The sequence below is a fragment of the Scomber scombrus genome, chromosome 14 (assembly GCF_963691925.1).
Source record: "Scomber scombrus chromosome 14, fScoSco1.1, whole genome shotgun sequence".
NCBI lineage: Eukaryota > Metazoa > Chordata > Actinopteri > Scombriformes > Scombridae > Scomber > Scomber scombrus.
Genome location: NC_084983.1, coordinates 12,154,320 through 12,427,316, shown reverse-complemented (window position 1 = coordinate 12,427,316; position 272,997 = coordinate 12,154,320). Strand labels below are relative to the sequence as shown.

Sequence of the window (272,997 nt, the reverse complement as noted above, 5' to 3'; positions counted from 1 at the left end):
AATCACCAGGAGTCTTCAAAGCTGAGTGCAGTAGACTTTTATTGCCAGCAGCAAAACGCGAGACCACATACACAGACAAAGTCTATGAGAAATGATCTAACATTGAGCATTAGGTGTCTCCTTCTATACCCTAAAACGTCATACTCTTCCAATGAATTGTGCTTCTTTCTCTGGAATCAATGCTGTTCCTGACACCAATATCTCCTTATCTCTTTCCTTGGTATTTTTTCCCTCAGAATACAACATTATCTTCAGTAACTCTAGCCTTCTTGATAGATCCCATTATGTTCAGTTTCTCTTCTCACTGCATTTAAAAAATAAATAAATAAAAGTGTTATTTATATTTGTATATTTGGTTACATGATTACATTCTTGTGTTTGGTTACATTTCACATCCATAGGGTTTACAATACAGTAAATTCAATTTATACTGTAAGTGCACATTCACTCAGCTGGTGTGGAATAACATACATTTCAACCCACTTGTCATGATCCCTTCACATTTGATTATCATTTAGCAAATACAACAATCATTATCAGTAACTACTTATCTTAATTTTACTCTACAAATACTAAAAAGGTAAAGAAAAAAGAATATATATTTCAAAAACTTCAAGTAATAATAAATATATTATGTAACAGCAGCAACAATGATTTTCATTACCAGAACTACTTTCACCATTATCATCTTAATAACTGTAATCCTGTCAAATTAAGCAGAAGAGGATCAGGAAAAAGCGGTGAAGTGACAGATTCTGCCAGAAAAAAAAGGCCTTAACTGACTTTACTGTCCTCAGACTCAGAGTCACAGACTTCTATAGTTTTACTGCAGAACAACAGACAGCAGACACAGACGGCTGAAAACACTGCAGTGGTTTGTGTGTGTGTGACATCTTATCACAGCCCATTTTCATACCAAGCTGTTGACCTGTGGCCCTGCGGAACATCCCGGCTGAATGGGGATTAGGGCTGAGAATTAAAGGCTCGTGCTTTTCACTCGTCCTGTCCTCAAACATTTCTCTCAGAGCCTCTCAGGATACGCCGACTGTTACCATGAATATCTCTGGAATCCATCAGGGGATGCTCAGGGTGTATGGTGAGTTGATGCTCTTCTTCAATGCAGCGACATTTGTGAGTAAAAATGTTCGCCTGTCTTATCAGCAGCTCTATGATATGTTTACAGTTATCTGTAGATTTTATGGTCATTTACAAATTTGATATCTGTTCACTATCACACTTGATGCTGATCTTGTTCATATTATATATTTTTTAGATATATATTCCTGTCAGAAAAAGAACACTGTAGAATTTTATTTTTATTTACAATTTATTATGTATTTATGAATTTATTTTTTTAGTGTGATGATGCTGAATAATTGTGGTAAATGTAACTTAAGTCTCAGTGTTTAGCCAAACTCATTAGAGCTGCCTTCCAAAATGAGTTTGAAAACAATTGAATGATTGTATCCTTTATATCATACATTTTAAAGCATCAGGGCTTTTAAATATTAGATATGTATTTATTTTTCAACATTAATATAGTGATTTCCACTCAATGGCCACAGCTGATAGAACATAATCTTAAACTGTTGCTGAAAAGATTAGTAGACCTGACTAGACATCAGTGACTGTAGTGGGATTCTCACCTGCTCTTGGTGTTTTAATTCTGTTGCTGTATGTGCTTTAATATATAGTGTGTACATGTGTTTTTTTACTGTATGTACTGTACATGTTGGATGAGTAAATCCAGATGTGTGGGGTGTGATTATGCTCGATCATGCGCACACTGGTCAACATCATCTGTTTAGCACCACTTCCGCTGCCTCTTGATCCTCCAACCATCTGACTGCCTGTAATCTGTGGGGATGATAGAAATGTTCATGCTTTAATCCAGCTTTATACTGCACCCACTGCTACCATGATCGCTGTTTCAATGCTTAATACTGTCAATAAGCGTTGGATGTTTACTGCAGTGTCATATCTCCGACAATCCCTCCTTTCTCCTCTTACTTTTGTTCTCATTCTTATTTTATCTTCTTTTCCCTTCATTTCCAATCCACCTTCTTGTATCCAGGTGGATTTATTTTCAAACAGTGGAAGAGGAGGTTTCTGCTCCTGACAGCTGAAGGCAGCCTCCTTGTGTGCCATGATGCATCATCTCCCCCTGACAAGCTGGTGCTGTTGCAGAGCCATTGTGAATCCATTGTGGAAGGCAAGGACATCCTAGATCTGCCGAAGTTACCCTCTGGTGGATTCAGGGATTGCTGCTTTGCGTTGATCCTGACCCAGAATAAATTCCTGCTGTTGTTGGCTGACACCGCTGCAGACTGCAGGTCTGGTGGTCACTGTGCTTTCTCTAAAAATTACTTTGCCTTGTTCCATGATGATATACTGTCCACATCTCGGATTCAACTATAGTTTTTAGGGGCAGTTTCACAAATTTACCACCGGTTACTTGAAGAGAGGATTGACATCAATCTAATAATGGTGTGTTGAATAAACAGTCAGCAGCTACCTCTAATTTAACATAAAGATCAGAAACAGGGGAAAACAGCAACTCTGGGTCTGTGCAAAGTGGACTTGCCCTCGCCCTAGCACTAACAAACCAAGTGGTATCCATGATCATCATAACAACACCACTGAGGTTAAATACCTGTGACTCCTTGTCTGTCAGTTAGAAATGAAGAAGCCCCTTGGATGAGAGGTGAAGCATAATTGATTGTTGTTTTTACACTTCAGTTTTGATATAGAATAAAAAAACATAGGTATAACATGTGAATTAGTGCACTTTAGAGGAAGGCCTGTGGATTGTTTTAAACTTCAGACAGAGCCGGGCTTGCTGTTTCCACATTTTTGTTTTTCTAAATAAAGCGAACCTGGCTGTAGCTTTAACTAACAAATATGATTTTCTGACTCTGCATGAAAGCTAAAATTGGAGAAAAAAAAATATTCCCAAAATGCTGAGCTATTTTTACTTGTAGTTGTGTGTGTTAGTCTACTCGCCATCTCCTCCTCTGTTTACTTCTCATATCTATTTACGGCATCTCACATGTCCTGTGTTCTGTGTAAGACATGGTTGACATCTAGAGAAAAGACAGTATGCACTCAAATTTATGGCTTTATGGATTTAAATGAAGGTAATAACAGAGTAATTTCTTACTTTTCAGTCAATGGCTGAATGTGCTGAAAAAAGTGAAAAAGGTGAGTTAATATAAAATATTTATTAGGGTAATTGTGTTGTAAAAAACTGTAAATGCCAACCTCATGGTAGCATTAGAGGAAAGTCAAGGAATCACCAGTCAAAGTCATTAAGATTCATCCTCTGGAGACCATGAATATCTGTATTAAATTTCATGGCAGTTCATCCAGTGGTTGAGATATTTCAGTGTGAAGTCAAAGTGGCGGACTAACTAACAGGCTGATATGTCTAAAAACTGTAGTGATTAATTGTGTTATGAGATAACTATCATTTCCTAATATTTATATATATATTCATAATTTATAGATCTGTTAATAATTTCCTCAACATATATCTGAATTAAAATTAAAATTGTTCCTCAACAATATATATATTTTTTCCTGCAGAGTGTCCCAAAACCTCTCAGTCCTTGTAAGCGACATCATGTGCCACCACAAAATATTACTCTCAACGATTTGGTGCCCGAGCAGGAAAAAGATCCACCGTCTCCACCAGCCAGCAATGTGGATGCGCCATCACCGGGGCCTATGACTTGTGGTTCACCAAGGGAGAAAAGTGAGTTTGTGGTGTGTGCTTGTTGATTATCTGGTCAAACCATTGTGTTTTAATCCATTTTCATCCATTTTTTTGTTTGTTATTAACACTTATGTGTTATTTTCAAACAGCAGGTAGGAATTCTCCACGTACAAAGTATTACCAAGGAGGTGCACATTCAGTAGGGTGTCTGCGTCACGGCACTATCAATAATGCCCAAGCAATGAGGGCAGTTTATATGCTGATGGGAGGGGCAGCTGCTTCCTCTGCTATGGGTTACCTGGGCACATGCTCACCCACTAATCTGGAGGTCAAAGCTCCTGATCTCCCACTCAACACGGATTTCTCTGGCATGGGACCAGCAGGAGCAGGAGTGTACCACACCGGCGGCTCTGCCATCGACCCCACTCACTTTAACAGCTTTGACTTTGAGGTGGCAGACTCTGACTTCGATGCTTTTGACTGTGGGGGATTTACTTTCTAGTAATGTGCTGCATGGTGGCATTGATCATGCTGAAAACATGTTATTGGATATTTCATCATCAACCCATCCATCCATTATCTATGCCCACTTATCTTTAAAGAGGGTTATGGGATGAGGAGGGGGCTGCATTGTTCAAATATCAGAACCAAATATAAAGGGTTTCAATTTTACAAGCTGCTTCCTGAAATTCAGTCAATACTTTAAAAACACAGATCATAAAATGTGTTACTTATTATTGGTAAATAATTGACCTATTAATCGAAACCCTGAATGTTTCGGTTCTTTAACATATTGTGCAGTACTGTATTAAGTACTGTATTATTCTACTTGAGAACAAAAATTTTTACTTTTTGCTACATTTTACACTACAGTACATTTTACCATGTCATTTTGAAGTCTTTAGCAGACACTTTGGTAATTCTTGCAAAATGTATTGTGTGCATATTGAACATCCCTTGTATGTATGATATTTGGTATGAGATTATAAGCACTATCAGTGATTGTGAATGTGATAGTTTGTTGAATACATAATCTGCTATATTATGAGTATAGACGTGTTTGTTTTAAAGCCACAAATGCATTCATATTCCTGTTAGTCATAGTCAGTCAGTTAGAGTTAATCTACTTCTGACTGTGGGTAAATAAACCTGCTAGGGGTGTTCCCTCAGCATTATGGTGCACAGATCATATTCAAATACTCAGTTATGTTCTATATTCTAGGTTAAAAGCACATTTTGAGCACATTTCACTTGTGTTAATAAAACTGATACATGGAAATAAATCACTTTATTTTCTTACATCATATTTTGTTGTTCACTAAAAACACAAGTAATGGATTTTTGCAGGCCTAATTTAATTAGGTTCATATTAGTACTCTGTGTCAGCTTTAACCTGGGTGTATAGGCTCTAGCAGTTGTTTTGTTTTGTAGCATAATAATGGCAATAATGTTCAGTCTTGATATCCACCTGAATACGTTATCACTGCACAGGTGTGTTCACATTATTGTCAAGCAAATCTGCCCTGTCAGTGAGAAAATAAAGTCAGATTTAATGTACTGAAACACAAACACAATGAACAGATACTCTGAACACACCCTGTATACGTGAGGTTTGGCATGGTGAACTTATTAGCACTATCAGTGATTGTGAATGTGATATGAATATGCTTTATACATTACATGCTATACTATGAGCATAAACTGTGACTATGCAATGGATACTAACAGAATATTTAGTTGGGAATGACTTACCCTCTGCTCATGATTACTGCAGTACTATGTTAGTGGCTGTAAGTGAGAAGCAGGCTCGTAATGTGAGACATGGGCATTATCCTGAGCTCCAGTCTGCTTAAAAGACCAATAATCGTTTATGGAGATCAATCAATTTTGGCTGTTTGCTTGTGCTAGGCTCATGAACTCATACAGAAAACATAAATAAGTCTGTCTATAGCATCACTAAAATATTGGAAATCCAAAAATGCATGTCAAAATTCTTTTTTTGTTCATTTTTTAAATTGATTTGTCCTGTTGGATCTTTAATTATCACTGTTTACATATTGTGTTCAACATATTTATGTATGTTAAAATATTATTTAGTTTTATCCTAAATAAAACAGTCTTTTAAAAGAACTTGTCTGGTTCACTGCAAAGAGTTCAGACAACACATAAAAATAGACTGAAGATTGCAGGAGGTTTATTTTTAGTCGAACAAAACGTTCATATCAGTTGGCGAGACGCTCCAACACATTAACAGAATGGTCATGTGACATGTCTAGCTACTGATTCAGAGAGATTTCAGTATGAAAATAGAAACTGCGTATTAGTTGCATAATTAAGGTTCATTACATGAGGTACCTTTAACAGCACCAACCAGTTTAAAAGAACAAGATATAATACACATTGTCCAGAGTTAAGAAAAGTATTTAAACTTAAATAGCAATACTTAATTTCAAGACAAAGTTTTGTAAACAAACATTTTTAGCAACATTTTCCTATTAGAGAACGTTGTAAGAACATGTTGTCAAAAGAAGTAGCATGAAAACAATCTAAAAATACATGTTCAATAGTTTCCTTCTCACAATCACAAAAAGTATATCTGTTGTTTTCAGTTGGGAAAAAATAATAGATTTTAGCTTAAGTACAGTACCTGTGTACAATGTTGAACAGAAACTCCTTGATTTGGGATTATATATTCATGAGGCAACAGAAAAATAGTGTTCAGTTGTTTTCTATTTAAATATAATCACCAGTTTTTACATATGGGAGTAGTAAAATGCATAATGCATTTCTATTAAAAGTATGTAATTATAACGAGATGATAATAATAATAACATAGAGACCTATTGATAGTGGGGGGACATCCATTTAGAAATTGTACAGTCCCCAAATCCCAAAGTTGAATAAAGACAAATATCAAAAATAAAGGAAAAAATTATGACTGACAGTATTAAAAGCTTTCTGCAAGTCTAGAAAAAGGAATTACAGGGTCACTAGAAATTATAATTAACCAAGTCTGAGACTAGCCTAATATTAGAAATATGAATTCTAGGCATGGATCTGCTTTGAGATTCATAAATAAATCATCATTCATCCAAGATTGTACTTGGGATAAAAGCTGCAATTTGTGTTAAAGAAAAGTAAATAGTTTAATTTAATACAAAATACAAATGAACTGTAACTTTCCTAAAATAATAGTAATTTGTTTAGTTTTTTTCTTCGAATAATAATAGTCTAATTACATTACTAATGTATTGTCATGAACTGGCTCAAAATTCAGACAAAACCAAGGAGGAGAACACACATTTAAGTTTCATAATTGAATCAAAACTATGTGCTATATCTGTAGAATCAGTGGTGTCTGGAAGTGCATGGATGCGGGAATATGTTGAGTGCTAGAAATCAACCAAATAAAGCAAACAAACAAAAAAGGGTTCTGCTGCTGGTAAAGAGAGAGCGAGACTGAGCAGGCCAGCTGGTTTTAAAAGGTGGCCCAACCCCCAGCTCAGGTGAACTGCTTCAGCCTGATGACCTGGGTTCGGCTTGAGTACTTCCTAGAAGGAGAAAAAAAAGAAAAGGACCAACCAGGCAGAGCAATAGTAGAAATAGTCATTACAGTATTGAGAGGAAATAGGTTTTACAAGTAGTTTATTCATTTGGCCCCCATGAACCCCAGTCGGTGATCATTGTAATTTAAATATGTAAGTAGGATACGGGTTAATTTAGTTAGTGAATTTCTGTTTCTTTTTTCAATACAATAAAATTACTTGTCATTTTTCTCACCCTCTTTAATCCATTTCAATCTGGATTGTATAAAAGCACCTTTGGTTTATTCTTGTAATATTTTTTTAAAAGTATAATTACAAAAACCCCAATACAACAACCATAACAAAACCCTGTGCTCTCTCAGTGTGTCTGAACACGCGGTGGTAACAGACGACGGGGGAGGCAGTGGAAGATTTCTCTCTCGCCTCGTCCTGCACTCTCTTCTGCGGGTCGCCTCTCGGAGCGCAGTGAGGCAGTGAGACAGGAGCGAGTGGCAGCAACGGTCTCAGCAGTGGTAGCAGGGCCCTCCCCTCTGTCTCTGCAGATAAATACTCGCAGCCTGCCTATTCCAGGCATGGATGACGGTTGCACTCAGACATGGCACTGCGACATTATACCCTCGACTTCAGCCTCTCCGCGGCAGGTAAGAGGAGCGGAGGAGCGGGTGAAGACAGGCAGCGCATCCAGGTTACTGCCACTACAGTTTGGGCAGCATGCTAGCTAGCCGGCTAGCTTGCTAATGTTAACACGCTAGTCTGTCACTGCCCTTCAAAACAGTGTCATTATATCGATTTGTATGAGCCCTGGTTTATACTAGTGTGTGCATGTATATACTGTGACAAGCTGACTCCCAAAACCGACAGTTATTGCAGCGTTAGGTAGATTGTTTCCATCTTAATGTCATTTGCATGGTGTAGTGTTGTTAAACGTGACATAGTGATTGAACTTGTTGTCTATTCACTATTCACTATTCACCTCTTTGGCTATTATGTTTAATCCAAGGCTGTCGCACAGGAAGTGGCGCATTTTCTGCCATTTTTGTAGTTTTAATGTGTCGAAATTACCAAAGCATGGTAAATGTTTACTTTCACTGATGATAAAAAATTCACACAGACTTATTGGCATTGACCTGAACGAAATACAGTATTTACAAAGAGTTAATGTTGACAATATCGTAATATTAAGAAATATATACATGTATCTGTATATGCATGTTATGTGTATATTGATTAAAAACAACCAGTGAGTGTTGAATTTAACTTCCTGCAAAAAGAGAAGCTCTGAACTTCTATTTATCTGATAACATTGAGGTGCAATGAAATACATGTGTTATTATATGTTTCTTAAGGCAGAGCAGTGGTGCAAAGTAACTATCATCAATTTGATGCATCATATTACAGTACATTTATCTACCCAGCAGTATATGAAATGGATACAATTATTTCAGTTTTGGGGTTTCAGGGTTCTCTATGTTTAACCTTAATCCTATCGACTGAGGTACTCGCAGACCCCAGAGCCAGAGCTATACTCCTCTCTACCATTACAGTTCCTAATGACTTCATATTGTTTTCTGTTTTTGTTCAAATTCATTCAAATACCACTGCATTGGACCCGTGAGGGACCCCAGCCAAAAGCAACCTATTCTGTCCATGCAGAAATAGTTTTAAAAAATTCAGTTTAGATGACAGCATTAAAATTCTGCTTAATTTTCCAGTAATATAAAATAACAGTGTAACACAGACAGGAGCCAAGACAAGTTTTATTAAAGTATTTTTTATTTTGTTAATGATACTTCTACACTTGTAACTGCATTACCTTTTCTTATAATGGAGTATTTTTACATTGTGTATTACAACTTTTACTTGAAAAATTTGAATACATCTTTTGCCATTGATGCCGAGAACATATAAAGAAATGCTGATAATCTTTCTTTTCTTTTTTCTTCCCAGCTGACTCTGCTTCGACAGTTTCCAGTCTCCTGTCCATATTTCATGAGCAGGAAATGACAGAGACTGTCCATGACACAGAAGGACACGGATACCTTGCTACTTTTGTAGGCAAGAATGGCCGGTATGGACACCATTTTTTGCATGCCACCTTAAGTGACAAACAGAGCTTTAAGACTTGTTTAGCCCGTTGTGCAGATGAGATTTTCCAGAAACTTGCACAACAATGTCACATGGACACTAAAATATGTTAAAGACTGACTCTTGATTATCAGAATTTTTTAGGCTTTCAAACACCGCAGAAAGTAGGGTTAGGGTTAGGGTTAGTGTTTTTTTTTTTTCATATTGTAGCAACAAACTACCTTGCCCTGATCACACAGTTGAAGTAGCGGACATAGCTGTATCCATCACAAAGTTGGTGTTAATGTTGACAAGCTAGCTAAAGCATACATTTGTTATACAGCCACATTTCATGGTGACAGGATTTGAGTTATTGATTATATAGATTTTGGGTGGAGTATCAATTTAGGTAGGTAAAATGTCCTTCTCACTTTTCTCATCTTTTTATTTTTACCTCTTAACGTCTCAGGCTTGTTATCCTGCGTGTGCACTCCCATGGGTTGATCACCATTGATCTGCAGTGCTATGAAGAGGATAACATTGCACAACTAGACAATGTAGGTGATTTTGAATGCCAGAACATACGTGTCATGTAATGTCAACGTTTTAGCAGTTTTTTCACTCATAAAATTCAGCTTAATAACTTGATAGCTACACACAAAGGAAGGCTCTACTGTAAATCAGCTTTTATAGTATTTCTTGGAGACATTAAAATCTGTGCCAAAAAATATAGGCAGGAAACAACAATACAACGCTTCCCCCTTAAATGGTCCTCAGCTTGTGTTTTTGTCACCTAAGTGGAGGACCAGTTTCCAACATTGTTGCCTACACAGTTATGTACTTGCCTCAGGTATTCAAACATGGAATTTCCCTTACGCCAGATACATTTGGCTGTCCACTAGAAAAACATTTGTTTCCTAACTGCTTTGTAGTAGATACACACACAGTGCAGTGAAATGATAAGGCATTGTTTGCCACCTGTGTGTTTTGGCATTAGAGCGCTGACCATGTAACGCTGTAAATGAAAATTGATGTGCACTTGAACTTTTGTGGTGTTTCACAGTCAATTGTTTCTCCACAGCTTTTAAATGCACTGGAGAAGAAGCTTACAGCTCTCTTAAATGGCCATATTACAAGGATCAAAAGGTAAGTATCTGGAGATGCACAGCTTTGCTCAGTTTGTAGGAAGGTGATATTGTTGCAGTAATATCAATTTGTTGTTTTGTTTCAAGGCTCCCAGCCCTCGTACGAGGAGCAAAAGTGGACCGATACTGGCCAACAGCTGACGGCAGACTGATGGAGTATGACATAGACCAGGTGTTGTACGAGGAAGATTCCGCATACCAAAACATTAAAATATTGCGCTCACAGCAGTTTGGAAATATGCTAGTCCTCAATGGAGATGTTAGTAAGTGTACACATCACAGCACACACAAGATACACCCAGACATGTCTCCATAATTTGTGTATTAATCTTAGAGTAACTGTAATATAATATATAAGATTAACTATATATTTAAATTAACTGGTGATTATTGTGTAGCATTTCTACATAAAACATTATATTATAGTTTGTATTACTATATGTAAGACTTAATTGTTTTACTTGCAGACCTGGCAGAGAGTGATTTGCCCTACACTGAAGCTATCATGGGCAGCGGGAAAGAGGATTATGCAGGGAAGGAGGTGCTGATATTAGGAGGCGGTGATGGAGGCATACTTGCTGAGGCGGTCAAACAAAAGCCAAAGATGATCACCATGGTGGAGATATCCTTTCATGGGTTCTGCTCTGCTGTATTCAGTGATTTTTTTTTTCTCCCCAAGACATGTTATTGTAATTTTAAATCTGTACCTGATTGATCATTCCTTAACAAAATATGTACATTGACCAGAAGGTGATAGACGGGTGCAAAACACACATGAGAAAGACTTGCGGCAATGTCCTCGACAACCTGAAGGGAGAATGTTACCAAGTGAGTATTAACAAAATTATACCTTAAGATTAAACAAATGTCTTTTTTCAAACAGAGAACATTTTGGACCACTGAGAAAAGATGCCTTTTCTACTCCTCAGAAGGAAGTGGTAGTTGTGTGTTTTCATGTGTGATTGTGTGTTTCACACTACATTTTCACACATGAATGAAAATACACATACGTAGCAAAATTTAAGTTTTCAGTTTGAGATTTTACTGACTTTTGAGACAAGAACAACATAAGTGCACATGTTGAATATTCTTGCACATATTTTCACAACAAATGTAGTTAGCTATATTTCCTGAGTGAAAGCAGCTTGACTGGAAAGTTGAATGGATTCGTGTCTCACATCTTACAGATTCTTGTTGAAGACTGCGTCCCCGTGCTGAAGAAGTACGTCCAAGAAGGAAAGACATTTGATTACATAATTAATGACCTCACTGCAGTCCCAATATCCACAGAACCAGAAGAAGGTTTGTATAAATTACAAATGGGCAAAGATGTCTATTACAGAGATGCTTGTTAATCAGAATATGTGTGAACCCTGTCTGACTTGCTGTTGCAGACTCGACATGGGAGTTCCTGCGTCTCATCTTAGATCTGTCAATAAAAGTCCTGCACCCCTCTGGGAAATATTTCACACAGGTGAGTCTTGTCCCTCCTCTGTCTGCTGAATATATTTATGAAGGTAGAATTTAGTTTTTAAATGTCAAATAGTCATATACAGTATATGGCATAGGATATCTGCTAACACAGGGAGCTTTTTTACTATTAGTTATAACCTCCCAGTAATGGTTGTAAAAAGCATTTGCTACAGTATATGTGTCTCGTGACATTTCTCTCTCCTTCTCTGTGTGGCTGGTCATCAGGGTAACAGCGTGAATCTGACAGAGGCACTGAGTCTCTATGAGGAACAGCTGGGCAAGCTCTCCTGTCCCGTGGACTTCTCCAAAGAGGTGGTGTGTGTACCCTCCTACATGGAGCTGTATCCTTTAATCACCTTTGAGCTTTTTGATCTGGTAGTGTTGTAATGCAGGTTAAAAAAAAAAAAAAACCACAGTCACTAAAATAAGTTACCAAACTATTTACTATTTTGAAAGAACCCTGAAAATATTTTACTGTCTTGTATGATTATTATGATTTATTACAATTTGGATCTAACTGTTGTAGATTTGGTCATTTGGTCATCTTTCTGTGATGATTTTTTTATTGGTTTAAGCATTGATATACTAGAGTTGGGGTTAAAATGTGATAGACCACAAATAAAATGAATTAATGCATTAACCAAAAATAGACAGACAACAATCTAAAAATAAGACCTCTGTTAAAAACATCTGCTTTGCAACTGGATGTGTGTATAGATGTATGTTCCAGTGTATCTCCTATAAATGCCTGGCAGGCTGCCAGGCCAAAAAAAAACATTCCAAAAATAACAACAAATATCTATTCATTCAGAAATCAATAATGTTTGAAGGCCTCTATGCAGCACTGTCCCAAAAGGTGAAGCGCCCTCTGTGTCATTGCCTAGGAAACTGTTGGCAGTGTGGCTCCTTTTCATGAAGAGGGCAGTGTCAGTAACTGCAAGCAGAGCAGAGGAAAGGGTTAGCAGTAAGTTGTCAACCCGGCAGTACATGTAAAGTATAGGCTTCAGTGTGTCAGTTAATAAATAAATAATGAGGTGCAGGTATTTTGAAATATTTCTGGATGTCTTGAAATGCCCAGAGACCCACAGGCCCATAGATGAGCTCCTGTTTTTTATTGTCCCATCAAGCTTTGAACAATGTCATCATAACCAATAGAAAAATGACTACAGAAATGAGACCCAGGTTGTAATACATTTTTATTAATTTGAGATCAATTGTTCATACATTCCATATTGTGCATGTTTGCATGCTGTCATACTTTGTCGTGTACAGTCCTTAATTTGCTGAATCAGGTGGGTTTTCTACACCGTGTGGAAGAAGTGAAGACCTCCAGTTTTCTCTGCTTGAATCCCCAGCTGCTGGAATGTGAACAGTCCTTCCATTACTGCTGTAGCCTTAAAGGTGTGTTCAGACTGAGCATGACATGATAATTAGAGGCAACACAAAGCGCATTGTTACGTTGGCCTTAAAATTACATCAGGTTATTTTTTCATACAGAAATGTAATAAGTTCCTGCAACGTATTATCAGCCTTATTCTAAGCCTGAGTAGTTCAAACATACACAGGCACACTCCACACACACACACCGGCAGTCGATGCCTATTATAAGTGAGTTGGCTAGCTACAGCTAACATCTGTACTGTAATTGGGTGTCTGTGAATAATTAGCATATGCTGCAAAAACACTCCAGTTAGTGTGAATAATTCAAAACAAGAAATATCTCTTAAGTTCAGTCTGAACACACCTAAAGGGGCATAATGATAGTTTATTATCCCCTCTGTCAACCCCATTCTACCCAAATCTTCCGTTCTCCCTGTTATGTTTTATTATTGTTTGCTGCAACTTATCGGGTTGTATTTTGTCTGTGTTACTTAATTTGGAATGTCCATTTGCATGCACTCTGAAGGAACTGTTAGATGTTAAAACACTGATTTGATACACTGATAATGTGGTGTAACTCATCTTCCAACAGGCGACAGGCGTTTGTTCTCTTTTTCTTTAGGTTGTTTTTTTTTTCTTTGCTCTTAAAATGCTGAGGTAGAACTCAGATTGTGTGATACACCAATTTCTATACTCAGCCAAGCTGCATTGAGTTGTTTTTAAGCTCTATTTTTGTTACTACCATGCACATGTGACCATGCCCAGTGAGACTGATATGTCCAAATGTCCAAATGTGTTTTAAAAGGGAAACAATTCCACCACTTTAATGCCACCTCTGTGCTTGTGCTGTTCTATGTCTTGTTTTATTAGCAACTTTGGTTTCTCCTGATATATTTTAAGTTTTTTAAGACTATATTAGGTGCATGTAAAGGACGGTGAATGTAGCTTGCTTGCATATACAGTACACAGCACGTTTACACGTGAGCAACCCTGTGGGACTCAGTTACATTTATTTATTCAATATAATTTCACCAAATGCTGTTGTGTCCCACTTGAGATCATTTTGTGACCATCTACAATTAAAGTGTTCTTGGGGGAAAATGTTTTGGGCTTTTTTTTTTCTCCAAAAGAAATTGAATTGGTGAATTAAAGACATCTTTGTAATGTCTATAAAGACAGTGAGCAGGAAAGCCATATATATATGGTTACGGTTTTACATTTCAAAAATGTATAATTCTTTGATAATGGGTGATAAAATAATTGATGTCTGGTGCCCGTCTTCCTTAGCCAGCATGGGGTCTTCTCATCAATTCAGCTTTTCAAATGACTTTTATCTGACTGTAGATAAATTCTCAAATTGACCATCATACATTTATATTGGACTATATGTAGAACTAAATTTTGTTAAATAGGGGTGTAACGATTTGGATTCTAATTCGAAAATTGTAATGAACATTCCATTTCGACCTTCTAAATCAAAAGCAGGATCAGCGATTCTCTTAGTATGTTTTTTTCCCCCCTGGACCCATGCCTATTTGCATGTGTCCAGCTGTGTGTCCCAACAAACATTTCACCACACAGTGTAGTTTCCCAGTAGCTTGCAGCTGCATTACTTTTTGAATCACCGTAGCTACTGCTGGAGTCAGAGATTATGGAGAACCAGCAGAACAGGAAAAATCTGCTTCCCTGAAATCACCCTGTGGCAACATTGTAAACAGCGAAGGTGCAGTTGACAGAAAAACTAGTTTGCAGGCCATGAAACAATAACACACCATGCCTTTTTCCTTGTCCAGTAAGGTAGACAACGAGTGTGACAATTGCGCTGGGACCGACAATGTGCAACATTTCACTTTCCTCACCTGCAAATAGGTGAGGAAACTCACACTGTTGTAAAGTACAGTCTGCTGTCTAGTGGCTCTTATTTTTGTGATTGCGTTTAACAGTTAATTCCCACTTGACTGGTGAAATAAATTATTGTTACTATTGAAATAAATTATGTGAATTTGACTATGACCTAATTGTGGTACATTCCCAAAGAATTATCATGGTTATATCTTCTTTTTTTCTTTTCTGTTATAAGTCTCAGCTCATTGAATAATATCCTGAGTCTGAAAAGGACGTCAAACTTTCTCAAACTAAATAATCAATATTTTATTTAGACATATTCTGCAGGCTACAACTGTTTTTGTTCCAGTTCTGTTCTCTCAGTAATTAATGGATTTAAATTGTTTATTTGTGTCTTACTCTGTGACACAGACGCTACTTTAGATGTAAAATAAAATAATGACATAAAGAAAATAAAACAAAATAATAAAACACTGGAGCTGTTATCAGCTGTTTTCCTTGCAGCTATCTATATGTAGAAATTATTAAGTAACAGTCTAAAGTGTTAATTAATTGTACAAGAATTTTAAACTCTAAAGTTTACACTTTAGAGTTAAAACTGTTACTTAATAATTGATAGCTGACTTGTTCATGTTTGACAGTTGCGGTGCTGTGTGTCATGACTCCTCATATGACTGGAGAGTCTGAGGACGTCCCATAGATCCATTGACGCGACAATAGAGTATAATAAATAAAACCAGGTATGTCTTAGGCCTAGGCTCCAGTGATGCAACATTACAGCAGGTAATAGGCTTATAGACCACTTATATTTGTCTCTAAATGTGGTGATGGAAAAAGTGATGCATGCTGGGTAATGCTGTTTTTTTCAGAGACTGGCTGAAATATATCTACGTATATGTAATGTGTTATAACCATGTTCTTTTAATCAACCAACTACTCATAACCTTGTATAACTTAATTCGACTCAACTGTAACTAGTTTAATGTTCAAGACACATATATTGGCCTGCCATTGTGTAAATTTGCAGTCACAGCAGGGTTTTCTTGTCGGCTATTCACTGTCAATTATGTCGGCAAATCAGGCCCATATAATTGGAAAGTTGGAAAATAAAACACAAACAAACCAGCCGAAGATTAATGCAATGGTCAGCATGCAGACTCACAATTTTTATTTCATCCTTATGTTTTTTTGTAAATAAAGTATGTTGTGCTAAATCAGTAGCACAAAAAATGTGTTGACATCATTCAACAGTGCATAAATTACTCTCTATTTATTTACATTATATACAAGAAATTCAAAGTAACAGCCATTAAACTGTGACTTTTTTGTTTAGATCAGGGCACTTGTTGGTTTCTGTGCTGCCTGTTGATCTCGTTGAGGATCACGTCCCTATTATGGTCTTCATCAGCAGTGATGGCTCTTTCGTCAAATGGGCTACCTGTAACACAGCATTCCTCTCATTATTTCTAATAGATAACATGTTTTGGCAACGGTTTTTTTTCTCCAAAAGCATTGTTACAAACAAAATCAATTAAAATCAAAGTACTTTTCAAAATGTTTTTGTTTGTGCATGTGATTACAACTAAAAGTGTTCAGTTTAAGCCAGTAATAGTATAATACATACAGTATTATAATAGTACACTGACTGACTTGTGTACAATTTCAGGCCAGTAAGCTTTCATCATACATCAAACCAAACATATCACATTTTATATTAAATTTTGCATTGGTAAAAAAAAAAAAAAAAAAAAACTATCAATATATACTCAATATCTATTTCTGACTGAGTTGACAAGCTAATATTAAGTGTATGAAAAAACAAAACATCTCAAAGTCAGGTGGCTTTGACTCCCATCTGAGGTAAAACACTTTGATAAGGAGATAGGCAGCACAATATGATTACCATGGCAGCTTGGGGTCCTATAGTGACTTGACAAAACAATCACAATGGTGAACTGTCTTCGCTTACCAACGCCATTTAACTGCTCTGAAGAGTCACTGACAAGGTAGGAAGTAGAGCTGGTTGAGTTGTTGGACTGGGAGGACTTTGACGAATGAAGCGGTGTTAGTCTGGTCGCTGATAACTTCTTCGCTGTCTTTTGTGTTGCAGTGCGACTCCACTCTGTGAAAAGAAATTTTACAAGATAACAATGAAATGAGACAACCTGAAATCTGTCTTAATCGTCCAGACTTTGATGTGTGATTCATTACAATCATCTTGCATCTAATTCTCTCAAGCCTGTTTTCTATATTCAAATGCATCGGAAACCAGGTACAGAGTAACATTAGTGTGACGTGTAAATGTGTTGAAAGAATTGTGAAATGAAAAGTGAACCTGAGTTCTCTGCTAGTCTCATTCTGCCACAGCACAGGTAGGTCCTCCACTGCCTCCGCACGTTTTCCTTCACCGCACAGTGTAACAGGAATATGAAGAAACCTGCGGAACAGGAACAACAGTTATACTTGTTAAAGCCAAGTGTTATCATACAGGTGACAAACTCTTGAAGTCCTACAGTATGCAAATGATATATTTTATCTTTGGAAACATTACAAGGGCCATAAGGTTTCCGGTTAGTGAATTCTCTGTATACGCATTCCTAATCATTTTACAGCTGTCTGAACTAGCAAATTTGGAGGAGACATTTTTGCTTTAGGGGATGTGAGGCGTTTCCTTTTTTACTGAAAACAATTTGAGTGCTGAAGGCAATCCCTCTTTTATTACAAGTAATTACCACCTAACTTTAAATGGAGAAGTTTGTTGTTCGAGTGCTTGATTGGGGGCCTGTTGCATAATGTCTTTACATTTTTGATCACTACATGACTAAAACCTTATGAGAATGTTCCTTCCAGTTTATTACAACTCGGATCCGTAACTATGACACTGTTCTCATCAAGTTTAATGCTGAGATCTGGGATTGAGATGACAAAACAAGTGTAAAAGCTCATTCATTTTCATGTAAAAATGAACTCAGAACATGTCTAATTTGATCCACTGGTCTTGCCATAGTTGTGCACACACACATTTTCTTATGCAATGAGGGATTACTGACATGTCAGGTCCCCCTTCTTTCAGATGTATCTCCAAATAAAGAGGTTTGGATAATCTTGTTAAAATGTTGGTTTGTTTGCAACCTGTCTGATCGTGTTTCTTGTCTGACTTCATTGTAATTATGCTGCAATGTTCTCAGATGTTAGCTTGTCTCTTTGGTAAATACATATATTATTATAACCAATTGTAATGATGGCCAAAACTGCTCATAGAAGATCCAAGTTTGTGTTTCTCCTAATAATAAAAAATAACCATACCCAGGTATCATCTCACCTTGCAAGGAGTTAAAGATGGAGAAGAGGTACATGAATGGCAGGTTAAGGGGCCCCCAGGCAAAAAAGGCGAAACCCCAGGTGAGGCCCAGGAGGATAGTTATCCCCGCCACACTGCGCACATCCTGCAGGGTGGTGCGGTGCTGCACATTGTGAGGGTTCTGCCTCTTTAGCCGACACAGCTGGACCAACACCACAATGAACATGATGAAGTTGAACAGAAAAATGACACAGAAATATGCCACCACTGCTACATAGAAGGCAGTGTCATTTTTCAGCCAGCAGCTGTGGGAGAAGATGGGAGAAAATGAAAGAGTTATAGCTTGTGTATGTGTATGATTTTCGAATATGGCATTGGACACAGACTTACAAAGTATCGGAAGTGCCATCTTCAAACTTTCCATAGGAGACAAGGCCATAGTTATTCTTGTCGATCGCTATGACGATAATGACCACGATCATTGGGATGCCCCAGCCAACCAGCGAGAACTTCAGCATGTAGCGTGATATGTAGCTGTTGAAGACCTTCACGAGGGCCAGGTACATGTGGATGGCCTCAAGTCCCATCCAGGTGAAGGAAACCAAAAGGAAGTAGTGAAGGAACCAGGCAGTGGAGATGCAGAGGCCCACAGCTTCAGGATAGAGTGCTAGCCACGCGTCTACCAGGAAGACCAGGTTCAGCATCAGCAGAGCCAGGCACAACTGGATCAGGATTTTGGATGGAATGTCCTTACGCAACTTCCTGCAGTGTTCACATGTTTAGACAACATGAAAACCTCTTAGCAGATTCTTCTTAATGAATAATGTGTCTACTGTAAAAAGTGCTGTGAAAACATATCTGTCACTTCCTGTTTTTCTTATTACTTCATTACAAGCCCATTTGTTAAAAAGGTCATTTGTTTAAACTTTAATGGCTATCAATTATCAGCATTATAATTTTAAAACATTGTATTTGATAACTTAGAGATAAGTATCTTTTGCACTTTAAACCTAAATTGGTTTAAAATAATACTGTAACTTTAAATGAACGTGACCAGAAGACAATGGCAGAATGAAATGCATGCTACTTCAATGGTAAATATTACAGTAAATGTTAATATGTGTTCTTTATCTTGTGGCTCTCAATACTCACCCGAAGGCCAAGTAGGTGAGGAGGGTGATGGACAGGAAGATAGCAGAAATTCCACAGCCGATGTATGTGATGAAAGTAAGGATGGTGGCCTGGAGACGACTGGTCGGGGGCTGTCCGGAGATATCCTGTAGAAGAAAAAAATTGTGGAGGAGTGCTTAAAAATGTGAGGTTCCAGGTATAAGTCCCTGTCAAGAAATTGCTGAATGAAATCATCGCTGAACAGTGAGCGATCAGTTACCACCAAAATCAAAGGATGCATGACAAAAAAGACAGTGAAAAAGCAAATTTCTCACCAGCAGGATAGCAAAACTGGTAAGATGGTTGCAGCCACAAATGGTCTCATTATCTGTGTGGTTTTGGACAGAACAGCCATTTCCATTCCAACCACCTAATCCATCTACCGACAGAAAAATACAGGTCAAACGTTCTCATCTTTGTTCATTTAAATTCAATTGATTCTGACAGACATTTTTAGAGAACTTACTATTAAATGTAAAGTCCCAGAAAACACACGTAGCTTTAAAATCAGCCTGCAGTTTGGAAAAAAAGAAAACAAGTTTCAATCACTTTCCAATCACTAATTGAACAGCATAATTTTCTTTTTCTTGTGTTGAGAGTGACAATAACTGCTCGGAATAATTAGCTAGTGCATCTATTTTGAAGCTGTGCCTCACAATTCTACCAATGTAATGACTATCTGTATCTGAATTGCAGCCACTATGATGTATAAAACTTCAGTTGTGCATTCTTTCCTTTATCACATTTTCTCCTCTTAATTTGAAGAAAGGGGCTCTTCTGATAAAACATTTAAAGTCTTGTGTACACAAATGTTGGTTTACCTTTGTGGAGCTCTTATTTAGTTCATAGTTAAATAAAAAGTTAATAAATCTACATACAACATACTATTTTCTTTAAAACAGACTCACTGGAACAGGCTCTTTGTTCCTCAGGTGAATTATTACATCGTCCTGCAGTCCTGAGATTGACAGGTTGGCCACACTCGCTCCCAGGATACCACTATTAAGTTTGCGACTTCCCAGAGATCTGTCCTGCACGACCATTTAGAAGAGACAACGCCGGAAACACAAGTTGTAAATTTGCCAAAAAACTGTCAAAGACAACCACTGTGTCCCAAATCCATGCTACATAATAAGTACTACAAAACATATTCAAATCAGTGTGCTTCCAAAATAAAAAAAACCCTGATCAACACTAATCTCCCACAATGCAATGCTTAAAGGAAATGTACTGTAGGAGCTGCTCACAACTCCAAAACATTTTAAAAGTAATTTTGGACTGTATACCCACTTCAAAAACAGTATATTAAATAATACTATACACACTACATACTGGGACACAGCAACAGTTTCAATATTTAATTTAAAATGTAGTCCATCAATTTCCTTTAAAACACTAATTCATGAATATAAAATTAAAATAACAGAAGAGTACCAAATGTGTATATTGTAATCAAAAGAGAAATACTTCAATTGCTCCTCAGTTAATGATACTGCAAGGCATATTTAGTTTTGGATGGAATGCTTTTTAAATGTGTAGACCTGGAACACTGTGCTTTTCTGGTAGAAACTGAACTGGACTCTGGAGGCCAGCTGCTGCTCCCCAGAGGTTAGGTCATCTGTGAGAGAGGGGGGCAGCTTGATGGAGCCCTGTGGGATCGAGGAGTCTTTTCCCACACTCCTCCTGAGCCTGGGATCCCCACGGACCTGAAGTGCACAAGGGCACGGACAGAGAGACACAAGCTTAGCAACATTTTATCATCATAGACTGATACAGGATTGTTTTTTTTTTTAAACAATGTTTTTATTTGGGGCAACTGACATCAATCTGTCTGCAATAGTTAAGCTGCAACAGTACATTCTTCAAAAGGGTGTCACATGTACAAAAACAAGTGTAACAGAGATGCACCTGCTGAAATCATATTAACAGTCATATCACTGTGATGAAAATTATAGGTTTGCAGCCAGAATTGATGAAAGTTTCCATGTGGCAATCAGCAACAGCCTCTCCACATTTGTAAAATATACTGAATGTAGGTGACATCCACATTATTTGTTGAGGTGTGCATTTATTTCAGTTTTGAGATGATTTCTGAATTAATCGATTTTAATGATTTCTTATAAATTGTGAGTACAATTTCTAGGGATTGGCAAGAGATGCAGTGAATTAGTTTGAAACATTTGATAAATAGACTTCTAGCATAACAGACAGTTTAACTTAACAGTTTAGGATGAGTTGAACAACAAACAATGGCAAGCACTGAAAACAGCACATTAACATCACGTTATTAATTACACATGTGCTTTTCATGCTGTGACAGGTCAAAGTTTCTGCCCAAGCTCTTCGTTGCCCTTTGGCTTGCAGAAAATACTTCAATCTAAATTTTTTTCAAGTTGATCCAGAATGTTTTACTTTTTAATGGCTGTAGGTGCATTTAGTATAAAGCATTAGGTCTCAGCCTTGCATACCTTGTACATAAAACTCTACATCTGCTGTGAAATAGCTGTTAACAGACAGTATCCCACAGCTAGCACTTCTCCGAACACTTTTTTGATGTATGGCTCGTAAAACTATTAAAACAAACAGAATAAACTGGAATAATCCTGTCATACCTGTACGGTAGTGGGGTCTGAGATGGAAAAAAATGTTTCCTGAAAATTACTGCCATCTGCTGGTTTCACAGAAAGAGCCACAGCCGGCGACAAGAGAGTCTCAGTCGATTCTTTAAGGAGCAGCTTTAGTCCCACTGTATCAACAATCCCTATGATCCTGACCAAAAAAAAGAAATTCATTGGTATGGTGTGCAAAATAACAATAATTATGTGTGTGTGTGTGTGTGTGTGTGTGTGTGTGTGTGTGTGTGTGTGTGTGTGTGTGTGTGTGTGTGTGTGTGTGTGTGTGTGTGTGTGTGTGTGTGTGTGTGTGTAACTACAATCTCTCTCAAATTCAAAGGTTTTTATCAACTTGTATCAAGGCATATTTGTATGTTGGGAGGATAAATAGAAACAAATCATGCTTTAGCCAAACCGCACATGCTTTATGAACAAAAGCTAAAAAAATACAATTTAAAAAAACAACAAGTTGTAGCATCTATTTTTAGCAGTACACAACATGTTAGAGAATGTCTGTAACCTGTTTGAGGAGGCAGCCAGCGTTTCAGGTGAAGCACCCAGCAGATTGCTGATGATATGCACGGAGGTGTTTCCCAGAGCCAGGCTGACATTGGGGCCAGACAAAAGATCCTGCAGCTGAGATACCAACTGATCCACCTGACTGGAGTTCAGTTTGGACACATCACTGGTCTGCTCAAGCAACCCATTGGCTCGGCTCTCACTGCTTTCAGCTGCAACAAAAGAAGATACAAAGCTGCTATAATTATGTATATGTCACCGAGTTATACACAGAGCAGAAGTGGAAGAACAAACCTGTTTGATTAGTTGTTGGTGTCACTGAAGGGGGGACAGAAACAGATTCATTTCCAGCAGTGGTGTTGGGTGTTTCTGTCACAGTTTTATTTTCAGTGGTTGTGTTTGGTGTTGCTGTCACAGTTTTATTTTCAGTGGTTGTGTTTGGTGTTGCTGTCACAGTTTTATTTTCAGTGGTTGTGTTTGGTGTTGCTGTCACAGTTTTATTTTCAGTGGTTGTGTTGGGTGTTGCTGTCACTGTGACATTAGCAGCAGTAGTGGAGGCGTTCAGGGCTCCAGTTGTCATGTTTAGCGGGGGTGAAGTTACATTTACAGACGAGGCGGTAGTGTTTGGTTGCATGGTTATCACTGTTGGAAAAGGTGTAGTAAATTGCTTCGGAACACAATGCTCTTCCAGTTGCACGACCACATTTCCTCCATTACTGTAAAGAGATAGATGGAGATATTAGTTGAAAATATTTGTAAAAGTCTGACATCATGTGGTACAACTACACTACAAACAGCCCTGAGATAAATTATGTTCACTCAGTTTGTAAAGTTTAAGTTAAGTTTGTGCAGAAGATAGGATCATACAAACCAGGGGATAATTCGATTGTGGGTATTATTTATTATTGTGCAAAAGTTTGAAGGCTTAAGGTAACTGCAAGTCCATGTGAGTTGGCCATACAGTGGATTATCGCCAACTGGATTTCCACAAATTGCTGTGTGACACATGAGATAAAACACAATTGAGAGGTTGTTTTCTTGATGGTATGAAATTACACTGAATTGACTTGTTATAATACGTACCTGCTCGAGTCACTCGTCCATCATAAATAATACTTTCCTCAGACTGTAGCAAAGTGATCACAGCTGCAGACACGTTGCAGATGGGAACCTCATGAGCCAAGGCTAAAATCACTTTGCAACTTTGCCATCCTCTGATTTAAAAAAAAATAAAAGGAGTGCAGATTTCAGTCAACGTTCAATGTATCAGATGTATCAATGCTTATAGTAGAAAGTACCTTTCTTTACAAAGGTGTTGAGATGACATTAGACTCACCTTACTGATGTATCTCCACAGTCCAAACGGAAAAACTGAGTGGAAATTTCCATTTAAGTTAAACTATTTTATATAATTATGTTACAGTGCTACATTTCAACATTATAAACAACATTCTTTAATTACTTTTGCTCAAGCGAAAAGAAAAAACAGTCATAGAAGAAAATGTGAAAGTTTAGGAAATATGAATGTGCTTTGGCTGTTGATTACCTTGTATACAGATGCAATACTGGGCAAAGGACATGAAACACTACAAAGGAACATTTCAAAGATTAAAAATGTGTATTTATCAATATAAAATTGGATATGTATGCACTATGTACAAAAACGTACTTTCCACCTGAAGAGCACTTTGGTGACTGTTTCAACTGAAAAAAATCAAAAGATTAAGAGATTGTTTAATGCTGCAAAATGTAATTTATGTAAAGTGGATAATTAAAGACAAATGCTAAAAGATATTTTCACAAGTATGCATGTTCTGTGTGTGCACATATATCTGTATATAAACTTACCATGCAAAAGAGATCATAAAGATAAGACTTGTTCATCCTGGTATTTTGTATTTCAAAGCTAACAGTGTAGTACGCATCTAAAAAAAAACACAAACAAAATGAATGCTTCTTATAAAACGTGATGTCTAATTAGATAATAATGTGTTGGTTCTGTTTGTTGATAACACACTAACCGGTCCCATTGCAGTAAGATGAGCAGTTGCAGTTTTTTTTCTCCATTTCTGAAACAGTCAAAAAATGTTGGTTTAATGTCTTTAAATGCTGGTGTGGACCACAGCCATTTCAAGGTCTTCAAGCAGCGTTCAACCTGTCTTACTTCACCACAGTTTGTTGCACTGCCCCATAATTTTAAATATGACACAAGACAATTAGGACAGGTTTGAGAAGTGTATTTCATCAGTATAATTCTCATATTTTTCAAAAGTTCAGTGAAGTTAGATGATCTATGAGCATCTGTCAGCAGATGTCTTTTTGTCTCTGTCCAGCAAAGACTTGGATGGAGTCTTTTGCCCTTTTCGCCACACTGAATCTGCAGCTGATGCACAATCTGCCCACCATTACATCTAAAGCTTACAAATTAAGACCTTATATCCAATTTGTTTAATCCAGACAAAACCAAAGTGTAAGAGTGACAAGTTGCAGAGGGGTTTAAGTGCAGAACAGGACTATCACTTCCCGGGAGCAATAACTTCCAGGAGTCTTTGCTGATTGCTTGGCAACCTCACAGTGCTGAGAAGTCACTGCTCCTGGACTAGAAATAAACTTTAAACAAACAATATACAGTGTGTTCATTAGTGAGCTTTAGTGGTTAGCCTTATATGAAACAGACAGATATAAGGGAGGTAACATATGAATCTTCTCATCTAATGCGATCCAAAAAAGCAAATGAATATAATTAAAAATGTCTTTAAATCTTATATTGCTCCCGCAGCTTCACAACTGCCATCAAAAATTGTGTAACAGACACCTCCTTAGACTACATGGTAGGTCTGTGTTTTGACATGTATCATAGTATATACATCCATGTAGTAAATTATATACTAAATGAAATGAAAATGAAACACATTGACATTGTGGGTTATTGTGTGTAGATCAGTGGCATACACCCACATTTGATCCATTTTAAAATCAGTCTGTGACACATCAAAATGTGGTGACTTGTTAAAGTGGTACTTTAGTCTTTGTGGTTTGAAGACATTTAAGGTAAATGTTAGAGCTCACCTGCACCACAGTTGGTTGTGTTGTATTTATATTCCACATATGCAGCCTCACACTCTTTACTGTTGAAAGATAACCACACAAAACACCCCAAACCCAGTGAGATATTACAAAAATACAAAGGCAATGCATCAATTAATAATACCAGTTTAGAAAATACTGCTTTTCAAATTATGAAAAGATGTCAGTGATCTTGCTTTTAATGATCACTTAATTCATAAATTAGGGATTAAAAAGGGGAAGCATTGTAAATACCAGTGTTTCCCAGTATACTGGCAAATGTCTTCCTCTTGGGGATTGCTGTCACAATCACTTTTTAGAGAACCTGTTCAATGACATAAAGGGTTTCATGATTACTGTAGGTATGTTATGTATTGTAATTTTGTATTTTAGAGTATGCAACACTCACTAATTGTATTTGCTCTTCTTCCCACCACAGAGATGTCAGAGGATTTTTGACTGGCTGCACAGAGAGTACGAAGGATACAACATGATGGTACGCTCTGTCTCAGCTTCAGTATCACAATGCAGTTGGTCTTTCTGAGGAATAAGCTCAGTGTTAACAACAAGTAACTCTTTACACTATTTTCACTCATTTCACAACTGTTATTAAAGAACAGGTTCACAATGTTTCAAGTTTGTCTAAAAAAAGAAACTAAAAAAAAGTCAGGTGCCCAAATGTACATTGAAATGTATTTAAAAGTGTATGTGAAGCTAATATGAAGCTTCCATCCAAATGAGTCAAATAAAGTAGATATTTTTCAACATTAAAGTATTTTTAATATCAAAGTCTTTCTTTATGTTACTATAGGCTCCTTCCAACCCAGCTTAACAGGGAAACACTGTCCAAGGCAACCCAAAGAGGAATTTGATTATAAATGTCAGATATCCACTTGATATGCAATTTTGCACTAAATGACTCTGTGGACACACTGTGGATTTTATTACCTATCGCATTGAAAGCACATTTGAAAGAGATAAATAGCCAGTATGAACAAGGGGAACGATTACAGCGAGGAAAACCTATTTCAGTGTTCATTTGGCCACCTGAATGTTGTTTTAAGAAAGACTTGAAAAAGTGTGAAATTATCCTCTAAAACTTTTTTTCACTTCATAGATGAAATCGTATTTCCTCTAAAAGTGGCCCTTTATTTACCTCAACTACAGAGAGTACCAGGCATTTATTGGAAGCAGGCTTGTATTAGAGAAAGGATTTTATATTTAATTCCATCTATTTGTATAATTGCTCATAATTTAGTGCAAACCCTCCTTGTTTTCTAAGCCCTACTGTGCTGTGGAAATTTCAGTCACTTGCAAGGGTCCCATGTGGTACAAATGTAGCTACTGCCATCTTGTGGCACTTACGTTAATAAGGACGTAATAAAGTACGTTAATACAAACTGCAGGCTGAGACAAAACACATCCACACCCACCATGACTGAAATTGGTCCATAATACCTTGGATGAGTAATCCAGAACATCAAAGTGTTGAAAATAGTTTGTCTATATGGTTGAATTTATTAAAGTTTATCCACCTTTGTGTATTCCTTGGCCTGTTTTTGGGACCTGCTTTTATTTGTCCGTATCAGTCATTCTTTTATTTTAGGAAATATGGTAGTCGATTAATTGATGACAATTATTAATTTCCAAGTAACTGAATGTATTCAGGGTTTGGGTTGTGGTCAAACAAAACTTGAAGGTAGTTTTCTCTATTTTCTAACAATTCACAATTCAAACAATAAACTGATTCATCAAGAAAACAAGATTAATTGATAATGAAAATAAACTTTAGTTGCAGCTCTATTTCACTTACTTTACTGCAGTCTTCTTGGTACATGAAACTTCAATTCCCTGTTAAAACATAAATCAAGTGTGATTCATATGATCATTCTATTCACATACTGTATAACTTATAGACTGATTTTAATGCTGCTTACTTGAAATAGGCCAGTCATGTTGTTGTTAATGATCTCACTGAAAAATAAATTGTACACCATTAATTAATTAATAAGAGTCTATAATCATGCTAGTGGATCTGTGAGGCTGCCACTGTGAGTGGTACTCACTCACAGTGGCAAGGCTAACATACTAATGTTTTGCAGGTATAATGTGTGTTAGAATGCTACATTTGCTAATTGGCACTTAGTTAAAGTACAGCTGAAGCTGATAGGAATATCATTGGTTTTGCAGGTACTTGGTCATAAACCAAAGTATTGGACTTGATGATAAAGCAATATGAAAACTTAAAGCATCTATAAAATCATTCAAAATGATCCTCAATAGACCTTGAATATTCTGAAGAATATTTTACAGCAATCCATAAAACAGCTGTCAAGACCAAAATGACCTCAATCTTATAGTGGTACTAGAGAAAAAAAATCTATGGATGAACGAAGTCATTAGGATTCTTCCTCTAGGAAATGTGAATGTAAAAGTTTTAAGGCAATTAATACAAACGTTTTTAAGATACTGTATCTCAGTCTAGACATACTGACATAGGCATCGCTAATGGTCTGATTCTATATAGACAATTTCATTGGAGTATTCATTGAAGTCATTCAAGTAATAAATCAAATAAAAGGTAGCTGTCCCTACTGTGATTTGAGGACATTTGGGGAATATCATTTTTCAATGATGAGTTCACTATTACAAGAGCATAATTACTTTTTTGTTTTGCTGTTTCCTCCACTGTTGGGGTTACTCTTTCTGGGGTAAGACAAAAACGTTGTCCAGCTGTTGCTCTGTGTTCCATTATCTGTAGTAATGTGATTTGCTGTAGCTGTGTTTGTGAAGTGGCTTTGTAACATTGTTGTGTTGGTAGTTGTGGTGTTGATCTTTAACATTGTTGATGATGAAGCTGTGGTTGTGGTATAACTTTCTAATGGTGTTGGTGTTGTTGTCACATGTATTGTCTCATATGAAGTGTTTACAGTAGTTTGAAGAGAGATAGGCATGGACGTAGTTGCTTCAATGGTTGAAGAAACACAGCCCTCCAGTTTGTTTTGGAACACCTGTTGAAGCTGAGAAAAGGAACATGCTGCTCATTTTTTGAATTAAAGGATATAAACGTCAAGTATTTTGGTACTGTAACTCTTCCTTCATACCCAGGATGTAATTTCTGATTCATTCTTCGTCTGTCCAGTCACATTCACATTCACATTCACAGTGACATCAATAAAGTAGAAGACTGCTGTGACGAGGAAAGAAAGAACACAGTCAGAATTGATGCATCAGAAACCAAAATATCCTGACTTTAAGTCCATAGTAATGGTATAACTCCTACATTCCCCATAATGCAACCAATAGGTAAACAAATTGGTAAACACCTCTTCTTTAAAACTCCATGCTACCAACTAGCAATTAACCTTCTGTGTTCTGTATGTGTTTGTTAATCAAAAACTGTAGTCTCTCATCTCAGAATGAGAAAACCCAGATGATATCAAAACCTGCGGTTTGTCAGAGCCTGAAATTAATGTTTGTCCTTTTCTGATTACAGATGTTTCTATTGATGTGGCAGTTAGTGAGATGACTGTCAGCTTTTGCAAGTTTACCTGAGGTCTGTGCAGGTGTTGCAGTTGTTGCATTTGTTGCATTTGTTGCATTTGTTGTAGTTGTTGCAGTTGTTGTAGGTTTTGTAGTTGTTGCATTTGTTGCGGGTGTTATAGGTGTTGCAGATGTTGCATTTGTTGCAGTTGTTGCAGGTGTTGCAGGTCTTGTAGTTGTTGGATTTGTTGTAGGTGTTGTAGTTGTTGCAGTTGTAGGTGTTGCATATGTTGCAGGTCTTGTAGTTGTTGCATTTGTTGCAGGTGTTGTAGTTGTTGCAGTTGTTGTAGGTTTTGTAGTTGTTGCAGTTGTTGTAGGTGTTGCAGTTGTTGTATGTGTTGTAGTTGTTATAGGTGTTGTAGTTCTTGCAGTTGTTGTAGGTGTTGTAGGTGTTGCAGCTGTTGTAGGTGTTGTAGCTGTTGTAGGTGTTGCAGCTGTTGTAGGTGTTGCAGTTGTTGTAGGTGTTGTAGATGTTAAAGGTGTTATAGATGTTATACGTGAATGAGTTGAATGAGTAGCAGAAGTTTGATTACAAGCATAACCTGATGGGGAAACAGAACAGGTATCATCAGTCTGTACACAATGAGGTCTTTCAAACATAACTGCACAACTAGTGTAGACCTGGAAGAAATAATGCTGTGTTCTCTGAATTAATTATTTTGGGTGACTTGAATTAATTTGAAATGGCTTTCTAAAAACTGATAGTACTTAACTTACCTCAGTTGATTTGAAGTCCCACCTGACCAAATAAAACATGCCAGTAAAAATCAAACCTGCAGCAAACTAATAAACCACCTAATTATCCAGTCTGTGCTGTCTTTGTTTAAGACATCGGTGACATTGCCAATTGTATGTATAAACGTACTCCAATATGGAACAACAACGTGGAACGTGGAACATTTGACTAATAAATTGAAAATAAAAAATTGCATTTCTGCACAGTAATAAATCGTGTTTTTCTTCAGACAGTCTGTTCACCTTGTCTGCACTTAATTATGGTGATACTGTTGCCTCAGTGTAACACAGTAAACTGCACTTAATCACAAGCAATACATCTTTCACTTGAGTCCAGTAATCCTTCCATTGTTTCTTGTATGAAAAGGGTGGTCCTTTTTTAGTTGACAGAAGAGAGCTGCATTTAACTGTATTAATCTATATAGCTCAACTGTCCAGGTCAGAGGACAGAGGATATTTTATCTCTAATCAAACACAACTTGGAAAAACTGTGTATGCACCTCACAAGGGAATAAGTCACAAAACGTTTGAAATTAATTTCATTTGAAGATTTTAAAATATTAATCATGAAAATGTAAATAAATAGTGTCAGTGTGTTTATTACCATGATAACAACATAAAGAAATAAAGGAATCAGAAATATATAATGTTTCAAAACATGTATCAAATTATCTTGAAATATAGGACACATTTCCATGTAATTGTTCTGTTTCTCCCTCTATTCTCTTGCACATGAACTACAAACTGATACTGTACTGATACTTTAACAAGTTAGGTTCCTCAAAAGTGTTTAACAAGTTCATGTTTACTGTACTGTGTGTGGTAAGTTCCTAGTTCTTGAATTACACAAACAACTTTGTACCTTTGTTCATATTTTCCACCTTCCTCTACAAAGAGGTTGCAACATTGTGAGGTTTTGCATTATTCGGAAAAACAGAGTAATCAGACTAGAATAACAGGTTATGGTATACATTAGGGAGAACCATTATACAGTGTGTGTGCGTGTATGACGAAAGCTGAGTGGCAGGTATGTCTGGCATGTCATACAGAGTTTATAAATAGAGGTACGGAGATTTCAGTCAAGATAAGGTGACTAGCTGACAGACACCTCTTTTCCATTGTTTGCAAACATCTTTATTATTTTACTGTAACCTATCATTGCTCATGTTATATCTCACCTGCCAACAGGATGATGAGAAAGTGTATCTGCAACCAGTGTCTGACATGTGAGCCTGGCCTCTTCACTCTGGAATATAGCAAATAATCATTTAAACACTTTAAAAAAAGAAAAAAAGAATAATATATAAGCATTTCTGATTTAAACGTCATTGTCATGCCATAGCGCACTGAAAACCTATTGTTGCACAACAGTTGTAGAAAAGGGTAGGGTGGAAGAGTGAGTCATACAGAAAACTTCCCAGGCTAATCGCAACTCTTTCAATCACACCCATGCTGATGAATGCTAAAGGCTGTAATTTTGTGTATTCAAGATTTTTTCTTTGGTTATGATTGTTCAGTTAATCAAACACCATATCCTGAAGAAATGAATGAAGCTAAATCAAACACTTGAATGCATACATGCTGAGAAACATCTTTGAAAGAGAATACAACAGAACAAACACATTACCTTTATCACCACTTAGCAAAACAGCACATACTTATTTATACAGTAATACACAGTGTACTGTATAGACACACACTTTCCATGAACAAATGGTGAATGTTTGTTTGGGCCAAAGCTTTATGAAACCGTGCTGTTATCAAGCAGTGAAAATATGGAGATATGGAGATGTTATAAGTATTACATCTCTAACTCACTTTGTAATCTGCTTATAATACATATAACATACATATACACTCTCTGTAGTGAGTTTTACGCACTAGAACCTTTCCCACAGATAGAATGCTTAACAAAAAAGCATGCATAGGAAGATGATAAGACCTGTTCACATTGACAGGGAGAGAAAACGAAGAGGTATACAAGTCACTGCTCAGTGAGAGGGAAATCTGAGCAAAGCTAAGAAGGTGGATGGTGCACATCATGCTCTATAGGGTACAGGTGTTGGACAAAAAGCCACAACAAAATAAAAGCGAAGCTGTCCACAAACTGAAAGTTTTTAATCATAACATTTCTACCTGCAAGGTCTTTATCAGCCAAAACTATAACTAAGATAAAACCAAAGTTATGTGTGATATCCAAAATAGCAATTTAGGGGAGGAACAATGTGCCCAACAAATTCAGCTGTCTTGTTTTAGTTTTGAGATATAAAGAAATAAAGTCAGAAGTTGGCACAAAACCTTGGACACGTCTTTGCTGGCAAACTTTTCTTCAGCCCCTTTATACCAAATGGACATCACAGTAACACCACATTGTTGCTGGTGCATCAGCTGCATCCTCTTATGTCTTCATAGTCATAGAAATATTAACATTAACATAACTTTTAAAACACAGCATACTCAAACACAACATACTCAAACACTACAAAAAAGTGACATTAAACTGACAAAAGCATAGATTTAACCAACCATATAAAAACAAACTGAAGTAGGTTGACGGTCAAAGATTGCAGAAAGGTGGATATATCTCAATAAAAAGATGAAACAAATCAGATCTGGTTGTGATCCCAATTAAGGAAACCACCAATATATTACCTGACAGAGGAGCCAAAACATCCACCAGAACAACTGCCTGAAGCTGTCATGACTTTAATATCCTCATTTTGACAAAACATAACGTTCCTGTGGTTTTGCCACCCCAGGGCAACTGGTATTTGGGCACTGGAAACCCTTAAAATGAAGTTGCAAAAAAGCAGGTGGGCAGGCCAAAGAATGTAAACAAAAATGTGATTTATCAACAAAAAATATGAATGACACAGAGGAGAAAATGAATGCCGGGAAATTCAACCAAAATATCTTAAGCCATAGTAACAAACAAATAACATCTGCTGCCTGTTAATGAGCTGCCACCTAGTCTCCTCTGTTCTCCCTTCAATAGACCAGTGACAGGTCTTTACCTTCTCAGCCTCATCTAACTGGAACGTACCATCTATGGTTACTATAGGGTGAGCTAGACTGATAACACACTTTCAAAACATAAAAATAACATTGATGCAGAGTTTCTGTTACTGCTGACAATCGCAATATCCCATGGTTACACAAAGACACACACACACACAGAGCTATGAGTGCAACAAAATATACAGAATATCATTTATTACAGAACAGTTTTGTCCTTCCTCCCTCAGTTTGACGAAGCCTTGTAACTGACTACTGAGTGCAGCCAATGGTGCACACCTGATCTACCCACAATCACAATTCTCAAAAAGAACAACAAAACTTTTAGACACAAAACATTCAACTGGAACCTGTATTACATTGTGCAACATGACTAAAATTAGACTGGATTTTAGTGGTTTAACACAGAAAACCCTTGTAATGTTGGACACTAGGGTTTAATGAAATTAGAGGAGCGACTGTCCCATAGTCCTGTTGGCAAAATCCAAACTAAAAAACTAAGCTAAACCATGAACATTAGCATTTTTTTCTCTCAAATGAGGCAAGCCTTTGTTGTCAGCACGCTGCTGTATATGTTCACTGTGACTTTCTTAGCATGATCAGTAGTTCACACACATGGCACGCCCTTGAAACGTCAAGTGGAACAGTCACTTTACCTCAGGCAAGTCTCACTCAACACCTGTCCTAAATAAATGTTTTGATTTTACACCAAATCAGAAAGACATTTGATTTTATGTAACTTGTTTGACAAGAAAGGTGTTTCTAAAGGTATGTAAACAACTGTTTCCAGGAGCTAAAAGAGCCCTGGCTTTGAAACATTTACCATTTACGTCATAAGTCATGCACCACCTGCATTATACAAGTATGACTGTTGGGTTTTGTACTGGCTTTTAAGAATTGCTTATCTGTCACGCACTGCCACTAAAATTATTAATGCACACACATTAATTTCCTCCATTGCTGTGGCTCTTTGACTGTGTTTACCTGAGCAAACATATAAGTATTAAATACAGTTACTGCCAAAAGGGTGCACACACACATCTGGGTTTGTGTGTTTTTGAATTTAAGACATTAAGGACATAATAATAATAATAATAATAATAATAATAATAATAATAATAATAATAATAATAATAATAATAATAATAATAATAATAATAAATTATGAAAATATAAAAGGTGCATGTTCAATCTGTTTTAGGCGACTTAAAAAATAGATTTGTATCATTAATGGAAAACACTAGGACCTGTTGCCAGGAGGTCAGGGGTCAAACAATCTGAGCTGGTTAAGTTTGATCCTTCACAACCTGACCAAAGATTTGGTGTTAATTTTGTAGCAATTATTTGACATCATAATAATAATATTAATGAATGTTGGAAAGCATTTATAAATGACTTATTAACATCAATAAATTAATATACAGGTAAAGGGTATAAAGTTAAAAAAAAAAAAGGTGTAGTTCTGTAACTGAAGACCAGGGGGAGTCATACAGGGGGGATGGAGATAACCACAAGTGAGGTATTGATATCTTATCATATATTCCAGCAGAGGGCTGGGAGACAAAATGTTGGCAGAACAGATCCAAATAGTTTCTTTTAGCATTAACAAACTGAATGTGGCATCTCCATTCTGTGTGAAAGCTACAAAAGCGTGGCAGTCTTTATCTGGTTAATGTCTGCTGCTGAGCCTTTTGTTTCGTTGTACTGCAGGACTTACGATCGCTTCACCACAACAGATCATGACGTGCAGTCACACCCTACATCATTATTAGTACAGATCTAAAACGGTCCAGGCATTCAGAGACATTGTTATAGTGGTGCCAGGATGACCTCAATGAATATAATCTGGTACAAATATAAAGGGTGATCAAGATAAGTGTGGATTCAAGTAGAGTGATATTAATATTAGTGGAGCTCTGGCACTGCATAGTGGAAGTAACATAACATATAAAAAGGTAGCTTTCTGTCTTTGTGCAGTTTCGGTAACAGAGGCCTAAAGATCTGATCATCTGTGTGAGCAGAATAATACTTGTTCATTTCTATCTTTCTGCTCCTTTCTTACAGTAATGGAGTAGTTTGACATTTTGTGAAATATACACATTTTCTCTCTTTTCAAGAAGATCAATGCCACTCTCATCAGTCATCTGCACATTAAAGTTGAAGCTACAGCCAGTAGATGGTTAACTTAGAATAAAGTTTGGAAGCAGAAGAAAATATCTTGCCATAGGTAAAAAATTAAAATAAAAACAAACTGCCATCAAGGATCTCTAAAACTCAGTAATTAACACATTATTTTTGTTTGATTAATCTGTACAAATACCAAAGGTTAAAAACACCAAGTTTCAGTTTTTGTAGGGGTTCTGTGCCAGACGATTTCTTGCCCAAGAGGAATGTTTTCATGAAGTTTTGTTGCCACAATGAGGTTACAAGGCAACCAGCAGAGAATACAGGAAGTTAATGCAGCTAGAGAGAAACTGTTCTGGCATCAAAACACCCAGTTAAACCACAAATTGTCATTTTTATTCAACATGTTAACTATAGAGCTTTAGACATGCTGGTAGGTATTTTTTTACTTATGAACTGTTGTCTTCCCTCTGCTGCCCATCCTTATGCTAAGCTATGCTAACTGTCTCCTGGCTGTGATTCATATTAAGTGCACAGACATCAGGGATGTATCAAATGTTTTTCCCAAAATGTATTTCCTTTGAAATACGTTAAATCTAAAAGAAAATTTTATGGCACATACAATTTTGTGTATTGTGCCTGGATCAAAGCTAAACCAGATTGTGATTTCTGAGTTTAAGGTCTAAATGGCTAATGAACACAAGTATTTTGAGCTTATGATGTCTCTTACTGAGCCTCCTGAGTAGATCTCAGGTCATGTTTACTTATTCATTTGGATATTTGTTCCATTGTAGACATTCATCACATTATCCATCAATTACCTCTGATGAATCTATCCTGTCGGCTTCACGTATGATAGTGAAATGTTATGCAATCAGATAAATCCTGGAATGAAAGTGTATTACTTTCTCCAGCACATTAACAAAAGAGTCAATAAAATAAAAAAACAATATGATCGTCTTAAACAAGATGATCTGCTGTCTTAATGTGCAATACACAGCTGATACACAATCCAGTCTACAGATGCTACCAACAGGCCTGTTGGCCAGACAAACTTTGGAAGAGCACATTTCACCGAATATTTGGTGTAGAAAGATTATGTTAGTATTGCCACAAAGCTAAGTCTTTTCTACATGTCTTTACAGACAAAATGTGTTTCTGGGTCAAAGTGACTCAAATTAGAGCAGGTCACATATAATGACTGTATGACATAATCCTCTCCCTGCATATTTTCTCCTCCTCTCCTCATACCAATTACATAAACTGATTTAAATGTGTTTTTTTCTTGTGATATAGCCTATGTGATGTTATTGTGTGGGCAAGATTTTAAGTATATTGTCTGTAATATTTATAAATCTTAACCATGTTATTTTGCATTATTAAAGATATTAAAATAATCAGCACAGCCCAGCTGAGATATTTATAATGCTATAGATATAGATAATTAAACAAATAATGCTAGATATCAATGAAGTAAAATGTTGTGCATCACACCACGTGAACAATTATATCCTGAATTGCATCTCGTGTATTTTATATATAATACTATATATATTTGTGGTTATTGGTACTGTTTAGTCTTGTCTACTGTACAGTTATGTTTGTTGTATGCATTTGTTTGTATCGATTTTAAGATGCAGCAGTGGCAGTTTTCTGCAAAAAAGCTCCAAAACACGTCTGTACACTGGATTTGCACTCACCAGATAACCAAAAGCAAGACTTCAGATTAATTCTAATATAGACGCTAACGTTGCTCTCTATCTACTGGATGTGTAAACCGTTCGCTCACAAGTTTGTCCCATCATTTTAAAGGTGGTATGACATTGTTATGTTCAGAGCGTGTTTCTGCTGCCCCCAAGTGGCCTATTGTTGCAGATGTTTAGAAAAAAATTAAACCTAAACAATTTTGTGACAGGCTGACAGCTGTATATGCAAAAAGGGAATTAGATACTCAACTCAAATTTTAAAATAAGTTTATTTTATTTTTGCTGAGGAAATGTTTGTCAGAAAAATATCATGTCATGAATCTTATTTATTTATCAGCCAAATTGTGTATATATATATATATATATATAATTAGTTAACAGACTAAAACACCCTGAACAATAGTTTTATGACTTTTAATTTTTTTTGTGTGTGCAGCAGGTATACATGTGTGTACATAAAGGATATTTTCTGCATTAAATCTGTTCCACATTTATTCAGAACATTTTAAAAAATCAATAATTTTGTTGCATTTTTCACTTATATAAAACTACTTAAAATCAGTATGCTGTCACCTGTTTTAGGTCATTTATTAAAGCCTGATAAGATATTTATGAATGCAAAATAGATTAGTGGTTACAAATCTTGTATAAACTCTATAGTATGAAAGGATAGGTGAATGGTCAAATTATAAACAGTGTGTCAGGGTAAAAAGCGTACCTGGACCTAAATATACTGCACAAACTGCTGTGAAAACTAGAGAACTTATGTAATGAATTTGATCTATAATTTATTCATTTATTTTGCTTTACCCTTTTAGTTCTTTATTGATGTAATATTATTTGTATGGTACCTTGAGCCTTACTGTTGTTGGATTGGTAAACCTGTATACATTTAATTTTGTAAATAAAACAGAATAAAATAAAATAAAATAAAATAAAATAAAATAAAATAAAATAAAATAAAATAAAATAAAATAAAATAAAATAAAATAAAATAAAATAAAATAAAATAAAATAAAATAAATAATTAATAAATATCTGCTGATGATGAAGATATGATATGATAGAAAGCTCTGGAATGACTACTTAATAGACTGCTTTCTCCTGCTTGGTCAAGAAAGAACTCAAAACACTTGTTTAAGAGGGTCTATTTATTCAAGATGCTGTACAATAATTACACAATTTCATGTATATAATGTGTCTAATCAAGCAATAAAATAAAATCCTGAACAAACTAACGGTACCAGTCAAACATTTGGTCACACTTCCTCATTGAATGGGAAAGTGTGTCCAAATATTAGATTGGTGCTTTAAATGCATTTGTTTTGATTAAAACTCTTTCTCTTATAAAACAGGCATGCAAGAACTCATAAACATACACTAAAATAACAGCCATTAAATTCAACAGCTGATATCACATTTTCTGACAAGTGAACACGTCTTGAGTAGAAGACGTCGTGCAGTGTATCTACACAATGCAAAATTAAGATCATATCCCATAGAAGAACAGAGTGTCGGAAGTTTATTGCTGCCTGTTGGTGAAAATAGTCATAAAGATACTGTTCATTTGCTGCATAGTGAGTTTACTATGCATACATACTCCAGTAAATGATGTTAAAGAGCAGGTAAGCCAGGGGAAATATGACTCTGGAGTAGGAGTCAATCATATAACTGTTGCTCATTATGAAGCTAAGGTTTTCTTTTAAAGGGTTCTTGCGGCGTAGCCTGGTGCCCTCTGTGGGTGCAGAATTAGTAGAGTTTCGTGACTGGGTGTTCCTCTCTGTATTTGGTGTGCTAGCAGCCTCTGGAAAAGAAGTCAGGTCAATGTCATTGTCATGGAAACAGCCATCGAACGCCATAGCCTGGGTGGCGTTGAAGGTGGGGATCTGCAGCGGCAGAGGGAGGAGACGAGAGGATGTTAAGCTTTGAGATCAGCAAGCACCAGATGGAAAGAAATCATTTTCTGTGGGTCAAATGTGTCAGATGAGATTCAAGAAGAAATTAAAAGCTACAAAAAAACACCACTGAAAATAAATTACCTTTGCATTCTTGAGCCTCTTCATTTCCTCCACTGTGGTGAAATAGTTAACAGCAGCGTACTCAATGACAGACAGGAAGACAAACAGGAAGCTTGCCCACAAGTAGATGTCTACAGCTTTGACGTACGACACCTGAGGCATAGAGGCTGAGACACCAGTGATAATGGTGGACATTGTCAGGACAGTGGTGATGCCTGGTCAAAGAGAGCACAACACAACATCAATATTGAAAAGTGTTGCATAACAAACAACATAACACTAAAATAGTTGAAACAACTCTTAATCCTTCTTATCTCAAAAATCTTAAATAAAATCATAAAACTAGGTGTAGTAATTATAAATTGTACCAGTTTATGTCAAATTACAAATTTAAAATATGTTTCAATGGCCATGTTGACATGTGATCAAAGTACCCAGAGAGACACGTGCAGGTACGGCCCTCCTGTCTATCCAAAAGGACACCCAAGACAGCATCACCATCAGCATTGTAGGAAAGTACGTTTGAAGCATGAAGAAGAAGATATGCCTCCTGAGAATGAAATTTATGTAGAGCCGATTGTACCAACCTGGAATAGAGATGAACAAACAGAAAGTGGAGGCAGAGCAAGCAGGTTATAATAACAGGGAGTGGGAGCAGAAAACAACACAATCTCACTGGGAAATAGAAATAGAAACACTTGCATTGGATTGTCACAGTTGTGAGTAGAAGAAAATATAGGGTGAACCTTCACTGTAGGGGGAACTCAGAACTTAGCTGAGTAATCATTTTCTGGGGCAAATCTGTCTACAGCTGAAGTGACTGTTATTTCACATTGATAGGTAAATCTCTCTGGCCCCTATTCTGTCTTTGACAGTACAAACAGGGTTTTGAAAGTGGGCTTAGCAGCCTCTTATTGTCTTATTTTAGTTTCTCATAAAAATGCGATTAAAATATTTTACAATATTTACAAAAAAATAAATCTAGTTAATAAACTGAAATATAATTTATTTGAATTTTATGTTATTTTATTTTTTTTATAATAAAGAACACAGTGACAAACAGTCTGTCCCAGCTTTGTTTTGAACTCACTTTTTTTTCAATTATTCAAAGGAAAAGTTCAAGATTCTTTAACCTATATAATCTATAATCTAACCTATTTTCGCTCAACACTTACCAGTACCTGTATAAATGTACAGGTCCTTTGTTGAACATGAATCTGAGATAGCATTAGGGGACATATCATGCTTTTTAAAAATCATTTTTGTGTAATTTTTTGATATCGGATATTTGTGTAATGCATTGATAACATCCATTCCAAAACTTGAGGTGAACATATGTAAAAATGCTCCCTGCAAATCAAAAGTCAGGGCTTCAGCCTGCCCTGAATGCTTTATTTGCTATGTTACCTCTACTTCCTTCTCATGATGATGTCAGATTGTTTATTCAGGCACACAAACTGCAATCGGTTCCATAGCCTTTGTTGCTAAGTTTCTTCCATGGGTTGTTGGTGTTGTCCACTTACATATTTTGGATAGGATTCGGGTAGTTTGGATATATATGAGAAGTTTCCATTTTGAAGATTAAGAAAAAATAAGTAAATTCCTACTGCTGCTGTTTGTTTACATAGCCTCTGGAACAGCCAGATGTCTGCTGTGTGCTGAGGGGCATCATCTGAGAACTGGCCAATCACAAGAGAGTGGGCTCATCAGGAGGGGGGTCATAAAGAGACAAGATTTTGGGATTGAAAGTGTGCTGGTTTCTGTTCCAGTGATTTCTACAGGAACATGCTTTGGTTACATGAAGCTAAACAGGCCGAAATGTTGTGTAGACCTAAACACCTATTGTTATCTGAGTGTAAATTTGCTACTTTTAAAACAAGCTGATTGTAGACAACATTTCTCAACTCCAACACTATTCTTGTGTCTCAAGTTGCTAATTGAATGGTAAACAATGAGCAGTGCACGGAAGAGAGGAAGTCTCAGTCTGAATATCCATTATCTGGATATCTTTTGGCTAAACTGGAACCTCCAAAATTCTAGTTGTTGATCCCAGTGACAACATCATTTCAGCGGCTAAACTGAGGGGTTGCATGAGGAGCCATTGGAAATAAGAAGCTTTTGAATTGTGAATAATGTAAAGATATAATAATAAAGGCCCTAAGCATAAATATAGACCTGGAAATATGCACGATACATCCCCTTTAACTAGTCATCAGCACAATCACAGTATTTCTAGCAGGTGTCACTGTGAGGGAAACATAATACTGTATATAGGTATAAGAATCTCAAACTTTTCCCTTCAGAAATGCTATAGTTTATTTATTGTGGCATAAGTGTTTAGATAAAAGCAGGAGCTCTCTGGTTGTTCTCAAAGCGGGTACAGCTCAGAGGGCCCCAAGTTTCCATCCTCACATACCAGTACTGCTGTAGAAGGCGAGCCCAAAGGAAGGCTGAAAGTCTTCAATAAAAAACTGAGAGAGCACAATCTCATCAGTCCTTAATGAATCGTTCCCGTTCTTCCAGTAGAGCATGAGGTCATTCTCATTGTAAGCATCTTTAAAGAGAGGAAAAAAGAGGGGGAGCAGGGTGACACCTCTCTTAGAAGAGTCATAGATGATTTTCTCAGAGGACAGGAGAGAGTGCACAGAAATGGGACTCCTGGCTGTCCTCTGAGATCACGATCCATGCTTTATTCATGCAATAATATGAGAAATAAATAAAGAGAGGATAGAGAGAGAAGCAGGCCAGAATAACAAAAAGATCCCCACACTCTGCACAGAAAGTAATTCAGACTCTGTCAGTTTGATAAAGTATGACCAACTTCAAGTTCAGAGCAGAATAGAATGAAAAACTAATCCTCAGTAAATCCTGAATCAGGAAGACAGACATGTATAATGGACAGAGATTGACCTGATTTAGGATTATGATTTATTTACTCACATGGTAATGCGTTGAAGTATAGCGTGCGTTTCTGTGCCCTTTAAATTACAAATCAGCATATCAAAGATTGTCTAATGTTTGTCAGGAAAACATGTCTAGCAAGGACATGATGTAAATTATGATCTGTCTGAAAAATTGCACTGGATGTTCTCACAAGCGACAATTTCCCAAATGTAGTTTGGTACTCACAGCTCTCCAGTTCCAGAGAGCAATTCTGTGTGTCCAGAGGGAAACTACTGAAGTCCATCGAGCAAAGTGCTGTCACAGTGATCCTAAAAAACAGCATACAGTTAAAGAAACACCCACATAAATCAAGCAATCATCCAGCAACTGTGTTCAATGTAAATGTTATATTTGCATGAATGGTTTAATTTCAGAGCAAGGCTGTAAAGATTAACCACAGTCAACTAGCAATTAAAATGTCAAATAGAGTATAAAACAAAACTACTGGACTGCTTTTCACAGTTAAAATGTTGGTGGTGACAAGAACAGAAGTTGTGCATTCACTAAATGCTTCTGTGTAGAATCTGAATCTCCTATGGCTACAGCAAGCTTTGCTAGCTTATGACGCCTTATTGTTGACATCTGTGGCTGAAATGGATATGATGAATGTAGTCTGAAAGCTTACTTGCCACCTTCATTTATTGTATTCCTGCAGTGATCTCATGGTCTGCTTGCTAAATCCTACAGTTGATTGTTTTATAACTTGACTGATGATGAATATATATATATATATATATATATATATATACATATAAATATATATACATATATAAATAATATATTCTAATAACAATAATATTACTTCATGACTCATTGAACTAGATAAAATAATGAATATGCAATAAACACGCAGTTGCTAATTTCAATACAATCAAGAGTTTTGCTACTCCAGCCTTACATGGTCTGGTATGACCAGTAGCTTACGATGGCAAATGTCAGCAAATTTTATCCAGATGTTGTACAAATATCATTAATGACATCACTTTACATCACTTTATGTAATGGTTTCTATTTTGATGAAAACTTTTTTTTACCTGACACTGTAGAGGATATTGCCGTCAGGATAAACCCTTAGCATAATGTTTTCCATGGTTGTGTCATGAATAAAGGAGCGCTTAGAGTGGACGAAAAACACGTCAGGGACCCAAATTTTCTTCACTAGACGTGCATCGAATGTGCGACTCTTATTGTTGCTTGAGGGGAAGGCCAGGCGATCATCCTGCCAGTAATGCCTCAGGTACAAAGTCATGGTGAAGTCCTGAAAAACAACAACACACAGCAGTGGTGAAGCCCATAAAGAAAATGAGACAGTGCATAATGGCATGAATAGTAATCCTAGAGGTACATACCATGTTTACTTCACTTATGCTGTCAATGCTCTCTACCTGGACATCAATGCCGACAGGAAGAGCTGCACCTGCAAAAAGGACAAACGTTGTAATGGATCAGCTTTAAGTAACAGTTGGATTGCATCCTCTATGAATCATCTGTCTCTACATCTGCCAGAGATTATGTGTCAATCCCACTGCTGAGCTATTAATTAAGACATAAACCACATCTCAGAGGCAACAGAGATAAAAGGTTAGATTAAAGTACTGACCCTGGCATAATGCTGGTTCTTAAGCATGACTCATTAATTCAGCATTTTGCCCATATTGCCTTTCAATAGCTACAAAATCACAGATCATCACATTCTCATGAAGGCTGCTGTTCACTGAAAAAGCACAGACAACTAAATTCTTGGAAGGGTTTTGAAATCTCAAACTTAAGAGATCTCAATGGATCTTTGAACTGTGAGATCCATTTGATGTCTTTGAGATCCTCAACAGTGGTATACAATACTTGGCTGAGAAAACAACACAAAATGTATGTTTTAAGAAGATAACGGGTGATGTATCTGTTGAAACCTACAACCAGATCTCCATTTGATCTCCGAACATTTGTGGAAATGGAAACATTAGGGAAGAACAAATCCTTTTAAATTTGAACTGTTTCAGACAGGCAACAGATCCAAAGCTGATTTTATAGTATTTGTAAAATCTGGCCTGAGGGAATAACTCTGGCTCACTTTCAACAGCCTACATCCCAGCATGCACTGAGCAGGGAAACACCACAGAGGTTAGAAGTCCATCATAGAGGTTAATATTGTGTGCCTATCTTAAGACTTCCCTATCAGATAGGGCATTTGAATTCAATCATGATGTGGAGCTTCTGCTTTTACTTGCTTTATTGTCCAAACAACAATACAACTACATGCCTCTTGGCTAATTCTTCCTGTTCTTTCCTGCCCCTTCCTGTCTACTAGACATGTGACCTATCTAAAGCTTACTGGTCTCAAAGTGCCCATTTGTAATTGCATGGCATACCTCCTCCACTAGTTGTAGTCCTCTAGTCTCTAGTCCTCTTGGGTAGTAAGTGCTTTGGCATTGCTACATTGCTACTTGTCCAATTCATGTTTGTGTTTCTCCCTGTGTGCTGTATCCCCCAGCAGCTGTGATAGCAGGTCTGCTATGTGCTGTTTGCCAGATACATGTACCTTTCTGAAGTTTTATGGCTGCAGTTTGAGGACCCATCACTTTATGTGTGTACATAACTTCCGATGGCTTATGGTGTGTGAATAGATCAAACTTCCTACCTTACACAAAGTAGACTAAGGTACCAGCTCTGGCTAGCTCATCCTAAAAGCTTGGAATGCACATTTCTGTTTTGGTCCGAAGTTGAATGGTGTGTCTTTCTGGGTCAAACTTCATAGCCACTCTGACAGTTTTGCAAACTGTGACATTAATCTACTACCGTAATTGACAAGATCCTTGCTTCTCACTTCTGTAGCATTCTCTGGTTCAGATACCTTTCTGTGACAGAAGTCCCCATGAATACCAGTCTGTCCATGTTGAACTGTAACTAGGGCTGTGATGGTAAGCATTTTTTCATACTGCGGTAAAAATGCAATTTATCCCCTATCTTTGGTGGTTTGGACTTTACACTCTTTACAGGCAGGACTTTAAAGTCCAAACTTTAAAAAAAAAAAAAGATTTAAATTGATAAAAAGATTTAAAGGTTCTAAATCAGCTACACGTTCTTTTTTTCCAAATGTCTGACATCCTCATCACCATTGTTGTGTGTGCATCTTAATATTTAATTGCTGCATTCAGAATTGAATGTATCTGCTTTTACTTGCTTTATTGTCCAAACAATGGATACTACTACATGCTTCCTGCCTATCTCCTCCTGATCCTTCCTGTTTACTAGAAATGTGATGTATTTAACCCAATACATGACAGTTATGAAAGATGATCACCAACACTAAGGATACAATCAAATGGAAATTTTAGTGCACATGACCTGGTGTAAAGGGAACTGCTAGGTTGGATCAGCTGGACTCTTTCGAGTGCAGTCAGGTTAAGGTTATGGTTACGGTTAGGATCAAGTTTAGGGATAGGGTTACAAATCTCATCAGAGTTTCGCAAATCTTCCATCTGGCTTCACTCTCACATCAACTTTGTGTAAAGCCTTACACATACTGGAAAAACATGTAAATTCTGCATACAAACCAGAACATGCTATAAAAAACAACAACCAGGTGAAATAATGCTATGCATAGCAGAGTTGACTTTTTCAGTCACAATAATGACACATACCAGCAAAGACGCTCAGCCTGGATTGCAAGTACATGTCAGTGAAGCAATCTGCATGCATAAACTGAAATGTTAACTTTAGAAATTGAAATTCTATAATATTAATGTTATTTTACCAAATACCATATTGTACTATTACATAAATATTTCATACTGTATAGTATGGTCCTTATGTCATCGTTCAGAAGCAGAATGCTGTAAACGTATGATACGCACTATAAACATCCCGTTCTCTCTGTACCATTATCTAATGAAGGTAAGCACTCAAAACCATCAGTCTACGATTACAATAGAGTAGTGAAGTGGGAGGGATTATATCAGGCAGATAGGGCTCTGAAAGTAAAGTCCTGTTCATTTTTTACAGATAATATCAGGACACCTTTCATCTCCTTGTTGGACATAAAACTCTCCAAAAGAAACCAGTAACAACTGAAGTACAACAATGTACATGCAATCTTGAGGAGAGAGGTCAACTACAACTTGCAAGAAGTAAAACAGTACAAGACAGTCTTATCAATTGTTTGCTGAGCCACAGAATCAGTGACTTTGTTTAGTTTAGAAATCAGAAATGTCTCTTGTTTTTTCATTGACTAAGAGTCTTCAGAATGTCACAAATTGATGGAGTCAACTCTTCAACTCCACTGGTAGTATTATTTCAAACAAAACATGACATTTGAAAAGTAAATTAAAATGTATCCACAGAGCCACCTATTGACTTCAACAGCAGCAGTTTTATCTTTGACCCATGACTTATACTTATCAGCCTATGCTCTTCACACACAGTATTTTTCACTTTCTGTAGAGGTTCTTCTGGTATTTTTTGCTATTGGAGCACCAACAAGTTTCCATATTTGGACTGATGGGATTTTGTGTTGTTAATTGTATTACCTTTTAAAAATGAATTGGTTTATTGTGCATATGATTTTTTTTGTATATTGTTTTGTTTTGATGAAGAGTTTTTGTAAAATTTATATGTTTGAGGTGCTTCTGAGGAACTAGTCATATAATGACTCTTACAGGTTCAAGTCATGACTCCTTCGATGTTTGCAATCAGAAAAGAATGTTATTTTGTGCATCCACTGTATTTACAATTTACCTTTCAAGAGTGTTAAAACCTTAAACAATGCTTTCTGGATTCATAAGAATATAAAGTGATCGTGTAAATGAGTGAAAGTTGATGTCCTCTGAATGGCCTATTTACCCAAATTTTCTTGCACACCACTCACTTGGTATAATATCAAAAACTAAAACTAAATGTATACAATACAGCACTTGTCACAAACAGATTTGCTATATGTATTCCTGTATCAGATATAGACATTTATATTAAACATTCTACAGATGCAGATTATCACAAAACACATGTAGGTCTCTTAACAGTTTTTTTTTTAATATCATGTAACATCAGGCTTTTTGTTTTTATCTTTTTTCCCCCCACAGATTTAGATTCACAGTTCAGATTACTCTCTCTGTACTAGTGTCTGTAGTCATTGTCTCACACAGTAGACAATCTAGGTCATTCAGGGTTTTTTTTGGGATGCGTAATACCAAAGACAGCACAGTAACCTACATTAATTTTAGCAAGCTGCTAGGCAAGCACATGGTTATTAAAAAGAAAAAGAACAAAGAAGACAGACAGATACATAAATAGATGAGGTGTGTGTCTTACCTCCAAAGCCTGGTCGCATTGCAAAGTCATGGTCCTCAATCCGAAGCAGCTGCTCCGATTTGATTAGCAGGGACTTGGTGCTGTCCATCTTTTTTATCTCCACTCGTCTGAGAACCAAAGAGGACAAATAACAGCTGACGCAAAAACTCTTTCTCTGTCTTGATCATTCTCTTTCTAACACAGACACACAACTTACATCTGGTCGAGAGAATTAGTGATTGTTAACTGGACTTTAACACTCTGATTTAAAGCAAAGGCTTTGGTTTAAAAAGGAAATGAGAGTTGTTTTTTTACTTACAGTGTAATGACACTGATCTAATGCACTTGTAACTCCCCAGATTTTGTGGGTGTTCTTTTGTATCTGTTTCAGTTCATAAAGAGGCCCACCTGTCTCCATAAAAATCCTCATGAAGAGATTATTGTGAACCAAAAATGAGCTCTCTAAATGTTATAAAACAACCCATTTTCATTAAGCAACAATCAGTACAAATTACTAAGCATTGTGTTTGTTATCCTCATAGTACTGCAAATTCTCCGTATCATTTTCCTTGTGCACCAACAGCAGAGAGATTCAGTCTAATCAAATGAAGAATTCAGTAATTACATGGACTGTAGCATCTGAAGATTGTCTCTGAATGTCACCTCTCACCTCACATGATCCCAACAAATGACCTGCTCTTACCTTGATCCATCATGACATTAATGGAAAGCATCATGATTAATTACGCAACCATATTCGTGAGGACATTGTGAACCACCACAATGACAAAAAAAATCCTCCCTCAATGCAACAAAAAGTAGAGCAGCAGAAATAGCTCCACAATTACAACAAAGCAAGGGGTCACAATAGAAATCCCACTTTGGCTTACCCTGCATGCTTTTGTTTGGTGTTCTCTCCGAGGTACAGCTCCTTGTGTCTCCTCTTATTTGGGAAGCTGCTGCTGTTGAGCTGTGTGACAGGCCACAACCAGGCCAAGCACATCAGTCTTAAGGCCAGGAGGGCCACTCTCATGGTGAAGCTGGTGCTGGAAAGACAAGAGGAACCCAAATGTTCCTCCCACTGCGTCAGCGTCTCACCCCAGGAATGCCACAGCTGTCCTCGTCCTCTACTGGCACGTCCATGTCCCAGCAACACTCATTCTGCCCCGTGGCGCACGCACCCAGCAACTTCTGCGTTATCCTGCACTCTCATCTCCTGTGACATGGTGAACATCAGTTAAGATATCCAGTGCTTAGCTCCACTACGCAGGCATTCCCCTGACTGAGTTTGTTTGTCACTGTGCCATCCCTCTGCTTACGTCCTCTGACACAACATGTTGTCCCGCTCTCCACTGTCCCCACCCTCTGATTTAAAACCAAATATCAATTTTTTCCTATAATGACAAAGGAATACCATTAATTCCTCCCTAATCTTCTTATCTGTGGTTGGTGAAATCTTTCAGTAACCTACAAACTGGAGGCAGCAGAGGGCGGGGACAGGGGATAATACAACCAGCAGTTTCATCATCATTCTGACCAGATACAAATAAAAAGCCTGTAGCCTACTTTTACACATTGCAGGATTTTTTGCAGGATTTCCCTTACAATTGCACAGTGCTGTGGTGGGTGGACATGAATGATCTCATTGCAAGCGGACAGATGCAAGCATATGTTTGTGCCACATCTGTAAACATTGCACTTATATAGCTCCCGGGTGTTTAGCATTTGAGGCATATGATGTGATTCCTGAACTGAGGCTTTGAGCTTTTTCCTACATCAGATAGAAGGAAAAAAGGATCAGAATACAGTCAGCATTACTGTGTGAGTAACAAGAAGGGTCCAATCCAAAACAACATCACAATGTTGGGTTAGGGTTAGGGTTGGGGTTTGGGTTAGGGTTAGGGTTAGGGTTAGGGTTAGGGTTAGGGTTAGGGTTAGGGTTAGGGTTAGGGTTGGGGTTGGGGTTAGTGTTCAGTTCATGAGCGTAACATGAAACGTTTCAGATGTTTTTTTGTTTTTTTTGTGAGGACAACATGATGAACTGCATTATAAAAAAAAGATAGAGGGTATACAAAATAGTAGACTTTATTGTAAAATGCAATTCAGTGCAACAAAATACACCATAACAGTACAAAAAGTATCATAGAATCAACTCCTTTTTGAAACAAATTATGGACATTGTTTGTTTTTTTCTTCTTAAAAGTAGAATTTGTATTATTATTTTGTGAAACCCTTGTATCTGTAGGATGTTGCTATACATCTGCTCACATAAACTGCATAATGTCACTTCTTCACCTCATGGTCATATCCAGTATATTTTTTGTACCATGTATTATTTTATTTTTATTTTTTATTTTATCAGTGACATTTTTAATGATATGTCCACTTTTAAAACCCTGTACAGTTTTTTTTACTCATTTAAGCTATTGATAACATGTAAACAACAAACACAAAAACATGTTTTTTTTCTAGACACTACTGCATTTACATGCTCTACTATGATATCATGAGCAAGCAGTTAACATACAGTAGATCTACAGTGTACTGTGAAACATTCAGCACGACAGATTCTTAATGTGCTAATGCTCTATATGTATCCATGTTATATAAGGCACAATAGTCATGCAGTAAATGATCCTAAATCATGAATGAGAATGATGCAAAAATAAACTACTGAGGTCAGTGACATTCTAATCATTCAGAGCCGTTAAACATGAAATGCTGAGGGTTATAAATAGAAACAAGCACATGATATTGTATTTAATCTAGGAAAGAATGAAAATCTCACGCAGAGAAAGAGAAACTTGTGCAGAATCAACGATAAAATCAAAACATGGACAGCATGACTCCACTCTAGTGGCATGGTCCGTTTAATCTAGGATTAAAGTTGATTGCAGGCAGACATGAGCAATGCCATCTTAAAGAATGACGCACGCAGACCTTGGTTCACTTGTACATGTAATCCCACAGCTTCTGGATGACAGTCAGCCATTTCACATGTAGGAGTGATGTCTCATCTGTGCCCTCTAGAGGTCACCATCTTTCAAATTATGTTAACATACTGTATATTGTGCTTTTTTAAGGGATTCATGAACAGAACCTCTTTTATGCTGCATACATAGTGGATATCAGAATTACGGGATCATCCTTAAGAGATTTATTCCAAATTTTATGTAACTTCTGAGCAACGACTATGTTTTCTGGTCTTATTCAATGTTTTTGAGCTGGATTTAATCAGTTAATGCCATCACATCCATTCATTTTCTAGACCCTGTAATGCCAGGTCAGGATCATGTTGAGTTAAAGTCTCTTACTGCTAGCATTAAATAAACACATTATGGACTGACCACTAGCCCATGTATAAAACAAGGGAAAAACATTTAATGTTGGGAAATTGTGCATCAGGTTCCCAGAATCATGAATATTTAATTGCACAATGTGAAAATGTACAATATTATTAAGTTTTGACAAAAGCACTGCTGTCCTGCAAAATCACAGATAACAGAGTAATGTGACTTTTTCACTTGTACTGCACTCTTACATCAGTTGTGTTTTTAAAAGCGTTGTTGTGTCTTCTTCTTCTTCTTCTTCTTCTTCTTCTTCTTCTTCTTCTTCTTCTTCTTCTTCTTCTTCTTCTTCTTCTTCTTCTTCTCCTTCTTCTTCTTCTTCTTCTTCTTCTTCTTCTTCTTCTTCTTCTTCTTCTTGAGTAACATTCATTTTAGCTTTTTTTCTGTGCAGTGAACATTTTTTATTTGTACAGAATGCAGTTTTCAGTTTAGATTTGGTGTCACATGTGTTTTTGGAGGTGTTGGCAGAGCATTCACAGAGGCTAGTTAAACTTTTACCTGCCTGGTTAATTAGTCAGTGTTTCATTAGTGTTAGGAAGGATGTAAATTGGAATCGCACAAACACAGTTCACTGCACACTGGTGTTCATTCACACACATGCTCCCAAAATACCGTTATAGGATCAACAACTCCGTGAGGCCTTCTGACATGGCAGAGACACACAGCATCACCATCATGCTGCTTATTTTCTCGGGAAAACTGTTCATGGCAGACTCAAAAGGTATCGTAACACAGGTTCTTCTGTTCCTACAATTCACAGATATTTATTAAATAGATGTGATGCTGTAGAGGGTTTCTACTCTGTAATATCTACAAGCAGTATGTAAGAAAAGAGCAAACAGTTGTGATTTATTTGAATATCATAAGCTCATTTTTAACTTTACAAAATCAAACGGATTTGATGGAAAATGATCAAGGTGTGGCGAAAAATGAGAATATAAAACTTTTCTTCACAACTCTGGCAAACATTATGAATCTTGGCAACCTTAGATTAGTAGATTCGTTTTTCTCTTATTGAAAAAAGTAATTTACAGTAACTAATGCATACATGCTAAAGTGCATACAGTGACTTATGAGAGTATGTTTCTGAATACAGTTATGAAATTCACTGTAGAAGGTAAAAATCTTTGGTGCCATAAACAAACTAACAATATCAAGTTTTTGCTCATGTGTGAAAGCATTTCAGGCTATAAAGTGTATCTGTCATCAACCATTTTTCATAATATGTCACAATTAGTTTTACAGCTCATTTATTAATGTTGTATCAATAGTGTTGCCTTTGAAGGACAGAATGCGCAGAGCAATGACAGAGAGCTTCAAAAAGGTTTTTCTTTACATTAACATTAGTTTGCCTTCATTGAACAGTAAACACAGCTGCACACTGGGGGTGTTACCCAGCTGTGACAGCTGTACACATCTGAGGAAAACTGTGTGCACTTATTAGGGGTGAAGTGTGACTCAGTTTTACTAGAGTTAAGATATTTTTAACAGACAGCTCAAATATTTTTATTAGACAATAAAACACAGTGTACAGCTCTTTTCTATGAGTGTTGCAACTATTTTCAGTGACGTAGGAAGTTTAAGCCATATTCTGTGAAACGGTGCAAAAGATTAAGACACTGTGGTGTAGTCACGGCAGCAGATTTGTCCTCAAGATTAAGTAAAATGATCCTTTAAATAAGGTATTGCTGAACTGCAGCATGAATAAAATGAAAAGAAAAAAAACAACAAGAAATTTTGGAATTCAATCTAAAATTGAGCTTTACAGTAAAAGACGATTTAATTGAGTTAAAGGATTAAACTGGGGCAGTAGATCAATACAACCTTGAAATGTTAAGTATTAAACCAATGTCAGTGCAGTGCTCTTCTAACCATTGCTTAACCATGATCAAGGTTTCTTTCCGGAGGCCAATGTCACCTGTATCATCCATGATGACTGCATCCTGCCCTGCAGCTTCAGACCCACCGGCACTGTGGTGATCCACTGGTACAAGCAGCAAATCCCTGTTCACAGCTACTACTATAACAAGGATCAGTTTGGATTGCAGAACAAACACTTCAGTGGAAGAACGTACTTGTTCAATTCCCACATCCCTCACGGCAATGCGTCCCTCCTCCTCAGGAGGGTCAAAGTTCAAGACAAGGGCAGGTACAAATGTTACACGAGCACACGAAAGGGCAACCAGGAAATCTTTGTAAACCTGGAGGTGAAGGGTCAGTACAACTTTGCATTGTTAAATATATCAAATGTTTTGTACATTTCATTATTGCTCTGTTGTCTTTTTCTGACTTTCTTTATTTGTTTAAAACGTATGTTGTCTTTGTGCAGACATTTTTTCAGTCTGCCTGTGTTTCACTAAAAGTCAGGATTTGTGTCAGGATGAATGCAGGCTTGTTGAAGCTTTAAGTGTTAATGTGTCTCCATTCATAAATTACCCTCAGGGTCGTGACAACAACGTGGAACATTGCACTTTTCCACTACTGCCTTGTTGACTGCTGGTGACTTAATTGCAGACCACATGGATAGTTGTTAATGGTAACAATATCTGTCAGAGACACAGAAGACTGTAATGTTTTCATGTTCTCTGATGACAACAAAGATCTTTTCTTGCAGTCTTTTCTTAATATGATGTTGCAATTAAAATTAATAATTAAAATTCTGGCATGGCAAAGAGAACCAGAATCTCAAGAGTATTGGTGCACCAAAGTAGAGAATGATAGGATTCTTGTTAACATTTCTAACAAAAGAAGAGGAAAATTATGCCAAAAACATCTGTATGAAAAGGGTGTGTAAAAAAGAGAGTTTGACTGGTGAGCAGGACACTTTGATGGCAAAAATGCAGCAGTCCAGATTTAAATATGAAAGCTTATTTCTTGGATTTTGTGCTTACACCAGGTCTCTGGATGCGGTCTGTTCTAGCTTAGCTTATTTTAACTGTCTGCCCCACTAACCTACAGTACAACCACAGGGCAGTCCAAGTGCAGCAGAAAAGCACCATCTGCAGGAGATTTGTTCCACTGCTGCAGAGAATCAGCAAGGCTATAGATGGGTTGAGGATACACGTCATTGTCAAATCTCACTCCACCTGACCTGTTTTTGGCATCTTGCTCACTTTAAACAACAAGTGTATAAATGAGAGTGTAAGAGTCACATTAACACGTGGAAGGAAATGTTGTTTATTTCTGGTTGTGGCATCAGAAGTCTCATACTGTCATCTTTTCTCCTTTATTCTAGCTCTCATCCAGTCAGTGATCATGGAGATGAGCGATGAGATGGTCACATGCTCCTCACAAAACGTCTACCCTGTCCCTCAGGTGACATGGGCCACAGACCCCCCCTCTGCCCAGGATGCTCTGGAAAATGCCACCATCAAAATCACAGATCATAAGGGTCTTTTCACTGTGGAGAGCACGCTGAGGATTCTGAGTAACCACTCCAACTATACCTTTTTCTGCTCTTTCATATCAGCTGACAAGACCCAGGTGTGGACAGTCTCTCGGAAAAACCAAGGTGCGTTTTGGTTATTTCATGATACAGTTTTCATAAAGAGCATGATTTATGACAAATAAAAAGCAACAACAATGTTTCCTTCAGAGTCGATAACACAGGAGGAAGGTCATGCACTGTCCATCCCGTGCATCGCCCCACAAAGTCTTCAGAATTTCTCCCTCAGCTGGACCTTCACTTCTTCCAGTGAGTTCACAGTCATCCTGCGATACGACAGCAGAACCAGACACACCTTTATCCTGTGGGAGGGCCAAGCTGAACTGGATCAGGACCTGCTTCTACTGGGAGATGGATCTCTTCTGCTTCACAAGCCGGATAGCGAGGAACACTCTGGGACTTATACCTGCACTTTGTCAGGCCTGCAGAGCAGACACATTGTTCTAACCAAAGTTAACATCACGGTTGCATCAATAAGTGAGTACTTGTAAATAATCTCTGGAAATTCAAGAAGGATAATAGAAACAATTATTTTAAAAGATGTGGCATCTTTGCTCTGCAGGTGTGGATGAGCAGAGTGTGCAGAGGTCATGGTGGAGCACTGCAGCTTCTGCAGCATTCGTCTTATTCACCATCATGTTGGCTCTTCCTCAGTGTGTAAGACAAAGAGGTATGTGAGACATTTCATCTGTAAGATAGGTCTCTGAAAAGTGATGAAACATATTAGGTTCAAAGTAGTAAAATAATTATTTGAATTCAGCATTCCCTCTGAAAACCCAACTACAATACTGCACAATCAGCAACATTTGTGATTAATGTTTCTAAGGAAAAATGTCTACATATGGATCTCTGTTTGAATCCAGTTCAGCATCAAACTACACATAATCACAATTATGCTGATTTATGGAGGATATTAGCACATTAAACAAACTTGAATTGTGCCAAATCCTATGACAACCCAAGACAATTTGGATTTAATTTGTTGTTGTAGCAGCATCTATTGGCAAAATATTAAAATTTTATACAACAGGTTGCACACAATATTATATGAAAAAGGCTGAGTTTACAAGAGTTTGATGGAGTGGTGAAAGCATTTAGCAAAAAATCAAACAATAAAACGTATTTGTTGTTGAAAATGGACACCGCCTTTATGGACAAATAAATGTTGGACCAAGGAATCCAGGAAAATTTGGATCAAGCAAACTTGATTCAGTATTGACAAATTAAATTAATGCAGCCAGATATCACATGAAATATGTCAGTGTCCTGCAGTTGAACAATTCATAACTTTTTCTTACAGGTACGGCAATGGAGGCTTCACATAGATACAATGGAGCAGGACTTGTTCACAAAGATCAAAACACCACAGCTTTATACATTAATAGACAACACGGAGTTGAGTGCAATACACTACAACTACAGTTTGAAGCACAGGATGAACTGTCAGGCAGTGTGCCAAAAACAGCAGAAGACTGTACAGTGGATGTACCAGCAGGCACTAAAATAGAAGAAGAAGAAAAAACAGTTGGACCACCTGTGGAGGGAAATGATGGGCTGCAATCCAGCAGTCTAGACAAGGATGGATTTGGAAACATTGAACCCAGGCTTCATATACCATGAACTTTGCACCGAACTTCAGGCATTAGGTCATCAATGAGTGACAAGCAGTGGAGGATAATGTACAGAAACTTAAAAACTACTTCCAACAAAGAGACCCATCCAGATCAAAGAGATCAGATTCTATAAAATTCATGAAGAGCACATCACCATGTCATCATCATCAGTGTGCAGCACAGTACATTCAGTGTAGCATCCCAGCTAAATAAAGTAATGCCTCAACTGGTCTGCTGCTGTTTATTTGTCTTCCTCTCATTTCATTAAACTAATTTAGAGCTGAACAGAATAGTACTCCACAGGGAAAACTTTAATTACCTAAAAGGCAACACAAGGTTAGTTATCTTAACACATTAAATAAACTCAAAAATCCTTAAAAAGACAAATGCATATTAACATAACTTGATGCCACTTGACTCAAAATACACTGTCCCCTTTTAGCCTTATTAATGACATATTTCTGTGCTAATAATAATAGCTCATAAATCTGCATGTGTGAGTTGAGTCGATAAGTCCACTGTGAGGAAAAGTTGTGCAATTTGCAGCATTAATGTTATCACAACAGGTGGGACTATCTTATGATATGGACATGAATGTAACCTCTGTGCAGACACAACACAGTCCATGATATCTTAACAACATTATTCCACAGACATATAATTACTTGGTAGCATAATGAAGACACAAACATCTTGTTTTATGGTTTCAAGTGGACCTTAAGCCAATTTTCAAATTAAAAAGAATTTGTTCAACTAGATAAACTGTGTTGTGGGTTATATTAGGGCTGAATCCTGCAAACGAAGTTTCTTAATTGCAAGGCTGATGTTGATATTGTCTTTGGGACTGGCTCATTTTGTCATTAGTGGTCACAGGAACCGCTGCTCCTGCAAGATGGATATTCAATTGCAGGACCATGTGAGAAATATCAGACAGTAACATGGTGAGGTATTCATGGAATTGCTCTGAAGAGGGAGTAATACATGCTGAGAAGGCCAAAGTCCACTTTAAAAGAAAACAAACATAATTGATTCACATCTAGCAACTAAACCTCCTCTGATTGGGTGAAACGCCCACTGCCTTCAGATTTCTCTCGCTGTGACTCAGACCTCCCGATGATTACCAGAGTTGACCATACACATATTCCCACAATCTGACACCAGCTTTTCTTCCCAATCTTTTTCCCCTCTGTCATCACCCACTTTTCCACAAGCCTCTACCAGAATCTGAGCCACTGCACACATGGTTTCAGTCTATAGTTTTAAATGAATGCATACACACTCACCATTGTGTTGATGTGGGCATTTAAAAAGTTTTTTTTTTTCTTTTACGTTCTGTGGAACTGAAGTGGAACATTCCAGTGTTCAACGACAGTCCAATCCATTTTTAAAGTGTCCCACTTTTCAAATGAGACCCTCCTGAGATTTATAAGTGTCATTTTATTTCCCTGGAATCGTAAAAGAATGAGAGAAAGAAGCAGGCAGACTTGTGTGTGTGTGTGTGTTTTTATGACAAAGACCCCATTACTGTGTCTGGAAGTAATCATCTCGTCCAGCCTGCGCTCCGCAGCCCCCTCCCTATGATGTAATTGGAGTTTTTTGCATGATGGTTCAGGTTTGGGATTCAGGGGATTTTTCCAAAGAAACTTTTCATTCATTCTACTCTCTAAATTTGCCACTTCTGTTTTTACTTTATCTGCTTGCTATACTCCCTCACTGTATGTGGTATGATCATTTTTTAATAAACTATCTGTAATCAGAGTGTTAGATTTGCTCTATGGGTAAGGTCTCTGATTTTAGGGTTTTTACTCTTTGCCTGTATTACAAGAGGGGGAGTGAAGTTGGCTCTGTTTCAAACACAGCGATGGGGCCTCCTCCCGCCTCCACATACTGCTGAAACAACAATCTAAGAGTTTACTTTTTTTTCACAACTTTGAGCACTAATGCATACTCTGACTTTTTCTTATTATGGAAAGTGGTTATTGTGTGAACACTCATTTGTGAGAAAACTGGAAAGAGTTTAGTTATTTTGTGAACAAATTAGCCAGACAGCCAGAAAAAGTGTTGCCATTGTAAATAAAATGTGGAATGCAAATGATTAAGTCAATGAAGCTTTAAAGATGGAGTTAGATAGCATTTGCAGTAATTTCACTCAAACCCAGTGCCTCCATGTTGGAATATGACATAGCCAAATGATAACATGATATTGTAGCTTATTGATCATTGCTTTAAGGTCAAAAGTCAGAATTAGCATCCTGATTCCTTGTAAGACACCCATAATTAAAGCTGATGATGCGTTCTTTCCTCTTAACCTTCCTCAATCCTTCCTCTTTGTCTCTATCAGAGCAATTCTCGACTAAACCAGGAGGGGCAGCAGCAGTGCCTGATGCTGAAAAGTAAACACACACTTTTGTCTCCCCTCCTCTCTTTTTCCCGGGGAGGAGGAGAGTACGAGCAGAGAGCTGATGTGGGAAGGGTCTCTTGTGATCCTTTGACTTAGGGTTTACTCTGTTGTTTCAGACTCACAGACACACACAGACAGGGGACTTCAACATCTGCAGCCACATACCGACAAACTCAAGGCTCAACTATGTGAAAGAGACAGAAAACGAAGGTAAGTGTTATGTATCACGAGTCGCGCTTTTTGTTAAAAAGTTGATCCAGTGACTGCTTTGGTTAACCGGTTGATAATGTGATGCTACGGGTGGCTCACCTATTATGCTTGCTTGATTAATTAGCCCTAATTAACGCACAGATGTTGCCGTAGGGCCGATATTGGAATATTCATTAACATATCAAAATGCAGGAAACAACATCTGTAATGAATTTGAATGTTATGTTTTGTAATTCTGGCAGATGTAAATTTTGTCAAACTGTTGAGCAAAAAAAAAAAAAAAAGCAGAAAGCCTTCACAAGTTCACTACTACTTCAGTACTTTGTTTTCAGTCATTGGTACCAGGAACAAACCCTCTAAAAGTGGATGACAGCAAACAGTGTTTATCAGTAGGTCTTTAAACTATTGACTGCATCCCTAAGCTTTTGTGTGTGCAATGTGTGTGCATGCATATGGGCTGTTAAGATGAATCTGGATGTTGCAAAAGTATGACATTGATTTTAGAGCTGAAATGATCAATTTAGAACTGCAGTGATTAGTCTATTAATTGATTAGTTGATTAATTGATTTGTTGCCAACTTTTAAATGAATAACCAGCTATTTTTATGATTTATTATTCATTTGGAGTTATTTAAAAAAATAAATAAAATAAAGTAAAGTACGTAAAAAGTCAGTCCAAATTCTTTTGTTCCAGCTTCTAAAATGAGAATATTTTCTGGTGATAAACCTGAATATTGGGTCGTGGACTGCTGGACTGTTTGTTATACAAAACCATCTAAGAAAACTTATTGGGAAACTTTTTAGAAAAGGGCAGCTGCTTTCAAAAAATACTAGGCAGATGTTCAGATGGACCATCTGTCTATCACCATCTTACCTCAAGTAGATCTGTCTACTGACTTGTAGTATATACATGACACACCCACTTTACTACATGATATGCCCACTTGGTTAGGTTTAGACATGAGCAGGGAAATGGACAAGGATATGGGTCAGGGGGTTGTGGGGATGTCCCATCACGAAATGGGTCTGTCATGTAGTAGGGGGTGTATCTTGTAGTTCTGCAAGACTGCAGGTAAACCCTCCTCTCTAACCATGCAAGATTTGTATGGTCATGCTAGAAAGATGCTGATTGGTCACTGGTGTTCCAGACACAACTTGAAGCCTGAGAAGAAGGATTCTCATGTGACCTTTTGAGGTCATGATCTTGTGAATCCAGCTGCACAACAGTTGGTCAGGCCAAAACAAGGTACTTAAGATGTGATCTTTGGCTTTTGGAAACCATGATCAAAGTTTTTCACTATTTTATAAACTAAACAAATGATTAATCGGAAATATAATGAACAGAATAATCGCTAATGAAAATAATATATAATAGCTTATATAAAATAAAATCATTAGTTGCAGCACTAAATCCATTAAATTGAAAAATTAAACCCACCTCCTCACACACACTTTTTTGATAATCGAATAATTGTTTAAGTCTTTTTTCAAGCAAAAGATTCAGACAAGTTGCAGCTTATATCAGTGTATTGGGTTTTGGAGTGTTGGTCGGTTCTGGGAAATTGAGACAGGCATTTTTCACTCTTTTAGATGTTTATTGACCAAATAATTGAGGAAATAATCGGCACATAAATAGAGAATTAAAGTAATCATTAGTTTCAGACAGTCCTATTTGATTTTAAAACTAATTTCCTTTGCAAAACAACTGATTTAAACCACCACATTATTATTTTTCTCATCACGGAAATAAATATAGCGTTTGTCTAGACCGTTATTGAGTCTTCTAAGACAACAGGAGGTTATCGCCGCAGTGTTACCACGCCTTCAATAAAAGCTGTCTGTTATCAGCGTCATTCCTCGGACTGTTTACATCGCCCTGTGTGTTTATGATCTGCTCTGTCCCGCTGCACTGTAGTCTGGGTGATGCTGTAAAATCTCCTGCTCCTGACATGGGGCTGGGTTTTTACCCCCGCTTTTTTGAGGAGGTCTGGAGAATGAACTCATGCTGATTGATTGTGTGACTGTGTAAAAGGATACCCTACTTCCTGTAGGCCCTCTCACCAGACAGCAGTACCAGAAAATCTTGGATCAGCCACCTCTCTCTCGTTCTCTGCAGTGTGTGTGTGTATGTGTGCTGTCTGTGCCTATGTGTTCGGGAACCCTTAACGTTTGACTTTGGAAATCCCTCTTTTGTATCACTGGAACCAACTTCAATGAATCAGATCTTATAACACTGAGTACAACAGTCTGACATTGTGTATCTGTTTTATTTATTTAGATGTATTTCTTTTAGTTTTCTTTTGTTTCGCTCTAGAGAGGATAAGAGTTTCTTTTCTGCTTTTTTTAATCAGTCATTCTATTACTTATCTTTGATTAATGAGTTGATCAATCGTTTACTCAATTACATGTCAAAAAATCTAAAGTTACCTAAAGCCCCAAATAATGTAAATAAATAAGTAAGCAATAATCAGAATTGCTTACTTAAGCGGCCAACAGCCCCAGGTATGTAATTTATAATAATATGAAACAGTGAAAGGGAAGTAACAATCACTTAATCTTGTGTTAGTGGATTAATTATTTCAGTATGTGCTCTTCAGTTACTCAAGCAGTCCCAGTCCAGTTTAACCAGCCTGAACCTTTAACTTTGGCTGCTGCCCTCACTGAGTCTGGGGCTGTGAGGGAATACTTTCGAGGACTGGTCATGAGTCTGGGGCTAAAAGATCGATTAAAGCACACATTGCTTCTTTTCAGACTTGGTTTTTGTTGGGGATACTGAGCCAGAAATAAAATCTTTCCTCTGGATCTGCTTTCCTACTTAGTTTTTCGGAAAGTTTTTTTTTTTTTTTTTTTTTTCCGTTGAAGTATGTAGATGATCTGTAGATCTGCTTGAATTGGGGTACTGTTGCACATTATGTTGAGAGACCACAAGGCATGTTTTCAACTTCCTGTGATGTTTCTTTTGTTGCAAAATTGAAAGAATCTGTGATCATTGTACTTATGCAGGAATAGTACAGGGAAGACTAGAAGAACAAACTCCCAATAACTGATAAAAACTCACAGACGTGACATTCAACATCAAAGCTTTTCTTTTTCACACTGTCCTACTCTGATTGCAAGTTACACATACTTTATGTTTACTTAGGATTAAATTAATTATCTTTTCTTCTCAGGCAACAAAGCACATAGGGCCGAACTGAATCCCACATCTGCAGACTGGATCAGAGAACAGAGGTCGGACCGATGAACAGCATGCTTCCTCAAAGAAGTGCTGTGGCCACGCTGGGCTACGGCTCAGGTAAGACAACAATCAAGACAATTACTTTTTTTTTTATATGATATTTAGATGAATCCTTATATATTTACCACTTAAATCAGGGCTTTCACTTTCCAGGATTGAAAAAAAAATCACATATAATCCTCCACTCTGTCATTCAACATACAACTAACAAGATCCCTTTAGCTGGTTAACAGTAAACCATCTAAGTCTGGACTGCTCCATGAAGCAGGTTTACTGTGTTATCTGGTTAACTTTTATTTACCTGGAAGCTATCCAGATAACTCAGTAAACTTGCCTCTGCCCATCAATAATGATCAAACAAACAAACTAAACATTGCTAATATTATTTCATACTGAAGCCCATTCTCATGCTAGAAATATTTTGTAAATACAAGTTGCAATTTGAGATTTAGGGGGCTCAGAATAAATGTATCAAACACACATTTGTGAATGAGTTTTCTATGACAAAGGAGTGACTCAGGCTAATGTCCTCACCGCTCCATGCTATTATATTTGCCCTGTAGTGGCACTGGTGTCGTCAGGGTTTCTCATGCAGTCAAGAATGTTATGCATTCGGACTAGTCTTGGTCCACCAGCATTCTTCCATTTTTAGAAGAAGCTTGAACCGCTGATTGAGCCAATGTTTGTATTGGGCTCAGAACTGTATGAGCGTACATTCTTCACTGGTTTTCCCCCTCTTACTCAGCACATGATTAAATGATCGCTCTCCTCTTAGCTGAGCTGCTGCTTATGAAAGGAGCAGTAAGATTTAGTGGCATCTAAAGGTGGTAGCGCAAATTGCAACCAGCTGAATACCTACGGAGAACCAATGGTGGAGGCGAAATCCGCGAAAAACGTGAAGGGCCCTCTTTAGAGCCAGTGTTTGGTTTGTTTGCAACATGGCAGGCTTCGTGGAAGAGTACCCACTCCCTATGTAGATATAAAGGGCTCATTCTGTATCTACCAATATTTCTGCTACTAGAGTCCCTTAAATCTTCACTCATCTCCTTTAAAGGAGCTACATTAAACCTGACTCCATGACATAATCCAAAAAGAGAAAGGATTACATGCTCTGTCAACTTGCTTTTTTTTACAGACTGTGTGAAGATTGAGCACAGCAGCGGTGGCTCAGTGGGTGGGACATTGCTCAGGGGCTCCCGCTCTAAGGCAGAGCTACAGGAGCTGATGGAGACGCTGCAGCGCAGGAAGAGTGCTCTCGAGGCCAGTCTGAGGGCAGCTGAGTGCAGTCGCAAGTATCTAAGCGTGCCTTCACCTGTTGGACCCCAGTCCGCCAGGCCACTGTCAATCCTCAGCAACATGGAGCGCCCTCCATCTGCCTCTAGAAACTTCTCTTACATGAGCAGCAGCAGTGTACCCCCATCACCTCGCCAGGGTGAGCGCCAGCTGAGCACCAATGGCTTTCTCCGTCATTCCTACTCTCGCCACCAGTCACAGGACAGCCTCCTCCTCTCTAGCGCAGCAGATGGAAACTCTCTGCTCTCCTCGTATGGCGAGCCTCTACCTCGTTCTCCCAGGGTGAAAAGCGGAGCAGCCAGTGTGCCATCCAGCCCTCGCATGGGCCGCAGACCCTACTCTCAGACCAAAGCAGCAGGTGACTCCAGACAGAGAAAGTACTCCACTGGCTCCCTTTCCAGCCTAGGCATGCACAGCCGTTCTCTGCCACGACTTCACAATGCAGCAGATCCCCCTGTTCTGTCGCTACCGTCATGCCACTCCTCAAGCCACCACAGAGGGGTTGGCTCAGCAGGGCAGCGGCGCAGTCTCTCGTCCCTTGAGCAGCCACCAGATGTGACAGTACCAGCCAGCATGCCCAGCACTCCCAGGAGGGCAAGCCTGGCCTCTTTGAGCTCTCTGGGTGTAGAAATGGATGGGACCGGTTTAGATCTGGGCTTTGGAGACAGGAGGTTATCTTTTGGGAAGGGCGGGCTGACCCCAGGACAGAGGATGGGCAGCATCACCTCTTTGAATGGGAAAGAGGAGCTGAGAGACTACCACCAGCACCAGAGAGATGAGAGACTCAGGGAGCAGAAAGTGCAGAGATTGGTGAGTTTCCTTTTGAACCAGATTTGTGCACATTTATAAAAAGTAAATGCCACTTTCACAGCCTCTCCACACCTTGATTGATTAAGAAAAGTTAACAGTAAAATAATAATAAAAATGTATAAAATAGTGAAGTGTGGACCCTCTCTCTGCAGGAGTGCCAGCGTCTAGAGACCATCTTGAACCTGTGCACTGAGCTGGGCCACGTGGAGAGAGAACCAGCGGGCTCGGCTGTTTCTGACCTGCAGAAGATTAATAAGGAGTTGGAGAAGCTGCAGGTGTCAGATGATGAGTCTGTGTTCTCCGACTCTCCCAGCAGCAATGCTCCAGAGAGCTGCTTCGGGGCCAAAGCCAGAGACTTGCAACTCACTGAGGAGCAGCAGGTCAGCCAGCGTCAGCATACCAACTACAGAGAGGCCAGGTCCCACTCTCCTGCTATCAGCCTGAACAGCAGTGCCCCCTCACCTTCCACTCACCACAGAGCTAAAGTAAGTTCCCCCAAACTCATGCTCATTGAAAGATCCTCACAAACAGCAGGTTTGGAGAGTGAAAATCAAATAAAAAATAATTTAAAAAAAAACCTAGACAGTTGTCTCAACTAATAAATGTTCAAGTGTTCCAGTCTTTTGTCACTGGAAGGTTTTTTCTAGAAAAAGAACAGAACAAAGAACCACCAAGATAACACCTACAAGTCATTCAGCATTTTTAATGTCAACTAAACTGACCTGCACTCTCAGCTGTCCTTCCCTACAGAAAACATTACACAACCGTCTTTAAAGGCAACATTATGCTCCCTGTGACGAATAAATTGAACTTCATGTGTAAAATCTGTGGTGTGCCCTCTGTGTCTGGCTGTATAGTGTAAAGTTTCAGATTCGGCAACATGACCTGCAACATGACCATGCAAACCTCTGCATCAGCTCTATCCTAATCTTAACCTTTTCTTCTTTTTCTTTTCCGACCTGTCATTAACTTGCTGCTACAGAATGAGTGTTGAAGTGAGTGAAGAGAGGACCAAGCTGTAGTGAAGTCTAATGGGACACACCCCTCATGTGGAATGCAGTTTATCGGACTGCTGATAGCTTGTTTATCTGTGTTTGTTTGTCATCTTAAATGCTTCCCATTACTAGGTTACTTTGGATTTCCTTTTTCAACATTTCCACAGAACTGCAATTCAAAGTCATGTAGCGATTACAACATTTCCAGAGAAACAAAATGTGTGTTAAAGAGAAAACCAGCAGGGTTGAAGGGGTTAATAATCATGCATGTATTTGGTTCAAACTGGATTTTGAAGTGAAACCATTTGTAGCGAGAAGCTCTTGAACAGACTCTGAGTCATATACTGACAACACATCCATGGCTTAGTGGTTGGATTGAGTGTGTGGCTTCCACAGTCTTACTGAACACATAAACATCTTTAGAGTTGAGGTATTCCTAAAAATCTTATGGCTTTTTGTCAGAGGCACAGTGTAAATTTTCTGTTTGTGTGGGTGGCTCAGATACATGGAAGAAATCAGGTTGCACAAGGCTCCCTGACAACTTTGATGTTATTACAGTTTCACCTCAGTAAAATAGTATAGTGTTGAAGATGTTACAGTGGGAAACCTCATAGTGTTGAATATGTTACAGTGGGAAACCTCAATGCGCATTCTGAGAAATACTGTAACAGGTTACAAATGTAAATACATCAAATACTGTGATTTCAGCTTCTAGCCAGACTGCTCCTCTACTCTCTCAGTCCCTGTGTCGCTGAGTTACTGTCCATATAAAATGAAGATTTTTTCCACTCCAACAACCTAATGGTGTGTCTGGTTTTAATGAAGAAGACCTAGTTTTGCTCCAGCACATTCAAACTCTTCAAGGAAGGAGGGGGCAGGAAATGACTATCCCACAGAGAATTAGTGTGTGCATGTGTGTGTGAGCAGAAGAATGTTGGTGTATATGCATGGCAAGGAAAATGAAACTGTAGTTTACACAAGCAATGAACCTGTGAAAAATACAACTTTTATACACACCTACAAAAAAATATAAATAGTGATTTCAAAGTTGAGATCGTTATTTCTGCACTTTGTTAGTTGTGACAGAAGTTTACAGAATCCAAATGCCCCCTCTTCCATCTCTCGCATTCCTCAGAGCAGTGTGCGCAGGAAGAAAGAGCACTCACAGCCCGCCTGGGAAACTATAAATTTTTGAGCTGCTGGCCACATGATTCTTTGACCACAAAAAATAATACCTCATGGCTCCTTCAAGGAAGAATAACTGATCATACAAGATGTGTTCAATGTACCCAAATAGTGGAGTGTGAATCCATGTTTGAAGGGTGTTGGTAGACAATGAAATATGTTGGAGTATTTTGGCATGACTGGCAGTGGAGTGCACTGATAGAGCTTTCCATTACACCAAGTAGAAAAGAATCCCGTCCCTGTTGTCAGTGATCCAGCTTTGGTGGAGTTAAAACAGCAGCTGCAGTTGTCTTATTCAGAAAACTGCTGGCTGGCAAATGGGTTTAATAACATATTTTACACAGGGAAACAGTAGTTTCCCAACTTATAAAAACTTGCTGTTAATTTTAATGTGCAATTAACAAAAGGTGCTCTTGCCATAAAACTCTATGATTATGTTGATTATGCAGCATGTCTGTGCTTTTCATAAATGTACTTAGTAAGTATTTAGTTGTTCTCCTATAGAGCCAAGCATTTCTATGCATTCCTGATGTCACTACAGGCTTTGGAGAGTGTGCAGCTGAAGCAAGAAGTATCGCATATAGAGGAGGAGAGGATTCAAGTTCTGAACAATATCGAGGAGCTGGAGCAGAAGATCAAAGACCTAGACAACCAGATGGAGGAGTCTGTCCGAGAGGTAGACAACACAGGACTGCATATAAACACAACTGGCACCTGAACAGTTTGATAATGTTTGTTCTTATCCAGTGTAAGATGAATTGATGACTTTTTAATAAGAGCATCATGCACAAGACTCATGACAGAAAGCTGATATCGTGCATTTTGTAAATACACTGAATTAGAAAAAAATATCACGACAGCTACTGATGAGATGTGCATATGTTTTTCTATGTTTCTGCTATAGCACTACTGTGCTTTTGCTTGTATTATTCGGTCTGATTACATGTATCAATTAGTTTAAAGACATCAGACTGTGAAGGTAGTTTCTCACTATGTGTTGATGATTACTGCAGATGGAGGTGGAGTGTGCTCTGCTAGAAGGGGAACAGGAGTCGGAGATGTCCCAGCTACAAAGGGAAAAAGGGCTTCTGGATCAACTCAAGGAAAAGCTTCACGGTAACAAGACGACGAACCCCACTGAGAAGTCGCAGGTGAAAATATGTAAATGTATGTTTCTTAGCTAGATTTTTTGGCAAACAAAGCCAGTTTGTATATCATTATGAATTCAGAAAACAGTAAGGGGAATGCTTTGTCACGATTTACTGTATGGACCAGAGCCCTGAAACACTAAAGCCACAGCTCAAGATGAAAAACACGAGATCAATGTAGCTTCACCACAACTTCCTCTAAAATGGGTTCAGTTACATTTTCTTTAAAACCAAACAAACAAATTATTTCTCCAAGAGAAAACGTACAGCAGACACAAGACAGTTCATCAGAAGTCTGACCTGCATCAGCTCCTAGACCTAAATCTCTCTGGAATTTGAAGAACTAAAACATAAAAGTATTAATAACCAAAGTAATGTGTGTCTGCATTTACATCTGCAAACTGACTGCAGCAGCACTCTTCTGATCAACCTGATAAATCTGATAAACCTGTTCAAAGGATCTAAACCAACTCTCCTTGACAATAGAGAGCAGTTTATTCTGTATTCTTCTCAATTAGCTCATGTTTGCAGTGATCGCCAACACGCACAGCAAAACCAAACCCTTCTGTTCACATTTTTCAACTGCACTGGCTGGATTTTTTTTCTTCACAATTTTTTTTTCACGCCTTTGCTATCCTTCTTGACCTTGTTCTCTGTAAAGCAGGATCCTTTCCTTTGCTTCCTGTTTCACATTAAAAACTTCTGCTTCAACACTGGCATACCTTAGACCCAAATTTAAGAAGGGGCCCAAATAGTTACCATCTGTAAAAGTTTGTGTCGAGGAACACTAAAATCAGCTATAACCTCTCATCATTTGAATGAACAGTTTTTTTTTAGCAAAAATCTGAAGCTTTAAATGTGTTTTACAAGATCTAAAACAAAGTTTTATGATATTTCCCTGAAACAGATTTGTCTGTTGTGTACTTTTACTTTATAATTGGAGTATTATGTTTGTTTCTTAGGAAGCTGAGCAGCAGAAAAAAAGTTTGGAGGACTTGGAGTTTCAGAAGCTGGAGAGAGAGATTCATCAGGACGAGGAAAAAGAAAATAAGAGCCAAGAGCTGCTGCGACAGATCGCTGAGTGCCAGCGTCTTACTGTCACACACAAGGTACAGCCAACAAGAAATATTTACAGTATGAATAGTCCAGAGAATGTTTTGAGAGCATGATAACAAAATGCAACATAACAGTGTGAGTAAAGATAATAAACCCAAAGATCTGAGGTTTATGCTGTTGTATAGTTTAGCGAGAGTAGGTATTTAGCATTCCTATGGCGTTTTCAATGCATGTTCAGTGACAGGCAAAAAGAGCACTGCATCGCTATGAAATGGTCTGTTACAAGTTATATGATTTGATAAGTTTTGACTATCAAACCATCGTATTGTATGATTGTAAAGACAGAAAACAATACAATAAAATTAAAGGAACAGGATTAGAAAAAGGATTCTGCAGGAAAAAGTCAAACTTGATATAATGCACGCAATCACACCAAGATGAGTCAAGATCAAACAAATGAACAATATTATTTTTTCTCAGGCCTCAGTAATGTGCCCACAGAAATATTAATATTGTCTTTTTAAAGTCCAGTTAAAGTGCATTTATTCTTCTTTTAATCTGACCTTAATTTGTTTAATCATATGAAATAAAACAGAAATGCAACAATGTTGACCAAACAATGTTTTTGTGGTGACTATAATTATTATATTATCGAACTGTGTTTCTTTTTTCTGGATTTTTTCAGTTACTGCATCATAGTTTGTTGTCATTAATCTTACTACAGGTTGTGCATGAAAATAAAGCTGCAAAATAGTGAGATTTGCAGCACAAAGCATGAACTAATTACAAGAAATGATAATACCAGCAATGGTAAGCATGAAATACTATTTATGTAGTAATGAAGTCAATTAGATCAACATGTAGCAAATCAAAAATCTTGCAAAAATGGAATTTTGCCATCCTGAAATATGAATTTGTTTTTGTTCACTGTGCTGCTGCTTCAACATAAAACACCTATTCAGCATCTGCTAATGTGATGACAGTGTTATTTTTGCTATATGAGCATATTCTGTGAAAGTCTGTGAAAGTTAGCAGATTTTGTGTAGTGGTGATACTGTGCTGCTTTCTTTCTCACAGGAGAGACTGATGACGCTGAAGAAACAGGCCTCACAGATCACCTTACAGTCTCAGCAAGAAAGAGAACATTTCCAGAAAGAGAAAAACAATTTGCTTGTAATGCTTCAGAAGGTAAAAAAAAAAAAAAGTCTTTGTAGGCTGATCTTGTAAATATTTCATTTTATTTACTTGAGAATCCTATCCTGATGCCTGCAGGAGAGAGAGAAACTGGCGTCGTTGGAAGGAAAGTATGCAGAGTTGTCTGAGGGGCAGAACTTCACAAACAACCCTGCAGCCATCAAAGAGGTAGGAGTCAGTTACAGTTACAGTAATACTTTATATTTCCACCCGCAAAGCGCTCCCTGCGTCTTTCAACAAAGTACACAGAGAGACCAGAGTTTCAGTGACACTGATGAGAAGTCCTGTTATTTTATTCCACTTTGTTATTCCTCTGATTTCTGTGATCGCAGCACTTGCACGCTCTGAAGGAAAGGAGAAGAAGCGGTAAAGAAAATTCCCACCTAAGTGACAGCCTACCTCACAAGAGGAGCCAGCAACTCCTCACTCCCTATGGCAGATCCCTGGGACGCACTCTTCCACCAAAGGTCATTACTTGTGTTTTAAAATGTATACTTAGCAGACAAAAAAAGGACAGATACAGAAGGATCAAAATGTGTTCACATGGTAGAGGCTTTAGAGAGACAGTAACCTAGATTTTGAAATCAGGAGTTTTGTATATTTGCATAAAATTTGTCTAAATTTGTAAAGATTTGAAATACAGATTCATAATAATGGTGCTAGTGCTGGACTGCAAAAGAGGGGATTTCATTGCCCTCATTATATTTATCCAGAAAGATCTGAATGTCTCTGGAGAGAGATCCACCCAAACTGGAGTTTGGGTGGAAACTCAGTTTTAGTTCAGCTTGCAACACCCATCCAGCTCATGAAGTTCTTTGCAGATGAGAGAAGTTTGCAGTTGTGTAAATGCTGTAGAGTCTGATCTTGACCAGCATGTGCGCTGTTGTTTCCTTCCCAGGGCCACTTGCCTCTGTCCCAAAGCTCCAGCTGTGGCAGCGTCATCCCACAAGGCTTCAGCTTTTCCCCCCGGGACCTAAACACTCGCCGCATGCCTAAGAGTGAGTCAGAGTACCACACTGTCGCATCTTATCTGCATCAAATCTATATAGCAGTGTGGTCGGCATTGTACCTCAGGCTATATACATGAACTATGACATAAAATGTTGTAGTGGTCCAATAATCTGTGCTAGTTTACAAGGACAGCCACATTCAGTGTGAGACTACACTGCACAATGTACTAGATAGGAATTTGTGATTTTGAGGCAAATTACATGTTTGCATAACTTGCTCAAAACAAGTAACCCAATGCAAAATCTCATTATTGTTAATGTCTATATTTACTGTATAGTCATTTTATTTATGAACTGTCTCATTAGATATGTAAATAATATGTGGTTTATTTTTTAGAGAAACCCTTTTAGAAGATTAAAGATCAGAATTTATCACTGTGTTTGACTGTAACATTACATCATGCATGCTGAGGGTATTTTCACATTATTTCTATAATATTCTCTCCTGTTAGCAGGCAACAGCCATGCACACATGAATGAAGACAGACAGAGAAGAAGCGATTTTTGCAGCAGGATGGTCTCCGAGCCCAACGTGTTCCTGGACTCCTTCTCATACCCAGACAACAGCCAGGCCTCAGACACCGTCAGCGTGGACAGCTCAGACAGCCTGGAGACCAGTTTCTCCGCCTGTTCGCCAGACAACATTTCCAGGTTGGAAACCGCAATGATGTACTGATGAAAGAGATCGGTTAGAGAAGGATTGAAGGAAGATTTTAGTCAGAAGAGGAACAGATGTATTTACTGGAAGCAACTGCATTGTAGAGTTAGCTATTTAAAAGGTTGCCAGCCAGAATGTATGAAAAGCTATTGTGGTATGCTCTGTATTTATGTCATCAGAGAAGAAACAAGAATAGCCACGTGTGTATCCACGTACACATTATGCAAATTAGCTTACTACTGTTGTTGAGGTGTTGAGTTGCACTATTTAATGAAAAATGAGTTTGAGCCTGTTTTATTTTTTTTATTTTTTTCAATGAATTACCTACTTTTGGTTTTAAATCTAGCTTATGATATATATATCCTATACTTGGGTTTTCCGTTTTCCATCAGTGCCAGTACGTCTAACATGGCGAAGCTCGAGGAGATGGAGCGTTTACTCCGAGAGGCCCAGGTTGAGAAGCAGAGACTCCTCGAGCATCGGGTAATGTTTCAAACCTAACCAAAATGAACTATTTATGGATGTGTGTGTTTAATGATGGATCTGATTGACTTTATGTTGCACATATAGGAGCGTGAGATGGAGATGCGCAGGCACGCTCTGGAGGATGAGCGCAGAAGAAGGGAGGATCTGGAGAAACGTCTGCAGGAGGAGACAAGCAGGCGACAGAAACTTGTAGAGAGAGAGGTGAAGCTCAGGGAGAAACAAAGATCACAGGTATCCGGAGAGGTTGATATCTAATGTTTTTCACTTTTATCTTCTTGCGAATACATCTGTAATCTCATCTTGATCATTTTTCCACAGTCCCGGCTGTTGACACGCTACCTCCCTGTAAGGAAAGACGATTTTGATCTTCACGGCCATATTGAGGCAGCTGGACATAACCCAGATGCCTGCTTCCATCTGGCCATCACTGATAAAACGTGTCGAGGCTTTCTGGTCAAAATGGGCGGCAAGATTAAGACATGGAAGAAACGTTGGTTTGTCTTTGACCAGAATCGCAGGACGCTCACCTACTATGCAGGTGAGTGTCTCTTCCTCTCAGATAGATTTTAATATACAGATTAAAATGTGAGATCAAGTTACTGCAACAATGATGTCACTTTTAAACTATGCTGGGAGAGTTTGGAGGCAGGGAGCAAGCTTTGATCACTGAGTTGTTGGCCCATAAACAGTCATGTTTATGTACTGCACTACAGACAAACATGAGACCAAGATGAAAGGAGTCATTTACTTCCAAGCCATAGAGGAGGTGTACTACGACCATTTAAAGAATGCGCACAAAGTAAGTCGGTTTATGTGCATGTGTGTGTGCGTGTCTCTCATTTTAGGCATGTCTACACATTCACCATTTTTTTATATTGTTGACATCTGTTTGTCTGCTTTTCTCCCTCCCATTTGTCTTTCTCCCTCCCACATATGCACCACTTCATCTCTTTCCCGTCCATACTCCGTTATTTTACTTTTCCCCCCCCCAAAAAATTCACTCCTGCACCAAAGAGCCCCAATCCCTCGCTGACCTTCAGTGTGAAGACCCATGATCGGGTGTACTACATGGTGGCTCCGTCGCCTGAGGCCATGCGTATCTGGATGGATGTTATTGTTACAGGCGCTGAGGGACACATGCATTTCATGGTGTAACTGAACCCAAGAGATCGGGGGTTAACGCCACTAAATTGTTTTGTGTGATTTACAGCACCCAGCTTGTATCAGTGTGACAGCAAATGTGTTGCGTTGAGCGGAGATGGATGTTCATCAGGTCAACATGAAATTAACTTCTGTTTACACTTGTAGTATAATGTATGTAGTCCAGAAGGACAACTGATGCTCAAAAGCACATTTTATAATGTAATCAAGTATAGAAGATCCAAAGAATTGATATACTAGTTTTATAATTAAGCTATTTAGTTAGTATTTTATTTGTTCATGTACCATGAGTGGCTAAAACATCTCTAAATCTATGTAGCAACAATTCTCCATTCTCGTTACATCTCAGCAGACATACATTTGTTTGTCTAATACTTCTTCTGTTATGTTTGGCTTCAGTCAAAACTTGATCAGCATTTAAATGATCCGTAATTGAACACCTGCTACACTTTCAAACTGCAGTACACACTGACACTGCTTCTGTAACAGATGTATATGCAGATATAATGTGCTTATCGCACATGTTTAAACCAAAATTGAAGTTATATATCTCCACCTTTTTCTTTGCCTTCTTCTTCCCTCCTCTTTACTTTCTATTGGACTCCATGTTTTAATGTAGCTTTATCTTAGTTTATTTCCTTTAAACATCAGGTTGTATCAGTTGATCCCAGCGTCCTGGTGATCTTTGATCAGATAAGATTACCCATGCCATATTTGTGTTTGCAAGAATGTACATTTTTATATTAACTAAGTTTCATGATTTCCATATTGTCACTAATATTCAAATATAATTAGTGTGAATTTTATTTTACATTTTAAACTAGAGCATTTTGATTGCTGCTGTCAGACTACCAGCATAAGCTGGTCCTGTCTGCTTATTTAAAGCAGGGCTAAATGTCCACCATCTGTACTCCTTCAGACTACATGCACCTCTTTTTGCATCAATTTGGACGTTTCGTCAAACATGCAATCTGTTTTCATGACGGAGAAATGATTATAGGCACTTTTTTACATTTCATCATTGTGAATTATTTGTAATGGTTGACAAATGTTCTACTAATTGAAGTAGAGAATGTGTCTAATTTGCAATGGTACTGTGTTTCATGCTTACCACTGTGCAGCAAGCTCCCTCTATCTATAGTAGAGGCTACAGGCACTGTATGATTGATGAGGCCATGTTGTGCAGCAGCGATCCTGTATGTCTTGCATCACTTTCATGTTTGCCATTATGGTTTTTCACCAGCAGAGGCCCTCAGTGCAAGAATGACTGCACTGAAATGACGTAATGTTCTGGCTGGTTGGTCCATACTCACTTTGTAAGTGAGCAGAATGGAGCCTCCACTATCCATGTTTATAATGCTTACCATCAAATGTGTACCTTTATAAGCACAACTATATAATTTGCCTATTGGAAGCAAAAGAAATTGTGTTTCAGGATATTGCACTCAAAATGATTTGATCATTTTGGTTGAAATGTGTTAGAATAATCCATATATTTGATCTTTATATTCTGTGTCAGTTTATAACAGTGTTTGATGATGAAACATCAGGTAACCAGCTATTGGTTCACAGATTGCAGGGCTCGCTGTTGGTCTTGTGTTGGTTCAGTGCTGAGATGACAGTGTTGCAGATGAGTTATTACCTCTACTGGATGCTTCTCAATAAACATACGTATCTGTCAAGGTAATATCTCATCCCCAAATTGTCACCCACTGTGTGAGATACAAGCCTTTAAACAAAACAAATTACTACATTTATATATATTTTAATACATTTAGTATTCTATATTTTGTGTATGAACTGTGGTCATTTTAGTCAACACTATGCTAAAGGTTTTTATAATTGATATGTGACATGTTTCAATATGAATAATAATAAATCATTTTGATTATGAATCACCCTGTATTTGTGAATTGAGCATTTTATGATTACTTGTCTGGTGAACATGAACATTTATTTAAAAGGCTGTAAAAACCTGATTGTGTTATACAGTGGGGGATGAATGGGCTTTTTCTTTGCTGATGTTGGAGGACTGAAAGTAGGCTTTACAATTCCCAGCATGGCAAGATGGTGTGTTTTCTCATTGATATTGAGTACCAAAGCATTTGTTTTACACTGTTATGCAATCTATCAGCATGAGAATGGGCAGCTTTATTGCATAGTGCTGAACAATGTCTCTTTAGAGCAGTGTGACTTTTATTTATGTCATCATAGTGCCAATAACAGGATTACTATGGCATTTTGTGTTAGTTCATCAGCTCCTAATGCATATGAAAAGTATCAAAGAACTCAACAAGTCTTTCCTTTTTCACATTTTAGAGCTTTTTGACATTATATTCATTAAATGTGTATATTGCAAAATGAGCCATTATTAATGTATGGGTTTTGAGGTCAATATCCACAGAGAAATGTCAGCTGTTTGTTTTCTACATGACTGGTTCAGCTGAGGACTTTGGAAACAAATGAATAATGCATGTAAATATGTCTCAAAATACAGTGAAGCATTATTATGATATAGTAAATTGCTGTAGTCCAATAATTTCTTTTGAAATGTGCATAATTAAAGTAATAACTGGCTGTCACGGTAGACCTATACATGCCAATATGAGTGTACTCATTAAGGCACTCATGTTTTTAAACTCCTCCCCCTGACACACGCAGCCTTTCATTGGCTGACCTAGAAGGGTTGTCATGGAAACACAGAATGAAGCATGCTAAATTAGGTTCTAAAGAGGCACGTCGTCTCTCTAGAGGCAGAAGCAGACACAAACACATAGTCTCTCAAACCGTAGAAAGCTAGGGTGGCCTCAGTGCATCATGGGTCCTGTAATTTGTGTAATATATTTGGGGCAGGGGGCAGGCCATAAACACAGTGCATCTGTTTGCTGGGAAACATACAACGTATAAACAGTTTGTTTGTGTATATAATATGCTGATACAGCTTATGCAACGTGGCTGGGAAGTTTATTCCAACACGTTCTATGGTTGTACTTCACTCAAGGCTGTTCCCATTATATATAAGCATGAAAGCCAGCTTGCTGGTGAATCATGTGAATGGACATCGACAAAAGGCAGCATTCACTGAATATTTTTAAGTTTCACTTTCCTCTTTAAAGTCATATACATAACAGTTTCCTGTAATGGAGAGTATAATGTAATTTATCCTACTGTGACTTAATGTGAGTCTTCATAATCAGTTTTATCTCTGTTTAAGCCAATTTTTTTTTAAAGTGTCCTAATCTCAGATTGCAGGTGCTAATGAGAAATAACCTTGTGTTGTGTGTTTGAGCCTCAAGGAGATACTGTTCTTTTCTCAGGGAGATGGTTTTATCCCCTGCTGTCTGTAGTAGCACCTGATGTGTTGAAATCCTCGTGTTTTTCTCTGGAAAATCATGGTCCTCTCTTCTAAGCTTGCAGCCTCTGGCTTCTTAAAGTAAACAGAGGTCTTTTTGTGTCACCTCCACAATGTTTTTTTTGTAAAAGATTCATCCTTTGTCCTTTACTCCTCATTCCTAACACCAGACTTCTCTTTACCCTACCCCATGACTCAGATCAGCTTCCCATCCTTAACCACTAGCTATTAGAGATGCTTTTCAGCACAGCAGTGTAAAACATTTTTTCTACATTTAATTTAGCAGCCTTTATAGTTCACTCAAGCCTTTTCTGTTCAAATGGCTATCTTATGTTTGCTTCTCTGCAGTGATATCAAACTGAACACGAACTAAATGTCCACATCAAACGATCCACTCAGTCTGGGGGGAATTATTCAGCAGATGCATCGGGTACATTTCACACTAAGAATAGCAATGACACACATTCCCAAACCCGTTTTCCTGATAATAAGGTATGCATGTTAAGCGTTTTCCCTTGCAGCCGATTGGCTGACATTCATGTGCTCCCTATTCAGGTCAGTGAGCTTCTAGTGTGGATGATGCTGGAATGATGCTCCTATGAGCACAATTTGAGCCCATGCTGTAGTAAGATGTTAAGCTACTGTGGGGGTCTTGGGGATCTGTCAGTGAAAATATTTAATAGTTTCTTTACCTTTATCATATGACAGTATTATGCAATTTCCTTCTACGCCACATAAAATTAACTAAGATTATATATTCCTACCTATTTTAGGGCCAGCAATCCTCTTATGTGTGCCCACACTTCTTATCTTTAAACTGCTTTAAACTCGCTGCATTAACACAAATATGGAAAACAGGATATAGTCCACCACTAAAACAGATTTCATCTTGCTAAGTATTCATATGATTTTATTGATTAAATAGGAAACAGAACAACATAGATGAGACTATACACAGATATAGTTTTCTCATCCGAGTATAAGTGGGATAAGGATGTGCCAGTGTATGAGCTGGAGATCTCATCTCAGCATCCTCTCTGTCTTGCTCAAACGTCCGCAGGGCCATTCATAATGGCTGCTGTCCAATGTCCATTTCACAGGAAGGAGTTATTTCCGTTCCTTCTTCAAAACCATAGTCTCTCCCCCACAGTATTTCACAGTGAGATCTGATAATGTTACATATGAGCAGGTGGACAAACAGGCGCTGTACAGTTCAACATTTTGTGCAAAAATTAATGGCACGTTTTCTGCTACATACATCCAGAGATAGGTATAGAATGTAAATTTGGTTGTTGCATTTATTTATAGAGCTCCTGCCGTGCTTTTCCTGACATAAACAAAAGGTAAAGGGACTAGTTATTATCAAAGAGACTTGCTGGAAAGAAAGACAAGAAGTTTTGACGGTTCCTACAAAAAGTGGGAGTAACAAAATTTAAAAGTACTGTAGAAAACATTGAATAGATAGAGTTTGTAGGAAAAGCACCCTTAAAAAGGCATTCGCCCATGTTGTGTGTGTGACTGTGTTCCTAGAAGACCTTTTATCTTGCTTATCCTTAGTTACCGATGCTGCTGTGTGTTCAGGTATGACCCCGAACCTTCCTGAGTTCATGTCCATTGTCCAGTTGGCTCAGCACCAAAGAGCCAAACTTGTTGCTTTGGCTCCCTGTGGAGATGTTTTGTGCTTGAGTAAGCCGAGTAAGGCTGTAAGCCTCCTTGTCTCTGTTACTGTCGTTTGTAGTGTTGTGAAGCCAAGAGATGACAGAGAGACGAGCCAAGAATTACAGTATAGAAGTATGAATTAAAAAACGGTGGTCATGTAGTTGGAAAAAAGTTGCAGTCAAAGCCATAATCTGTATTGTTGATTGGATCAGTCCATTGCTTTATTTTCTTATCTGGGCATTGCTACCAGCAGCTGCAGGTTTATTACCAACCCTGCGGACAGGGACCTTGGACACGGGTATCTTGGTGCGAGGGGGTTCTTTACCTTGAGGGATGTGGGAGGCAGTGTGAGACTGTGCACCATGCTTCACAGGAATCTTTGAGTCACGCGGTAAACTGGTGAGGGCTTTCGGTTGGTGAGGCGGCTGACTCTCCTCCTGGGTGTGTTTTGAGGTGGGCACATTAGCCTCAACATGACTGATTTTATCTCTGATCACCGCATCATGTGAGTTGAAGTGGTGCCTTTCTTCTTCTAGCACAGGAGTAGGTGGGTCCCTGCTTGCTTCATCATCAACATGTTGGCTTTCCCTGACAGGTAGCTTTCCTGCTCTGCCTCCTCCAACTACAGGTATTTTGCTATGTCCTGATGCCTTTACTTGTGGTGTCCTCCTTTCTCTGGAGGCACCCTGGAGGCTTGTTCGTGACTCATTTTGCAGCTCCTCTGTTTTGGAGGACACTGTCTGAGCCCCTGGAGCATCTGTGCTACTCAGACAAGCCAATTGCCCATCCACTGATGCCTGTCCACTTCTTCTCATCTTAGCAGAGGCTGGGGTTTCACTTGGCAAAGTTGCAGGGGTAGAAGGAGGAGCAGTGACAGTGTATGGGGCAGGGGGGGCTTTAGATTGAGAAACTGGGATCTGTGCAGGAGCAGGAGAATCTTTAGATACTGGAACTGGGATAAGAGCAGGGGCAGGAGAGTCTGTAGATACAGAAACTGGGATACGACCAGAGGCATTAGGGTCTGTAGATACAGAAATTGGGATACGTGCAGGAGCAGGAGGTTCTGTAGTCACAGAACCTGCAGGGGCAGGAGGATCCCTGGATACAGAAACTGGGATACGAGCAGGGGCAGGAGGATCTGTAGATACAGAAACTGGGATACGAGCAGGGGCAGGAGGATCTGTAAATACAGAAACTGGGATACGACCAGAGGCATTAGGGTCTGTAGATACAGAAATTGGGATACGCGCAGGAGCAGGAGGGTCTGTAGATACAGAAACCGGGGTACGACCAGGTGCAGGAGGGTGTGGGGATACATAAACTGCAGGGGCAGGAGGATCCCTGGATACAGATACTGGAATACAAGTAGGGGCAGGAGGGTGTGGGGATACAGAAACTGGGATACGAGCAGGGGCAGGAGGGTCAGTAGATACAGAAACTGGGATGCGAACATGGGCAGGAGGGTCAGTAGATACAGAAACCGGGATACGAGCAGGGGCAGGAGTGTCTTTAGATACAGAAAATGGGATTTGCGCAAGGGCAGGAGGGGCTTTAGACTGAGAAACTTGCATTTTAACAGGAACAGGAGGTTCTTTAGGAACAGAAATTGGGATTTGAGGAGCAGGGGGGGCTTTAGTTTGAGAGACTGGTATCTGACCTGGAGCTGGGGTTGTTGGGGGGGCTGTAGAAATAACAGCTTGAGTGGTAGGAGCTGGAGTTGGTGTGGGAACAGTGGGCATCTTATCTAAGGGGACTGGAGCAGGACTGGGTTTTGTCGTGGGAGGAATCTTATCTAAAGAAGTTGAAAATGGAGTTAGGACAGATGCAGGGCTGGGTTGGGTCTTATTGGAAGTTATGGCAGCTGGGGTAGGGGTGGGACAAATATCTGGAGCATTTACAAGGGGGGGAAGGGTCTTATTTAAGTCCACAGATGTGTGTGTAGGTTTGGAAAGAGTCGTAGATATTGAGCCTGGGGTTGGAGTTGATGGGGTAACCTTTGTCGTTGTGGTAGGGAAAACTGGTGCAGGAGTTGGAGGTTTGGTTGTAACAGTACAGGCTGGTGATACTGTCACTGGGGCTCTAAATTCTCCTGCAGCTGAACTTTGGGGCTGTTTGCTGGAAGAGGAGGTTTGCAGGTTCAAACTGCTACGTGAATCCAATTTAGCAGGTGCAGGTTGGGTAAAAGAAACACGGGTGGGAGGGCTATGGGTTACTTGTGGAGGTTTTGCTGAAGCAAGAACAGGGGTAGCTATAGGGCTAGGCTTACCTACTGTACTAATAATTTGAGGGGGAGCAGCAATCTCTGAAGCCAGTTTGCTAGCTGTAGAGGTAAGAGTTGGACTAATTGATTGAGCCTTGACTACCGTGGCTGGGGTGTTCGGAGGAGCTGTTGTAGTAGTAGAGGTGGAGCTCGGTATGGATTTACTTGTAGAAGGGGAAGACATTACTGGAGCCGAAAGGCTTGTTAACGTTACAGGGGTAGTTAAAGGTTTTGTTGTTGCTGTGGCTGTAGGAGTTGATTTTAATGTAATGCTGGTCGAAGGCCCAGAGGTTGAAGTAGAGTCTGAGCTTGATTTGACTGAGTGAGTAGTCAAAGTGGAAGATTTGGTTAAAGTAGTGATGATAGTGCTCGGCTTGGCAATGGGAGAAGAGGTTGAAGCTTTTGTTGTAGTAGAGGTAAAGGATTGAGTTGGGGCTGTTGTGGGGAGAGATACAGGAGAGGGTTTTGCCATAGATGAAATGCTGACAGACGTTGAAGTCAGCGGAGAGGAGATGGTTGGTTTAGAGAAGAAAGATGTAGATGATGGTGTGGCCTCAGTCACCACAGTACTGATGGCACTGATGGCTTTGCCCCACTCTGCCTCCACATCAGCCATGATGTCTCCACCCCCTGAGATTGAGTCAAAGGTCAGGAGAGACGAGATGTCTGCCAGCAAGGAGCTCAGGCTCTTCTCACCAGGTATCAAGGGTGGTTCAGGGGTGAGTAAAGGCGGCAAATGCTCATTAGTTCTACTCACATTGCCTGCCGTCTTCTGGGGAGTTATCGTCTCTGATGGGGATGTGGGTGAGCTGTCCTGTGACATTAAGCTCTTGGCGGGCTCATAGCTCTCTGTCTCAGGGCTGTCTAGAGAGCGAGGCTGGGATTTGGGGGTGAGAGTGAGATCCTCTTTGATGATTTCCACACTGTTGGCGCGGGATGACATGAGAAGTGGGCTTGGAGGGGTTTCCTCCTTGTCCTCTTTATCCTTTGAGCGGAACTTAACATTACCAAAGAGACCCTTCAATCCACGACGTTGCCGACCCACTGGTTGGGATACAGTCTGGACTCGACGGTCCCCCCCTCCTCTCCGGCCACCCCTCAGTAATGAAAGGAAGCCGAGGGATTTGGCTGAGCAGGCTGAAGAAATGGAGGGACGTGCAGTGGCGGCAGACAGAACGCCATCTTCACCAAACGTCTCCTCCTCTGCCTGCTCACCCTCTCCTTGGTTCACATCCTGTCCCTTTTCCTTGTCCAGCTCCTGCTCCGAATCTGGTGCAGCAGTGTCTGATAATCCATCAATAGTTTTGCTCCTGTTAACAGGTGACTTGTTGTTTCCATCCCCTTTGCTACGAATAGAAAAGATGTTACCTGGCTTGCGTTTGCCAAATAGCTTGAATCCTTTTCTGATTTTTCCACTTGGCTGGGATTCACAAGGCGGGGGGTCCATGTTCTCCGTTTGTACATCCATCTTCTCTCTGTTTCCCCCGTTCTCTGTATCCTCCCGTCACTTGCTGTAGTTATTATTCCACAGCCGGTGGATGGAGCATTTATATCCAGACCTTATTGTTATCTCCCTCTGTAGCCCTGCTTTACCTCTGTGGCTCTCAGCGCGTTTCTTTATCGGCTGTCTGTATCCCTCCCTCTTCTATCTTTCCCATCCAGCCCTTTCTCCTCTATTTCTCCCTTGAAAGCCCCTCCTCTTTGCCTCGTTTTTGTCTGGCTGCTCTCCCTGGTTGCCATAGCAACTGAGGAGCTAAGCAGCTTTCGTCAGCAATGCAGAGCCAGGGGCTAACATCAACCCACCCTGAACACAGCTTTCTCTTCCTCTCTGTCTGATGACTCTGTTTACATAAACAGCAAAGACAAATTCTCCATTAACATGGCCAAAATTTGAATTCCAAATGATCTGGCTTTATATAAACATCTCATCCAGATTAATGCAATGCACCTCTATATGGAACCTAATAATCTGTTAATGCAACAGATTTGCTTTTACTCTAAATATACTGGTTCTTCACATTGTCTGTGTCCCAGCAACCTACAGTCAGTCATTCCCATCTGTAAAAAAGTTTTGGATCGCTGTTCTATAAATAGTTAAGTGTAACAAATGTGAAACTACAATCAAGTTTTGGAGATAATTAGCATAATGACCTACATGCCTGAATGTGTTTTCCTCATTTAATTTATTCACAGAGCTGTATATTACTTTAAATAGTATAGTATTAACACCTTTTAGAGAACATGTGAAAAACAAATGAAATGTTTCTTGTGATGCAGAAACGTTGATGTTTCTTCATTAAATCAAATTAAAAGCGATCAATCTTGTCGGAGGGAGTGACCCTTTGAACATCTAGACAGAGTCAACATTGGACCCAAAGACAATGAAGCCATTGAAAATGATTACATAATTGTGGATGAATGAACAGATTTTATTTTCAAGGAAAGAAGCAGCCTGTGTTGAAAAATTGGTTCAATTTTTTAAATTATGTATCAATGTTTATATGAGCTTTTCTTAAACTTCTAGCATTTAGTGACTAATATATGATGTGATATGATGCTGGAAATGGTCATTCTCACGTCAAATGCAACCTCTAATCCACACCAAATTTAAGCCATTATTTATTGTCACACTTTTTCAGGTGCTTGAAAAAACATGGTTAGGAATTTTATTTGCTAGTCTATAGGAATATACCATATGCACAATACTTGAGAAGTTAGTCTGTATTTAGTTAAGTGTGAATAATGTGCACGTTGTTAGTACATATTCACAGTCATTGTGTTCTACTTGCTTGACATGAGTATTAATAAATGACTTAAAAAAGTAAGGGCTTGTAATACTTTAACCCAAAACCTCTAATGTTTGTGACTCTTCAAAATTCAGCATGATCAGGTTGAACTTAAAACAAATAATGAGCATTAAAATATATCACTATAATTTCCTAATTTCTGTAGCCCTATTGACGTATATGTGTTTTTAAATCTAAATTAGTCATGTGAGTCGAGAAGAGGGGAATGGTTGTTCTTTATTATCAGATTAATAAATGAGGTTTTCAGGTGGAACAAGCAGGGCCTCTTGTGGTCACCAAAGAAACAACATGTGACACATTTCGGCTGTCGATGGCTGCAAAATGTACAGAGTGTAAATAAAGTTGCTGTCTCATACACGTTCCCTGAGAGAAGTCTGTGTAAGAGGGTGAGCAAACTTTGAACAAATCTGCCTGTTTTTCTAGGTTGTGTTAACAGACGTTTCAGATGTTTAGCTGATACACAGTCATACAGGACAAAGAAATATAACATACAGATTTAAGTTGCCTTCACATTACTTTAAGTTAAACAGATATGTGATTCACAGTAAACTGAACTATAGACTAAAATTAAATTAAAATTGAATAATGACAGGGTTACAAATACATCTGTGTACATGCTGCTCAGTGAACAAAATGACATTCTTTAATCAAATATATTCATGTTTTAGCTGCTCCTCAGTATAGGTTCATACATGCAACCTGGGCACTGTAATGTATATATTTATACCAACTGAAAACTGTGTCACTGTTTAATGCTCACTGTACTACAAAAAATACCACAGACACACACACACACACACACACACACACACACACACACACACACACACACACACACACACACACACACACACACACACACAAAAGCATTAACACAAATAAATAGGTGTGGTATTTACTGCTGCCTAAGCAAATGCAAAAATCTTGTCTTGTGAGTTGATGCTTTAAGTTTTACCATTTAACCAATTTTGTTCAGCTTTTGACTGAATCATCAAATGGAGGATTTATTAGAACGTACAGAAAAAATATATACACAAATGTCAGAGTGTTGTATGAATAGTACAAAGAAATAGGGTTGAAAGTCACCTCAGTACTCCCCTAATCCAGTAAAAATGTAATTCTCTCTTTATACTCAAGTGACTGAATGAGGTAAAATGTTATATCATGTACGCATCATTTAAGAGCAGCTTTATTTCCACTCTTTCCCATTCTTTCTCCTTTTTTTTTAGACATTGTGCTCCACGTGAGCACCCTGCAGGGCAATTTTGGTATTCTGGTTGTTGTCATGTGCCACAGAGGGAAGCGTGCTATACGTACGACGCCACAAAAACCGAGTGACCAGAGTGATGATGAACATCTCCATGATCATCATCTGCTGACTTAGCACTGCAGGGCAGAGAAAAAGAGAGAAAATGTAAGGTTGCAGACAGATTATTTCATGCCAAACACATGAATAGAAGATGCAGGTAGACATTCAAAGGTGTTTCTTACTTGATCCACGAGCCTGGGAGGAGAAGGGAGGGGCACAGGCGATGGTTCCATCCAAGGCCAGGATGTTAATGATTGAAGTCTGCAGCTGACTCAGTACAAGTATTAACTAGAGAGAAAACCAATACTTGATCAGTTACATGCATACTGTACACAGGTGCATTGGGTAGAATCTCTAAATATCAATATTTGTCAGTAGACCTTGGCATTATGACAAAGAACATAAAACACGTGTGCAAACAGTAACAGTTAATTGTAATTTTAAGCCATAGAGCAATCAAGAAAGGTAATCCTCTTAGTTTTAGTTAAATTTCTTCACATTTAGGAGATAAAATAGTAAGTAAAGTATCTGAGCAACTTACTGGTTTAAAAATGCATCACAATGCAGCTTATGTTGCTGTTTTTAATGTTTTCCTTGTGCAGGATGAAGGAAATGCAGAATATATACAAAATGTATCCAGCTATCTTTTCAGATTGTAACTGACAGAGCATTAGGATGCATACTGAATTGGTTGTGTGGACTCACTTGGTACATGGCATACTTGGGTACAATGTTGAGGCTTCGTAGAAGGCTGTTAGTGTTCATGAAAACGATGGCGACAGGCCAAAGGGAGATGATAGTTAGGACACCAATGAATGGATTTAACCAAATGGCTGCACCAGTGATCTCGAGCTGGAAAAGGAGCAAAGAAACATTTCTGGTCTTGTTCATTTCATTTTCAGCACAATCAGATGTGAAGACGAGCTTTTCAAAAAACTTACATCAGCAAGATCAAAGTTGCCGTTTGTCCACAGTACTATGGCGAGGACAGAGAGCACCGTCTTTAGGATCGCATACTGAAGAGCACCCAACTTAAGCAAGAATAACATTTTCCTAAATAATTTCATCCCAAAAAAAGATTTGCATTAGAAACAACCATGATGTGCCAAATGAAACAGCATATAGTTTATAAACAATATAATAATAAGATAGTATTAGAAAACAACTTATTAGAGCTTATTAGAGACTGTCATATAAAAAAGTATAAAAGGATAAATACCGTGACATGGGCACACGTGGTAAACAGAGGCAGCAGCAGCAGCAGGGTCCCGTGTTGATCCTAAAGGTTTCACCTGAAAACCGCTCCAGAAAATAATTGCTGCCCCCCAACTCGTCGATTATCAGCACCAACACTTTGTACACCACAACTGCAAAATAACTACAGAGAGAAAGACATGTGACTTACAGTAGGCCTATTTATATAGAGCAGATATGTAGTAATTCTGAAAAATCATGTCACATTGTCACTGTTTGTAATGTTATATTTGAGCTTTTTCAGCAGGGAAACAATTTTCAATTTTATATGATCATATTAAAGAAAACACAATAACTCTTGACATGTGAGGCCAAACCAAAAAACGGCCCTTGTTAATGGAGTTTGCTACATATTGCACAGCATACTGTACGCAAATCATATAAATCAGAATGCACATTTACAGTACCACTGGAGGTTTCAAGATCCTATAAAGATTTCCTGCATTTTATTAAAGTTGGAGATATGACATGATCTTTGATCTTGGCATGTATAATGATTCATCCAGTGGTTAAACTTACATTACAGCAATCTCCAGCTAATTTGTACAGTCTTGGCTTTTATTATGATTACTCTGAAGACAATTTAGCTGATGATGTAACCTGATCATCTTCAGCATCCATGGGGACTGTTGGATTTGCAACACTTTGTCCAGACTACACTGGAATCCAGCTAAGCCAGTGCAAATACAGATTTTAGATGTAGATGAGAGAAAACGTACCAGTTGGACGTCATGTCTGTGAACATTACTGCCCTTGGGATCCACATCCCAAGGCAGGACATGGTGGCAATGACCTGAAACAGAGAAATAGGATAAAGCACATGAAAACATGTCTAGTCAACAACAGTGATATATCCTGATTATTTCTGGATGGATTGGGCCTCATGAAAAAATGGTCTGAGTACGGAGTATAAATTTAAAAGTGGTCCAGACCTGTCACACATGTCATGACAAGATCATTACTGCCTTTCTCCTCATGGCAGAAAAACGTGTTTGACGTAGAATTGTAATGTCCTAATCTCAATTAATTTGGAGTTTAAGAATAATACCAAAATTAACTACAAATTAAATATATAACCAAAACAAACCTGATGAAAAAAATATTTCTTATTTCATCATCATGGTGGCCAATTTACTGAAATAGCTTTTTAGATTTTATGATTTTTATTGGCATACTTTGGCGCAGGAACTTTTCAGTAGTTGTAAGGTACTCTGACCGCTGCCTCTTTGTCTCTGTTGCAGATGTCTGTTCAGTGTTATACAGCTAACAGTGTGACATCACCTGTAGACTATAATATTCCCCTCTAATATTGTTGTGACTGTCACATCCCTTGAGCTTAACCTCACAGAAAAAAGTTTCAGGATAAAAATATGAAAATGTGCTTTCATGGGGCCCATTTTCATGTAATTTGTTCCCCAGATTAATCTTAACAGCTTTGACGATTGACTAACTATAGCTCCTATCATCACAGCATGGATTTTTTTTTTAAAGGCGTTAGTGCTTACTGGTGCTGCACCATTGATCCAAATGATGGTGGTCTTCCTGGAGTAGGGCAGTTTTTTATAAATGTAAACACACTGCTCCAGGTAGAGAAGCAGGGAGATGCAGGACATGAAGGTGAGCATGGCGTACAGGCAAAATCCAAACATATCTAGCTCTGATTTAAAACAAACAAGAGGAGGAGAAAAAGGAGGTTTCAGACAATTTCATACAATTTGAGGCACTTCATGTGAAAAAAACACTAATAAATAAATGATGAAAGAAGAAGACAATATGATATGATGGCTAAGACTCAGACTCAGGCATAACATGAACATTTAATGCCATTAGCTTGGCCTGGTTGATAAGAAAACATTATCAGTAATATGGATGTTGTAGTGGTTCACTTACGCTTTATCACGTCAATAGCCAGAGGTGGCTCCTGTAGACAAGCTGGATGAATGGTGCTGTTGAGTGGTTCCTCCATGGCTTACAGATATTCCTCTTGAGAAACGTGCACTAGTGGGTTAAAATTTAAAAAGGAAAATTTAAATGGAGCTTTCTCTCCTCGCAGAACTCACTTCAGTAAAACCTGATCAGTAGTCGGTTGCAAAGTAGTAGAGAGTTGTTGAGTAAAACAACAAGGTCTCCCCTTTACATCGCAGTGTGTGCCAGTGGGCTCCAGCAGCAAATTCTACTAGCGTACTTTACCCTATGGCGACTTTTAAGGAGTGAAGGTATGATGACGGCTTCTGAGCTTGCAAGTTTATGAGAACACCTTCATAACTAACTGTCGCTCATTCATTCACAGACTTAAGTCACAGTAATTAAAGTGACACCAAGGTCAGAGTTTTAGTTAAAAGAATGAGAACCACTGAATGTGCCAAGAGAGATGAACTTTGACAGGGTGTGTTGCTTCCCTGTAAATATGAAAGTGTATAAAAAGATAAAGGTATTTACTTCAATCTGTGTAATTTGTTAATCAGTTTCAGTGTCTTTAAAGTACACGTTATATTAACTTACAGGGTTTCTGTGAGGTGTTTACATTGTTTGTCACACTGAGTGTCCCCCAAGCCCCCCTCCACAAATCGTCAGGGTATGATTACTGATTTATGAAAAATTATTGCTATAAATAGTGTGTTGTGTGTGTCTCTGTTGCACTGATATGGAAAGGTGAACGGCACTCAGGTCATTCACCTCTCCCTGCAAGCCTGCCAATCCCAGGTTATCGTGTTCCTGTGCCAGACAATGTTTTAAAAAAGTGTGAAAAGCTTGTGAGTCAGCAGTGAGAAACTTTAATGATCCTGAAAACGTAAAGAGGACAGTCTCGTGTCACAACTATCACTGTGAATTACAGCTTTTCAATCTCTGGTGGCCGTTGTCTTTTTACAAATGTCACGTTGAGGAGCTTACAGATATATACTTAAGCATGGATATAGATAATGTAATTGTCTTTTATAACTTTTATAGAGCAGAGGCATTATTTCTAAATGATTGAGAACAGAGAATATTGATCCACATATACTGTAGGTTGGTACCTCTTCAACAATAGTTTGAAGAAAGAACACTTACTTACTTACATGCTAGTAGAAGAACAATTCACTCACTTTTATTTCTGCCACTTGCCACTATCATATTTAACCTGTAATGTATAAGTATTGTGTATGAAGTGTCTTATAGCCTATGCCAAAGACGAATTTCCATTTTAATGGACAATAAAATAGTCTGAATCTGAATCATATTCCCAATTTAAAATACATGTTCTACAATGTGTTGTTCTACAATGTTTGTTGTCCTCACTACAAATAAAAGTGAAATACATTGAGCAAACACTACACAAAAGACATATTTCAATACCAATTTGATCAATAATTTTGTCAGATTTTGGAGAGCCTGCACTGATAGACAGAAACCAACTGACTGAGCTGAGAAACAGAATAATCATATCAAACACGTGCAATTTCTGAACCATGGACTAATTTGAACACAATCCTGTAGTTTGAGTTGGTTATGATGAACATCTGAGGTATGACTATAATCTACCATAACATTCCTCAGCAGAGTTGTTTCAGAGTCGATTAGGAACTTGAACAAATGACAGCCCACAAGAAAAGACGCACACATTCTAGTTTCTAACATTACATTTATTATTACAGAACATTAATCATTTCCCCAATAAAAAAGCTGTTTTTTTACAGGAATAACTACATTAGCAGATATCTCTGTTGGGGGGTGCATTGAGTAGTTTTAGTAATTAAACTACTGTGAGGTTGTGAGTACATTCAGTCAGTAATATCTACACAGAATTATTAACTGCTCACTCAGGCAAATCCAACACTGTGCTGTGCATCATTTCCACTAAAAGGAATGTAATAAAAATGAACCAGTTGCCAGGAGCACTGAGATGAGCATTTATAATGACACCAGCTTCCTCTTTCATCACCAGGCTATCACCTGCTTATCTATCCTGGTTCACGTTCAAGGTCAAAACGGATCAAAGCTCCTTGACTTCTCTGACGAAATCTTAGTATATGTTTATTGGCAGTTTTTATATTTTATTTTGTGCTCTTGCTTTCCAACTTTCAAATAAATCTTATCATCAAACTGGAAAAATGATGACAATTGAATCCTAAAATGATAACACTCAAGAGTGATTCAGTTTATATAAATACACCACAAAGAAGTAACCACAAATGTGAAATTAAATGGAAGTAATGAGGATGACAAACATTAAAACAAAAATACATATAAATAAAAACGAGCCATTTCAATAAAATCAATAAAACGTGAAAAGAAAATGCAATTAATTTATAAAAGTTTTAAAACAAATTACAAGTATGTATAGTGCAATGGAGAATGTCAATAATTGATCATTACTCTGAATTTCATGCAACCTATTGATGTCTTAAATAATGATTTGGAATGAGAAAGTACTTAAACAGCAGTTAAAGTGGATTTGGTCCTCATTTGAAGCTTAGGTTACTCATCATATAAAAAACAGCAAAAAATAAATATATTAATAGTGTAAACAGAAAGACCATTAAATATATTCAATGATGTAAACAGTAAACTGAATCAGACCGTTTGATAACTGACGACTGGTCTTAATAATTGCACTGTGCTCAAAGTTAAAATCTGCTCAGATATATTGCGCACATGTTTCATAGAGTTGAGTTTTCACTTCTAGTCAATTATGTCCTGAAGACAACTATCACTTCTGTAGCACTCACTGTTCTACAAACACATGTGAGGCTTAATTATTACTTTTTGATTAATACTGATACAAAGGGTGAGTCCCTAGTTGTGATTAATCCATTCAGTTCAGAGAAAAAGCAGCCCCAGAGTTTTCAAATAATATAATCTGAATGTCTTCGGCTGGTAACAAAGACAACACTTGTGAATCACTTCTGGTTCAGACTGGTGCAGTCTGTCAGGTCATTGTATAACCTCTGTTCACATCATAACAATATTGTTGTGGTACTACTTTTAAAAAGCACAAATGGTCCATATAAAACATTCGACCTGAGGCTGCACTATCAGAATGAGGTTGGAGGACAGCTCCTGTGGATGTGCTGATGATCCTGGTTTAAGGCATCGTAGTTGACGAACTCTTTACTGATGTGCCTGCAACCTGCAAGGACGGTCAATGATGAGTACAAGTACAAATGTGCATGGGAGGAAGACACATTTATGTTATGTCCACATACCTGCTATGGGTCACTGTCCATTGTCACAGAGACTATCTGGCCTCCATCTAAAAAGAAACAATTTGTACGAAATAGATGTTTCAGGATTTGTTGCAGAAGTAATTATAAAACTACACTTTTCATGAACCATATGAACAAAAATGAAAATGTGAGAAAAAGCATCACCAGTTTTCTCTTTGCTTTCGTCCACTGAGTGTTGTACATTGTTACCAAGCACGCGAGTGTTGCCCTCCTCATCAACAAGGCTGTAATTAAAGTCACATTTGTGATCAACACCCAGAAAACAACATTGAAAGACAACATTAATTAGATTTTTAAAGAATGTTCACCTTTTGCCATTTTGCTGAAGGACACTGTTTGCTTGTTCAGGATCTATGTGTACCAGTCTGGTAACAAAGGAATGTCCATCCCCCAGACTGATTCAAACAGAGATATTAAGAGCATGAATCAACATGTCAGCAATAGTTAATTGTATTTTGGGGATTACAAGTACTTACTAAAAATGTGTACAGTGCACAGTGTAGACAATGTGTATTTGTTTCCATCATTATGATTACATAGGTGATTTATGGCTACAGTTGTGTAAGGTCAGAGCATTTTTACCTTGAGAAAACAGGAAAGAACCAGTACTTCACTTGGTCTCCAAACACCTCAGCTACATTTCGGCGAAAGCCAAGCGAAAATCCATTTTTGTCTGGACTATTTATGAAGACAGGAGCCCTAAAAGCCTCTGAAAATTGATATAAAAACATGTCAAGTTAAAATCTCAATACAAAAGTGTGCATCAAATTGAATATTTAACAAGAAATGTGTGTCCAATAGCTACCTATAGTGGTCCTGTTCTTTCCCACAAGCCAGAGATGGTAGCAAAAAAGTGACAGGATGCTGATACAAAACAGTGCGGCCACAAAAAACAAAAACAAGATGTGGAATTTTGCATGCGTATCAGGCAGTTGTTTCTTTAAAGGGAAAAGAGAAAAAAAAGGTGTTAGCCTTGTCAGTCGACATGTCAAGTCATCTTTAACAAACAATTGACTGCAGTAAAAGTAGCAAAGTTTCCTCCTTGGTACAAAAAAAAACAAAAGTTTTCACAGGAAGTCACTGGAAACTCCATCCATCATTTTTGTCTTATGTCATCAGTATTGTTTGGGCTGTAAGACAACATACTCCTTCACTGTAAGACTACATGACAGGAGCCATTGTCTCATGTGAAGCAGTACACTGAAGACGATCCTCTGATAAGCGTTCACATGCTACACCATTGTGCACCACAGTGTAGCATTTGTAACCTATTGGTTGATGTCTTACAATGCCACCATTAGTGGGTGTTGTACCACAACCCTACATTTTAAATTGTACTTCAATAATTATAAATTCTGTCATTCTAGTTTGGTTTTTTTTAACCCAAGGCTGCTGAATCTTGATCTCAGGAGTAACATGAGATTCAAAAGGATACTAATCACCTTTAATAAGCTGCAAGCTAGCACAGAAAGCACACACACACACGCAAGAACTGGCGATGTAATAATACAGCGGGTGTCTCTGTACTTACGGTCCAGAATTTGATGAAATATTGGACGACTGTGGCACAAATGACTAAACAGTAGAGTGATGCGTAGGCCAAGAACAAGACAAAGTACTTGTAATTCGAGAATCCGACACAGTTATTCACCCTGAAACAGGAAGAGAACATCAGAGACAGACAGGGAAATGGGCTCATGTCTCCACATTTACTTCTGATGAAAAATAGATAATTTTACAATAAAGACAATTAATATGGTCAAAGAAGATTAAAAACATAGTTAAATGAGAAAAGCCTACAGTACCAGGGGCAGTGATGGTCCATTTTCAGTACGCACCTTGAAGAAAAGGAATAAGGAAAACATTCATCCTGTTGGTACCATCTAGTAAATGTTTACATTATAAACATCATTTTGCTGATCAAATTACCCAGAGGCACTTCACCACATAAGCAAATGAAGATGTAATACATGGTGCTCAATATATAAAACTAAATCTTTAAAATGGATGAAGATTTAATTAGAGGCAATACCAAAAACTGGTTTAAAAATAACATTTAACAAATAACAAAAACAACAACATAAAAATATGCAACATATTACACAACTTTTGGATGTACTGTATGTGGACAAAAAAAAACCTGGAAAATTACAAATATTTTATGCAGGGAAAAGCTTTGTAAAAACAATAGATATGATGAGCTTTAATTACAGTGTGTACACTCACATTTCACAGGTGGAGCAGTGATGGCAGCGGTCAGGTTTGATTACTTGGCAGGGGTCACAGTATCGGATGGCTGTTAAGAGAAAATGAAGGCAGAATTATTTAAGTATGAATAACTATAAACAGTATATGAGCTTTATTGATGAAAAGTAAGAATTTGCCACATTAAAGACTTTAAGCTTTTCCAGTTTTATTTTATTTATTTATTTTGCTCTGTTCTGGTATTTAAAGCACACATTTTTAAATGAATAAATCCTCAAATTATACAAATTTAATAAAAGGTTTAAAACATAAATATGGTGGTGTTATTTTTTAGAAAGTGTATTTTAGTGTATTAGGTGCCTTTTTCCCTGTGAGACTAGGTATACAAGAGCACAAGTGTTGATGAATGGAAGAGCCAGATGAAGCCCACAGAGATAACGAGGTGCACCTGAGCCCAATTAACCCTCCTGTTACGCACGATCCGTAAACACAACACAGACGAGGAAAATAACACTGTATGGTTTTTCATCATAGAGTGCATTCTATTATAAAAGATATAAATAGTGTTGCACTTTTATCCAAAAGGGGGAGACACAATGTAGCAATATATTTACACAATTTTAGTGCCAGACATGAAGCGAACAATGAGTCTTCATGTTCTTCCTGCTGTGTTAGACGCTATGGTGACAACAATAAATCAGTTACACAATTTCTCTAGTGGTCTGCTCTCAAGCAACTGCTGGGTGTTTTAGTCTCAGACAATCAGAGATCTCCGCCTACTGAAGTCTGGGGAATTCTAAATGCATGGTAGTTGCTTGAGCAGTTGCTAACAAACCTACACCCCTTACATTTTGTCAAGAACACGCCTTATCGGAAATGATGCTCTCCCCCGGTCTCCTCCATAGTGGACTGCATGTCACTGCCCCAATATAATATACATTTGGATTGGTTCTGCAATGCAGGATTTTTTAAAACTCTGTAATTGTTTCCATCCAGTTTTAACAACAAAACCCTAACCCTGTTGTCAGTCTCTATAAATGAAGCATTTATAGAGACCGACTTAGTCCACTGGGCAGTTAAATGAAAGCCAACCAGTCACCTTTGCTGCTGCAGTGAAAAGCCTCACCTCCTCCTGCCGTGCGTGTATAAGCAGGTAAATTCCTGGCCACTTTCTTCAGAACCTCTTGCTGCACCTCGGCCCGCTCCTCTCTTTCATACAGCTCCTTCTCTGTTCTGGGCAGAGCAAACTGGCAAGGGAAGAAAAGACCGGTGTTTACACTACATGCTGAAGTGGCCCAAATCTGATTATTTTGCTCCAAGTGATTCAGGTCTGGTTTTATCACAGAAGTGTAAACAAACCAAATCAGTTTTTTTCATATCAGATCTGGGCTCACCCTCACTGCCTGGAGGACAGCAACAACAGCGATGTGGTCAATGAAGAGACAAGGACGTTTCAAATTTTTTGAACATTTATGGAGAAGCTGCTACTCAAGCCCAACTGGAGGGAACCTATCGTAACTGAGCAGTGTGTGTGTGTGCATTACAAACTTGTATTGGACAGTCACACAATATTTATCTGTTCTCAAAACATCTATGTTGATAATATCCTACACTTAAACCATGAAAATAAGGTGTGTTCACTGTAAAACAAATGTTCATTGAAATGTAGCCATTTAAAGAAGCAAATCCTTGTGGTGAGGAGTTTAAAGAAACTGCTCTGGGCTTACCGCTTTTGAGGGGCTGGCTGGTTTGGACAAGATAGTTTTCCAGTAAGACCATATGAACATGAAGAGGAAAATGTGGAAGATGACCAAATAGCCGACTGCGAAGAGATAAACGTTTTTAACACATTTTTTAAAGTATAATATTAAAATAATATAAAAAATAGATGAATTACTGCATCATTTGTGAATTAACACATAACTGACAAATGTCATATGTATTACTTACTTCGTTCTGCATTATCTGGGATTGTATCTATGTAACACACACACACACACACACACACACACACACACACACACACACACAGTTGGCAGAGAAAAAAATATATTAATGAGTGTTAATGAATGTCCAAGGAATGCATGACTACACATCCCCCACCTCACACACATACACACCACCCCTTTCTCGCACCATGTGGCAGCAGCCTGGCACGGCCAGCAGTGACCCACCCATAAGAGAGAGCTTTGTTTAAGCAGCAGGGCTCTCCCTGTCCTGACCACAGCCGCTACAGTACGTCTACATGAGGATAATGGTATCATCAGTTCCAGGCTCAAAAATACCATGAAAACCTGACTGTGAGGGCAGGGACAGTGCCTGAATGCTTAAACACTGTGTTAGATTTATACTACAGTGCATGCATTTCAATATAAGACAAAAGTAGGAAATCCTTTCCTCTGCTGAATGATTAATGCATAATACAGTTATAAACCACATGATTTAATAACCAGTCTAGTCTCTTTGTCTGAATCAATAATTTGCCTCCATGTTTTTGTATTTTATTGTCGGTATTTGATTCTAATCACATGTTGGTGCTGTGTTGCAACTAATTCATTCAATTACAGATTAATTCACTATGACAACAAAAAGCCTGGTAACTTTCTAATAGTGGCTGTGCATTTCTCTTTTTTGTTATCAACATTAAGGGTGAGAGTGGTTTGACAGTTAAACATAGGGCACTTGAAAAAGTTTAAACACCTTTCCAATTTTCTCCTGCCCTAATTACATTTCCCCCGTTCTCACATTACATCAGGATTTTACAACTGGCTGACAAAGTTGCTCTATTATTGCTCAAATAACAATTAAAAGATTACAATCACTGCTATTTATAAAATCTCACCTTAAAAACTGAGAAACAAAATTGCAAATGCGTTCATGTAAAAATGCATGTTATGTTATCCAAATTGATGTTCAAAATAAAATAAGGAAAAGTAACTGGAAATAAACTTGGATCCATTCATAGTTTAATTTGTGCCATTGAAAGGAGCTTTACTGTCCATTCATTCACAACACACTGCACATTTGAAACAGCAAAAACACCAGAGAAAGTTGTTTTTTTTGCACCATTTTTCTGCCTTTGTTATATCTGACGTTACAGCAATCATCACAGCGATAATGATGAATCTATTAATTATTAATTGATGATTGCACAAGCCAGCCAGGCTGTTTTCTCTACTTAACTAACATAAACAAAGTAGTCTGGTGACATTAAGGTTAAACACGCTGCTAATGTGAATGACTAAACAGTGAGACAGATGGGACAGTGCAGAGTGTGAGGGTTGTTTTTAAATCTCACTTCAACCAGATTATCAAAGTTGGGCCACTGTCAAACTGTCAACACAGGCACATATCCGCCCTCCCGACATGCAAACGCTCGTGACAAAAAAGTGAGCGTACTTACACACGCAGAGCTCCACCACATAGGCATAATAAGACCAGCCGACAACCAGGTTGATAAACAGGACAGGTATCCAGTTCAGAGCCCGTTTACAGCACCTAAACGCGTGAGAGGGAGCCATCTTTAATCCGTGTAGGACATTAGCCGGCGGTGACGTCATGGGCACCCTTTTAAACGAGCCCAGGATACTACAAGACCCAGACACTGAACGGGGCATGCGCAGTTGGGTTTGTAGTTCATAAACTGTGGTGTAGTTTTAATATAATGTGCTCGTGTTGTACTCATAGTCTGATTTGTCAAATGAAACACACCGATAGTCTTTTTTATTGTATTTTATTGTATGTGTTTTGATGTTTTCATTTTTTTCTACTTTATTTTACGCTATTTTATTATTATCGTTCTATGAAGTTTTATCTTCTTATCGATTTTATTCGTTTATTTTGTTTTTAATCTCTTCTTAACCTAGCTTTAGTCTAGCTTTTATTAAACGTCAACTCTTTTATTTCATTTTACTTTTCTTATGTCTCTTTAATGTGTTTTTTTTTATGTGTGATTTGGTTTTTCCACAAAATAAGCTAAATTATCTTGTTAAAATCCTGAAAATTACACCTATTCATTCTCCCTCATTAAAAATTCCATAATTTATAAATAGTGAATTTATGATAGGGATATTCAGTTGTTTGCAATCTGCAACCTCCGTGCTTGATATCACTAAATCCCACACACAGGTCCTTTAAAATGTCACAAGGAATCTATAAAATAGCAGGGATGACACAATGCTACAGCAGACACTGTCTCTGCAGCACCATGCTCCAAAAGCTTTCACATGCAGGCCTTGAATCAAGAGAGATAATGTCCATAAGGGGGCACAAATGTGAGGGTTGCCTCCAGATCTATTGGTGACTAAAGCTCGGTGTCCGGAGAAAGCAGAGCAACATCCTCGCCTAATCAAGCAATGCATCTCTCAAAAAAAATAGTGAGCCTAACATTATGGCAAACACTGTGAAACATGACCACAGTGACGTTAGACAGTTTTTCCATAGCTGTACAATAATGGAAACATTCATATTAATGTGAATTAAACTCTGGTTTGATCGCTGACTAGCTGGAAAATTAGTTTGGCAGTTTCCTAATGTTGGATATTAAGCACAGGCAGCTGGGAACTTTCTTGTAAATGACTCTTGCAATGTATTGTTATTAATAAAACTCTTTTTATTGAATTGTGTCTGCAAAGATCCTTATCTGTGATATAATCACAATATACGATGGCCATTTGTCAATGCTGTTTAAATATTTCATTTCAGAAGTTTAACTGCTTAACACAAGATGTCTCCTCCTTCAATGTAAAGTCCATTCTCAGTGTTTGTGCACTGAAGTTTCCACATTACACTTATGTAAGTTGAATATTGGACCAAGATTGGTTTCCAAACTAGTTTTGGACTTTCCACTATCAGCAGATGAATGTGCCTATTACAAGTTGGACATCTTGCACCTTGCACTATCTCTTTTTTAATTGTGATTCAGACCAACTAAAGTTAAGACAACTTGATTTTATTGGCTAATAGAAGGACATTTATACTTAAAGTCTCTGTGTAACACAACAGTTTTCTGTTGCTATACTCATTCCTCCTGTCCATTCTGTCCATATAAACATCCCCTCTTAACTCCAGTGAAAGAGATGGAGGACAACGTCTACCACCCTCTTTATATAAAAGTTCAGGGGAAGCTAATATTTAAATAATTAGAATAATTATCCAAATAAAACAAGCATCTACCAAGGTTACAGTATTTTTGGTATACCAAATTCCCTGTTTTTCTGACTGACCCAACACCACAGCTCAACAAGGAAACACTAACTGTGGAAACACAAAGAGGGAATTTGGCACTAAAAAAATTTAAATATGGAACATGCCCTCTTGATTTGTCAAACTCAGACTGCTGAATTTTCATATAATCTTTTTTTTTTTTTTTTTTTAAGATTTTGTCTGACATAGACACCTTTATTTAGCAATAGACAGACAGGAAACATGGGAGAGAGAGGGGGGTGTGACATGCAGCAAAGGGCCTCCAGCTGGGCTTTGAACCGGGGTCAGCTGCGTATGTGGCATGGCTCTAACCACTCGACTACCTGCGTGTCCATATACATTTTGAATAGTATTTTTAAATAGAACCAGCACTGTATATTTTGCTCCCCATCACTTACACTGGAATCGTGTCAGGAAGGGCCCTCTATACTAGCCGGGACCTGGGACCTGGCTAGTAAAAACTAGGAAGAATATGGAGAGAAAAAAGTCTTTCATTTTATCAATACATGTATGTGACTGTTGGCTAAATGTGAACCTATCCTGTAAGGTAGAGTAATGTTGGACTTAAAGCTGCACTAGTTAATTATTTTGATCAATTGGGGGCAGAGGAGCTCCACAACAAACATCAAACATATAATCATTCACTCTTCTTGTTGCTCTCCAACAAATCAAGGTCTTTAACTGTATTTGTTTTTTCATCATCATATTTGCCTGTCATGTAGTAATGTATAAAGCATTTATAGGTTGTGAGGGATTTTTTGTGTCATGAGGGACTCATTGTGTCATGTGTGTCTTAACTGCTGTAAACGCCTAAGCCTCAGGCATTTTGTTAAATATAAATAAAGACACCTGGTAGCAAAACTGTCAGCAAAGATTATTCCTTGGGGGGTTTCTGTACTTTATTACTTCATGACTGTTGTGCTTTATTACTTTGTTACCTGTCTTATTCAAATTGCCACTTGGGGTTACAGTATAAAAGCTGAAACAGTTTGTTGCCTGGCAGAACGACTGTGTATCCTTCTCCATGCTGGCATGTACTGAGTAAAAGAGAAAGATTCATCACTCCGTTGTCTGTGCTCTTCTTCAAAGAAACTTCTAGTAAAAAACTTCTATAACAAGGTTTATCAGATTTTTGCTGCAGCTGTCCTCCGCTGCTAGAAACCAGTTTACAGGCTATAAAACCAAAACAATGAGCTAAAATTAATCTGTTCATCATTCTTCCTACAACACACCTTCCAAACCTAACAAAGTAATAAGAGTCATTGTTAGTATTTTTTTTTAATGACAAAAAACCTATTAACAATGTGAAGGCACTATTAGCATGAGTATATGTTATGTAGAGAACAAATCACATCACTGCAAAAACGAATGTTGTTTTCCTTTACTTTTCAGCAAAGAAACATCAGAAACATTATGATATATTGCACTTGAATACACCAGTAATAAATTAAACCATTTCATTTTTTAGTTGTTTATTTTAGTTAATAGCCTCTTTAGATATATTATGTACCAGATTAATAACTTATATAAGGATCAAAGAAACAACGAAAGCATGATGAGCTCATTTTACACGCCGACTGCGTGTGGAGGCAGACTTTCGAGAGGAGCGTGTCCCCTTTTTCGGTGAGGAGGGGGAGGATGGAGAGGATGGAGAGGATGGAGAGGATGGAGGGGAGAGAGAGCGGGGAGAGGCAGAGGAGGGGGAAGAGTCAGGAGACACGGAGCGACGTCTGGTGGGACTGCTGCTGGGGGAGCCACGAGGTGAAGAGTAGGGAGACAGAGCCTGGAGCATTCGCCCACTCCGCTCCTGAATTGCATGCTAAACACAGACAGAAAGAGCAGTGATGTACTGTTTAACTGTGATTTAATGTATTTAATTTAATGTATTATTATTGAACTCACTTTATTCCTACCTGCCAAACCTACTTGTATTTTGGTGCTTTTTATCATTGCTCAAACAACAGCCCAAAGTTTGATTGTGTTTAGTTGTGTGTTATAGGTTACAATATTTTCTATGTGCAATTTGAGATCTATTGTAATGGCTAGTACTGGATTACTTTTGATGCTGAAGAAAAACATCTAAACATGATGATTATGAGGCAAGATCTTAAGTTACAAGACGTCTTCTTTTTTTTATATGATTTCAAAGTAAGTTTATGGATCTTTATCTGTGACGGAGAAACAATCAGAGGTACCACGTTATCTTCAAAGTTTAAGTCTTACTGTTTCCAGGAGTGTCTGTATTTTTTACCAAGACTAAGGGGTGCCAGGGAGCACCAAGTTGTTGGGTTTTTTTTGTTAGTTTGTCTGTTTTTTTATCCCCATGTCTTCTATGCACTGGTCTCACTGGCAATTGTTCATGCCACAGCTTCTGTCACATATTTTATCATCTTTTGTGCTGTTGTTGAGTACAAAATGAAACAAAAAGCGGGATGTAGCAAGAGCTTATCTTGTACAGAAAAGGCAAGACTTTGCTTAGCTTAGCTTAGCATAAAGACTGTAAACAGGGGATAACAACTAGCCTGACTGTCCAAAAGTATTAGAAAATCCACATTGTAACACTTCTAAAGCTCACTCATTAACATGTTATATTGTTTGTTTATTCTGTACAAAAAAACAGGTGTTAAGATGATAATTTATGGTTTTACGGCGTGTTATGTCCAGGATTAAGAAGTGATCATATATATTTATCTATTAAAGTAATATTAATACACCACTAAACAACAACAAGACATGAAAGGTTCAAGAGCTACTCATGTTAAAGAAAGATATTTCCTTTCAGTGTGTCATGAATTAATTTAAAGGTACACATGCCCAAGCTCCATCTGGTCCAAAAAGCTCAAGGAAGTTGCCAATGAATTCTCGCGACTTCTCTTCCCACTTGTGGATGAGGTCTTGGCTCTTCTCTTCCACTCTATAGACAAAGTGTTTGGACTTTTCCTCCACTGTACGGACTGTCTCTTTCATCTTGTCCACCTGGTCTTGGAGCCTAATTTTTTTCTCCTGTCAAAAAGGACAAAGAGAGAAACTGTCCGTACACTTTTTCTTTTATTATGTTTGTGTCAAATACGTCAATATTTTGTTGTTTTAAAATGAATTAAATATGCTTTCTCTTACTCTAATGAATCCGACATTGAGTTCTCTGGCTGTGTATCCTCTTTGCAGGTTGCGTCGGACATAGATGTCGTAGTCTCGGACGATACGAGTGATCAGATCTGATGTGGAGATGCCCTCCGTCCTCTGAGTGGCCACAAACATTCCTGATATGAATACAAAAATAATACATGTCATTAATACAATACAAGAACTAACAACAAGAATATATTATAATGGCTTGTAAGAATACTGACCTGCTTCCTTGATGTGTTTATAAACGTCCTCTGATCCAGCAGAGGTGTAAGGGATATCATCATGGGCCACAAAGTCGATCTGTAAGTGCAATATGACAGTACTCACACTGATTGAACGGCAAATATCCTTGTTGTTGCCACTGTATGACATTTTAAGAAGCTGTGGTGTCCGCTGACTGCGTGACCTTTGACCTTATGTTTCTGGAGGAACTCTGTGGTAAGGGTCCAGGGAGCGTCCCGCACCACCTCGTCAACATAACGGCAGTGCGTCAGGGCATCGTAGCGTTCCTCCTCTGTCATCACTGTATAGCCCTTAAACTTGTGGGTGAGTTCATCACTGCAGACTGGAGACACGAAGGCAGAGAGGACTGTAGACTAAGTCGGGAGTAAGAGTTAATCTGGAATTACCAAATTGGAAAATTTATCCCAAGAGTCTTAAAATTTTGGCCCTTTGAAGGCCTTTTTGTTTTAAGATAGAATTTATGTTCAACTAATGAAGAAAGCATTACACTGTCTCCGTCAATGTGTTTTTACTGTGTTTACTACTTTACCTCCTACTATCAGGTATGTGTTGGGGAAAACAGTTTTGGCCTGCATCAGAGCTCGAGCATGCCCGGAATGGAAAAGATCAAAGATCCCATCAGCGTAGACTCGCACAGGACGATGAGCTGCATGATAAGAAACATTCTATAAATACCAGCATGATGTTACAGAAACTTTTTCTAGAGATTACAGTGATTTACTGATATGGTATAATGAAGCTGATACTTGTATCTGATATGTATTACCTGTATCAGCCAACACTGACATTGATAATATTTTCAAAAGCAACAAAGTCCAAACACTTTTCATTCTGTTGCTAATTTGTCAGTTGTATGGCATGACACGACAATCAGCCAAATAACCAGCAATAAAACAATAAATCAGCTGATATAACGTCACAATAAAAGCAATATACTGAACCATGTCAAGTTAATAATTATCCTACTGGCTTTCTTTCATTTATTCAGCAATGATAATCAAAACATTTGAGAAGTGTGACCTGGTGTGCCCCTCCGTGCCTGGGCAATCGTCAGCTTTTCATGCTGGATATCTGATTCGAAACCTGTAGACTTGGCAAAAGCAGCCGGCTCACGCAGAGCATGAACCTAGAGACAAGACAGACACAGCAGAGGAAATAAATATGTGTAATGTTTGATTAAATGCTGTATTTTTTCCAAATAGGTTCCCTCATCCGCTAAATCTTTGTTCTGGGTCTCAGGATATATCAGGTGACAGAAAGAGAACAAATTAAATAAAGTGCTACATACAGACAAATATATTCACACCCACAGTATATGCCTAACGGCAACTTTAGAAGTTTACAGTTTACCTAACCTGGCTGTGATTGGATTGTGGGAAGAAATTGGAGCACCTATAAGAAATCCGAGGCATTGTACAGTTGTGAAAAGAGTTTTTCAGAGTCAGAGACCATTACTCAAAAACAAAACCATGCAGGAAGTCAAACAGCAATTATTGAAGAATTCAAACATTGCAATATTAACTGCACTGTGTATATTTTTAAACACACAAGGTTTTGTAAATTTGCAGGTTGGATTCTTCTCTAGATTTTATTCCAGCCAGATTAGCTCTGATAATATCTTCAAGACCGCTATGAATAATCTTTGCACTCTCAGTGATGAGTGCCTCGACATGTCATGGACTGCACAGCTTGGTGTTGTAATGTATAGGCTACTTTGAACTCTTGTTCTGCTTAAAATGTCCTGCATGTCTTGTGTTATGTTCAACAATAAGATTGTTTAGTTTAACTCTTAAATTGCGTTTTTTGAAATGTTCATAACTTTGTGAATGCTAATAATGTTAGCCTGCTTTCCTGCTTCTCAAATGTTTTCTCTTAGCTATTAAAAGTTAGCTACTATTTAACAATTTACACCTTCAAGTAAGACATGAAAGTACACACAGCTTCATATGTTGCCACATTTGAGACACAGACGTTAAACATTAATGTCTACTTTACATAATGAAATTCTACACTATATACAACTCATTATCCTTATCTACATTTATATGAAAGATAACTGACTACGAAGAATTACATTAAAGCTAAAGACTTTAGAGTTTAAAGGCAAACTAGTGCCTCACTTGAAACTGATCGTGTAGTACTGTGTGACATATAAAAGTGAGTCATGGCTACATCATCCAACCCTGCTAATCAGTTACCTCTCCACTCCCAAGACAAATAACCACAGAAGAAGCATTTACGTCTGTTGTTTGCTTGTCATATAAAAACATACCATAAGTCTGAAAAACACAAGTTCAACCAGAACTAGGTTACCATCTAATTATTATTTAAAATGTTAGTAAGAATAAATGTGACGGCCTTGTTTCATAATGACAGAAGAGTACCTACCCTTTGAGGGCGTCCTCTTTGGCTTTGGGGAGCCTGTTGCTGGCCATTGCCTCCTCGTCCTCGTCTCTTTCCAGCCATCCTGAATGTTCTGATCTCCTCTTGTCCACTGACAACACTGCTGCACCCACCTGTGGCAACTTCTAAGCCTGTGAGTGTTTTTTAAGTATACGTCCCATCGACCTGCCTGACCCTGATGACGGGAGAATGTAGTGAGCAAAGTTCAAGCCACTCGTAAATGGATTCAGAAATGTAGATTACACTTATCAATACTGAGTTTTCCTTTTCTCTATGTGGTAATATTGAAGCTTGCATAAATAGGAAGGTATATATGTGTTACTCTACAATTCATACAGTACAATAGGCCTATATATAGCATGTCATTACAACTGCATGTGAAAAAGGCTCATGTTTTGAATAATTTCTCACAATTCCTTCCAAACAGTGAAATCTAGAGAATAATGACTGTTAAGAGTGTAACAGTGTATGTTAAAATCAACCGTGAAAGTGAGCCCAGAGCTTTTACATCGGCAGCCTTTGGAACCAAACACAGAGTGCCCAGTGTTCTGCATCTTATGTAATTTGTGTTGTGAATACAGGTAGGGTACATGTTGAAATCAATGAAACGCTTCACTGTCTGCTGTTTGTTGCCTCGTCCTACTGTACCATACAGTTTTGTTGCATCATACTATCTGGCAGCCGTTTGTCTTTCTTGGGAAACACATGATTCATACGTGTTGTCTAAAACACAGTCCCACTGAGCATGTTGTGCTCAATCTTAAATACATGAATTACATATTCAAAAATACTTTAATTATAGTATTTATGAAAAAATATAAATTTAGTAAAAATACTTATAATACTGTTCACCATATTTGTTCAGGCTAAAATATCTCAAAAACTCAACAAAAAAATTGTGTAGACATGCATTGACTTTCCCTCTAGCGCCACCTTGAGGTTTACAGTTGTGGTTTTACGTGAAATCAAACAAACTGGATTGGATTGATTGACATGAGATAACAGTGGCAATCTCTACATTTCAACTAGCACCATCACCAGGTCATAATTTCAATTTGATTTATGATTTAATACCAAAACTAGGACAGTTGATGCCAAACTCATGGTGAACATGGTAAACATTATACATCAGTGTGTTAGCATTGTGACAAAGTAGCATTTAGCTCAGTGCAACCTCACAGAGCAGCCAGCATGGCTGTAAACTATAGTTTTGTTACACTTAAGGTATGTTTCATATTCATACGAGCTATTAGTAATGCATTACCTTGAATACATTTAGGATATATGCTTATCTTAATATAAAATCATGCTTTTTAGGGACTTTCATTTCAACTTTCAAACATGAACATGAAAGTGAAATTAGAGGTTATTCATTTTAATCTGAATTTCTACATTCCACTTACACAGTAATGATCCCTTTCAGGTTAAAGACAGTTTATAAATAGAGAGAAAAAATCATATAATATTAATAGTATTAACCCAAAACTGAAAATTAAGGAATCACTCAAGGCAACTGAAACTCAATGGTTTCTACAAACAACAAGTTAGATTCAAATCCCACTTAAGTCTCCTACCAAAGCTATTCACATAGAGTACAGTCAGAGGGACAGTAATGGGGTGGAGTGTCATTTGATGTGTGACATTATAAAATGTCAGTGTCATTTTGACCACCCCCACAGTGAGTCTAGACAGGGGGAATTTTCCTTTTAGGGTAAATATTCTTTTCTGCAAATGGAAAGTTCTTTGAAATGTCAATAATACGTTTCACTTCCGGTCTTATGTCTTTCACATATAAGAAAATATATAGAGACTAAGTTGTTTTTGCAGATTAAAGTTTGAAACACTCAAAGTGCATAACCGGTTTCAGTGTGATGGGAACAGGAGTGACTTCACAGGAATGTTTCACCTGTGAACACAATGACCTGGGGCAAGGGGTGTGGTTATCCTGGTGAGAGTATAGTGGGAGTATTGCTTTACTGCTGCTTCTATCACTTCCTCAAGTGAACACTGCCTCAATATGTGGAGTTACAAACACAGGATGACCAGAAATAGTCTGGACCTTTGACACACCGGGACAGGAAATATTGTTCTACAGCAAAGGTAAGACTCTGATATCAATTAAGTCATGTTATGCTCTTTTACACTCTTGTCAATTTTGAGTTAAATCTGAGGAAGTCTGAACATGCACAGACTTCTACCACAGCCGAGGAAACTTGTCACAATTAGACCCAATTCTTCAGATTTCAGTTTCACTTATAGTCACATTGTCACTGGTGGACTTGAACCTCAGTGGAAGGAGCAAGAAAGAAACAGATCCTAAAGCTATTTAAAGTTTTTTCCACCCATTCACGACAAATTTCATTACATAGGAAAGTAAGTAAATACATTACCCACCTCTTGTCTTGTCTTTGCTATGCTCCACGTAGTTTGCACCAGAGCATAAAAATATAAAACTGCAGTCTGTGGGGTAAAATACAAAGTGTCAAAGGAGGGAAAAAGATAGCAGTCTCCTTGAAATGTTGCTGTGTTTCATATAATAATAATAATAATAATAAGTTTAATTGATATAGCGCCTTGCACAAGGACGCTTTACAGAGGGAAGAGAAAGTGCAAGGACCAAATACCATCTGAATGATGTCGTTTTTAAATACTGTTCTGACTCTAATAACACGCTGAATAACATGCTCTGATAACTCTCTGTAGATTATTTGCACGTTGTTGGTCGAAAGCATGTTCCTGTGGCAGTATCTGACAACGCTCTTGCTGATAGCTGTTCAAATATGCAAAGGTAAGGGCCAAAGCATAACACTCTCAAATGTATAGTTCTCAATTTATATCATAGCCTTGTGGATGTATTTTCAATTCAAGACAACTGAGTTTAATTTGATTTAAATAGCGCCAAATCACAACAAAAGTTATCTCAAGGCACGTTTCACATAGAGCAGGTCTAGACTGTACTCTTTTTTTAATTGAAAGAAACCCAACATTCCGTCATGAGCAAGTACTTGGCGACAGCGGTGAGGAAAACTCCCCTTTAACGAGAATAAACCTCAAGGAGAGACTTGTGACAGTAAGCGTATGGTAACTAAAATTCTGGGGAAAAAGGAGTCAAGTCACATTTGAGGAACTTACATTTCTTGAGAAAATCAACACGTCTGAGGCAGTGACCAATGCTGTGGTTGGAAAACACCAGGGTCACCACATAAGCTCATTATGGGCTCTCAGCTGATACATGTTTAACCAATGCTGGCCTTATAGCAATATAACTATGTCTAGTGGTTCAGATAAAAATCAAGATATTTTATTTGTAAACACACTTTATTTTACTTCAAAATGGTCATGTGTAATTTATTATTTTTCCCCTCTTTTTCATCATCCCTTCCCCAAACACACCCTCATCCCTGTCTGCTCCTTTTTTTTCTCCCACCAGCTCAGAAATGCGATGACTTCACAGACCTAGACCTCAATAATGCAATCATAGGGACATCCCTGAGGGTTAGGTTGCTGCTGTACACCAGTGCCAATCCAGAATGTGGTTCACTTGTGTCCCACACAAACCTTTCAGCGCACCCTCAGTTCAACTTGTCCAGACCGACCAGCTTCATCATTCATGGGTATCGGCCCACAGGATCTCCACCGGTGTGGCTTAACAACATCACACAGTTGATGCTGGACAGGACAAATGGTAACGTCATAGTAGTGGACTGGAACCACGGGGCTGCTAATGTAAATTATCTTAAAGCAGTAGAGAACACCTACAAGACAGCAGAAAACCTCACTGCTTTCATTGGAAAGATGCGGGTAGGAGATTACATGATTATTTTATAGTATTTGATACACTGTGATAGCATATCTTGATTCCTCTCTGTGACCATACATGATAATAACTCATCTTTTCAGGACCATGGCGCCACTCTAAACTCCACCCACATGATCGGAGTCAGTCTTGGAGCTCATATATCAGGCTTTGTAGGCAAAAGACTGAATGGGGAAATTGGAAGAATTACAGGTAAGATTGTGAACATCACAATCCCAGTTTTCATAATACTGATGATTTCTAGATTTATGAGGTGTGAAATGCTTATTTTGCCAATCTTACAACATTTTCCTGAGCTTTTTATAGAAAATTAAACAAGAGCCTCAAAACGTGATCCATTTGAACTTTTAAATAGAAAGTAGTCAACCTACCGTGTGGGCATCCTTAGAGAATGCTAAAAAACAGTGTATATATCTCTCCTGCAATATATTTACTTTCCTTCCTACACAACCTTCAGACACTTTTTTTAAGGTTTTGGCATTTTGGTTGAAATTGTTATCAAGGTAACATAATGATAAGGTGACACTACAATGAACAGTAAGTGGTGTAGTTGCATAAACATGTCACGGTTCAGATTCTGGCTATGTTGGTAGGACTCAACTGTAAGAAAACAGCACAGCACCATACTATCATGTATAAAAAAAATTAAAAAGTAAAGAAAAGCAGCTCCAAACATCAGGAGTGCTTCTGTAACAGCAAGATATAAAACAGAATGCAGATATCCAAATAGTAAAATAATGTTAATGTTCTACCAAGGTTTATTGATGTTGATGTTTGCAGCTCTGGATCCTGCTGGTCCACAGTTCACTGGCAAACCTCCAAAGGATCGCCTGGATTTCACAGATGCCCAGTTTGTGGATGTCCTGCACACAGACATAGATGGTAAAGTTGAACTGAAATACTGTTTTATATATTCAATTCTTATTGTTATAAATGGTTATTGATGTTCTTTTTGTATGCAAAAGCATACAGATAATTTATATGTGTAAAAGTATTATTGTCATATTAATCTGTCTACTCTGTTTACAGCGCTGGGCTTTAGAGCACCTTTAGGTCACATTGATTTCTATGCTAATGCAGGAACAGACCAACCTGGGTGCCCAAAAACCATCTTTTCTGGTAATGTCATTAATATTATGGGGAAACCCAAAGATCATCAAACTGTTGACTGTTTATCTTTGTGAAAACATGTGGTAATTCTCTTACCTCCTGTACAGGAGGAGCCTATTTCAAATGTGACCACCAGAGATCAGTGTTGCTGTACCTTGACGCTCTGAAGCCGGTATGCAACTTCAGGGCCTTCCCCTGCTCCTCTTACAATGACTTTATGGATGGTATCTGCATGGATTGTAATCAGTTTGGAACTGCTGGATGTCCTGTCTTTGGTTTGTGCTTTTATTATCTATTGTTTAAAACAATAATTAAAAAATAAATAAATAAATACCAAATTAGTTTATTAATTTATGTCTATAATTTTTGTGTCTACTAATTTGGTATTTTTTAAAATAGGTTCATTTTTTTGGTGAATAAAATCCATTATTTATTCAGAGGTGAGAATAAGCTGTTGACACAGATGTTTCACTCAAAACCAGGTTATGACATCATAAAGTGGAAAGACGTGCTGCGCATAGGGCAAACAAAAGCTTTCTTCAACACAAATAAAGTCTCTCCATTCTGCTGTAAGTATAATAATAATAATGGTAATTGGTGATTTTAGCTAAATTTGGTGAAAGTGAATGTCTGGTAAGGGTAAGGATGTAGTTGTTGAAGACGTCCTAAAAACAGAACTGAGTCTCAGCCTGGTAAGTAAAGACATTTAACAATGAAAAAAGTAGAACAACATATGTTCTTTAAAATAATTTTAATGTTTTTAATGTTGGATGATTAAAACAGCCTCTGAATGTCAAGCAATTATAGGAAATTTTCAAGATTTGCCTTTTTTAGATCTGTTTTCTCTGTAACAGACAACTTATCTCTTGTTGTCGCTCATTATTTAAAGGAACAGTTACAATTTATATTTATAATTAATCCTCATCACTAGAGGTGTCAGACAGTCATGCTTTTCATTATGAGATTGTTGATTACCATAATAACACTAAGTAGCATCTTCATATCCTCTCAGTGACAGGCTACAAGGTGGATGTGATAATATGGAACCAGGAAGTACGCTGGGGCTACATCACTGTTAAACTTCATGGGAATGGCAAAGAAGCAGTGGCGACCATCGACCAGTAAGTATTCCCTTTATGTTCAGTTACAAGTACAAAAATGACACTATGACTTCTCTCTGTTCATCTGTTACGGCTCTTTCATTCAGCAGTTTGTGTTTTGTTTGTTTTTGTCATATCAGTAAATCATCAAAGTTCCAGAGGTACAAAGAGACACATTTATTTGCACAGTTTGACAAAGACCTACAGACAGTGAACAAGGTGTCTCTCACATTCTCTACTGGAAATGTGTTCAAGCCCAAATATAAGCTCCGTGTCCTTCGAGTCCGTCTCACACATATGGAACGCAAGGAGGGGTAGGTAGCAGTGTAATGTGAAAATCACCTTTGCAACCTACATGTCCAAGCTCCAGATTTAATATCGACTTTGTCCCTCACAGGCCTCTCTGTCGATATGACATCCTTCTTCAGGAGAACAAAGAAGTCACCTTCAGGCCTATTCCCTGTGAAGAATCCAACTTCTGAAGCAAAAATTGGACATTGCTTCAAAAATGTCACCGTTTGTTCTGGATCGTACAGAAAAAGAATACAGACGGCAAAAAAGAATGCACCAACCTGCCACAATGTGACCATTTTGATCTGAAAATGAAAACTCTGTATATTTGTTTTTAAGAGTAAATGTTATTTTTATTAAAAATTTTGAGGAATTTATTTGCATTTTTACGGCTAATTAGACAAGAAATTACTCTTCATTTACGTGTTTGAAAATCTATCTCAAATGATGAAAATTCTGCAACAAAATGCTTTTAAAAGTAGAGACTTTTTTCCCCCCATGTTTTTTAAATACATGATGTAACTATATATTTATTATTTGTGTGACTGGCATCATCCTTGATTTTTTATACAAGTAGTAAAAGTAGAGTCAACCATGGTCAACATCTTAAATAAATTCACAATGCTTCTTAATATCAGCAACTGACACATTAACTGACAGCTCAATCAGCTAATTTTATAGGCTCAAAAAGCAAATTATAACATTTTTGATAAATTATACACACCCTAAAATATGATAGAGGCTCCATGTTTGTGCCACCATTTAACCCACACAGTTGGATAAAGGAAAAATGAACTACATAAATAAACTAAATGTATAACTGGGCTATGCACTGCTTGCTCAGTGTGACATCGTGTTTGTTGCAGACTTTTACCTTGAATCTGCTCCCGCTGCACCTCATATCACACTTTTCAGCAATGACTCAGTAAAAACATTGAGTCATTTTAGTCCCCTTCAGCAATCCAGTAAAAAATAAACATCTAAGAGAAATGATTCTCAAATAAATATGATAATTCTGGAGATCGTGAAGGAGCAGTGGTGATTTTTTTGTACCTTAGAAAAATAGCATTTCTCAAATAGGTACACAACAGTCAAATCAGAATCTCTTGTCTTTCATGATGGTGGTTTTGTCTTCCCCGCTCATTTAGACATGTGCTTCTTCATACGTTGTATCTCCATCTAAAGCAAAACAACAAGAATCAGAGTAATTCTTCTCACCTTGAAGGAGTTCTCCCCAGTTGAAAGTGAATAATACTTCAATATTGTAATACCATTTTCATACCTGTAAAGTCAAGCGAATCCTTTTCTCCTCATCTAGCTCATTCATCAGCAGTTTAATTTCTTTGCTGGAACACAATATATCCTCAAGTTTATGCATCAAAACAAACTGATTGAAAATGTTACATAGGGAATGCAGGGATGAGAAAATCACATGTTCACTTGGCTGAGGCTACCAGTTCAAACAAGGATGTCAGTGCACAAATTCGCTCATTCAAACTGTTTTTTGTTTCACATTTAGTAGATATATGTTAGATGTGTGTTAAGAGTTGTGGAATAGGGATGACAAGGAAATGCAGGCATCAATAGCTATATTACAGTATCAAAGCCATACTTGTGCTGACTCTTCATTTGTTCAAAGTCACCCCTCAGCTCTCTCAGCTCTGTCTGTAGTTGTTGCAGATTTTGTGGGTTTCTGCTGTGCTGAGGGCGGGAGCTGTGGCCCGGGGTCCGCGTCGCTTGAAGAACAGCAGCGAGAGCTTTTGGTAGAAGAGACGAGAAGGATTGCGCGGCACTGGGAAGAGAGGGTTGTGTGAGTGCACTTTTGGGTTCAGCTGCCTGTGGAAAATAATGATAAAAAAACACAAACCTGGTATAATAATTTACTCTAACAAAGCACAATAATGCTGCATGGAGGGAATTGTGTGGTTTTATATTTACAGGCAGGACAGGGCCATTCGCTGTTGTTTCCTTAGAGTTTTCCTGTTGTGCTGAAGAATCCAGCTCTTCACTCTGGTTTTCTTTGCTTTCCGCCTCCATCGTAAGTGTTACCTGTAAGTCAAGTCTAGTTTGAGACGTCTGATCAGTAGAAAACTTAAAGGTACTTCACCCATTCCAAATGTAACTGAGTCCCCACAGAAGACTTTCAACACAATATTTGATTACAAGACTAAAAATATAATTCAGAGAGTAAAGATCATAGATTACATACTGTAAACTGAGTACCTTCTAATCTTGTTTTAAGTAAGGAGTCAAAGCAGATATCTTCTGTTGTACATGGTTGTGCGTGTGTGTGTGTGTGTGTGTGTGTGTGTGTGTGTGTGTGTGTGTGTGTGTGTGTGTGTGTGTGTGTGTGTGTGTGTGTGTGTGTGTGTGTGTGTGTGTGTGTGTGTACGAGGCAGCTCAGAAGAGTTAAATTTATCCCAAGGGCAGATGGGACACAAACAAACAAGAGCACACACTCTTTTTATACAGTGAGGCAAGTTCTAATAGTTAACTGGGTTTTATAGTAAAGGAATAGCCTGTAGATATATAACTATTAAAAGTGTATACTTCCCAGAGACTGAAGCTCTGACTGTAACCTCTCATCTGCAGCATGAGCTACCTGCTCATTCAGCCTCTCCGCCATTGACACAATTGAATCAAACTCTTCAGTGTCTTCGAGAGAAACAGAAAATAAAAGTTAAAACCACACCCATCACCATAGGGAACATGGGCCAGTTTCATACTTCTTCCTCCATTTCTCATGATTCCAAAGCTCACATTAACATTCAGCCTTTAACATGCGACATTCAAGCATGGTAGTATTTCAAATTATGTTACAACAAATGTTAACAACAATAGTTTCAAGGCTTACCAGGAGTGAGGGCTGAGCTATAGTTGCCCATCGTGACAGAGAGGAATACAAGTGTGGAAGGAGACAGAGTGAAAGACAGAAAAACCTGTGGAGTCTTTAAGTCTACATCTATAAATGACAGATTGGAGCAAGTCAGTGGAGCAGAAAACAAGAGGACAGTCAGCTCAGTGCAACTTGCTGAGGAAAACATCATGCTACACCTTTTAGAGAGTACAATTAGCTTCACTGTTACTGCATTCTCCATAATATAGCAGTGACTTCGGATTGCACAATAAACTGAGATAAATCAAAGTGGCAGAAACTAAATGTGTATGCTTCAGCAGAGGCAGCTGTTTCTCTTATGCCAAGGCAGTGAACAAATATGCAACACATGCTGGGACCAATAAAAGACAGATTATACAGTCATTAGTAAACATACTATACCAATTAACCAGATTATTGCCAGTTACAGTAAAGGATCTGCCTGGTACACCGCACACACTCACCTTGTTTTGTCAGCCTCATCGATGAGATACAGCAGCATCTGCGGTAACTCGACACCATCCATTGTAACCCTCTGTGGTCTGCAGAGTATGTTGTGATGAGAAGTGGTTCTGTCAGGGCTAAGTTTAGCACAGAAAGACCAAGTGGTGCTCCACTCACTCTGCTCCCAAATATTGCTGCTGTGCCCCTGTGGTATTTGGGAGCATGTGTGCGAAGGACGCCGCTGACTAAAGGGCGAGAGCTGGTGTTTAAAGGGACAAGCTGGCATGCAGTTATACAAGAAGGGAGAGAGAAAGCAGATCCTGCATCCCATTCACCTCTGCAGTGTCAGAAACTTGTTTGAGTGGCCTCCCTTAAATGTTAAAACTACTTTAAGAGGCACTCCACTGATTTTACATGTAAAGTTGTTTACTGATCATCAGGAGGTTGATTCAGCCTGTGAAATGACACAATAACTTAGATGATAAGTGTAATCTCATATTGAAAGAGAAACTGTTGCTATGTGGAGGTTTGGGGGATTTCGAGCTTGACTCAAACCTAAATTTAATCAACAAACCACTTCCTCTTCTTTTTAATTTTCTCTTGTGAGTACCCGAACTTCAAAGTCCCCCTACAGTCATAAATGTGTTTTGTTTCTTGTTCCTAGAGTTGGATGATTGAGTTTCACTGTGCAGAATTGATGTATAGTTTGATACTAAAAGGCTGTTTTCGCATGTATCTGTTGAAGGGGGAAAGTTTCTCTTTCATCACCAGAAATATGAGTTTAAAGTTTGAACCTCTGAGTGAGATGTGTGACATCACAGCTACTTTGGAGCCATTCATGGTCCAGTATGCAGTTTACATAAATGTGAAACTTGGAGCCTTCAGTACACAAACACTGAGAATGGACTTTTCAGTGATGTAGAAGATACCATGTTAAACCTCTGTAATGGACAGTATTTGTATATTAATTTATACTGGATTTTCCAACGAGGGAGGAGTAGATTTAATTTTAAGGATTTTAGTTAGGTAGTTTGACTTCTCTACAGAAGTGCATTCAAGAGATTCTGCAACAGCCTGAAATGCTCATCAGCTCTTGGTAATTTCTACTCAACAGTAGTTATTACAGTATATCAAGAAGCATAACCCAGTGCTCATCAAAATCTGGATTATAAAAACTAGTTGTTTTAGAAACCCTGGATTACATTTTCATGATAATTAAAATAACACCACAGATCACAGTGATTCTGTGTGCAGTCCAAATCTACAAGAAAAACAAAGACAACTGTCATATAGAGCTTGTTAAATTTTATTTCAAGTCTCAAACAATAAACTGAACATGTGATTATACAAGTTTTACAAGTGGTAGCTAATTGTCATTTGACAAGCTTCAGTGTCTAATCAACACACCCATGATAAATCAAACAGGACATTTCATGTGATAAGTCTTCACAAAACATTAAGATGGGATATTAAAGTAAACATTTCTTTGACTTAACAAACCTGATAGATTTGTCGCTGGTAAGAAAAGAAAATGCAAAAACTATTAAAGTGAAATAAAGACTGCAGTTATCACAAGCAGCAACTCTCAAATCATCATATACACAGGGGAAAAAAGCAGGACAGTACAATGTGTATTTTACAAAAATCCTAAAATAAAGTACTGCAGTACTTCAGAGATGCAACTGAAACACTTGGGAACAAATGTAAGCAACAACAACTCCATATTATACAGGTAGGTTGGGATTGTAGTGGGGAAGGGGGAGTGTGTACAGTCCATCCAGCACCATGTTCTCCACCCTCATGTTGCAGACAGAGACTGTGCTGAGATCAAGAAAAAAACAACTTTTAATTAAAACATTTCTTGAAGATCTTAAACTAAATAACAGATGGCTTTGTCACAATTAATCAGGATTTGAGCCCTTACCTGAGTTTATCACCAGCGTTGTTGGTTGGGTCCTCTGTTATATGGCACTCGCTGACGCATCACTCTCATGTTGCGGTATTTGGACATGATAGTGTGACTTTTTCTGAAAACTGGTCTCTGATTCGGGAAGGGACGCATCACTAAGCTCTCCTAATGAAACACCAGAAATTCAAATATTAGTTAAAAAGAAAGTAGAGTCAATGTCCCCAATATATCCCTTTAAAAACGTATGCATACCATGAGTGGTCTTCTAACATTTCCTGATAGTTCAGGGCCTGTCTTCCTTGGACCACCAGGGAACCTCGGTCTCTGTAAAACACAAGAGTGAAGATTGCATACAAAACAATTAAATATAGAAGCACCAGTTCTGCACAGTCCAATGTAATTAATGTTACACTCACCTGCATGGGTCCGGGTCCTGGTCCTGGTCTCCTGAAAGGTCTCCCAGATCTGTGGTTGTCATGCATCATATTAAAGGGTCTGCAAAAAAAAAAAAAGGGGGCCATTAGAATCAAGACAGTCTGCATTAAACTTTGAATTGTATTTAACCATTTTTAGTCTTTACGGCTTCAAACTTTTTCATATAGCAACAAATCAGAGGGGGAAAATGTTCAAACACTGAGAAAACAGACTTTGATTGTGAGAAGTGTACCTAAACATTCTCTTATCCAAATATTCCTGTTTTCTGTCTTCAGGTGAAGATCTGGAATCAGTCTTTGACAGTCGGCTGCTTGATGCAGCATCTGCATCTGAACTGCGCTCTATAAAAATAGTGGGACGTATGTAAAAGGATGAGATTTGTAGACACTACAAAACAGTTGTACAATGAACACTGTCCTCAAAATTGTCCTTACATTACACAAGAACACAGAAAGAAGTGTACTTACCATTCTTGGGCTTTGGGCTGTGATCCTTTGAAGGTGAGTCGTCTTTGGAGGAAGAGCTTGGCCCGGGAGGCCAGTGGGACAAAACAACAAGGTCACGTTTCTCTATGGGAGAAGATCTGAGGAGAAATCAGTGGAGGCAGTGTTAAGAACATCCACATTCCTATCCCAGCTGCATGTAAGGCTTCAATCAGTGTGTGAACATTTTAAAATATAGCTTGGATACATATAAACGTCACATCTTTCAAGTTATCTGTATTAAAGGAAACAGAAAGCAAGTAAAATATCAAATTAACCTGTCAGCTGTAATGCAATTTAAACCAGTAATGAACAGCACTGTTTTGCAGGCAGACAAATGATTATAAAGCCACGCATCACACATGGGTACTTACAAAAAACCATGGAATGTCCATGCTTCTTTACTCCTATTTTTGTACCCTGAATCAATCTGAGCTCTCTTCATTTACTCAGTGATTTTTAAAGCCGGCAAATCTTGGAGGACTTTTAGATACTGGTCTAGATCACTTCATCAAAATCTTCTATCATCTCTCTTCCAGACACACAAGGACAAAGCCTTATTTTCATTGTCACACTTCAAATCTTCACAAAGTTGACTGCCAGGTCATTCCTAATTGTTCCTTGAGTAGTCTTCACTTTCATCAGTGAAAGAAAAGCCTCTCCAGATGTGCATCAGAGAGTAGATAGACATTTGAGACTTCTGTAGTTCTGAAGTTGATGCCGGAGCACGTCCAACTTAACATGTAAAATGTCCATTTAACAGCTTTTTCTCCATAGCTGTGCTGCAAGGTTTAAGAGATGATCCAGTGCTTGTCAGCCCATGAACAAGGCAGCTTACTGCAAGACTTCTATTCCTGTAGATTTTCTACTCTTCTTAAAAGTTGGGAAACTGAGCATGATGATCATCTGATTGGTAGTGCTGTAAAAATACAGTCAAAGAGCTAGCACAGTGCTCTGTTCTCTTCGTCATGGAGTAGTTTTAGCAGGAGCACAGAAATGATCTTCTTGTCCACCACTTTTTGATAACTTCAGCAGGTTGACATGTGCAGGTTTGTTTAGGTGATATAGACTTTGGTTATGTTAGCAGCTACTGAATATTCTGGTTTCCCTCAGTCTGTTGATGCACATCTCTGATTAGTACATTTAGGTCACATGTCAGACTAGACAGGAACTGACCACAGCACATGCTGACCTGTGGGTCCGGTCCGAATGCATTCACATCAGTAAGAATATAATAAAGTGGTATGGTAAGGCTGCAAAGACCGAGCTGAGCGCGTCTGTTCCCATGCAGTATCTAGCTGGAATTCTAGCCACGTGCAATCTCGGTTTTTCACCTTGTTTAAGTTCATTTTAATCACGATCTCCAGTAAATGCATTCTCTTAGCCTTGTTGTCTCGTCCTTTCCAGAGTTTGATGAAGATTCTTTCGTGTTCGCGGTCATGTTTAAAGAGAAGTCACGGCTCGTTTCACTGCAGACATGATTGGTATGATTAAAATGAGGGTGGCCATCTTGTAGCTCTATGGTCGCGCTAAGGTTCGATTTCTGCAAAAGTTGACTCGACCATCGTTGGTGTATTTCATCAAGATACTTCATTCCCTGGCTTTGTCATGGTTTAACAGCCTGATGTATGTCTGAATACTTGGGGTATTTAGAGAAACTTTTTTAGACCTTCATAACTGTAGCAAGGCAGAAAACTCCAGCACTTGTATGCAATGTATGAAGCGTAAGTGGTAGTGGTAGTTTGGTTCCTTAATTCTGAAAATCCTGAATGGGAATGATGCACCATCCACAAGCTGTCACTTCATTTGCAGAAACTTGAATTACACTCCAATAAACCAATCCCTCCAGCATAACTTAATTCACTTCACACGGTGCATCCACTTCCAGACTCCACTTGTGTGACATGAACTCAGCGTGACTCCAGGTCTATAACATGCGTATATGATGACTGCATGAAGATAAAAAAAATCATGAATATGTTGACTTGCTCGATTAGACAAAAAGGATCACTTGTTTGCTGGATTATTTGTCTTAACTATTCAACCGTTTTTAAAAAATGTTGTTTAAAGGCTTTTTAGTAGATGAAGTGGAACTTTTTGAAAAAGACATTTGTTTTTGTCATTTGAAGTGCATAAACTGAGTTATGTTCCAATTTATGAATTTAGCACTTCAAAACCTACTTTAACACTGATGGTCACCAGTAATGTCCTTCATCAACAGAAATTCCTTTTCTTTGTTTCATGGCTTTTTTTTCTGAGTGGCCAGCATCAATCATTGTTCTCCATCTTGACATCGTGATTATATTCAGCTTCATTCTTGGAAATTCTTTGTTCAAACATGACACTTGACCCATGTTTTAGTGCCGTCGACAGCTAGCGTTGGAAATTGCATCTCTTTTCCCAAGGTCCATGTATGACTGAAATGTCTCCGCAGGGCGATTTCAGTTTAAGTGATGTTAAGTGCAGTCCTCTTCGTGTTTAATTTCTTCAATTTACATACGCACACAGACTGTTTAAGACTACAGGTTGTAACTTCGGCTTCATTTTGTTCGATATCGAGGTTGAAGGGGTCTTCACGGCATGATGAAGAGCATTTCGTTCAATCTTAAGACACACTGCAGATAAACTGAGGAATCCTTCAACAGCTCCGATCAACTAATTTTTCCACAATCCTCATCAGGAGCATTAAATATTTTTGTCAGGTTTTCAAACCGGTGGGTTTTTACTGATGTGCTGCATAACAGGAGCACAAATTTAACAACTTCTCTTCAGCTCACTTGATAGGAGGGTAATGTGAAACATATGCAGCACGCAGACAGGGAGGCATTCGAAAACGTTTGTTGCTTTTCACCAACAGAATCAGTGTTGCACATTTAGCGCATTGCGTTATCTCCTTTTTTCACAGCTGGCACTTCATACAGAGACATTCTGTCTTGACCTCCTAATCATCATCAAGCCCCTTCGAACAGTGCTAGAAGGATAATACCGTACCTGTGTGTGTTCAAGGACCGGCGAGACTCCACCTGTTCTTTTCTGCTATCAGAGTCTCTCGAGGACTTGCTTGCATTTTCTTCTTCTCTCTGAGGCGACTCTTGTGGTTTTTCCCTCCTTGGTTCCAGCTTTTTCAGGGGAACTGCATTTGACTGGAAACGCTTCTTCCTGATAGCTAGAACAGAGCTGACATTTCCCCGTGAGGCAGAATCAACCGGACGAGGCTTGGGTTTGATGGATGGAGGTATTCTGAGCCTCATGAGAGACTCCGCTCTCATTTGTCTGCCTCTAACTACTAGACTTCTATCCCTGGGAGACATGGGTTTACCACCAAACGGCCTGGGAATACTGAGTAGCTGAGGTCTCTCTCTCCTGGCGTGTTTTGGATTGCCATGCTCCATTGCAGGGTCTGAGGAGGGCATGTTGATGTCTGATATCCTCCTCTTGCGGGGTCCTGCCATTAGCCTCTCCTGAGGGTTCCTGTGGTAGGAGGATGACGGTGATGGACCTCCTTTCCATGAGGGGGATCTGAAAGGGGGCAGGTGAGGGACATCTTGTGCCCTCTCTCTACTGTGGGATCTGCTGCCCTGCCTCTCCACCGGACCACGCTGCCGCCTGGAGTCTTGCTCAGATGACCACCTGCATATCCATCAGACAATAGAGAAATCATTACAATGACAGATCCATTGCCATGTTAAGTGGGAGGCGGAACTTTTAACTTTTATCTTAATGCAGCCCCTTCATAATGCCATGACAGAATGAAACAGGTAGGAGAAGTAAATTTTCACAGAGCAATTACAGACGTAACATTCCTCTCAATGGCAGGTGAAACCACATTTAAATCAGACCCCCATTAACACCCTCTAATAATAATGAGTAAGGGCAGAGTAGAGGTAATCATTATGACCCCTGTGACTGTGAGGACTGGGCCAGCTTCAGGCCTCCCTTTTAACAATTTTACCCAGCTGGGATTGTTGCTTCACTCCTGTACCTCTCTGGACATGTGCCTCTCCCCTGCATCTCTCTGGGGCTCCTCTGTGACCCAGAGGGCCCGTGCTCTCCATTGTGCAGATGAGAGAACACTCCAGGCTCGTTCCAGCGCTTCATGCCGTGACCTGAGTGCTCATAGGGCCTTTCTCTGGGGTTGTAATTCCCACGAGGGTCTCGACTCCTTTGATCCTGATGGGGGAAACCTGACTGCCTTTTGTGGCCTCTGAAAGACCCCTGGTAGGGTGGTGCAGGGCCTGGCTTCCTGTCGCCTGGGTGGCTGCGAAAATGTCTTGGGGAGGGTGACCTGTGACTGGAGGGGTGGCCATGAAATGGGGGGCCCCTTTGACTTGGGGATCCTTGTGCAGGACTGCGAGAGGATGAATGATGCTGAATGTGGGGGCCGCGGTTTTGCCTAGATGGAGAATGCCTCCTCTGGTTATGGTGTGGTTCCATTTTGGGAGGGTATGATTGAAAGGAATCCTGATTTGGGGACTTCCAGTGATTGAAACGTGGCTCCCTTTGCTCTCCCATTAGCGGGACTCTTTTGACAACCGGGGGTCGTCCTCTACCTCTGGATTCTCTCCAGTTAAAAGGGGCCTTTCCTTGGTAGCCCTGGACTTCTCTCCGACCTTTGGAGTTCGAGTTGTAATTGCCTTCATTGGGTCCAATACCATGTCCATGACCATCTCCATAGGGTCTGGATGGAGACAAAGAAAAAATAAGTGGATTATTGGATTACAGCAAATAACATCAATGTATTTATCATTGTGGTGGGAAAGGGCAAGAATATAGTTTTAATAAAGCTTTAATCATCGTTATTACCCATAACAAATTATTTAATCACAACAGCATCTAGGTGTGATTGAACAAAATCAATACACATTACCTGGACTTTAGGCGTGGTGGTCCAAAATGTGATCGAACCATCTTTGGAAGTAAGGGATCTAATCTATGGGGGGGGGGGGGAAACATATTGAGTTTGATAGTTGTAAGCAGATATAATGCTGGATATCTAAAACCAACCACAATCTGTGACCTACCCAGACTCTATGTTGAAACTAAAACCTAAAGCTGTACTAAACTAAGAAGTAAGGCTGTGTTAGATCTCTCCATGAGTGCTTCTCGTGTTTTAGTAAGTAACCCATCGAAATAAGTAAAACTACATTTCAATTTCAGTTAAAATTCTTTTCTCACCTTCTTGTTCTCTTTTTCTCATTCTTATTTTAGACAGGCTGGATAGTCAGTTAGATAAAAGTTGCCTAAACATTAACAATACTAAAAAACATTCAAATGCCTTTGAAAAAAACAAACAGTGCACTTGTTAAAATGTATAAAAAGTACCTTTGATGAAAATGCAAAATCAAAAACTGGTAATATTTAAATTAGGGCTGTTACGTCAATATCATGATATGAGGCTAGATATTGTCTTAGATTTTGAATATCATAATAACATGTGGAATCAAGTTGTCTTTTTGTGGTTTTAAAGGCTCCATCACTGTGGAGTTATTTATTTTTCTGAACTTAAGACTATTCTAGCCTTTATCCTCTTAATCCACATTACTGCTGATTATCAAAAATGTCATTGTATAAAAATAACTTTTTCAGGGCACCAATGGTCATCCCTACAATAATGTCATAAAATCAACATCAAGGTGTTAGGTCAAAATATTACAATATTTGATATTATCTATATTGCCCAGCTATATTATATGATACATTTCCAAATTACTACAGCTTTGCTCCTCCTGCAGTTAAAATGCTGACCAAATCTCATGTCACATCTTGTCACAATTCAATTTAAATACTAAATAAAATTGCATGTACTAAAAACTACCCAAATTATGCGATTCAAAGCAACAATAAAAGTGCATTATTTTCCCAAAAGAAGAGATTTAAAACTGCAACCGCCCAGCGTGCTAATATTTAACCTATTAATCAGAGATAAACGGTAAAACGAGTCAGCCTTAACCTAATCAGTACGGTCACAGATTAAATGGAAAATTACTCTGCATTCCTGCTTCTTCGTGATTTAATCCAACACGCCTTTTCACTCTGGTAGTATGTAAATTGTAATCAAATCAACGTGACAGTATGGGCGAAACTACCGTAGATGTTTACACGTTTATGTAGTTGTTCAATAAAACGTCTGTTTGTACAAATTAGACTTCACGGCCAGTGATTTAAGCAACAAGCGTCCAAACAGGGAGAGTTTCAGATCTTATTATTGTGCAATCTCTACATCAAAACTGTCACGTTTACCTTAAAAAATAAATCACCTCACACGTTCACGCAAATGTACCTTTGTCCACTATTCTTGGCGCAAGCAGCGACAGATTAGTGTCTGCGGTACTAAATTGAGACTGATCTCTCACAACAGCTGATCCTGATCTACTGTTATTGGAGGAGGGCTCATAAAACTATGCGGCCTCGTCCAACAGGCGTAGATTTAAGTACGCCAGATGACTAAATAAAGCAAAAACCAAAACCGAAATAAGATTTTTAAAAGGATTAAAGCGTTTGGTTTGGGTGTGTTTTCTATGGTGGTCGCTGCTTCGGTTTCAGCCCCGATGTGAAATCCTGGTTTAAGATAAAGGGCAGATCGTTCCTCCATTTTTGGTAAAGTTAGAAGTGACTGTAAACTGCCAGGTAAAATAGCACGACTCAGTCGTTATGTTGTTTTTTTATATGGGCACACCAAACCCTACACTGGACTAGTACTGTAGAAAAGTCAATTCAGTAGCATTCCGTGTCGGGTTAGTTTATATTTAGCAACACAACCGTGCAGATCGCGCTAAAGCTAAGTTAGCTCTAACAAGGCCAGTTTGAATCGTTTTCAGACACGGCTCACACGCTAAGTCATTTTAACATCATAACCAGTACTTAAAAAAAACACATACCGACTCTTTTACTTTAAACACCTGTATGTACAATGTAATAATTTAGCTAATTACTTACCAAAGACCAGTCGTCGTCGAGTCGTTGAACTGGATCAGAGATACGTGCGACACAGCTCAGCCGCTCTTCTTCGTGGCGTCTTCCTCGCCCTTTGACTCAGTGTGATCGCTGAACTGAAGCGACCCCCGCCGGACAGAGTGTGAACTACATGTCCTCGCAGACAACTCGACAGCTTGGAGGCCCTCACAGGCTATGTGTTTACCTCGTTACAGTTTTTTCTGATTGTTTAGGCACTATCTTTGAAACTATAGGCTATTTTGCTAAAGTCTTCACACTAACCACAAAACCTTACACCAAACCAGCAAAACATTACATATCTTTTGCAAAAGCAAACTATTCTTGCAAAACTCTTCAAACTCTTTTTTTTTTTTTTTGCATCAATACAGTGCACAAACCATCATTTGAATAAGCACAAACTACATACTGATAGTATAAATGAAGACAACGTGTGGCTTTTGCTTATTCTTTGTGCAGAAAGTGCAAGTGTGTTATAATATTACAAACTGACTGTGAAGCAGAGAACATGCACTCAGTTTGGCACACTTGGTAATGCATCGGCTACAAGCGTTAATGGTTTCAAAAATAGTGCTTCAACAATCACTGTTTTAGTTTAAGCATTCAGAAAAAACTGCATTGTACTCTCAAGCGGTTGAGGTATGTGTCATAATAATTAAAAAACTAAATATACAGCTGTTGTATCAGACTGCATTTGGTTTAGTTTTACCCAACTGAGTATATGTTTGTGTTCTATATATGTGTGATTTCTAATTTGTTGTACATGTCTTCAATTATTTTCTTCTTGTAATTTCTTGTTTGTGTTACAAAGGTGATTGATCCCAACTGCTTATTAACACAGACACACATAAAAACACAGAATTCCCAGTTTTACATTTTATTGTTTCAGGTAACATTGTTATGACCATGCTAACCATGCACAATGTCTACAGTAAGTACATAACTGAAAGAGTTAATTTGACTGTGATAAACTGTTTGGAAACATGGGTTTGAAGTGGGTTAAACACTTTTTTTTAGGTGGTTGTGTATATTATTTCTTTATACTCAATCACTTTTCCATAAATTCAGTCCTCTTTGCAAAAAAAGCATCATTTTAGTCAATGTTTGAATATGCAAAATATACAGCAAATCCTAACTTTCAAATACTGTATGGTGCTATATGATTACTTCACCTAAGACAATTCAAAAAGCTATTGTCAGGCTTTGTATTGTCTGAGGAACACTAAATGTCACTTTATAGGTGACATGATAATGTCAACAAGCTGTTGGGATTCTTGTTTGCAGCATGGCGGAAAAGATTAATTTTAAACTGAGGTTCAAGTATTACAGGTCAAACACAGCAATCGTAGTGGCCTAACAGAGAGGATAAACATAAACAGCCAGAAGACTGTAACATAGTCAGCACAAAAATCCACTAACTGATAGGTCCCTCATAAGGCATCTCTACTGAAATTACATTTAGACATGACACAGGGAATTAAGTATAGCAATTGTCAGTTATTTTATGAACTTCTCAAGAAGTTAAAGGAGTTCACTGGATAATACAATAGATGGAGAAAACAGCATCTGTATACTGTAGCTACAAGACAAAGTTACAAATATTGACTGTTTTGGCGAACATTCTTGCCCCATCAGTGCATTTCAGCCATACAAATCAATAACCAGATATTATATGTCCAGTAAATTATTGCATCTATTAGACTTGTGCCTTGGAAACCTTTCACATAGCAAGGCACACCTATGAAAAACATTTTAAATGACATGAAGTTGCTCAGCTGTCAATATTTTCATCATCGTTAAAGCCATTTTATCAATGGAGATATTGAAAAATGGGCACCCTGCCTTTGGAATAAACTATTATGAATGCAATTATTGCAAATTTGCTAATTCAAGTAAGGGTGTCACTGAAGTCTACAACAAAATGTCATTATGTACCATCATTTGTATTAATGCTATTTTTTAAATGTGCGTTAATATTCAAGTTGACAGCTTTGGGCTTTCTCACTTACGCGCAGTTAGAAAGTCCCAGTAAAACATACAAATAAATAAATAAATAACGGGAATTATTTCATTGCCATGAAATAAAAATAATCCCATGATCAGACCTCATTGGGGAGGAAGAATGAAGGACTGCAGCGGTCCTGAGATTCCTGTTAGGTTTTAGCTTGCCAGATAACTTCCAGCCAGATCAATCATCAATGCATGCATGCTTGCAGAATGTGCTAAACAGTATTAGCTAGACATAAGTATAAGTATTAAAAATTATAAATGGTAATCATGCCTTTTCCTGCAACGCACTGAATTGGATCTAAAAGCTTAAGAGGGTCATGTGGAAAGGCAGAGGTACAAATGCAGTCACTGATGATGATTATTTGATGCTATGAGCAAGCTTTTCTCCAGTACTGGGACTGTAAGTAGAGAAACCCAATGAGGATAAATGGTAGATTCCTACCAAGCTACTGTAAGTCAGCAATAATGTTCTCTAAATTTTTATAATATTCAAAACCCTGATATTTGTCTTTTTTTGTTGTTGTTGTTATTGTTTAAACTTATTCACTCTAGACACACCCTCTCCCTGACTCTGTTTCATATGTGCTCTCTTGCATACGCAGGATTCCTAAAAACAAGAATTGTAGGATTTAACAAAAGCTTTGACACAATTTTTCCACGGCCAGTTGCTATATGTTATTATAATATACTGTAGGAGATGTTTCAGTTATATTGCAAGTCATGATTTACAGTTCTTTAAGTCTAACTCTATGGCTCTATTCCCATATTTGTAGCAACACAGGGGCCAATTTTACAAATATGACGCCCTGTGTGTGTGTTAGACAGAGAGAGGGAAGAGAGGGAGAAGGCAAGCGAGAAAGGAAGAGTGAGAGAGAGAGATATTAATGGACTACTGGATCTTTAGTTTATTTGAAGACGGAGTCGACATCCCAATGAGCTTTGAGTCTGACATAGGACTGACAACGCCCCCAATGAGGTTCTTGTTGCAGTCGCCTATATTGCCTTCAGAAGACAGTTTGGGGTAGGTGACGCTGCCTGTCAGGTCCAACAGGTCTTCAAGAGCACGGGTGTTACTTATGCTGCTGGGCTGGATTTCATTAACTGGTGAGAACTCTGGTATTGAAATCAGTTCCTCCTTTGAAGCTGGGCTGAAATGTAGTAATACAAAAAAGCAATTAATTATAATATTTGGCATTCTTGACACTCAAAAGCATTGGTGTACTTAAAGACCCATTGTGTGATGTGGTGATACTAAACAGTACTGCTAATATTTCTGAAAATAAGGTTATAAAGTCCCAACTTTAATAATACTGGATTACCGTATGACTCACCTCACCTCCATGGATTGCACCTCATCACCAGACCCTGTTCCCTTCACATCCAGTGGCTCCAGCTTGATGATTGGCGGTGATAGGTGTTCCACCGGCAGGGGTTTCACAGGGGGTCTAATAACCTCCATCGGGGACTTTCCTTTTGCTTTCCCCTCAGCTGTCGACACATGCTTGTTTTGCGGTTTGCTTACCTCAGCAGTTAGACGGCAACCGATCAAGGCATTTTCCTCACCCTTAACTGCTCCATTCATCATACCGCCCTCAGTTTGGTTCACTTTGGCATCTGCTGTCTTGGTTGGCTCTTTTTTTATTTGGTCTGCGGCTTTAACGTCTGCTCTGTGCTGTTTGTTTACATTCATTTCCACCTCTCCCTCCTGTTTAGCCTTTGGAAGACAGGCTTTTCCATCTTTGTTAAGTTTGCCTTCACTGGATTGTTTGGTGTCTGGTCTCTTGTCGGAAACACTGTTTGTTGGTGTCACTTGAGGAGTGTTGTTTTTAACTTGCATACTCTTCTGATTGTCCATCTGTGCTGCTGCTGCTTCTTTCTTTACCAGGTCATTCTCCTTCATGTTGCCATGGACTTTGAGCTGTTCTTTAACCTGAAACTCAACCTTTTTGACTGCTTGCTCTTTCACCTGAGCATTACATAGAACAGTCTTTACCTCCCCTGTGGAGAATAAAAAAAACATCACAGTGGGCTTCACTTTATTTGGACGGTCCATGTAACATCAACTGCATTTCTTTTGAGTCTATTCTTGCTAACAGTGAAAGCAGAGGACACATATAACCAGGACTTTTGGAAAAGCATATTGATACTGGCTCAATTGCAAATGCCAGTTGAGTTGAGAATTAACACTGGACAGCTCAAATAAAGTGTTGGCTCACAATCTTCAGTGCAGCCCCTTAGAGAGACCACTGAATGATTCTTTCAAGGGCATTTTCAAGAGCAGCTAATTTTACAGTCAGCTCCCATGGTACAGCTCTAAAGTAAAAGGTGCCCTCTCAGCACTAAGAGTCCTTGGCGGCTGCTCCATATTTCAGAAAGTATTGTGTAACACTCACCCAATGGTAAATGCATGAGCCCAAGCACAAGCAATATGATTATATTATATTCAGCATAGTCAACTTCAGCTCAGATAATAGCTGTTCATTCTTCTTAGCAAAAGCCAAAGCATCATAATAATTCAAACAATCAGTAAACTTCTAATTTGTTCAATGCAGGATACATATCATCAAGGTTTGAGACAGCTCATAACAGTTGAGATTACTGCTGCACATGCTCAGAATGAATACAAATTAAAATCTGTTTGCATTTTCACAGCTAGAAGGCATACAGGGAGCGGTGGAGCAAGCAGGGGACAGCAAGCAAACTCAAGTATTTGCAGGATGACTGAACAACATACTAACCTGGCGGTGAGACAGACTTCGTCTCCACCTGCTCCTCCTTCTGATTCAATGCAGAACAGAGATGATCGAGTCAGTGTTTGTAGCAATCAGGACACAGAACCAAAGTATCAGCAACAGTAGGATTTAATAAAGTATAGTAAAATAATGACAACAGAAAGTCAGTTTAATAAATTATGGTTGAAAAAAAAATTACACAATCAGCAGGTGCTTAAAGGCAGCAGGACTACTGTATGAGAGCAGAAGGTGTCTCTTACAGTACCTTCAACTCAGCTTCACATTTCCTAGTTCTCTTCATGATCTCTTCAATTCTCTGCAAAAATATACCAACATTTAGTCACTGTGTGAGCTGGTGGTGAATTGAGATGCACAATTGTATTTGAATAGCAACATGCAGTTGGCTTGGTCTCTTTTTGTATAAAATAACCTTTTTTCTTAGTTGTCTCTCCTCCTCTTCTTGTTGTGTCTGCAGTTCTCTGTCTTGCCGCTGACGTTCTGCTTCCTCTTGAGCTTGGACTTTATTTTTTTCTTTCTGTTAAGATCAAGATGATATCTACTTGTAAGCAGAAACTGTAGAAAGAACATACTTGACACAATATTCAAATACATGGGTCAATGACGTATAAGGATTTTTCAACAGGTACATTTAAAAATAATAAATATGGGAATATCTATTGCAGTAGTTCAAACATTAAGAATGTTGAGTACACATAAATTCATGTTAAAATAGTAAATTATGTGTTTTATGTGTTTTTCCATCTCGATGAATTAGAACTGAATAAAAAAGTCATGTGGTGCGACCATGATCTATCTTAAAATAAATGAATTGAAGTGTTTAGAAAACAAAGTATTTGCATGTCTTTTAAGTTTTTGCAAATAATAATCTCATATTCATGTTCTATAATGTCACAGTTGCCTTCTTAAATGTATGTAAGACTTATTTTTCCTGTAAATTGCTTAAAAATGATTTAAAAAAATTAAAAATACAATTCAGTTAAGCATACTGTATCAGTGATTAATATTAAAAGTGCTATTTTACTCTGAATTTAATACAGTTATTGGTATTATTGGTCGCACCACATGATATTTTGTCACTTTAAATAACAGAAAAATTACTAATAACTTGTGGTTTTTGAAAAGTTAAAGTGATTACATATAAAGGAAAGGTACTACATATATATGGTATTTTTTTAATCAATTTAAAGCTTTTTCTAACTGAAACAAATGCAGTCGGACTGAAAATGTAGGCGTCACGTCATTGACCCACATACAACATTAGGACATGATGACCGCTAACCTCTTTGTCCATTTCTTGGTCCTTCTCTTGCACATCTTGTTCTCGTTTCTCTTCTTCTTGTTTCAACCTGTGAGCATCTTCCTCTTTTTTTGCCTTGTCTTTCTCTTGCTGAGCCTTCAACTCAGCCTGTCGCTGCTCCTGTGCAAGCTGCTTCCTGAGCTGTTCCTCCTTTAGTCTGATTGGAAGGCGCAAACACTCGTCATACTCATTTAAAAACATACAGTATATTTAATGCTTTAATTTGTGATTTATGTAATGAGCTCACCTTTCTTCTTCCTCTTGTTCTCGTTTTTTCTCTTCCAGTTCTTTTTGAGCTCGAGCCAGACGCCTGCGCTCTGCCAGCAACCTGGTAGCCTCCTCTGCATTTGTTGTGCCAGCTGCCGCCTTGCCTGTGGACATGCATGCTGCTGATTCTGTCAAACACAGAAAAGACTGGTGTAAGAATCATCTAAATGTACTAAAACTGAGCATTCAGTAAGGTAACAACTACTTCAATGTCATTTGTAGAAAATCAACCTTTTTTCTTTTCTCCATCCTGAGCATTGCATTCAGTCTTCTCTGACAAATCCGCTTTGTGGTCCTTTCTGTCAGGGGACTGATTTCTTTCAGATGTGTCGCCTTTGATGGGTTTATCCAAAATTTCACACTTAGATGATGATGATTTTATTTCAACCACGTTCCCCTCAGCTTTTGAAGGTGGATTCATGCTGTCGATGTCGGTAGACTTTTTTACTGCTGTCTCAGTCTTACATTGTTGTTTTTCCGCCTTCTTATCTTCTGCTTTCCTATCATCAGTCGGCAGGGTTGGACGATGTCTTATAGGAGAGTGATGGTACTGATGTGCTTTGCTAGGAGACTGGGCACGCATTTTAGAGGCCAGCCTGAACACAGATAGAAATGTTTGGTGTTTCATAACAGGAAAAACAAAGAGTGCTGTGCAAACGTTTGACTTTTTAAACCCCCACCAGGTAACCTTGCCCCAGCTGACTGCCACCTTTGCCCTCCCTTCAATTCAGCACCAAAGAAATGATCTCACTTGGAGGTAGTGGGGGAAGCCAAGTGCTTGCTGAAATTAGCTGGAGATTCAGATCTTCTCACAGGAGATCCGCAACCTGGGGATGCAGTTCTTCTTTCTCTGCGCAGACGTTCTTTCTATAAGCAAGGTGATTTAAGACATAACATCTTGCAGTGTGTATCCATTGACGACTGATTCTCAAAAGTGTTATGTAAGTATGTTAAAGTAGAGCATAAGTGCGTGGTCTGACCTTGGGCGTATTGGGAGTGGACTGAGAGCCTCCCTGAAGTCCAGCTCTGTCAGGGTTCAGCGAGCTGCAGAAAGGTGACCTGTGAGGGCTGCAGGGTGCTGCATGATGACAAACACAATGCTTATCAACAATGATGGTAAATAACAAGTGACAGAGGGATATTAATACAGTTGCCAGGGAGTGGGGGCTTTGCTTGGACAATGTGTGCTGCACTCGTGTGAAGCTTACAGACTCATTTCAAAGTAATTTGGTAGAGATGATCATGTAATACAAATTGATATGAGAGACCACAAACCTAAAACTTTAGGTATAAATGTATCAGAAATACAGCCATCCATGTCTCATGAGTGATACGTTGCTCCTATCTGGTTGAAATTGTGGTAGTGATTTTTTGTTTTGGGTAGATATTGATTCCCCAGTATTTGTCCTGACTGGGCAGGGTCAGATATTGATCACATCTTTCAACTGATTCATCCAGTCAGACATAATGAGGTCTGTTCATGTCACATTTCTAGGAATCAATCCTGAGTCTGTATGCATCCTTGCAGTGTGATGCAAGCACACACATGCCAGCATGGCGACTGCAAACAATAATCCCAAACGAATTCCTCTCTCTGCCACACCCAAAACAATGACAGCAAATGAAAAAACACACACACACAGACCACACACACAAAAGCAAAGGGCCTAAACATTTAACGCATAGTACAACACTACAAACCGTTTTCTTGACATCCCTTGTATCGTCCATCTGTCACCATCTGTAAAGAGTAATCTCTAAAGATTGCATCCATCTCAGTGGGATGACTGTATCGGTGTCTATTTTAGTGCACGTATTTCTCTTCTAGGTCATGTGCAATTTATCTCAAAAACCGTCTGCTCCAGGCACCACAACCACTTAGCTGCTTTCACTTTGAAACCCTGATCCTCCATTATAAAAAAACTAACAAAAACAAAACACATCTACAAACAGTGAAAATAACACCCATAGTGTTTGAGATCAGTGAGAGTTTCTAATTATTCTAATCCAGTGGCCTTTCGCCTGTTTGTAATTACTGAGAGTTTCCTAATCTGGGGAAACTAATCCGGAGACTTGTGGGAGAAATTTACAAGAGAGCATCTGTTTATCAAAAAGTCACATGGCAATACTAGTCTGAAGGTGATGAATTAATGAAGCAAAATAAGGACAACACCTTTCTACCAACAAGACTCTTTGAAATAGCTGATGCTTTTGCATTCTCTTAATGGCCTCTTTTTTCCCTGCATGGTGGTCTGCTTGCAGTCTCACTGCAGTTTGCCTCGACAATGTCTCTCCAGGACATTAGGAAGATGGAAGTGTGTCAGCTTGGTTTTGCCTGAAAATTAGGTTATTTCAGATTAAGACCAGTATTTCTGGATAGATGTTTGACTATGTCTGTATAAGCTTCTGCACTGATAACATATGCCTATTAATTAGCATCCCTGCAGCCTGTCTCCACAGTGTTGTGCTTCCACACTTCAGCAGTAACTGAAAGATAAAAACCACTGCAGCAAAGAAAAACACAGCGAAGATACTAAAGCCAGTAGTGCATACAAGATGAATTTACAAACACAGAGTATCACATTCTCAATAAGAACCATTGAAAGATAAAAAACAACAGAAAAGCTTAACATGCACGCACTATAAACTTCTGTACAAAGATATGCCTTTGGTTTAAGGTGAACGTTCAGCCCGTCAAAAGACAAAACAAACACAGACATCATAACTGTAGGATGTACATGAGCCGGGGATACATTTGGGAGGGGAGGGGGGCAGGGGCTTAACTTTACCAGATTCGCTGACAGCAGGAAGGGGGGAGGCAATGCCATGGGAAAAGGCGGAGGCAGCAGAGAAAGGGAGTGGGGCATTCTCACTGTCACCTATAGGTAGCGGGCGGAGCAGAGCAGAGCAGACAGAGCATTATGAACAGTTTATCATCCAGCAATTCCTCATCCAGCTGTAGAGACCTGGATGTGAGTTAACATACCAGCGATGATGTTGTGATATAAACTTCTCTTACACCCTTTTGTAATTTGATTTAAAGCCACCGATCATTTTTGTGTTATTTTGACTTTCACCTCTGTCAATCACCAGAAGTTTCAAACATTTTAGTGCCACACAGGCAAATACACAGACTTCAGAACAGATATGTAACTCCATCCTGTCTCTGTGGGAATCCAGGAACACGCACACATTTCTGCTCATGCGTACTTCAGCAGCCAGGCTGTCTGCAATGATCAGGCCAAGAGGAAGGCAATGTCTGAAACACACACGCACAAGCGCGCACACACACACACATGCACGCACGCACGCACGCACACACGCACGCACACACACACACACACACACACACACACAAACCTAGAGCATACTGTTTAGAATGGTATCTCACAGAAATACAGAAAAACTGCAATCCTTTTGAATAAAAAAAACAAAGTTTTTTTCTTCCATATCCTGCTGCTTCACGGTTTTAAATCATTCACTCTGTCTGCCATGCTTGTATCAAATACAATCCCTAACTACGTCTGTAAGCTATGTTCTTACCTCCTCCTGCAGGGCAGCCCCTGCTCCAGCGTTTGGTCCTCTGCTCCAGCTGAAGGCTGCGCTCCAGAGAACGTTTCATCAGGGCCTCCAGTCGCTCCTGAACACAACATAATTGAGCCAACTTTTATTTGAACTGTCACCCTTTATACTTTCAATATAAAGCCATGTCTAAGTGTGTTTTGAGGTCCTAACAGGTTATAGAGGCTGTGAAGAATGTATTCACTCATGTAATATTTGTTCAATCAAGAGATGTATGCAACAATTTTCAATTTAAAATGAATGAAGTTTCAGTCAACTTCATCTATATGTCTTCAAGAACATCTGGTACATGAATTGTGAATATCTGAAACCACTGCTGATCACTACAATCTTGCACCTGTCCTGCACAAAACAAAAAAAAACACATAAGCAACCTTGCAGGCTTAGATTTGACAGATATTGATAATATATTTATCATCTGACCCTCTCCTCTTCGAACTGCTGCCTCCTCTTTTCCTCCACTGCAGCTCTGCGGAGATCCTCTTTCTGCCTATGCTCCTCCAACCGCCTCCAGCGTTCCTCCACTGTGCGTTCATACTGTAGCCGAGCCCTGCGCTCCTTCTCCCTGATCAGCTGCTCCCTGGCCACTGAAAGAGACAAGACAAATGGCTGCTACAGGTTACATGGAAAAAAAGTAAGCGTTAATGAGCCAATGTTGTTGCCAGTGGCTTTTTGATACTCAGCTGGTCTTGGAGAGTTCAGTTATATACAACAGTAGAAATAACTGACTCAACGACAATTTGAATCTCTCTTCTCGAACATTTTTCTGTTGGTTTTTATTGTGGGATCGCCCTCATTTGTCGTTATCTGAACTTGTGTTTATTACAGTGAATTTGATTTTGTACGTCAATCCATGCCCAAGATTATTATGAAGATAGAAGTCCATGTCATCGTGAGGCAACTGCTAGAGTGGCAGGATTATCTGTGAGTGCGAGACCTACTTTTGTGAACTATTGTGTGTTACAGTCACATCGTCTGACGTGACACAGCTCATCATATCAGAAACCCAGTGAACTCAGAATTAATCTTTGACTAGATAGCAAAGCCCTTCCATAAGCAATTAAACTGTAGAGAGAGATATAACTGTAGAGATCCTGCCAAAAAACTTTACAGGGAAACTGAGGGGCACTGAAAAACCGAAACCTGAAGGCATTTCAGACAGTCTCAAAAAAAGAAAAAAGCATCTCTGAGATGTTAAAAGTTAAAAAAGCTCCTTCGTTCATCACCTACCCAGGCTCCTCTCCCTCTCTTCGCGCCTCTCTTTGGCTAAACGCATCCTGTCGTCTGTCTTCATGTAACCTTCCGCAACTGAGAGAATGAATGAAGATGTCAGAGAACAAAGAGAAGAAAAAATACAGGCAAAGTCAATGCAGCCTAATTAAATGAGGGAGAAATGGCAATTTATTGGAATCAAATAGTGAGACTTACTTTGTTTACCTGCATGGTTGCTGCTGATGTTAGCGGGTAAGTGTGAAGGCGACGCATGTCCATTTAATTGCGGTTTCTTCTCTGTGTTGGATGGAGCTGTAATCCCCATGACAGAAGGACAGAGAGCACACGCAGTTTTGTCTTAAGAGGTATGACATCAGCACCACAGGACTGACCTGCAGTGCTGCTGTACTACCAGCAGAGGGAAGGTTTCTTTAGCTCAGTGTGGACCAGCTCTTTATGCACTGTGTTGCAAAACACCAAGTAACCTTATGCCAAAGGCAAACTGCAGCAATACAAAGGAGAGCGGAGGAGACTGTCTCTGCGTGATAGTAACTCTAGACATGCTGATTGTTGCAGGTTGTTTGTCTTAGATGCTGTAACCAGCAATCACTAATTACAGCTCTGAAACATTCAATAGTTCCTAAATATATAGACCTTCATATTCATATTGTACATTTTATAATGTTGGTCTGGTAGATGTGCAATAATCCTAGTCATTGTGCACTAAGTGATTACCCCAACCCCCCCCAGATGACACCACTTGTAAAAGAGTGTGTGAATCTGACTTGTGCGAAAGAAGCCAGAATGGATTACTCACTGGTCTTTCCAGTCCGGGCTGGGGAGCTGTGACTGTTTGTCGGTGATCTCTTGTCAGGAAGTAGAGTGATGGACGGGGCAGCCATCTTTTCACCTAATGCAAAAAAACAAATAAAAGAGTAGATTAAAGTTTTGATCCAAAAAATAAGCTCAACTCACACCAGTTGACTGAGAAATTGTGTGTGAATTAATAACTTGACTGGTATGAAGCCATGAAACTACAGTCACAGGATGTGTGTGTGTTGAAGATGTGTGTGAATTAGTGTTCACAGCTCACACAGGCACATCACATATTAACTCAGACTATGAAAAGCCTGTAATAAAGATATACAGGCTCCTAAATTGGAGTAAATATGTCAAATTTGAAATGTTAGATATTTGCTAATTATGATGCATGTAGCGATATAATATAAAACAATAATAAAAAGATGATATCATAATACAAGTTATAACAAAGAATGAATAAATAATACGTAAAATCTATTATTTAATGTGGCTATTGAGTGTTGATATTGTCTCCAAGTTTAATATCTTGTCAGAGTAGTTGGATCTTTAGAAAGAGCCTCTCAACAACCATGTGAAAAAGTTGAATTCTACAAATTTACTGAATCAGTTTGTGCACTGTGGGCTAAACTGCCAACACAGTCGCTTCATTCGATCAAGTGAATTACTCTTTTTTCAGTCAGTGCTTTTTATTGTGCACTGGAATCTGGCAGACAACACCAACTCCCTTGATGTGATTTGGCTGATGGCAGACAAAAGAGCTGCTGCTACTGCTGCTGCTGCTGCTTTATGTCACTTAACCTAAATGTTTGCGCTCAACGGTCTTAACTAAATTACTGAATACATTCATCATGCTTAACTTGTTTCTCATTGATCTTTTCAGTGTTTTTTCAGTGTTTCGTAGAAATGCTCAACAGTGAATTCAATTTCTCCTGCATTTGTCCAAGCTTTTAAAAAGAGGTCTAAAAGTTCCATCATTAACCAAAATACCCTTGTGTCTCTCTCATTCTCAATGGAGCACTGTCAACGACCCTGTCTTCAGCCCACAAAAGGGGGTCGACACTCATAAAAATGATAGAGTATAATCCCTGGGCCTGTCCTGTGTCATAACCATCAATCTAGTCTTCCTCTCTCTCTCCACCCTTTTGGACCCTTTTATCCGATTGAGTCGCGTCATCACCAAAAAAAACGGCAACACACACACATGGCCTGATTTAGCTGTGAAGTGATTTAAAGCTGTAATGCTGACATCCCATCGCCATATGAGAACATGTAAATTATACAATGACATGAAAAAGAAACACTTTTACTGGTGATAAATGAAGCACTAGGCCTATTGATTAGGGTTTATTTTAAAGGAAATAAAGCATCGCTGCATTTGTTTGCATGCATCCAGTGAAAGCCTTGGGTAATAAACACAACAGTGTTTATAATGGATCGTCAGTGCAGCCAGCATCATGCACATCAAGCAGCGGAGGGAAATGGCAGTTGCGTCATTCGTGAGTCTGCAATCACAACAACACAGAGCCCGATAGATCAGCCATACAGACGATACACAGAGCATACCTGCTATTGCACTGGTTGATGTGACTGTTTTCGCCATGGTAGCCGATCAAAGGTTGTTTCCACGCTGGCACTCAAAACACTCCGCAGTGATGCCAATGCAGTACAGGTATCCACTCCCGTCCACTGCAGCAGTACGCACAGCCACAGCGGACAAAAACAAGCACGCACCATTCAATTAGATGCTCTGTCTGAACTGAAGGTCATTATGAAGGCTGGATGATTGGCAAGAGCGGGGAGTCTTGTGTAGATGAAGGAGAGAGAGAGAGAGAGAGAGAGAGAGAGAGAGAGAGAGAGAGAGAGAGATGCTGGGACTGGAGCGGTGACGACGATGCGCACAATAGAGTTTACTACCGACCGACCACACCGTGCGTCGCAGCTTAAGCCCGCCCTGATGCACAGACTATTAGTGTAACACATTACCGGTAGATAGATGGAGGAGATTTTTTCTCTGCACATTGCTCATTCAGCTCCAAATCAAATTTGGTTCAGTTCACAGTAAAGCGTGTAGAATTAGTGGAAACTGCCGGCCTATACGAATACAATTTGCACCATAATGCGGCAAATGGAGGCCTCTTGGTTTTAATCATATTGCACAACAGGTAACCTATTGTCTCATGTTTCATGCTCAGATGCTACAAAAAGGCCTCAAGCAACTTGTTAAAATTGGGATCTTAAATCTTATTTGTACTCAACAGATTGCTGAACATCACATTAAAATATGTTTTTATTTTTGAAAGATGCAAAAAAAGAGGCCAAAAAAATTATTCCTGAGCAAATATTGACTTTGGAGGATTCTGGACAAATCTCTGCACTACCAGTTTCTGCTACACTGTAAAAATAAAAAAAATAAAAAATTCCCATTGTTTTTATGGGGAAAAAAAACTGGCAGCTGAGGTTGCCAGAGTTATTCGGTAAAAACATATGGCAAAACCGTAACCATCTTTACAGAACAACCTGTAAAAAAACAGTTTAATTCAGTAAATTCAACATTGGATTTCTGCTGAATCAGCATCAAAATCCATACTCTTTATCCTCTCTAGAGGGTCACAGAGGGGCTGGAGCCAATCCCAGCTGTCATTGGGCGAGAGGCAGAGTACACCCTGGACAGGTCACCAGTCCATCACAGAGAGTAGAGACATACATTCACACTCACAGGCAATTTAGAAAGACCAATTAACCTAAGCTGCATGTTTTTGGAAGGAAGCTGGAATACCCAGAGTGCATACAAACTCCACACAGACCGGCCAGCTAACCACTACTCCCAATGCCGCCTGATCTTAGTTGTCGCTTGTTGTATACAGAATGCCATTTCACTGAAAAATACCAAACAAACAACATTATTTAACCGCAAAAGCCTCATTATAAGATGTAAAGTATAAGGTATAAGATATATAAGGTATATGATATTATAAGATTATAAGACATTTCATGCCACAATAGAAGTCGTTTAACTCCGTAAATTCCCCTTAAAATCTACAAATAATGTTAATCTAACACTATCATGTTGTCATTTCAACTGCATTATATTGCTTTTTTTTCTGCGTTTAAACTACAGTAGGCTAATAGGTAATTTCTACAAAGATATATGTTTTTTTAAAAACATTTTCTTTCTTTAAATTTAACAGTTACTTTTGGTTTAGTATTTTACAAAATAGTATTGTACAGTAAACAATGCTCCACTGCAGTTCCATTTACAGGTTTTTGATGTCATCATTTTACAGTATTTCAGTGTTAATTATATGCACATTTTTTTTACAGTGTATCAAAACCACCAAAACTTGTGACCCTATCTTTAAAATAAATTATAAATACTAATAAAAGAAAGCTTTTACATCACCATTTTGGATAACAGCTATCAAAATACAGTATGTGGCCATGGTAAAACTCTTTGCAGTGGGCCCCAACAACCCCCTTTCTTCCAAATCTCTGTGCTCTGAGTGAATGTGGCATTGTCTGTAAGTGCACCATCAACTAAAGTGCATGCTGCAGATTATGCATGCAGCTTTATTATATTTTGCCTGCAGTCCCTGAAATCAACATGTACCTGTTCTCCTGTGTTGAAATATAATCTACCCCAGGTTTATTGTGCACCACTTGGTTTGTGGTTATTCAGGAATGTGCATCGATATAATCTGAGGTAAAGGTTTAAAATTGAATTTGACATATAATCCCTCCACAACTTGGGTTGACGGTAATATGGACCTTATGACCTCACTTCATTTGATACTTTAGAGGTGGGTATTTCTTGTGCAAAAGTATTATTTAAAAATACCATTTCAGATAAATGTGACTTGTAAGTGCAAGGAAACTGTCGAACATGTGCTGACAAGTTGTACAGTCTCAGCATAGAGAGAGGAAGACTGAAGGGCAGAGTGGTAGATATGTGAAGGGGGTAGAGCATCAATCATCTGTTACAAGTTCAAAGGGATTTATTTAAATATTTTATTCACACTGTATCCAGAATATAACTTCCTTATATCATTTTTCTTTTGTTAGTTAGTTTTTGTTGTTTAAATTCATGATGTTACACACCCCAATACAGTGGGTGGCGGCATGCACTTTAATGTTGCTTTGTAGTTCGCCAGTTAAACGAAAGAAGAAGAAGAAGAAGAAGAAGAAGAAGAAGAAGAAGAAGCAAACGGCAGCGTAGAAGAAGAAAAGGAAGCGGGGCCGGAAGGACAGAGCCTGTCAGAAGGACGGATCGGTGCCGTGCAGCGCTAGCTCAGGAAAGATGTTGACCAATATCTCTAACGTCCTGAGGGCTTGCGCTCAGAGGAATGTAAGTACACCATTTTAAAGCTTTAGATGGTCTTAGACAAAAACTACACCAAAGTCTCCCTCCAAAAGCTCCCTAACGTTTACTCAATATGAAAGTGTCGCCGTTGTTCTGACCTTGTGATGCCCAATGATAGCTTGTTGGGCTAACATAGCTAAAGTCGCCATAAAAAAGCTCAACTCTAATATAGCTTCAGTTTCTTTATTTAACAAAGGCCCTTTAAGTGTATCTTAAACTTTATGTAGTTTGTCTCTGGTTTGCATTATTGACAGTTAGGGATACTCTTAACAAAACTGACAAGTCAGTCCAACTCAGTTTTGGCTCTATTGCACTTTTTATACATAATGGAAGCTCAAGGTGCTTTTAACATCAGAATAACATTAATTGGATAAAATCGTTAATTTTTCTATTAAACTCAAACTTAATCTTCTAATATTTGTAGTCCAGTTTGATGCCATAACCAAAAAAATGAATAACTCTACTTCAAAGCCATTTAATTGCATCGTTTTCAGAGTTAGCAGCTCAAATAGTCAGATAGGTCCTCTAATACCAAATCAAACACACACATTCACACACACACACACACACACACACACACACACACACACACACACACACACACACACAAAATAGAAATAGAATAGAGAGTGAAAAGAGTGCATTAGACATGCTTGTCAAGCTCATTTATTCTACTGGTAGTCCATTCTCATTCATTTTTCTATTAAACTCAAAGAGGTTTTGTTCCTTTTTTTCTTTATCTTCCAATATATGTAGTCCTGTTGATGTCATAACCAAGATAATTAATAAATGTACTTCAAAGCCATTTTATAGCATCTTTTTCTGAGTTGGTGGCTCAAATAGTCAGATAGGAGATAGGAGGACCCTAAACTGTGGGATGATTTAATACAATTAAACTTTGAAACTGTAAACAAGAGATTTTATCACAAAGGTATAATTTGCAAGACTGATGTTTCACATTTAACATCTTTTATCTCTCTACATTTGCAGTTTAAACAGATGTGCACATTTTTATCATCTGGAATTTACATCATAATGTTTGTCTGTTGAGCCATCCTTGAAAATGAAATACATGACAACCGTTTGTTTTGAGTTACAGCATTATTATTATTGGACTCTGTTCAGATTGTTCAGTTGGGCTCTGTTAATGTACTGTTACATACTTGTGTAAAGCAGTATGTTGTTTAAAGTGGCTTGAGTTGGATGTGCTTTTTTTTTTTCTTTAGTCCTTTTAACCAATATCTTTTCATGTGTTGTTGTGTCAGAAGATTTTACCCATCATTATGTCACACTAAACAGTTTCAGATTTGAGGTCTGGGTATTGAGCCTCACTATTCTTATTCTGTCTGTATCACAGACAAACAAAGTGTTAGCAAAAGCTATATAAAGTATTTTACACATATTTATTCTGTGATCAGACTGTTTCTGATTTTAAATCAAACTTTTTACACCATTTTATTGGGACAACATTATTTTTTAGCTGCTTGTGTTTAGACAACATTTTCAAATGATACCCAGCTCTACCAGATGTTGGCAAAAGCATATCTGTAATTTGTCTTTTCTTTATTGTCTTCTCTCCCTTGGCAGGGGGGCGCAGTGGTCATGTCAGCACGTACGTACGCTGACTTCACATCCCAGGCTACATTTGAAATAAAGGTATGCTTCAGGCACTAAGTTGCATGTTGTACTACACTGATCAATGTACATGTGAGTTATTTCCGAGTATATCCTTTCCTCTAGAAATGTGACGTCTACAAGATGGAAGAGACTCCAGCCACTGAGGTGGTTATGACTCGTGAGGAGGGTCTGCATTACTACCGCACCATGCAGATCATGAGGCGTATGGAGTTGAAGGCAGATCAGCTGTATAAGCAGAAGATCATCAGAGGATTCTGCCACTTGTATGATGGCCAGGTCGAGTATAGTAATAATTTCCTCCATCTATACAGTGAAATATGAGTGACAAGTGAACCCCAGGATTTATGTTTTCCACCATGAGATGTTGACACTCCAGCAAAAATATTAAGTGATATTATTTAAATGTTGTAGAGATCAAAGTACATTAAAAATATATTTATAAATACATGTCAGAAGAAAGTATTTTTTATTTATTAGGTTTCATTTTTAGAGAACATATCCACATTTGTAGGCCCACATCGTCATCATATCAAGCTGTTTGTTTTCTCCTCGTAGGAAGCCTGTGCAGTTGGTATTGAAGCATCAATTAATCTGTCAGACCACCTGATCACTGCGTACCGCTCCCACGGCTACACCTACACCAGAGGAGGGACTGTGAAGCAGATCATGGCAGAGCTCACAGGTGAGTCCACAATGTTGCAACAAAATCTCAGTGACATTTTCAGTCAATTAATTTTTTTCAACTCCTGATCACGATTGACTTTGAGACATATTATTCTCTGTTCCTCTTTCCCCTCTGATGTCTGACCTCCTCCATGTATGTTTTTATGTTGTCTGTAATTCGCAGGGCGAAGAGGTGGTATTGCGAAGGGCAAAGGAGGCTCTATGCACATGTACACTGACAACTTCTATGGAGGAAATGGAATTGTCGGAGCACAGGTATACCATTGAAGTTTAGTGGCAGGCTGTTGTGCTTCTTGTGCCTTGTGGTGTCTGAACTCAGCCATCCTGTGGGCCCATTTATGAAAGGAGTGACAATAAGACTTGAAAGTACTGACTCACAAGTTGTAGTTGTTGTGTAAACATAAATCTACATGTGCTACCAGTATGTTTTCCGTTTGGTGTGTTTGGGAAAGGTTTTGTACAGGCTGTAGTAAATGCAACCTAAGGAAAGTGACACTAGTCATAAATATGGTTATCTAAGTAATAATATAATAAATATTCTAGCAAGAAATAAGAAAGAACAAAATGCTCTGAGAAATTCTTGATGTGATCTGTTTTCTAATGCTGTGAGATGCCAAACTCAAAGCATGAGACACCACCAAGACATTGTTATTCGTGACAGTAAGTTATCAAACTTGGCTGGACTAAACTAGAAAGGCATTATAGAAATGAATAAATCAATAACAATTTTTGGGGATTTTCAAAAAGTTATATGTACAGTAACATCACTTCTCTGACTTCTCCTCAGGTCCCCTTGGGTGCTGGTGTGGCTCTGGCCTGCAAGTTTAAGGAAAACAACCAACTGTGTGTCTGTCTCTATGGTGACGGTGCCGCCAACCAGGTATGAGACAGAAATCACAGTGGTTTTGGTCTAGCTTTGTTTAATTACTAGATGTCTTTGAGATTAATAACAACTTCATTCAAAAGTAGGTACTCGCCAAAAAGCAAACTATCCCTAAGTTAACATATTGAAATTAAACACTTCTTGAAATGTCTATCTAAGACCTTAAATATGTAAACTTATTGTAGTTTTAATATAAGCTAACATGGTCTTTAAAAAAAATAATTTCCTTTTGCCACATTAAGAAATCTTTTTGTGAATTTCACAGGGTCAAATCTTTGAGACCTACAACATGGCAGCACTTTGGAAGTTGCCTCTCATCTTCGTCTGTGAGAACAACAGGTATGGTATGGGTACATCGGTGGAGCGAGCTGCAGCCAGCACGGACTACTACAAGAGAGGAGAATTCATTCCTGGTCTCAGGGTACTGTTCTTACTCATGTCTTTAAACCTTTTTTCATAAAATAAAATCAACCGTGCAATAGATTTCATGTAGGTATTGTAACTTTGTTATTGCATAGGTATAATCATCATAACAATGCTTAGGAGAAGATCGACCAAAGTAATGAAATGCATAAATATTACAACTCATAAAATCTTTTATGTAACTTTCAGCCAGAAAGAGTACACATGTATTACTCAAACTTTTTCTTCAAACTTACGATAGAAAAGAAGTGCATTACTGATTAATTTTGTCCACCAAGTAATGGCTGTGTGTTGGTGGCATGAAATTTGATAAGAAAGTGTTTGTTAGTGGTCCTTTTGCTGTCATTAAGTAAGATTATGCATTTGATGAAAAAGAGGTTTGTTCAATGAGAAATGGGATATTGTTATTGTGTGCAGGTGGATGGGATGGATATTCTCTGTGTTCGGGAAGCAACTAGGGTTGCAGCTGAGCACTGCCGCGCTGGGAAGGTACGTTTAAATACATTGAATGATATTAGTCAGAAAATATATTTCTCCTCTTCTGCTTAACTAAGTTATTTTTGTTCTGTCTTTCTTCAGGGTCCTGTTCTCATGGAGCTCCAGACCTACCGCTATCATGGACACAGTATGAGTGACCCTGGTGTCAGGTAAATGCTCCCTTCGGTTCTTATCTAAATGACCTTTTTTCTTTCCATTAAAATTTTAGCTGTAACTGATTATTCTTTCTTAATAATCATGTTTAACACAGTCTCTATGTGAACAGTGGTTCTCAAACTTTGATGACCCCTAAACTGACACAAATTACACCATGGACCCCTATTTGATCCCAGGGTCCCCCATTGGATAAGATTTCTTACAGAAACAGTCATACATTCTGTCATTGTGTTATGTATGGAATGAATTACAGTGAAAATAAATGATTCCCCTTTTTGCTGGAGCCCTGGGGGTCCCTGGACCCCACTTTGAGAACCACTGTACTACAAGATATTTTTTATAATAATACTCTAACCTCCAAATATTATTCTCCCTGTGCTGCTGCCCCTTGCCTCTACCATTGTCCCACAGTAGTCTGTTACTCTCCTTCCTGCTGTAGTGGCCCTGATCACAGTGTAGGGATGGACTGAACACAGACACTAATACTGGTGTTGGTTGTAGCCTACTAATGGCACGCTTCAATTGATACTGGAGGAATTTCTCAAAGTTCTGATAAGAAACGTAAACACATCAGAAATCATGTTATCTTAATGTTAACAGTGGTTAGTAAAACTACTGTGATGTTTGGCATCAAGATTTTCAAATACTTAAATTTACTTGGATTTGATTTCAGCTATAAAAATGTTTTATATTTATATATATATAAAGTATTAGTGCATCCCTACAACATCCCTGCACCAATCTCTCCCCTCTCAGCTACCGCACACGTGAGGAGATCCAGGAGGTCCGCAGCAAGAGTGATCCTATCTCCCTGCTGAAGGACCGCATGCTCAGCAACAACATGGCCAGCGTGGAGGAGCTCAAGGTAGCAAATATATTCAGTAGAAAATGCACATAATATAAGAAATGTATACCTTTTTATCATCATTTTCAAATAAGTATTGAGATCCTATTGTCATGATCCATAATGACATCCTCCAAGTGCACAATACCAAGCCTTCAGCTGTTTGGGCACAGTGTTTGTGATTAGGGACTATTATACAACTTTGATATTTCTGCACAAAGAAGCTGGAAAATGTACATGAATTGTGCTGAACCCTTATTTGTGGTTAAGGGTATTGTTACAAAGTGCACACACAAAAATGCTGTTTTTTAACCACAAGAGAATGCAGGTCTCAGTAATGCAGATGACAATCTATAGATGGTGACAAATCTGTTACAGCACGACACATTTTTCTCTGCTAAGTATTATATGAATTAATGTTCTGTTAAAAGTGTCCCCCAAAACTTCCTTTTGCTATGTATTTCCTCTTATTCCTTGCTATATATCTATTTTTATTTATTTTGTAATTCCATTCATATATATTACTTTACGCTACTTGATTGGTTGTACAAATGTGTTTCATGTGTTGTGTCTGTAGGAGATTGATATTGAGGTGAGGAAGGAAATTGAAGAGGCTGCTCAGTATGCCACCACAGATCCTGAACCCCCACTGGAAGAATTGTGCAACCACATCTTCGCCAACAACCCACCAATGGAGGTGCGCGGCACAAGCCCATGGTCCAAGCTGAAGTCTGTTAGCTAAAGTTTTTTCATGACCTCACACACTCTTTATAATGTATACCTCCCTTGCCACTACACATACACACACATCATATATTGTGCCTCAGACCCAGAGCTTAAATTTCAGCACTGTACATTGAAACAGCTGGGGCCATGTTCGCAAAGATGTCCAGAAAATAAAACAATTGACAAGAATATTAAATGGATAAACCTTTTTTTTTTTTTTTAAATGTGTGCTAATTATCTTGTTAGTTCCCCCTCTTTACATTATTACTGTTGACACCAGACAACAGTGCTCTTTGGTCTACCTTCAGAAAAAACATTTACTGCCATTCATTTTTGCAGGTTAACTACATAAATTATTACAGTTAACACAAAGCCTTACAGACTATTATAAATTAATAAGCACTTAACTTTTAACTTCTGAAGGTTTATAGAAAATCCGGCCCCAGGTGAATATATTTGGTAGATCCTAAATTTGAGTGTTGGATAGATTTGATTACCTCGGGTTACTTTTGAGGCTTATCCTTGCTCATCTCAATAAGCGACCGACCTGTAAAAAAAATGGCTTTGTACTCTTTATACTTAAGTGTACACGATAAATCATTCAATTGGGGTAATCGGCTCTTGCCATTTTTTTTTTTTTTTATCCCATTTTACAGGCAACACAAACAGGCAGCAACTTAAAGACAAACATTCTTGTGACTGTTGTTGCCATCAATATGTCTCTGCATATGTTGCTTTCAATATACTGTATGTAAGAAAGAAAGGATTTCCAAGGGAAAGGTTTGAAAAAAATTAACATTTATCTTGCCAAACCAAACATGTGCCTGGCAGATCTGGTCCTGTTTAGAAGAAGAAAGAGTCGTCTCATGTTTGTGTCACACTAGAAGCTGAGCAGCTAATTCGATGCATCTAGATGTTCGAAGATGCCTTCAGACTGTGTTTACATTCAGTTGGTTATTTTGCAGGTGCATTTCTGAGTTTCATGTCGCAAACATCGACAGTTCATTTATATTTATTTGGAGAAGCTCTTGAATGGTATATTTATTATCCTAAACAGTTACGTTCAAAATGACCACAAGCTCAACCGTCTGTTGCCTGCAGTGAACATAAACACAATGCATTCATCAGCAAAGTTTCACTATTCACATTCATATTCCAATCAAAGAAAGATGTTGGGTTAACTATTGTTGGGGCGGTAGCTTTATGTGCTACTTATGTTGTATTGCTAAAAAGGTGTTTTGGGATTGTAACATATCAGCAGTGATACATTATCAGTTCAAATGTATAGGGATACATGGACACTTTAAATTTCAGTCATTAAATATCTGTCATTGGTTTTCTTTTTCGTTATTGGTATTCATAAAAAGTGTAACTATGCTTGTAACTCCTTTTGAAGGGTACCAGAAGGGAAGGGTCTTTTCTCTGTATGTGAAAAGTATTTAATCAAATAAGAAGACTGACTTAAATTTAAAATGTCATTACTTGTCTTACCATTGCTGAATATACAGTCTGGGTATTGGTAAACTGTTACATTGAAGCAGGCAGATGATGCAAGGAAACACTCCATGGACTGGTTTTATGTGAGCGCCATTGTAATAAAGTCTGTCAGGTACTGTCTTTGTCCTCTTTGTCTGTACAGATGTTGAGAAAATTGTGCAAAACAGGATAGTGTAATTCATTGAGTAGTGGCCAATGCACATTACATTTTCAGCAAATTAATTATGGCTGTATAAATAGTACATGGCTTTCAACTTATTTCTTAATCTTATCAGGGCCATGCCATTTCAGTTTTTGGGGGTCTTTATTTTTATTTTTGTTCTTTAATGCTGCTTATGTCAACCACAGTTCTTCTGGCTCAGCGAGGGTAACGACTCTCACGACTATGACTTCAGGAACTGAGTAAAGTCATTAGTAAACTATTGAGTCTCGTATAATTAAGTTGTTACACACCCCTGATCAAGCCAACATTCTTAAAACTGATATTTGGCTGATTTGTCAACTCATTGACGGAATAAAAATAACATGCCTTTTCTTTTTTACCCTGTAATAATAGACACGGACAGGAAAGACAGTGGTATGTAGCCATGTATGTTTTGGTTTTATTTGCCTGTTTTGAGATAAAGGTCTCTAAGACCAACATTTGAAATTCACTGAGATAAATCTATTAGGTGACAACTACTTATTTGCAAAGTATATGGTGTAACCCAACTTATCACTTTGTACAAATGTTTGTTAAAGGCTGTTGCACAATTAACTTCTTTGGTTTTATTTCAGTCCTTTACAGTTGGTTCAGAGGGTTTATCAGTCTTGCAACAGGTTATTTCTACATAATTAGACACCATCAGCTGACTTACATCAAATTAATTTATGTTCTTAATATTCTGCTGAGTGTTAATATGGGATGGCCAAGAATTCAGGTGGTTCCTTGTTTGTAACCTCTATTAAGAATATGTATTTGGTATACTGTATTATTCCAAATGACAGGGTATAACTTTGTTTTTACAATTACAGCAGATGAAAATAACTAGCTGAACTGCTTTTTATTTCACATCCCATTAATAAGTCCCACATGCACAAATACACCACTTTTTTGACGTGAGAAATTGCATTATCAGGCAATTTAATGCTTGAACAAAAAAATAATATATATATATATATATATATAAATTAATATTTGCATATTGCATACTACATATTTTCCTAACCTGTATGTTAGGTGTGGGAGCTAACCAGACCAGAAAACTTCAGTGTGACATAATGAGCATTAGTTGCGATGTACTTCCAGATGTTGAACATCGTCTCCAACATATTGAGGACATGCGCTCACAGAAATGTAAGTGCTCTTGTTAATATGAAATATCAGTTCACATTCATGTTCCAAATGTGTCGGAAGTTTTTATTCAACTTTTATGGTCATTTTTTAAGGCTGTAGTTTGTAATGTAAAATAATAAATATTGACAGAAGCTGAAATTTCTTAATCTGATTGTTTTAGCTTATTTTTTTATGTATCTGTAAATGACTGCTAACAGATAACAGATAACACACAAAAACACTAAACATAATACAACAAAAACAGAACATGAAACAGTATATGAGTATGGATATCAGCCAGACATTTGTCAGTTGGATTAAATTGTTTCACAAAGATCCCAAGTCAAGAGATAGAGTCGATGGTAATTGTTGTACATTTTTTAGAATTTGGAATAAGGACACAGCAATCTGACTCATGCATCTACACTATTTAATTCTAACATTTCATTTAAAGAAAAATATAAGAATTATATGGTAAATGGTAAAGAAAGTACAAAGGGAATTAAAAAGATTTTATTTTGCACAAAGCTCAAAGAGAGCTTTTGGTGGTAGAAACAGTATGTAATATGAAACAAATTAAAAGCAAATTAATAGTCATTATTGAAAATCTGTCTATTTCAACTTCTATAGTTTGATGCTTAAATACACTATTTTATTCTTGTTCACATCTCAGTGCATGTATTTTTTGCTGACAATAAACTACTGTATATTCCTCTGATCTTTTCATATAAAATATATTATACATAAACTAAATCTGATAATGTTGAATATATATTTATATGACACACACAAACACACACACACCAAAGAGAATGTTCTATCGTGACATCACACCTAGTTATGACATTTCAAAGAACAGTCTTCATTCTATAACTCCACAATCACTTGTCAGTCAGATATTTGTTGATCAAACTGAGAGAAAGTACTCATGGTCACAAAACATCAAACATGTTCCATCACTTCTGTAAGTGGATCCAGAAGAAGAACAATGATGATGATGTAAGTAACCAACTCAACAAAGTTTTCCATGGTTGCATACAGAGCATTGCTCTAAAAATATTGCCGAAAAGTATCATCATCTTGTCCAGAATTGAATCAAGCCAGATTAACTCATTTGATTATTTCCAATTCACTCAATTATGGTTTCTTTTTTGTTTTGTTTTTTGCAGCATACTGGGTGCCAAAGTAGACAGGGGAACCCTGATGGCTTCACCAGTGAGTCTAGGGTCCTGGACATACAGAGAGTGTTGCTTCTACATGCAGAAAGGCTATACACTCTGGAGAAAGCACGAAATGATGCTGTTATGGAGAAACTGGGACTCTCCGGGCAAGATCACACCCAGCCCGCACCTCAACCACCAGCTGCTTGTAGAAGGAACTCAAAATCCTCTCTAAGGAGGAGACTCAGCCCTCTTCTGAATGTGGAGCATCTCAACCAGAACCGCAGGAGTCCTAAAAGTATGAATGAGGAGGAGGACTCTTTCTGGGAGGAGGTCCCTCATGGCAGAGACACAAGCCCACCTGCCTCCATCAGCTCACATTTGAGCCCTACTCCTCCTTCTCCTCAAGCAAAACCCCTAACCAGGACAAGAATGTCTCGTCTCCCTGTTTTTTCCTTTGCAGCAGGTAAGTCCTATCAAGACATATTGTTGAATAGGGAAGGCTTTCTCTTATGGGAACTCCTGTTGTGGGTAACCATATGATATGGAAATATATGTTATGATTTGAATCAAGTAAATTGTTACAAATTTGAGTGATTTGTTTTTTGTTTTTTTCTGTTCATTTCAACAGACAAGGAGGTAACCAATGGATTCAGACTCCAGTCGGCTAAAAAGAAAGTTAAGGCTATTGAGGAAACTCTGGGGCGCCTCCAACACAGCTCCATCCTTTCACCTCTTCCCCCAGCGGCTACCAGGAAGATCCCTGCAAAGGTGCTTTTGGCTCCACGAGAGTCGTCCACAATGGCACTTTTGGCTACAACTCCTCCAAAAGTTCCCCAAAACAAAAAAGGAGGTTCTCAATCTGGGAAATCTCTGCACCCTGCAAAGGCTACCAATGGAGCTGGTGAGTTCCTCTATACACATCTTAAATAATTATGAAGTTTTTGTAAAGAGTTACAGTAACTACAGGAAGTGCAATGCTTTTAATAAAAACAAAGTTGAGTAAAGTGCATTTTTCTGTTTACCAGGCAAGAAGACCACCAGTGACCGCCTCCCGACTGTGAAGGCCGAAAAAGATGAGCTTCAGCCACCGAGTAATCCTGTGGAGAGCCTGTCTCTCTCCTTTCAGCTGCTCTCCTCAGACGACTGGTAATATGCTGATACAGCCGTCTGTACTGAATCTTATGTCAGGGTATTCCATTGCAGCTAGTTAGTTTGACATGAAACCTGTCTCTGAAGTCTTAATTTCTGGTTTGATATATCAGTTTACCCTGCCAACAGCTATTTTACTGAACTTTAGTGTGCACCCAGTAAACATTGTGAGCTGTAAATTGTATCAGTTATGTAAAACTTAGCATAAAGCATACAGTTGCACTTAATTATACTTAACTTTCAAACCGAGAAACATTTGAGGTAATATTTTAAACTGCAGGTGTATTAGGGTTATTTATGTTCTTCCTGAAGTGCCATGTCATGTAAACATACAGGATAAAGAAAATGGAGGGCTTGAAGACACTTCAAGCTCTGGCTAGGTACCAACCGGAGACCCTGAAGACCAAACTCCATGAAGTGTGTCTTGTCCTCATAGAGGAGGTATTAAAGCCAATTTAATTGTTGTCTCATCTTTGCCTTTTTTGTGTTTCATACAGTTGTCATGTGTCTTTGAATGTGCACACTGCTGATAATGTTTATTCTCACTATACAGGTGAATAACCTGCGCTCTACAGTGTCCTGTGCAGCAATAAACACCTTAGCTGATCTATTTCTTCACTTCCAAAAGACAATTGACCCTGAGGTGGAGGGAACAGGCCGAGCCTTGCTGTTGAAACTGGCACAAACTACAAATGCCTTTATTCATCAGCAGGCCAATCTTGCACTGGATGCCATGGTGGAAAACTGCAGCTATGGCCGGATTGTGAGCACTCTGTTGAACGCAGGGCTGAGGTAAGAGGGGAGAATAAGTACCATCTATTTTATTGGCAAAGCATACTGATTAATGAAATTATAAGAAACTTGATGTGTTTGTCTCATATTCCCATATCTGTGTCCTTCCTCAGCCACCGTTGTGTTGCAGTAAGAGCGAGCATGGCACAACACCTGCATCAGCTGGCTGATAGTCATGGAGTGGCTCATGTCATGACAGCAGGGAAATTCTACATAAAGCGATTTTTCATTGCTGTCTCCAAAATGTCTGTGGATGGTGCACCAGAAGTGAGGTGGGTCATCAAGTTTTATATGTGTACTTAACAAGTTTACTCTTGTTTTGAGCATTGCGCTAAATAGGAAATATGTGCCCTACAGGCATCATGGACAAATAATCCTCCAGGAACTGGCTTTCCACAATGATTTTCTGAGCCTATGGACAAGTATCATCCCAGAAAAGGATCGATTAACCCTGAACAAGATCTTGAAAGCCAAGAGGTAAATTTGGAAGAGATCTCCAATATTGTAATATCTCATACATATGTATGAGATATTACAATTCAAGTCCAGCATGGCCTGCAATTTTCTGTCCCAGCTGCTAGTTATGCTGCCATAGGCCTCGACTGCAGAGAGACTTCCCATGATGCACTGAATTCCTCTCTCCTCCTCCCCCTCACCATTAATAGACAGTTATCTACCATTAATGCATGTTACTAATTTGACATCTTTCTCATCGCACAGATTGCTGTAAATCCTGGCTTTCATCAACTGTGGCCCTGAGATAAATAAATTGGACCAGGTTTGATATAGAGACTGACACGGCCTCTCTTTTGGACAAACAAAACCTACATTAACATTCCACAAAGACTCAATGTGACAGAACTACATAAAAAGTAACACAAGACAGATCTTGGTGTCTCCTTCAGACGTCAGGACTGATTGAAGAAATGCACTCTCCTTTTTACCATCAGATGAAAATTAATGTTAAAACTTATACATATACATCTTGATCAATAATATTGCTTTAAACACAATATCAATTACTTGTATCAATATCAGTTACTTAAGAAACTTACATTACAGCCATCACAGATAAATGGGTATTTGACAAACTGTCTTTATTCTTTCTTTTTTCATAAGCAAAACTGTTGGTATGAGTATGTTTACCTAATGCAAGGAAATGTTACATTGATGTTATGTTTAAATTATGATTACAATCAATTATCTAACATGAATGGTAGAATAACAATGTATTATGCTTTATCATATGAATTATTTTCAGGTTTTAATGAATGAAGCTTTTGCGGTAAAACTGGAAATTAGATCCTCAGCAGTGAGATAAAGTAGCTGGGATGATTCTGATTGGCTGACACACAGTTCTCCCCAGGGAGGAAACCAGCCTGCACCACTGGACTCTCTTCACTCTTGTTCACTCTTACTCTTTTTTAGCCTTTTTCGTTATTCTTCTCCTTAATTATTTTGCGCGCCAATCTTTATTCTTACTTAGTTTTTGCAATCTTTTATCACACAGAAAAAAAGCCCTGAGAGTAAGCAAGTCACATGAAGTTTTCATTCAGCTTGTTTTTGACAATTTTTTCGTTTTGACGTGTGGCCAACACTGAGTTCTCTGAAAAGTTATTAAACAGTGAACAAGTTAAATTGGACTTTTTTCCTCCATCTGTCATCAACCTACAAGAACTTTTCAACAGACGCAAACTCTGTCAACCCTACAACACATCAGAACCGAGAAGGACAAAGTCTGCAGGCTGGCTTAACAAGGCTGAGAAGGCAGTCTGACCGGACCATCCTCACAGCATCCCACTCAGGACCGGTGACGCTCTCTGAGGACTTCCACTTAGTGTGCTGTGTGGTTCTGAAGGACGGATAGCTGAGGCCCTCCAACCATCGGTGACAGATCCAAATATTGCATCAATCATGGGTTGATGTCAGATGAGTTATTAAAATTGTCTTTAAAAGTAAAACTAAGTAAAACGTATATGTTTCTTAGCTTCCAACAAATTGTAGATCCTTCATTAAATTCACCATTCACCATCATCATGCCGCTATATTGAGTAACAATCTGTTGAATTCATATTAAAATTAATAATAATAACAATAATAATAATAATAATAATAATAATAATAATAGGTATGATTTATACAGCGCCTTTCACAAACCCAAGGGCGCTTTACAATGGATATATTGTACTGCAAGTTCATCATCAAATGTATTAGTAGTTGTTAGTTAATAAAATCCTTAAAATGTACTCAGGTTGTTGTGTGTGTATTTTTTGAAGTGATACAGTGGATCAATTGAACCATAGAACCACAGATTCAGAAAATTTGAGACTGATTTGTCAAAGGTATTGATTTATTAAAATTCATTCATTTTTCCTCCTAAGAAGTTGGTGCCACTGACTCAAGTGCTTATTAATACAATTCCATATTTCGCTCCATTGTTTTTAGCCATACTGGTATCATTATTGTCATGGGAGAAGATTTCGTTCAATGAAATAGGTATCATTAGCTAATTAGCTCCAGAAGGTGGCAGTAATGCAACAACATACACGCAGCTGCTGTAAAACTTGAATAAAGAAGAAGAAGGGGAGGAAGACGGCCCCTCGAATCCCTGGCAGAAAGAGTTAAACACATACGTGCTCTCAAAGGGACGGCACTATGGAGATTTTGGTTAATGCAAAGAAGGAGCTTTTCTGCGCGCTGTGCGCTTCTCTCCTGCTCCTCTCCTGGGTCACATCTGCAGAGGAAGGCGCTCAAGTGAAAAACTCCCAGTGTCACAACTACGCGGGAGGACACGTCTATCCAGGAGAGGCTTCCCGTGTTCCTGTGTCCGACCATTCCCTGCACCTCAGCAAAGCCAAAAGTGAGTTCATGGCCGGATTTCATCCATAAGTGTCAAATAAGCATTTACAGAGTGAAAGTGCGCAGTGATTTTCTTGTCTTCCGCCTCCTGAAGACGCACCAGATGCTGCAGCTCCAGCATGGTGCTTCTACTGTCAGGACAATAGAAACAAACTGTCAGGCTCTGTCTGCAGCTTGTAGTATAGTCTGAGTGGTTGTTTCTCATGGATTATTTCACGTGTGACAGTTTAAGAGGTTGAAGTGATTTACACATTAGGCCTAACTTTTAATCAGATGTTTTTTGTAGGACACGTCATTCAATGAAATTCATTGGATTGTGTACCTCCCTCCGCCCCCTCAGCACATGACGGTGTGAGTCAATAACACTGGTGAATGCACGCATGTTGTCACCTGGTGGTGATAGAAAATAACTGAAACACTTGGAAACTATTAGAGGCATTCATTATACTCCATATAATACAGGCCATATAATATAGTCTTGTAAACAAATTGGGGGCTCTGTTCCTCTGCAGTTTTTTTCTGTTTGTCATGTGTCATCATAAGTTTTGAGACTTTACCCTATGCCTTTGTGCGCTAGCAGCCACTGGCCCATACTTACAGTGCATTACCCACTGTGTCTGAGACAAATATAGTGCAAAATGACACAAGCGTACATACATCAGACCCAGGACAACTGCACTCATTATCTTGCTGTAGGATGAACCCCTGACCAACTACGTGCATACCAGAGGGTTCTGCATGGCGCTGCAGAATGCTGTGGTTGCCCTGGATCCAGAAAAACAGCCCCAGACCATCACGCTTCCTCTTCCATATTTGACAGTTAATGTCACACACTGAGTAACCATCCCTTCGTCTACTCGACGGCGTACAAAACTCCTGCGTGATGAACAGAATATTTTACATTTTGATTCATCAGTCCATAACACAGTAACAGTCTTCAGTAGTCCATTGGCAGTGTTTCATGGCCCAGGCAAGCCTCTTCTTCTTATTCTGATGTCCTAGTAATGGCTTTCTTGCTGCAACTCAACCTGTCAAACCTGCAACTCGGTCTTCTCTTCACAGTTCAAACTGAGACTTGCTTACTACGACCACTATGAAGCTGTGCTTGAAGCTGTTTACCTGTGAGGTGCCTATCACGCAGCTGTTGACTCTCAGAAACTTGTCTTCTGACTCTGTTGTGCCTTTGGGTCTGCCAGACCTCTTCCTTTCAGAGTTTCCTCCAGTTTCTGAGAGCTTTTTGAAGGAAACTGTACTCAATGACACCTTGACTTTCTGTGCAATTTCCCTGTAGGAAAGACTTACATTTTTAAGTGTTTTTGTATAATTTTCAGTTTTGGGTAACCTTACCTCTGGCAGTTCACCACTTACCTTTGTACCATTTCAAGCTATTCATTGGACTTGAACTGCTTGAATTTCAATAAAAAACTCGAAAAATTGGGGTGTTCTAAAACTTTTGACCGGTAGTGTATGAAATATTGATCATTATGGTTGATGCAAATGCAGAATAAAATGCAAATAAAAACACTGTAATGGAAAGAAATAAAGAAATAGAGATGAGGTGAAACATTAATAATTTAAAGTACCTCCTAAGAATTATGTTGGATGTGTACATTTATCAGTTTTTAGACCATACAGTTGTTAAAGTTAAATAGGACTGAAACTAATGTTTCTTTTTAATTTTGATTCATCTAATATTATCTCGATTAATCAATCAGGAGAAGGTGAAAAGGGGGGGACATCCTCAAATGTTGTTTTGTCCCAACCAAACCTCCATAAACCAAAGATTACAGTTAGTTTCCTATAGTGGAAGACTTAAGAATCTCGAACCACAATAAAATGACTTTTGATTATCAAAAGTGTCAAAATACTTAAGGTTATGAGTCTCAGTATGGCATTTAAAAGGTAAAGCACTATTATAATCTTTCATTTATCCCGTGGACATTTTTTAATACATCCTGTATATTACATTCTGTTATTTGCAGTAATCAAAAGCTTGTAGAATTCCTGGATTGAGAAATCTTTGTATTTTTCTTTCTACTCTGTCCAGTTTCAAAGCCGGCACCACCCTTTGAAGGAACAGCAGTCATCAATGGTGAATTCAAGGAGCTGAAACTGTCCGACTACAGAGGCAAATATCTGGTCTTCTTCTTCTATCCCCTTGACTTGTGAGTAACATCTGAGACACACATTATACAACCACTTCATTTAAGTTGTTGGGACTGCAGCACGAAAGAGTATATTCTTCTCTAAGTGTGTTTGTTGTGTCGTTTGCAGCACGTTTGTCTGCCCCACTGAGATCATTGCATTCAGCGATCGTGTGCATGAGTTTCAGGCCATCCAAACAGACGTGGTTGCCTGCTCTGTGGACTCCCAGTTCACCCATCTGGCCTGGTAAGACTGCTGTGCCCATTACACCCACAAATCAGTCTTAACAACAGACTTCCAATAATCAACACTGAAGTGAAATAATTATCCAAATTCTTTTTGGATTTCAGTAAATACATTTTTGGGATTCATGAGGTGTTTTATTTCATTTCTGAAGGCGAGTGTGGGTTTTATTTGTTTTTGGTCATTCTTGTAAACACAACAGTTACAGAGCTTTGTTTTTCTCACCATTTCTTATTTTTAACAGGATCAATACACCCAGGAAGCAGGGTGGACTTGGACCAATGAAAATCCCCCTATTGTCTGACCTCACTCACCAGATCTCAAAGGACTATGGAGTTTACCTGGAGGACCAGGGACACACACTAAGGTACAGCTTCACTTTTAAATTCCTGGACATTATCAAAGTTTTTTATCAACTCAATGGAACATGTCTTGTAATATAACACTAACATAATTCTGAACTGATTTAGCATTTTGAATTAATTCAATTCATGGGACTCACATTTGATTTGTGAGCAAATGTGCTTCATAAATCATAAGTTACTGTGTATTTTAACAACCACAATAACATTAAGTCCTGCTTGTGTTCAACTTGTCTGTCTCTTTCAGGGGACTCTTCATCATTGATGACAAAGGCATTCTGAGGCAGATCACTATGAATGATCTTCCAGTGGGAAGATCTGTGGATGAGACTCTTCGGCTAGTCCAGGCATTCCAGTACACTGACAAACATGGAGAAGGTACAAAAATCTCTTCTGCTTTAAATTTTAAAATACTCAGATGCTAACATCTGGTCAGTGAACTCTTTGTTTTTCTTAAAGTGCTGACTGGAATTATGTCATTTTTCACAGTGTGTCCAGCAGGATGGAAGCCAGGCAGTGACACAGTGAGTATTGCTGGAGCTGTGAATAATCTGGATGCTTTGTCACTAACTAGTGTTGTCTTACTGCAGACAGAAATTCCCATACAGGGTACCATGTATGCATATGTAAATTATTGAATTATGTATTAAGGTTAGGACAATATTTGTAAATGCACTAACTGTGTACAGCTAGGAAAATATTGCTCTTTAAACAGATTTAACACTAGTAAATTAAGCAATAGTGGACTAGTTTGTTGTCAGGAATCTACATCAGTCACAGTGTGATTTAGAGCTTATTTCATTTTATCATAAGAAATATTTATTTTGCACTAATATAATCTATTCTTTCCCACAGATCATCCCCGACCCTTCAGGCAAGCTGAAATATTTTGATAAACTGAACTGATTTGAGTCTCTGTTTTCCCAGAGTCTGTGAAATCCACTACTTACTGAAAGTTCAAATAAAATGTGTTTTCTTAAGATTCTGTCCATCTGTTCCTAACGATTCAACTAAGTGAATGACAGCACATTCTTGCTCTCTTAAAAGCTGAAAGGTTCAACACCTGCAGCACACTGAGAAGGACCAGCTGTCACTGATAAAATATTTACTGAGTGGCTGCCAGATGCTCACAAACTTATGTTACTATTGAATGTTTTTGAATGTGCTAGAATGCAAATACATGAACACAACATATTGTACATTATGCTCTTATAAAATAGCCTCAGGAACTGAGGAAGCTTTCCTGAAGTATTTACACAAAGGATGAAGTAAGTTTGCTCTAGGAGTAGTTTGAGTGCAAACATTGCAAATTCTAGCAAAGAGAACGTGAAGAGTGTATTCTTAAATTTAACATCACCTCAAGAAAAACTAAACTGATAAACGTATCCTTGTTTTGTAAGGATACGTTCTAAATAATAAAGCAACAGTGGATTGAAACGGTCATAACACTGTGAAACGTAAGATAACACACCCATGCTGAGGTTTTGAATTTGGAAACTTGCAAAACCTCATTCCTTGAGGTTTTACCTAAATGACACATTTGCGAAAAAGGTTGTTCAGAGGACAGATAATGAAAACCCAACTCTGACTCAAATCAGTGTCCGCATGCAAGACAGTCATTTCACCACACCGTCCTTGAAAACACTGAAAAGATCAGCAAGTTTTTAAATTGTGTTGATACTACAGATGGCCTTGCACAGTGCTGAGAACTTCACAAAGTCTCAAAACATATTACCAAAAGTATTGCTTTCCTGGCTAGCTATCACACCAAAAAGATGTCACCACACAATATCTGCTCATTCCTGGCAAATAATAACCGGAAATGTCCCTAATCATTATCCTTGTAATTTTTTAATTGGAGGTTGGACCTTTTAAAAATATATTATATAAAAGGAGCCTATCCATCGATCAAAAAAGCTTTATTTTTCCAATCTCTAATGCAAATTAGTGCAAATGTGACCTACCGAAGAACTGCCGATTAAGCATTTAACATATGAGAATTATAAATTTCACACACTAGTTACTCTTTACACAGTTTTACAGACTATGTGCACTGGTCATGTTGTTCTCCAGGTCTGGTTAATAATTCCCTTTCAAACATTCAAGCACAGTCATCAACAGAAAGAGCCAACAGGGTGTAGGAAGATAAAGGCTGTTTGCCCATATATGGATTAGTGAGCATGTTTACCTCCTCTAGGGGACACATAAAGACAGCAGGAAATTTACTGAAGCTAACACTCTTTGTGACACGGCCAATGTAGTTCACTACATGCTGGTTTTCTGAATTCTTGGTCGGGGGGTGAACTCCTGGGAAGCGGATGAAGAAACAAATTTTGCTTTTGTTCAACTTTAGAGGACTAGTACGCAAAGGAAAAAAAAGTAAAAAGAGAAAATGGCCAATTTCATATTACGGAAAGCTGAACCCAAGGATGTGTCTGATATCTTGCGACTTATAAAGGTAAGCAAACAGTTATTTCGGCCATTTGATACGAAATCTGTAATGTGTGATTGTAGTTCCAGTTAAAAAGCAAAATTCCTGGTAATTTTTTGTTTTTGTTTTTGCCTTTAAGGAACTGGCTAAATTTGAAGAGATGGAGGAGCAGGTCATACTGACTGAGAAAGGTGCTTCATTTTTTCCACATTACATTTGACTGTGATTACATTTTAGACGTAAAATATTTGGATTTCAGTAAATATTTTTGAACCTTTGTATAAAGTAAATGTCGCACTTGTAGAACTACTTGAAGATGGCTTTGGAGATCATCCGTTCTACCACTGCTTGGTTGCTGAAATCCCAAACGAACAGCAGTCCTCAGAAGGTAGAAACACTTTTCACATTTTTATGATGAAAGAGTTATCCATTAAATAACAGGATGATCCTTTATATCTAACCCTAACTCGTGGTTTCTTTTTCTAGGGTACACTGTGATTGCCTTTGCTATGTATTACTTCACTTATGACCCTTGGATTGGGAAGTTGCTCTACTTGGAAGACTTCTATGTCATGCAGGAGTTTCGGGGTAAAGTTGTTAACAAGTGCTGTTAAATGAAGGTTGTAAAGGTTAATCAATTACAGAAGAAAGGTTTTACAACATTGAGGCACCTTTTTATGCACAGACTGATTGTATTTTGTACATTTAATCTTTCACCAGGTTTTGGCATTGGTTCACAAATCCTGAAACTTCTGAGTGAGGTACCATAAAAGCTCCTTGTTTAGCGATAGGCCTCAACTGCATTCAACACATGTGTGCACTTGTGTTTTATGCTGTGATGTGTTTTTCTTCCCCTAGACGGCAGTGAAGACTCGCTGCAGCAGCATGCACTTCATTGTAGCAGAAAACAACAAAAAGTCTATTGAGTTCTACAAACGAAGAGGAGCAGCTGACCTCTCCTATGAGGAGGGCTGGCGTCTTTTTGCAATAGAGAAGGAGGGGCTGCTGAAAATGACTGCCAAATAAGTTTACTGTTAGTCAGCTTGTACTGACTGTTGGTGATGGCAACAATCCTGTTTTGTTTGGTCAGTGATTTTAAAATACATTACATACATATATTTTAAATACAAAAAAAAAATCAGCTGTTACCTTTGATAAACAATATATGCAAATGTCTGCTGATCTGAAATCTGGAAAAGACTTCTGCTTATTTCTAACTACTATTTCTAAAATCATAAACTACTGTTGATGATTTTACCTAATGATTTTTTTGTGGGTTTTTTTGCCATTGTATGATTTAAAGGGCTTATTTAACCCAAACAAAAGCTCTGCATGTTTTATATCTTATATGTCATGCAGGAGTTTCTACATATGCTAAAATATTGTTCTAATTTCTGCTTTGTTTTCCAACATTGTGTGATGTTCAATATATGTGGCTCGTATATGGAACCAAAAAAAGTATAAAATTCCTAAAATATGTTCTAACTCCAGTCAGCTTTGCTTTACTTGAAGATACATATTTGTACTTTTATGTATACACCCAAAAATGATTCCTGATGTACTGTTTGGTCAGCACTTTGTGAATAATAAGGGCAAAGTTTCCTCATAAAGTACTTAGATGGATAAACACAATGAGTGGCTGTTTTTTTTTTTTTAATCTGAGCTTCCCGTGTATAACATGATACGAGTATGACTTGCATGACTTGCATAACTTGATTATCATGAATTTTATTCATTTCCTGGTTTCCTATAACTTTTTGGCTTGTCACTCTTTATAGCTGCAAAGTGTCCTTGTGACCCCCTCATCACTGCTACATGAGCTGTGGAACTGAAGGCTGATTTCTGCTTAGACTGTTTCATTTTAATAATTTTTAACTTTTTGCATATTAGAAATGTTTTCCTGTTGTTATTCCTCCTCTTGGTCAAACGTATTAATCATTTTGTGACCCTTCAGATTCATTTTGTGATCTGTTGGGGGATATTTGATAAATCAATCAGTAATTTTGAAATAATGTCTGAATTAAGTGAACATTGAGTGTTATTACAAACCATTTTACAATGAAATGTTAATCCTCATGTGCAAGTAAGATTAGAATAAGTGGTGAAAGTTTTCAAATCCCTTAATTTGATAAAAGTAGCAATGCACAAACTACTCCATTACAAATAAAAGTCCTGCTTTCAAATGTTGCTAAAGTAAAACTCACCAGCAAAATGTACTTATCTATCAAAAGTAAAAAGTACATATTGTATAGACTGTATTATCGTCTAAGCAACAATTCAATGTTGCATCTGGTTGCAGAGGAACTTATTCTAACAATGTTATACTTATCGGTGGGTTAATTTTAAACAAATGTATTTTGCATTTGTAATTTGAGAACTATCTACAAACTTCTCTGTCAGATAAATGTCGAGTAAAACGTACATTATTATTATTTATATCAATTAGTCAGCTTTCATCAAACTTGCACTCGAACTAGATCCCAACTGAGGATATTTGGGGCTGATGCTGATACTGAGATTAGAGAGAATAAAATAATGTGACATTGATATATTTGCTGACATAAGCACTTTTTTTCTTTTCCTTTTTTTTTTTGCAATGATCCAGTAAACTTCAATGGGAATTAAAAAAACTATGAATTAAAAACACAGAGGAAAAAAAACATGCATTATATGGCTGGGCTCTAATTGGAAGAGTACTTTCTGCTACCATTGCTAAAAACTGTACTTCAAATGCAGTAGATATAGCTATGTGGAATATGAGGCTACTTTCTAAAATAAAAGTTTTCAAAACCTTACTCACTTTTGTAATAATTCAAAAGTCTTCCTTTTTATGTGAAAAATGGAGAGACTCACTCTCTAAAGTTACACATGTTTAAAGAAAGACAGGCTAATGAAAGTGATACTAATACAGTAATTACTGTCAATGGAAACCAGTCAGCGTTGTGTTTAAATGCTCTTCATCCATTTGGAGGTCAGAGTTTAACTACCTTTGTATTTTGCACCTCATTGCTGCTGCTGTTTGGAGAAGTGAAGCCGTGCACTGTCTGAATCGTGCAACCTCGGGGTACAGACTAATTAAAGTTGCCACTACACTGCACGGTTTGAGCAGCGGGGCTTCAGATTATGGCCTGTTTGGTGCCTGCCGGTGTGATTTCCACCACAACCCTTCCGCATTTTCCTGCTGCTCTCGGGCTGTGACGTGTCGTGCTGACGGCGGCCTCGGAGCTGGAGGAGCGGGGGGCTGCAGCGGGACAAGATCTGGCTCCAGACGTCCTGCTTTGCTTTCAGCGGAGCTCCAGAAACAACCACATAACCCCTCCTTCTCTGCTCCTCTCCGGCCCGCCCAAATAACACACTATTCCCGACTGAATCGTGCCCGAGTCTGGGGGAACCAGGCGGCCTGGGAAGCCGAGGAGCGGACGGAGGCCATCCCTGCAGCAAACATCTGGTACGCGGGTCGTACTTGCCCGTTTGCAGAGCTATGTTTGCATTTGTGTGTGTGCGCGACTCTTTGTTTTTGCATGCATGTGGTATTTTAATTTATTTCTTTATTATCAGTGAGAGGCCGCGAAGGGTTGGGCCTTTTCTTCTCGGGCCGGGGCCTCAATAGAGGCCATAATTGGTAATTCAGGCCTAACCGGTTAGCTAGCCTGCTTCTGTAATGGAGGGTTTTATTCGCTTGTCGTTCGCGTTGGCCAACGTCGTTGAAAGCGAGTAAAGCAGTCGTTGTACACTTAGGTAATTCACGGCAGTGTATTTCACATTTTCTACTCACCATGGAGTATTTTCTATTAAGTGTTAAAATTAGCATTCTTACAGATACTAAGCTAACAAAATGGCGGATGCTAGTGTGGTGAAAATCAGTTATGGAGGAGGTGTGTTTGTGTGTGTGTGTGTGTGTGTGTGTGTGTGTGTGTGTGTTTGTGTGTGAGTGTTTAGCTCTTCTCCCACTAGCTGGCTGCTACATAAAGCACAGCAGTGTCGTTTCTTTTGTAGTAATGTTATCACCTTCCTCAAAATGTGTGTGTGTGTGTGTGTGTATCGGTGCAGTCAGCTGTTAATTTAATGTGTTTTGGTGGAGACAGTCGGGACTTTGCGTGTGTAAATCTGCGCTACTTTCGCGGTCAATTGAAGACATGAATCATCTTCATGGGGCTTTACACTGTGTGTTAAGTGGTGCATGGATAAGTAGCTTAGCGAGTCCCCTAAAACACCGGAGTTTGTATTATTGTGTTTGCAGCATCTTCCTGCACATTGACGCACTGTGTTGTGCGCCACATGTCCACACATCATTTTCCACCTGGAGGTGGGGGATGGTACATGCAGTGGAAATTCAATGGCACCCCGGCTGCATCGTCCACACCACTGTTTACATCTCTGCATCCCCCTGTGTATGTCTGTGTGTGCGTGTGGGAGAGAGATTTGTGTCGCACATTGTTTCACCGTCATCTCCTCGATGAAGTTGGTGCCAACTGAGCTGCAAGGATTGTGTTTTGTGAAATATTTGCTTAATATTGGTGGTACAAGTGGTGATGCAGTCCAGTCACTTGCTTTCCCCTGCTGCAGACACAAGCCAAGACTGCAAAAAAAAAATCTTAATTGTAGTTTAATCCATTATTGAGATTTATTGAAATCTGTAAAATTTGCACATGCTACTGGCCTTCTTTTCTGTGCCAAGTGACCTTATCTTATTTGTGTGTACATCTATGTGAATAAAAGGCTGGAACAGATGATCTCCACAACACAGAGAAACCCTCTATGGCACCAGCTAAAACAGGATACAACAAAGCACAATGGGCTATAAATCACAGCAGTTGTATAGTGTAAGAATAATAAAGCTGACAATTCAATACATTTTATTAGGGTAGGGTATTGTTTGAAAAGTTTCTATATATAGTTCTATATATAGGGCTGAGGATTGTCTCCTGTCCTTATTTCTAACAAAATCTACACACTGTTTATATGATCAAACACACAGAAATCAATACACACAGTATATGTAAAATTACCTGACAACAGCCCTGTTAAGATGGATATGTGTAAGCTGTGAAGGCTTTGTTCAGGCTGCAGTCGTCCAGTTGTGCAGTACAAGGCCAGTGGTCTCTATCATGTGAATCACATTTTAATGTTAAATTAACAACACGCACACACTGAGTTTTACCTCAACTAGCAAACAATAACAAGCTCATTGTGGCTTTCTCTGTGTGCCTCTGGAAGAAGAAATGACATGACTCTGTGTATGTTAACACACCATGTTTGATTTTTTTTTTTTGCATCATCTGTTCTGTTATATAATAGATTTTTTTTTTTAATACAGCTTTAATTACCATGAAAACACAGGAATATTACTTGTGTGGGTGCTGATTCAATCGCATGAGTTTAATAGATGGCCATATACATATAATTTATTATGCGGTTGATATATTATGTAAGAAAATGGACTTGGGTGACCTGCAATGCATCGATCCAGTCTTCAGTGTAGACTAGAGCTGCAACAATTAGACAGAATATTAATCACTAACTATTTTAACAATTAAGTAATATGAGTCCCATTTTCATCTGTCATTTTTAAAAAGAACAAAACACGAAAATGATCTTAATACAGCATCTTAAATGTGAATATTTTCAGATTTCTTTAGTCCTCATATGTCATAGTTGTGGACTGTTGGTTAGGATAAAGCAAAGATTTGATGTTACATTTGGGCTTTTGGAAACATGTTTTATACCATTTGTAGATTTTATAGCCGCTTCATAGATTAATAAAGAAAATGATCCACAGATTATTCAATAATGAAAATATAATTGTAACTGTGTGATGACTGATAACTAATCTATCAGTCACTTTTATAGTTGAGATTGTTGGATATTGGTCAGTTTTATTCTGACACTTTTGGTCACCAAAGATCTAAACCGTTTATCATTTGCTTTCAGCTCTACAGTAACAAATGCAGTGCGAGGACAATGGATGAGGATGTCACCAGGCTTGCAATACATTCTGAAGAGCCTAAAATAATATTACACGGATCGGGTAATTATATTAATGTTTGTAAAAATGTACTAGTTTGTGTGAATTCTGATAAACATGGTAGTATTGTGGTATATCAAGAAGTGGTATATCAAGAAGTAGTAGTCATTGGTTAGCCAGATAAATATTTAAATGACACAAATATTGTTCATAATATAATGTTGTGACTGTTCATGTTATGGCTACATGATATTGAACACATAACACCATTTAAAACACCTCACACACAGTTGCTCTTGACTGTCATCTGGTTAATTGGGTAAAACTGCTTCTTCCAGATGAGGGTGGTGCTGGCGGACAGGAGTTTGTTGTGGAGCTTCAAGAGACTGTGTTGGTGTCAGAAGGTGAGGGGGAAGGCATGGCGGTTCACAGGTTCGCCCCGGACGAGCTAGTCATCCAGGATGCTGTTGAGGACGTGGTTTCAGAGTATGTGCACTGCGATGAAGATGAAGACGTTGCTGTAGAAACCTGTGTGATGGCCCTGGAGGGCGAGGAAGAAGGTGTTGCCATGGGAGACATCCCTGAAGATGGGCTGGACCCAGAGCAGCAGGACGACGACCAAGATGGCTGTGGAGATTATCTAATGATATCCTGTAAGTTTACTGCTCTGTTGTGCTTGTACTGAAATGAAATGTGTCATTGCTCCTGTGGAAACAATGTTTACTTGTAAATAAAGGGTGTACAGTGCTTAAACTACATAATTCAATTTGAGCTGTTTCATGTGATTATAGGTGTACAGCAATATTGAAATTAAATCTAAGATACACCTTAAGTAAGCATAAAGCATTGATATTGACACACAAAATGGTAATAAAATATTAAAACGGCAACAATAACATGTGTGTCATCACGATTAACATTGTCACCAGTTCATGGCCATCAGATCCCACATATTTGCAGATCTTTAATTAAATGTGATGTGTGTTGCCCTCACTAGTGGACGAAGCTGGTAAAATGGTGTCTGAGGATGGGACGGAGGTAACTGTGGAGGGAGCTGTGGAGGACCAGGAAGTGGAGAAGGATGAGGATGGACAGGAGGTGATAAAGGTGTACATCTTCAAGGCGGATTCGGGAGAGGATGACATGGGTAAGTAGCAATTAACTGTCAGCCTCTTTTAAGGAATAATGTTGGATCAGATTTTAGCTGAAGTACCAGTAATTGACACCCAGGTTAGCACAGGTTAAAACAAATAATTAAATGAAATATTTCTTTATCTTGTGAAACCTTTTTTCGTGAATATGAATTCTTGATTAGAATAAATTATTCCGTGTGGAAGGGAATGTAACTTTTTCTGTCCTTGACCTGAAAAAGTTTGCATCCCGTGTTGCGTGACTGGAGGATTTCAAAGATGGTTTTTATTCTTCAGGAGAATCGGTTGACATCAGCGATGGAGACACAGAGAGTGTGGCGTTAACGGAGTCTGGAGGCCAAACGCTCAGAGAGAAGATGGTTTACATGTCTGTCGGGGATTCTCATCACAATCAAGGAAATCATGGTAAGTCATTTGGATCCAATGAGCGGGGATGTCTGTCATGAAAGTAAACGTTCCTCGTTTTTTGGTTTTGTACATGTTGGGCTCATCTACAGGTGGGTCCAAGGTGACTGATGAGGTTTATATGGAGGTGGTGGTAGGAGGTGAAGAGCCAGTAACTCACGACCGCTCGTATGACAGCGTGTCTCTAAGCAAGGACTTCATGCCTGTGGCCTGGGCAGCTGCTTATGGTCAGCACCCCTGTCTATTAAATTGCTATAATTGAAAAAAACCCACAACACTGGAAACCTGTGCATCAGCCACGTCTCTGAGCGTCTTGGCTTAAGCTTTACATATGCTGGTTTTGTTTATTTTTGTCTATTTAAAGACTTTCTGTTGCTCCCACAGGTGCAGACGATAGCGAGAGTTGTGAAAACAGAAATGGTGCAGCCAGTGCGCTCCTGCACATTGATGAATCGGACGGGGTTGATGACATCAATAAACAGCGGAACAAGAGCAAGAGACGGTCGGAGCCTCGACAGGTCCAGACAGGTAAGAGCAGCACAAACTTATTGGATGTTGCTGTTCTAGGCTGGTTTTTAATGCTCGTTCTCTGATCACACCATGAAGAAGACCTGTAGATCATTACGGATTAAAGCTGCAACCACAATTGTCAATTGATCTATAACATATTCATTTTATGTGATCATAAACCTAAAGAAATTTTAATTAGCAGTCTAACCAGCAGTTACAACTCCAACAAATTACATGTATATTAGGAAAAAGAACAGAAGGCAACACTTTGCATTTGTTTTGAATGGCAATTGACTTAACACAACTTGTTTAACCAACAGATTTAATACATTAATTTGTTGTTTTAAGAAAGAGCCTGAGTCAGAGCATCAATAATTAAGCATTTACTTATTGGATGATAAAGTGCAGTCTCTCTCTCTCTCTATCTATAAATCATAGACAAACAGTAATTATTAGGGATGTCTGATAATATCGGCCCTACAATATTATCGGCCGATATTTACATAAAAATGTGATATCGGGAAGTATCGGTATCAGGTTTTTATAACCGATGTTTGTTCTGTAGGCTTCATTTCCGAGCCTGCATGAACGCAGAATGGGACGTTTACCGGCGTGCGCTTGATGACGTATAACAACAACAACACGCTAGACTCGTGGGTCGCTAACCGTGGCTAAAAATGTAATAGCGTCCACCGCCATGTACACGAACACACAAACCAGAAATGAGGTTTACCTCCTCGTTGTGGAGTCGCCTCTGTGACATCACCGTCTGGGTCCTACTCTGCTGTGGAGACACAACAGCTGAGAGGACCGAGTGAGAGGACGTTCCTGTAATGGTCCCGCCTCCAGAAACGGGGCTTATGTCTGTGGTTTGGAACTATTTCCAAGTGTGTCCTACGGATAGTAAATTTGCAATTTGCAATGACTGCAAAGCAGCATAATAAATATGGCAGTGCCATATTGGCACTTTTCTCCATAATAAAAGTTGAAGTTGTTCTCTTATTTTACACAGACAGACTGTGTAAAATGTAAACAGACTGTTTACATTTGGAAAGCCATGATGCATTTATGTATGCATCCAGTGGGGCATCACAATACAATTAGGTATAATGTGTTAATTCCACAATAGGAGATATGTTATGTTGTTACCAGGCGGGGAGTTCCGGTCCTCTGAAATGATGCCAACGCGGAAGTAACTTAAAACATGCATTCTATCAAAAGTCCACCAGGGGGGCGACCGTTTAGGTGTCAAAAGGACTTCCGTCTCAATACAAGTCAATGGAGAATTCACCAACTTCTCACTTGATTTATAACCTCAGTAAACATTTTCAAAATGTGTTTATGGTCTCAATCGCTAGTTTAAAGCCTTCTTCAATGCAGTATGATGTTCATTTGTGAAATTTTGGCCTCCCTGATTTTATATTTGACGATAAAGCAGGGTATGCATTAGGGAGTGGCTACGTGTTGATTGATTCACAGGTTCAGGAGCGCAGACAGATAGACTGCAGGAAATAGCCGTGAACTTGTTTCACACCAACAGTTTTCTCCGGAGTTTTGTGGTTATAGTTAGTCGTAACAGCTTACTTGGTTAGCATCACCAGGTTGCCGGTGTAGACTGTGGTAGATCCAGCCCTCGCAACCTTCCCCGCTGCGGCTCCTTGCTCCCCCTAATGCCCATATAAGTAGAATCCGTGTTTTTATTTTTTCCGGCATGCACCGGAAATTTTCAAGATGGCGCTGCCCAGATCTGAAACTATTGGCTTCCAAGCAGCAGTCCACAAACCAATGGCTGACGTCACGGATGTTACGTCCATTTCTTATATACAGTCTATGGTTGTTACCTAACAGTTTTGGTGTAAAAAGCCGGCATATATCGGTATCGGGTGATATCGGTTTGGAAAATTAAGAGTTGGACAATATCGGAATATCGGATATCGGAAGAAAAGCCAATATCGAGCATCCCTAGTAATTATTGTGAGTGTTAAGTCTGAACCAGTAACAATGTGTTTGATTTGCACTTAAAAAGATGTCAAGGTTAAAATACAACTTAATCATGCCCATATGTACATGGAGACTTCTATTTGTATGTTGGCTCAGCAGCATTCAGTGATGCTGCCCGATCCTGTTTGCTCAGAAATATTTTTCCAATATAATAGCATTTATCTTACATCAGTGTGACTAATCATATCATGAGTGATAGAGATAATTCATTGATCTAACCGTGTGTCTAAAGCTTCATACCAATCCTTTAAATTTAAACTGAGATTAAACATAATGTGCAATAAATATTTCAGTGCAGATCTGCTCTAACAAAGTGACAGCTTTCGTAGTGTTGTAACAGAAGGACATGCAGAGGTTTTATTCTGGAGCTGAGGGTGAATTCACGCTGTGTAATAGTTGAATGTGAGAGCAAAAATTACTGTTCAAAGAAATGACTGATGCATATGAAAGTGGTAACTTGAGAAATCCTTAGAGAAACAAACGGATACCTAACTAGGACTTCATTGTGACAGACAGTAACCCTCCACTATTTAATGCACTTTGATATGCATCTTGATTCAGGTTGAATGAATGAGGGAATGAGACCGCATGTCTGGCTCTTGAAGATGGACGAGACAGAGAGAAAAACTGTTTGTTAAAGAAAACCTGCCTGCGAGCACATAATCAGTTACTATGGTAATTGACCCACAGGTTTTAAGGTATCTCTGTGGTCTAAACTTTTCTGGTTCTGAAAATCCAGAGCTTCTCACATCTAAAACTTTTCGCTAAACCAACTTTCTTACCACCCAGGGTTGTGTATTAGTGGCACAACATCTTACCCAGTTTCTTTCCAATGCCCTGACCTTGTTCTCCCCATGGGGTGTCCTTTGCACAGGCTTATCAACAGTTTACAGTGTGTTGCGCTGTGATTGTTACATTAGCTTTGGACTTGTGGATAAGTAGTTTATAACTACTTTTTTACCTGTATGATGGCCCTCAACAAGTTTAGGTCTACCCCCATAACAAAACATCCCCTGAGAGTTGGAGCAAAAACACAATTCTGCCCTAAAACTTGTTTTCAAAATCGCCATTCAAGAGTTAATGAAAGAACACTGCCAGCAAATAAAACACCAGGACTGTGTTAAACACTTTTTTAAAGAATAGGTTTACATTTGTTCGAGTATATCTTAAAAAAACTACCATCATGCCCATATGTACATGGAGAGTTGCTAGTTGCTGTAATTGTTCACATATTCCCTGATTCCAGATTGTGTTAATTTTGTACACTCTGAAGGTATCTGAAGGTAGTCCTATTTGTGTTGTCTCCTCAGTGTAGTGTCACACTTTTAATCTAACTGTTATCTTACATCTGAACAGTGTTTATCTGTTTCCTCAACAAACATGATTATGAACATGTTTTCATTCAAGTTTCCCTCTTGTAATTTTTCTCTCCAGCTATCATCATCGGTCCATATGGTCAACCCCTGACAGTTTACCCCTGCATGCTCTGTGGTAAAAAGTTCAAATCAAGAGGCTTCCTGAAACGCCACACGAAGAATCATCACCAGGATGTCCTGACAAGGAAAAAGTACCAATGTACAGACTGTGAGTTCACCACCAACAAGAAAGCCAGCCTCCACAACCACATGGAGGTGCACGCTCTGAGCAGCAAGGCCCCTTTCGAGTGTGAAATGTGTGGCAAGGAGTTCCACCAGCAGGCTGCGCTGTTCTCTCACAGACTGCAGCACCACCACAGGGAGCCCAAGAGCCAGCCGCCTCCTACTCCCACCAAGATGCATAAATGCAAGTTCTGTGACTATGAAACTGCTGAGCAAGGACTGCTCAATCGGCACTTGTTGGCTGTTCACAGTAAAAGCTTCCCTCACATCTGTGTGGAATGTGGAAAAGGCTTCCGACACCCCTCGGAGTTGAAGAAACACATGCGCACGCACACGGGCGAGAAGCCTTACTCCTGCCTGTACTGCGATTACAAGTCGGCCGATTCCTCTAATCTCAAGACGCACATCAAGACGAAGCATAGCAAAGAAATGCCATACAAATGTGAGCGCTGTTTCCAGACCTTTGCAGAGGAGGAGGAGTTAATGCAGCACGGCCTGACACACGAGGAGAATAAGACCCACCATTGTGCCCACTGTGATCACAAAAGTTCCAACTCCAGTGACCTGAAACGCCATATCATATCCGTTCACACCAAGGACTACCCACACAAATGCGCCGTCTGTGGTAAAGGATTCCACCGGCCGTCTGAACTGAAGAAGCACTCAGTATCCCACCGCACCAAGAAACTCCATCAGTGCCGGCACTGCAACTTCAAAATTGCAGATCCTTTTGTTCTCAGTCGCCATATCTTGTCTGTCCACACGAAGGAGCAACAGGCCTCTCCTGAAAAGAGTGAGGCCAAGAGGACAGAGACGCACACTCCTGTTGTCACACCTAAAAAGTCTGCACCTAGTGGGTCCAGCAGCGCCGGCCCGCCCGCTAGAGTGAGTGCAGCCAGCTTAGCCAGCAGTGTGACTGTAGTTATTGGTAAAGGACAAAAAGAGAGGAGAATTTACCAGTGCCAGTACTGTGACTACAGCACTGGGGACGCGTCAGGGTTCAAGCGGCACGTGATTTCCATTCACACAAAAGACTATCCTCACCGCTGCGAAATCTGTTCGAAAGGCTTCCGACGACCCTCGGAGAAGAACCAGCATATCATGCGCCACCACAAGGACGTGGTGCAGGCAGAGTGACTCTGACCGGGCCAAATACTGTGCCACAACCAAGAACAAGGTTGAAACAACCATCACACCCCAATCACTGCACCCTCAGCACAACACCAGTCACATTTCAGCAATGTGGTGTGTGTGTGTGTGCTGCACTTAGTCTGTTCTGTTGTTTTGCTCTTTTTTGGTCCTCAGCCTAATGTTTGTTCAGATATGTATACACATGTACATAACATTAATGCTCTGTCAGAGTTGGCAACAGAACCCTCCGTAGACTTGCACTTTTAACTGCATGTCCCTTGCTGGTGACAGTGTGCATGGCAGATTGTGCAGATGTCTCTTTGTAGATACACATTTTTTAATTTTGCAGGCAGCAATCACAATGGTCCTAATTTTTTGTCTCGAAACTAAAGTGTAATTTGCTGAAACGTTTGTGTCATTTTGTTAAAAAAATGTACTTAACACAGCAGTATGGATTAGCAACCTGTTCCCAGTAGCACTTGCCAACTTGGTAAAGATCATGATGAATGCAGTAATCAAGTCATGTATGGTAATTATGTGTGAGAGAGCGTGTGTATGTGAGAGTGAGTGTGAAAGAGAGAGAGAGTGTGAGAGTGTGACAAAAAAGCATCTGTTGTGCTTCCTGGTGCTCTGACCCCACCACTCTGTAACATAATGCTTTTTGTTGTGTCAACAAAACACAAGGCTGGCTGTGTACAGCACCCAGAGAAAAGAAACAATCATTCTTAGCTTTGTCCACAGGCATCTACAATGATGAAATTAACACAGAACACACAGTAAAATAGTGGATGTGTCATGGTAGAGAGTTAAAGAACAGAAATGCACCCATACAGCGATGTGATCATTACCCCACATCGATCAATTATCACACATCTGTCCGATGTTTGTTTCAAGTCAGTAACTGTACTGTAGATTGTTCAGAATGAGCCCTGACTGACAGTATTTTTAACCCATTAATGCTACCTGGGGAGTGAAACCCCGCTCATCGTTCATTCAAATGTTTCTCATTTTCAACACTATTACTGATAACAAGCAGTTCGCACAGATGGCTTCTTTGTTCATGATCAAACTTGTTTTTCATATGAATTGACATAATATCAGATAAATCACAGAAAAAGCATAATTATAATTGAGTATGAGACCAATATTAGTCTGGGTTTTAAAAAGAAACTCCACATCAGTGTCCAAATATGACTGTCTGGCCTAAACAGGAATCATACAGTATATCTGGTGCTGCTGTTATGAAGCTATGGACTGAACACTTCGTTTTCGCCAACACAGATGTACTTTTGTCAGTAGAAAGGGAAAACGTATATCTTTTTTTTTTCTTTTAGATGCAACTTCAGAAGACAGGTGCTGGTGGTGTACTTGTACTATGGCTTTTTACATTTTTTTTCACCTGTGATTATTTCTGTTTTTATATTTATTTCATTTACAAGTTGTTGTATAGTTAAGTGTAACTAGACTTCTATGGGACGTAAATTATTGTTTTGTATACAAATCTGTACAAAGCGTGTAGATGTAAACACTTGATAAAAAGGAAAATCTGAACTGTGTTGTTATGGATGTACTTCAGCGTATTTGTTAAAAAAGATAATAAAAGCAAAGTATTTTAGCTGTTTGTGTTTTATTTTCCCACATTAATAAAATTGGCACTTGGTTACAACTGCAGGTAGATGAAAAGGAAAGTTCTGTATATTAAAACCATGCTTTACATCATGTCTAGTGGTAATGGGAACATTTGAAAGAGCAGAGTGAATAGATTCAGCTAAAAAAAAAAAAAAGATCCATGCATAGAAGTGACCCTTGATGGATGTAAAATGTTCACAAAGGACACTCAAGGTCTTCAAACGGCATCGCTGGCAGATAATTAGGCAGCTGGGCACTCGGCTAAAGAAGGAAAGAACAAAAAGTTGATTAGTGTATAATGTCCCTTTTAATCATGATTTAGTTTACATAAAACCTCTACATAATATTGATAAAATACCATTTTTGGGAAGGAAAGCAATATTATCTGGCAGGATGCCCATCTCCAAGGAGAACTGTCTGAACTTCTCCAGCAGATCAGCGCTCAGGTCCACTGTTCTGCCTGTGAAACCACATGAACATTAATCTCAGCTCTACTGAACATGTTAACACACTTTTATGTATTAAACAGTGTAGAATGATGGTTAATGATGTTACCATATAGTTTGTTGACGACAGTAGGATCACCCCCCTTGGTCTTGATGGTGTGAGTCAGGGCGTACTCATTGTACTTGACATCGACCATGCGCATGTCATTCTCATTCCCCCAGCCTGACAGAGGGAGGGCATTAAAATCATGTGAAAGCAGAAGTATGTGTATATTTACATTGTGAATGTCTCATGCTTCTATGTGCTTGTGCACTATGTGTGTGTGTGATTATCTGCACTCACGCTCACTTGTGTATGTGAACTTTCCAGGCATATCAGACTTCTTGGCCAGGTTGTTCATTCTCCAACAGGAGCCATCGGAGCTGAAGAAAGAAAGAAACTAATACACGATTAGCACTGTCACCATTAATGCCCCCTTTTTTTATTTCCAGTCTGTCCTCTCACACTCACTTGAGGCTGGAGTATGTCATGTCCAAGTCCCCGTCAGCAGTTGGGGTGAGCATGGCTGTGCCCATTTTCATGCTGGCTTTGCGGCTAACAAACCACTGGGCGTTAGTGGCAAATCCAACCAGGTACCACTTCCCTCCCATCTGTGGATGCACAAACATACACAAAACAGAAGAAATGAAACAAAAACACAAATAATAGAGTTAAAGTATTAAACACTTGGGTGTGATTTTTTTTTTTGAGCCCAATCTCTAAAATGGCACTCATGGATCTTTCAAGTAATTAATATCATTAAAACACTATCAAACTGATTTAATAGAACAGGAAACATCTACAAAAACTCTTTAATGCCTTTAATCAAAGTTAAAATGTGAGCTTTGGTTTATTTATCCACAATTTATTTTAAAATGTCATAGTAGGTTTGGAAAGGTTGATTGCTCACATTTTCTTAAATGTCACCTTGCTCTTAGGAATGTGCCAAACACAGTTAATTCAGTTACACAGCTGTTTAAATGCAAAACATACATGGAATCAGTCTACAATATTTCATATCATACTTATTTTAGCAAACATTGTGCATGCCATTAAATAACACCATAAATCTACACTTTGATCAATAAAAGAATAAGTCATATTTGACACAATTATGTGCCCTACCCCTTGTATATTGAAGTCTCTTTGGGGCATGACTTCAGAAGAAACCGTCAATGAGCAGAGGACGGCTCCCAGCACTGTCAGCAGTAAAGTCATAGCTTCTGAGGCACGATCAGTCGCAGGAATGATGATGGAGGAGAGCGTGGATGAAGATCTGCACATCTGTTGTTGAAGTTCTGCCTGTCACCCCTTTATATAGTGGAGGGTGAGACTACCCTTTCCCTCCCAGCAAGCACAAAAACACAGACACACACATACACACACATACACACACACACACACACAAACACGCAAGCCCTGGAGCTGGGATGGGTTCAAACACGTGAAGTTTCAGAACAGCCACAAGGTAACCTTTTAGCCCTGCCAGTGCAGCATTCAATGAACCGTGTGAGAGCAACAGCGGACAGAAATATGCGGAGAAACAACATACATACCTTACATAACAAGTGGGTAGAGATTATATCCTGTGTGTCACATATTTGAACATGAGAAGCATGGTGTTTTTAGGACCATTTTGCAGTTACCCTGTTGTGAGCATGAGCTTTAAAAACAAAATAGCAAACAACCAACCAAAAGTGGTAAACAAAGCAGTGGCTGCCCTCCAGTGCTTTCTGTGGCAAAGACCACAGAATCAAAATCATCTGTCAGCAGTTGCAATAGTAAAACACACAGACCACACAAATGCCCTTGCAGATTGGATACCTAATCATGCACTGGCATGTAGTGAATTGAAATGCTTTTCTGTGTCTCTTGTAGGGGTTTATACAATTCTGTAAATGCTTTCTCCTCCTCATCCTTCCTCAAATTGTGAACTAAAACAATAATTGACTCAATATGCAGCTTGTTGCTCTTTCACACTAAACAAGAAAAGTACTTGCACATTAAATTTAAAAATGCACTCTTTAACTCTTTAACAGTCTCACCTTTAGTAGCTCTTCTGGAGCTTTTGATCCTATCACATGATCTTCATCAGTAGATTGACAGTAACACTGTATCAGTTTAGAAGACTGGATGTAAAAATCTTATATAATTCCTTTCCAGCTGCTTATGAAAACAAACAAACAAACATATGATAATGATTGAAAACTCCAGAGCAGCTACTAAATGAACCCTGAGGTGAGATTGTTCCATCAACTGCTTTCATATTGTTTGACATGCAGTAGTTGCAAAATTATATAATACAATGATGAATGAAAAACACATTTTAGAGGCATATATTGTATTTTTCACTTCACTATATTTGTATTTTACTATATTTATTAACTTGTGCTAATATGGTAATAAATATATATCAAGTTTGTAAAATTAGCCCTACATGAATACATTGCATTTTGCATAAGCATTTTTACTTTTGATACATTAAGTACATTTTGCTGATATTACTTCTGTACTTTTACTTGAATGAAAATGTTGCATGCCAGACTTTTACCTGTAATGGAGTATTTCTACATTACAGTATTGCTACTTTAATTTGACAATGACTAACTGTTATTATACTAATCCTGTCTTGTGAAAATGTAAGACATTAAAGGAAAGTTTCTTGGTTTTAAAATCTTTTAATCATTTACTACCTCTAGCTCTGTGGTCTTGTGCCTGGCTCCTGTCTCTGCCGGCTGTCCTAGACCAGAACCATCGCTGATGAACTGCTGCAAAACAACAACTGAGACAAAAGGTGAACCCACACTGTACAGTGAATGTTGGGTCATTTAACTAATAATAGGAATACTGAGACTAAAGACTATAACTATATATTAACTAGGAGTTGTTTGTGGACATTTACAAACGCATACAGCTCCATACAAAGAAAAAGGGTCTTAATTTGACTGTGCTGTTGAAGACCTTTCCAATACAATTCAATGTGTCTATAATTCTGATTTCATTGTGACTTTTAGTAGGCTGGTCACAGGGCTGAGTGCTTGACTTTCTGCAGGATCTTTTATTCATATTTAAATATGAATCCAGGAGTGATGATGAGGAGATGAATTAGTGTAATGAGTCTAAAGTATGATCCGGTGCAGGCAGATACAAGCCACTGTATGACTATTCCTTCGACCTACATACCTCACCAGTTTGAACAGGTACACCATTTGCCCAGAGAAAAACAAATATTTAAAGTGATGTGCCAGAAAAGTATTAGATTTATTAAAATTCTCACACAAATACTGCAGGTGCATACATCTATTTAGTAAAACATTATGTTACATAAGCTAAAATTAACTGTAAATGTTCTGTGCCAGAAACTCTGTTAGTTATGAAAGTTGTAATGCTGCTTCTAGCCCTGCAATTACACTCCATAAATCACCTAAATATGCAATTGTGTCACATATTTGTAGAAGTTTTTCCCACTCTTGCTCGTGCCAACGTTTGCTTGACATTAATCTTGATCTATGTAACTTTGGCTCAGCACCCAGAAATTAGGATTCATGAATTGCCTTTTAACTTTTAAGGAATCACTGACACTCCCTATTGAACCACTTCAATATTAATTAAAACTTGTAAGCAGCAATAAATAGGCCCTCACATCTTCTTGCATGTAGGGGCATGCCGTAGTTGAGGTGCTGTTAATGCAGAGCAACTTGATGCAGTTATAAATTGAAAACATTGAAAACAAATTATATCCAGGACGATGACAGCAATGATCCCAATTAATTTCATAAACATCAAAGCAACTTTGTTCCACAGAGGTCCTGCATTTCGGCTGCTGCTGGCAATGCCTGAACCCAATCACTATAAAACATATAGTTTCACCTTACTTCTGACTCATGTACAATTTTTACCCTCTAGCCTCTTAAAATGTAGAAGAATTCCTTCAGATACAACATCTCCATGCTGAGAGATCTCTCCTGTGTTGGCAGGCATACACACACACTGTGTATGAACACAGTTTATACTGTACATGTTTTGAGGGCAAGAGAAAATAATTAATAAAATTATAGTAATAGTTAAACAGAAATAAAGTCTATGAGATGATTAGCACAATGGCATAGAGATAGAAGATTGTGAAGCATTTGTGAGGTATGATGAGGAAGATAAGCAGAATTCACTCTGTTTCTTTGCCATGCAATGCTTAGATCAGTTATAAATCTTTATCAGACACAAACCTTTTCCACAAGCGTCAAATACATTATGCCAAACCAATGACAGCAAACTTGGCCAAACTTAAGGCCTTTGACTACAACCAAAGACAGCTGTGTGTTTGTATTCAGGGGATTTAATAACACAATGAAGCAATGTAATATTAATTTCACCCCCCCTAAATTATTAAAGTTGGCCTCAGAGTGGCAATAAATGAAAAGGCATGGAATAATTTAAGTAAAAAGAGTTCATTGTTTTAGTGGCATTATCTGTGGATTTTCTGTTTAGCTCATGAAGTTTCTTCGTGATTTAGAACTTAGCATCATATATCATCGGATCAGGAACTGAGATAGAAATGTGTTTAGTGTAAAGTCTTCAGGGGATATGACTTGCTTTTGTCAGGAGCTGCTACATGAGGTCAAGCTCACAGATTTGTTACCACTGAGAGAACCAAACTATCTTGGGTATCAGAATGAATCCAAATCTACACTGTGCCAATCATTTGAAATAAAGAAAAGGCAAAAACTCACTGACTTGTATTGTGTCTGTAGCAATGACACTGTTAACCACCTATACTGTAATGCTTTCTACATGCCTGAAATCAATATTGGTTGAGGGGGGTGAAATGGAAAGTTTGCTGCTCTTATGTAGCACCCTCAGCACTGTCTGTGGTGGAGAAAAGACATGCAAAGATTGGCCTCAGGGTGGCACCACAGGAGAGACCATTCATACAGACATGCTCACTCCAGATCCATCAGCATGGAAAGAAAGGGGGAACATAGATGCCTGATAAACCTTTCAGTTAATAGACCCAGGGATTAAATGCATGAAATGTATTGATTTAAGCAGTTTGATCGATTGCTCCATCCAAGATGTGCATTATGAGAACTGATAATGGGAAATAATGGGAGTGAATGAAACTGAAACACTGAATTCAAGACACTCTGCTTTGTTTATAATATTATTTATAAAAGTGGTTGGACAGGATATATAATCTCTCCAGCATGTGCATGGGTCATCTCCCAGTTTAATGTAACCAGAATACACAGGGAGTGTCCGGGCATCGGACACCTGAACCAGCTATGGAACCAGCTGGCTCCATCATTTCAAACATGAATTAAAAGTATTTCAGTCAGAGTGAGCATGAGACCTTAATTTGCAGAATGGTGTTGTATGACCATAAACCCTAGGATACTGGGCTGAGAGCTGAGCTTGACAAGCTGAGTCTGACATCCTAAAATGGTTATTGAAGAGAGGAACCCGTCAGGATTGCTGTCACAATATGGACTTTCCTCTGGCACCACCATCAGGCCAAACTTTGTGCACAGAAGAACAGCAAAGTTGTCTTTTCATGTTTGCATCCAATCAGCAGCAGTTTTGTTCCTGGTGTGTAATGACCATTACTTTCTCACAGAGCTTTAATGCGGTTGTTGTTCTTCTCTTACAGTGTCACCTCTTTTTTATTGCCAGGTTTAGATTTTTATTATGACATTAAGTCAAAAAACATTTGGATTTCAATCAGACAACATACATTATTTTCACTTTCTGCAGGTATAGAACATATGTACAGTATATGGCAGTGCCTGCAGTTTATTTCCATGCATACATCCATTTTTTTAAAGCAGTCAACACTAGCACCTTGATATTGCCCTGAAAATTATTTTTTGAATGTACTGTAAGTGTTGATATACTATAAATAAAGAGGCTGGAATGCAATAAGCATGGCAAGTCATCTTTTGATAGATATCCATATGCAAAATTAAGTTTAAAAAAAAGAAAAAAAATCTAATTGATAAGAATAATTACAGCTGAAATACAAATGAAAGCTCCGCTGTTCTGTGTTCTGCTAGGAAACAAATGAGTAGTGATTCTTAAAACATGTACATTAACATTCTGTTGATGTTATAAGAAAGTATAAAGTGAAACTAGACCAAGTCAGTAATGCTAGAGCGAGGAGAAACAGAGGCATCTGCCATGGTGAGAAACTCAACCCAATTCTGGTAGAAGCCACGTGAATACTCTCCAGTGTCGATGGCAAGTCCACACAGGCGGCTCTGGCCTGTTTTGTTCCTCAGAGCCAGCTGAACCTCCCGCTCCGTCACATTGAAGCTGATATTCAGAACTTGTACCACCAACAGGTAAAGCAATCCCCCCGTGACGATGCTGCTGTACCAAGCACAGGTGAAGCAAAGTGCTGTGCTGTAAAATAGATTTTAAAAAAAAAGTAAAATATTTTACAATGTTGATTTCACCTGTAGTGTACATTTAGTTTTACAGTCACCTATGGAGACTGAATACAAAACAGTGCTGTACCTAGACTGACTGTAGACACCAGGGCAGTAGAAGAGAGAAGTCATTAGATACGGTCGAGGACAGAGGCTGCACAGCACCAAACTGATCCCATACAGAGAGGTCAACACGAACACAGAAAGGGTCAGCACGAAACTCCGATGGTTTGCCAGTCCAACACAGCTGTTTATCCTACAACACCTCACAAGACACATACACACACACAACAATGTAACAGTCACACACGGCTTGATATTCTGACTCTGTACTCCTACTGTTACTTATGTATGTGGAGATAATGCTATCTAGATAAACCTAAAAGATGTTTACAACCACTGATGCTCAGACCCATTTTCATTTTTTTTTTACCTTTGGAAGAAAATACTTCCAAATTAAAACCCTAACCCTAAGATTAGTTGATTATCTTCAACAACTAGGACATTGTTCCTGTAAAGAAACACTGCTTTGAAGAATTTCTAATGTAATTTCTCAGTGTTTTGGGGACAACAAGCTTAATTCCATTCACCTCTATTGTTTCAGGCTGACAGCAGAAATTGCATCAGAAGTTATCTCAAAATCTGGCCAAATAAAACCAAAGATATCTGCATGGTGTTAACGTCCTGATACATTCAAGAAGAATCAGCTGGCTCAGATTTAGTATTAAATGTATGAACCTTACAAAGCAGCTACTTAATTGGCTAATGTGTGTGTGATGTAATGGTCAAATGGTAAATTTCGACTTTTCAAGTTTTTCTACAGTGGAAGAAAACAGGAGGAGTTTTTTGGTGAAGATATAATTATTGCTGTATAAGTCCAGGACAGTTATCTAACTGTGAATGCCCAAGACTGAAATTTGTGTCTGACATAGTCAAAAGTGACTCAGTATTCCCACAAGAAATGTAAAAAATATTTTTGTTAAATATGACCCACCAGATGCAGTGATGGTCCAGACGATGGACACAGGATCTACAGGTACGACAGTGTCCTGCCCGCGGGGGTCGCATTATTTTGCACACAGGACACCTGCTCCATTTAGCTGTCAGGGCCTCTTTTACTGTCTGTGAGTCGGCCTCTGGTCCTGAAGAGGACACTGCTGATTGGATAGATCCATTAAGCTTTGGGGAGTCCTTGTTGGGCTTCTTACTGTCACTATGTGCTTTATGCTGGGTGGTCGTCACAAATCCGGGGCCCCTTTTGGTGTGAATAAGAGAGACGACAGTGAGAATCACTCCGGCTGTCACAGTGCACACCTGCAGCTGGCTGGTGTCCCCACGAGGTATAATCTCTGTGATGAAGAGGTAATACATGTAGGCCAGAGAGAAGAGAGAAAGGGTGAGGAAGAAGAGGGTGCGCTTCTTTTTTCGGTGAGTGGCGTAGTAGTACCAGAGCACCAGGCCGGGCAGGGCTGTCAGGATGATGACACCCAGAGTGTAGTGCAGCGCTGCAATCTGCAGCAGGAGAGGCAGCAGCACCAGTGCCGGGATCATGGAGATCTCCAAGTTGTCAATCATGGCCCCAAGCACAGGAGACCAACATGTACTTTTAGGTGGTTTGTCTTTCAGCCATCTGTAGAGGACAGTGACCATCAAGTCACAATTACAAAAAAACTAATTTTCATGTACTTTCATGTACTAAAATCAGTGAGTCTGGTTTCACTTAATTGGATTTTTAATGACATTCTGCTTTTGCAAATTCAAGAATAACAGTATAGTTTACATTCATGCAGTTAGGGCATTATTAGGAAGATATTTGATTTAGATTCTCTTATTTTACTTTGTGTGACAAAAGCTGTCTTATAAAGAAAAGATGGTAAATGGCAATGTCGCTTCTATGCGAATAACATTTGAGTCAAGTCAACATTAGGCTTCTTCTACTTTCCAGTACTTCAATATAATCTAATATTACCAGGTACTTTTCCTCAAGCCCTCCATACCTGTTAAAGGCTTCATCCAGATCTTCACAGTCACAGCAACATCCGCACTGGTAGCAATCCCACTCACAGCAACACATAGGATCATCTGGCTCTGGAGGCTTTAACTTATCCCATTTCATAATGGCTTGCTTAAGATGGCTTTGATGTTTACAAGCTGTCATTTCAACACAAAAGGCCATTATTTTAAAACGTTGTATTCTTGAGCTATAAACGACACAATTCTAGCACATATGAGGAGGTGAGATAAATATCTGAAATATGTACCTTAACTTCTGTGTAAAAATGTTAACAATCAACAATTGATCTCCAAGTATTCTTAAATGGAAGCTCAATATCCTGCTATTAGTGTCTGAACATGCACTCATTGTATGCTGCAGCACACAACCACACAGCCATGACACACATGACAAAAACACACATTTATGACTGAAATGGGGAGTGGAAGCAGTGACAGCAATAATTTACTAAAACTTTTATTATTTTTAATTTCCTCCTCTAAAAACGTATTATACAGGTTACTGGTAGCAGATGTATACAGTATCATTTTCTAGGGTTTATAGGATGATCGGTTAACTGTAAGATCTTCTGTTTGTTTTTTAAATAATAAAAAAATAAGAATTTCTATAATGAGAGGTTCCTCAGTCCTGTTACATCCCCAGGAGCTTCGAATGTGATTTTTTGAAACAAGGCCACAGTGTCTACAGGGACAAAGTATCTGGGCCACTGAACTCAAGTCTCAACACTCAGAGATGTTCTCGAGTTATTGTCAAGTGTATGTTATTATTTTATTCCGACTTATGACTTGAATTAAAGACTTGTTGCACAGTGCATAGATCTTGACCCTGATCTAAAAACAAAAGATTAGAAATAGAAAACAAAACATACATTTCAGTGAATTTTTTTTTATTAGTGCCCCCTAATTACCTTATTAACAATATGAGTTTATATCAAACTGCATTATCTTATAATCATCGCAATTATTCATCAACAGCTTATTAAACTCTTAATTAAAACATTCTAGTTGTGTTAATAGTTAAACCCACATTCACAAAGCCAAGATAAAGCTTTTCTATATTTACTTACCTTTTGTCTAAAAAAAAAAAAAATCAATACAGGCGGGCTGAGATGTCAGATTTATGATTTCCAGGCAAAAGTTATGCGATCATCAGAAAATGATGAAGAAAATAATTAAGAAAATGACCCCCTGTCACCAATTTCCTTCTATTAATGACTAAGAAGGAAAAAAAGGAAAACAGCAGCCTAGTTTCTCATCAGTCATTTGTGTTGAAAAAGAAAATTGGCGTGTCTCTGCTCTGCTGGTTCTGCAGCGACACCGTACCAGTGCAGTGAAATGGTTTTCATCTCTTGGATTCCCTCGGTGGAAGTGTCGCAACAGAAGATAACTTGGACTACTCTTGACAAGTGGTTTACGCCGCCTTGATATTGTGTTGCATCTGCCAGCTCACTTTTCCAAAGACTATCATCCTCATTAAATAGTTCACACGTTGTTCTCTTGCATACTTTTGCTTTACAGCTTCTATCAGTTTCCATTTTAAGGTTTAATACTGCCATGCTGGGTAAATATAGGAGCCAGGAGTCTTTCATACCTCTGTCCACAGCTGAGGGGCTATGTTGAGGTATTCAATAACTGCAACAGCAGTCCTGATTATCCAGACTGAGCTACACAAGGGTGCACATGAGAAACATGACAGGCACTCATGGATGAGATACTGAGGGATGACCCACAGGGCAGCCCCACCCTCTGGGATCATATTTCCTCCCACAGGCAACTTGACCTCACTGCTCACACATAGAAAACTATGGAAGAGTGTGTGTGTAAGTGATAAGAGGTAAATCCTCCAGTGTTGCTGATAATAGGAGTCAGTTTCTACATTACACTCTGCATGACATGACTGGCAACAATGGATTTGGATTTACATTCTTGCCCAAGGACACTTCAGCAGAGAGCCAGAGCCAAGACAGGAAGTTGAAGCCAGTCTTTATGTGCTGCTATATTCAGTATGTCCAGTAAGCCCTTCATACCTGTTAAAGGCTTCATGCAGATCTTCAAAGTCACACAGTGGCACATATGAGGATATGAGGTCAATATTTAAAATATGCAACTTAACTGCCGTGTAAAAATGTAACATAACCACCAGTAACAATCAACAAATCAACAATTGATCTCCAAGTCAATATCCTGCTATTAGTATCTTAACATGCACTCACTTTGTGCTGCAGCACACACACACACACACACACACACACACACACACACACACACACACACACACACACACACACACACACACACACACACACACACACACACACACAAACACACACACACACACACACACACACACAAAGGTCTGACCCTACTTTAATCTATGATAACAAATTTGAAATTGAGAACCTGACTATTTTAATTCCAAGTGTAAGTTTGTATGTCCTCTTTTATCGGAACAATGATCATCATCACAGAAGACTTAACATGCAAAAAACACACATGAATGACTGCAGTGGTGAGTGGAAACACTGGAAGCAATAATGTACTAATACTTTTACTACTTTTAAAAGTATAATTTCTTTGTAATCCTCCTCCAAAACCTATAATAGGGGTTACGATGAGCAGAAATACTGTATAATTTTCTAGTGTCTATAGGATGATTAGCTAACTGTCAGATCTTCTGTTTGTTTTTTTTAATTAAAAAGAAAAAATCTACAATGAGAGGTTCCTAACTCCTGTTACATCCCCAGGAGCTTCAAATGTGATTTGTTGAAACAAGGCCACAGTGTCTACAGGGACAAAGTATCTGGGCCACTGAACTCAAGTCCTCAACACTCAGAGATGTTCTCGAGTTATTGTCAAGTGTATGTTATTATTTTATTCTGACTTCTGACTTGGGTTTAAGACTTGTTGCACTGGTGTAGGAATTAACAGAAAATAAATATTTTAAATAAAAAAACAAAACATACATTTTAGTATGTTTAGAAAAAGAAAACACGTCATGTATTAAAATCAGTTATTGATTACAGGTATCTCCTCATTTCCTAATTACCAGCATGACTTTATATGAAACTGCATTATCTCATAATCATCACTATCATGCCCAACAACTTATTAAACTCTTTACTAAAAATGATTAGTTGTGATATTAGTTAAACCCACATTCACAAAGCCAAGATAAAGCTTTTCTATATTCACTTACCTTATATCTAAAAACAAAAAACAAAAACACAATCAATACAGGAGGGCTGAGATGTCAAATTTATGCTTTCCAGGCAAAAGTTATGCGATCTTCAGAACATTATGAAGAACATTATCCCTTGTCACCAAACTCCTTCTATGAATGACTAAGAATAAAAAAAAGGAAACAGCAGCCTAGTTTCTCATCAGTCATTTGTGTTGAAAAAGGAAATTGGCGTGTCTCTGCTCTGCTGGTTCTGCAGCGACACCGTACCAGTGCAGTGAAATGGTTTTCATCTCTTGGATTCCCTCGGTGGAAGTGTCGCAACAGAAGATAACTTGGACTACTCTTGACAAGTGGTTTACGCCGCCTTGATATTGTGTTGCATCCGCCAGCTCACTTTTCCAAAGACTATCATCCTCATTAAATAGTTCACAAGTCGTTCTCTTGCATACTCAGCCTACTTTTGCTTTACAGCTTCTATCAGTTTCCATTTTAAGGTTTAATACTGCCATGCTGGGTAAATATAGGAGCCAGGAGTCGTTCATACCTCTGTCCACAGCTGAGGGGCTATGTTGAGGTATTCAATAACTGCAACAGCAGTCCTGATTATCCAGACTGAGCCAAATAAGGGTGCACATGAGAAACATGACAGGCACTCATGGATGAGAGACTGAGGGATGATCCACAGGGCAGCCCCACCCTCTGGGATCATATTTCCTCCCACAGGCAACCTGACCTCACTGCTCACACATAGAGAACTCTGGAAGAGTGTGTGTGTAAGTGATCAGAGGTAAATCCTCCAGTGTTGCTGTTAATGAGTTAGTCTCTTCATTACACTGTGACAACAGCGGATTTGGATTCAGATTCTTGCAGCCAGTCTTAACCTTGCTGCTATATTTAGTATGTCAATGTGTTGTTGTTGTTGACCACAAGTGGGAGCTGAATTCACTTTTAATAACAGATGAACTTCAGGAAAAGCTCCACAACAGATCAAACAACGTAAGTACAGTGTTATTGTGCTTTTGCAGGCACAATAACACTGTGGATTTAAAAAGATGGAACCTGCTCTCCTCCACTTTCACTTTCACATGAAAGCTATACGGTTTCATTAATTTGTTCTTTGCACACACGTACACATACACACACTAACCATCAGTCATTACAAATTGAAGGATAAAAGAGAAGCAGGTGCATTAGACCACTGAAACCTCTTAACGTCCACACCAGTGTTAGTTTGGATGGACTGAATCAATGGAGAGAAAAGATGCTGCTCTTGCTGCTGTGGGTTGTGCTTCCATTAGTCTTGATGGAGCCCAGGACCTGAGATACCGTCTCCATAATCTATTTTGGAGGAATTTTATGCTGCGCGTCCTCAACAAGCTGAACCAACAGCATGTGCTGTAGATTACACATCAGCAAATTGCAAAGATGTTGTAGTTGCAATGCTCAAAGCATAACAAGTGATTATGGTGAACTGAAGAAACAGTTTTCTGGTTGTCATGTTTCTGTGTCACCACTAAGGGGCCTCAGACACTATAGTCTGTGTCTCAGCTGGTATGCAGGTTTTGAGCCCATCATTACACACCCTTCATATGTGAACCAGTATTACTCAAACTAACAAAACTTTATTTTAAACTCTAGATTTCAAAATGATCTGTCATGCTCAATTGTAGGGAAATAGACTTTAAAATTGATGACATTTAGAATATTTGCATCTGATGTAACAATAAAAATGTGGTTTATTGGGTTCGGAAATTTCAGTCAAGCAAGGTGTTGAAGAAGACAAATACACAAATACTTATATTGCGTATTCAGTATTTGCTGTTGCAATTTTCTGTGAGTCTGTGACGGCCCTGCCTAACCTACCTTAAATGCACTGATGTATTGTACTGAGCCAGGAAACAAAAAGCAAGCTGTTGGACAAGGCAGAGAAAGGGATGTAAAAATGACTTTCTCTCCCTGCTTTAAAACTACTTGAACAGCCTGCAGTATTAAAGCTATGTGTGTGCGCCATCTACAGTTGAGTCTTTTACTGAGTATCTGTTGTGTTCATGAAGTAGTTGCAGTAGTGTATGGCAAATTTCACTCCCATGTAAAGCAGTTTCAAATGGAAGAGTCATAGAAAAAGAATGTATTTTGTTTACATCTTCTCCCCCTTCTCCTTAAATCATGTAATGTGATTTAAGTAAATGATATTAAAAGGTAAATATATGATGTAGGGTTGAGAAATTCTTATTCAGCTTACTCACCATGAATTAAATACAAAAGCACATGACAATTCAATCTTATTGACACAATGAACTTGAGTAATTTCTTTACATTTATTTCAGGAGACAGTTACATTACATGAATATAATAGTGAGACATCTGTTACATCACAACTCTAACAGACTCATTCATTCACATTTTACACATAATATCAAGTATATATTCCACAACATCACTATCATCACACTTTAAGAGGTAAGAGGTGGAAGAATGCTTTAACCCCGCTCCCCTGATACAACCAATGCATATGTCCCTTTAACCATGTGCATGTTCCCATTTGATTAATAATCTGTAATGATCACTCACATCAGGGCGAAAGAAACCCTGTCCACCCTTTGTTGCAGCTAGTAGTTAAGTGCATGTGCAGCATCTGATTGGGGCCCACTGATTATCACCACAACATGATGGCGTAGTGATCAACAAGTGCTGAGTGTTGAGTGAAGGTGTTGCTACATTGCCAGAGCGATCCATTTTTTCAGGTGTTGTAGGGGATTCCAGCATGAGTTGTCCAAAATCAACAAAATGAAATGCAAATGTGTGCAGCCCATGGAATGTTTAAGGGGACGTAAACACAGAGGAATAAAAGAGTTCACATGACTGAGGCAGACATTCAGAACACAGGCCATTCAATCCGCACTATGTTGCACTGCACTGGGGTTTGGATATTTGAGAAAGGGGTTTAGAGCTAAGAAACTCATTCCTCCAGGGTCCGGAAAGCGTTCTGCATGTCCTCCAGAAGCTGGGCGTTGTCTGCTTTGATCTTAGCTTCGCCATCCTTAACGGGGTCCTGAATAATCCATCATATAAAGAGTAATTATTAAAAGTAATTATTAGACCAACTAACAAACAACATTTCATAAATGAAGGCAGATAGAACTACAAGCCTGTTTAGTTATATATCCTGAAATCAGACAAAAAAACTCCAAATGAACCAACTGATCCCACTAAATATGATAACATGGAACAATCGCGTACCTTGAACTTCATCGAGCTGATCTTATACAGGATCTCTCCCAAATGCTCTTTGATCATGGCCCAGGTGACTTTGTTGTCAGTCTGAGCTGTGGTCTCTACCGCATGACGGGCCATGTCGTAAAAAGCAATCATGTTTGAGAGGATGCCAACAGTTTTGTAGAAGGGGCAAAACCTGTGTGTGTGTGTATGTAGGGACAAAAGAGACATTAAGACATCTGCCATTTCTATCCACTTATATCTTGCTTTAGGTCAAACTAATGTAGCATAATAATTTTTCTGTTGTTACCACAAATATGATGTCCTAAAATTAATCACTAAACTGTATAGTGTCTGGACAGTTCCTCTAAATAGCACAACTGGCTACTTAGATGATAACAAGATTGAATTTGTTCATTGTGTATTTTAAAAAAAAAGAAGAAGATAAAGTGATTTTCACCTGTCATAGGGGGTGTAACCGTTCTGCTGCAGGAAGTCATCTTTGATGAGCTTAGCAACTTCTAGGGTTATCTTATCAGTCTCAGCAAGAGAAGCCTGTGTAGAAATGAAGACCATAAAGATCAGACTGCTTTATTTTTTCAGAGTGGTAGATTAACCAGGTTAGCATGCTTATAATTGGATGAATAATTCACCAACTCTCGTAGTATTATTTTCTCACGGAAACATTTTTGGCAATTCATAGGTGTTGATTCAACATTAATTACTTTTGAGGAAATAGTTTGTGTTATATAATCTTAACTGTCCTCACCTTGCCTACAAGCTGCACAATTTCAGCCAGGTCCTCCTCCTCCTGCAGAATCTCTTTGGCTTTTGTACGCAGAGGAACGAACTCAGGGAAATGTTTGTCATAATATTCATCCAGAGCTCGTGTGTACTTGCTGTAACTAATAAGCCAATTTACAGAAGGGAAATGCTTTCTCTGAGCCAGCTTCTTGTCCAATCCCCAGAACACCTGAAAATGAGAAAAAAAACAAATTGACTTCAAGGTGAACAAAATCAAAGAACAAGTGCTGAGAGCTCACTGGCCATCACTTACCTGAACAATGCCCAATGTGGCTGAAGTGACAGGATCTGAGAAGTCTCCACCAGGGGGCGACACACTGAAAGGAATTATTAAAGGAAAAGTCTGTTTAATTGTGTTGGCCTTCTTTTCTCACTCTCATGAAAAAACTTCATAGGAGAGAAAGCTAATCATGAAGCTGTCGGAGACCTTAATTGAGACTCAGTATTTTGCACAAAGCTTAAAAAAAATTATACAGAAATAAAAATACAACTTAGAAGAGGTGGCGATAGTAATCTCAACACCAAAAGGCAACTTCAGTACAAAATAGTATGTTGTTTGCATGTATTTGATTTCCTATCTATATTTACTATTAATTGAAGTAACAAGAATTCATAGGACAGGTATAGGGCTAAAACATGAAAAAACCCCACCAGTATAGAGTTTTAATATATTCACCCACAAAGAAACAAAAAGTTTGACATCAATCTCTCCTTATATGAAAGCCAACTCACGCTCCTACGATGCTGACACTGCCTTCTCTCTCTGGATTTCCCAGGCACTTCACACGTCCTGCACGCTCATAGAAGGAGGCGAGCCTGGCGCCCAGATAAGCAGGATATCCGCTGTCTACACACAGCAACATATAGTACACGACATCTTGTTTACTGTCCGACACCATCTTTAGAAATACATATAAAACAAACACTGTATCACAACATGAACTCACCAGCAGGCATTTCAGCCAATCTTCCAGAGATTTCTCTCAGAGCTTCGGCCCATCGAGAAGTTGAGTCGGCCATCATGCTCACATTATAACCCATATCTCTGAAGTATTCAGACAGTGTGATCCCTGCAGAGGCAAGCACATTTAATTTTCAACCTTTACTTTAACACAATCAACAGGCTGAGTCTGTCCCTGCTTTGCAACATGCAGTTGAATTTTGTCCATATATCCAGAATGGATTTTAGGATGTTATAAGTTTTCCCATTTCTTATAAAGAAAGAGAAACTGATTTGTTTTGAAATTTGAAAAAATGTAGTAACAGGTCAAATTTTTAGGTACCTGTATAAATGGAAGCCTCTCGGGCAGCCACAGGCATGTTGGATGTATTAGCAACCAGTGCTGTTCTCTTCATGATGCTCTCAACTTTGCCGTCGACTTCCATAGTAAGCTGTTGGGCAAGAACAGTGCTAACATTATACAATATGAAGACTGTACTGACCATACTAAACATTCATGCATTCCTCCCTTGCCTTTACTTATTTATTATGTTTTAAGTTACAATATATTTTGCAGAAATTACAGATATGACAAATCAAAAGCTCGATCTTCTTTCACTAACCTCAGGAAAATCTCGCAGTACTTCAGACATTTCATTTCCACGCTCTCCACAGCCGACATAGACAATGACGTCACTGTTGGAGTACTTGGACAACGACTGAGAGATCACTGTCTTTCCGCATCCAAAGGCGCCTGGAATAGCAGTGGTGCCACCCTGCACGCAACTATACAGAAGAGAGATTATGTAGTTTGATTTACAGATTTTAGGGGGGGGGGGGGGGGGGGGGGGAGTAAAATATCTCAAATATGAGGCTCCACAAATGAACAGTTCAAGACGATGTAAGTTGTTTAAATCAAATAAGGATTACTCACGGGAACAGGGCATCCAGGACTCTCTGACCAGTGAGCAGTGGAAAATTGGCAGGTAGCTTCTCTGTGACTGGTCGGATTTGTCGTACTGGCCACACCTGCACCATGGTGAACTTCTCCTTTACACCTTCAAAGTCGAGCTCCAGAACCACATCCTGAATGCAACAAACGACCAGAGAAGGACAGTCCGTCACAATCACAGAAACACTGATTAAACAGAAGAACGGTTCTTCAGGTCAAACACTCACAGAAATGTCGTAGTTTCCGGGTGGGGCCAGGTAGGAGACGGTGCCTCTGCTGCGAGGCGGAAGCATCAGCTTGTGCTTTACTAGGGGGGTTTCAAACACATTGCCATATATATCTCCACCTGTAATGTGACTGCCAACCTGGAGAAAGGATCACTTATAATTAGTCAGAGCAGTTGGAGGGGAGAGACTGAGTTCACTTCCACAGTCCAAACGTAAAATAAAACTTATTTTTCTTACCCGAAGACTCTGAACAGGGGAAAATTCCCATTTGAGGTCTCTGTTAAGGGCACCGATGTTTACTCCTCTTGGGATGTAGATGCTCTGAGTGAGGTCATTGATGTCTTTAAGTGGACGCTGGATACCGTCAAAGATGGAGCCCATGACTCCCGGCCCCAACTCTACAGAGAGGGGTTTACCTGTGCGAAGGACAGGGTCACCGACAGACACACCAGCTGTGGCATCAAGTTAGGGAAATTGCAGGAACTTCGAAACACTAAACAAACCTTAAAAGTCAGCGTCTTATATACTGACTCTCTACAAATGCTGAAATGTCAAAATTAAACATTAATGACATTATTTGATTTTTATTATAAGGTGACTCATTACACAGTGTGTTAAATATTTGAATGTGGCAGCAACAAGGATACAAGTCTCCTCGTAGACCTGGATAGTTGCCATGTCTCCCTCTAAACGGATGATTTCTCCGACCAGCTCACTGTGGCCTACACGGACCAGCTCGTACATGGCGGCTCCAGCCATCGCTGTAGCTGTCACCACTGTTGATTGGACAAGTTTGAGAAAAAAAAAAGAGAGAGAGAAAACATAGAAAGTGATACGATGAACGAATCTGGTGTACAAGGAATGTGCTGAAAATCTTTTCTGAGGCTTGTGATGATGGCAGGTCAGCGGTTGGATCCTCCAGTCCACATGTCAAGACACTCAACTCCAAATTGCCATCAGTGTGTGTGTGTGTGTGTGTGAATGGTTAGAAACTCCTCCTGGTGAGCAGGTTGGCACGGGGCATGACAGCCTCTGCCATCATCGTATAAGTGTGTGTGTGTGTGTGTGTGTGTGTGTGTGTGTGTGTGTGTGTGTGTGTGTGTGTGTGTGTGTGAGTGTGTGTGTGTGTGTGTGAATGTGACATGTAGAGTAAAAGCATTTTTTAGCGGTCAGAAGACTTAAGAGGCACTATAAGCAGTCCATTTAACATTTGTTGATCCTAGTTACAAAAACAACTGGTACATGTGAATTTTGCTAAACAATGCAATCTGTCCATTGAACGGAAAGGCTAATAAATCAGACCTGGTCCAGAAACTCCATGAACATATCCAAACTGGCTTTCTCGTTCTTCATCCTGGATCTTAGGAAGTTTTGAGGTATCCATCTTGAAAGTTCCTGCCCTGAAAAATCCCTTGAGGAAAGAATATGAAACATAGAGGCTGTCAAGTAATGTAAACTGTTATACAGCTAAGAAAAGTTCAACACACACATCACGCACAACCTATTCTTCAATAATGACAGCCAGGCTGATATAAAAACTATATATATAAACTGTTTATACACACTACAGTGAGATGCACCAAACCACATAACAGATTACTGTCACTGCATACTTGCGATGCTGTGAAATGAATGGCCAATCCTCACAGCTTAAGGTCACTACTAGCTAACTCAGCTGAAGCTACTAAACCTTTAATGTATTCAGTCAGGGTCGTAGAAATGTTAAAGTAAACTGGTTGCTACTGTTCATCGACGAAGACACGTTTGCTAGTCATATAGTAACAATATGTTTGTTACTACACACTCAGTGAACAGGAGCAAAGCTGATTTGTGCGTGTGCACGTAGTAGTCAGGTGACTAGCTAGCAAACACAAGCTACATTCATTATCATCACAGATAGGTTAAAGCTGAATTAACGATTATTCGTGTAGTATTTGGGCCAAGACTGGAGAGAAATGGCAGTTTTCTACTACTAAAATCACCAAGAAATACATAAACTGCAAATGCGTTACCTTGTCCTCAGATGCAGATTTCCAGGTTTGTCTGTAACGTAGGAGGCTGAGGAGGAGCTTCACTGAGCTAATCACCTGCCAGGCACCGGACTGTCACGGGAAGAAAACATCTCCATTGTGGCTCAAGCGGCTTGCTCCGTCCGTGCATGTTGAGCTATCTGTGGAGCCAACATGGCGTCTGCCGCTCGACAGTTTCCTAGTAGCTGATCGGTTCCGCTTGTCAAAACACAGTCACCGGGCTCATTACTGACCTCTGCTGGGTGTAAGTAATATATCACCTGCAACAAAACAAATGTATGATTATTTGGAGTAAATCGTTTTAAATAAAGTAACTGAGGTCCATCAACTGTATAATTACAAATATCTAGCAGTAAATACTTAGCTTTCATATTTTACTGTGTTGGTGGTTACTGACCATTTTTATGTATTTAGCAGGTGTGGGTTTTTTGGATTTGGGGGGCTTCAGGAAAACTATGTCTTGCTTGGATTATTTTTATACTTTCTCAGCTTGAAGTGTCGGTATTGGCGTTGGTATTGGCAGTGGTAGAAGAAGTACACAAAACATTTTTCGGGGGTACAATTATTAATACCAGACAGTAAAAGTATCACTTTAAAAATTATGTATTCAAATTCTCACTTAAAAGTGAAGAGTGAAAGAATCAGGATCAGAATTGTTGCCAAGTAAATTATCAGATTACATACAAGGAATTTATCTTGTTGTTCTGTTGTTTTTAAAAGAGATATTATTAGTACAATGTACTTAAATGTACTTCACGTGTTCAAAGTGAAGGTTGTAATTCTTAAATAAAGCTGGATAATTTAATCAGTAATAATGCATCATATTTTATTTGTTATATTTTGTAAGTAAAATCTGAATCTGCAACATAATAAGTAACATTATCAGTCAGGTAAATGCAATGGTACAATGTTTTCCTGTGAAGTAGAAGTAAAAGTACACATTTGCATATTTTGGGGGCCTTTTGTAAATTAGTTAGATTAGTAACACTATTTAATATTTGTCATATCTAAAGATCATAATAAATCCATAGCTGTTTGGGGCCCTTTTAGTTGAGGGCCCCAGGTAGTTTCCTACCATGGCGGACTTTACTTAATGGTGTGTCGGACTCTTATGTGGTAATACTGAAGTATAACTACATTTTGATAGCCTACTTCTGTACCAATAATGACTCATACTTATGTAGTACATACATACCTAATAACATGAACTGTAGAATAAATTGTTTTATACATTGTCTGAAATAACTGACTGAAAAATTCACAAGAGCTACACCTACAAGATAACTGTGTTTTCTGTAAGAAGGTGATTGACATCTCTCAAAATACCTTGTGGTTGTCATCTACACACTCACCAAATGAAAAGCTTCTGCACATGAACTAAAATACAAACACTGCATTAGTTTTGTAAACATCTAAGAGATTTTAAGTTGCAGAAGAAAGGGCGAAGAGGAAGAAAGACAATAAGGTAAATATATGAGACTATCATAACATGATTTTCTGGTTAATACTGAAGAATTTACTGACATTTCAACATTTTCAGAGACATGCAACAAATAATGATTTATTTGCATCATTTATTTGCAGAAAACTGTTTATGACACCCTATACACACCACAGGACACAAAGTGAGGTAGCAATTACATTTAGTAAAACATATAATGGAATCAAACACTGACATAACACAGGTAGGGGCACATTTAGTTACAATATAAGGACTGTACTCGTATTTAATTCTATTAAACAATACAAATAAATACTTAAACCCTTTCAGTATTTAAGATTGTAGTGCTGAACTCATTAATAAACAATAGAGCTTTTTCACAGCAGACATTTGTCATGGTAGGAAAAGCAAAGGTCTTATTAATAACAACAATGACTCATTACATTCAAGTGTCCCAGACAGTGTGACAGTGAGCTATCATGTACAATAGCAGGATCCTAAAACCAGAGCAGCTAAATGGATTTCAGCCATCATTCATTTTATTATTTACACCTGTGCTTTTCTTACTGTGACATGTTAAAATGAAAAAGGGACATATCCTCTAAAGACATTTCAGCTTCAAAAATCACATCAGTGGTATAAAACTAAACAAGTATTCATCATACAAGTAATCACTTTTTAAAAATCTGTTTATAGCACATCTGAAAATTAACCTGTTTCGGAGGAGTGGTGCTCACTCATGTAACTTCCTCATGACAAATGTGGCAGCACAGTATTAATATACAGTAAGAGCAACTGAAGGTACTCAGTGCGTTGACATCCATTAGGTCGAGCCAAAGAGAGGGATTCAAGCTTTGGGTTTATTTTCACTGAAGAACCAATGAAACAAATGTTCAGGCAGGAGCTACACTTTGTGTTTGGTCAGTCTGACCACTCATTTTCATCCAGCTCAGAGTCGTCTTCAGAGTCGCTGTACTCCACCGCAATACGCCGGGACAGGATGGTGGCCACGTCGTTCCCCACCGGCTCATGCTTACTCTGCTGCTCCTGCTGCTCTTGGACTTTCTTCAGCCGGATGCCTATTGAGGCATATTTAACAATGAGATCAATCAAATATTGTACATTTGTCAGGGTCTTATAAAGTGGAAGATCATTTTAAAACAGTCCTGTCTACTTACCAGCAGAAAACTATAATACATAATACATTTCTGACAGTGCTGATACTCACCCATACGGATGGCAGACAGCAAATCACTTCTCGCATCTCTCACAGTTTTAGTGTCAGCTCTGCTGCCTTCACTGTGTCCTGATAGGTGTGATGGTGCAGCTGGGGGAGGGAGAGGTGGAGGCGGGGGACCTGGGGGAGGAGGAACCATCCGAGGCCCCATAGGAGGCACAGGTGGGAGTGCATAACCTGGGCCTACATGCAAAACTCCATTATGAGGCTTTGGTGGTAGCGCGCCCAGAGGAAAACCAAAGGCTGTCTGTGCTGAGGGGATGGCTGGACCCAGGGCAGGAGGAGGAGGGACAGGGCTGGTGGACAATAAAAAAAAGAGGATTATGTTGCAGTTGCTGGAAAAGTGATGTTTAATTCTTGATGTTGATTATGCAACAGTTGAGACTCAGTTCTTGAAACAAACATACTTGTAAGCTGCAGGTGGACGAACTGAACTGTTCATTCGATCTGCACCATGAGGCTCTGCCGTGGGGTAGGTTACTCTCTTGTAGTTGACATCAATGCTGTGGTATTCATGCTCCACAGGTGGTGAGGGGTGTGCGTTCCCAGGCACGTAATCATGAGACTTGGCATAATTACAAACAGCGTGGGCAGGCACTGGAGGGATGGGGTAGTCTGGGATGTCGGGCCTGGATAAACAATGAAAGACAGAGAACTTCTCATGCAGATGCCTTCACATATCCAGATGGTGGATTTGCTCTTATAAAATCGAAACTGAGGCATTACACGACAGACATATGGTGATTTGAGTTGCAAGGTCTGAATCATGAAAATAGAATCTTACCCTATAATACCCCCACATTTAGTTTTTCTTCACATCTGTCACTGACTTTTCTTCGCTAACATTCCCTGAAATAAACCTTTAGTCTTGCTATCATGATTTTGTATATAATACATGATATTTTTAGAAAGTGTAGAGTAAAGTGACAGTAAATATGGGTAGGGAAATAGGGGACATCTTCTGCTACCAGTTAATATTTACACTGACACTTTTCAATGAGCATTGTGGCACTGATCATGACTTTTCAGCGAAGATTAAATCTAGATCCAAACATTTTATGTGTGGAGCATCTAATCTTACTGCTACATTTCATATGTAGCAGTAAGATTAGATGCTCCATCAGGCATCATGCTGTCATGTGAACATGCAAACATTCACATACATGCTGAGAACAAAAATTGCACACAGATGCTATAAAATTTAAAAGCTTGGTGCTTGAATATGCTTAAAAGAACAACCATCACTGCAACAGTTTCTCCAAAGCTGTCCAGTTTGAGGTGTCGACTCCATTTGAAAACACAAATTCCTTGATTCCATTCCCACCTTCTTTCAAAAAAACACAAAAACAAACAAAAAAACAAAAAACCAAGCCCTCGGAAAGCACAAACCTGCCATCAGGGGAGAGCGAGCCTTCAGACGACCCCCCTCGCCGCAGTGTTTGTGGATGGCGATGATCTGGACGAAGCTCTTTATCAAATGCCATCATGTTCCACTCGTGTCTGCGGTTTCGAGCCTTTCTCACCTTCTTCACTTCACGCTGAAGGGTGCTGCTTTCCACACATCGCTTCTGTTCCTGGGAAATGTGGATGGAGGGACAGAACATGAGATGAAAACTCACATTCTAAATACAATATGTAAAAAATACAGAAAAAAGAAACATCAGCATTTATTGGTGGTGTGCTCTCACCCTTTGCTTCCTCCTCTCTTTCCTCTTTTCCTCTGTATCCTGAAGCATCTTCTCCTTCCACAAGTCAAAGAAGTATGACGGGTCAGAGTAGTAATTCATGGCGTCAGTGGAATCCTCTCTGCATTAAAAAACAAATTACAATAAGAAGTGACACAGTTAACTCAGAATCGAAGCTCATCAGATGTTACAACACATGCAGTACCTGTAGGCAGTGAGGGTGCTCAGAGGAGGAGGCCTGTCGCTGCTGTTGTACATGTCAGACACAGAGTTCGGAGTGCTGCCTTTGGACAAAACCTGCTGGTTCTGGATGGTAGAGCTTTTAAAAGCCTTCCTCATGTTTATGTCCTGAAGTGAGACTGCAAAACAGCATGACAGGTCAGATTTAATGTAACACTTGTGAGAATGAATGACAGAGTTGAAAGTAAGGAATAAAATATCATCTTAATCCTATTGAGATAGAGTTAGATTGTCACTAACCTTCCTCCACACTGGAGTCCAGCTGGGTGACCTTGTCGGCCAAACGGTCGATACGGTCCTGGAGACCATTGGCACGCACATAAAAGGTATTGGCTTCATTAAAAAGTTCCCCAAACACATTTTCTGCATGTTTACCTGCAACAACACCAAATTGAGAAGAAAAGGGGGGAAAAAAGAAAAAGAAAGAGTATAAGACTTATTAAAGAAAGCATTGTGCATGGAGCAGGAACATAATAAACAGACATACATGCATTTCTGAATCCATTATATTTCTCTGGATTATGCACTGAGTGAGTGGTCCCTGTACATCACAGCATGAATGGCACACGCCGGACAGCTAAGATCTACTTAATGTGGATGCTATCATTAGACTGCCTCTGTTTATGTCTCCACCCACTCACTCACGCTGTCTTATCTGCCTGTGATACAAAGCTTTACGGTAAGCTCTAAGCTCCTGTAACTTCACTAAATCCCAATGCGCGTGCACACACACACTATAATCAGAGTATCCATGGGCCAGATGTCCATGAGTAAATTTCCTCCCTAAAAATACTCTTTTGCTCTACATTTTTCTTTCCTATATATCTCTGTGACCCATACAACAAAAACATACAGTTTATATAGACTTTGCAATACTTACATTTACCATTAAAACCACTCTGTACAGTAAAAAGATGTCACTATCGACAAACCGTTTGCTTTGCTTTTAAAGTGACATTTGTGTTGTTTTATGTTTTGCTAACAGCCCCACAATCAAGTGACAATGAGGTTACATTTTTAAAAACTCTGTAGCCTTGTAAAATACCGCCTGCTTTTTGTGCCAATAATAGTTTCAATCTTTGTCCAAACAGATGGGAATGAAAGATTATTTTAAATGACACTGCATGATAATGTCTTTTAAGGACTTGTTTAAAGCTAACACGGGTTGATTTTGCTCAAATATTACTGCAGCTGAACTTGTTTTGATAGCAGTGATGACACTTGACCCTGACCTCACTTTGCTTCTGTGATGATCTCAGACACATCTGAATAAGTTATGGTACAAACTTTTCTAAATGTGAGTAACTGTGATCTTACTCAGGCTACTGAGCTGGCGGATGATGGCAGACAGCGTGTTGTTGGTTACACATTCCAGCTCATTGCTGATTCCATCGGGTACGGCACTGTGGCATAGGTGCCGAGGCTCAATGTTTCTCTTGACCAAAGGCATGACCCCTCCTCACATCTCGGCTGCACCGTCTGCTGGGAGACAGAGGACAGCATTGAAAGCTCAGCAGATAAGACCTGCAGAGTAAAACTGTCAATATTATTCATAAATATTTATTCATAAAGCATGTTCAATGGGAATCAAGCATGGTGTCTCCTCAAATGTCATATTTGTACAGCAACATGATCTTATACCACCTACACCTGTAATTCCTACCTCTGTTCATGGCAAAATTACTACAAAATATATCTATTTGCATAGGCTACATTAATGCATGATTAATACTACTTACTATTAAGTAGTATAATAATGATTCCCTAAACACTATAGATATTATTATTTCTTCTAAATCTCTCGTAATTTTTCATTTGATCTAATCTGAATTTAAGCAGTTGAAAAAACCTTAAAGTTTTCAATTTGTTGGCCTACTTTCCTTTTTTATCTTGATTATATTGTTTTAAAAAAGAGTGGTAACAAAGTATAATAGACAGCATCAACATCTAAATGAAAGTTTTTATGATTTTGTGTATTTGCTGTGTTGTACATTGGGGCACTTGCTGTTGAATGTTAAATCTATCACCACCTCTCAAAGTGGTGTACCTATTGTGTGTTATTTGGCAGTTATTTAAAGGGTTAAACATGCATAGCAAGTGAATGTGATAAAAAAAAGAGGTGTGAAGACAACAGATGTGGCCATTTCTAAGTGAATTTGCAAGTCACTTTACACTTTTTTTAAATGAACTTGAGAGATGATTGTCAGTAATTACAGGTTGGAGGTGAGCCAGGGCTGTTGTAACAATAAGAGTATCAATTTACCATTATTAACATAATTATTGTATTCTGTGCACCACTGCAAACAAAGGTCACATTCTAGCATTTTAACATGTATGGGACAAAATATGAAGTCATAAATCCAAAAGGTCACTTTTCAGTAAAGCAGTGGCGCAAGTCCACATTCTTTGGCTTTTCTAGAAACTGGCAACATGAAAGTCTAATCAGTGTGTCCTTGAAGGCAGTTTACACAGCAACTCAGTCGCCTATCAGTGTAACCCTTTTGATATATATACTGGCATGTCAGTATTGTTTTAAAGGACCACAATTTTTCAAGTCTGTCATAAAATAATAGTCAGGTTCTCAAATGATTATTGAAATAGGTTTTTTCTTCTGTGCAATAATGTATTTAAACGTTTATCTGAAGCTAATGTGAAGCTTTAGCCATCCAAATGAGACAAATCCAGCAGATATTATTTAACATTACAGTATTTTTAGTGCTAAAGTCCCCTTTTTTGTTACTATACTTTCTACCGCAGCTCAACAGTGAAACACAAAGAGGGAATTTCATACTAAAAGGACTGTAAATGTGGCAAATATGCACTTGATACAACTAACTCAGAATGCTGAAGCCTCATATAAGCTTAAGATCAACTTTTTAAATTATTTTTGCCTGATTGTGTGGACACACTGTGGATTTTGGACCCCTCACTTACATAGAAAGCACATTTGAAGGGGATCTTTCAATAACCTCTATGAACAGCAGGAATGATTAAAGTGAGGAAAAGTCCCCCTGACTGTTGTTTTAAAACCGACTTAAAAAAATGTGAACCTATCCTTTAAGATTGACTTGTCCTTTTACCTGAGGATGTTAGCACAAGAAAAAAGAAGAATATAATACAAGAATGCTAAATCCAACATCTAACATGTAATTTCCATCAATATTTACCAGCAGCACCAGAGAACACTTAACAACACACCTACTTCACCATAGACTAGCTGTGGGTTGACTTGGTTCAGCGTACGTTCGTTTTTTTCCACGTCAGCACGCTGGGACGGAGCAGTGAAGGTCGGGTCCAAGCTGTCTCATCCAAGTGAAACAAACCCTCTGATGGCCTGCTGTAGTTGTCCGCCGGACTGTGGTGGTAGTCATCTCTGCAGGCTGCAGTTCACTCTGAAAACAAATCTCTGGTCCAAATCACAGCTTGAGCCATGAGGGGATTTGGTCAGCAGATTTACTCCTGTCATCCAATCACAGTCGCCTTGCCAACCATTTCACACACAGTGTTGGTTTGACTTCAGGATGTATTAGTCCTATTTTTATGGATTCAAAGTCATAGCTGCCTTCTATGAATTTGATATTTATATGGTTTTATTATTAGGCTTAGAAGTTGCAGACCTAATTTTGGTTTTATGATGTATTATAATTAAGGCTGCACCTATTGTAATTACTGATTGATTGTTTATTAGGCCCTATTTTTCATGATTAATTGATTAACCATCAAGTTTAGTCACAAGATAGTAAAAATACACATCACAATTTTTCCCAGATCCCAAGGTGAGGTGGGAAGTGGTAAACAGCAAACGTTTGGCATTAATCTTTCAAAATGACAATTATGAAAAATTTTGATAATTAATTTTCAGTTTACTGACTACTTGAGTAATCAGCTAATCGTTTTGGCACTAAAACTAAATGCTCTGTCATTTAAATGTGTAAATTGTTCTCGCTTTGTTAAGAAATACATGTACTCTCATCATTGTTTCTCATGTATTGCAACTGATCAGAAGTGTTTATTTTTACTTAACCTTCATCTTTTCTTAATCCTCTCTGATTATTGTTTCAAATCACCCACTCAGCATAAACAGCAGCATGTCAGTCCCAGTTGGTCTATTAACATGTCAGTGGAGACAACCTGGATTAATAATGAAAAGAGACACACACACACACACACACACACACACACACACACACACACACACACACACACACACACACACACACACACACACACACACACACACACACACACTCTATGCTCTTTTTTCACAGATGGCATCATCTGGATTGTGGGTGGAAGCGATGTAACCCAGATATCAGGGCTTAAATCATTATAAGTAGCACACCATAAAACTATAACCCAGTTATTATACAGGAGACATTATTTAAACCAGCTATCTTGATGTAATCTGTGTTGGCAATGGGTTTAAAGGGCAAGTTAACTCATAATTGTTTTTTCATGGGTGGCAAGAGTGAATTTTAATCAATTAAGTGATGTATGTCTCAATAGCAGTTTTCAAAACAGAAGTTATATTGTGCTCTACAGAAAGAGGAAAAAGGTGAACTGTACAATATATAAAAATAGGGAAATGTAAATTTACAACCAGCAAATTTAAAGATGTATTGTAAAGATGAGTACAGAATTGGCCGCTCTGAGATTTTGCAGGTGGCTATCATCACCTTTAGTTTTTTGCCTATAACCCTCCATAAAATCAGTGCTTCTTGTTTTTACACTTTGTTTTTTTGTCTGGATTAAATAAACAGGATATAATGTATTAATTATAGAGCTTTGGACGTCCTGGAATGCAGATTTACCTTTAACTTTTGGACTAAACTAACCATCTTCTGGTTCTAACTTCATATTTAGCATACAGACATGAGAGTCATATCAAACTTCTTATCTCACGCTCAGAAATAAACTAAGCAAGTGAATTTCCCAAAAAGACAAACTATTCCTTTAAGTACAGAGTTGAGTGACCATGTAAAGTATGTCAGTATGTTTCCTCTTCATTGGTTCCTTGTCCAAAAAATGACGAGGAGCAAGCTAAACATGGAGCTTGACGACTTTCCGTTTTTATCTTGTGACTTTAATTATGATGTAGAAGGTTACTTATGTGCTCATGGCATCCTATACTTAGCAAGCTAAACTTATTATATTAGATTACTTATAAATTAGATTACAAAATGCCAACATCGTACAAGAACCAATAGACCCCACTGACCAGAGTAGTTATGGGAGGAAAAATCCCAAATACTGGACAATACTTCATTTAGTTAAAACATCCAGAAACCAAAAAATAACAATTCAAAACCTGTTGGAGAATGACTTTTAGGAAGAACAGCTTAATATCAAAAATTTTGGAAATTAATCCAGAAATGTTCTCATGTCTTGTAGTACTTGTAGTCTACTCCTAATGGTGTCATGTTAAGCCTGGGAGGAGTTCACTTGGGGGTCTTCTGTATTTTAGACAGTGCCATAATCTCTTGGCCAGCTCAGAAGTATTAACCCCAATATAGTACTTACCCTCCCCATTATCACCATAATTGACCCTGCTGGTCTCACCAACCACCAGCTTAGCCACTTACTGCACATACCAGCCCAAAACCCTAACACCTCTATCATCCATTACACACTGCCACACAAACTGCCTCTCCTCTGATATTTGTCCTCCTATTATGGCTTTCTAGTCCTACTCTATTGATCACTGCCAATGCCTTGCCAGTTATTACCCAGAGTGAGAGCCACATACCTCTCACACACTGAGCTGTGACATCATAAGCATCATTTTATAAACCTCACCATTCAGTTGACCCCTTTTGTTTCCGTATAAATAGCTTTCACGGCAGGATAATAATCTTATTCCACGCTGTCTTTAATAAAGTATATCTACTATCTTAAAGTAGCTTCCATCAAATTTAAATTCTAGATATCTTGTGAATTATTTCCCAAGTGGAAGAGTGGAGAGGATGCTGGTGTCGTTTGTTCACCGCTTTTCCATCTAAGTTTAACACTTTACAATAGAATATACAGTCAACTATATTATTGTAATCGCTTGCCAGTAACCTTTTGGATATTTTTTGGTGGGATATTCTTTATGTTTTTGCTGCTTTTATGCTTATTTTTATGATGATTTATGTTCGTTTAAAAGAAACGTAAATCTGTCTTTTATATTGATGCTTTTACCTTGCAGCACTTTGAAATTTGCGTCAAATGTAAAGTACATTTCAAATAAATGTATTATCATTATAATTATTATTATTATTAGTTCTGTGTCTGAAAATCGAAGCCAACCCGGAAGTGCCTTAAACCTTCATTCTCTCTAATGGCCAGCAGGGGGCGACTCCACTGATTCCAGACCGAAGTCCGATTGTATGAAAGTCTATGAGAAAATGCGTCTACTTGGTCTACTTGTCACTTGATTTAGTAACTCAGTAAACCGCTTCCTAATGATATTATGTTCCCAAACGTTAGTTACAAGTCTTTTTCAATACAGAATGATTTTCATTTTTTACATTATGGTTCAATCTCATTTAAATTTGAGGATAAAGCAGGGTATGCCTTAGGGCACGGCTACGAGTCTTTTCCCCAGTAAGTACATTTGAATGGTTTTAAAGCCGTTTTTATTAGTGATAATTAGCATCAGCATTAGCGTAATTACATTTCACCATAGACTGTAACCGTACACCGTGTTAACCAAACTAGCAGCTAGCCAGCGGGTGGTTCAAACAGCTCACCTCTCCTCACCTGTTTTCTTGTGGCTCCAAAAAATCCATGATGGCGACAAACTTGAAGCTTCGCAACGCGAGTTCATAAACATATTTTCACAGTTGATGACATATCCCCCAAACTCAGTCTGACATACCTTTGGAAACAAAACTAGAGCATAGAATAAAAGAGTGTGGTTTGAAGAATGTTTGGCTACATGAGCATGAGTTTATAAAACAGTCTTGTTATGCAGTATTTTTGTTAAAATCATTGATAACATAGATGCATTATTTTGGTTCAAGGTTCAGTACAAAATTGGACCTCGGGTATTGTAGTTAACTTCTCTCCCAATGTTGTACATACACAGGCTTCCACCTTCAAGTTTTATTTAAATCTAATAACTAGGCATCTTTTGTACTGATGATTCAATGAACCACAAGTGCTCCAACCAACATGAGATACTGTCTATGTGAAAAATGAATGGGACATTTATTACTGGAATTTAGCATTCCCGAAATAGATAGAAGGAGATTGAAATAGCTTCCAGCAATTTTGAAGCTTTACCCATAACAGGGTATTAAAGTCAGGCTATCTCTGACTATGCTGCTTCAGTTTTGACATTAAACAGCAGTCTTGCATGAGTCCCTTAGCTTTATGTACATCACATTCAATACTAAATCACTTGAGTACCCCTTTGAAGTTAACTGAAAAAGGAACTGCAATCAAAAATTACATAGGACTTCAGGGTTTGACATGCTGCTTCATGCTTGTTGAGTGCCAAAGTTTTCATAAAATGTATAACAGCCTTAAGTTTCCCAACAGTAACATGTTGCTTTTTGTTATCAATTTTGGGCAAAATACAGTGAAGTCCTCTGATGCTCATTCCCTCATCCTCACTTTTCATTTGGTGCCATCTATTGGTTATTGTTGGTAGTGAATGAACAGTTAATCTATATTTAATCTATAGATCTATAGTATCTTTTTATAAAATGTTGATTCTTGATGACTTTAAGAATTTCTAAATGTATAAAATTGCAGTCTAACAGGATTAGTATTTTTCTGAATATATATATATATATATATATATATATATATATTACATTTTGGGAGGAGCTGCTCTATTTGAATTGTATTACTATATATTAACGTTATTATTTAAGAACAATAACATGTGACATGAGCCTTGCACCAAGATATGTTTTAATAAATAAATATTTTCTTTGAATAGATCCTGCTGCATGAGCGATGAATAGGATGTTAATAAGAAGAAGCAACGCGTAACTGTTGAGACCTCCTCCTTCTGAGTTGAAGCATTTCTCAGACAACCAGGAATCCCAGGTGAGAGACCAACTTTCAAAAGAGAATAATCTATAGATAAACACGTGTAAGATATATCATTACATCAATATGATGTAATTAAAAAACACATTTTCCTTTAGTATGACCTATTGTATTTTGGGGGGTGTGACAAAACGATCACAAATCAAAGTGTATTTACTTGTCTTTTCAGAACTTTCAACCATATCTTACCGTCTTCATCGGAAAATTGAGTATTCTCAGTTGTCATGGAAATGCATCTGTTGACATGGAAGTTCATTAACTATAATATTTTAAAACATAGGCCTTTGAGAATTTACCAACAAAGTTCATTCTCAACCTTGTGTAAAATACAAATAATAGTTTGTCAGATCAGTGCCATCTTAAGGTCCACTTAGAAACCTTTTTGAGAACTTTCAACCATATCAGATGTATTATTTTTTAGTTTGTATAATCTTAACTGATAAAAAAAACCAATTCAAACTATTAGCCACACCTAGTACTATTAGAATAGTTATTGCCTGTATCTAATTTTGAGATTATAATTATAATGTATGGTGATTGTTAATTTAACAGTACCAATTCTCTTTGGCATCAGCAAATTATTAAAATTCACTATACCTTATCATTATAAAGCTATCATCAAGTAATTATCCAACAGTTTTCTTCTCGTCTTGTTTACAATGGGCCTTTACAAAACACAAAACCTTAAATTTTCCCATAGCAGAGCGCAGCACATCACACGACAGTGGGAAAAATAGTCAGCCGGAGCTTAAGGCTGAATCAAAAGCTTCACAGTTCCTGAGCAGCCGCCTTTAGAGGGGGTGACTCTTAGAATGCCTCAGCTTGTTTGTCTCATGGTTTAAGTGGTGCACATAGCCATGGAAAGATCATTAAATCACTGTTTTACCACTTGGCTTAATCCCCACAACAAAAGGGAAGATACAAAAAAAGAGAAAATGGAGAGAAAAAATGGTGGGTGAGATTAACTAGAAACTTGATGGATTTAAACTGACGGCTCTGTTTCCCAGCGTTGCTAAGGGGAGTTAAGAATCTTGATTCCACATCTCCCAGGCTGAAGAGTGGCTGCTGATCGGACGTTCCCTATTACCCCAGCAGTGGCCAGCCGCACTCGTAGTGTCCGCTGCTGTGGCCATCTGCCGGATTACCCAGCAGGATATATTTTTATAGAGAGCATCCTATTCATATCCTGCCTGCAAAGGTTTACATTAAGGTTGAACTCGGGTGCGCTTACAATGGCAGATGAAGTAAGCTCTATCCTTCTTACAGCACCCCTCCCCATCTTCTCACTGTTTGGGAGACTGATAGCACTGGGTTGAAAGGGGCTGCTTTACCGTGGCATGAAAGAGGATCTCATGCAATGCCACTGTCTGCTGATGATTTTTTTTCAGGCGCTGACAATAAAGTGGTGCCCAGCATGAAAAAAAACATTTGTATGTGCCAAGTGCAATTGTTTCTTCTAATAGGCATCAATAGGCCAACTTCTCTGTGTTACCATACAGGTGAACTCATTCCTGGGAAAATGTTTTTTTCTTTCTCAGCCTCGTAGGCGCGATGGCGTCCCCCTTTTTCCTCGGCCTAAAGGGATTAGTCGTGCCAGTGCTACCCCGGCTGTCACGGTACTGTCTACTTCCCATCTCTCTTCTGGGCCTCTAATGTGATTAACCCATTCCCTGTGGTCCAAATGGTTCTGGAGGGTGGGTAGTTGGGGGGTGGGGAGGAGGGGGACACCTCCTTGGCATGTTCCTCCCCATGCTTCACTCACCATCATTGGCAGGAAGGACCGAGGTCAAAGATCTTTCAGGGTGCGAAGACGAGTCCAAGTGGCTGGAGAAAGAATTAATCTGACACTTAAAATTTGAATTTTTTTTTTTTTTTTTTTTTTTTTTTAAAGTTATCAGCTATTTTAACATTAGATTGATACATGTCTTGAAATCGATAATATGAATCCACATATCGTTTTGTTCATTGAAATCATTGAAAGTCTCATTTTACCAGTCTGCTGTGTCTGCTCACAATCTATTCAGACACCTCAATCATTAATGACAATCTGTTCAGGCTGATTTGTATTATGGCATTTGCTTTCACAGACATCAGCACTGAATATTTACTGCTTGCTTAAGTGGAGACAATAATGATTGCCGACGCCCATCATCTTGTCAAATGTCAGTGTTGCGGGGCCTCGCCTGTTTAACACATGTCACGCTCATTTTCAACTCATCTGTCGCAAGTCGTCTTCGGGGCATCTGTTGCGTACAGAGGACAACATATGCCCTTTGCCACCACTTGGAGGGAGAAGCCTCTGAGCCACAGGACTGCATACAAAACCCAGAATTGAAATCACCTTTACAGTGGCAAACACTTGTCACTTCATGTTTTTATCTGTGTGGTGATGTGCAGTGCGACTGCAGCTTCTGTGTATAAGAGGGGAAATTCATTAAAATGTGCATGTTAACTATTAATGTGTTAACAAGCCAGCCTCCTGGCTCCTGTTGGCTGAAGGCAAAAGATGTTTTTAAATTCCATATTTTCTTGAAAAGCAAAATAAAAAATGTTTGCACTACCCTGAAACAGCCTTTTGGATGAAAAGTTTGTAGAAACAAACTCCATATTACATAATGTGACATCTTTGTACCACTAAATATCCTAAATAGTCACATATCTATACAAGCAATAATATATTAGGTTAACTCATCTAAACCCTGTTTTGTTTTTGATGATTTCAGTTAAATTTTCCTCGCACCCTGCCGTGTGAAAGCCAGGAAAACCTATACAACAACTTCTACTGTCATGCTGTGTTCAGCAGCATTTCACGTGAGCGCACAGCATTGGTCAGGCGACGGCACGGAGAATTAGGAGTCTTAATTAAGATTTTTTACAACTCTGCATGTGCTGTTCATATGCGAGACAACGGGCTTGAATAGGGTGGGGTGTGGTGGATCCTTAAACAGCTGCCCGCTCTGAAACAAAAGCCAACGTTAACAAGAAGATCCACACGATGAAGCAATGTGTGTCACTTTAGTTATTACTTCAAAGATCTGTTAATAAGGTGGGTTGTATATCAGAGAAAACTTTCATGTTCATATATCTGTGTTAGCTTTATATATTTATATTTTAGGCATTAGTGAAAGAGCAAAGAGAAAACAATTCGACATTGTGGCTGAAAGACAATACCGTGCATGAGGGGGTAGCACCCCTTGTGTGGAGATTTGGTGGGTTCCCAATCCTGATATCCAACCCCGCACCATGAAATGGAAGGTGACACTTATTGTATTAGTATGGGCTAATGAGTGTCTAAAAGCCTGTGTGACTGTGTGCGCCAAGGAATCTCATCGTGTGTGTTGGGTGGTAAGAAGAAAGGACAATATCTCAGCAATGTAGACGAGGTCATGAAGTGCAGCCTAAAGGGAAAAAAAGAGCATCCACCACCATCACTGCAGATCTCATGAGGCACGTGAGGCCTTGGAGTGTTTCAAGCAATTCTAATAGACATATAAAGAGCAGAAAACAAGTAGGCAACTTTATTTGATGTCCAATGCCTCAGCCTTTTGTCAAAGGGTCATTAAAAAATTAAATGTTTCTCCCCACTGAAGCAACACCAATTGGCTTTTTACAGCCAAAGACAATAGTAATCACAACATTCATAGGTGTCAGTAAAAGCAACAAATAATTGACCAGTGTACATAAAACTAAGGGATTGTGTCCTTGTAGCAATTTTTTTAGTATCTTTTCTTCTAATGAGAGAAATCATTGCAGCATTTTTTGTTTTGGATCGTTGCATGTGTTTCTGCTTCTTTGATGTGTAAAATCCACAAAATTACATGTTGGACAGAAAAGTGCAAAAAATCAGAAAGCAGGAGCCACCTCTTCGTCTTTATGTATGCCGCTCATTAGCATTTGCTGGCCTCTGTTGTTTAATACGAGACATTTTTTCTGCATTTCACTGATACAGCACTACAGACTTTAGAGAAAGTCAAATCCTGAGGTAGACCAACGGAAGGCATGTTGCAAAATAACTGATTAAAGATTCAGTAATGATCTGTTACGCCCAGATGCAGCCTAATGTTCCTTTCATTTAAAATCTTCCTTATTAAATTGGGTATTTGGATTCATAGACCACAATATACAGACCACTGTTAAAAAAGTGTTGGTATCAAAAGTGGTTTTGACATTAGTTTATTGGAAATATGACTCTGAGTTTGTTGTAGTGATGGAGTTTTATAAAACTGATCAACATCAGCCCACTGATACATGCAGCTCCATAAAAAAAAGTATAGATGTAGTACCACTTATTAACCACAAGGTGGATATCTAACTAAATTAATTGGGTTTCATTTTGGAAATATATCCTTATTGTACAATTAGTTCTTGGCATCTTGTACAGTAATAGCTTTTGATCTGACTCAATGTTTTAACATTAAGAGTCAATACAATCCTCTTTTCTTTTTACAAGACACCCAAATTAATTTATTGAGACACATTATTAAATTATTTTAGATTTGTGGGTACTGTTAGTATTCTGCTTAAAGAATACACACATTTATTTAAGAGTCACACCCCAACGCTCTCTCTTCATCTTTTGTTATTTAAGATCATCTGTCTGTTTATGTGAGCCTCTACTGCGGGACACAGGAATTGAAATCGTCTGCAGTCATTCTGTAGTTTATGTGTTAAGGCTTAAAGTATGAACATGTGAACGATCATAATTATATATCTCCTACACCAGAGCAGTTTGGGGTTTAAGTGCATCACTGCAAAAGCAATGTGATGATATTTGTCACAGATGTCTGCATTCCTCTCGTGTAAGGGACATGAACAATGCCTGAAACTCAACTCTTTACCTGTACAGGCTCTTAACATGGCCTCCATTATCTGCTGTGACATTTACTGTTTATAAAATAGAATAGAATAGAGAGTCTTTATTGTCATTGTACAAAACACAACGAAATTGAGATGCCGTCCTTAAAGTGCAGAAACAAAAATAAATTAAAGCCGCGAGCGGCGATGGCGGGCCCTCGCTCACCCATGCCACCGCGGGGCCTGAGGCATGGCGGGGCTGTGGCGTGAAGCAGAAAGTGAGAAAAAACCTGGAAGGAGGCCAAAAATGCAATATTTCGTTCATCCAGTAGGGGGCAGTCACAGGTAGTTACACATATGGTCTGGTGTGGTCTGGTGTGTTCAGGGGCGGCCCCTCATCACTCATGTGAAGTTTGGAGTGAATTGGACAAAGCATGAAGGAGTTATGAGAGGTTGATGGTTCATCCACCAGGGGGCAGTAATGGGATGCATGCAGGTGTGTTCAGGGTCAGTCCCTCATCACACATGTGAAGTTTCGTGGAAATCGGACAATGTTGATGCAAAAAATGGCACTTCCTGTTTCCACTAGGGGGCGACATGAGCGACACCCCTATCAGATGGAAGAGGTCTCCACCCTGGACCTGTGTATCAATTTTCATGATGATACGTGTTCAATAAAGCCATCAAAAAGCCAAACGTATTTTCATGGCGAGGAATTGATGGTAGCCACGCCCCCACAGGGACGCCATTACTCGTAGCTTCACAGTGTTCATAATGTAGCTTCACCAACTGGTTCTGCATGTTTTAGAAGTGGAATGAAGTTGATGGGGTCAACTATGTATTTTTCATGAATTTAAGTTCACTTCCTGTTACCACCGGGGGGCGCTATGAGTTACGTGGGAAGTTAATATATTGGGACGTTCAGGGCGGAGCCATCATCATGTCCAGCAAGTTTGAAGCTGATTGGATGAAGTATGTGGGCGTGAGAGCCACTCGTATGTACATGGCGAGCACGCCAAAGTTAGTTGAGCCCTAGCAGACACGCCCTTTGACCTACGGATGCGCAGAGCACAACTTAAGCTCAGCTAGGTCTGGAGATGTTGCGTACCTAATTTGAACTTGATCGGGCGAACACTGTGGGAGGAGTTAATTTTAGGAGGGAAAAATCAAAACCAAAATGGCAGACTTCCTGTTGGGTTGAGGTCATGAGGTCAAGAGGCTTTTTTGCATATGTGGGTATAATACATATGTGTACCGAATTTTGTGAGCATAGGACAAAGTTAGCAAAAGTCCTGTAGCGTTTGCAGCTCAAAGAGCGAGTGTCCTGGGTGAGATAGGTAAATGATTGTGTAACAGTGGCACCAGAATCATGAGGGGAAAGTCAAAATATGTGGTATGTGTCAAATACATATAGGACATGTGGGCTTTGAAGCTTTTGCCTTTTCACAGTGTCCTTTGCTGGGTCAATATTTGTGCTGATTCAGGTCTATATGAGCCTCTGCTCCTTTGAAGATGGGAAAATCAAAATGGGACTGTAATTATATCCGTTGTCTCACAACTTTGGTTACATTTTTGTTATTAGCATACAGTCTCATTGTGTGTAATGCCTAAATGCTGGTTATACAGGAAGTAGGACTGACGTATTCAGTTATTGTCATTTCTTTCCCATAAAACCAAAACATTACAATTTTTACTCTTTATGTCACATTTTTCTTGACAGATGAATTACTGCTTTAGTAATGTTTGATAATGTGGTCACCACAAACTATTTTGAATGGGTAGTTGTGGCATAATCAGTTAATATATAATAAAATATATATTTAAAAGGTAGCTTTTAAAGTTATATCTTACATTGATATTAGGTCAACAATAAAATAGATTTTAGATACTGCATGACATTATCTTTAAAAGCTGAGTTGCTGCAGCCCTGCAGTAGTACAGTCATGAAATTAAGTTTGAACTCATGGAAATGTTCTGACATTGAACTTTTAAATACTTTAAAGATATTGTTCAACATTTTGAGTAAACCTATTATTTGATTTCTTTTTTCTTTTTAAAAAACTTTTTATTTATTTTTAGTCACATATTTTGACAGCACTACACGAAAGTTAAAAGTGCTTTGTGTAGAATTTAATGGCATCTAGGGTAACAGACTTGGCAGAAATAGAATATAATATTCATAAGTATGTTTTCATTAGTGTTTTATCCCATGAAAATAGGAAATGTTGTGTTTTTGTTACCTTAGAATGAGCACTTTATATCTACGTAGGAATAGGTCCTCTTCCAATGAGCCAGCCATGTTGCACTGCCGTGTTTCTACAGTAGCAAGGAGAATACTGGTTCTAGAGAGGGCCTTTTGCATTGGGGGTGAGGTATTCATTTGGTTGCAATCCTTAACCTCACTGCTAGATGTCACTAAATCATACACATTGGTCCTTTTAATATATGTATTTCTAAAAATGTTGAACTTTTCCTTTAACTCTGTATACACTTGATAGTAAGTTCAAATCTATACTTATATTGTGCATGTGTATTTTTTTATGCATTTTTAGCTAATCATTTTACAAATATCATGTGCTACTATCTTTCACTTAAACATATCTGCCATCTCTTAAGATCAATAAATGATGCATCTTTGCCACAGAGCACCCTGCCAAATATTCCAGACAAACGGCCCTCATCTCCTCAGCTGAGTGTGTTTGGCATTTTTATACATGCCACAGAATAATGAGATGTCAACAGTTTAATTATCTCATGTACAACCCCTTACTGCAAGCCAGTGCTTTCAGTATACATGGTATCTGTCATTTCACAGGTGTTTCTTTTATTTTTCCCAGCTGGATGTATTTTTAGTTAAAAAATGTTGTTTTAATATAGTTTTCTAACACATGAGAACCTTATTGCATAATATTTTGATACATGGTCTCCATGATCAGGTGACTGAGCTGTCTGACTGGAGTTAGACATACTGACAGACTACAAGCACTAGTATAATAGGGAGGATGTGCTATTGGTGCAAAAGATGTTTGTTTTAATAAAAAAACATGAGTTTAACATGCATCTATTGTGGAATTAGTCATTTGAATTTCATTTTATTCTTTGCTGATATTAAAGATCTGTACTGACTGACAATTCAGTTTGAACTGCAACTTCAGTTGCACAATCCTTTTCCAGAAATTCAGTAAACTTTTATACAAAATATTGAAGTAACAAACTAAACCATTCAAATCTTGTCTACACAAAGATGACAGTCTTCCGTGCCTTTGCTCCTTCACATAAACACACCAGTGAAACTTAAACACTGAATACTGGAATTCATGACATTGTTCTGAATTTATGAATGGTCTAATTTGTTGCCAGATCACAAATGTGCCCTTTCACAAATGCAGCCAATTTCTGAACGCTTTCACTGATGGCTGGCTTTGAAAAAATAATGTCGTCAAACCAGGAGGCTGTCAACTATAAGCACATGGCCCACTGGAGATATAATGACATCAAGGAACTGAAACGAAAGTGGGCTTTTTAAACAGGCCGGTGCAGGCTTACACTTGGTACACAGGTCAACTTCAGTGCGCTCATCTGAACTTAACTCAGGTTGACACAATTTGACCTCCCTTGATACCCCCTCTCTCCCAGCCTTTGTTTTCACTTTCTCTCCTGGGAATTTCAGTTAATACTATCCATACAGATTCTATCAAATTTTTTAGTCTTCTAAGCTCTCATTTCTCAACATTTGCTTTTCTATTATTTCTCAGAACTCCTCGTCTTTTCAGAAATGGTCCTTTGTAGGCGTTTACTGAGGCTGGGGGTCTGACAGAATTGTTTCTCTCGGCCTGGCCTTCAAAGGAAAGTCTCTTTAGAGGCTTGAATGAAGAGGCTATTGTAGTTAGAAATTTGTTAGAAATAGATGTTTCAAAATAACACAAGTTTAAAAACTATATCTCATTTAATCATTTAAAGATGACTGTAAAACACCAGATTGAGATTTTTGTCATGTTTATTGAATTCTGAATGTCTGTAAACTTCCCATGAAGGGGGTTAAATGATAAGCTCCTCTCATCGGTCTTTAGAACCAGTGATTCCAAAGATTTCACAGTCAGATGATCAGCAAAAGGTAAATATGTTTAATGCTGCTCGGCACAAAGAGAGACTAATCTTTGCTTTCTTCTGTGGGTTTAACCGCGTCAGTTACTTAGGAGTATAGTGTTTTAAATAACTGCGTTAAATAAAGCACCATCACCTGCTCATCACACAGGTGTACACACAGTTTTCTCACTGACGTTGTCCTCGTTTCTTTGCTTAATTTCTTTGTATAAAAAAGCAAGTTTGATTTTAAGCTTTTTTTTACATGATGCACTATGGCTTTTTAAAAAAACTTAATTCCAATTTCCAGATATCTTTTTAATTGGTGACTTGCCAGTATTGTTTAGTAACAGGAGGCTCTTGAATCTCAGCACACACACTCTTGTTCCACGTTCACTATCAGTACTAAATAGTCTAGGTTTGTTAAGGTTAAAGTGACTTGAATTAAGAAGACACACTGTTTATTTTTTATACTGCCATGTTTCTGTGGCCCTCCAATTGTAACAGTCCAGCACCCCCGTGGCCTGGCAGCGCTTTCACTTCTTGCCAGACACAAAGTGCATATGTTTGAAAACCCATTTAAATTCTTTTAGGAAGAATCTGAACAAAAACGTCCATCATTTAGAGGTAGCAGGTGGATGATTGTGCATGGTTGACTGATCAGAAATAAAAAGATGCCCGAAAGAGCATTCAAGACGGGAAAGGCGATGTTCTTCATTTCCTAATTAGCCTTTGGATTCTGCTTCCTTGTGCAGCATCCAACATTGTTGCAGCAAACCAACAAAAAAGTTGAGTTAAGCCACAAAACCTTCTGTATCTTTTCAGAGGAAACGGTTCCTTTTTGGGAGCCAGCACAGCCGTGTTTATTTTCCAACAGTGAATGGGTGTGAGGTGTGAAGCTATGAATACTGCGAGATCAACGCTCCGTGATGCTGTAAATACTAACAGGGCCTGTTGGTAATGAGTGAGGCCACGGCCCAGCTCTCTATTCAACCCTTTAATCAAAGAAACTAAACAGTGAACAGGATTGTTGCCGAACAAAGATACACATAAAAAGAGAAACTGTACATTTATAAGACACAAAATGAGACACTAATTGTCATTGATCTCACATTAATTTTCTCTGTTACCTCAAATGTTGGCCTTTCAAGGAAGGATTTTAAAAGGTTTTTTTTTAGATACAGCAACGACAAACAGAGGAACCCATCTAGATGAGTTGAATAATTTAAAAAGTTCACAGCTAGTAAGATTACATTTTCAATAATAGAAGCTGATGTAGCCCATAATATCACCAAATAACTACATCTATCATTATATTTTGTGATGTGAACATTTTTTAAAATATAGCTTATATTCAATAATTAGGCATTAAATCCTTTGAAAATGTTTGGGTTTTTTTGAGGGTAGTAAATCTAATAGACACTGACAGCACTCGTTCTTTTTAACATAAATGTTATAATTGTTCTATACAATCTTTGGCTTGTGACATTACTAGTAATAATTTCACAATCAAGTCATTTGGTTCAATATTTATGAGAACTGTTGGGTGTGTTTAAAGTAATTTTAGTAGGTTTGTGGACTAATGATGACGCGTTTCAACAACTTGAACCTCAGGAGTTGATAAGGAATAACATCCTAGATGAGCAGGACTTTCCCTATCATAGCTATTGTATGTATAGCTATATACAGTCTGATTTTGAATATTTATTATGTTATATTAAGATATTATGATATTTTCCAGAACCACCTATGACAAAGAAATCGTACATGGTCAGAGTTTTGTGCCCATGACAAGTGACTAAATAAAACAGGCTCCTGACCCTGATAACTAAGTGTCAGAGAAAGTTGCATTTTTTTATTTCAAAATCTAGGATGTCTTTCTGGGATGTGACCGAAGACAGTGAGTGACTGTGTTGTTTTGACTGAAAGTTTCCACCTTTTGTAGAGCCCCGGGTGAGAAGAAAACAACCCTGGTTGGAGTAATGATGATGGAGCAGTGGGGTTTCCAGTTTGATGTGAGAAAGCATGGGCAGCCTGTGGAGGTGCAGTACTGATGTTAAATGAAGCATGAGGATCATTATGTATAAACACCTTTATATGCTAATGAAGCATAAGTGTTGATTTTATTTAGATTGAAAAATGGCAGGTGTTTAGAGAAAACTAATGATATAGGTTGGTTGTGTCCCAGCTGAACCTCTCAGAGAGAGCTTAGATGTCATGCAGACAACAGGATTTAACCAGGAGGACAACCAGCTTAGTCTTGTCAAAAAAGAGCTTAACGTGGTGAGTACACATTCAAAGAGGAGATTTCTGCAGTCACGAATAAAAAAAAAAACCAGACTGGTAAATGACAAACAGATTATTCTGATCATGTTGGATCATGGTTTTAAAAGCATCTTTTGAAATACTAAACTGTGTATTTGCTTTTTGTTACATCAAGATTGTTTTACTCACTGATGTGAGGTGCAGTTAAGCAAAGTGTGAGCAGTTTTTGCAGATCAAAAAAGAGCATCAGTGAGGAGTGATTATGTTAATCATCTGACAGACTGACAGCACCAGTAAAAATCACTGAGTAACTGCAGTTGCACTTTTTGACCATAGGATGTCACTATATAGATGATTATTGTAGCATAAAGCACAGTGTGGTGTACAGTATGTGCAGTGATGATCAAACTTAGTTTTTGTGTTTTATTTAGAGGAAATCAAACTTTCTGCTTTTAGTGATAAATCAATGATTCATTTAAAAATGTCACAAGACGCATTTACAATGACACTATTTTAAACTTAATGAACTAGAACATCCTTCTCAGCTTTGTCTGGTTACATTTAAAAAAAGAAGAATACTAAATTAAAATCACAAACAACTTTTGTATGCATGATAAGTGCAAGATGTATTTTATTAGTGGCAATGACAAAAAACGATGTTAGTTCTTTCTTCTAATTGCTAGAAAGAAGACACATATTACATAACAGAACAGGTAGTAGGTTAAATACAGTATCAAGTTAACACCAATATTGCAGTTACCAGTCTATAATAATGTGATTTGCTTTTAAAACAAATATATAAAGCACATAATGAGAACTGCAATTAAATATGAGGGAAACAACTGAGGAAATGAACACATGTCTGAGATTCAAAGTAACAAACTAATTCAAACAGATACTGGACTGTTTAATAGTATTAAGTAGTGTGAGAGGACCAGTCATGCAAAATTTGGCACTGAAGGTGTTGTAGATAACAGATAGTATCACAATAGTAAGTGATTTTGACGTACGGATGACACTGTGTGAGAATATTGTGAAGAAACAGGATAATGTGGTGCAGCTTATGTCACATTTCTTTGTAGATATTTTAAGTGCAGGCTATTGAAAACCAAGCTGTGTTGATATACCTCCCCCTGCTCTCTTCAGTGCAGGGATAGCCTCCCAGCAGACTGCCCTTGATGCTGCTGAACTGCTGTCTGATTACTTTGGAAAGAGAAATTCAGAACTACTGTAGCATATTCAATATATTATAATTTGTGACATACCCACTACTGTAAAATATAAAATCATCAATTTAAGTAATAATATATTCAAGCAAGAATAATCTTATCCTGGAGCCAGAGCTGCAGAGTTGCATCATAGTATGATCTTTATTATTCCTGCTGTTCCACATATAGTAATTATGTTAAACTTTAGGGTAAAAAGAGTTTATATCCCTTGGGAACCTGCTCACATGTGCTGACCTGCCTCTAGAATATGCTGAATACATCTTGTACTGGTTGTTAAACCTTTCTGCTTTTCATATTGATTCCTCAGTGTCTCCATCACATACACAGTAGTGTTTGATGTATCTCTTCACTTCCTGTTTCTGCACTAATCATACATTATATTGCTACCATGATGAAGTTAGATATGCGGTGGCGGCTCTTGAACAGTTTAATTCTGTCATTATCTATTGCATACTGTGTGCTGCCATGAATGTAAGCATGATGATCCAGTGATAGAAAAGTACTTGATGTTATGTTCAAAGACCCTCTTGTTATCGCAACAGGAAGAAATGGAAGTGATGAGTGCAGGGAAATATGAAGATCTTTGGTTCAGGGCCTCATAAGAGCAAGAATCCAGCCTGTTAAAGGGTCCTTGAGCAAGATACTGACCCTCCAGGGTTGTTCAGTAGCTGACCCCTGACCTCTGAGCTGTGTGTGGAGGAGGGGGCAGTAAAAACATTGTATGCCACTTACAGGTATTTGTCATGTAGACATTAAGTAAAACAGGACTTTAACACATGAAATAGAACCAATGTGTTAGAGTTATTTAGAAACCTTAAATATTTCCACTAAAAATCTTGCCTCATCTTCGCCATAGGGATTTAATGAAAAGAAAAAAACAACTTTCTCCTCTGATATTGTTTTAGCAGACACTGTAACCTTTAAATACCTATAGCTGTTTTTAATCCAAATAAAATCAAGGCTAATGCTTCATTACTCTGTATTTTTACATAATGATCCTCATGCTGCTGCTGTTAATTTTTTTTATTAACGCAATTACCAGGCTCTTAGTGGACGGGGTCAGAGAGGTCTAATTACCCTGCGTCATGCTGGTAAATAGTTGGAGGTGTCTCTGAGCAGGTGGCCCTGGAGGTAAGAGGGAGACATGGGGCATACCGAGGCGGGCAATTACTGGATGAATTTCACTTTAATAAATGTTGAGCTACATTTGGAAATTCAAATAACAGAGCTTTCTGCCTAATGGGTGCTGCACTGAGGCCACTTGAGCAAGAAAATGATCTGAAAGAGGGTTTAATTAACACAAGCTACATGATCCAGGGAGCGCGTGACAGAATGTTAAAGTGAGGGGGAGAGCACACAGCACAGGGATAATATGAAAATTAGTGAGAAGGAGTGTGAGATGGGAAGGGGAGGGGGTGTGTCGGGGTGCCAACTTTTATTTCACAGATTTAAAGTCTAGAATTTTCCCCTGTTTTCGAACAATACTACAGATGCAGGAGCATCACTGTGTAGCCAGTCGAGGAATAAGTACCCAGATTATTTGCTTAAGTAAAAGTATCGATACAATCATGTAAAAATACTCTGCGTTCCAAATTAAGTATTAGTGAAACAACAAATATGCTTTAAGTATCAAAAGTAAAAGTATTTGTTCAGCAGAAAAATGACCAACTATTATAAAGTACAGTTTTAGATTGCAAATACTAATGCACTGATGATGGCTGAGGTGGCGCTAGTTTGAACTATTTTACAGTTATGTGGTTTAGTCCTGTGGTTCCCAACTTAGGTGTAGAGACCCCAACAAAGGGTCACAAGGTACATCTGAGATGTTGGGAGATGATTAATGAGCGAGGAAAGATAAGAAAACAAAGTCAAGCTACACAAATCTGTATTCATGCTTTGAGCTTTTCTCAAAGGTTTTGCTTTATTGTGGATAATGTGATAATTTTTTGTATTTGAGACTCAAATAATTATCTGCTGAAACCATCTGAGAAATTTACATGGGAAATCACTCTTTGGTGGAAGTGCTAACAGGACATATACAAATTAAAAGTTTTTTTGGGTTACTGGTCACAAGCCAAAAAGGTTGAGCGTCTCAGTAGCCTGATAATCTGAATTTTCTACTTTGTTTCACTTGAATTTTCAGTCTCTCCAATCAGGCGCCATTTTTAATTGACATGGACACAGTAGCAGTTGCTGGGAGCAGCTAATTTAACGTTTTCATGTGTCAAACAAAGAAACGTCAATGTTATTTCTCTATGTCAATTAACAACAATCTGTACAGCTGCTTTGTCCAATTAATGTGGCAATTTTTCTCTTGCTATTTTTCTGACTCTGGCACAGGAAGATGACATCCCCATTTTTAAACCCGACTAAGACAAAAATCTCCCCTGTTGGTGTTTAAACTGGATTGATATCTGCTCCCTAAGAAAGCTAAAACAAACTTCACATAGTTTTCATAGTCATCTAACCGTTCCTTGATAGGGAGGCATCTGCATTGTCTATGTTCCTCCACTTATTTATTCAGGTTTTCAACTTTGTTGACTTTTTACCTACAGCTGACATTGCTGCAGATAGCAAAAACATTGCTCCAAATGACAGTTAAACTCTGAAATAAATCTTCTATAGGTTCCAGCTTTCTGATGATGCACAACACTTTTAAGTGGTTCCTACTGTTGACCCTGTAATTTCTATACACTAACTGCAACCCTGCTACCTCAGCCCAACCCCCCCCCCCCCCCCAAAACTCAGCAGGGTTATACAGTAAGTACTCTCAGCTATTTATAGCTGGCAATACTCAGATGAGATGTTGTTTGAAGGGAAACCTGGAAGGATACATATGTACATGAGATAGCTTACCCTGCAGTGACATAATCACATGTTTGAAAAGTTACAACACACATAATTCAGTGTTTCACCTGCATTATGTGCACAGATCACTGAAAGGACTCTGTTTTAGCCTGTAGCTGCTGTCACTTTTTATGTTTTTAGTGTTTGTTGCACGAGCTGCACTAAAGCTCCACCGTATAGGTCTGTGTTGTGTATAGAGGATGTGGGGTTTTGTTTTTGTTTAAACAGTGTATATGTGTGGTTTTGTGCATGTAAGGTCCTCATGGTTTTACACACCGCAGTCTCCCTCCACTCTCCACTGGAGCTAAAAGCCCCGAAACAGAACGGTAATTGCCCAATTAGGGCCCTCGCTCTGTGGGCCGCAGAGCACTATGCGCCTCCACATGCTCACAGAGTCAGATAATTGAGCTGAAAGCAAATGAACGGATGGCAGACAAACAAGCTACTAGAAAATAATTACTTGGAGTGTTTCTTTTCAGTACCTGTACAGCGAATTTCATTATTGTCAATAGCCTCTAAAGCTGCTCGAAACGGTGGTATTTGTCATTTTCATAGAGACTTGATAATGACATTAATTTGTCTTAATGGGTTGGTTCTATTGTTAAAAATAGTAAAATGAGCAGAAATTGTCCTTCCTCAGCAGGTAGAGAGGACTTCACCACACTCCCGTCAGGCATGAGGAGATAATTTGGTGTGCTTGTCAAATTTCCAATAATTTGTTATATGAAACATGAGTAATGCTAATACCATTAATGTCCATTTTCCTCTAAATTCATTACTGCCCTTTTTCCCTTTTATGTTTTTAATGCCTCTGCCATTTTTCTGTGCTTCAAGAGGTTATACCAGGACTGATTAAAAACATGCACATTTGGACTTTTGCCTCTACGCAGACCCGCATATATTCACGCACATGCATCATTAAAAACATCTGTAAGATATGCCAGTCATCAGTTGTCCTCCCAAACAACTGAAGTGTCTGTTAAACATGAAATATCAGTTCAGTTTGTTGGAAAAGGTTATATTCAAACAATAATACTGTGACAGAAAATCAGCTTTAAATGAAATCGTTTGTTGTATATCATGGATTTGAATCTGTATCATCATTCACAAAGATATGTTTTTATGCATGTACAATATGCTTTCTGCGTTAACCTGAGTATTCCCAGATATATATTTTCTTATCACATTGATTTTCCTCTATACACACAGCTGATTGCATGTGAATAATTTTCAGAACATTTGACTCTCACACTGCCTATTCTTTAACATTTTAATTTTGAACTAAAAATATATTTATACAATATCTCTCCAAAAAAATAAATAAATAAATTCTCACAACAGCAGAGCATACAGAGGTGAAATGGAAGACAATCTTCGAACCCAAAATATTTGTTAAAAATATTTAATAACTGTGATTAAATAATACTATATATTTAAATAATTACCCAAGACATTTGTTTTTGTTCTGAATAATATATTGAAAGATTATAATCACAGAAAATATTAAAAACAGACCAAACATTAATTGTCCAAATTACTCAAAATGTGTGGATATTTACATAATTTTAAATGAACACTGTAATAACTATTGAATTACAGCTCAGTCACTAAGATTTTGCATTTGTACTGAAAATTTGACTTGTCTTTATTCAAAACAGGGAGAAATAAATGAGAGCAGTCTGATTTTAAATAATCTATGTATATATTTTTTAATTGTACAAAACAATGCAAATTAATGAATTTCATGATTGTAAAATTGTTAAAATCATTGTAGTAAAATTGTAATACTAATGTAGGAATGCGTGAACAATACAAAAGCTGTTGAAGGAAGAAATAAATCAAAACTTAGGTGGACTAAATCAAATGTAGATGTCCCATTTTATTATTATTAATAAAAATTAAACATGAAAAAATATTTAAAATAAAATGTAATTTCATCCCACATTCATTAAAAAAAAAAAAAAACAGAAAAGTGTTTAAACTTTGAAAAGAAGGACTGTGTTGCTCGAGGCAGCACTAAATCAGTCCCTGTTAATGACACTCTGCCTGCATTTGACCCTCCAGCATCACTGTGCCAAAAACATCACTAGATATCCTGAACTTGTGCAGACAGTGAATATTTTGTTGTTACTGTGCCTGAAGTGGAGACGGCAAGATGAACAATTTCTCATCTTTCCTCCTCGTACTTCCAACATTCAGTAGTGTTGTGCTCTGAAGTGGGAGCAAGAGGAGAATGGCGGCACAAGAAACACAGAACAGCTGCTCTGTGGGTCCATTGTGCAGATATCATTTCATTTCTGCTTTATGATTTCAGTAAATGTAAAGGAAAAGATGAGGAATTTAAAACACTGAGCTGTAGTTGAGCTCTTGTTGGCGCAATGCTGCATTTAATAAAATCAGTAAGGAAATGTTATTTGAGGAAATACAATAATGTGTCAATGCTGTAGGAACTTATTACTGATGTAAAAGATAAATGTGGCCACATTTGGACATTTTTTTATATGGAGATAAATCATGAGTCTGAGAATTTAATGAAAACTGTGATTCCATAATTATGAGAACAAAATTTAATATTGGTAGTAGGAATTCTATAAAACTAAGAAATTATTTTTACCTCACAATAATCCAACACTTAATTAAAAAATAATAATAATTTAATTTGCTTTAAATATAATTTAATATGGCCACCTAATGCTCTGCCTGATTGTCAGATGAACTGCCCTTAACTGATCTTTCATACTTTCACATCACTGAACAACATTAAAACGTTTCTTTGATTATTACTTCTTAGAAAACATTTGTTAAATACCTAAACTGTAAGGGACTTAAATTTAATTCCTTTCAATTGATATATAGCACTGCTCAGTATTTACTGTGTGAGTGATGTGAGCTTTCTTAAATGAGCGAACACTCAATCAGTAATTTTATCAGTCTGCAGAGGGCGCTCATAAAAACAACATGAGTTCATTAAAATTAGATGTTTTAAGTATTGGTCTGTAATTGGTTCAATGTAAGTATATATAAAAATCAGCTGATTTTATTTATTGTCAGAATCAACAAAAGTAAATGTAATGGTAAAGTACTGAAACACCAAGTTTCACTGATAAAGTGTAATTTTGCAATGAAAATAAAAAATGTTACCAATGCTTCCAATCAGACATCTGAAGGTCAAGATAACAGAAAAGGGGCTTTGAAAATGCAATAAAACAAGTCACAGCACAAGATGACTAGATTTCACAATTCGTTGTTCACATTAATTCATTAGTTTGAAGTTAAATTATTTTACTTCCTTTAAAACATTTCATTAATAAACTAATAGAGTTAAAAATGACTTTTTCTAGCAATTAGCATTCATGAGAATGCCAGTTTGTCTTTTTGAGCTCCTTGTCATCTGTCACAGTGATATTTGGCATCCTGACATATTCATTTTCTGCAGTACAGACGTCGGAAGACGTTTTGGACTTGTTTTCATCCATCATGAATTTGTTTCCTCCATGGCAGAAGTTCAAAAGAATATCTGATGATTACATATTGTCTACACCCTAAAATAAGATGACCCCAGTTTTTTTTAGACGTATTTCCAGAAAAATAATACCCATCTTATATTCAGACCAATTTGGTAATCCCTGTGAGCAAAAAGGACCAGACTGCTCTGAACGCTTGTTTTCCTATGGGTTTTTTTTTAACTCTCAGTCTGAGCTGACGTCGGCTTGTGACAGATTTCTTTATATAGTCCTCTGCTGCACACACAGTGCAAGTTTACTGCTCCACTCCACTAACATTATGGCATTTTCATGCCCAGCCATGACTCAAACTGAGCTGGCATGCTCTGAGTGTTTTTCCATTACACAGCACAGCAAAATACAATAACCTATGAGAGGTGTGCTGGTCGTCTGCAGCTCTTCATAAAACATCGTCATCATTGTGGCTGTTTCTGTTTGTACTATTCCTCCCTGCATTATTTCTAACTGATCTGTCGATAGCTCCAAATTTTTCAATATCTTGTTATGTTGACTGGTTTTTGGTGCTGTTACCAAAACTCTGCTAATTTGGTAATGAAGATTATTTTGTCATTTAAACGCTTTTAATATGTAGCAGTAAAGCAGGGAAGGTTGGGTTTGCATCAGAGGTAGATTACCACGACTCTGATACTTCTGCCACTTGGCAAGCTTCCAGACAACTGGCCAATATGTTGCAGCCTACATTCTGGTGACTAGAAGATTTTACATGTGGCTGATTTTTCACCTTTCGATTAAAGCTTAATTGATCATGTGAAAATGTGCCACGTGATAAGGACATGCTTTTTAGTTTGACTTAAGCTCACCTAAATATGCAGATGGGTGTGGTTAATGACCATATAAAGTGATATGGATCGACCTTTCCTGCAGTTGTAGGCTTCTCCATCATGATCCTCTCGGAGTTGTATAGTTTCCTTTTGATTGCAAACATCTTAAGAGCCAAAGTAACCCACGTTTTTTTCTTGAACAATGCCTACATGTTGTGTTTACGTTTTGCACCTGCAGCTTCTTTTGTGGCTTTTTTTGACATGCAAAGCTACAGTTGCAACTTAAAGCTGCAAACACTTTTGTATCAAAGGCTTGCCCACATTAATTTATCTATTTTTAAGCTAGCTCACCAGGGTCAGTTTTACTTCACTAAGAGGTGTGGCTGCTCTGTTTTATCCCAACATCCCAACAAATAGTTTTCCAACTTGGCACAGAAGCAGGGAGATGTATCACCAATCTGTAAGGCTACATTTGTTGAAATAATTTGATACTTTAATATCTTGTATTGATTCTCTCCAAAGGTTTTAAGAAAAAACATCAGAACTTCCTTTCATAATGCAGTCCGATCCATTACCACTACTAACTATGGCTTAAAAAATAAGTAAGAGTTTATTCAGCACCTGAGGAAACTTAACATAATGAAATTAACAAAGGTGTGACTCATATTTAGGATTGTATTAAACTGACCAAGTATGTGCAATAAACTGGTTTCATTTTCTGTGCTGGCAGGCCTCCTGGTGCTGGCAGGTCTCGCCAGCCTGTTTAGATGAAAGTAGATGGCAGCATTTTCTGGAGTGACTTACCTCTCAAAACCCAGCAGCTGGCTGGATGCACTGGTTCAAAACATTAACAGAAACCACATCAGTCAAATAGAGTCTTCAGAGACACATCATTATTTCATTTTCAGCATTGCAGAGACAAAAGAAAACTATGCTACCAGTCTGTCTTTAATCTGTCTGATGTGCGGTATCAGTTACCTTTCAAATTATTGTCTGTAATAATGAAGATTTGCTGAAGTAGATGAAAATGTTTTAAAAATGTACCAATATATCATTCCAGCTTACAATGAGCGATTCTAAAGTCATCATATTATCTATGATACATGTTGAGTAACATTAAGTTTTTAGGTTTCATCTCTAATACATAGTGACAATTACTGCCATTAGTGTTGACATTTCTGTATGTCCATACATAATGCTGAGAGTAAAATGTGTTAATATTCATCTAAGTGATACTTCTGCCTGTATTTAGGTGCGTATGAGTCTTTTTAGATAGTGTAAAATGTCATAAAGTGCTGTGAGTGCCAGAGGATCGACATGATGACTGAGCCGATGATTCATTTGCGAGGCCTGACTCCTGTTTGGAGCTTCTTATATAACACTCTGTTGGATAATACTTTTTTAAATAGAGACACTCTTGATTTCCACAAGACCACTGATGGGAAATGATGTCTGAGTGTGCGGTATCTTCGGATGATGCTTTAAAAACAAGAAACAAATGAAAAATAATGGGAATACGGGATACAAAATACATACTAAACAATCAGTCAATCAATAAATCTTTATTTATATAGCACCAAATCGCAACAAAAGTCATCTCACGACACTTTACATATAGAGCAAAATGTGTTATATAGTTTTGTGCAATGATAGAGTTCTTATCCTTGCTGTGAATAAACATAATATATACCTTGATAAAACAAGAAGTGCTGTACTGGATCGTAATGTATAAAACTACATGCTAAATATTTATCACATTGTGAAATTTTAAGGAGAAAGTAAAAGAAAACTTCTGCTAAACTGTCTAAAATAACTTTGTTTGCTGGATGTTTCTTCAGGTAATTATTTTTATTAGACTGTGTAGTCATGTGGCCTATTCGGATGACCTGAGGAGTAGTTTAAAAAAATGTGCACACTGATAATGTACCCCAAAAAAGGCTGTGTCATGAGATAAAATGTTATGACTGTATTGTCCTTAACCATACTGCAATAGAGGGGTTTTAAAGTAATGACAGCCTGAGCTTTACTGCTGGAATTGAACAAATAAACGTATTAGACAGTCCTGGAGTGGTTCTGTAAATACTGTAGATATAAAGTAAATCCTGTGAGTGCGTTAGATGCACAAAGTTCTGGAGAGGCATAAAAATAGGGTCGGGTGATAATTCAATATGATCATTCATTTAATAGATTTTCTGCAGAACCATGATAATACCATCTTATTGAATTACTGTTTTACACGCTTCTGTTGCCCAAATTAATGACTCTAAGCAAGCTATAATTAAGAGCTAAAATTGTTTTTTATTTTTATTCCAGTTTGGTCCTCAACAGTGGAATACAGTTCCTCATTTTGAACACTTATAATTTTATGTGGGATTTTGCCTTATATTGATGGAAATATCTGTATTAATATAATATAATATCACAACATCACAATAATATTGGAATTAACTGAGAAAGTTATGGTAGTTAAGGATATTTTATGTTGATGTTTATTGGGTATGCTGGTTTTCATCTGTTCCTACAACAAAAAGAAAACACGTGTGCTTCAATTGAAATTTCACTGATCACTGATCAGTCTTGGCAGATCTGATCTGCTGTTAAGTTTTTACTTCTTTTTACTTGCACCTACAGTTATAGATAGCATAAAATGTTTTTATAATGCTGTTAAAATTTATTTTAGAGTAAACAAATGTCTGATTTCAATCTTTCTTGTTAAATTAATTTTCCTTAAATATATATTTTATCTTTTATTTATTACTGGAAGTTGTTTTGAGGAAAAACAGTATATCACCCCTGTGCATATATGGCAATAGACACGCACTAAACAACATTAACCAAGTATTTAAATTAAATTGAAAGGATATGCCCAGTGTCTCATTTGAATAATTCATTGATGGTGTATCTCCACCTGCTTCTGCCTCCCTGCCAGTGTCTGAATTTGTGTGACTGAGGGGCTGAACGGTGATGTGTGACACACTCCTGATGAAAAATAACAGCGGCCCTCAGATCTGCACAACGGCTGATGAAGAATCACTGACTTTTATTGGTGCCGAATAAAAGGATGTGATGAAAGAGTCAAAGGCTGAGGGAGAGAAAGAGGGATTCAGAGGGAGGGGCGGAGGAGTGCAAAACAAGGCCCCATCCATCACATGAGTTGAGAAGACACATTCCAGTGCCCTTAGCAAGAGGATACATTCACTCAAAGTCACAATGGAGGGGGAATCTGGGAGAAGCTGGGAGGGGCATCCATCAATACACAACCTCACCCTTGGGCTCTCTGTGCGCACAAACTCAATGCCCCTTCCAGTCCAATTCAGTTCCCTCTATAGGCATGACAAATGTACATTTTGACGCCAATGAATGCGTTCATACTCAAAACAACAAAACAGACGAAAAACAAAATCACGGCATGGATGCTTATAGTTAAAATTTTTAACTCCCCTTTTTCTCTCCCTCCCTCCCTCCCCTTCCGTCTTTCTGTCTGTCTCTCTTTCTCCCTCCGTCTCTCTCATTAATCGGAGTTGGAGAAATTTGAGCTGGGGTGGCAGGATATCTCTGTCTGGCAGAGTTAGTGGGGATTTTAGGGTGGAGGGAGCAGGTGATGGCTTTCTGGAGTGCACTCATTTACACTCCTCCCTTTCTCTCGCTGAGCAGCGTGAAGAGGTGGGAGAGATGAGGGGCCGCCTCCTCTCACTCCTGTGAGCTGCACCTGCCAGGGGTGAGAGGATCAATTGTGAACTCTGACCTTGTACCTTCCACAATGCCCAATTATTACCCATACAATGTAGTATATACATCATACATCCAGGATGGACCAAAAATGTACGTTGTCTGACATTTAAATCACAAAGTTATGGAGCTATAGAAACAACCTTGCATAAGTGGAACACAAGTAGATTTTAAACAAGGACTCAAATATACTTTTTTTTTTTTTAAAGAAAAAAAAGAAGCTTAATGCTTTCTTAGAGACCCTAAACATTAATCAAGCCTGTTTGCCATCATAATATTACAACTTCTGTAGTTTTACTTTACTGCTTCACTCCATGTAAGTATCCAGTGTCAGTGCTTAACAATCTTGTGTTTATTATAGAAAGTGTTAAAAGTCGTCACATCTTCCACAAAGCGCAAATACTTATATGAAACTGAACATTTCTGTTATTAAAATCAAATAATTGTGCAGTTTCAGTTTTCATTGAGTAAACAGTGAGAGAGATATCTTAAAACAGAAAAAACCTACACTGTTCTCTCCTTTGGAAAAGAAAAACATTCACAGATATTGACCTGTTGCTGGTATTTGAAGTTCTTACTTGACTGCTTCACTTCACATCAGTGGCTGATTGTGGGTGCTTATCCATCTTGTGTTCATTATAAAAAGTGAGGCCTCTTTATTTTTTAATGTCATGTGTGCCGGCAGGCTCTCATAGCATTTTTGCTGGCAGCTCATTTTGTCAGTGAACTGGTTACAAATGGGTATTATTGGGAGTGCTGAGATCCATTTGGGGTTTTGTCAGGACGTAGAGTGTGAAAGTTTGTGTCAGTGGACCCCTGGCCTAGACCAGCTGAAAGCCAGTGTGTTAGTTTCTATGGTAATGGAGAAATAGTAACTACCTCCCAGCAGCGTCCCGCCGCGTGTCGCCTCCTCAATAGAGCGCATCTGCAGAAAACTGAGGGACCCCGTGAGATGGGCAGTGACCCGTCATCACATCGACTCTCACATATACGGTCATATATAGACATTGAATTAGCCTAAATCTCTTTCACACAGCTTACGTCATAACTCTTGAGAGAAAGTTGAGACTGAGCCATATATTCCCAGTTCTGTCAAAAGCAGAGTGTGAGACTAGGAGTAAAAAGCCGTCACAGAGGTCATTAGGATGAGGAGGGGGGAGAGAAGTAAAATGAAACAACCACAAAGTGGGGGAAAAAATCAAACAAAAGCTGACTCCAAATCACAATGCCGGCAATAGAAATTTGAGAAGAAAAGGGGATATTGGGTTATGAAAATCATAAAGGGGGTCTGGTCTTACTCATGCTAATGTCCCTTAATGTCTCTGATTCATTGCATTGAAAGTGTTGCTCTCACCCAGGAGACAACCCCATTCCTTTAAAGAGTGGGTACAGTTTAACATTTAGAAACATTTAAAACGAAAACCTTTAAAAAGCAAAATAATGCTTAATAACTTAGCTGGTAGACTTTATATTTTATTTTAAATGTGTCTCTAAAAAGTGGAAAGAAGGGTACAACAATGGTTTAATATCTTTAAAATGTCAAAGTTTGGGCTGACAGTCAAACGTTTGTGTCCTGAAAAATGAAAACAATGCCAAAACAATAGTGACTCCTGAAAAGAGACTAATGTGACATGAATGGAGAGGAAATGGGGCAAACCGCAGGAGGTCATTAATGAGAAAACCATAAACTTTAAGGAGTCACAGTGGTTTTAGTGTCTGCTTCCTTTAAGACTCTGAACTGTTACTCCTGAAGCTCATCCAAATTCTGTTGTTGAGAGAACCACACTGTGAATGAGTTTAAATTGAACTGCTTGGCTGAAAATTAGTAAGTTACTTAGTTAATTAGTAGTTTTTGGAGTGTTTATCTCCTCCTCCCTGCTGCTCTAACTCTCTGACCTCCCTCTTCCCTAACCCTTACCCCCCTTGGTGGATTCCCATGGGCCTCCAATTGACTCAATAAGGTGAACACACAAATACCATATGTTTAAAGATGTTTTTTTCTCAACCAAGCACAAAACAACTTGGCGTCTGCATCAAGGCCTGAAGCGATACTTTTGAAAAACGTTAAAATAAAACTTCAGATTGTTGGAAATGATGCTATTCTATTCTCTCTGTTTGAATCAGCCGTTGAAGAAAGCCCACTGGATAGCATCAGAAATGAAAACTGAGAGAGAAAAACAACAACAGTCAAAGAAGAGGAAGAGTGAATGAGGGAGAGGGATAGAGGGGAGGATCAGAGAAGTGAAGTGAAAAGGAGGGAGGAGTAGGGAGTCTCCATCAGAAGTTGTAATACTGCTTTGTTTTTCCCACAATAAAGTCTCCTACATGTGGGCCTACAGCACAACACTCGGTGGAGAGAAACGAGGCAAACAGAACATTGCAAAAGACGCTTTGCATTCTTTTGCTTTTGTACTTGGGGACTGTTTGTGAAAGAGCAACAGACACAAAATAGGGAACAAAGGTGGGGGCAGTGTGGACGAAGGCACTATTACTGACATCCCCAGCACTTTGAACAACTTGTCAGCGCAGACACTGAAGTGACTGCATTCTGTCACATTTGTGTACAAACCCCCTTGAAAGGGCTTGGTGACCTGCCCATATCCCTTTATTGGGGTTCAAACGGCAAGAGGCATTCATTGTGTCTGAGAGAGTTCATTAAATTCATTGGTTTGACCTGTTATTTCTAGGCCAAAAGTCTGCTGATTTGGAAAAATGTGAGTCAACCATACGTAATAGCCTACTGACCTTCGCAGGGTAACAAACCCCTTTGAAGGGCATTTTAAGGCTTTTATATGAATAGAGTCAAAGGGAAGGTTTGAGACATATCTATACCAGAACCAATGGATTTACATCAAAAGGGAATTTGAAATAATCCAAAGATATTTAGACCTCTAATGGCTCTGTGGAGTTTTTCCTAACAATATTTTGACCAAACATCCAACATCACATTATTTTACGTTCATGAGGAAAGTGTGAGGATTGATGTAATGTGTGTCAGAAGACACAGCTGGAGAATTGGGAGTTGACAAATGTATTGTGTTAGTATGACAGATATTGAACGGTAAATGGTATTGGTCTGTATTATTTGTCTCATGTCAAAAAAGTTCCCAGAAAACAGACTTTACCATTTTAGTTCCCACAACATCACCACATTTAGATGTAAATGTCCTCATTAAGAGGGCTGGACTGTCACGTTTGCATCAATTTCCCATTTATTCTTGTCAAAATTCGGCCAGCATCCCTTTTACTGCTGAACTTAGGAATTTGAATTGGAGAAATTCAGTTTTCATCCTAAACTTCTTTAAACTTGGCAAATTCTATTGAGCTCAAGTTATAAAGTTAAGTTACAAAGTTATAAAAGGAATCGCGAATGCTTAAAGAGGAATGTCAATATTAGCAGACTAGTGATTTTTCTAGAGTTAACTGTGTTCAAATTTACAACCACAAATGTGAGAAGCAAGTTGGCAATTCAAAAGTTTAATGTGTGTAGAAGTAACTCCAAGGTAGAGTTGTTGGGGTTTATTTCTGTAGTGCCGTCATGGATGCCCATCATATAAATGTGAAAAAAAAGTCAAAAATATTGATGGCAGAAGGGTCAAGAATGTAACTAATAACACTTAGAACCAACACTGTATTTCGGAATTGGTTACTGTTTATGCCCATTTATGTTTTTAGGGTGCAGGCACAGTTCAGTTTGGGTTGTTTCTTTTTCGTTTTTGGCTTAGTTCTTGCAATCATTTGTGATTTTTCCTCAGTTAACAGAACAGTAGTGGAAGCAAAGATAAATGAAGGCACAAAATGTCCAAAATATCTTCCCACATCTACATATTTTTTAATAATTTTTTTAATTAAGTGTTCATACTACTGTATAGTGGTATTTGTTGTTTATATTAAAATGCTAGATGTTCTAAGTTATAGCTATAGCTCTGACAGTCAGCCAGGCCAAAAACTAATGTTTCAAATTAGTGCAATTGACTAAGAAATACTGCTACTACTAAATTTACTGTTCAGTTTGACCAACTCTGCAGCATAGTGAGCTAAAATATATCACCACATTAACAATTTTAATTTGTTTTTGGCAGTACCCTCCACTGGTGAGCAGTCTGGAGGTACATCGAGGAGACTTGAGGTGAGAACTCAGACCAGAAATGTCATTTTGAAATACATGACACATCCGATCTGCACAATAGCTTATTAAGTAGTTGCATCTCTAGATCTGTTAGTTACTAGCTGATCAACTAATGACAGCTGGTGAACAAAAAGAGGAAATGTGCTCAAACTACAACTCAAAGTGGTTTGGAGTAGCAAGCAGCACCAAACAAGCTTGTTAGTTGAAAACCAATCTTCTTTCTCAGACTGTTGACTTTTGTGATTACTGAGTGATCCTCTATTCACAACAAGCTCTCTGTCAGATATCAGTAGTTTATTTGATAATTAGTCATTCATTAAATACACTTGGTCGCTGTAGTTTTAGACCTGACAGCCACACTGAGACTGTAAGACTGGTCTCACGCGGCTCAAACTTGGCAAGTGTCAGTATGACGTATGATGCATCATTTGTCATATTCACAGCGTAGAGATGTTTCAATATGCAGTGTGGCCTCTTGCTTTTCATTGGAACTGTTATTTGGTTTAAGTGTGTGTGCACTGAGTGTGTGTCAAATGTAATTTAAAATTCCCAGCTGAATTAATTCTACAAATTCAATATACTAAAGCCTTTATGTGAGTGAATATATTAACACAAACAAATTAGGTGACAAAGAGCAACTCAACCTCACTGGCTTTGTGTTTGCGATTTATTCTTATATCTGTATCTTGCAGTATTTAAAGATGTTGGTTTGTGATATCAGCCTGTTAAAAATGATGTGGACAGTCCATCACTGATGATTGAAGGGTTTATTATTGGGTGGCTGTTTGAATTATTCATGTGGTCCCAGCATAAGGAGTTAAGTGAAAGCTTAGTAAAAAGTGAAAATCAACAAAAAGCACATGACATAACATTTAAAAAATACCAAAAAATATTATCCTGGAAGAGAAAAAGAGTTATGTTAAACCTGGAAGTTGTATTGCATCCTATCAAAATGACTAACATTGTTTTGGCTCATATATCTTTGCTTTGAGTTTGATTGACACTTGTGGAGGAAGCAGAGGATAACAAGTGATTCAGTCATGTTGTCTGACATTTAAAAAGAAGAAGCACCAGTTTGTGACCTCCATTAGACATAATGAGTTTATTTTGTCCACAGCCTCCTACATGCTTATTTTCACCACTTTCAGTAATTGTTGTTATCATTGTAGTTTGCTCCCTTTTTTAAAATTTACTTTTTTTTTGCTGGTCTCAGCTTAATCATCACTGTTCCTGGACTGAACTGAACTACATATGAGCCCAAGAAGAAAGTATTATTGCAATAACTTCTAAAAAATAGTCTTCAGAGCGATCTGAAGCTATTATTGCCTGCATTATGATTTCAAGGTAGCAAGTAGTACTCTGGAATAAAGCAGCTTTAATACTGATGATAACAAGATTATAGATGTACAAAGCTATGTGTAATGAAATATAAAAGCCATATCTCCAGTGGAGCATCTTAGTAACTGAAATTTTCTGAAAATGCATAGGTATTTCAGCCACTTAAATTCAGTCATAATACTAAAAAGGTTTGCCTCCAGGTTTTAAATCTCAGTGACGTGACAGAGATCTTTCATCTGTGAGAGAGTCATTCTTATTCGGTCAGAAATCAAAGAACTAGTCCAGGACTGTTTAAACAAGTCAACATCTTTAAAAAACACCCTCTTTGTTGTGCACAAGCCAGAAAATGACTAACCCAGATTGAAATGGTTTCTTTTCTTTAATACTGTCATGATCCTACTATTAATCTAAAGAGTGAACTAAATTTACAGATGTGTGTTTTTCCTCACCTATTTTCTTAAAATTCTTACTGTTTTGTATGCACTTGTCTGATTTGGATCATAAAAAGTTTCATAGAGCTAGAACTGTGAGACATGGGCTTTTGAATGGTGTCTACTTTGTCACATTTAAATAAATATTCAACTGGTTGTTAATTAAACTATGGTAACAAGCCTCACTATTTTTTGAATTTAGGCCGCTGCATCAATGAAACACTGAATTGAACCATGTTTGAAAACCACATTATTAAAAACAATACATCAAATAATGTATATATATTTAAAAAAAATGTTTTTATTGTGCATTTATTGTGTTTTTATTTGCTTGATGATTTTATGTTTTTTGTAATTTAACTTAAAGTAAAAAAATGTGAGACAAGTTTAATTGGGAGGCCTTAATGAAATGGTATCTTAAATATCTCCCCACCATAACATATTTGTACATTTATTATTAAATTCCTTTTATTTACAACTGCAACAAAACGTGTTCACCTGTGGAACCCTTATTTCTGTCACATTATACCATCTCAACTGCCTGCATCTCTTTGTCAGTCTTCCTCTCTCTTAAGGATTCATTAGTCCCTATAGACTCCAGCAGCCTAAACATATTGCACCATTCAGCCGGTACTTATGTGTCATCTGTTATCTATTGGACTGGTGTTTGTGGTGAGCATATGAATGATAATCAGGCCTTTGTGTGTCCATAGAGGTGCAGCAGGATCTGCAGTCTGTGATGTTGCCTCAGGGGGAGATTAGGAGGGGCAGCCGGCCCTCTGTGTCACGTCGACAGTCACAGCGCCCATCCACGGCTGGGCCAAACCCCACTGGGACCTTAAATCCTGTTACACTGTCAGCTAAAACCATCATTTGTATTAGAGATGTGTGGGTGTTTAAGTGTGTGTACATATTAAGCGAGGGGGGATAGTATCTTAAACTATGAATTATTCATACTAAAAGAAAAGGAGATATTGACTACATCTCCATAAACAGACCGCTCTCTTTATGTCATCAGGCACGAGATCTTTGGGTATAATTGCATAAAAGCCCCTGAAAATGTGCTTCTCCAACAGGCACAGCAGGCACTGGTCAGCGTTATCATCAGGGGTGAATTTGAGTGATGGCAATTGTTCCAACTTAATATCTTATAAATAATTTACTATTTCAGGGGCATTTGCTTTGCCCCCCTATCAAACATTAACGTTAAGAAGCTTTACCAACCCACAGCTGTATGCTAGTTACAGAACACATGAAGCTATGCTGAATTAGTTTGGCACTCTGCTTTGGGAGGGAAAACACAGATGTGATGATGCATGAATCTCATCATAAGTGGCTATAGATGTACTATATTTTTGTAGCTTGGAAGCAGTGCAAAAAAATGTAATAGAGCCTTTATAATGTGAGTGGGCTATTTCCCTCGATTATTTATCTATCTCAGTAACAAGTGATTATGGAGAATGAGATTCTTTGCACTTCTGGCCCGCGCCTCCAGAGGGAGGTCAAAACTATTTGTCAGTCTCCAGTTGGGATTGCAAATTAGGATGAGCCTCCCTGCGTGACGACCCATGAAACCTCTATTCCTATCCACAGGGTGACTTATGTACATAATTTGAAAATTAGAGCCTTTGATAACATCTTTATGTCGAGCAATACATCAAGCTGCCAGCAGCCATCCAGCCTGTCTGCGGCGGTAAAAGAAAAAGGAAAAAAAGCTGCGTTTGTGTTTAGGCCAAATTACGCATTTAGTGTGTTTTATTCAATCTGGCAATCTCTTGAGGATGAGATAGTGCTTTACCATATGATAAACACAATGCTGTTTTTTAATGGTTTGTTTTTAAACACGTCATTAACTCATTAGCTAACTAATTAACAATCTGATAGAATTGTATTTACAGGTTTCAGACATTGCAACATGAATACTAAATGGCAAAAAATGCTGGCAGGGAATGAATGAAAAGACTATTAAAAAAATGAAAATGGCCCTCGCAGATATAACAGGTTATTTTGTCCGAATGACTAGATCTCGTTAAAGGGTTTAACTGCTCCTAATTTGTACTTACTTTAATGGCACACCCTAATTACAGGTCGTGCCTTTATGGAAGATTAGTGGTGTGAAGCTGAGCACATTAGGCCTCTTTTATGAGGAGATAAACAGATAGCATCACACCGTCATGTGTTTTGGGAGCTGAAGAGCTCATTCCCCGGACGTGACAATTTATGGGAAATGATGCAGATGACATGTAAAGCAACAGCTGACTAAAATCAACCTAAACAGACAAGGGAACAGTGGAATGTGATATTTAATGAATTACCCCTCCAAAATAAAATGAATACTACAGATATGTTGGCCTCATAACGTCCCGCGAGGCATTAGCTCGACCTCATAGCCCAGTTTAGGATGTAGTTAATATATTTATCACTCATTTTAAGATATGAACAGATTATTGGTTCGTGGTCCCATACATAAGAGAGAGAAATATAAGTTCGGAGGAAGAGAAATCACATTCCACTATTTACTCACACATTACGGGTCCCGTCCCTTTGAAAGTCTTGTTCAGAGAGCCTTAAAGTGAAAGAAAATGTTTTCCTATTACTTAATTCAATCAGAGCGCTAGGCGGGGGCTTCACGCGCCGCGCATTGGGCTCCTCTATGACAGAGTCGCCTTTGTTGCGTCTATCCGCCGCTGTCACACACTTTAATTCGACTCTCTTTCTCTCTCATTGAAAACCCTCCACAATGACATTCAATAAGGGCCACAGAGTGAAAACCTGGTTATTTTTACATATTCTTTCCCCCGACTCGGCAGGGGCCCGAGCAAAGGAATTAATCACTGCTCTTTAACAGCACTGCCTTCAGGCAATGACTTGTCCCTTTTTTTGTGCCCAGAAATGACACATTAACCTTAAAATGGATATGCATAAACTTTACATTCAGCTGTTGCATTTTATGTTTGCGCTCAACGCTGTCAGTAAAGTAACCACACATGTACATGAGACCTGACAGGCTGCACATAACGAATAATGACATACACAATTTGGATGGTGGGTGTTTATTCATAAAAAAGACATGAAAGAGTTATGTTTTTACTGGTTTACTTTACCTTGTCGTGATCTCACCAGATAGTACAGACATAATGAACATATCATTTTAAAAGACACAGGGAAGGATACTGTAATTTGCCTGCTGTTATTAAAATAGAAAATGTAAATTAAATGAAAGTTTTCACGAGTTTGAAGACTATAATATATAGTAACGTATACGCATACAAATACCTAATATGCTGCTTTAATGTCTAAGACAAAACATGAATATATACACTGGCTTTCCGAAAGTGAGAGGAACGTTTTCTCTCGCAAATTTAAGCTGTGCTCTATGATAAAATGAGAGTGATGATAAAAGGGAGAATGGGCAGTGCCGCCTCTTGCGGCGTGGGTGGGGCTGACAAGAATAGACTACATTATGCAGTTCATTTAGTTAACAAGTGAAATAATGGGGAAGCGTGCAGTGGGAATGCCGAGAGAAAGGCACAAAACCCTATTGAGAGCTCTTGGCCGCTTACAGCGTAACCGTCACATGGCCGAACCGAGTCCACGGCGGCTATTTAAGGAGCAGTCGGTGCGCCTTCAGCACCACTTCGCTGTCCACCGTCCCGAGGAGAGCAAGCTCACACCACAACGCTCCGGGCTTCAACTTCAACCACGCTGAGCAACAAGTTTGCAAACATGCCGAGATCTTTTCTCGTGGATTCCTTGATTTTAAGGGAGGCTAGCGACAAAGGAAACGAGAACAACCCACCTTTATTTCCTTACGCCGTGCACTCGCCTCACCACCCGCACGGGCTGGCGGGCTCCTGCCACTCCAGGAAAGCCGGGCTGCTGTGCTTCTGCCCGCTGTGCATGACCGCGCCCCAGCTCCACCCGTCTCCACCGACACTGCCGCTCCTAAAGGCATCTTTTCCTCCCTTCACCTCACAGTATTGCCACTCAGCTCTGTCGAGGCAACACTCTTCATCCAACAGCATCAACCTCAGCCACGGACCGGGCATATATCAAGCTGCGTACTCAGTCCCAGACCCGCGACAGTTCCACTGCATCTCTATCGGTGAGTAGTTTGACAAAACGAGAGCTGATAAGTAAACAAGGCCACATGTTACCTGCTTTTATTGTTATATCTGTGTGGCTGACCTTCTCATTTTTCATCTTATTTTCACAGAAAACAGCAACAGCAAACTTCAGAGCAGCAAGCGCATGCGCACCGCCTTCACCAGCACACAACTTTTGGAGCTGGAGCGAGAGTTCACCTCCAACATGTACCTGTCCAGACTGAGGCGCATCGAGATCGCCACATACCTGAACTTGTCCGAGAAACAGGTGAAAATCTGGTTCCAGAATCGCAGAGTGAAGCACAAAAAGGAGGGCAAGAGCAGCGGCCAAAGGACTGGATCACATAACTGCAAATGCTCGTCCCTGTCAACTGCGAGATGCTCGGAGGAAGAGGAGGATGACATTCCCATATCTCCTTCCTCCTCAGAAAAGGACGACGTGGACCTGTCCGTCTCTCCCTGAACTCCATCCTGCCTCCCCTCTGAAAGATTTTGGTCCTCACGGTTTTGAATACAGCCAAAAAAAGACTGTTCCTCTTGCGTTCAGTCGTCTGTACATAGAAAGAGAATATTTAATCAGGGAATTGCCCTGAATTATTGTATAGTTGTATACATGTTGTACGTTTTGTATGTAGTTTTTTTCTGAAAACGGTCCATTTGTTGTTGCCAATCCTATGAGTATGATAGGCATATTTGTAAAGACAAACCCAAAAGACAAAAACACAATAGCAACATTGTTTCTTAGTATTTTGGGGAAGACAATATTTTGTATACATGATGAATACTGGTTAGATTCATTCTGTGTGGATGGAACTGTGACTTTAAAACTTGGAAAGCTGGAGAGAAATTCCCTCACTGTCAGATCGCTGAGATCACCCTGAAATTATATCTTCAGTGTAATTGAAAAATATTTATTTATTTAAAAATGTTGATAATTAAATAAAAATATTTCTGAGCGGTATAGACTATGTTGTTGTGTGAGTTAAATGTGTTGGTCTTTACGCGCCACTGAGCGCGCACAGTGGCGCCCCGTAAGACTCCAGCCAGGTTGATATGAGCTTTACTGGCTTCAGAAATTCAAAGGAGGGACAATGTTGGTGTTGTGAATGTAAGATAATGACAATATAGTATATAGTATACTGTGTGATAGGCTTTGGTCAAAAATACTAACATTAATTACAACCTCTACATATTTAAACTGCCTGCACTGTATGTGGCAACCTATGGATGTGCAGTGCATTATTTGATATTTTTAGACTTTCTTTGCAATTTAAAACAATATATATTTCACCTTACATTAAGGTAAAGCAAAATTAGTGTTTGGTGTTGATGTTGTGAGAAGATTAAAAAGAAACGTTTATTATTTTCGCTCAGAGTGCCAAAAAGAAATTGGGAAATAGTAATGTTTCTGAGATTCTTAGCATGTCCTGCAAACTGCAGACAAATAAAATGTGCTTGTGTATTTTGGGTACATTAGGCCATATAAGCTCAACTACATCCTGAACGAGTAAATGAAATGCTCGGTAATCTTTATCACGCAGAGGTGATAAAGACATTGTTAAGAGGTCTTCTTATGGGCTTTCCCTGGGGGACACTCAACCCAAATATATCTGCCTGGTCCTTTGGAGCTCTTTTCAAGTTTCATCCCGGCTGAAATGATCTGTCTCGTGTGACTGAGTTAATAATCACCGTGGGTGTATAATGATGCACCAAGAGTGTGCATATCTTAAGATATCGATCTAACATGAAAATAAATGAGGGAAAGACACAGTTTGGTGTCCATGGCCCACATTGTTCTATTGTTAACGCACCAGTGTGCTTAAGTTAATTGTCGCTTTTATGAGCTCCAGGTGCGTTTTATTCCAATACAAACCTCTTCTATAAGCCTATATTATTTTTTAGATAAGAAAACAAAATTAGTTAATAAGCATATCATTAGATTTTTTGTAGAAAATAATTAAAACCATCAAATGAAATAGTGTGCCAAGTTAAATGAAACGCAGCATCATCATACATAAATCCAGTCTTTTAGGCAAAATACTTCTGTAGGCTACTCTGGTTAAATTAGTATTAAAAAAGGATCCTTTTTTAAATTACTGGAGCTTAAAATATTGATAAAGCTCATGTCCAAAAAGTTGGTTTAGGGTAAAGTTCCAGTGTTGTTCGCCTATTTTACGCACCGCTACAGCTGCTCTGTTTCTGAATCTTTGCTTCTTAAAAATATATTTATTATGTTGAGTAGGCTTTAAATTATATATGCTTCCTTAGAAATGTATCTCTGGCCTTTTTCAAAGGGAGAAAAAACTGTTCTTAAATTGCGTACAGCACGTAATCTGCATCAGTGTGCCTTTTTTGGAAGTGAAGTTTCACTTGTAAACTTTCATTTAATTGTTCACTTAACCATTTTAACAAAACTCTTATATTTGCATTTGTTAAGATATAGGATTAGACTATTTTGTTAATTGCACCATAGAGCCCCATTTTGCTCACAACGTCCTCTGCAAAGCGCCCTTTATCCATTCAATAGCCCGGGGGTATGCGCCCTGGGGGAGCTTATACGCTCGGTGCTCCAAATGCTCAATTTATTTATTCTTAATTTTGTGCCGATCAATTCATTGAAGCAAAAAGGACTACGGTGTCTTTTTAAAAAGAAGAAAAGGGAATTGTGGACGTAACCTTGACGGAGCTGAGGAGAGGGCTCCCCTGACGCTGGAGAGCCGCTTGAGTCAACAGGCGCCCATCTAGCAGACTCGCCCCTGTCTTTATTCTGGCTAATTTTTTATTTACGGCTTTTCTTTGACATGTCTCTTATCTATCAGATTAAAAGAACAGCTTGTAACAAATCAGTCTGCACGATTTACAACAGCATTAAAAGGGGACAAAGGGAGCAGGCAGTCAGTACCTGAGAGTCTGGTAGACGGCGCGGCGCTGCAGCTGATTCGATGGTTTGAAAATACGCACGAAACAAAATACTTGAATCCTGAAAAAGAGCCTTTGTACGTTTCTTTAGAAATCAAGCAATTCTGCATGACAAAGGACAATTAATAAGCCGTCTTTTCACGACCAGCAGCTGGTTTCCCCGTCAAGGAAAGTTGGAAAAAATTCAGACTGAATGCGCGCAAAAGCCCTTTGCGCGCAGACAGCAACCCAAGGTGACCCATTTGGCACAGTTAAAATAACCAAGCCGAGGTAAAAGCGAGGGAACTGTCAAAAACATTTAAGCTGAAATATCTTGAAATTGCAAATCCCTTTATGTGGAGGGACGCTGCCGATGTGGGTTAGTCGTACAAAGGAGGTGGTTAAGTTGGAGAGGCTTTGGAAACGGACACGTGGCTTCTCAATGAGAGCTCTTTTGGACCCGCGTGGCTTGCTGTGGCACTGCACATTCAACTACTTTAAACTTATCCAGCCTAGTAAATGTGTATAGTGAAGCCAACATGTTAACCTGCTAACTTTAACAAAATACTTTGTAAACTTTTAAACACTTTAGCACATTTATAACGTGTTTGTTTACTCGTTTTTAGGGGACAAACGCCTGCTGCTCCGCTTGAAACCTCGCTTGTAAATGTGGAGTACTGAGTTATTGTTGGGAGAGGGAAGACTATTTTCAAGTGGATACTTGTTTTTTTAAAGTATCTAATGCTTTAAATGCGTTTCTATCTTCATATGTCATTACTTTATATGTGTGCTGGCACTTTTTCTTTTGCGTACACCTGCTTTTTTGCCAATAAATAACCTATTGGAAGAGAAATAGTTTACTGATATAAATATAGATATCTGAGCATGTTTAATTTGTCTAAAATAGCAGATGTTTTACTTTTGCATTAATACAAAGAAGGCAGCTAAATATAAATAATTTGACAGGTACTTTTTCCTATATTGTGGCACAACTTCACCCAAGCAACTCGACATGGGTCGATGCGCTGGTAGCAGTTTAATTTACTCTGAATGTTTTTTTTCTTTTCAAATGACTGGTTAAAGCTGGAAAATTCAACACAACATGTGTCATTATGGAGCTGTTAGTGGTGACAAAGTGTGGGAATCCTGCTCAAGTGGCAGGGAAGGAAACCGCTCGTCATCGCCTTGAACTCCCAAGTGTTTTCTGCTGCAACATTTGAACCCATTCAGCTGTATATAATCTGTTTAACAGCTAATCAGTAATGTAAGATGAAGGACTGGCACGCAGCTTCACTTTTCCTCAATTCGCCCCTCTAATTGAATATTCAACGCGCGCACCGAGCTGACTGCCTTTTTCAGGGTGTTGAGAATACGCCTTTTTAATTCTCGCTCCATACACAATCAGTGTCAAAGGTCGAGAAATAATGAACTGCACAGACATGGAAGTGACCTCTGCAAGCGCCACAGCTCGTCCAGAATGAATGCTTCTGAGCGGGATTTTGTACAAAATATTATGGTGACATTTGAGTAAAATTACATTTGGCTTTTTCTTCCATTGTGACGCGTATGACTGCTGTCACCTTCAGTCAGAGAACAGAGAATCAGCAAAAAGCAGGTGCTCTTCAGTGATACTTCAACACAGGTAAAAATAAATAAAACAAAAAACAAAACTTTGCTATATTTACCTACGTACATTAAAAAATAAGGATACTGTATGTGCTTTTGTTGCAGCGGGCACTCATTCTGTATCAATAGGATATTGATCAAGCCAACAAAATATGAATACAAGTACAACTGTACATGTGAGTCTGCAGAATAGAAAGCCTGTGAATACTGTAGTTTGTCTGCATTATCTCTGTCTGCACCTTCACTCTAATTTAGGAGACAGCCGAGAGGATTACTCTGCAGTGGTAGTAACTGGACTTAGTTGTGGTTAAGCGATATGGCAGCATACGGTTTAAAGAAGTTATTTTTAAAAAGACGTAACAGAGGAAAGTGCAAGTTGTCCTCCGTGCGCAAAACAATGAGTAGACTCATGCAAACATATTGGTGTTTGGGTCGCAAAGAGATGGCATTTTCGACTATGGAAGTGGGTTGACAACTGTCACTTTTCGGTCACAGTGTTTGTCAGTAGTTGAGACTTTTATGTATCTTTAGCACACGCCTTCGTGTCTGTCTGTATTCTTTCAGCAGCTCAGTTCATCCCGCAGGTCAGTGACTGTTCAGTCCTACAGTGCGGTGCAGGAGCGGCATCTGGTGGCAAAGACAAGACACTGTTTGGTGATTTTGTTCATTACCAATACATTATGCGCAACCTGTGTGTGCCTTTATGTTATATTGATAATTAAAGTAACATTGATATTTTTGTAAAATGCCAGAAAATAGGTCACATGGAACTGGTGGGGAGTCCTTTCACTGCATTTGGCACACCACACCATGAATGTTTGACTTATTCAAAGCAGGCGTCATGCTCAATATTTTCACGGTAGTCAACAGTCTTGTTTTTGTATAATATAGGAACAAAAAGGCAGGAGTGCTGCTAGGTTTCAGCCCCACCACATGTAACCGGGTTCAGTATCACCTCTGATCTCCAGTGGGCCCCATCCATATCGGGGCCCCTTGAATACTTCTCATTCACACAGTAGCACAGTCTCTTCTATGTTGCCCCTCTCTGTGAACTGCTTTCTGGAGGACTGTATTAAATTCATGAACTTCTAAAGAAAAATTTGAGGTAAGTTCACCCATGTAATATATTCAATACCTCAGTTACCACAGTTACTAACTGGACTTAAGAAAATCATAATAAATCTGATCAAATTAGACAGCTAAGTGTATGAACTACGTGCTAGTAGTAAAAGTGATTCTCAGAGATGTTTTTTGAACATGCATGACTTGTGTTACTATATTCCCATATGTGATTGCCCATTTAAAAGGTGAGGGAAGAAGCAAAATACATGTATGTGCTTAACCTTAGTCCTACTGACTGAGGTAACCATAGACCTCAGAGGTTTACTTTTTGTCACATCTCAAAGGTGCTTAGTTCCGCTATTCCGATTTTTTCATGACTTTGTTTGTCAGTTTGACAGTTTGTTCATAATGAATTCATATAATGGTTTTCTGTTTCTATTTTAATTGGGGCTTTTTAAAAATACCAATGTGTCCCTCAGGACCCCTCAGGTCAAAAGCACCCAATTCTGCCCATGCAGATTTAATAAGTGGAACTATTTACTGTGTTCATGTTTGCCATGGGTCATGCTTTAAAGCAGTGGTCTCCAACCCTGCTCCTGGAGAGCTACTGCCCTGCATGTTTTAGGTGTCTCCTCACTCTAACTCGTTATCAAGCAGCTGAGGCTCGTCAAAGGGCTTGATAACGAGTTGATTATTAGAATCAGGTGTGTTAGAGTGAGGAGATACCTAAAACATGCAGGGCAGTAGCTCTCCAGGAGCAAGGTTGGAGACCACTGCTTTAAAGTAACACATGTTCAATGGGGGCAGGGGCACTCTGTCAGTCATTTTGAGGAAGACATACACAGATTTCCTCATGTGCTTTATCGACAACCCTAAATACTAAATACTCTTCCCAGGGGTGTACTGGACAAGGGCAAACCCTAACACTAAAATAATGTAATTTCAGATGACATTAATTACCTAACTACTAATATTTTGAACATAAATAATTTAACATTTTTATATGATGGTTGTCTCTTATAGTAGTTTATTCAGTTGATACTCCTTGTATGTTAAATATGTTGGTAGGATAAGGATTAAGTAAATATTTGAAGGGAAAGGGATAGAAGAGGAGGAAAAGACAAATGCTTAATAACTGGAGTCATGCACAGTGTAAACCCTATGACTGTTAACCATCTCTGTGGGGTTAACAAGGAAGAAAGTGTAAATCAAACAACTTATGTCTATTTTGTGACACAAATCTTTTTCTTTCTTAAACTGACCTGCTTTATTGTGGCTCAGTTTCCCAAATTGTAAATCTCAAGTAACATTAAAACAAAAATCAGGTGAGTTGAATTTTAACAGTTTGTTTCGTCACAGCTCAACACTGCATGTTTTAATGAATGCTTCACATCAGCAGAACCACTGATTGATGTGATTTTCAGAACGTTTTACTCTCATAACTTTTTTTTCGTAAAAAAACTCACCAGGTGTCTTACATTATGTACACTATGTCAGGTGCCAACATCGCGTGAACATTAAGGCAAAACTCCTTCTCAAAATCATTCCTGTGAATACAGACAGTTCAGTCAGTGATTTTCAATATCAACAAGTATACAAAGTTACAAAACCAATAAAAAACACTGATATCCCCATTAACATACAAATGTTTTTTGAATAAACACTATAATCATTTGTCCAATCCATTCAAACTACAGTATAAAATACACTGCAACTTCTTTCAACATCCAAACTATGTTACATGCAGGGTGCCCACCCACAAAGAGCACAGCTGGTAATCATATCAGATCCCGTGTTTGTAAAATGCAAAGAAAAGAAACAAAACCCTGTTTTCAGATGCTAGCATTAGACTTTGACTCAAAGCACCATCAAGGTCCAAACACATTGAATACAGTCAGTGTGCACACAGTCAACCTCCAGTTTACAGTCAGGGGAGCAGCTCCAGGATTTTACTTTACATAGATACTCTACTTTTTTCTACAATGCTGGTTTCTCATTATTGTCAAAAACAACACATTTAAAAACGGCCATAAAATACAAAGCTTACAGAAAATAAAGATACAAATGAATTAAAGTCTTTCTGTGGGTAAATACTGTTATGTTTCTGATATATGCATATCAGAAATAGGAATTTCCTCTTAAATATCAGCTAAAAATCACATTGACCTCAGCTTATCACAGAGCCAAAAGTTACATACAGTATATTGTTAACTTTTGCTTAATTTTATGTGTAAGTTAATAAAGGAATAAATAAATTCATCTTTCTGCAAACTGCATGATGAGATCCATGGCTGCTAAACTGTGTAACAGTTTAATTGTCAATTCTTCAGTTTACCTCTTTACTTTACTTCTTGTTAACCTTTACTGTACACTTCCTGTATTCAGAGCCCTCGATGTCGACTTCATGCATGAGTATTTACGTGAAAATGTAATAATCTGATACATTATGAACTTTATACGACGACCAAAATCAGTCCGACAGCATGTCATAACATTATTGACACAAAGAAATGGAACATCAAAACTTCATGAACATGCTGGAACTGCACCAAACCAGAATACCGTCTATTGAAACATTTTCTGGTGCTCACAAAACTGAATCCTGGACAAAAATGACAAGTTTAAGCAACTAATCTTCATACATTTTGAGTGTGATGTCCATTAACCTTTATTCAGCTGTAATTTGTAAGTTAACGGATGTGATTTTTAACAGTCAAAGGCTCTGTGTTTGGCTGTGTGTAAGCTCTAAACCTTCTGAGTAGATCTGGCAGTGATACACTGTGACTGTGTAGTACCACGTTTTAATTTCCATATGTCAGATATATTCTAACTTGTGAATAAATTAGAGCTGCAACAATTAGTTGATCGACAGGAAATTGAGCTCCAAATATTTTGATTACAGTCATTTTTTAAGCAAAAATAAAGAATATTGCTGGTTTTGGCTTCTGAAATGTTAAGATTTAATGCTTTTTCATGATAACAAACTTGCTTTGGGTTTTGGTCGGACAAAACAAAACATCTAAAAGGTTTCATCTTTGACTGGCTAGTTGTTAACATTCTGCTTTTGTTTTAATACTGTCATTTTAAAGACTAAATTATACGGTTGCAGCCTAACTATATGTCTTTAATTCTTAAGCACCTTTGAAAACATTTCCTTCATGTCATGTATTACGACATACATCATGGCTTCATAAAATCTCTCTCAAATACTTCATGGATTTACAAAAAGGAATCATATTGAATCACACATTCTTCATCCTTCAAGAAATACTTATATCAAGCAAAATACTATGATTTACAACAGGTTATCATATCTTCTTTCTTTCAGTTTCTATAAAACTTTCCTTATATACTGTATCTATGTACAAACACCCAGTCTCATAGTCAGTGACTGCGCCTCCAGTCACTCTATCTGCCGGTGGCTCCTGCTGTCAAATATCATGGATCTCCTCTGCGGCTGGTAGAAGCAGCTGGTTGACGTTTCCAGTCTCTGACCACTTTTTGGAATAGTCATTTTGTTTTGAAGACCGATCCCCTCCGGCGTCTTGAAATTCTCAGCCATCTCTTTAGAAAACACATTCACAGCTGACGTGTCGTTCAGGCTCTTGATGGAGGACAGAAGCTTGCCGTCGTCACCTGATGGTGGATAGTCCATGATGGGAAAAGGAGGGCTGAGCAGGATGAGACTCTGGGGTCTCTGTCTGTTCCTGAATGACGGTCTTTGCAAAATGTTCGCTCTGTTTGGTCTGGGACAATCTACAAAGACTTCAAGACTGGGAGCGTGTCGCCTTGTTATGACTGGCAGTTCTGGAGTGGATGTGGTCCTCACAGACTCAGCAGATTTCTCTACGTGTGGGTGTCTTTGGTGTTTGGGAGCCGGCTCTTTATTCTCCAGCTCTTCCTTTAGATCTGACATCATTGGGGGAGGTGCAGAGTTGCTTTTCTCAGCGGTCATTTTAGGATATTCCTTTTCTGGTTCCTTCGCTGCATCTAAGTCATTGTCGTGTCTGGAGTGAGGTATCTGACTATACTGCACCTTTGGAGGAACGACAGGCACGGCTTTAGCCTGGCATGTCTTTATCATGAAGGCGGTACGGACTGATGACACGCTGACCGGGGCTGAATTTCGGCGCAGAGGCGCCTGGCGATCATTAAGAAACAATTCCAACTCTGAGGGTAGCCCGTTGTTTACAGCTCCAGTTGAGGACATTAAGCCTCTCTGACATGAGGAAAACTCTGATGAATTACGGTTTTGCTGATTAGAAATGTCTCTAATGCATCTGTGCCCCAGGTCCAGATTCAGAGAATATGGCCTGTGTTGTTTAGAAAAGCCGTGTTCCTCTCTTCTCTCTGAAGAAGCTGCATCGTAAGAAATCTGTCTGTAAAACCTCTGAGATGACTTCTGTTTTGTTGTGCTGCTTTTCCCTGTGTGAGCTTGTGTTGTATTACTGCTGTTCCATTTAGTGTCTGGTTTGCAACTGGAAGTTTGAGGAATGTTTCCTGATAAGCGTTCACTGCTCTTAACCAGAGATGTTTTATTAGATTGTTTATTATCAAACGAAGGAGATGACATCTTTCCCTCCTCTGAGCTCAAAGTCTCCTCTACATAGCTGAAGGGTGACAGCTGCTTGAACAGTTCCTCCACATCGGGTGAGTGCAGAGGGCTGGTCACCCACTGCTTGTTGGAGCTAAAATCCTCCCAAGGCTCCACCAAGTCCAGCTCCTCTGAGATTCCTACACATCCTCCTTCGTCGTCGTCAAGGTTTGGCAGCTCCAAGGTCTTACGTCTCTCCTCCAAACATATTGAAAGCCTCTGAATGATTTCCAACTCAGGAATCGCAGTCTTCTTCACTCCAACACAGGAGACGTTTTTGTCTCCTTCAGGAATTTCATGTTTCTCAGATTTTTTGTGAGGAACATCTGCTGCTGAGAAGCCTCCAACTGTTGGAGCATACCCTAATGTCAAATGCTTTTTAACTTGAGTCAAAGAAATAGGAAGTTGGCTATCAAATGGATCATCTTTCTTCAGGGATGTAATATTTGTGGAGATTGGATGCAGTTTCTTATGTTTTTTATCCACCGCGGCAGCAGAGTAGATATTTTCTGTGTTTCCACCGACAATTACATCAAAGTTTTTGTGAAGAGAAAATGGGATGTCTGACTCTGAGGGCTGTTTCTTTGCTGAGCCTGATCCAGTGGTGAGAACATGATCACTCAGAGAGGTATTTGAAGACTGCTCCCTACATAACAAAGTCAGAGACGGAGAGCTGCGGCTTCTTTTCGATTTCACATCCAATGTTAACTTCATGCCTCCACGAGTGCTCTTGGAGGTGGGAACAGGTTTAAAAGTCTCATCCAGCAGGTCAAGTTCAGGTTCAGTTATCTTCAGTTCTTGGTGGAGGTCAGGCCACCGCTCTTTCCCAATAGAGGATCTCTTCTCCTGAGAATGTAGAAATGATAAACAAACAAAAACAGAGGATTAAAAATAATAATTTCTTAAACCCCCCCCTCCCCCCCCAATCATTCCTTAAGATCTCTTATTTTAATGAAGGATATTTACATTCAGAATATAATGCTAGTATTTCACCATTAAACCCCATTCATTTTTACTTATGAGAGTTGCAAGGACCAGAGATGAATTTAAAGGCACTGACGATAAGTCAATGCTGATATCAAGTTGTCTGTAGTTTTCGGACTCTGACTTTTCTTTTTGTTTGTTTAAAATCTCTAGAAACTTGAATTTTGCAATTGATCATAAAATGCTTGTAATGCTGCTCTAGTAGAAGTATCACTAATTACAATTCAACAGCAAATGATTTACCTGTTGCGTAGCTGTAGGCTGGTTGTGCAGTTGTTTCCCAGGAGATGGCGCTGCATCTTTGCCTTCTCTTGCATTTGCAATGGACGGCTGTTCCAGTTCAGATTTGTTGATCCCTTCTTGACCTTCTTGCACCACTTCTTTGCTTGTATCTAAAGGGGAACATGTTTTAAATGACATTTTATGAAATTAGTTTAATTTGAATATGAAACATAACAAAAAGCATTTTAAAATGTTATAAAGGAAGAAGCCCTCACCCTCTGGAGGGTTTTGAGATGCCGGCTCCTCCGTGTTTTTCTTCTCTGTTCCTTCCTGCTTCTTGGGTTCCAGTTGGGGGAATGTGTTGCTCTTTCCACTGTTGCTGCTCTGCTCCGTGGTCTCCTTGCAGGGTTTCAGAGCGGCCACAGCTGCTTTTTCCTTGGCATGCCCTCTGCATGGTGTGCTGTTGGAGCTGATGACAGCTGACACGCGTAGTGGCACAGACACAGCAAAGGGCTCGGATATGTTGACAGCTCTGCGCTGATGCCTCGGTGAGGACTCCAGGGGGAAGAAGCTTCCTGGGAAGGAAGGCCGAGATGAGCTGTTGTGGGAGGAGCCTGAGTACAACATCCTCCTATTTTTCGGAGACGTGGGCTTGTAGCCGCCGATATCTTCACCTTTGAACACTTTTAGTTGTTCTGGTACTGTTTTTTGAGGGGGAGAAGAAGCCCCTGGTGACCCCTTTTGGTTCATGCTCCAGCCTCCTGTTGCCCCGCTGGCTTTCGTCCCTTTAAACTCCCAGTTTTGTTCATGTTCACTCAGGTCATACAGCGAGTCAGATCCCAGCGTTCTGGATTTGACCTCTGGGGCATAAATGCTGCCCGGTCCACCAACTGGACTGTTGTTTCCTGTTCTGTCATCATCTGTGTAGTAACAACCACATAACAAATCAATAAAACAGGTTCAACAACACCATTTTATAAAGAGGAAAAGTTTTTTCATGAAAATGAATATATTAAGGATTTACCTGTTGGTAAGGAGCACAAGGACTCCATACTCCTGGATGGACGAAGAGCTGCCTTTTCTGTTGAAAAATAACAGTAATATTATCACACATTCACTGAACATCATAGGAACAATGCTTTAGCCTTCACAAGTGAACTGAGTTAAACTTTTGACTATTATGGAAATGGTTTTGGATATTGCCTGTGGACTTTTTTAGCTTGTGATGCCTTAATACACAGTAATATTCACACTGCTTCATGGTAAGTTATGTCTACAACCTCCTCTCACAGCTGGTGTTATTTGAATTTTTTCTAATTAAAATTGTCTATAGGCCTGAAGAGGTGGCATGATGTTGTATTTCATAAGAAAAAAAAAGTAGAAAAAAAATGTGTATGGCTGATCATTGTTGAACACTCACCTGTCATCCCCTGTGCCCTTATGAACACGCTGCCGTTTCGGCTCAGTTTTCCCTTTGAGTCCACAGACCTTCCCAGGTTGAAGATAGACTTCCACTTCTTAGATTTCCCAGAAAACTTTCTCCTAACAGATAAAGAGAGATTATTAAGCACCAGACAGCTCGTGTTCAATAAAAACACATTGATTTACATGAATTAGGCACTTACTGTCAGATTAACCTAAAACCAAACACTCTGAAGCATACAGCTGGTAAATTACACTCATAATGACTTAATAGACTGAACTCAAATCCATCATACTTGCTGTCTGATATGTCTATGACAGTGTGGTAGAGCGTGGCAGTGCTGGTATCAGGCAGACTGTTCTCTCGCTGACGTTCTCTATGCACAGGATGGTTTGGACTTAAGGAGCGAGCCTGGGCTTCTTCCAGGCTCATCAGTTTCATCGGCCCACACTGACCACTGATCGGGAGTGTGGCATACTTCTTCTCCCCACACATCACAGTTGGCCCTGGAGGAGTATAATGAGTCAGTTCTTCCCAATACAATTTGAAGGGTTCAGCAGTGGATATTTATCTTATGAATGTCATACCTTCTTTGGGTTTGATTTCCACAGAATCATCGCTGAAGATCTGCTCTGTGTGGTTTAGAATAAACTCAACCACTGACTGTTGTATCCGCACCTCCTGGAAAGCCATGTCTCCATAACCAGAAGAAGCCTCAATATCTTTAGATCTGAGAAAAATCAGAGAAAATAATGAAGGCTGAAATCTTTTGAATTTCACATTTCAGAGGAGCAAATAAGGGCATTTTGGTGGATTGCAAAGTGTCTGTACATTTCCTTTTGTATTAACAACAACAACAAAAAGCATACATTTTTTAAGCGTGGGAAGTTTTTCAAGAACATCTATTTCTGAAAATCACCTTAACAGATTTGGAGCCCAAACCAGGGCCAGGTTGCGTGTATGCATGTTCGTCTCGGTGCTTAAGGTTGCAAGGTGGGACAAGTGCTTAGTAAGGTACTCCAGAGTCCTGAGGACAGTTGACAAACAGTTCTTGTTATAAATCAAACTCAGCAAACAGGACTATCATTTGTACAATTGTCTTGACCGTTGAGAGTGAAAAGGGCTCAAGCTCACTTGAAGTGAGGGGTCGGTAGTTCTCTGATGACCCTGTGAATGTGAAGAAGTCTTTCATGATCTCCCCGGACCGAGGCCGCTTCCTGAATGTAAAATAGGCAAATGTCATATCAACCTCGGGGATTGGTAAAAAATTAAAATAAAATTGATGGTCTGATCCTTGTTGTCTTGTCAGTTTATGAAACACAGTAAAGTAGATTTCAATCGCTACTACACACAGAATCTGTATTGAATTCCCAAGTATGTGGTCTCTGCAGCTCTATAAAATCCAGCCTGTGAATTATCTTCAATTTGTCCACAAAACCTCCATACATACTCTTAAACCAACATAACCACTAACATCTGTTTTTTCTCAGTGAACGTGATCAATGCATTGATGAACTGCAGGGTAAAGCTATGATCTCACTGCATGGTTTGCCTGACCTGCACATTCACCTTAGCCTTCTCTGCTGAACTCATGTAAACAAACACATGCTGAAGAGCGTGCAGTCAGACTAATGTGATTGAGGCCCGAACAGCTGAACAAGTTAGCTGCATTTTTTAGTCATGTGTGAGTTCGTAAACATAAGTAGTTCTTCAAACGTGCTCTTGTCTTGTGGCAGAAACACAATTCTCCCAAAGATGGATAATAAACATTAAATATGGCATGACAAATAAACATCACAAAAGCTTCCATGTCAACCATGTATCTGAATGTTTGTGAGAATGAATGGAAAACACTGAAATTCACTTCAAATTAATTACATTGAAAAGGCGCCACATCAAACTCGTGAAAATAAATATCTCAATGTTTTATTCCATAACGCACATAACATTGAGATTGCAGACCATCTGAAAGCCGAGGAAACCAGCTCAGCACTCATGAGAACGACAATAGTCTTTCCAATAAAACTTGAGAGAAAAAAAGTTTTACAACAAGGCTCTTGTGTGTTTTTTACACCACGTGAGAAACTGATTTTTCCTAAAACACTGGAGTTTTCAGGCACGAAGCAAACGCAAACAGCACGAGATGTATGAATGCCAAGTTATGCAAATGTCTCGGCGAGGTACACAGAAAGCTACACAGACGGCATGAACAAGGCCTTACAGTTTGGTATTTCTGTTCACTTCCCTTCTACTCCTCTCTAAAGTCTCTTTCATGCAGTTCATCCAGAAAACGCTGCCATCAAGTTTCTCTCTGGTGCTAAATGTAGTGATCACCACAATTTTGGCCACACTGGTTGTCAGTCATGTGTGGAATTGACTTTCAGATCTCAGTATGCTATTGCTCTTGCTTCATTGCAAAAACCTAAACCCTCATGTGACCCAAACAAGGATCAGAAACAAAATGTTTTCAATTTGAAATCAAACTCTGAAGTCATATACATCTATGTGCAAAAGAGAAAAATATGTGCATAGGTATCAGCCCACAAAAATCACAAACATAAACAATAAAACAGACTGCAAACATTCAGTCTCATACTGTACAGTCTGTCATATGTGCATGATTATGCGGCAGAAAAGCTTTTAAATGATAAAGATGGTGACAATAATAACTCATGCTGTGGTAGAGGGAATATTATACATATTAAATGCTTTGCTTACATTTCAGTTGACATCTGCTAATGGTACTATTTTCCCCAGGGAAGAGATTTAAAGAGCTGATCAATAGTAAGCCAGAGAGCTGAGGTTACAGTTGTGAAAAATGATTATAAATAAGGTCGACACAAATATACTGAGGGACTGTGTGGAATAAATAGTGTTTATTGACATCTGCTGTTTTGGTCCCCATTCTGCCAGTTAATAATTACTTCTTTGTATTGTCAAACCACTTCTGGGTCACACAGATTTTTCTTTTCCCCCTTTAGCAAAAAACAAAAGTGTGATCTGAATGTGATTTGTTACTTACAGTGAATTTGCCGTATAGCTCATATGTAAGCAGGGGATTGGGTAGCTCCCTGAAGTACAGCTTACATAAGGAACCCACACAGTGGATGTCCTGGAGGTACACTTCCTTTGTAAGGTCAGGGCACGCCTCAGAGCTGAATTCCTGCCTGCACACACACACACACACACACACACACACACACACACAGACACACACACACACACACAGTTAGCTGAATGCTTTGATTGTTTAACACCCCTGCTAACTACTGTTGCAGTATGCTAGATTAAAGTATATCCAGTCGACTAATGTTGTTATCAGAAAAAAACAAAGTTCAATGATCATCTGTAAAAACAATATTATAAATATACCATAACTATATTTTGGACACAGTAGATAAATAATTAGCTGAACCAACACTTACGAGATAATATTTGATGCAGCATAGCAACAATTATTTGTGATTTAACTGAGGATAATTGGAGCTGTTCCAAACAGGATGTATACAACAGTAATTACTACTGCTCTACTCTACATGAGTAGAGTAGTAGTAATGACCTGAAGAACATACATAACATCACTTAACATCTAATTTTTACTATGAGTTGAGGTTTTGGATGTACAGTTCCATAAATAGACCTTGAGAAAAGCATTCCTGCACTAGACGCAGATTGCATGAAGTTAGTACCTGAGACGCTGGATATTTGAGGTGACCCCCGACAGCCTGTAGATCCCGTCCACAATCCCATGCTCCTCAATAAACTCTGCACATTTCTTCAGAACCTGAGGAACTTAAGTTAAAAGATTGTGTTAGTCATTTCTGCAAACGCTGCAACATATAAACACTGTTGGAGAATCATGTTAGAGAAATTTAAACACATTTTTCCCTCCTGTTTCAGCACCTAACTTTGGATTTGAGGGTGATTCAGGCCACAAATAATCTTAAAAGCAGAAGGAAATAACTTTCGGTGTAATGTTTCAACAGTAACAATGCACATAATGTGTATTTCATGGTATGGGGTTTGTTCCACCGTGGCCGTTTTCTATTCCTTAGGGCCGCTGATTGTAGGTGGACTTTGACAGGAAGTTAAAAATGGTTTGTTTGTTTCAGAGGAAGGTTGACACACCCAGTCCTTGTAGCTGGTATTACTTACGACATTTCCTCTAATAGAAAACTGCTTTTGAAATGTTACCACTGACCTACACGGCTTTCTGGACTACAGTACATCACCTTCTGTACACAACCTTGTTTGGATGCACTTTTTTATAATCACCAGACTTAGCTGTGGCTGTTAAATCACATGCCCTGATTCAGTCTAAACCACAACTTCCCTTTTAGCTCATAGAAAAAATAATAAATGATTGCAAATCAGTACATGATTCTGAAGCTGACTGTGTCATATCTGTGATCACGTTGGGATTTTTTGAGATGAGCAGTCTTGACTAGTTTCATTATGCATGTGCAGTCTAGTGCAGATGAGAGAAAATCAAATATGGATTACTTGCTTTAGCGCTTTTCAAATATAAAGAATACAATTTAACTGGATCAAATTTAGTGTTTCACATGAACCAACAAGTCAACTTTTACCTTCTATGCAGTGCATTATATCATGAAGTAATGACTAAAATGTCAAAAAAGACTCTTGACATTCTTTGAGTGCTTCAGTTATATGTGATGCATTTCTAAATATTTTGGTTTTACAAATGAGTGTCATTTTATTTCATGATGCCCATGTAGTGGTTGTTTTATTGTTTCTCTGCCCAGACTATTCCAGTATTTAACTACACTCTTATGTTAGATATCTCATGGTGGTAAGTACACTCTGATCATCCTGCAAACAAAATGCAGAATCCATCCTTCACGAAATGAATGAATATTTTCAGCAATGGCTAATTTCTTGGTAATCACTGTGGACACCAAGAATCTGCCGGTTACATTCTCATGGGTTAGACTTAATTGGACTTTCAATTACATGCTTGTGGTCAAAAGCTGGATGAAGAACAACTCTGGAGCCTTCATTTAGTGCTTTTCAGTCTGCACTGAAGGAAGATGTCTGCCCCTTGTAGTGGCAACAAAATACAGTTTGACTTTCAACTGATTTTAAAAGACGCTTTATGACTCAGTTTCAGTCTTGAAACAGAGTCAACAGAGGCTAGTTGTTTGTTTCTGCAATAATGTTCAATGTTCCACCAAATGCTGAAACTGCAGCTGCTTGTCAGTGGTTGGTTTTACAAAAACGCTTCGCAGTCCTTTTTGTCACGTTTTATAATTCTGCCTATACTTCAGCACAAGAAACGTTTTATGGTAACATTGTTCTATGATGGCTAAAGCATGTTCAAAAGGTTCACGACCAGGTTCACAAAACCTTTGTGTATAGTCATTTTTAACGTTTCCCTACTCCAGCGGTCATCTGTGTGGCTGATGGTGGTTTTGCAAAAGTGACGTGATACAGTATGGTCTAAACAAAATGCAGAGTTTTACTTTTGTCTGCATGACACAGGACATTTGAGCTTTATGCTTATTTTTTTCAACTCAGCATATGAAATCACTCTCAAATGCTTATTTATATTGCCAATATTTTTTTTGTAGCTATTTGAAAATGTGTTATATTTTACCATTGAAACTTTTGTGTGTTATACTGAAGTGGAAAGAGTGTGTGTTTTAGCTGTCAGGTTCTATTATATTATATTACAAAGAAATGGGGATATATTAATAATCATCTTGTCAGAGGGGTGGGCTTTATCATCTCTGGCTATGTAACAATAATACCAAGAGCATGCAACTTTGTCCTGGATTTTCAGTGCAGCTGGGATGCTAAAAAGAGATCCAACACTGTGTGTACACACACTGAGATAGAGCTATACAGGCAATATTGAGGCAATACTACACTGCTCACAAATGAAATTTAAAATAAATGTTGAACTCTTTTTTTATGGTCACTTATATCTAAACTTACTTTATGACTGTGTTAGGAAATCAGTGTCTTCCAGTGGTAGGTTATTGGTCATTAAAATGGAGTAACAAACTAATGCTCCAACAATTTAAAAAACACAATACGTCTGACGGATATCTATGACGGAGGGGTACCAAAACCTCCTCCCTCACTTCCTGCCTTGAATGCCCCGCCTTGCATTGTGGATATGTTCACCCCAGCAGGTCTTCCTCAAAGTTATCCTCAACACAGCCATCCATATGCCTGAGTTGACTCTGCACGTGGTAGACTTCTTGTTCACTCTTTTCATGACATCATATCACTGCCAAAAAAACTAACAGATGATGGTTGTAAGAAAAGAACAAAGCATATGGTCTGAAGAAGGAAACAACCAAATAAAAGTAAAGCGTATAAACATCTACAGCAAACTTGACTCCATATTTGAATATGCTGTAAACCTCTGTTCTTTTTTCTCTCCTTGGCTCATTACTTTCTCTCCTCTATAGGCAGCAGCACCGCCCAGTCTTTTGTCAGACACAAAACTCGTCATAGGAACTATAGTCACTGTCGGAAATTGACACAAAAAAATTAAAGAGCCACACCCAAAGTCACAAATGGCCATTAAATACAGCCAATAGCTGAATGGGTGGCCTTATTAAATGTAAAACACATGTATATTCACAGTTCATAGTCTATATGAACTGTGAATATACAGTTCAAAAAGACACTTTTTTGTCTTTACTTTGCTAATTTCAACACATTATGTGTATATATAAACTATACTAATTAAGGAAATTACTAATAAAACTCAATCTTAATTATAAATGTTATCCTCTCTGTATGAGTTGAGTAACTGATGTAAGAAACAGAAGGTACTTTGATGATAACTGCTTGTAAAGGAGTTTTTAAATTTCAAAGAAAGCTAAATAAAAAGTTTACCATCTTGTCCTGAGTTCTGGAGATGTTCTATCAGGTCACAGCCGAACGCATTTTCACTTCCTTTCTTTTTGGACTTCTGCTTAGTCCCTTTATTCTTCATGTGGTTCCAGTTAGTAGTCCAGTTGATTAAAACAAACAGATCCTTGGAAGGGCAGCGATCGATCCATAGGACCCTGAGAAAGGTTGAGTTTGTAGGTCAAAAAGCAGCCACATAGAAATCCCAGCAATCAGCTCCCAAACGTCTGCATCCGCTCACATTCTGACTAACCACACTGTCGGAGGCTGAGAGCAGAAGTGACGTCACTTTTTAAACTTTAAGTCCTTTAGATTGGCATAACCTTGAGTGATGATCAAAGAAAAGACATGGTGTGACTGTTGATTCGCTGGGACGTGGCAGTCCACTGCTTTATCTCTGAAGGATTTGCAGAAACAGCATTAGAATCGGTTGGTTTCCTGTTGTTTTTTTACCCCCAGCCAGTCCTCTCTGCTCCTTTATATCTCCTCCTCTTTTCCTTCATTCCACACAGTCTCCCCTGTTCACTGGCTTCTCTGCAGCTGAGAAAGCATAAATGAATCAATACAAGAGAGGCAAATCATTTCAGGAGCACCTTAGTTTTAATCTGATTTCCCTTTTAAGATTTTCCAAATACTGTATTCTATGTTTAGAGATGGACTCGTGGCAGTGGTGTGGCAGGGGTTTTTGAAATGTTGAGACTGTGTAAAGGGGAGGGAAGTGAAGTGAGGGGAGAAGAACAGCTGACTTCTGTGTCTCTCCTGGTTTAGGAATTACTGACCTCTTTTATCCATTTTTTTCATGTGCCCAAACTCAGCACTAATGGGAAAGCTGCTCTCTGCCTTCCTGAATGCTCCCAATGTATACAATTTCCTGTGCAAAGAGCCCGAGCTCGAAAACAAAAACAGACGGGTTCTGAAGGAAGAGGGAAGTGGGAGGTGACTGAAGTGAGGGCCTGAAGGGCACAGATGGGAAATGGGGGGGAGATTGAGGGGGGTTGGGGTGAGGAGATGGACACATGGTTCTCATTACTAACTGCAACACATTTTTATCTTTTTAAAACTGGACTAGAACTTTATGGCAAGGAGATAATTTTGGATTGCATTAAAGGTAACATATTGATGTTTATCTCGTAAAGGAAAATACGTTCTCCTCCAGTGAACGTCTTTCTGTTACCTCCTGTCTTAAGCAAACTCTAAGACCAAATCACTAATAGCAGAGACATTTTTCAAAAGTTGACACAACAACCGAAGGCAAAAAAGCCATGCAGGCATCATAGCATAGCTTCACATGTTGGCAGCTTTATTGGTTTGGTCTAACTTTACAGTTGTTACACAATACTATGTTGGCTTGGTTATCCTGCCACTGGCATACAGTATAGTGCTTTTGATCTCATACGTCCAATGACAGTTGCCAAGTCCATACAATAGAGATCAGCATTAGCATTCATCTGGATACATGTTTCTGGCTATCATGCTAATGTTAAATCCAATATTCACTCTACTTTTAGCTCTGTTCTGGTCTTCACCATCTCCTGAGGAAAATATTGCTAAGTTTTTGTCTGTTTGGTGCTGAGCAGATAGCGTAGAGTGTTTTTTTGGAGGCTTTTCGCTTAAATGAACAACCTGCTGTATGAGAGCAGTGAGACTGAACCAAAAAGTCAAAAAACCAAAACAGTGAACTACAAAGCCACTAGAGTATAAAGCTCTGTACACCTTTCTGTACCCTAACCCTAACCCTAACCTTTCACTTGTAAGCAATTGTGATTCATTGTTAATAACAAAGATGGCGTACACCTAATTTACTTTGCTAATGGTAACTGCTATACTAGTTAAGTGTTGTAGTTAATTATGCATGTTTTCTTTGAGAGAAAAAACGTTTTGTTTGCAGATGAAACACTACAACCACCCATCTGCTTGATTATTCCTATTCAAGGTTAAGGATGAGCCTATCATAGCATACGCCAGCTCAAAGGAAACGTAACTGATAATACACACACAAACACAATGTACAATTATTATGTAGAGCTTCCGGTGTACTTGATCTGGATGACTTTGAACTGTGGGAGAAACCTGGAGCATCCAAATTCACAGAAGCTCCACACAGAATAGCCCAGACCTCCCTGTTGTGCAGAGGTACCACAGAGGTGCTGGGCTACTGTACAAAACACTGCAATGAAATTGTTTGACACTGTCAGGCATGATTAATAAATCAATATAAAAATACATTATTTTACATCCAATAGTTAAATCTTATAGAAGATGTCTTTGTTGTCACTGTACAAGTACAACGAAATTGAAATGTAGTCCTTAAAAGTGAAATGTGTGAACTGAACCAAAATCTAGATGGATTTCATGTTTAATCTCGTATGCATTTTTCTTTTCCATTCATTATTGTAATTATAAGACATTAACATCCCACTGATGAATTCATACACTCTTGTGTACAAGGGTTACTATATTTACAAGCATGAACAATGCAGCACTCATCCCCAGTGGCATTCTTTGAGCATATCTGAATAGACTAGTTTGTGGAGTAGATCTCAGTGTTCCGTCTTGTAGAGTTGATATTTTTGTGCTGAAAGTGTTTTGTAAATGTCACATGTGAGCTAGATGACCGGGCCTGGCCTCGACAAGACAAAGCTTTCTTTCTGCACCATAGGAAGAGGAGATGACATCATTCTGTCCATACAAAGCCTCAGACATCCCGCTCTTTCTTTGCACGGGTAAAAACAAAAAAAATCTATGCTGAGAAGATCTGTGAATGATAAGGGGTTACTCTCGCCCTTATGTTTATTACATGTCCTCACTGTGATGCAATATCTTGGTGTATCTGCAGCAAAATTAAACTTCAGCTAAATGTGAGGGAGTGGAAACTATGCAATAAGAAGGGAAACTTATTCAAATTTTCTGACAAAATATTCCTTTGTTTCTGATTTGGAGATGAAGATAATGTATTTCATTGATAATATAGTTCATGTTATTTACTGACAGGACAGTCTAGTCATCTATATGTGTGTATATATATATATACACATACATACACTTACACGCAGAAATGCTGTTTACTATGCTGCCTCATGCCTGCATTATTTTTCTGGATTCTTCTCTTATATCAATATGCAACACATAACATCAAGAGTGCAATCTTGTAATCTGTAAGGAATTTGTACTCATGTCTCAAGCAGTCATCCTAAATTTTGACAGAAATATGTGGTCTGGCACTGTGACACTGTAAATAATGTGGTTAGTGTGTGACTCCAAACAAATAAAACTGCACTATTATGCAAGGAAGGCATGGTGACTGGCTGTATAATTAAAACCCAATATTATCCTCTCATAAATAATGTGTTGAGTATTCCATGAAGGAGAATACAATACTTTTAAAAATGAGAGGAGCTTATTTGATCGATCAGGATGATGCTGACTCATAATGTTTCAATTTACAATTTCATTTAACAGACACTTCTATCCAAAGTGACATACATCTAAGAGCTGATACATTCAAGCCCTTGTTCAAGTATTCAAGCCCTCTTACAGTTAGAACTACCTCTGAAACTGGAAATATACATCACTGTGCATTCATATTCAAAGCCTGGAGAATGAAACATATCAACTCCCCATTTAATCATATCAAATCACAATATCATAAATCATTTTAAAAAATAACACCACCGTTTATTTTGTCAAACACAAAAAACTGTTCCATCAGACTAGGTTTAAAAAGGTGTTCTGTCTTTTTCTTAGATTTGATTTTTCTTTAAATAGTCTGCTATTGTGCTTTCCAATTTTTCAACCAAACAGGACTTAATCATTAATTATCATCATGCATTAAGGCTACTCTTGCACAAATTGCCTGTCAACAAAATCGGTCCTTTAGTAATTAACAAGAACAAGAGACTTGTTGATGCTGTACTCTGATGGCCCCCCACTGGTCAGATCAATGTACTGCAGGCTGTTGTCGTCCCAGTGGGACTGTGCCTGTTATATGTAACCTGTATCATACAGTTCTATAAAGTTATTCATGCCATTCCAAATAAGCAGAAAGTGACTTTTTAGAGGGGGTTCATTTTACCCTGAAGCTATCCATAGGAAGGAATCAGAGTGGGACAGGGAGTGGTGGTCAGGGTCAGGTCATGACTTACATTTCCAGACAAAGATGTTTAGGATCAGTAAAATCATTGCTGATTTTCACACTGAGTGCTTCCCTGTAAGCTTTCCCTTTTAGAGACAGACGATGTCTCTGTCCTTTGTCTGCTGGTCTTTATTTGTTTACCAGAACGTTTCCCTTGGACACGCAGTGTAATAAAAAAGGAAAAGGACAATAAACAGGAGGCTGCTAAAAAAAGGGTGATGTGGGGTTTGAATTACAGAACTGATACCCTCATCTGAGGCATAAAAAAACAAGGACATAAATATACTGAAAGTAAATAATAATAAATATGAATATAATGTATCCGAAAATTACCAACATAATACCAATGGCTATAACCAAATTATTTTCACTTGCAGATCAGGATTTAATTGTCCCACTTACAGTATGTATTGCAAATAAATACCTCATTATTATTTTTTATGGTTGTCGCAAACAAAATACTGCATATTTTATCAGATTAAGCAACATTTGAGGGCCATACATGCCCTGAAAACCATAAAACCGCAAGACAATTGGTAAGAAAAAATACGATTTATTATACATGTGTTCTAGAGAGAAAATAATCATTGACTAATGAAATGCATAATCTCCCTCTCTGCTATGATCGGTCTTCTCCCATAAACACAAACAAACATGACATCATCCAAAATCAACATACAAAGGAATCCCCCTAAAATATGGCATCACATTGAATTTCATTTTTAAATGATTCATATAAAGCACAAATTAAAATTAAAATGTTAATGAAATATCATATTGAGAAACTGTATTTTAACTTACAATATTTTCACATAGAAAAGTTTTGAACCCACAGTAGAAAAAAACAAAAACCCCCAAGACATTCATTCAGGAGTGGAGATGCGACCATGAAATGAACGGACAGTCACCAGTAACATAGAAAACGTACACTCTGGTATTTAAAATGTATTTCTTAAACAATGCTCAGTCTCCTTCAAGAGCTTCATAATGGCTACAGCGTACTGCCGATTTATGAAGGGAAGTTTATCAACAGTTTACACACACACGCAGAAAATTCTGAACAAACTGTAGTTACTATGAAGCTCTACTCTAGCGGCAATGAATATGAACATATAAAGAGGAGTGGCTCATGTAAACTGACCATGTTTGTCAGTATAGTTAGTAATATTGCTCAGTCTTGAAAAGAGTATGATTTGCTGGTCAGACAACATACTATAATTGCAACATACCAGCAGCTACACTACTGCACAAATAATAATTAAATCATTTAATCATCCGATATGAGCGACAGTCACATGCAATGATGAGAGCATAACTATGCGTATTTCTCTAGACTTACATTTCTTCACATACTATATAATAAGATAATGTCATTTTGATTGGATTCAAAAGACAGTGATTATAATTTAGAAACTGTTAAAATAATAAATAAGAATCCACCACCCATCAAATTTTGCTTTTAAAAATCAAGCATGTAAGGCCTTATATAAAAACATGCAGTATAAGAAATCATATTGTATCATTATGGCTCAATAAACAACTTTTCAAGACAAAAACATCTGAGGATCGTCAGGGTCCTCAAGATCTGTAAATAAAGGCAACCAACGCCTCTTTAGTGTAATGCTAAGAATAATAATAATAATTACATTTTATTATAGGTCAGCTGGAAGTTTACAGAGACCACCAATTCCTACAAGTAAATTTTTCATAGGACTTTCTCATAACAGCCATTTTGAAATGTCATAGCAGGAAATACAGAGATGTAATTAATAACTGAGCCATAGTTAATGTCATTACTAAGACCTCTGTGCTTCCTGCTATGATGCATCAAAATGTCTGCTGTCAATAAGACCTACAGTAAAGCATTAACAATTTCATAATCATCTTTTTCATTATAACATATTACAATAGAATATCACTTGATATGATGAACCCCATATATATTTTATTGCTTTTCAATGGTCCTTGAGTTTTTCAAAAAAAAAAATATATTAATAATAATAAAAGAGCGTAAGAGTTTCTTTAAAAGGCATACTGTGCAGGATTTTCCTAAAAAAATGTTCTATGTTCAGGACATTTCCAAGTGTCAGCCTTTGGATGACGGGTGTTTAGCCCCCAGACAGTAACAGCACACAGGGTGTGAGGTCAGGACTCTATAAAAAACGTAGGTTATGTCGCTGTGTTTTTCTAAATGTGCTTCAGTTTTTCCCTGAAATGCTTTAAACAATGGGGCAGTGCCCCTACTAAATGATGGACGCCACTGCTGAAATTTCACATTTTAGTTACATAATAATTACAATGAACACAAACCACGCACACTGGCGCACTCTAGAGGGGCGAGAATGGGATGTTTGCTTCATCTCTCTCCTCTACTCTCTGTCTGTATGTTTGAGCGAGGGTGGGGCTGAGCTACACACACACCAGAGAGGCCACAGTGGACGGGCGTGCACTCCTGGTGCCGTTGAGCTGGGGTAGTGATGCCAAATTTGAATGTTGTGTTCGCAAACACCAACCGACAAATCCTGCATAGTATGTCTTCAAGTATTATGCACATGCTCCACCTGTTGTCTGCTGAAGGACTGATGCCAAACTTCTATATATCATCATTCTCCTCTCAAAGTAACAGTATGTCTATCTTCTATCACCTACTTTGTGATGCAAAATAGTCAACATTACAGTAAAGAGAGGGCTTATATTGGATAGGCGTTGCAAGGATTGCTGGGAAATTTTTAGTCTTTCATTCAACTTTTAAAAAAGGTCAGCTATCAACAAAACACCAGAAAAAGTAAATCCTTTGCAGTGTTGGGTAAAAGAAGCGGCTGACTAATTTCTATAGTTACTGCAACAAGGCAACAGGTTTCCAATGTCTAACAAGGCTCTGTCGCTGTGAGTTTGTTTTGGAGCTTTTCTACCACCTAGTGGTAAAAAATAATCAATTAACACAGCTTTATCTAGTTGATCCAGTGTTCCCTTTACATAATATTACACATTGTCTACGGTTTGTGATTAACATGTCAGTTTCAGTAAAACAAACATCTCTACTAAGATTTTAAGAGTCCAAGCAGCCTTGAATCAAACTTATCACTAACTTAAATCTCATAGGCTCTGCACACACTCCCAGGTGTACTCAGTTATCTGGCTGATCAGACCTCTGCGCAAGTTAAACTGGGGAGGAGCTGGGAAACATGAGAGGTCAATACACATGTACTAGTAGAAGTATTAAAGGTGCAGATTGTCCTTCCTTAACAGGAGTGACAAATTGAAAACATGAGCATGAGGAATACTTCAGTCAATCAATCACAGTCAATACATGCTCCCATACAGTCCTGAGAAGGTCTTACTAAGAAAAATCAGTGACTGTGTGGGTGAACAATGGGTGTGCAGTGCTTTAGGGAAAGTCACTGCAACAATAAATGAAAGCACACAAAATACACATTGTCCACATGTTGCAGGCTTTTATATTAAAAAAATGTCAGCAAGGCAAATAATAAGGCATATATTAATTAAAGATTGACAGCTGGGTGTTTTAGCAAATACCAAAATACCAAGACTAGTTTATCAGCTTCTTTGTTTGGCCAAAGAAAAGCGCTTTTTTAAAAAATGTTTTGGCAGGCTGCATAAAAGGAAGAAAAAAAGGAGAAAGACTAGTGTTGATATGAGTAAATAAAGGCAGCATGATATGCAAAACTGTGCAAAGATGAGCCCGCCAACTTCTTCAATAACTGTGGTTGGCAGCTAAGCTTAATTTCAATATGTAAACAAAACAATGTGCATTTTGTGTGCTTGATATGTGCTATAATCCTGCACACATGTAGCAGCTTTTCTGCACTCAGGGGCCCAAACATAGTCTATAAAATGTTTGTTTTGGTCACAGCAGGGCTTCCTGTTTGAAATCTCAACTCTGTGGCTTACCAATGTCCACAGTAACATTCAAATAAAGAGGCAGCCTCTCTATCGACAAAGTCTTATATGAGCAGCTGTTGAGTCCATCCTTTTTCCATACCTGTGGTGTTCGTCCCAACAACCTCATCCTGGAAGGGAAAAGCACAATATGAATACACTTAATTGAGCCACATTATACAGAAACAAGTATAACAAATGATTCCCATCTCTTTGGATGATGTCATGTTTTGTTTGTGTTTATGGGAGAAGACAGGTCATGGCAGGGAGAGAGATTATGCATTTCATTACTCAATGATTATTTTCTCTTACTGACCTGTCTTTGTTGATTTCATTGCCACTGTCCCGTTTGTGAAACACCATGGTATAGCGAGCTACATCAGCGGGCGGCCGCATAATCTTCATTTTCTGCAGCTCAACCCTGTAAAAGACAACAGATGCATAAAAGATTATGAATGAATGAAGCAATATAAAGTATACCACATGTTCTTCACATGAATGAAAAAAAAAAACACTCATAAATACTGTTTATCACTTGCTTTTGTCTCACCTGATGCGAAGGTCATCATCTTCTCCTCCCCAACCCCAGTAAGTGTTTGAAAATCCATTCACTTGAAGAAACTGGTCTTTGGTCATGGCTGTAACTCCTCCAAAGTAGCCTTTGTAACGCAGCCTGAGAATTGAACAATATAAAGCAAAAATACATTTCTTTGTTGAAAGATTTTATCAAACCACATATAAAGTTAAACCAGTGACTCGTGACTTAGAGGAATTTACTCCTCATCATATACTTACTTGTATCCGGTGGCATTCCTGCCAACCACCAAGTGTTTGGGCTGCTTGTCACAGACGTATAAATTATAATCATTTTCAGGAACCAGGTCGACATCATGGAAAATGAAGCACTCCCAACTGTAGTCCTTCAGTGCCTCCAAATACCCAACATTCAGTAACTTGGCACGGTTAAAAGTTGCATCACCAGCCTTTAAAAAAACAGAAAACAATGAAAATCAGCTATTGTCATTTATAGACATCGAGTACAGTTCAATGTTCAGTGTAGATTTATGTGTCCGGTGGGTCTGTCAGCAGTAGAACAGCTGCATCTCAGAAAATGCTATTTGTGTGAGATAATACAATAAACCTGGGCTCTTTTTCTTGAATAACTTTCATTGTAGAAATGGCGTCTTCATATTCCTGTAATTATGGGAAAATAGTACGCTTAGCAAGTGAATGTGGCTTCATGTGCTTTATTCTGAATAAGGCACAAAAGGCACAAACTAATTTAGATAAATATGTGGTTGTACGCATGGGTTTGAACCCTGATGCACTGTTGATTTGCTTGTCTCTTTTTTCTTTTTAAACAAACTTCACACTACACACACACCTTAAGTACAGTATTTACCCTCACATAGTTTGCTTTCTATAATTTCCTCTTTGAGTACTAAGAATGTTAGTTAGTCGCACAAGATTTGCCTTTGGCGTGAGACAATGTTTTGGTTCACTTATATCTTTGTTTCCAGCAGTAATTCCAGTGCTTTTTTCCTGCTGGACATGACTTGTTGCCTATTTATCGTCATAAGTCTCTGTTAGAGATGAACTGATATGAAAACTGCCAGCTGAAAGAGATTTTCAGTTATTTAGAGAAAAAACATTGCGTAAGCCGATTCCATTCTCCTTCAAAGTTTTATGATGGGTGTAGTTTTATCACACTTAGTCATGCTCACATGTTTTTTAGACAGAGCATAACTGGAACTCACTATCAGTTTCATAATATTTAATACGATTTACATTCATGCAAACTTAGACTTTTTGGTGGATAAACTGGTTCAGAGGAAATAAACAAACAAACGGAGGATGTCTAACACTATAACTTGAAGTTAAATAGTTTCAGTTATGATCTTTAACTACATGACTTCACCTGAAACAATAACTAACACTTATAATTGTATACATGTTAAAACAAGAACTTGAAACTTCAGTGCAGTCCCTTGATGTGAGAAGTCAATGATGTAAGTTCAACAAGCATCAAACGTAACATGGACTGAACATGATGATGATTACCTGCTGGATGACATAAATGGCATAGTGCAGCTGCTGCCTCTGCAGAAAGGGGTGCAGGTGGTGCAGGAGGTAGAGGAGGTGTCTCTCTCGGTTACGATGAGGGATGAGGATGGCCACGCTCTGCCTCGATTTACAGTCTGGAGGCTCATACTCACCTTCAGTCACTCCTTTGTTTTCAATCTCCACGTCCTTCAGTTTCAGAGAGGATTCAAAAGACAGCTTCAGAGCCCCCTCTGTAGAAACAGAGTTAACAAGTTTAACCACAAATCTGAGCCTTATGAACTCTGAAATATCTGTTCAATGTGGTTCATTATTAACAATAATCAGAATAACTCATGAGCACTGTATCCGATTTGCAGAACACATTTTTTAAAACACTCCTCTGATCATGTTATACAGGATAACATCTCTGATGATCTTATACAGGAAAAAAATGACATTGCAGATTATTGATTGGCACACACCCTTGTCTGTTGTTTTAAAAAAATCAGATATCAGTTAACTTATCTAATCTATCAGCCTTCACCTACTTTGCCATGTAATTCGTGTAAAATCATTAAAGCATTTACTGAAACTGCAAACACATCATTCCTATTTAGCGAGCAGACATATTTAATAAATATTAAACACAGGAAAAAAACAACAACAACCAATACCCAGGAAGTTTGTCATGTCTTTAACCTAGACTTACGTAGCAGTGGTGACTCCTGAGGGCACTGGACTTTTGGTGGTGGAGTTTTTAAGCGGTCTGGTGCTGGTGAGTTAACTTTATCTCTCAGACTGTCTCTGTCTTTGACAAGAGTCCGTGTTGTCGCAGATGAAACCTGAAGGGATTTCACTGTTTCACCTGAAAACGTTGCAATCCATGCCAGCACTGACAGCGAGAGAAGGAGCAGCACAAAATACTTCCCCCTCCGCAAAATCTTGCACACAGGTGAACAGAAGCCCATGACTGTGTGACCACTGAGGTGAAACAATAAAAGTAGCAACTGTCGATGCTGTTAGTTACAGTTTAAGATATCTCCTCCGAGCAGGACATTTCAGCAAAATACTGACAGCCACAGTTTCACTGACCAGTCATCCCATGGTGACGAAACATCCTGCTTAATTACAAATCAATATATGATGATCACTATGAAGAGAGGAAAACTTAGAGTTGAAAAGCCATCGCTGAACCCTCAAAATGATGTGATGAGGAAAACTTGAAATCTCCGTCAGCTGTGAATTGATTAAAAGAGAAAATATGTTACTGCTGAAATGGGTTTGCAATCACTTTGTCATCACTCATATTAAAGGGCAGGTTTTAAATATCCATTACCTTTCAGTCAATAACAAAAAGCCGCTGATGAGATGTTATCTTAGAAAACAAACCAAGTTACCGGTTAAGAGCTTTTTATTCCAAGTTCCTCATTTTTCTTTCCTTTACTTTTGTGTTCAGAGCCATTTACTCTGTTACATAACACTGAAAGGGCATCCTCAAAAGGTAACTTAATACTCACTGACTACACACCTGTCTGTGTCCTCTGACAAAGTTTAGTATCACATTGCAGGGCTGTTTTACCACACCTTTCTACTCTCCTGTTTTGTTAATTTATCAAATATCCTCCATGAAACTGAACCATCGCATGTCATCGCTGTTATCTCTTATGGCAGTTTAACAAATTAAGTAAGGCTGCAATATAAAATAATTTTTCATTGTCCATATATTAACAAATGCCATTAAAAAGCCAATCAAGCCAAGTCAATTTTCCAGAGTCTAAGGTGACCCTCTTCAAATGTATTGTTTTGTCAGAGAAAAGCATCAAATCATTGCCCTTGAGAAGCTGGAACCAGACAATATGCGGCCCTTTAACGGAATAAATGACTAACTTAATAAAATTAATAAATAATCAACATCGTCCATCATCACTTTTCTCTGCAAGTTCATGATTTATCGCCTAAACGTTTGCATAGCAAAGCTGCCCAGTTTATAAACCAGAGAGCAGTGACCATGAACAATTGCCTTTAAGAAAAAATGTTCATCTCATTTTATTCACAATAAAATAAACAAACAAACCAAAAAAATCACTCAAATTGAAGGCATATTTTGTAGTTTAACGTTGGCTAAATGTACGTACAAACATCCAGCATTTAGAAAACACAGAAGCTACAGATATGTTAGCTTAGCAGTGGTCGTTGTCCAGTGTTAATCAGCTGATGCCTCTATCAGAGAAAACTAAAATTAAACTTGTGAAGCTTTGACATGATGGTTGTCTTCTCCATCATATCTAACACTTATCTGTGGTATCCATCATCACAGTGTCTGTCGTGTGTGTTTTGGGAACTGAGGAGCTAACGTTAGCTAGCTCTTAACAACTATAATACTTTATCTATTCCCATAAAGACACTAAACAGGACAAACAAATACTTTTCACCTCGTCGACAGCTCATTTTTTCTTCTGAACAGTTGGTATGTTTTATGGAGTAAAAGTGAGTTGGCTGAACTAACCTGGCTGTTAGCTAAACGACAGCTGACGAACACGGATGTGTAGAGTTACTGTAAACTGATAATAAAGTTAAATATTAGCATTAAAAGTCGTAAGGCGAAACCAGAAGGACCAGTACAGTTGCCCGAGTCCTGTGTCCCAGTTTACTGAAATTACTGCTAGACTGGTTGGCACATCTTACCTTTCAAGCTAACGTTACTCCAGTTCAGGTTGTCAACGCCGCAGCAAACGACAACTGTCAAGTTAACGTGGTTACAGGAACTTCCGGTATGTATTTTCCACAATAAAATCTGTCAAGTAAACATAAATATACCCATTTCTGCTTTGTGTTTTTCCACAATAAAACCCCTAATCATAACTATAGAAGAATTTTGGAAAATAAATAATATCAGTCAAAATGATTTAACTTGTTTTTAATTTAAAATTTTACATCTATGCAAATGTTTTGATAATGTTTTGTATCTTATTATTGCGATTCATTGTTGTTTTATTTGTGCCTTTGTACTACTGATGTTGATGGCTGTGGCTCAGGAGGTAGAGCATCCATGGTTCGATCCCCACCTCCTCAGTTCCACATGTTGAAGTGTCCTTAGGCAAGATACTCAACTGTGTGAATTGGTCAGCATAGAAACATAGTGGGGCACTTTAGATAACGCTGTATCACTGCTGTTGAGCAGACTCTGCTGTCTGTGTATGAATGTGTGTGTTAATGGGTAAATGTTGGCATGTTGTGTAAGGCACTTTGAGTGGTCAGTAAGACTAAAGGCAACTCCCGTTGTTTTTAAACATTCTGTATAAATTACCTTAACTTGTCTTGACTTGACTTGTAACTATGTGGTTATTATACGTGATATCTCATCACATGGTCCAATGAGTGGGCCTATTTGAAATTAGCAATAGCAGTATCTTGGGCCAACAATTGAGACATGGCGAAGGATGTGTGCTGGTATATGCTAATGTCTTCAACTATGACAGGTAACATACAAAATAGTCTACAAAAAATGTGTTCAAATTCGTGATTTTTTAAAATTCATTTTGACACAATATGTAGCTGGAATTTTGAACAGCATTGGCAAACAGGAAATGGTGATTGTATAAATACTTCTGGTCTGCTATTTTCAAAATAAAAGTCCTCACTCCATATGGCAGTTTGCTACACTTCTCATATCCA

The 272,997-nt window shown here is 38.5% G+C and overlaps 22 protein-coding genes across 27 annotated transcripts; 8 read left to right on the top strand and 14 right to left on the bottom strand.

The window, feature by feature from the left end:
• Positions 1-7,761: 7,761 nt before the first annotated feature.
• On the top strand, positions 7,762-14,425 carry sms (spermine synthase). Its single transcript, XM_062433034.1, has 11 exons — positions 7,762-7,901; positions 9,208-9,328; positions 9,794-9,881; positions 10,406-10,470; positions 10,557-10,732; positions 10,937-11,093; positions 11,210-11,297; positions 11,657-11,771; positions 11,864-11,943; positions 12,168-12,283; positions 13,235-14,425. Exons 1-11 carry the CDS (start codon positions 7,856-7,858, stop codon positions 13,263-13,265), a joined length of 1,083 nt encoding a protein of 360 aa, XP_062289018.1. The 5' UTR covers positions 7,762-7,855; the 3' UTR covers positions 13,266-14,425.
• Positions 14,426-16,501: 2,076 nt separating this feature from the next.
• LOC133994414 (adhesion G-protein coupled receptor G2) lies at positions 16,502-32,507 on the bottom strand. The gene is made up of 16 exons (XM_062433666.1): positions 32,412-32,507; positions 31,292-31,359; positions 29,387-29,812; positions 25,839-25,897; positions 22,771-22,981; positions 22,251-22,407; positions 21,180-21,344; positions 20,547-20,669; positions 20,105-20,150; positions 19,914-20,017; positions 19,621-19,745; positions 18,859-19,230; positions 18,490-18,773; positions 17,503-17,604; positions 17,137-17,289; positions 16,502-16,605 (listed from the first exon to the last, which is right to left on the bottom strand). Exons 1-16 carry the CDS (start codon positions 32,505-32,507, stop codon positions 16,502-16,504), a joined length of 2,595 nt encoding a protein of 864 aa, XP_062289650.1.
• A 5,748-nt stretch (positions 32,508-38,255) lies between these two features.
• On the bottom strand, positions 38,256-48,235 carry gabrr3a (gamma-aminobutyric acid type A receptor subunit rho3a). Its single transcript, XM_062432967.1, has 9 exons — positions 48,093-48,235; positions 47,224-47,330; positions 43,269-43,336; positions 42,954-43,177; positions 42,106-42,188; positions 41,393-41,530; positions 39,411-39,563; positions 38,998-39,191; positions 38,256-38,844 (listed from the first exon to the last, which is right to left on the bottom strand). The coding sequence occupies exons 1-9, from the start codon at positions 48,233-48,235 to the stop codon at positions 38,545-38,547; spliced, it is 1,410 nt and encodes a 469-aa protein (XP_062288951.1). The 3' UTR covers positions 38,256-38,544.
• Positions 48,236-58,118: 9,883 nt separating this feature from the next.
• phldb2a (pleckstrin homology-like domain, family B, member 2a) lies at positions 58,119-72,550 on the top strand. Its single transcript, XM_062433191.1, has 17 exons — positions 58,119-58,218; positions 61,389-61,513; positions 62,592-63,559; positions 63,712-64,044; positions 66,281-66,415; positions 66,753-66,890; positions 67,850-67,996; positions 69,021-69,131; positions 69,216-69,305; positions 69,470-69,604; positions 70,036-70,135; positions 70,603-70,798; positions 71,198-71,288; positions 71,376-71,522; positions 71,610-71,829; positions 72,005-72,090; positions 72,306-72,550. The coding sequence occupies exons 2-17, from the start codon at positions 61,459-61,461 to the stop codon at positions 72,444-72,446; spliced, it is 3,093 nt and encodes a 1,030-aa protein (XP_062289175.1). The 5' UTR covers positions 58,119-58,218; positions 61,389-61,458; the 3' UTR covers positions 72,447-72,550.
• Positions 72,551-79,377: 6,827 nt separating this feature from the next.
• si:ch211-244c8.4 (APC membrane recruitment protein 2) lies at positions 79,378-81,191 on the bottom strand. The gene is made up of 3 exons (XM_062433664.1): positions 80,215-81,191; positions 79,889-80,158; positions 79,378-79,480 (listed from the first exon to the last, which is right to left on the bottom strand). The coding sequence occupies exons 1-3, from the start codon at positions 81,189-81,191 to the stop codon at positions 79,378-79,380; spliced, it is 1,350 nt and encodes a 449-aa protein (XP_062289648.1).
• A 2,564-nt stretch (positions 81,192-83,755) lies between these two features.
• On the bottom strand, positions 83,756-87,062 carry LOC133994564 (organic solute transporter subunit alpha-like). The gene is made up of 8 exons (XM_062433877.1): positions 86,984-87,062; positions 86,599-86,750; positions 85,813-85,886; positions 85,059-85,217; positions 84,781-84,892; positions 84,545-84,691; positions 84,022-84,127; positions 83,756-83,916 (listed from the first exon to the last, which is right to left on the bottom strand). The coding sequence occupies exons 1-8, from the start codon at positions 87,057-87,059 to the stop codon at positions 83,756-83,758; spliced, it is 987 nt and encodes a 328-aa protein (XP_062289861.1). The 5' UTR covers positions 87,060-87,062.
• Positions 87,063-88,707: 1,645 nt separating this feature from the next.
• LOC133994563 (palmitoyltransferase ZDHHC20-B-like) lies at positions 88,708-96,026 on the bottom strand. The gene is made up of 13 exons (XM_062433876.1): positions 95,909-96,026; positions 94,456-94,482; positions 94,233-94,327; positions 93,632-93,752; positions 92,527-92,596; positions 92,106-92,138; positions 91,832-91,952; positions 91,106-91,238; positions 90,883-91,009; positions 90,609-90,695; positions 90,445-90,524; positions 90,280-90,326; positions 88,708-90,203 (listed from the first exon to the last, which is right to left on the bottom strand). Exons 1-12 carry the CDS (start codon positions 96,024-96,026, stop codon positions 90,283-90,285), a joined length of 1,056 nt encoding a protein of 351 aa, XP_062289860.1. The 3' UTR covers positions 88,708-90,203; positions 90,280-90,282.
• Positions 96,027-99,040: 3,014 nt separating this feature from the next.
• pcyt1bb (phosphate cytidylyltransferase 1B, choline b) lies at positions 99,041-103,693 on the bottom strand. Its single transcript, XM_062433874.1, has 8 exons — positions 103,471-103,693; positions 102,103-102,208; positions 101,612-101,728; positions 101,253-101,404; positions 101,061-101,139; positions 100,828-100,970; positions 100,525-100,713; positions 99,041-99,529 (listed from the first exon to the last, which is right to left on the bottom strand). The coding sequence occupies exons 1-8, from the start codon at positions 103,546-103,548 to the stop codon at positions 99,272-99,274; spliced, it is 1,122 nt and encodes a 373-aa protein (XP_062289858.1). The 5' UTR covers positions 103,549-103,693; the 3' UTR covers positions 99,041-99,271.
• lipia (lipase, member Ia) lies at positions 103,600-110,170 on the top strand. 2 transcript variants are annotated; one of them, XM_062433872.1, is made up of 11 exons: positions 103,600-103,618; positions 106,189-106,273; positions 106,916-107,286; positions 107,386-107,494; positions 108,083-108,184; positions 108,332-108,421; positions 108,520-108,687; positions 108,895-108,981; positions 109,425-109,533; positions 109,653-109,826; positions 109,910-110,170. In XM_062433872.1, exons 2-11 carry the CDS (start codon positions 106,216-106,218, stop codon positions 109,992-109,994), a joined length of 1,353 nt encoding a protein of 450 aa, XP_062289856.1. In that variant the 5' UTR covers positions 103,600-103,618; positions 106,189-106,215; the 3' UTR covers positions 109,995-110,170. The 2 variants fall into 2 exon arrangements, with proteins under 2 accessions (XP_062289856.1, XP_062289855.1); XM_062433871.1 differs by lacking the exon at positions 103,600-103,618 and adding an exon at positions 105,456-105,585.
• Positions 110,171-110,943: 773 nt separating this feature from the next.
• Positions 110,944-112,688, bottom strand: si:dkey-71d15.2 (SH3 domain-containing kinase-binding protein 1). The gene is made up of 6 exons (XM_062433662.1): positions 112,658-112,688; positions 112,406-112,458; positions 111,742-111,852; positions 111,416-111,639; positions 111,086-111,149; positions 110,944-110,982 (listed from the first exon to the last, which is right to left on the bottom strand). Exons 1-6 carry the CDS (start codon positions 112,686-112,688, stop codon positions 110,944-110,946), a joined length of 522 nt encoding a protein of 173 aa, XP_062289646.1.
• Positions 112,689-114,412: 1,724 nt separating this feature from the next.
• Positions 114,413-122,972, bottom strand: si:ch211-114c12.2 (uncharacterized protein LOC336578 homolog). 3 transcript variants are annotated; one of them, XM_062433003.1, is made up of 10 exons: positions 122,885-122,972; positions 120,816-120,878; positions 119,931-120,626; positions 118,940-119,578; positions 115,934-116,049; positions 115,699-115,807; positions 115,442-115,526; positions 115,284-115,355; positions 115,047-115,196; positions 114,413-114,943 (listed from the first exon to the last, which is right to left on the bottom strand). In XM_062433003.1, exons 2-9 carry the CDS (start codon positions 120,854-120,856, stop codon positions 115,056-115,058), a joined length of 1,899 nt encoding a protein of 632 aa, XP_062288987.1. In that variant the 5' UTR covers positions 120,857-120,878; positions 122,885-122,972; the 3' UTR covers positions 114,413-114,943; positions 115,047-115,055. The 3 variants fall into 3 exon arrangements, with proteins under 3 accessions (XP_062288987.1, XP_062288988.1, XP_062288989.1); XM_062433004.1 differs by having other exon boundaries at positions 114,413-114,938; XM_062433005.1 differs by having other exon boundaries at positions 115,448-115,526.
• Positions 122,973-125,798: 2,826 nt separating this feature from the next.
• Positions 125,799-136,442, bottom strand: map7d2a (MAP7 domain containing 2a). Its single transcript, XM_062433661.1, is given in 17 exon segments — positions 125,799-126,057; positions 126,241-126,907; positions 127,648-127,687; positions 127,907-127,957; positions 128,072-128,176; positions 128,942-129,116; positions 129,207-129,354; positions 129,458-129,822; positions 129,978-130,093; positions 130,207-130,304; positions 132,016-132,105; positions 132,770-132,866; positions 133,232-133,395; positions 134,039-134,116; positions 134,237-134,377; positions 134,781-134,930; positions 136,406-136,442. Coding segments are annotated over 17 exon segments (2,781 nt in total).
• Positions 136,443-139,082: 2,640 nt separating this feature from the next.
• On the top strand, positions 139,083-146,663 carry pdha1a (pyruvate dehydrogenase E1 subunit alpha 1a). Its single transcript, XM_062432483.1, has 11 exons — positions 139,083-139,184; positions 140,787-140,855; positions 140,940-141,113; positions 141,393-141,519; positions 141,685-141,776; positions 142,309-142,401; positions 142,670-142,825; positions 143,245-143,316; positions 143,407-143,474; positions 144,238-144,346; positions 144,903-146,663. The coding sequence occupies exons 1-11, from the start codon at positions 139,137-139,139 to the stop codon at positions 145,065-145,067; spliced, it is 1,173 nt and encodes a 390-aa protein (XP_062288467.1). The 5' UTR covers positions 139,083-139,136; the 3' UTR covers positions 145,068-146,663.
• A 6,886-nt stretch (positions 146,664-153,549) lies between these two features.
• On the top strand, positions 153,550-157,556 carry prdx4 (peroxiredoxin 4). The gene is made up of 7 exons (XM_062432484.1): positions 153,550-153,827; positions 155,874-155,991; positions 156,101-156,217; positions 156,459-156,581; positions 156,824-156,954; positions 157,066-157,100; positions 157,432-157,556. Exons 1-7 carry the CDS (start codon positions 153,623-153,625, stop codon positions 157,480-157,482), a joined length of 780 nt encoding a protein of 259 aa, XP_062288468.1. The 5' UTR covers positions 153,550-153,622; the 3' UTR covers positions 157,483-157,556.
• A 1,202-nt stretch (positions 157,557-158,758) lies between these two features.
• On the top strand, positions 158,759-161,802 carry LOC133994260 (diamine acetyltransferase 1-like). The gene is made up of 6 exons (XM_062433493.1): positions 158,759-159,034; positions 159,147-159,198; positions 159,312-159,395; positions 159,494-159,595; positions 159,728-159,768; positions 159,866-161,802. The coding sequence occupies exons 1-6, from the start codon at positions 158,969-158,971 to the stop codon at positions 160,031-160,033; spliced, it is 513 nt and encodes a 170-aa protein (XP_062289477.1). The 5' UTR covers positions 158,759-158,968; the 3' UTR covers positions 160,034-161,802.
• Positions 161,803-162,079: 277 nt separating this feature from the next.
• Positions 162,080-173,355, top strand: LOC133993772 (zinc finger Y-chromosomal protein 1). Of its 2 annotated transcripts, XM_062432837.1 has the most exons (8): positions 162,080-162,455; positions 164,939-165,035; positions 165,311-165,625; positions 165,970-166,119; positions 166,400-166,528; positions 166,621-166,755; positions 166,913-167,056; positions 170,474-173,355. In XM_062432837.1, the coding sequence occupies exons 2-8, from the start codon at positions 164,969-164,971 to the stop codon at positions 171,772-171,774; spliced, it is 2,241 nt and encodes a 746-aa protein (XP_062288821.1). In that variant the 5' UTR covers positions 162,080-162,455; positions 164,939-164,968; the 3' UTR covers positions 171,775-173,355. The 2 variants fall into 2 exon arrangements, with proteins under 2 accessions (XP_062288821.1, XP_062288822.1); XM_062432838.1 differs by lacking the exon at positions 166,621-166,755 and having other exon boundaries at positions 162,081-162,455.
• A 121-nt stretch (positions 173,356-173,476) lies between these two features.
• LOC133993771 (palmitoyltransferase ZDHHC23-A-like) lies at positions 173,477-182,421 on the bottom strand. Its single transcript, XM_062432836.1, has 9 exons — positions 182,303-182,421; positions 181,300-181,935; positions 180,394-180,561; positions 180,042-180,279; positions 174,355-174,494; positions 174,187-174,266; positions 173,953-174,066; positions 173,756-173,857; positions 173,477-173,658 (listed from the first exon to the last, which is right to left on the bottom strand). Exons 1-9 carry the CDS (start codon positions 182,419-182,421, stop codon positions 173,639-173,641), a joined length of 1,617 nt encoding a protein of 538 aa, XP_062288820.1. The 3' UTR covers positions 173,477-173,638.
• A 5,388-nt stretch (positions 182,422-187,809) lies between these two features.
• Positions 187,810-193,715, bottom strand: LOC133993722 (V-type proton ATPase catalytic subunit A-like). Its single transcript, XM_062432753.1, has 15 exons — positions 193,651-193,715; positions 192,941-193,049; positions 192,286-192,414; positions 191,876-192,090; positions 191,639-191,776; positions 191,394-191,545; positions 191,083-191,245; positions 190,803-190,911; positions 190,467-190,589; positions 190,252-190,366; positions 189,773-189,836; positions 189,485-189,688; positions 189,176-189,270; positions 188,740-188,911; positions 187,810-188,551 (listed from the first exon to the last, which is right to left on the bottom strand). The coding sequence occupies exons 2-15, from the start codon at positions 193,020-193,022 to the stop codon at positions 188,459-188,461; spliced, it is 1,854 nt and encodes a 617-aa protein (XP_062288737.1). The 5' UTR covers positions 193,023-193,049; positions 193,651-193,715; the 3' UTR covers positions 187,810-188,458.
• Positions 193,716-196,030: 2,315 nt separating this feature from the next.
• On the bottom strand, positions 196,031-199,721 carry wasf3a (WASP family member 3a). The gene is made up of 8 exons (XM_062433441.1): positions 199,589-199,721; positions 198,512-198,646; positions 198,237-198,390; positions 198,035-198,152; positions 197,736-197,920; positions 196,754-196,975; positions 196,338-196,642; positions 196,031-196,188 (listed from the first exon to the last, which is right to left on the bottom strand). The coding sequence occupies exons 1-8, from the start codon at positions 199,719-199,721 to the stop codon at positions 196,031-196,033; spliced, it is 1,410 nt and encodes a 469-aa protein (XP_062289425.1).
• Positions 199,722-239,170: 39,449 nt separating this feature from the next.
• On the top strand, positions 239,171-240,013 carry gsx1 (GS homeobox 1). The gene is made up of 2 exons (XM_062433716.1): positions 239,171-239,549; positions 239,661-240,013. Exons 1-2 carry the CDS (start codon positions 239,171-239,173, stop codon positions 240,011-240,013), a joined length of 732 nt encoding a protein of 243 aa, XP_062289700.1.
• An 8,479-nt stretch (positions 240,014-248,492) lies between these two features.
• Positions 248,493-259,586, bottom strand: arhgap31 (Rho GTPase activating protein 31). The gene is made up of 12 exons (XM_062433714.1): positions 259,233-259,586; positions 256,049-256,151; positions 255,382-255,526; positions 253,494-253,576; positions 253,279-253,386; positions 252,947-253,089; positions 252,655-252,865; positions 252,357-252,478; positions 251,961-252,017; positions 251,212-251,856; positions 250,958-251,106; positions 248,493-250,576 (listed from the first exon to the last, which is right to left on the bottom strand). Exons 1-12 carry the CDS (start codon positions 259,330-259,332, stop codon positions 248,540-248,542), a joined length of 3,903 nt encoding a protein of 1,300 aa, XP_062289698.1. The 5' UTR covers positions 259,333-259,586; the 3' UTR covers positions 248,493-248,539.
• A 6,839-nt stretch (positions 259,587-266,425) lies between these two features.
• b4galt4 (UDP-Gal:betaGlcNAc beta 1,4- galactosyltransferase, polypeptide 4) lies at positions 266,426-272,045 on the bottom strand. 2 transcript variants are annotated; one of them, XM_062433400.1, is made up of 7 exons: positions 272,008-272,045; positions 270,032-270,558; positions 269,341-269,573; positions 268,075-268,262; positions 267,830-267,952; positions 267,596-267,700; positions 266,426-267,410 (listed from the first exon to the last, which is right to left on the bottom strand). In XM_062433400.1, exons 2-7 carry the CDS (start codon positions 270,288-270,290, stop codon positions 267,275-267,277), a joined length of 1,044 nt encoding a protein of 347 aa, XP_062289384.1. In that variant the 5' UTR covers positions 270,291-270,558; positions 272,008-272,045; the 3' UTR covers positions 266,426-267,274. The 2 variants fall into 2 exon arrangements, with proteins under 2 accessions (XP_062289384.1, XP_062289382.1); XM_062433398.1 differs by lacking the exon at positions 272,008-272,045 and having other exon boundaries at positions 270,032-270,946.
• Positions 272,046-272,997: the final 952 nt, after the last annotated feature.

Excerpts from the sequence above, each read along its gene's own strand:
- LOC133994564 (XM_062433877.1), bottom strand. The coding sequence starts at position 87,059 with ATGGAGGAACCACTCAACAGCACCATTCATCCAGCTTGTCTACAGGAG. Across the intron at positions 85,887-86,598 it reads GGATCAATGGTGCAGCACCA|GTCATTGCCACCATGTCCTG; the intron begins GTAAGCACTAAC and ends TCTCTGTTTCAG. Across the intron at positions 84,893-85,058 it reads CCACGTGTGCCCATGTCACG|GAAAATGTTATTCTTGCTTA; the intron begins GTATTTATCCTT and ends GAAATTATTTAG.
- wasf3a (XM_062433441.1), bottom strand. The coding sequence starts at position 199,721 with ATGCCTTTGGTCAAGAGAAACATTGAGCCTCGGCACCTATGCCACAGT. Across the intron at positions 198,391-198,511 it reads GGACTCCAGTGTGGAGGAAG|TCTCACTTCAGGACATAAAC; the intron begins GTTAGTGACAAT and ends GCTGTTTTGCAG. Across the intron at positions 196,976-197,735 it reads TCGCTCTCCCCTGATGGCAG|GCCCGACATCCCAGACTACC; the intron begins GTTTGTGCTTTC and ends TTGTTTATCCAG.
- b4galt4 (XM_062433400.1), bottom strand. The coding sequence starts at position 270,290 with ATGGGCTTCTGTTCACCTGTGTGCAAGATTTTGCGGAGGGGGAAGTAT. Across the intron at positions 267,701-267,829 it reads GATGATGACCTTCGCATCAG|GGTTGAGCTGCAGAAAATGA; the intron begins GTGAGACAAAAG and ends TGTCTTTTACAG. Across the intron at positions 267,411-267,595 it reads AATGAAATCAACAAAGACAG|GATGAGGTTGTTGGGACGAA; the intron begins GTCAGTAAGAGA and ends TTTCCCTTCCAG.
- si:dkey-71d15.2 (XM_062433662.1), bottom strand. The coding sequence starts at position 112,688 with ATGGGCAACTATAGCTCAGCCCTCACTCCTG. Across the intron at positions 112,459-112,657 it reads TAGCTCAGCCCTCACTCCTG|ACACTGAAGAGTTTGATTCA; the intron begins GTAAGCCTTGAA and ends TTTCTCTCGAAG. Across the intron at positions 110,983-111,085 it reads GGATTCGCTTGACTTTACAG|ATGGAGATACAACGTATGAA; the intron begins GTATGAAAATGG and ends GTTTTGCTTTAG.
- sms (XM_062433034.1), top strand. The coding sequence starts at position 7,856 with ATGGCACTGCGACATTATACCCTCGACTTCAGCCTCTCCGCGGCAG. Across the intron at positions 9,882-10,405 it reads ACATTGCACAACTAGACAAT|CTTTTAAATGCACTGGAGAA; the intron begins GTAGGTGATTTT and ends GTTTCTCCACAG. Across the intron at positions 11,298-11,656 it reads TGAAGGGAGAATGTTACCAA|ATTCTTGTTGAAGACTGCGT; the intron begins GTGAGTATTAAC and ends CACATCTTACAG.
- gabrr3a (XM_062432967.1), bottom strand. The coding sequence starts at position 48,235 with ATGAGAGTGGCCCTCCTGGCCTTAAGACTGATGTGCTTGGCCTGGTTG. Across the intron at positions 39,192-39,410 it reads ACCTGCACGTGTCTCTCTGG|GCATCACCACTGTCCTGACA; the intron begins GTACTTTGATCA and ends CTCTTTGACCAG. Across the intron at positions 38,845-38,997 it reads AGAGGCTCAAGAATGCAAAG|ATCCCCACCTTCAACGCCAC; the intron begins GTAATTTATTTT and ends CTGCCGCTGCAG.
- pdha1a (XM_062432483.1), top strand. The coding sequence starts at position 139,137 with ATGTTGACCAATATCTCTAACGTCCTGAGGGCTTGCGCTCAGAGGAAT. Across the intron at positions 139,185-140,786 it reads GGGCTTGCGCTCAGAGGAAT|GGGGGCGCAGTGGTCATGTC; the intron begins GTAAGTACACCA and ends CTCCCTTGGCAG. Across the intron at positions 142,826-143,244 it reads AATTCATTCCTGGTCTCAGG|GTGGATGGGATGGATATTCT; the intron begins GTACTGTTCTTA and ends TATTGTGTGCAG.
- phldb2a (XM_062433191.1), top strand. The coding sequence starts at position 61,459 with ATGAACAGCATGCTTCCTCAAAGAAGTGCTGTGGCCACGCTGGGCTAC. Across the intron at positions 64,045-66,280 it reads CCACTCACCACAGAGCTAAA|GCTTTGGAGAGTGTGCAGCT; the intron begins GTAAGTTCCCCC and ends ATGTCACTACAG. Across the intron at positions 67,997-69,020 it reads GTCTTACTGTCACACACAAG|GAGAGACTGATGACGCTGAA; the intron begins GTACAGCCAACA and ends TCTTTCTCACAG.
- LOC133994260 (XM_062433493.1), top strand. The coding sequence starts at position 158,969 with ATGGCCAATTTCATATTACGGAAAGCTGAACCCAAGGATGTGTCTGAT. Across the intron at positions 159,199-159,311 it reads GGTCATACTGACTGAGAAAG|AACTACTTGAAGATGGCTTT; the intron begins GTGCTTCATTTT and ends TCGCACTTGTAG. Across the intron at positions 159,396-159,493 it reads CGAACAGCAGTCCTCAGAAG|GGTACACTGTGATTGCCTTT; the intron begins GTAGAAACACTT and ends TTCTTTTTCTAG.
- LOC133993771 (XM_062432836.1), bottom strand. The coding sequence starts at position 182,421 with ATGAAATGGGATAAGTTAAAGCCTCCAGAGCCAGATGATCCTATGTGT. Across the intron at positions 174,267-174,354 it reads ATGACATACTCCAGCCTCAA|CTCCGATGGCTCCTGTTGGA; the intron begins GTGAGTGTGAGA and ends TTCTTTCTTCAG. Across the intron at positions 174,067-174,186 it reads GTTCACATACACAAGTGAGC|GCTGGGGGAATGAGAATGAC; the intron begins GTGAGTGCAGAT and ends TCCCTCTGTCAG.
- pcyt1bb (XM_062433874.1), bottom strand. The coding sequence starts at position 103,548 with ATGGCTGGAAAGAGACGAGGACGAGGAGGCAATGGCCAGCAACAGGCT. Across the intron at positions 101,405-101,611 it reads CACATACCTGATAGTAGGAG|TCTGCAGTGATGAACTCACC; the intron begins GTAAAGTAGTAA and ends TCGTGTCTCCAG. Across the intron at positions 101,140-101,252 it reads AGTTCCTCCAGAAACATAAG|ATCGACTTTGTGGCCCATGA; the intron begins GTCAAAGGTCAC and ends TTGCACTTACAG.
- LOC133993722 (XM_062432753.1), bottom strand. The coding sequence starts at position 193,022 with ATGGATACCTCAAAACTTCCTAAGATCCAGGATGAAGAACGAGAAAGC. Across the intron at positions 189,271-189,484 it reads TTGTGCAGCTTGTAGGCAAG|GCTTCTCTTGCTGAGACTGA; the intron begins GTGAGGACAGTT and ends ATTTCTACACAG. Across the intron at positions 188,552-188,739 it reads TCAGCTCGATGAAGTTCAAG|GACCCCGTTAAGGATGGCGA; the intron begins GTACGCGATTGT and ends TGGATTATTCAG.
- gsx1 (XM_062433716.1), top strand. The coding sequence starts at position 239,171 with ATGCCGAGATCTTTTCTCGTGGATTCCTTGATTTTAAGGGAGGCTAGC. Across the intron at positions 239,550-239,660 it reads GTTCCACTGCATCTCTATCG|AAAACAGCAACAGCAAACTT; the intron begins GTGAGTAGTTTG and ends TTATTTTCACAG.
- LOC133994414 (XM_062433666.1), bottom strand. The coding sequence starts at position 32,507 with ATGCAGCTGATGCACCAGCAACAATGTGGTGTTACTGTGATGTCCATT. Across the intron at positions 19,746-19,913 it reads CCAGTTTTGCTATCCTGCTG|GATATCTCCGGACAGCCCCC; the intron begins GTGAGAAATTTG and ends TTTCTTCTACAG. Across the intron at positions 16,606-17,136 it reads AGAGCAGTTAAATGGCGTTG|GTAGCCCATTTGACGAAAGA; the intron begins GTAAGCGAAGAC and ends GCTGTGTTACAG.
- prdx4 (XM_062432484.1), top strand. The coding sequence starts at position 153,623 with ATGGAGATTTTGGTTAATGCAAAGAAGGAGCTTTTCTGCGCGCTGTGC. Across the intron at positions 153,828-155,873 it reads GCACCTCAGCAAAGCCAAAA|TTTCAAAGCCGGCACCACCC; the intron begins GTGAGTTCATGG and ends TACTCTGTCCAG. Across the intron at positions 156,955-157,065 it reads CACTGACAAACATGGAGAAG|TGTGTCCAGCAGGATGGAAG; the intron begins GTACAAAAATCT and ends CATTTTTCACAG.
- LOC133993772 (XM_062432837.1), top strand. The coding sequence starts at position 164,969 with ATGGATGAGGATGTCACCAGGCTTGCAATACATTCTGAAGAGCCTAAA. Across the intron at positions 165,626-165,969 it reads AGATTATCTAATGATATCCT|TGGACGAAGCTGGTAAAATG; the intron begins GTAAGTTTACTG and ends TGCCCTCACTAG. Across the intron at positions 167,057-170,473 it reads GCCTCGACAGGTCCAGACAG|CTATCATCATCGGTCCATAT; the intron begins GTAAGAGCAGCA and ends TTTTCTCTCCAG.
- arhgap31 (XM_062433714.1), bottom strand. The coding sequence starts at position 259,332 with ATGAAGAATAAAGGGACTAAGCAGAAGTCCAAAAAGAAAGGAAGTGAA. Across the intron at positions 256,152-259,232 it reads CCAGAACTCAGGACAAGATG|TTCCTCAGGTTCTGAAGAAA; the intron begins GTAAACTTTTTA and ends TTTTAACTTAAG. Across the intron at positions 252,479-252,654 it reads ATAGACATATCAGACAGCAA|GAGAAAGTTTTCTGGGAAAT; the intron begins GTATGATGGATT and ends TTTATCTGTTAG.
- LOC133994563 (XM_062433876.1), bottom strand. The coding sequence starts at position 96,026 with ATGGCTCCCTCTCACGCGTTTAGGTGCTGTAAACGGGCTCTGAACTGG. Across the intron at positions 94,328-94,455 it reads CCCAGATAATGCAGAACGAA|TCGGCTATTTGGTCATCTTC; the intron begins GTAAGTAATACA and ends ATCTCTTCGCAG. Across the intron at positions 90,696-90,882 it reads TTCTTTCCTGTTTTCTCAAG|TCTGGGGGATGGACATTCCT; the intron begins GTAAAAATGCTC and ends TGTTTGAATCAG.
- si:ch211-114c12.2 (XM_062433003.1), bottom strand. The coding sequence starts at position 120,856 with ATGGTTCGATCACATTTTGGACCACCACGCCTAAAGTCCAG. Across the intron at positions 119,579-119,930 it reads AGAGGCACATGTCCAGAGAG|GTGGTCATCTGAGCAAGACT; the intron begins GTACAGGAGTGA and ends ATGGATATGCAG. Across the intron at positions 115,356-115,441 it reads CCGGACCCATGCAGGTGAGT|AGACCGAGGTTCCCTGGTGG; the intron begins GTAACATTAATT and ends TGTGTTTTACAG.
- lipia (XM_062433872.1), top strand. The coding sequence starts at position 106,216 with ATGTTCCTGTGGCAGTATCTGACAACGCTCTTGCTGATAGCTGTTCAA. Across the intron at positions 106,274-106,915 it reads AGCTGTTCAAATATGCAAAG|CTCAGAAATGCGATGACTTC; the intron begins GTAAGGGCCAAA and ends TTCTCCCACCAG. Across the intron at positions 107,287-107,385 it reads CTTTCATTGGAAAGATGCGG|GACCATGGCGCCACTCTAAA; the intron begins GTAGGAGATTAC and ends TCATCTTTTCAG.
- si:ch211-244c8.4 (XM_062433664.1), bottom strand. The coding sequence starts at position 81,191 with ATGGATGTACAAACGGAGAACATGGACCCCCCGCCTTGTGAATCCCAG. Across the intron at positions 80,159-80,214 it reads TCCTCTCCGCTGACTTCAAC|CCCCAACTCAATCCTTTACC; the intron begins GTCTGTCAGCAT and ends TCCCCACAACAG. Across the intron at positions 79,481-79,888 it reads AATGTCTTCCCCTTCTACAA|TTTTCCCTACCACAACGACA; the intron begins GTAAATCCATAC and ends CTCCTGCACCAG.